The sequence below is a fragment of the Hetaerina americana genome, unplaced genomic scaffold (genome assembly GCF_022747635.1).
Source record: "Hetaerina americana unplaced genomic scaffold, ioHetAmer1.1.p SCAF_5, whole genome shotgun sequence".
In the NCBI taxonomy this organism is placed as follows: Eukaryota; Metazoa; Arthropoda; class Insecta; order Odonata; family Calopterygidae; genus Hetaerina; species Hetaerina americana.
The window spans coordinates 32159477-32428022 of NW_027287095.1; the positions used below are offsets into that span (position 1 = coordinate 32159477).

Here is a 268546-nt window from a genome sequence, read left to right on the forward strand (position 1 = left end):
AACCCCCCTTCCCCACGCCACGAACTAGTCAGAGTGAGGTCGTTTCAATCGTAAATTCCGTGTTCTCGACCGAAACATAATTTGGTGGCCGAAAGGACAGGATGTCGCAAAAAGGACACGGTTGAGCTCTCTTGTTCTCATCAACTCAGTGCGAGACGTGAAGCGTCACACTATTGTGGGAACGGTTGGGAGTCACCGCGAAGATTTTGTGCAGGACTTGTGTGTACCTCATGAATTCAAATCGTATGAGTTTAACGCTGATATGGAGAGAATAATTCTGACCCCGCATCAAATGTGTACATGAGATCCCGACAAGGGGGTTAAGGGAACCCCGACTACTGAGCAAAGGATAGCTCCCACAATTCGTGAACAAATTTATACGGATCATCGCGTACGGCTTTTCGGGTTGTCCATGAGTGAAATGATACCGAATACCAATAATTACCGAGTGCACTAATGACTGGTGACTAACATCACCTGTCACACGCCTCGATGGCGTCACGCAGCGGGCAATTTAGGATGCCGAAAACTGTGGGGTCGGAGGAAAGAGGTATTCCCGGCGGACGAGGTGGGTCGGGGGAAATGAACTGGGGATAGAAAATAAGCATTTGACTCATTCGAAGGGGTTTCGATGTTGGTCAAGCTTCCCGAATCGTTTTAGGATCGATGACTCTTTTTTTTCTCATTCGCGTCCTGAAGGTAAGGTCTGTCAAGCGCAACATTTAATTTTATGTCAAGTCTCCAAACGAAACGGATCTCCGATCATAAATATAACACACGCATGGTTACCGCCGTCAGGCTGTCACTGCACATCGAAATGTTAATCAATTCTATTCACGGAGACTCGATTTGAAACAAGGGGCGCTATTACTTTTTTATTTTTTTTAATTAGATCATACCTATTTCATCGGAAATTGCTACTATTTACGGTTGCACTCCCACAAATGACTTTTCTATTAATAATTTATAATTATCATGAGATATTACCACTGCTTCCAAATCACGATAAACTACCTTAATTTTGCGGATGATTTTTCCGTATCTATTCTTTTAAAGAAACTTTTCCGGATGTACTTTACGAAACTACATTTTTACACTAGGGTAAGAGCTATACTATGGGTTTATACAGAAAAAGTTGTTCATTACAACACCAGACTTTGTTGCAGAGTAACATCTATGGGGCCTGAAGATGTTACTCTGAAACAACGAGTAAACCTTGTCGTGTGATAAACACGTTTGCATGTGGAAACACAGAGTATTGTTTTTACTCCAATATATGTATTTTATTTTTGAACATTAAATTAACCTGCAGTTATGTACAGGTATAAAGATCCCTGCCACTAGCATACTATTTTGGCACCTATCGTAATCCAAATATTTATAGTTCCAGAATGTTTCGCATAATAATTACTAAGATCAATACAAAATAGATATACAGCAACTTACATCATATATATTTAACATACACACTCTGCGCCCCAAATTGGTTATGCGGATACTGGGACTACCCAAGCTCGCAACCAAATGCCTCAATGGGAGTTGTCGGAGAGGGAACAAACCTCCTTCGTGTAATAACGAATTATTTGAGGGATGGAGGAGTATTTAAATCCGTATGCTGGATTTCCTAATATTATCTGGCTCTACTAATCTGTCCTAATATATCCCACTAGGTCACAAGTCAACTCAAATGTCCCGTACCATGCATAATGTCTTAGCGTCGTCCCTTGTCCTCCCAGCCTAGTTTTTCTAGCCGTAATTATTTTGATTTCAATTTTACAGGAACTCCTCGCAAACTTTTAATCGACATATTCATACAGAAATATGATAGTAATGAGGAAAAAGGGAAGCTGCATAAGAAAACATAGGAAATATCAAACCAAATCCTGGTGACCACTGACCAACGTCAATTGACCTCAGCATGCACTTCCACGCGGTAGCTATTATCGAACGTCCTAAGTTGCCCATAAACACGTGAAGCAGCATCTTCAAAAAACGAAAGTTCCCATCAGAAAATGATACAGTCGTTGTTTGCGAAATGTTCGCAAAATTTTCTAAATATCCGCCGAGGTATCACTTGATTTCATCAGGTACACTTGATAAGGCGATTGATTGCACACCCTTGTGCAAAACAAAATTACTTTTTCTCTCATTTTAACCTCATAACTAAACCATGTCTCTTTTCTGCTGTGACATGAACATTCTCAAATAATATAGACGTGGATTTAATCTGCATACTTCTTTCCACCTTCCTTTGCTGCACAACACTGGATTTTTAGAAATATATTTTACTGTTAAATTTCAACATTAAAAAAAATTAACATGCTCTTTAGCCTGGAAAAAAAATAGAAATATAGCTTTAGGAGAAATAAAAGAGCGGCCAAAACAATTGTATGTGTGGAGTATGCTATGGATTCCGTTCAGTTCAATGACATATTTTAATTTTTAAAATGTAGACCGACTTTTTGGGACATACCAGTAATATTTATAAGCATTTTAACTTCCAAATAGTTATTAGCATATTCTTACAATATAAATCCCAGTGTAGTCTCAATGCTAACGCTCTACTTCAGATTTAAATAAGCGAATATTTACTTTGGACAAAATATACCGCTCCGAGCCCTTTCACTCATTATTTGAAAATAACGTATCAATTTTACTGAAGGGAAGGAGAAGAGAAAGGACAGGAAAATTCCGGAAAGGGAATATTTCCTCTGCGCAAAAAAATCTTAGCCCGACAAGTATCCGGAACCAATAAGGCAGAAAAATGGAACGCCTGGAGTTTCAAGAAAGAGATTAGATGGAGGAAAAAATTGAATACACATATATCTATATAAATGATATCTATAAAATAAATGTATATCTTTTATTTAACCAAAATATTTTTGGATCATTTCTCACCTTCACTTTTCGTATTAGCATTGCACATGAAGCCTATCAGGTTTTACAAAATTCAATGCCAAAAAATGTTTTATCAACGCTGAGGTTTGATGTACAGGTTTAATGTCGGTCATTGAAATATTGGTCGATTCCACCAAATTGGTTATGAAACTCAGTTATAATGTTGATCATAAAGTAATCATGTGTCTAAATGTCAATAACAATGTGTTCTAGGACTAATAATATTTTTTACAACGTTACACATGGTTTTGTTGCCTTCAAAACTGTTCGTGTTACAGAGATAGTTTTAAGAATAAATCACGAATTCTGTGCTTATTTCAAAATACTAGCCATGTATTTAGATGAAAATAAAAATGGAAATATAATTCTGCGGATACTTACACAGCTCTGGTACCTAGCGGCACTTAAATAGGCACGCCCAATGGATGTAGGATTTAAACCCGAAACTCCCTAGCCAGTAATAAAACGCTCAACCCGATAAGTTGCTACACTACCATGACGATAGGAATGGCATCGAGTTTGATAAGAAAACTATATGCTTGGTCAAATATTCTGAAATAATATATGCATAAATTGTTTTGGATTTTAGCCCAAGCCATTGAAAACTCACTTATTTTATAAATAGGGGAGGTGATTTGGATGTTTAGGCACTCCACTGGCAGGAACAATGTTTTTTCAATAAGGAAAAACAACCAAGGAAATCATTCCTTAGACACAATGTAACTTTTGGTTTACCGTGGGAAATTCTAGGAAGGATCTCCTGAGAATTTACCGCAGCGATTTTCAACCAAGAAAACGGATAGGTTTGAAAAACAGGACGAGGCCTACCTGCACACGAAAACGAAAACTCGTTCCGCCTCTCATACTTTAAGAACAAATGCAGGGAGATGAACTGATTTCGCGCTCATTCCGCGTGCCTTGACGCGATGATTCGACGCACGCGACTCCGCTCGCACGCCAAATGCACCCGAAAGTGCCCCGCGCGAGTACGTGCGTATGTCTCGAGGCATCGCTCCCTCCCGGCGCCTTCGCACGCCTCCCCCTACCACAAAGCCACCACTCCTCACGCGTCAACCGCCCCCGTCAAAACTCCCTCTATATAAGGTTTCCCAGCCACGCGCCATCTCCCCTTGATGGAGAAAGATGACGGAGAGGATATATGGGACAGAAAGGTGCAAAAAGCGCAAATTTCTGCGGAAATTAAAAAAAAGAAAGAAGCGCGCTTCGCCGTTGGTTTAATGAAGGCATCCATCTCATTTCTTCCCCATGTATTTGAATTTTTTCCCTCAATTCTCATTCCCTTATGTTTTTCATTCTACACATTTGTAGCAGGTATTCTGGCAGCAGAACTCTTGCGCAGTATAAATTTCCCGGACGGTGGGTCGCTAAATCATCGCGACGGTTCTGACAAGAGCATCCATTTGTTCTAAACACTTTCCAGTACGGTCGAAAAAAACATCGCTTTAAGCCGTCCGTTGGTATAAAGCTAAATTTTTCAGCTCTTACTCGGGTGAATTCCTCTTCGAAATGAAATAAAAACAGCTTTGTGTAGAATTCCACAGAAAATCAATTTACTTCACCCTCTTGCGGATGCTGGATGAACAGAATAAGGATGTAGAAATAATCAGAGCATCTGATGATGATGCTTTAAACAAATAAAAATAAATAAAATCGCAAAAACAAATTTACTCCCGTGGAATTTTAATAAAGAAAAAATATACCGCTCCAGAAAAGGTTTGCTAGAACATACTCATTGGTTATGCGAAAACGTTATTCGTAATTTTCTACTGCTTACTTTTTATTCAAAAATTCATTTCGACTTATAGCATTTATCTTCTAGTTAATGCATTTACAAATTTTGCTTAAGGATACCTCAGAATTATTCAATGATTTTTTAATGTAAAATACCACTCTGACGTTTCGTTTCGTTTTCGAACACAGTAGTGAATGCAAAGACACTCGGAATGAATTGAAATGATGCGGAAATACATAGCAATTACAATTAGTCGTGGAATCACGCAGCCGAAATATAAATTTAACACTCCAAGAGACCATTAGAGGTGACGTGGGGGTAAACGCCATCACGCTTAGGAAATTAAAGTAATAATCCCTCTTTGACTGATTACATAGTTTCGACGCCGAAACATTCTAATGTAATAAGCGTGCTACGAAAGTGATTAAATTTCCATAATACATCACGAGGTGAGAGCTGAAGAAATAAAATTAAAAAAGCTTCGATCTGGGTAGTTGAGCAGTGAAGAAATGGCCACGAGTTCTAGGTTGCTGCTTTATACCTCCGACTGAGCGAAACAGAGAGTTTACCGCGACAGCTCTTCAATCTTATTTTTCCATTCCGCCGCGTCAGCTATAGTACGTCCGTCGCAGATTGAGTCAAAATGGTAGGACGGAATCATGAAGACATTTATCGGGACGTCCAAACTTATACCTGTATAAACCAAAATATATTAGGTCTTAAAGATCCTTAGCGAGCCTTACCGGACGAGATGCTTTTTCCAACATATTCTTCCCCTTTTGGAGCGGCTTAATTTGTTCATAAATCGATATATATATATTTTTTTTTAAGGTAATCTACCGGTTAAGGTAGGTTTTTCGATGGACACAACTACCAAACAAATATTTTGTGACTACTAACAAAACACAACCCTAAATTCTACTCTACACCAGGTCCCTCTTCATCTCTGAGTACTTTCTTCCGCCCTTCATCCCGTCCAACATCCCTATCCTGTTCCTTCCCTTTCCTCTTTTGCCCAACATTCTACCCTCTATCACAGTCTTCAACATCCCACTGCCGGTCAAAACCCCCTTCATCCACTTTTCCTGCCTCCATAGGATTGCTCCCAACAAACCCCTCTCTTCGCCCACCATACCAAGTACTTCCTCATTTGTTTTCTTCTCTGTCCATTTCACCTTCTCCATTCTTCTCCACACCCACATTTCAAAAGCCTCCAGTCTACGTCTATCCTCCTGCTTCAATGACCACGTTTCCGCGCCGTACATAGCTACGCTCCATATCAAAGTTTTTACGAGTCTTTTCTTAACATCCTTACTCAAAGTCCCCGTCATCAACTCCCTCCTCCTCGTGAAAGCCTCTTTGCCTAGCGCAATTCTTCTCCTTACGTCCCTACTACTTTGACCGTGTTGGTCCAAAACACTACCGAGATACGTAAACTGTTCTACCTGCTCTAGTTTTTGCCCTCCTATTTTAATGTTAAGCTTGCCCTTTTTCTTTCTAGAAAATCGCATAACCTTTGTTTTATTAATGTTGATTCTCATCCCATACCTGTCGCACTGAATTTCCAATTCACTCAGCAATGCTTGCAGCCTCTTGGCTGACTGACAAACTAAAGCTTGGTCATCAGCAAACCTAACTGATTTTACGAATTCCCCGCCCACTTTCATTCCTACCTCTAGTTCTTCCCATGCCTCTTTGATCATTTCCTCTGCATACAGGTTGAACAGCAACGGTGATAATGGGCAACCCTGCCTTACACCCCTTCCTAACACTGCCCATCCTGACTCCCCGTTTCCCACCCGCACCTGAGCAGTCTGAGACATGTACAGGTTGCGGATTAGCCTCCTTTCCCTCCAATCTATTCCTATTTTCTGCAATATACTCATTATTTTTTCCCAATTCACTCTATCAAACCCTTTTTCGAAATCTACGAAGCAGGCAAATACATCCTGGTTGTATTCTATATTCCTCTCGATTAATAATCTCATTACTGCAATGGCATCACGCGTACCTCTCCCCTTCCTAAACCCAAACTGGTCATCCCCTAAGTAATCATTGGCCCTATTCTCTATCCTTTTGTTTATGATGCTGAGAACAACTTTAGCTGCGTGGGATATCAAACTAATTGTCCTATAGTCCTCACATGACGTGGCCTTTACCTTTTTCGGAATCGGAACTAAAACTGCTCTCACAAAGTCTTCCGGCCAGATTCCCTCCTCATAAATGCTACGGATCAGCCCATATAGCCTCTTCCTCCCACATTTTCCTAAGCATTTTAAAAGTTCCACGGGAATGTTATCTACCCCCACGGCCTTATTTAGTTTCATCTCCGTTAATGCCCTTTCTATCTCATTGTCTAGTATGCCTGGACCTAAGCTGTCTTCCTCTACGTCATTTTCTTTTTCAATGTCTAACTGTGTTGGTCTGAGTTCTTTACTATACAGTTCTTCTATATACTCCTTCCATCTCTCTTGGATCTTTCCTGCGTCAACTATTACCTTACCCGCCTTATCTCTAACTATTAGCATAGCTCTTCCTTTCTTACTTCCCGATAACGATTTAACTTTGCTGTACAGCGCACCGATTTCACCCTTCCTCTGGAGACTCTCCATATCCTCGCACTGCGTCTTCCACCATGCGTCTTTTGCCTTATTTGTTGCCCGCCTCAATTTATTGTTCAATTCTTTGTACTTCATTTTGCCTAATTCTGTATTTATATTCTTCCATTTTCGCCGCTCATCCATCTTTGTAATCATCTCATCCGTGATCCATGGTTTCCTAGTCCTTTTAGCGTTAACGGTTCCAATAGTGTCTTTTGCGGCTTTAGACAACCCTTTTTTGATCATTTCCCATTTTTCTTCGATAGTAATAAGCCCTTTACCATCCTCCATGATTTTCTCTACCGCCTGTTTGTATTCCTTCCTTTTCAACCCATTTAATGCTTCTACATTCCATTTTCTAACTCGCCGCCCCTGCCTTATCTTTTTGAAACGTACGCTACATTTCATAACAACTAAATTGTGGTCTGAGTCCGCATCCGCTCCCGGGAAGCTGTGGGAATTTATCACACTGTTCCTAAACCTGTGGCTAACCAGGATATAATCTAGCTGATATCTTCCCGAGTCACCTGGCATTTTCCATGTATACCTGCGTCTTTTGTGGTGTCTAAACCAAGTGTTGGTGATGACTAACCCCTGTCTCCTGCAGAACTCAACTGCTTTCTCCCCGCGGTCATTCCTCGTGCCTAAACCGTAGTCGCCCACCTCATCACCATCTCTTCCTTCGCCTACCGTCGCATTCCAATCCCCCATCACTATCAAATGTTTCCCTGCAGGAACACACGCGACCATGTCCTCTAACTGATCGTATATCTTATCGACCTCTTCTTCCTTATGGTTGCTCGGTGGCATGTATACCTGAATAATAACTAAGTTCGTCGGTTCTGCTTTTATCTCCACTAGTAGTATTCTATCCGTTACCTGCTCTATGTTGACTACGCTTCTTCCTACCTCTTCATTTAATACTATGGCAACCCCTCGTTGGCTCTCGTCCCCACCGCTGTATATTATTCTATACTTATCACTCCAGTAATCCCCGCTATCTTTCCATCTCACCTCGCATAGACCTAAAATATCTATATTTCCCCTTTCCATCTCTCGCTTAACATTCTCCAATTTCCCTGTCCTCATCATTGTCCTAACATTCCACGTTCCTATTCTAACTAATTTTGTCTTCTTCTCCTGCGTCTTCTGTCCTGCTGCTGCTGGTTTTCCCTTGCAAGGGTTTCGTGGGATGACGACCGCGGAAGCCTTGCCTCCCCCGCTGCCGGGCACGACACACGGCCGATTGGGCCGAGCCCCGTGGTTGCCAGGACTCAAAATATCTCTATTGTCCATCATATTTTTCTAGGGAATGATAATTGAGGTGGTTTCCCGTTGCCTTCCTCAATAGTGTTTTTAACGTGACACCATCACTTACTGGCCGCCCCACTGGGGTCAGACGCCATTGCAGCCGCCTCACTGAGGAACAGACGCTGCGTGGACTACCTTTCGTCTGGCTCCTAACCTTCGACCTATCTGGCATGGGTGACCCTACCAGGAGCAATAATTATTACTCCCGCCAGCACAGCTCTAGGGGTCATCGGAACGCACAAGCCCTTCCACCACGTCAAGGTTGTAGTCCGGGTAGGGCGATATATATATATATATATATATATATATATATATATATATATATATATATATATATATATATATATTTAATTGATTCATGTAGATCTGCTTTAAAACATCGATTTTATATTCATACTCCATATTACTATATTCGGGAAACGTGCAGTGGGTAAAGCTGCTGACTAGTTGGTAGGGACCGGTGGGTCCTGCTGACTGGAGGGTCCCGGGGACGCCTCGGGCACGCTCAGCTTCACCCAAGCTGTGTGATTTTTCGGGTAACCATAGGATGTGCATTACCTACTGGAAAACCAGGATTTGCTGATAAAGGAACTGGCCCACATATCCTGATGAGTAAATTAGCAATACTAAACCGTTGGGTTTAGCATTAGGTGAGCTCTAACCTCATCCATCCCTTGGTAACCCCTGTGGTTTTAATAATTTACCATAATATGTTTGTTTCTCTACAGTCACGTGGGTTATTTCAAAAGACAAGAATGCCTTTGGAATCCAGTTTAATGATTAATCAAATAATCTACAACTTTGTGACTTATTATGTTCTCATGTCACACCATTATTTAAACGAACATTGGGGTTGCTTTATGCGGAAGTGCGAGAGGACTTAGTCCCACCGTTTGGATTATGTACTTAACCTAACTTCGTTCATGACGGTCCGACTTTTGATCCATTGAAAATTAGATGAGAATGCATTGAGTTTTTCCGTATGAGTAAAGATGCAAGATTTCAAATACGGTTTGATCGATTAAATTATAGTATGTACTTATACTAAATAATGGAATCATATTTCAAAGGTTCAATCATTGGCGTAGTTTAAAAATAATCTAGATAGCTGTAGTACTTATGCATAACAAGCATTGATTTTTGACACGATTAAAAGGAATGAGCAAACAACTAAAATCATTGCCAGAAATAACAATAACAACTGGCATTCTACGTAATGTCTTTACCAACTTACTTCTATGACTATGTATAGGTATGGAAATATATCGCATGACGAGAAATATTCTACACATTAAAACAAAACAATTCTCATGCAAGGTAAAAAAAAACCGTAAGACTTTTTCCAAGACTCAAACGTCCTTACAATCACTTGAAATTTTACTGGGTCACCCCACTCCAGCCGATGGATAAAATTAAGGTTATAATGTACATGCACGGGACATTATTTCAAATGTACAATTACGCTCCTGAAAATGTGCAAATGAGGTAAATGTTATCGATTCAGATCATGCGTTACTTTCATAAAGAATGCTAAACGACGAAGTTGCCTCTAGATAGGTGATAGCCGGCGATTTCTTCGATTAGCCACTTCCTTCCGCACCCGGAGACCAGTTAGGAGAAAAAAACAAAATTTCTGCGAAACAGCGAAAATATAAGGGCGACCTGAATATAAGGATTGCATTATTCAATCCTACCTCTATCCTATTCCTCTGGGATACTGAATAGCCAAGTCGACCCTGCTACCATTTCCACTTATGGTAGGAAAAGCTTTTCAGGCGCCGACCAACTCGACACTGGAGGAACACACACCTACCTGAAAAGAACAAAAAACGAAAAAGAAGATTAATTTAACGTCAGGGTTAAAGCTTATACTTATAACGTACTTATAGTTGTATAACGTACAAATATATTCTAACAAAACACCACGAATGGGGCATAATAAAATACATAATGACAGACCTCGAAAGGCCCGCCGAAATAATAACTGATTGGAAACCTGCGTCAAACCATTGGATTATTTGTTTTGAAGACCACGAACTGGATTTAACAGAGAACAATTCGATGGAAAATCCGGTGACCCGAAAAATCCCCAGTTCAGTCTGTGTTAGTTTTAGCATGTCACATAATATTTTCATTTGGACATAAATTTTTCCAATTTAAAATCGAAACTATATATATATATATATACATATATATATATATATATATATATATATATATATATATATATATATATATATATATATATATATATATATATATATATCAGCTTAACCAATTAAAGAAACAGCAGTTTCACATTCCCTTTTTGGGCGCTCCATCTGCTAAAGATATTATCACACCATCGCAAACATAGCAGCCATTCCCGTGAGGGAAATTGGAACTGACAGCTGGCGAGTCCCTTACCCGAAATCTTTGTGTAACATTATCATTTCAGTTCGCCATACAAGTAAAAATTATCTTTCAACCTACCCGGACGCAAGACATGACCCTCCCATTCGTAGACTTTAACTAAATACGCTACTAAATCGTGATTCCCGTCGGATAAATATACAAACAATAAGTATGCTTTCGGTTGCCACTAATAAAAAAGATAACCTTAAGTAATTCTGGTGCGTTTTTAAACCAAACATTTCAAATTAACCACATAATACGGTTTAAATTCCATGTACTGCAAGGCACACATTCATCTTACATATTGAGAACTAGTAGGCTCGTGACCGTGAAGTATTTAACTCAAATCGTTAAACTATGCGAAATTAAGTATGGATTGTGCAAAAATGAACATTTAAAATGAAACTGAATGGCAATTTCTATTTCTGAGGATAAAAAATAGACTCTTTCAGTGACTTAAGAGACTAATACATATTTCACAATAATAATAATAATATTTCTTAAGATAACTTAGCCACTTGCGGAAGCAACTTATCCATAAAATATTACAATTTTACATCACAACGTCCAGGACACAATTCATACCTGTATTTCATTCACTGAAAATTCATATCACCTCAAATTTACACAGCTACGTACCAATATCAGAGCGCGTGCTTATATCCCCCGATAAATATCGTCATAGGTCAACGTCAAGAAGTTACGCATCCCAAAAGTGGATGATGTTATGATTAAATTTTAATTGAAAACAGCATTTATGACGACTAGATAGAGGAATAGCAGTCAAGAGGGCAGAGTGGCCGTCTATTGACGAGTGGACCGAGTTTAAATCCGGGTGACTCCGAATACCGACTCTCCACCCATTCTGGGTAAATTTTTGAACACCAGGGATGGCAGAGGAAATGTACACGTAACTGCCCGCCGCCCCCTACTTTGATGTGTAAATTCGATAAGTCATTGGACTTATCATTACGAGTTGACCTCTACGCTCGTCTATCTTTGATAGTCTTTGAGTTCATTAGTGTAGTTAAAAACAGGGTGAAAAATGACACAACTATCCCGTCCTAATTATTGGAATGTTTATTGTTCCGTTTTGGGGTAACTGAACTATATGAAATGACCGTCAAATAAAGAGTCAGGTCAGTCATAATAACTTATGAGAAGGTTTATATGCATAGTCACCACAAAATCTCATTATGTTCCATTATTTAGATTTTACATTTGACAGTTGGTTCGTCTACCGCTATCAAGAACTAATCGGTCCACCGATTCTCACGGTTATGCACTGACTTACTCACGTCTTTCCCAATTCCCAAAAAGATAATTTCATCGGAAAATACATCACAGTAAAACTAAGCCAAGAAACTGACGGGCTTGTTTTTTAAGATATCGTAACACTAATAAAGAATTAAAAAAACATTTGCTTCAAAAATAAAAAAATTGGACTTGGGATGTTTTGAAAGAAAAAAAATATGATTTTTCAGGTTACAGAAAAACTTTCAAGACCCATCCCTAGATCTTAATTCCAATCAAAACATTTTATCATGCTCCGGATTTGTCGATACAGAGAGAGATGACAAGTCTCTCTCACAAGAATTAACGAGGACAAAACTTGCTCGACCGCTAATTATGATCTATATGACCCTGAAATCACGTTACAGACTCAAAACCCATCGTCGATGACCATCATATGATTCGGAGACCACATAGAGAGTTGACATAAATAAACGAAAGAAAGATTTTTAAATAAAAAACTACTCTTTTGCAGCTATGAACCGTAAATTTGAGAGAGCACGTCGATTATGGCCCCGGTATTCGAATTTGCCGACGTGGTACCCAACCCTCCCCCACCCTTTCCACCCTCCCGCCTCAGCAGTGTGCTGTAGACTTTTCTTTATATTTACTTCTTTTTTTATTTTTCGTCGCCATGCCTCTCGGCCCAGCAGCGATGACGAGGGCCAAACAATGGCGGCCCCTGTGCGGAGCTACTGGAACCTACCATGGCGTGTTTATAGTTTCGTCCCTCCCCGCCGCACGCCCCCCCCCCCCCGAAGAACTGAAAGATTTATCGGTGTCGGGGAGAGTGTTTGCACGCCAACTTTCCCTTCCGCCGCGGATATCGGCGTCAGCTGGGGGCGGGGGGTGCAAAACATTTCGGTTAGGAGGAGTGAGGGCGACTGCAAGACTGACGGATGCATTTACCCTTGGTGCACGACGGTGAGAGGGGGAAGAAAAAACGCCCATGATTCCATTAAACCGCTACATGCATTCACGTCCCGGTGACTGACCCGCGAAATATTTCGATCATCGAGATTTTCTGGATAAACTGCCCCTGGGTAGGGAATATAGTATTTTGAGCAAACATTTAGCACCCAAATTACATATATATATATATATATATATATATATATATATATATATATATATATATATATATATATATATATATATATATATATATATATATATATATAGGGCATGTGATTACAAAACATCAGCATTGGTACTTAGAAGTGAGAAGACTACCTGAAAGGAAAACTACAGTTCCTCTCATTTCTTCCGTCAAATCATTGTCACGTAATATTCTACCGAATGTCTATTGAAGATGTTACATTATATGAACAGGTTCTGTTAATAATAGGAAAATGTTATATTATATATTGAATGACGGTGGATAGAGAGATAGGGATATTTAAAGAAGTGTTGCCTTAGGGAAAGAAGCGTTTACGCAAGGGCGGGAGTAGAGAGGCACCTTAGAAGTAAAGATACAAAGAAAGGACTAGTGAGGAATTTTGAATGGAGCGCATTGTTGTATGGTTCAGATATTTGGTTACGGAGGCCGCGAGGATACGCGTAGATTGGAGGATTTCGATGAGTGGGCGTGGAGAAGAATGGAGAAAATTAAATGGGCGGAAAGGAAAATAAATGATGAAATACTGGACATGTTATGGAAAGAGAGAGGGTTGTTGGGATTAATTTAGAGAAGGCAGGACATTGGATGCATGAGATTCTGAGAGGCAATGGGAAGCTGAAGACAGTGATAGAGATGAGAATGCTCGGAAAACGAGGTAGAGAGAGGAAGGAATACATAATTTGAATGGATTTTTAGGGAGGTAGAAAGAATGCAGGCCTAAGGAATGATAAGGATACAATGACCGTGAAATATCCGTGGCCCTTAAAAGTCCTTGGAGAATCCTGTTAACTAAACACCCGACGACAAACCCACCACTAAGGCCCTTCTGCCATACGTCTCGACAATCTCCGGAAAAATCTCCCGAATACTAAGGAGATTTGACATTGGGACAATCTACAAACCACCAAATAAGTTAAGAGCACTGCTGGTCAAAGCTAAGGACCCCATAGGGCTGAAGACCCCAGGAGTGTACCAGATCCCCTGTGAGTGCGGTGAAGTCTACGTGGGTAAGACGAGCCGCACGATAGAAAAAAGGTTGAAAGAACATCAGAGACATCTCAGACTGGGGCAACTGGAGAAATCAGCAGTGGCGGAACACTTAACTTTAGCTTTACTAAGGAACATAAGATAGGGTGGGAGGGGACCAAAATTTTATTCCGATCCTACGGATACTGGGACCGGCTCACTAAGGAGGCCATCGAGATCCGCCTCCAAAAACATAATTTTAACAGGGACTCGGGATTTTACCAGAGCAACACGTGGAAACCGATCCTTAGAGTAATGGGTGAAACCAGGAACGACGGGCGGCCAATAGGAAGACGCCCTGATACGGACCAATCAAATGACACCTGATTGGGAGGAAAACCATACATATACGGGAAAAAAGAGGCAAATGGCATTCAGAAGCCCTGAAGACGATGACCGAGTCGGACATCGAAACGTCGGCCTTATGGACGATATAACCCGGTGGAGGACCCGAGAGGAATTTACGCAGCTGATACGCCAGGAAAACACCAAATCTTTTATCAATAGATTATGTTATTTCTGAGTTGAAGGATAGACGGGTATGTTGAGAGCAGGGAGGATTTTTCGGGAGTATTGGTAGGTGGAAGAGAAAAGCGCCTGTCATGGAGGTGGCCAGGTGTTCAGTTTGTGTCTCTTCCGACGCACAGTGCAATGGACTCGAAAAGGGCACCATCCACGTGGAATCAAATTAGTGATCGGAAATCCACACCACAAAACATCTGCCATCTTAGGAATTAAAATCCGCGACCTCGATGCGGGAAGCCGTTGTACTAACCAGTGCACCCATTTAATCACCTCAGTGAACATTTCCAAAAAATACTGAGCGACGACTACTCGGACGTTATGTAGTCGAAAGTTTTTTTTTGTTTTACTTATCCACTGTTATTCTACACGTGACTGAAAATAAAATGTCTGAAGAAGGGTAGGTTAATCTCATTTGTGGTTTCTAGAAATTCTTCCCAACAAGGACCATGCATCCAAATCATCGAATGCGCGGGTTTTAATAAGAATATTACGAGTATATCCTTTTTGGCACAGTCACGTACACCTCAGTAACTCCAAAGTGGATAATTAACTCTAATTGGCCCGACAGGGTGAGAGTAGTGCTCACATAGTAATAAGAACGAGGGTGACATTCAAACATTCAAGGTAATGGATGGGCAGTTCCTTTCGCCGAGCCGCAGACGGTTTTACAGTACGATATTGTACGTTAGCCGAAAAATCATAGGGCTTGGGCCAGTTGATGTTGTCTAGAGACGTCCACCGGATTTAGACTCTAAACCTCAGGTCAATGGCTGAACGCTCTGAATACTAGGTGAACACGTCCGGTCTATGAATGCCCCATTACATTTAATTACGGTGTTATAACAATTAAGAGGAACAAAGGAAAAGTCCATGTATTGGGTGGAAGAAAACCCAAATATATGGGATACGAACATGCGATTAGAAGGCGAAGACTCTGACCCACCGTCACCAGGACCGGATGTCTTATACGTTACTAAAGCCTCACGAATTGTTGATTCTGGGGAGCCTGAAGGAACCCCAAAGGACTCAACATTGTATTAATGATCCCCATAAATGGTAGCATAAGAGTCCACGGATTGAATTATGAACTTGGTCCAACAGCAATTATTTTAAGTTTGGCATGATAATTTTTCCCAGTCAAATTGCTCTATATTGAATTATTACTGTGAACTATGCCAAAGATATTCCACAGTCCGCTGTCACGAAGCCCAATAAGCTGTGCATAGATTTATCATTTAACGTGAAATTAGCATAATAATATCCTTTTTTATATTTTTCTTTCCATGGTCCACTTGGTTCTTACATTGATACATTAGAGCGACAGTGCACGGTCAATTGAAAAATTACTTGGAAGAAAATTTCCTTAATTTCTCCCTCTTTCCTCGACATCCACACCTTCCGTAACCATTTTGAAACAGTTTTCCCCTCGAAAACCTCAACCTTAACTCCGTAGTCTTCCAAAGCCTTCCTCCTTTTCTCTCTCTACTTCTCTCTAATAAAACAAATAAACTTCCCACTGCCTGAGGAAGTCGACCTCGCATCAAAATCCCTCTCTTGCTCTTTCCTCTCCTCCGTTCCCATCTTACCTACCTCCCTCCTGCAACTTCCGATAACCATTCCTGTCAACCCCACCATCCCCTTTCTCACCATTGCATCCCAGCCACCCTCCACATTAGGCCGAGGGAGGGTACTCCCGCGAATTTCACGGTTCGCTTGTTTTCCCGTAAGCCAAAAATCCAATTTCAAAAGTCTCCTCTCTCTCTCTCTCCCGTCCCATTTCCACCCCTCTCACTCCCCATCTACTTCCCTCTCCCCGCTACCCACCCTTCCTCTGCTGCGACTTGCAAATTTAATATCGAATCGTCCCCCTCTCTCACGTTCCAAGTGTCGCACCAATTCCTCCACTCACCGCCCTTTCTTTCCTTATTTCCTTCCTCCCGCGATACTTTCAAGGAGCGGGTAAATCAATTTGTCCAATCCGGGAAGTCGGCGGTCTTTACGTCTGCACCCTTCTTTCCCTGAGCCCCGGAATCGTGAGGCGAAAAATAAAACGGGAGGCTGAATGTTCCTAATTCCTCCGACTCTCCGATTCCTGAGTAGGGAGAGGTTCAATAAAGTGGGATGCTCCTACGCCTTGCCAAAACATTTATTGATCACCGACCTGGCGAACTTATTAATATTCACTAAGGACATACACGGAGCCTATGAAAATAGAAGAATTGCCAACCGCTCTTACTAACCTATAGTGAATGTAATGATTATTTAATTGTTTCCCAAACCTCCTCCCTATTCACATCCAAAATTATTAAGGTTTATTCGCCTCATGTTCCAATTTTTTTTAAATATGTGAATCCCTATGAAAAAAGTTGGAAGCAATAACTTCGATTAATTCTACGTGCATGGTTAAACCATTAAATATCAACTAATTTTTAAACAGGAGAATCAATGTACTGGGTTTTAATTAGAGATTATCATTATTAATATACCGGTCTATGAAGATTTTTCAGGGCTCCACTACCTAAGCATTTCTATTCTAAGCTTCATCCAACACTAAACTAAGTGAATACTCCAAGACCTGCATGGCAATAAATCATACTTCAACTCCACATACTTCTACTTCCTTCCTCCCATTACTCCATCCAACATGCATGTTCTTGTCCTATCTCAGCCACTTCTACCCAACAATCTAATCCTCTTCCATTTTTCAAAATTCCACTGCCACTCATTCCTTCTAAGTACATGCAATACATCTACCTCATTTAAAATTCTATCAACAACCTTCCCTCCTCCCCCACCACGCCTAGGACTTCTTCGCCATTTTAAACGGCCGATAATAAAACGAAAAAAAAACAATGTTTACCACAGTGTATATTTTGTTTGTTATCTTAGTTTGATGACGTTTCTTAAGAAATTATGTTTTTGGAAATATCGCTTTTGATTTTTGCAACGCCACACAACTAAACGTAATTCGAGACTCGATTTTTATAACGCGGATTTGCTGACCCAAAGTATCATCATCCAATTTCTAGATGTTATATTTTATTAGAAACAGTTTAATTCTTCTGTCCACTCATGCTACACACTTTTCCATGTGCTCTAGTGCTCTACAATTGATAGCACTCATATAATCAATTTTCACGAAATACTTATTATCCATCTAAAAATAAAGCACAGAATCATGCGTCTGTATGAATCTCGCCTCAATACCTTTTACGAACATTTACGTGTTTTGAACTTGAGGCTGATTCATTGGTGATTTTAACGAGTTATCATTTTTTTTCCTAAACGCTTCCGCAGGGAGAGAATATCATGGAATATTTTAAAATCATTCAGATTAATAAAAAGGAAGAGAATACAAACGTTTGTACAAAATGTTGGTCCTTCTCATCAATAAGGAAGCTCACCAATATGTTTTAGCTCACTATCTCAAAGAATTACCGGCCAACATACTCTCTACTAATGATTCAGCAAAACAGCACCTTCTGCTGAGATTTTTTTCTATTGCCTGAAGGTCATTAAAAGTATAACAATTTATTCCATGCCCATTTAAAGCGCCATCACGTTGAAGGACACTTGTGGCTGTTACTTGGGCAGTAAGATGAAGCACTTACGTCGCAAACTGGTTTAGTAATTTAAAAGCATGAATAAATGAATGACTAAAGAAAAGGCCGTCTTGTCATATATATTAATTTCACTTGTTTAAAAATTACTGCAACGGTATTTATTTTATGTTAAAACAAGTATTCAAAACCAGTTCTCCAATTAATCATCTATAACTACTCTTTGGTTCCACACTGTTGATGTACTTTTTTCTGAGATTCGAAAGTACATACGTATTTCTTCTCAGCTAGAATATGTCAATTTTTTACGCCGATCAATTTTACACATATCTACAGTATTTACGACGAAAACAGCTACGAACCGTCAATTGCGCTTTAACCAATAGGAAAGGCCAAAAATTCAAAAAATAAAATCAAGGGAAAATTTTTAAATTGCTGTCCTTTGATATTACAGTGCCATAATCAACACAAACAAGAAGGTATGAATTAAATTAAAAACACAGGCTATCCTAAAAGAGGATAACGGTCATATGAACATAGAGTGATGGGATATATTATTGCAATACATACAACGGAGGCAGTAAAAAAATTTGAAATGTCACGCTAAAGCCGTCTTTATGTGCCAGTAAATAGTCAGAGAAATAAAGCATCTTCGACACGCAGTTGTTCATCAAGACTTCGGCACGCATCATTACGGCAAGATCTACATTCCCATGATAACTCTTCAAATTCACTTGCAATATTTCCATAAGTATTAAATAAGAACTTCAGTTTGAAAAGAATCAAACTTTAATCAGAAAAAGATTAAAGGTTTCCGATCTTTATTCCTGGAGTGTGAAATTCTCCTTGAATGTATCGACTTATGCCATTGATCACACGAACTTCACTGAATAAGATATTCCCAATTCACATTTACGGAACATCAAGATACAATATATTTGCATTCCTTTTGTTTTTATCATTAAGGTAATGTGCGTAGCATTCCTTCGCCTCTACTTTCGCTTCAAAGAACCCGCCATGGAAAAAACCTAATGCTTTATAACAAACAGAATTCATCCGTAATGAGCCGTGATCGCATAATTGCGCGGGTCATCCAACGGTGCCTGCTATTAGCAAATAAAAAAGTAGAGTGCTTAAACTCCTGCACTGCGCGGTCGTGAAAAAAAAAGATCAAAAACAAACCAGGGGAGCCGCCACAAAGAGGAGCTAATCCGTGCCGAACAGCGAAACGCGATCAAAGGGGCCAGGCTGTTCCGAGGAGAGCGGGGGTGTTTGTGTGTGTGTGGAGAGGAAGGTGAAGGGGGAGATAAGAGGGGGGGAGGGGAGGGAAAGCCCAAGTTGGGAGTGTATGCATGCATCTCTCCCCGACGTGATAGACATCAAAGCACGGGGGTGAAACTGACTCCACCGCCGTCACCAACACCCGCAGCAGACTGGGAAACGTTAAAGAGAGAGAGAGGGCCCGATCGCCAGGCAGGCAGTCTTTCCTCTACCTCCCAAAGCTCCGCGTTCCTCCTTTTTCTCCTCGCCGGTGATTTCTCGCGAATTGCGTCCCCCGATTTCAATTTAGAGTCCACACCCACTCCTCGCCCCTCAACCACGCACACACACACAAACACACACAAACATACAAAGCTTTCGTGGGAGGAGGTCCAGCTCTCTTTCTCCCGTCCTTTCTCCATCTCTCTCTCTCTCGCGCGCCGCGGCGAATTTATCAAAGGGTTTTCACGGCTCTTATCACGCCGCGCCGGCCCATTAAAGCCTTCCCCGCAAACCGCAGTTGGCTCCTCCTTCCTCCCTCCCTCTCTCCCGCACCTCTTTCCTCCCCGTCATGCACCCCGCACTTAATTTTTCAATCCCTCTTCCGCGGTCCTCCTCATCGTTATCCTCTCTCTCTTTCACATTTCCCTCAACTCCATGGGCCCCCACCCCGGCCCTTTCCCACTCCACCCACGCTCCCGTTTTGGTTCTTCAACTCTTCCCTTCTCTCTCATATTTCTTTCCCCTGTTCGTATTTTCCTCGCTTTCGAGTTTATTTCGCACATGTTTTCTCCGCCGTTGATGTTTCCCGGGGTTACCCGAATGGAGATAACGAACGGGAAAATATATGCATAAGTTGAATTCGTTCCGCCTGTCTAAACAATAGGTGCGTTACAGTTTGATTTTTATGGCAAACACACGCTGTTTCAAAACTGTCTTTTCGGTTGTTGATATTTTCCAAAATTCCTAAATGGATCTCAAGAGATTCGGCAAGTGAATTTTTTCGATATTTAAATCTGAACACTAATTCAACGGGCCTCGTCCGTCCTTATATCAGAATCAAAATAAATACAATAAGTGGTTGTAAATATGTATTCTGCGCCGCTTATGCATAATTCCCGCCGTGGATATTGGCGGAAATAGTAGGCAGTAATTGCTTTTGTCCCTTAGAATTCTTTGGGAATATTAATATAGCTTCTGGAAAATATATTAAATTTTCACCAAGTTAGTTCTCTAAACTAAGGTTTAGGACAGTTCCCAAATCGTCAAACCTATTATTTATAGGTATTTAGGATAAAGTTCAATAATATAGCGTACTTAACTACAGTTAACTCTATAATCGCCGCTTATTTTTTCTGATATTTTCTTTCCTCTGTCATTCTTACAATGTATCCCTTTGAATAAAGTGAAAACTATGACGACATTTTTCATTCTACTGTCCAGCATCAACAATTTATTTTAATAATTCAGTATATATTTGGATACTTCTCCAATTCAATTATCATCTTTTAATTTAACATAAACACTATCTCTCTCCTTATCGTTTAGTACTTGCATTTATATTCATGCTTCCTTCATCAACTGTAAAATTTTCCATCGTACCACCGCCGCCGTCTTTCCTTGCGGGTTTCTTCCTCCCCGCTCTCCGACTTCTTTCACCCTCCGCTCCTTGTGCCTCTCGGAATCTCGGGCAACGAAACGGTACACCGGGGACCGACCCGGAAGAATATGCATGGCGAAACCCGGCTTGATTAATGAATTACGGCGTGTTACTACGTTGCCTTAGTGGACTTCTTAAAGCACTGCAGCGAGGGACCGCAGAGAGTCGGAACGATTGCGGAACGCGGGCGACCGTCCTCCAAACGAGGGCGTGACGGTCCCGAGATAAGAAGATTCGCATCTCCCGGCGGCATATTTCTCTCAAGTTCTCAAATGAATTACTTTTGTTGCTTTACCTTTGGGATCACCGCAGCAAGCGAGTTTGAAGGGGCAGGTTCACACCTGAGCTAGTTTAAATGAGAATGTCCCATCTCGCGTTTCTTCTTCCAAATATTGTAACTCTAACTTTATATGAGAAGCTTGATTCATCGCAGAATCTTTAATCCTTGGTTAGGATCGCTAATTATGGTATTATTGTTTAAACTAGTGTAGCACATGAAAAATTGAGCATGTTACTGAAAAACAAGATAATGAGATTTTGTGTAACAAATTGGTGTTACGCATGAAGTTTTTCGTAGTTTAGGCGAACACATGAGTAAACAATACGCTATAAATTGAATCGGAATTTTTACTCATTGTATTTAAACTATTTTCCTTCCAAAATACCAAGGAATTTAAGTAAATGCATATTAGCGAAATATTTACATGCACGATATTTATATCTATAAGTGCTCTTTGTCTGGAAAACTGTTTGGAAGACATAAATGTGACAATTCTGATTTGTCACCCACACTTCCAGTTCAGTTCAAAACTTTTATCAATAAAACATTGAGTCTTAATGTCAAAAAAATTAAAAAAAAGGTGTAGGGCATTTTTATTTAGGACTATAGCCTTCCCAAACATCTTTATACAATAACATAATTGTGAAAACATAGTCACATTCATTGTTCAATTAAATATGACATTTCACAGGGCAAGGGCTTTCTTGGTTACTTCATTTTATTACCTATTGATAAAACAAGCGGTTTAAAGAAATTTTCCCACAAAATGGCGTTCATTTTGTAACAAAACACTACAGTAAGATATTGCGTGCAATAATTCAAACGCTTCAAGCACTCTTGAAAAATGGGATGCCCTTTAATTGAAACCACTACATCAATATGCTGTGGATATCACAGTCTCTATCCTTCGTTAAACGTCCTTCGGAATCCATAAGACTTTGAGCTCTGCTCAAAAAGTCGGAAATTTCCAAGGCCCTGCTCGTCCTAGAGTCATATTTCTTCCTTATACGAAGATATCGACACACATGCCCTTTCTTTGATTTATAGCGGGTGATAAAATGCGGATGTTTTGACACAAGAATGAACGTGACGCGAAATAACTTTTGCTTCTATTAAGGTAACGGTCCAGAAGCGGATGCCTCTACGACAACAATGGCCACATCCAGAACCGAAGATTGGCCTATCCATCACATTCGAACGCAAAAGTTTTTGATGAAATAGGAAGTGTTAGTACTGACGAAAAATACTCAAGTACTTTTTGAGCGAATTCATTCCAAACTTGATCCAACCAGGTGAGTATTCCCACTGATTAATTTCCTTCTCCAGAGATTAGTGACCTCATGTTAGTAAAAGAAAAAAGGGATCAAAATTTCGAATCGACTAGAATACCATTGATTGGAAAATGGAATGAAAAAAAAATTCAGAGATGGGAGAGAGATATGACGACGATTCCAAAAAATATATAATCCCTTCTTTTTTCATTACCCGACTACGGTGAATTCGGCATCGCAGGCTCGATTCCGCATAGGTTTAATCCGATTTCGGGAAGGTATTTTAAGGGAAGGAGATTGATTCGATAGGTGGAGAGAGAGACAACTGGGGACTCGTCGGTGAATGTAAGCTTTCATACGTCGTGTAATTTAATCAAACACGTACAACATTAGTAAGAGCGAGGAAAAAGAAATCTAAAAAATCGAGCATGGATACTGGGAAGTAAAATGGAATTACTATTTAATTTCTATGATTTCTAAATAACTAGGAGAAAGCCGAAATTATCCTTTGAGGGAACGGATCATTTTTATTTCCACGAAAACTTTTATCGTTTAATTTATTCTAAAATTGGAAATAATACAGTAGAAATGATGCGCAAAATATGAACGAAATTAATGTGATATAAGATCCAGGAAAGGTAACGCACGTGAAACCCCTAAAATGCTAAATCGACATGAGTAAGGTCTTACATTATATTGAATACTGCCTTGTTAACTTTGCGTTACATTTTATACGGTGAAATACTCTGAGTAGCTATATCATGGGTTCAAAACTTTGAAGTTTTCGAAGTTCTATAGATATGAAATTTACTTCTGTTATATTAAAAAAGGTACCGATTTCTATTTTCCTCGTACTTCACGCTTTGATAAATTGATATATCACATATATTCGACCTAAATAAAGCCTACGATAGGTAAGACTTAGACTTAGAATCATAGAAAAGTTTTAAATCATTATACGAGGGTCATCCGGAAAGTAGTACCCGTTCGTGCCGCATGAAGTGCTGACGACGCGAGTAGCCGCTGGACGAGGTCAGATAGCTTCAGTGGCTTGTCTGCCTTCTCTGAGCCAAGTTGCGTGACGCTAGCATTGCCTGTGTTGTTTCTGTGATTGTTTACAATGTTTAAAAAAATTGAGAACGCCGCCAGTTGTGAAGTGAGGGCAGTGATTAAATTCCTCAATGCAAGAAACGTTCGCCCATGTGATATTCATCGCCAATTAAAGGAGGTGTATGGAGACAATGTAATGGACGAGTCGTCTGTTCGGCGGTGGTGTCGCAACTTCAACATGGGGAGGGGGAACACACACGACGATGAGCGTTCGGAGAGACCGTCTGTCATTACAGACCAACTGGTGAGCTCAGTTGACGAATTCGTGAGGAACGATCGGCGCGTCACAATTGATGACATCTGTGAGCATTTTCCCAATGTTTCTCGAACAATTGTTCATGAAATTGTTAAACACCATCTGCATTATGCAAAAATTTGTGCAAGATGGGTCCCTCGCGTATCTCAATGAGCTGGCGGCGAAGGACTATGCAGCAGGAATACAGAAACTTGTCACACGTTATGACAAATGCCTTAATTTGCTTGGAGATTATGTTGAGAAGTAGTTTAAAGTATCCTCTTTCAAATAAATTTTTTTATGTTTGTTAATATTTACTTTTGTGTCTTTATTTCACGAACGGGTACTACTTTCCGGATGACCCTCGTAGGTTAGCAAATGAAATCCCGGACTGGTATTTTTTCACAGTGATGTAATAGGTGTCTATTTGCTCATTCAGACCAAGCTCGGGTTCCTATAATGGTCTCTATGTAATTTAATCATGGGGATGAATACCTACAATGGCGAAACTAAATTTGATTCATTTAACATGATTAAGAGTGGGAGGTAAAGAAAAGAATCTTAGAAGAAAGCTTTCCAGCGAAGTAAGGAAGTGTTCTCGTGATATCCCAGATAACTGATCAATCAAGTTCAATTATGTCATTAGGCTTGATTGAAATTTCAAATAATAACACGCAGACGATGTCTCATAGCGTTTCAATGCAATTGAAATTTTGATTATTTAGATATTATCAACTAAATAACCAAGAGTTAATTATTGCGAAACTCAAAATGATGCCGGGAATCAAAACATAAAGGCTCCCTTCTTCTTTACAACGAGTATATAGGCAAAATTAAATCCAAAATCAACGTCATGCGTCTTCTAAATGTCAATGCATGAAATAGACCTAATCCAGAAATTAATCTAGAATGACTGTCAACTGATTTCAATCTAGTTATTCAATCAAATATGCTAAGAATGGAATGAAAGTGTTACTGCCCTTCTCTGTCAGTAACACGCGTTTTTACTGCATTCTTAGCATGATTAGACGCCAAATTTTTAGGGTATAATACACCAGCATAATCATTTTAACCTACTCATGGCAGTAAATTGTTTGTTAAGCTTCCAATCAAAGGTCAAGGCTTCGACTCACTGAAACGAATGATTATTGTGTCTTAATTTCAAGTGCATGTATTTAATATACTTATCGATATTTATTTAGCTTTTTGTGCTCCTTACAACCAACATTTTCTATTATTGATCGTCACAAATTAACCTTCCAATGGTTCTAGACGTTTTACCTGGGAATTGCGACAGTGCGAGTGAAAATAGGGTTCCCATGAGAAGGTAAAACTGAAAATATACCAAGAAGAAAGCAACCCGGAAGCCTAAATAGTTTAAAAAAACATTGACAATAAATAGAAATTAAGAGCATTACTTCAGGGTGATCAAGTTTTTTGTAGTTTCTTATGGATTAAAACTCTAGATCCAGAACTTTTATCAGCATAAATAACATTCTACGCCAATCCTTGCTGCAGTTATGACGAATAATCAAAGCAAAAACTATGCGAGAACAAATTTTAGCCAAATTAAGAGCAACATCATGTATTTTTCGTAAAAGTATCTCGGTATTTTCTTTGTGTCCCCACCGGTGAGTGAGGTAGGTAATTAAATATAGTCTATTTTTACTTGGCGCGGTAAATTGCGTAAACAACCTCGGGTAAATCTCTTAACTTAGGGATCTGTATATTGCCTAAATTTTCGTAGTACTCAGAATATGTGATTTAGCCATAATTTTACAATTCGCTAAAACATCTTTCCGCACCTATTCATATCAATTAAACTGACCATATGACGCGATTGCTGTAGCCGGAGAAAAGTTAATACCACCATATTCAACAGTGCATTTCTTATTGAAGTAATGAAGAAGAACAAGGCAGATGAATGAGTACATAAATCAGGAAGCATAGCCAAGAAATTACTAAGCATAGTTCAACAATATTAATTAGTATATGTTAAACGTTTTACGGTAGTTGAACGTTTTACGGTAGTTAATTAATGTGTACCACTCCGTAATTTACATGTTTTGTATGGCTAATATGATCAGAATCACTACCCAATTCACCTCGGGTTATCATTTTATCCAAAATACTCCATGCCATGATAAAAGAAGGTCGGAATGCGCCCTAGCTGTGTATATGCCTTCTAGTACCTCTCTTCTCAACACTTATTTAATACCTGTGAATGATTACTGCAGAAATTTCGGAGCTTTAAAAGTTTACTTCTTTAAAACTTGAAAATAGCTCATCTGTATTAAAGCATTGTCAAATAAATATGCACTGGAAACACCAAATTATTAGAAAATTAATTTTAAATTTTCGAAAGTTAAAATGTGTCCTAGTAATATTCCTAGGAGGAAAATATTATGAATTTCTCATGTCTACAGGTAATTCTGAACTGAATTACAGTTATGTACTCCTTTTTGTATGCACTTTTATCGCATGGGGAGAAGAAAACTAGAGGAGAAATGGTTCATTTTTCCATTTCGTGTAGAACTTTTGAGATAGTAAGGATGCACTTGAGTTTAAATGTGTATTTTTCATCGTGTCTACTTAAATACTCTCAAAATCGGCAAAAAAAAGAATGCCAACTGGCGCCAGTTTGATATGTCCACAGAGCCAGAGTAATACCGGAATTGACCAAAAATAAGAATCTATTTGAAAAAGTCCATTATCTGAACAAATACAGGCTTGTCTGTAAAACCTTCCGTTTCATGTCTGCCGACTGTTTCTTGCTGATGGTTGCTAAGCCAGCAAACAGTACGTTGACTGCCTTGGGAATCTTTCACGAAGTGGAAGTGAGAGAAATAGGGTGAGAGAGAAAGAGAGAGCTACAGAGCTAGGCGATAGATTCATTATATTTTTTTCGCCCGGAATGAATGGAATGCTGATAAGGCACAATGCGAGGAGTTATTTAGACTTCTCTCGAGTGGGTGTGTTTTTATCTGCACCCTGGTGAAACAACGCCAACCCTTTTCTCGCCCAGAGCCGAGAGATAACTTTTCCCGCCATCATTCACGCCCTTCCCGCTGACCCGTGACTCACACTTGTGCGGTCCGGGGCCCTGCCGCACACAATACCGTCGTGTATTGTGCAGCTGCACGCCTCTCCAGCAGGCCACAGGGATAAGTCGGGTCTCTTCGCACGTGAGGAGGATACGAAAAATAAAAAGGACTCTCGGGCGGTCTGACACTGCGAAGGGAGTCTCCATGTACCGGAAGAGCGTTTCTAACATTTCTTAACCACGCGTGAAATCTTCACGCTATTGCGTATATTTCCGAAGAACGTCATAAAATAAAAATATGCCGAGGTATTTCTGGGATCACGGAGGAAAATATCACGCAGGGCGGAATAACATCACTCCATGGTGCTAAAAAGAATCGCTCGCCAAGTGGAAAGGTCGGGACATTGTCCGGAACCATCCGGGAAATCGCCACGAACCCTCGCTTCTCCCGGGGCAATGTGGAGATATATATACGTGGGTACGTATATGTGTATATATATGTATATATTCATATATTTATACACACACACACACACACACACATATATATATATATAAAGAGAGAGAGAGAGAGAGAGAGAAAGAGCAGCGTTTCCGAGGGCACGGGGAAATAAATGTATGGAAGTATTCATACAGAAAGGCGTCCAGTGGAGTGTGGTTATTTTTTCGTGGCGTTCGCGGCAGAATCCACCCGTGAATTTCGGTTGGGCGATGTGAGAGATATATAAGAACTTCCCACAGAAAAGTCTCCCATTCGTCAATTTTAATATTTTCCTCCGACACGCAAGGACCTACGTACCTTTTGAGTCTTGTCAGTAGGCATGCCGTCCGGAAAAATCTCCACAATTTACAGGCTAAAATTGGACTCACTATACATTACACACCTTTCATAAGAATTATATTGCTCGAGCGCGTTATTCGTACCATACCTAACGTACAATTTTCTGGTTATTTTCATCAATGAAGTCGACATTATTTAAAAAATGCACAGTCCTGTAGTCCACACTTTTTAAAGTCAAATTCTTGTCGTGACTAATCCAAGCAAAATGCGTCCCAAAATCACATATTCCTCAGCTCTATTATTGAAATTTAACTACGGGTACTTTGGTTGTTTCCTTGGTTTTAAGTGCATTTGCAAAGTATTTACTCGTCTAATTAAAATTTATCATCATCATCAAGTGTTTTCAATGAGGGAATTGATTTGTAGCGGCTCTTTAATCGGAAGAGTTACCAATAATTGCCTTGTTGCTGGTCAATTATGGTACCGGACATCATCATCTCTTCCAATTTTAAGGTGCTGTAGCCTTTATCTACCACTAAAAATTCATTATCGACCATAATCCATCATTTCATTTCCTTTGAAGCTCCTGAATTTGCGACCTCCTGGACCCAAATATGCAAAGAGGTGTCGCATTAGTTTCCCTCTTACTCGTACATTTCTCTGGATTCTCATTTGAATAACATCACAAATACGTCTATATTCTTTGCATTCATGCTGCTCGGATTTGCAACTCATTCAATTCAAAAATAACTTATTTACAACATATTTACGAAGGCATTGGTTCTCATCCACGATTGCCGTTTCAAGTAAATGAGTGGTATCGCGATTTGATAGCGATGGACCAACAGAAATGAATGCAGTTCTTTTTTTCATCAGACCAAAGTAGGGTGACGAGAAAAACGCTAACATTCAAATGAATAAGATGAAACCCTTTTTGTGTGTGCCATCCACCTCGATCCGCCCCCATAAAACTCGTTCGTAACTCCGAGTCGAGTATTTCTAGCGCTTCCCGGCTCCACGGTTCTCGCTGCTCCCTGAATATTTAATTTCCCTCGGCCTCACCCTCAAAGCATTTCCATTTCCTCAATGATTTCCGACCCACACCCTCGAAGCCCACGCGCCCGGAATTCTTACGATACTCCCCATCCCCTGCCGCGAATGTTCTTCCTCGACGACCGCCCTCCTGCCCACCCTTTCGCATCCTCGAGACCGCCTCTTTTTTTCCATCCCGCTTAATCTCGCATGACAAATCTACGAGATCCATCACGCGCGATGGAGAAAGGGCGAGAGTCGAAGGATAAAAGTGGTTTTTTTCCGCCACTCCTCCCTATTTTTCCCTCGATTTGTTTTTTCTACCGCGTGCCGCGAAATGTTTTACGACCGAGCTACTGCGACAACTGGTGAGGGAGACGGCGGCGGGAGGTACGAAGGAGAGAAGATGATGGACGTCAGTGGGTGGGGGGGTTGATGTGGGTGTGCAAGGAAGCAGAAAGGATGTGAGGAGGAATTCGAACGAAAAGGGCGGGGAAGACAAATGACCAAAGGACCTTTGAGGAAGGAAAGTCGGCATGAAGCCGATAGTCGCCAATAGGATGGAATTACTATTTCTGGTACGACTGGGTGTTTTTTTTTAAATTGAACATCGCGGAGCGAAATGGACATCGCAGAAGCGTCAATACATATGTGCCGTGGCGTAAATGGACAACATGTCATTTTGCTTAGCAAATTTACCTGCCCAGTTAGATACAGGATATGTCCAAATAATAATTAGAATAATTTTAAAATTATGATTCCAGTTCCTCTGGGACAGACAATGAACGGTAAAAATTTTTACATGATGGTCCTCGAAAGGATACGGAAAAGAGTGCAACGCGTGAGGAAGGTCTTTGCCAACTGGAAACTGCACCACGACAGCGCGCCGTCCCACACCGCCTTCCTTGTGTCCTGGCCTGTGAGTACCTGTCCAAGGGCTTGGTGCCAACATTGCACAAGCCGTCCTACAGCTCCAATTTGGCACCTCCGGACTTCTTTTCGTTCCCAAGAATAAAAATAAGCTGGAAAGGCAGCCATTTTGGAACGCTGGATAACGTCGAGAAGACCTCGACGAGGTGCCTTGACGTGGTCCCCTTCGCCGCCTTTCGCAACTGGCAGATGCGCTGGCATCGGAGAGCCGAAGTACATGGGCGCCATTTTAAATAATTTTATTCATTTGTACTTTTGTCAGTGGTAAATTCTTTTTCCCGGATTTATTTCACTTATTTTTGGGACAGACCCTACACACGGACGTCCGCGTGCGAAAATCAATGTTGTGGATTTTGGGTCTCGCGTAGGATATGCATGCTTCTTGGGCAGTTTAGACGTGAAATAAATTGCTTAGCAATGCTAGCATTGACCATTAAGCCCTTCCGTGAGTAGTTCGAGAGATAAGGATGTTTATCAAAGGTATAACTTTCTCTATCCCTTCGAAATTTGGACGGAGCTGTGCTATTGGGCCACAATGAGCTATGGAGGAACCTCCAGTCCATTCGGTCCGGACTGAGTATTATAAAATTGGAACTTCAATCGGAAAATTGTAGTTACATAGTGTTTTGATCACATCAAAGTTGAATTCATGCCACTTGTACGGGGAGAATCAACTTATTTCAAAATAATTCGTCTCAAAAAGATTTCTCCGTGAGCCGAGGACGAAGTCCAAGTACCAAGTCTCAGAATATCATAAGTTTTCCATCAATTAACTCTCCTTCCACCATTCTACCACAGTTAGCCTATGTTCAACAGAAATCCACTTTCCTGCCAGGATGAAATCAGTCACATTTGAAAAATTCGTTCACTCTATTATAAGTGGCATGAACCCCGTTAATATCTATTTTTTATCCATAAAAAAGCTATTTTATAAATGAAAAAGTATTAAATTATGAATTATATTCGTCACAGCTACATCTTTTTAAACCCAAGATTGTATTGCGCTTTTCTCTTTTCAAAGACTTTTTTCTAATTCGACAGGAGTTCATTGAGTTCAATTCATTTTTTTCTAATGACGTACTCATTGTAAGAAAAGGTCATCCTAAAAAGTGCAAAAAACGTGAATAAAAAAGCGAATTGTTTCTCCGCTGGCAATTGAAATATGACTCCATTGTTCAGCATTGAATCGTGAAGTCAAGACTGCAAATGTTTGCTGACCGCATTCGGCCCAGAAAAAAATTAAAACAGCGAGCGAATCGTCTCGTTCCGCTCAACTATGCAACTACCTTCAATTAATGGTAACAATCAAGCCTTAAGCTACGACCCCAGTTAAATGAAAGAATACGGGCTAAAATATTTCTTCCATCCCCACCACTGCGTACATAGAAGGCTAAATATTGAATGTAGAAATTGTTAATATGGTGAATCCCAGCACGATTTCCATTTGCAAAGATGTTCATATGATTTTATAACCCTACCTGATAGCACATCTCGTCGCTGCCTGATGGGTAAAACACTGAAACAATGATACACTTAGTATAGAGAAATCGATCGACGGCTCAATTTTCAGTTACTCTGCGTCGACGATACTGGATTCTGATTTCATTATTCACGCATTAGTTTTATGAACACCATAAAAAAACAGTCCTTTCTCTTTTATTGCGGATTCTGCGGGAAAATAAAATGAAAACTTTCCACCTCACCCCACTCTGAATCATTCCTTTCCAATGCGTTACGGAAGCGCGATTCCCTGCAGGAGGCTGAGCTGGTCGGTCGGAAAAAAGCGAGAGAAGGGCGTGTGGGAGTGATGCGGATGGAACAAGCGTGGGTGGCAGGAGGACATTTGGTGTGGGACTACGGAAACCCAACCAAAAAACCACCCGCCCCATCGAACCCCATCGTGGTAGGATACTTCCCCGCACCATCGTCGGTTCCTTTTCTCTCTCTTCTCTCTCTCTCCCGTGTCCCATCTTCCACATTTCACCATTTCCTCATCTATCCCTCTCTTTCTCTTTTTGTCTTTCGTTCTCCATGTCCTTCTCCCTTTATCTATCTAAATTTACCCTTCAGGCGCTGAGGTAGGTTCCAATTGATGGAATTTATGAAACGAAAACAGATATTCCATGTTTCCCCTATTCTTTATATTATTGACGCACAGCCCGCTTTAAGGTTAAAGACGTCACTCCCTGGCAAAGTACCTCGAGGATGACGTCATACGCGTTGAACCGCATTCTACGTTCTAAATAAAATGAACTGCTAAGAAAGATCTCTTTTCCTTTTACCTTTCTCATTCTATATATCCCCTCTCAATAAGATATACGAGTATATGTATATAATTCTCTCCTTTCGACCACTCCCTATCAATTCCAGCTCGCTCTCTCTGTCCTTCCATTAGACATCTATCCTTCCGTAATCCAATGCTCACTGGACATGTCTCCCAGTCGCATAATCGCATTCGGATGTGGTCTGAGATGCCAACTCTTCCGGAATACCCGAATTCTCCAGGAATTCGTCCAGAGAAAGAAGAGATCTTTTCGGGCACCAGAAAATCCCAGTCTGAGGGAGTGGAAATTTGAAGGAATTTACTATTGAGGTGTTTCATTTATCTTTTCGGGTACCAGATCTTCCTGGGAAACCATAACCGGAACAGGAAAAGGAACTGGCCTCCCTACCCTGATATGCAGAAAACATTCCTGACGTTATAGTACTTTCTTAATGATTATTTCCAGTCCGCGATAAAGTAATTACGAAAGGGGGGAATGTGTCGATAACTGAATCCAAAAAGGTAGGCTTTGGGAAAAAAACATTATATTTACTTCGAATAACAATTCATCTCAAATTTCCAAATGGTGGCAGCCTTAAGAAGTTCAACCGGACCTCAGCAGATGCCATAGAACCTGTCGAACACTAGGTCGCATCTGACAATTGAAGATACGTTTACCCAAACAAATCTATTTACTATTCGTTTATGACATAAGATGAGATTTCTCGGTCGGGAAAAGTCTCTTTGATGTCAAATTTATGTGGAAAACTTTCAAGAGTCAGTGGCCCATTCAACCCGAAGGAGAGAAGTCAGCTTCCGCCACGTGGTGACTACACCGACGGGGAAATTATCCACTCCCGTCACGTGGCTTGGGATGGTTTTTCGATTTGAAGGGATGTGCGGGGGTGCAGTTTCGCACTTCTAAATTAAGGAAAGAACTGAGTGGCAGCTCCTAAGGGAGAAACGTGGGCTTGAATACATTTTTCGCTTCGAAAAATTTTGTGGTGAGTAGGAAACGGATTTCTTCGTCACATTCCACAGTGGCAGGAACAACTGGCACGCCAAAAATCAAGTACGCATCAAGATTTTCTGAATGCGAGCTCTCATAAACTTTATGATATCCAAAGATGACTGATGCCCCCAATATTTTTAGGTGGTGAATGGTGATAAAAATTGTACATTTGAAGTAACTGAGAAAATTCTAAATGATGATGATGACACTGCATATATTTTTCATTATTAAAAAATGGGAAAATAAATACAATTTTGATATTAATGACGGAAAAATTAACCTAATAATTAGTTTAATAGGTAATTAGTTTACAGGAAGGAATCATACTTTTGCAAATTTCAAATTCACACTTAATACTTGTATTTTCATGCTTTTCTTTATGTGCTATCTGAATTCTCTTCGGGATCCTAAGTACATGAACGTAACCCGAAAAAAGACTTCTTTTAATCATCATGAGAGGAAGAGATGCGTGCATTGGTGCATAAATGAGTATGCAGTTCACAATCACCTTAAAAATAACTTTTCATATCTAATTCAATTATTTTATTTTGCTAAAGCCCATTACAAAGTAAAAATATTTTTCCAGTCATCACCAATTTACCAGATTATATTTGGACATTTTTAACTAAATGTTAGAATTAAGGGAAGTCCCTTAAATATTGTTAGCACACATTTAGAATTTTTGAGTTTGATATTTTTTCTATGAATTCATCTCCAACTTCTTTTAAATAATTTTTAGCATAAAGGAAATGGGAACAAGTTTTGGCAGAAATACGTGATGTATTCTGAAGTATCCAAGTTACCAAATGCGTTAATGTTTGCTTAGGTAGGTAATTATTATTCATCTCTCGAGGCTTTCATTCTCTTGTGAATAGTAACTGCCAGCATTTATTCAAATAACTGAATTTCAAAGTATGTAAGTTCTAGATTGTATATATACTACTCTTCTCAAATACACTGGATTTTAAGAGATAAGGCCTCTATTTGTTCTTCGGAGGACGCCTTGTTCTATCCCCACACTCTATCCCCCTTTGCAGAGAATAAAACACAGTTCCGCAGTAGATAAGTGAATGAATGACCCTCTACCAAAGACAAATGCAGGGGAAAAAATGACAATGGAACTCCAATCAGGAATAAATGATGAAGATGACTGAAAACTGGATAAGCAGGACACATACTACAAGCCATTTTCTAGGATTTATGCGTTCTGTTACAGGTATTCCTTGAAAATGTCGGAGAGGTGATGAAACCAGTCTGGAAGTCTCTGATAAAATTAAATAATAAGCGAAATATTAAAAATTTTTGTATTTCTTACGGTCGATTTCCGCCCATATTTCAAAACCACAGCACTTTTGCTTCGTTTTTCAGTCATTTCCAAAAAAGTATAACATTTCATAAAAGAGTTCCTACTCACGAAGAGCACACTGGAAATCCACTTGGTTCCCCAGGCTCCATTTCCACTGAAATAAAGTCATTTTCTCGAACACAAAAAAATCTGCTCTCTCCCGCTCCGAATTGGGCCTTTTGCCTCCAACTCAGTAAGAGGGTTTCAGCGAAGCGAAACAGACACGAAACGCCAAGGTTTCAATACATCCAAACGATCCCCGATGTTTGATGAGGAAGATTAAATATACCATTCGCCGAACTGTATTGGGAATTCAAAATCTGTCAGCAACTCTATTTTGAGCAGCTAAATTATGTTAAAGGTTAATGTCCATCTATTCCCCACTGGCATTCCAAAGCTACAATCATGAAATTCAACTTCTACATGCACAGAATGCGATTCAATTCTGATTCTTGAACAAATATTTTTCATTAGGTAAGCTGCAGCATATATCAGGAGGGATACGCAGAACACTTGTATACGAGATTTAACCATCATATTTATACACAAATTCCTTGGCTGCGAAGGTTTTTTTCAATTAAAATGCATTAAGAATATTCTTGTTAAAACACGGAACTTATGGCTATGTAAGAAATATTTGCGAACATCTCGGTGCATAACATGAATATTTTGATATTTAAACGCATTCATCATATTTTTCGCAAATTTACTTCAGCGAGCTTCGGTCTTCAACAAAGGAATCTAAAATTTACTGCTCTAAATCCCATCGATATCCGTGGTGAAGGTTTCGCGAACATTTTTCAATAAAAAATCGATATCCTATGGGAATCCTATTGCGTATGCCTCTGAGTAAACATTCCCACATTAGGAAATATAATGACCGCATCGCTGGGCAAAGAAATACGTGCTACTTAACCGCCAGAAATTCTCGCTCTAATGAACGACGACGAACAACCCCGCGTTGTTCATTCCAGCTCAAACTAGAACATGTTCGAATAATTGGTAAGTTTTAGTGCGCCTCGAACTGAAAGGAAAAATCACAATGGAAACGGAACATGCTACAATAATCTAGTAAAATTCTCGAACAGAATTCGCAAACATTCTATAGGTATAGCTCAATGCAAACGCATACGAGCGTTCAATTACAACATGCATATGCCTTGATTTTAATCATATTTTTCATTAAAATGGGAAATTCACACTACTTAGCACGTTACCCGTATCTTTGCTTATACAACAAACTGGTCTGCAATTTCTTCACTGGTTAAGCGTCGGTCTGTGTTCAGCAGTGTCCTCACTCTGTCCACATTCGTGTCGGTTCTTGCCATCGACGGCCATCCGGAGCGATGGTCGTCTTCAGCGAGCTCCCTACCCTCTTTAAACAACTTGTGCCACTCAAATACTGTGGAATGGCTTAAGGCAGTGTCCCCATAAGCCTGCTTGATCATATCGAGGGTCTCAGTTGCCGTCTTCCCGAGGTTCGCAAAAAACTTCACGGAATAACGTTGCTCTAAATTCAGATTCATTTTGTTTTTCGACGCGGCCAAAAAACTTGCTTCACTAAAAACGGTGTCCTCACTCAACGACAGCCCGAAGGCGACTGAGGTTGGTGTCAGTCTGTTGCTAAGAGCCCCCTTCACCTTACCCTGCCAGGTAGACCCCCCTCCACCGGTCCGTTCACGCCAGAGAAAATCAGTCCTACCACTTTTGGGTGCGACCCTGTATGTGGGTGCCATCACAATTTCATGATCTGGATATTTCTATGGGGTTTCAGCTGGATATAATTTGACCGCTCTGATAAGGATTTTTTGATACATATTTGATGGGTCAAGGTGGAAAATGGCTGTCAAAGAAAACAAGGAGTAATATTTGGATATCCACATCACATAATTTTCTAAAATAATTACGTAACATGCCATATATTGTTCCTCAATGATTTGGCACTCACAAAAAACTACAATTGTGCAATCTAAGAAGTTGAAAATGGGCACTGCTTCATTCTACTAATTTATGAGTATAACATGTGTCAATCTTTAATAAATTCAGACCTGTTGCTGTAATCTCTTAATTAAATTATCTATCGCTTTATGACTGAATAAACTTCATACGAGTTTTCGAAAATCAATATGTATTGATGAAGAAAAGAAGTCCTATAAGAATAGAAACCGAAATAATTTGAGGACATAGTGGTTAAGTTAAGATTCAATTAATGAAGGAGGAAGTTTAGGAAGTTCAATTTCGATGCACTGGATGAAGTTAGTTATTATCATGTAGCAATTTCTATGCACCGGGGTATAAGATTATAAAACACTTCCTTCGCTCAAGGAGTTTTCTTATTTTGAGTTATTACTCTGTATTTCCACTGTGCTTTCTGATATAATTTTGACTTTTCATACAATCATTATGCCATTAATTTTAAACTCCCTTCGTATCTCGCCAATAGGTTTTGCAATGCAATAAGCCTTCGTTTCTATGTTAACTTTTTTTTCTAATCAGCAATTCCGCAATATGATGCTGAATACTAACGCACTAACGAAACTACAATGTTGCTTATCCGTTAAAGTCTCTCTTTTTAAGGCATAGCAAAACAACTTCCTATCAAAGACGGATTTTTGCTCTGAGTATAAAAATCTGTGGGCTTGTTCGCTCTATCGGAAATCTTCCATTTGTTAGCTCCGCAAAAAAATGAAAAAAAGGCATACTAGAATATGTTCCCGATTGCTATGAAAATATCCTTTTAACTTCAATCCTATGCCATAAATGAGTTTGTACGTGGCAATCTAATCAATCGCTATAAAGGAGATTTTAAGTCTGGGATTTCAATGACAGATTAACAATACCAATGACCGCCACGTTGCGATTCCTTCATTATTTAAATGAACATGTACTATTTTTTTAGAATGTGTGATGCCCAGAGGTACTCGGGTGTCAAATTAGATTAAAGATGTCTCACATATTTTCTTTCCTGGAGTAGTCTTAAATATTATTGAGATATTAAAACGCCATTGTAATCTAACCCTTCTATGAACTAAATGCTGCGAAAGGAGTAATCTTTAATTCTTTCGAACTGATACTTTTTCCCTCCTATTCTTCGGATTATACATTTGCATCAAATAGTATTGACAATAACATCTTCTTTCTCTTAATCGAAGATTGGTTAAAAATGATAGTTACAAAATGACACGCCTTACAGACTGTGACCTAGGTTTAAGAAAAAATAGGATTAGTTAACAAGTTACTCTTGGTACTCTTTCAATTTTACTTAAAGGATAAGCATCAACGCTCTCACTAATCGAGCATGGGAAAATTAGAATTTAATCCAAGTAGGCTAATTAACTGATCAGCAAGACAACACCTAATGTTCTGAGATAGTAATCAAAGGATTAGACGTAGCTTGGATTGGTGTGTATTTATAATTTCGCAATCCTTTCCCCGAACCGACGCCAAAATTGTCGCCCTCTCCAATACCGGGTAAGTGTGTGTTGCGAGCCTTACATTAAAGACGAGGCAGTTTGGGAGAAGGAGGGACAGGAGAAGGGATGGTATGGAATAGGCAGAGAGGCAACAAAACAAAAGACTTGATGGAGATTAAGCCGAGTGAATCATCGGGGTGGCAGGAGAATAAATGTTATGGTGGAAAGGGGTAGGAGAAAGAGGGGAAAATGGCGGGGTGGGGGTCGTTATGCCTGACGCTCAGGAAATAGAGAGAGAGGGCACACCCGTGAACACGGAGGAGTGGGCGAGACGAAAAGCTGCTGAAAGGAGAAGTTATTTTGGCTAGACTTGTGCCAGCCAGCGGGGCATATCAGCGCACGGACGCGTAGGAAGAGCGAGGAGGGAGAGTGGAGGAGGGAGAGTGGAGGAGGAAGAGGACGGAAGCGAAGGCTGTTTGCTCGAAGAAGGGGAGAGGATGAAGAAGGACGCGGGGGAAGGAAGGCGAAAGTCGGGTCTGCGGCGGGTGATGGGGGGGAGCAAGGAGGAAGAGAGAGAGACAGAGAGATCCTCCTTCCCTTCGCGGCGAGAGAGCCATTACACGGAGAGAAATCCAAGGAAAATGAATCCAACGGAACGGAGGTAATGAATTTGTGGAACACTTATAAATAGAAGGGAGACCCCCGGGGTGGAGATGAAAAGGAGGGCGAGAGAAGAAAAGCGGAATTGATGAGAAATATCACGGGGGGGGGGAGAAGCGAGGGCTTCGGACGGGTGGCCGTGGGGTTGGAGGCGGTGGGAGAGGAACAGATTGAAAGGAAAAAGAACCGCGAAGCGCGACTAAAGCGCCCGCCGTCACCAAGTTGCATTATTCCACGTAAATTTACACGAGGAACGGATTTACGAGAAACGAGAGAAACCACTGGGACTCACGAGCGGCGAACATTTTCTACTGACTTCTCCGGAAGCTTGAGAGAGTCAAGAAAACTTAATTTATTAAATGTTCGTCTTTCGCGCTCGGATCGAGATAATTAACGCAACAAACTAAGCACCGCCGCGAGCAAAGAAGAATGCCTTGCATTTTCATAGGGAATTTATGGCCACTTTGCGTACGGGTGACTTCAAAGGAAGCAAATGGGCCTCACATTACGAAAAGAAAAGAGTCTTGGAGGCGTAAATACAGTGAAAATTTTAATATGGGCATTGAAGTGAGAGATATTTTGATAATTGGTATCCTCTCCTACTCTTAACAGTTTCTTTGGAGAATGAATGGGAAATGTCATTTTTGCGGTGATTTTTTTCAGGAAAAAATTAACAATCTACCATTGATGAACATAAACCGGCCAATTAATTGAGAGGAAATCAAAATTGAAGGTTAATGAGGTAGACTAAAAGTATTTTGACAATGAATGCCCATTACCAGATTATTTTACAGTACAGGATGATGTAATCTGTCGACAGAAAGGCCAAATAGCACATGAAGTGAATGCGAACTTGTTCACTCGCTATTGGTGTTATAAAGTAAACTGCTTCCTATTTACGTGGTGCACTTTCTTTCAATGTCCAAGTTGTGACTACCGCCGATCCATGACTTTTCATTGACATTTCAATTCGTAATTGGGTAACCTTCAAATAACATCACTCGAACATAAAGCTGAACTGTAGGGGCATTCTGTTTCGTTTCCATCCATTTTGACTCATCATCCTAAAATCATACCCACGGTTAAATTAACCACCAATCGTTAAAAGCGTAAATAACCCCAGCCGTCCGCCACCTCCTGCCCTAAATGCCTACTACCCAGCAAAACCCCTAAAAAACATCAGAAACCTCTCTCCCATTGACGGAGGGAGAATTCATAATGTTACAAACGGGGATATTAAAGTTAAAAAATAAAATAAACGTGAAAGTGCAGTCCCGGAATGAGACAATCAGTATCCAAGTTTTAAGAAACTCACCCGCAGGTCAGCGACCAGACAACTGCCTCAGGGCTTCTTGTGAGATCACATAGCAACCAAAAGGAAACAATATTCACATAATTTTTGGGAATTTCTGCCCATTTGCTCTCATGAAACAAGCACAGCTCATTTTGATAACCGTAAATAATTTGTTTGAAAGGGTTCCAAAGAATAAAGTCGGCATCAGAGTGCGTTGGAGGTTTAAAAGAAAAGACAAAAAACATTAATGCGACTTCGCAAGGGGGAAAAGTACCATGAAAAACATACGGGAAGCAGAATTTAGTGTATCTTCCGAGCGGTAAACCAATAGCAGAGGAAAAAAGGTTTTTTGGGATGGGCAGGAGTTGGAGAGGGTAAAAGATAATGGGCAGAGATACACGAAAACATTGTAGCAAAAAGGCCGATGGAAAACGTTTTATTGCTATCCTCCTAAAAGCTACGTATAACATCTCTCAGAGAGATGTTATTCTCATCCGACACTATTTTTGGGAATGGCAAATTATACCTAAGTACTAAGACGAGAGAACATAAACACATATTTCATTTTAGGTACTAACGATGGGTCTTACAAGATCGCTTTGTATTGAAAATGGTGAGATATCAGTCCATTTCGACGCAAAATCAAAGTGACAGGCGGAGTTCAAACACGTGATTTTCGATCTCAGCTTTTGGAGCATAATATTAGAGTAATGGCATTTTATTAAAAAATTAATCCTACAAATTAAATATAATTTTCCTCTTTTGTAATAATTAAAGACTTAGTGTTTGATCACACAATTCAAAATTTCAAAATATATATGCATAAGTTAGGTTATAGACTGTTGTTACTACATTTCATCGTCGAAAGCTAAAGAACTCTCCAAGAAATTATGAAGGCTTGAAGAAGGTGATGATGTTGGTATAAGGTGCTCTAAGCTTTAACCCCGCGTCGTCAAATTCTCCTTTTCCATCTCTTCATAATCTATGCTCCCGTTCATACGGATAAAGGAGCGCTTCTGAGAAAGCAAATGGGCCTCACATTACCAAGGAGACAGGATCAACGGCTCAAAGACTGTGAAATTTTAATACATGGAAAAATGTGGTATGAATTGCGTCCCAAACTACAATTACTATATAAATTGCGTCCCCAACTAATCCTCACTCTCCCCCGCTAACTTTACACACACCAACCTGCCACTGTCTTCGTCTAAAACCTCCATCCGCTTAGCTCACCGTTTTGCTTTCTTTGAGTTTTCCTGACCGACTTACCATCTTCTTAAAGCATCTAGAGAAATTTTATTCTCTATTCCCATCTATCTATTACAACTTCTCCATTATATGTTGTGTGCACACATTTTTAGAGCACCAAAACCTCAAGACCTGCTTCTCATTCAGTACACATTTTTCCAATAGAAGAATTAAAAACTTTCCTAGTACTAGATGACTACTAGAATAATACAACTGAGACCACTATATATTTACTTATACATGTCCATATCATGGTAAATACAAGATTAAATAGAATCTCCGCCGCCAATCTAACCTATCACAGTGCGATATTCGTATAATGTCATCATCAATCAAACTCATGGCTATTGAAATGTTATGAAATAATTGACTTTGTAATTCCACACACTTTATTTAAAAAACACGACCCAGGTTTCGACGTTGAACGTCATCATCAGGTGATGACCTGATGATGACGTTCAACGTCGAAACCTGGGTCGTGTTTTTAAAATAAAGTGTGTGGAATTACAAAGTCAATTATTTCATTACATTTCAATATGTTATGCAAATTCCACAAAGTTACGCCTGAGACAACAAATCTCATGGCTATTTTCTAATGCTCCAAAGCATCAATTTGGAGACAAAATTCTACCACAATCGTTTACTAAATGGATTCCAATTTTTCATGGCTACGTAGGAACTGTACTTTTTCACTATTGAATGAATAAATGGCTAAAAACTATGATGGAAAGATAAATTTATTCGCAAATCAGATTTGTCAAAATTTATGAAAACAATGAAAAGTATTTCACCCAGAGAATACTAAATAAATGCATTCCCAATGAAGGGAAGTAAAAGCTATAATATTTATTCATCCACCAAGTTATGAAATACTATAGAATATTCATTGAATAATTATTGTTGTTCAAAGCCTAAAGATACCATTAATATTACTGTTACAGGCTCTAAATCATGAACATTCATCATGCCACTTGAAATAATTGAATTTCTACACAGGGCTCCATTGCTAAATACATGTTTTGAAGTAAAGAATGAAATAGGAGAATTAAATTGCAATTTATGTATATTGAAATCTAAACGCATAGTTATCTATATAAAAATCATTGTGAGAAAATAAAAAATAATTAAACTAGAAACCTTACTAGTAACTAGTCTTTCCTTGCTTTTTAAAAAATAAAAAATGCTTCATGGAACTTTACTCGGCCGACACGACCGTGTAAATCATCGAATGGGGGGCGCAGTGTGCATATTTGCGTCCGGCCGTACAACGGCGTGGGACAGCGAAGAGAAGGACGCTGGCGGAAGGATCGAGGGGAGTCCCACTGATCAACTGAGGGGAATTGGGGGAAGGGAGGGAGGTGGGGTGGGGAAGGAGTTGGGAGGTAGTTTGGAGGAGGGGATCCATTGTAATAGCTCCCCTCCTTCCTTTCTCTTCCGTCCATTGGAATTCATTTTTTAGTCGTTTCCCGAGGTAACTTCCCGGAATGGAATCATTATGTATTCAAACACAAACATTTGATTATTCGACGTGATTTTAATTTACTCGATGCCCGAATATCGACGAAATATGTCCAGCACCACAAGATGATTATTACGACCTCGTATGTTTCACGTCGAAACGCGGGTCAAATGAGTATATACATTTTTTTAATACGTGTGTGTGCGTGCGTATACATGTTATGTTTCCATTGACTCTAATTATAATAACCGCCAATTAAACTACCGTGTTCGGGCAATAAAACTAACTCTCGACTGAATTGCAAGCGTAATGTAAGATTTCTCGTCAATTATAACGAATAGTCTATTCAAATAGAATCGTTTTTTTCTAATGAGAGAATCAGTAGAAAAGGACCTCCGTTGAGAGATGTTAACATTGATATTAAGTGGTTACCAGGTTGATTTTCAGCGCGCCTACACTATCGGGTTCTTTTTGCCAGGTCTTCCAATTCGATCTTTTACGGTATTCTCAAAATATAGATAAAACGCAAATGGAACTTAACATTAGATTATCTGCGATACTCAACCTAGCAGAGTATTAGCACAAATCCTTCTGACATCCACCATTCTAATCTCTCCGGATGTGTAGGGACGTGGGAGGTTGGGGGGAGGTCCCCATAGGTTATTGTGTCAGATTCGGAATATTCATGGACGCGAGGGAAACGAGGAAGCATGAGGCGCCTTCCGTCGTGACCCGTCCCCTCCGCCTTCGCCTCGCGATCATCATCTTCCAAACTACGACCTCCCATTCCTCCTTCCCTCCCTCCAGCCAACAATATCCAGTGTAGATGCGCTGGACCGTGGCGGGAGACGGAATGGGATCCCGCCAAAACCCACAGCCCCCGTCCTCGACCCCCGCATGCGGTGCGGGGAGAGGAGGAAATCTTAAAGGAAAAAATATCCTCCCCCTATCGACAATAATCCCGCTCCTCTTCCTCTAAGGATGCGGGCCCAAGAGGACGCGGGCAACCAGCGGAACAGAGTGAAAGAATTATATTGGGAGACGAATTTCTGGAAGCGGGAAGTGGATCTAAGCGTGCCAATGTGAAAGTGGAACGAAAAAAAAATAGTATTTTTGGCTGGGGTATTCTAAGTGACGATGAAAAATGAGTTGGTTGTCGTGGTTGGTTGTCGCGAGCTTCTTTGCTGCGAGTGGAAATGGATGAGAGCAGAAGGAAAGTAAAGATTTTAAATGCTTGCCAAAAATGAGGCGGATAAAAGGAAAGGTTCATTGCATGAAATCGTTGTGAATTACGCATATTTGGCGAAGAATCCACATTCAGGACTGGTTTAAAGTACACAGTGTTATTCAAATGGTTTTACGCGCCTTCCTTCCCTATGAAAGATCACAGAATCGATTTCCGCTTCGCAAATGGATGATACCCTGATAAATAAAATGTATCTGTTATAATTCATAGGTTAATCATTATTTGAACAAAGTAATTCAATTTCTATCCCTCTTGTTTGAACTATATCTCCGTAAATCTACGCAGGTAAGAATCATTATCAATTTTCCTTCGATTCAATCAAGATCGTATCCGCGCACGAATATAATTGAGTAATCCATTCGCAGTGTTTTGACAAATGGGCTCAGTGCATTCCCAGCTGTAACAATTCAATTAATTCACAATGTGAAAAACTAGACCCCAGATCCCTCAATTTCCGATGTCGGAACTCAGAATTGAGGGATCTGGGTTCAGCTAGGCGAATGATTTCTACGCTAGCAAATTCCTGTATTACGATGTAGATCACTTCAGCAAATGATTCCGCTAGATGTAGATTACTTCAGCAAATGATTCCGCAAAAATAACTTTCGCGGCATCTCCCGCAGTTTTTTTCATACAATTATTTCAAAGACCAAATAGCCATTATAAAAGTCGCATCCATCTCAAATAAATGTAAGACGTGACATTTTAAATAATTCTCAAAAGTTTTTCGAATATTTATTCTATTATTTAAAATATTAGGAATATTGAGTCAATAGCAGGGAAATGAAATTTACTAACAACACGAGAACTTATCCAGAAATGAAAAATCCAGACCGTAGCAAAATTTGCAAAGTTCGGTGCGTAGTATATAGATGGGTTGGCCTATTTCGCGGATTAACCTTAGCTATTTCAATACGACACTCGAGTTCCTGTCTTTCAGGCTTATGTCAAGAAAACGAAGACCTGCCTTGTGTCATAAGCTACAAGGGACGTCAAAATACCTTTACTGGAATTCGTCATAAATATATCAACAATTGTCATAATGCTCTCAAATCCCAACATTAAAAATATCAATAAATTGATATGGGCAATAGACATCTTTCAGCAATAACTCCTATATACTTTCCCAAGCGAAAATCTTTCCCTGAAACAAAAGAAGTTTAGATTATGTGCGTGCAATAATACGGATATGATTTTATCACTACAGATGTTCAATTAAGAGAGATCATTCATTTTTTATTATCGTAATGCATCGTTCAAATATTTAATTTTAAGTTATGTTTTGTGCCTAATGAGCAATGCATACGTGGTATAAGTTGATTGGAATCTAGCATTGCGTCATATATGACTCGGTAAGAATCGTCTCGTCCCAACTGAATCCGAAACACTGTATCATTTATTCTTCAACTAAGGAACGCGGAAGCTTTTCCGCTTTGAGTGCCAAAATACCTCGAGGCAACCGCGGTTTTAACTCATGGGGGAATCCCAATCTCTTGGTGACATTCACCATTTAAGGCAATACGAAATATCCATCAAAATCAGTTAAACGTTGAAATGGATGGCTAAGCGTTAAAAGTTCTGATAAATCCAGGGTGGACGTCCAAGAGCGGCTCGCGTAAAAAATACACTGCTCAAAAACGGTCTCCGTCGACCGATTATCATCGCCAACTAGTTTTTTATTCCACCACGCAAATCAATCACCCATCGTTATCATAACATCCAGATCAGAAGCAAATACGTAACGCGGAAAAACACGCGTAAACATTGCTCACGCACGCAATCCGCCCGTTTTTATCGACGAGGAAGAGAAAAAAATAACTCCCATCCCCGAAAATTCCCTGGGCGGGTATTTTAAAAATTGTCAATTTTTCCGACTGGATTTTATTACGCGTAAGGTGGAAGAGATGAGAAAAATGACCTCCAGAGTCACTCAGAAGTCTTCCCCGTTGATGCGTCCATTCAATATCCCTTCTCTTTTTTCCACTAGCTTTTTTTTCGAAAAAAAAAGAATGTTTGGCCATGATTTATGCATATCCAAGGGAAAGGGGGAAAAAAGAACGATAACATAGATATCGTGTCGAACGAAAAATCGTGCTAATCCTCGCCAGGAAACGAAAGATCAGGGAATAAAAGGAACTACGACGAAAAAAACCGGTTCCAGGATTTCCCAACAGGGAGGAATGGACGGGTATGGGATTGTTTTCATCCGAGTCTCCTGCGTCAAAAATCGTCTCTTCCCAAAATGAAGGTTTGGTGCGACACTGAGGCGCCCAGGGGGCGGGCTCGGATAATTCCGTACGTTGAGCCGTGTGAAAGAAATAATGACATTTCGTCCCGCTAGGGTGCTTAAAAGGACGATCTCAAGGGATGGCGCAGGAGGAAATTTTATTGGCAGTTTATCCACTTTGAAAATTTCGGATTTCCCGACAGTATTCACTCCAGCATTACCCAAAGTCCCAAACTAAAGGATATCGGAGCTGAGGGCAATTAACTATTCCTTTGAGCCACTGTGAAAAGCGGTAACTCCTTAAGTAAGGTAATTATTTGATCCCGTATGCCTCCTAAACAGATCTTAATTATCCTAATTTATCATTCTATTGAGCTATTCAACCGGAGCATTCGTTAACCCGAAAGACGGACGAATGAGTAAACGTAGTCTAATTTTCACGATACGAAAACAACTTTTGATGGTTTTTTTTGAAGATCGTGGAGCAACAATTCAATCACAAAATTTCAAAACAAGACTGATCTGGCACAAAATTTAAATTTTAGGAATGAACCAATTAACCATTATTTTCACTTTTTTGGATTCAATCAAGACTGTAGGTGTCAATATTTTTAATCAATAATATATTGCAACTAAATTAGATAATTTTTCGTGTGATGAAAGAAATAAGATATAAGTAATGCATGCGATGAAAGACGGAATTGCGGTAATGCGATTATTTTGATACAGGAGTATATTTTGTAATATCCCTTCGATATTAAATCGAAGTCGAATCATTGAATTAGTTAATATCAATTTTTTCCAATTAGCGATTATAGTCTAAATCTTCATTGGGTAATGTCGTATTTAGCACACAATGGGTTATAATTTACGTTCCCATTGAGCCGTCGCCTGAAATCCATGATCATAGATTCGTGGTTTTCGCAGGAACGTCGTACTTAATAACAATTCCAATGTCAAAGATACGAAAATTCACAAATGATTTATAATTCAATGGTAAATCCTTCCGCTAAAAGCAATTTATTCTTACCACAGCCACATACTCGATTGACTCATCCTGCATGCGACATTATTACAAGATATTCTCCCTTTATTATGAGCCATCGTTTAAGATATTCTGTATTTCATGTGACAAAAATATCCATCAAATTTAAATTATTATTATAACGTAGGAAAGAGTAAAAGGTAGTGAAAATGAATTTTTTACTGGAGAGCCTTTTTCTCATTTGATGTCATGTGACTTTATTACGTAAATTAGACTCGATAATACGTACATATTCATGATAAAAACGGAGAATAATTAGGTAATCTTTTGAATAGAACCAAAATTTCTAAAGCGCCGTACGCCTTCAAGAACTGTATTTGTATATACTCCCTTGGAAATAAGAGGAGAAGGCTGACAAGTCCAACTCTAATTTGTATTCTACGCCAAACTTTTGTGTTCATTTTTATTTCTTCCCGCTTGAAAGAGCCCTTTAAATTTTTTTATCTCAAGACACATCGCAACTCTAAAGAATGGGGCAAGACAACTGCACAATGTAAAGTTAGATATTGCGCTATTTCTGACATGGGAGACTTTTTCTCGAGTCATTTTTCTTTATTTGAGTCTCTTGGCAACTCCACTATAAACTTCAAAAGAAATGCGACCAAGGATCCAAGTTTAAATCAACATGCATGACTCATTACGCCTATTAAATGACTAATTCCTTCATTTGGAGAGCGTGTTGCTGCAGTAATCGTGCCACATTCCAGCAACTTATTGATCGCCTACCGAAATAGCACCTAAGTGGCTCCGAACAGTCCCGGTTGCGGGGTTCCCGATTTCGAATCCCGAGCTCTGCCCTCGGCTCCGTGGGTAAACTTTGGCAGCTCAGCACAGAAGAAGTCATAGGAAACAAGCTCTATGTACGCCACTAGGGCCTGTTACTCTCTTGCTCGTTCAACTAACTGCCTTCAAAGAGCCAAAAGAAACTCTGGGGAAAATTCATCGGCACAGTCCCTTGAGAGGATTTTTCTGTAATGCAAATTTCACTCCTGTAGGCTCCTGTTCTTCCAAATACCATTCTCCACGCCTGCATAGAACTCTACAACCCATCGCTAGGGTGTGTGACAGGAGGTGACTCAACACCTAGCCTGTAACATCAACTCAGATACAATATTGCATACACCTTGAATTATCATTATCTGCTTTATTTTCATTATTGTTTCACGTATTTGTTGTTACTAGCTATCTAAAAAAACATCTCTAAGAGTAAAATACTTTTCTACTTATCAGAGACGACCTGCTAGCAATGAGAAGGTCAACAAACTAAGGTTAGATGAAATAATGACGACATACCATGCTACCCAAAATAAAAAAGAATTATTAGTTTTTTCTCCCTTGCATTGTTCCTTACAGTTATTCTGATACCTTATCGTGCGTGGGAAAAATGACATCTTAAATCCATCTAGGATGAGGATAATAAAATAATAAAACATATTCAACATCATCCTTAAAAGAGAGCTTCTTTCTTCTTTACAATTTATTCAAGAGATTTAATCTGTATTTATTTAACCTTCATTCATAGAGATTTTCCCAACATAGTCCCTTTGATAATTTGGATATAATACTCAGTTTATCATAACAACTTTTATATATATAGAACACTTTTTGAAAGTCTCACGGACGTGAATAATAATGTATAACTTTTAGCACTAGTGGACACAGACAAAAACACAGAAACACACAACTCTGAGTTCTGTCCCTCTTTTCCTTGATAAAGGTGGTAACGACCACCGAAAATTCGAAAAATAGTGAGTCTCTTTTTTGTGTGTTTTTGTCTGTGTCTACTATTGCTAATTGTTATACATTATATATATATATATATATATATATATATATATATATGTATTTTATGTATATATATATATTCTCTACATCTGAAAGAATATATATATATATATATATATATATATATATATCTGGGTCGCGGTAGTCCAGTGGGTAGAGCGTTGGACTGCTGACCAGAAGGTCCCGGGTTCATTCCCGGGCAAGGCACTCTGGGCACCTGCGGCTCCACCCAAGCTAAAGTGATATTTCGGGTACCAGGTCTTCCTGGGAAACCATAACCGGCACAGGGAAAGGAACTGGCCCCCCTACCCTGATGTGTGAATTTTCACACGCCGTATAGGGCTTAGTACTGGGTGATCTCTACCATCATCTACTAAACCGACCTTCGGGTTGATTACTGTGTTTATGGTTTATATATATATATATACCGCATATAAATACATTCGTCCCATTTATTGCATTCTTATACTGCTTGTAATCCATCGATAACCGGTTTAACGGGATATATAATCGAACGGTAGGACTCCCTCCAGGTATACCAGGTGCCATAGAGTGTAGTTTAAGAACTATTTGTCGTACATAACCCAACTCCTTCATTACTTTTTCAAGTTTATGCCCTCCAATTAAATATTCGCTCATTCATTCAGCTGTTTGATGAATTACGAGTCGCAGTCCGTCGATTACATGTCAGGTAGCACGGAAGATGGCCAAGTACAACTCTTTCGGGAGCCTTCTTACGATAACCAATGATTTGTTGATCTTTTGAAGAAGGGTATACTCCTTGGAGCCCGGGAAAGCAGAAAATTGGAAGCTACAATGCCAAAAAATAAAGCCGAGATCAAGATGAGTATAAGAAACAAGTCTTTATTAATTGCAAGTTTAATCTTTGCGTCAATTAGTTTATGACCCAAAGGTTTCCTACGATTAGTTCCCGTCGAATCCGACGGAATTTCATTTAAAAATCCACAAAAAAATTCCTATATCTTTGAATCGGATGAGAGTGGGTAGAATTGCCCCTAAGAGGAGTCATACTTTCAGAGAAGCTTTATCAACCTGTTGGTGGGAGGGAGACTAAAGATGAAACATGAGCTCGTTTCAAGACACGCTCTGGAAGTTCGTATCCGAAGCTGGGGCCCTAAGGGACTTGAGTGTATTACAGCGATAAGAACTTTTCCCCGTACCCCCTCCCACAGGAGTATCTGTTTTCTGGATACGTCTTGGTCTTGCAAAGTTTGAATTTTCCCTTTCTCGATGAGAATCTAACCCACAGCGGAAGAAAAATGCGCGTGTGCGAATATGACGTACAAATTTCCGGTATAAACCTTTTCTAACCTAGGAGTATGAAGGTGAACCATGAAGAAATTATTTCGTAGGACGTAAGGATATATGATAAATATCAACGCTCGGATTTCTTCATATAGATATCGACGCCCGGATACATTGCTCTCATACGTTATCTGGCAATAATGTTATCACTTCGCCAAACAATTGGTTGGAATTTATTCTTCCATTTATGACGCACCAACGTGATGTTTAACCATTATGACAGGTTTGATGAGCATTCCCAGCAATTCAAAAATCTATAATCCCATCAGGCAGATGATAAATCAACAAGTTCTTCCTCATCGAACATGAATTGAGGAATGTATTCATGAATATCCACGTGAATTTATTTAACGAAGGATGACCTTTATCTCATTCCAATTAATATACTTAAAATAGCGAGGAGAAATCTTTGTCAGAAGACATTCAAAGATATCAACGCGAGGGTTAGTTTTACAGGTGATGGTAGAGTTCACCACGTGATTCCTCACTGAAATCGAACTCCGGGCCACCAGGTAGAAGCCCAAACCTCTATCCACTGGAATACCACGTCCCAGGATAAGACATACACACACACATATAAATATAAATTTAGAGCCACATCGGTTGAGGAGTCCGGTCGGAGGGATGAGTTTAATGCTAGATTGTTTTTTACCCAGAAAAACCTCATGAAAAAATTAAATTCGACTCAAGGGGCCATGGCTAAATGTTGAAAATGTGCCCATTTGAAAATTTACCCATAAGTTTACAATTTAAAAATTATTTTTAAAATGTATTAAACAACATATTAAATAATATATATATATATATATATATATATATATATATATATATATATATATATATATATATATATATATATATATTGATTTTCTAGAAAGAAAAAGGCTAAGCTAAACATTAAAATAGGAGGGTAAAAACTAGAGCAGGTAGAACAGTTTAAGTATCTCGGTAGTGTTTTGGACCAACACGGTCAAAGTAGTAGGGACGTAAGGAGAAGAATTGCGCTAGGCAAAGAGGCTTTCACAAGGAGGAGGGAGTTGATGACAGGGACGTTGAGTAAGGACGTCAAGAAAAGACTCGTAAAAACTTTGATATGGAGCGTAGCTATGCACGGCGCGGAAACGTGGTCATTGAAGCAGGAGGATAGACGTAGACTGGAGGCTTTTGAAATGTGGGTGTGAAGAAGAATGGAGAAGGTGAAATGGACAGAGAAGAAAACAAATGAGGAAGTACTTGGTATGGTGGGCGAAGAGAGGGGTTTGTTGGGAGCAATCCTATGGAGGCAGGAAAAGTGGATGAAGGGGGTTTTGACCGGCAGTGGGATGTTGAAGACTGTGATAGAGGGTAGAATGTTGGGCAAAAGAGGAAAGGGAAGGAACAGGATAGGGATGTTGGACGGGATGAAGGGAGGAAGAAAGTGCTCAGAGATGAAGAGGGACCTGATGTAAAGTAGGATGTTGTGTTTTGCTAGGGGTCACAAATTATTTAATTAGTAATTATGTCCATCCAAAAACCTACCTTAACCGGTAGATTACCTAATAATAATAATATATATTATGTCACTCCCAAAATACAGATTGTTATAGGATTCGCAGCAGTAAAAGACTTATGCCCATAGTGCACTTAAAGAGTTATTGACGCAAAAGAACTTTGTAAACGTATAAATCCCAAGAGAAACCCTACATATATCTCCTATAAAAGCATGTAACATACGTGTGCAAGAACGAATTTTGCTAAAAATATCTGATATTTTATTTTGTATTACGCACAGTTGTCTCTTTTGTAACCTTCACCGGCATTAACAGTAACAACTGAGTGATTACATACGACGGATGAATAGTGAAGTAAATGAAAATAAATAAATTCATATTTTTCCCCCGTTCATCAGTTTTTGTTTATTATGCACGGACTTTCAACGATGAGTACAAAAATATAAAAGTTTTATGGAAATTTTCGACAAATCGTAATAAATAATTTCACATTCTATCCATACTTAGTGCGTTTATAGTATTTTTTAATTGGACTGAAACAGAACCTGATAATCTGTGACCTCACACTATAGGACATATGAATGCAGGAGATAATAAGGGTCAACTGGATCAATATAAGCTAGAATGCTGAGAATGATGGTTAGAGAGAGGAAAAGAAAAGGCATTTTGGATGATAGAACTAAGGGAGTTTGGAAATATGAAGTGTAAAAGAATGAGTTATTGTAATATGTAGGATGGGATCAATGTATATATTGTATCATGTTAGTTAGGGCTTACGAGTTGTGCGGTTTTATCAAATCCGTTTTCTGTACCGATAGAACACCAATAATATTAATATCGGAAATGAAAAAATAGAAACTTTGTGATTCCACAAAACATTTATTACGATACGACCCGAGTTTCGACGTTCAACTTCATCTTCAGGTGACAATTTTTACCGACATCCATCTATACATTGTAAACTCAGGTAGGGCGGTATTTGTGTAGTATATATATATAGATGGATGTCTGTAAGAGTTGTCACCTAAAGATGACGTTGAACGTCGAAACCCGAGTCGTATCGTAATGAATTTTCTGTATAATCACAATGTCACTATACTTTCATTTCCAAAATAAATCGATTCCATAAAGTTACTCCGAAAACTATCAATTTTATTAATATCGTTTTGAAATGGTAATAATCCATTCTTTTTTAAATATTCACTATGAAGGAATGAGTGAACTATGATAGTATCAAAAAGTGTAAGGATAAAAACAAGCGTGAAGCGAAAAGGAAGGATGGTTCGTAAAACCAAAAGGACAGATGATGAGGAGGGAGCTGGTGAGGCAAAAGAGGAGCAATAGCAGCACGTCGACATAAAAAAAATAAGAGAGGCAATGAGCTAACCCTGGGAAATGGGAAAGAAAGGCCAAGTTAGTCATGGTCGACGTGTTATAAATAAGTGTGAAATTGGACGTTTTCGAAGAGATTAGAGGAAAATAGCCATGGCTCTGGGCGTATTTTTTTTGACGTTGAGGGATGAGAGGAACCGTAATTGAGAAAACCATGTCAGTGGAAAACTGCGCAATTTGAAGCAAGAGGAAAGGCAAAACCAAGTAACATGCCATAAAAAAATGAAGAGGCAGGGCAGGATTGATGAAGAAAATAAAAGAAACTCAATCTTTTTTGTCATGAATCCGCCAGTTAAATTACAGTATTTACCCAAAGCATAGCCATCAGTAATATTTTTTATTGGTATTAAGGTTACCAATAATTAGTATAGTTTATTCAAGGTGTAGATTTAGTGTGCATCAATATTGGGTCATCAATTTACGAATCGGGAGCAAAATGGCCCGGAATTTCTTTCAAGAAATACGTGGAAACGTAGCATTGGACAACGTATTCCGTCTGGTCAGAGGCGACCAGGCTAACTTTCGTATAATGGCCACATTTTCAGTGTTATCAATTACTCATTATTGACTTTTCTTTAACAGCGGTTGCTGCGATCGTCTGGGGCTGGGCCGACGCCAAAATAGTTGAACATATTCCATAAACATTCGTAAATTTCCTTAGTTCGAAAGATTTTGGATGTATCCAAAGGATAGTTTTTTATTAGCCTTTAAAGCCATATGTTTTTCCAAAATGAGTACCAAAATACGGCCTGTTAGTGAAGGAAATAGAGGAAAAAATAATTTATTAGGGAAACTGTCATAACCTCGATATGTTAGCTGATATGAAGTTGCCGTATGGTATAATCAACGTGTTAAGTTATCTCTTTTGCCTGTATCTTTTTGCCTCCTTTTACTTTAATCAACCTTTCACAGCTACGGTATTAATTTGATACTGGAGCATTTTGATAAAATCAATGAGTCCATATTGTTTTCGTGAGTAAAAAGTAGAATGACCTCGATGCATCTTTTCTGTGCGCATTGTATTTAATATATCGGTCGATAAATCTCGCGATATCCTGAAGCGACCCGAAGATAGATGATTTTTCATATACGCCTCTGGTTTTTTACTTAATCTCGTATATTTATTTCATTACCTTTCAAGCTGTTAAGGTCAAGGTTTTAGTGAGCATCCCTGTATTACAGCATCCAATATTTTAATTTCTCCGCACCTTCTCCCTATTTAATTCATAATTTTTCCTTTCGGTCCTATGATAACCCTAGATCCTTTTTTCTATTTGATGCCATCATTCAACAGCAAAAATATAACATTAGCCTAAGGCAGTTATAATGGCATTTCCGTTAGCTCTGCACCAATTGGAATTATTATTCCCATAATCACCCTCTTTTTTAGCTTTTCTCTCGACTGATTACATTTCTTTTAAATATTTTACAGTAATGTTCCTTTTCTCAATTCATTATTATTTATTCGTTCTTAATTCATTCCGTACACATTTTTGACTATATCGTTCCCTCTGTTTTAGTCAGTTTCTTTCAAGGTATTTAATTAAGTGCATCTATGCTCCTAACATATTTAGATCTTATTTCTTATTTTTGTGATATTGATACAGCAATTTTGCCACAACGAATCCATTGTGTAAACCTTAAGCGCTCCAGTTTCCAAAATATCATTTTACTCGTTTCGCCATATTTTCCCATCGCTGTTATGAGATGAAAAACTTCAGTGATTGCATTATATTCTCGCAGTGTAATTACATTTTATCCGCCTCATTTCTATTACGTAATCAAACAACTTTGCTTTTGTCCTTGTCGTCTTCTTAGTCCTTTATTCCATTGACTTCAATTGTAAGCACGCATCCTTACAGAGATACAACTACTAGTTAAATAGTAACGCAGTATCTGGCAGCGGCGTAATTTATCATTGCCTTTGGGTAAAGGAGGTTAATGTTCACTAATAATAGCAATTTAGTGAGGAAGCAATTTCTCAGACAACCTATATGGTCCTTAGCCAGACCAAATTACTATCTGCAATATAAATGGCATGTTATATTTCGTGAAATATGAGATAAACAAAGCAGTTATTATTTTCTTGCGAATGAAGATCGATAGATTAAGTAATTTATAGTTGTAAGATTGATTTTATACTCTCAATCAACAATGAAAAGCTCAGAAATTGGAATGCGTTGAAAACTTCAGAGATCAATTTTATCATAATTCAAATTATATTTTAATTTTAGCTTTATTCATTGCCATTTATCCAAATTATCAATCGCTATTTAATGTATACAGTGACATTCAAAAATATGGGAGTCACATTTTTGTTGTTGTGATGACTTACCTGCTAATTAAAATCAATTGGTGACTGAAGTTTCACATTATTGTAATATATCAATCCTGAATAGTGTTTTCAGCTTTAGTGGCTTGCTGTATTAAAATAACGAATATTTACATCTAAAATATACTACTTTGAAAACAGTATAAGTAGCAAGTTTATACGAGGGTCATCCGGAAAGTAGTACCCGTTCGTGCCGCATGAAGTGCTGACGACGCGAGTAGCCGCTGGACGAGGTCAGATAGCTTCAGTGGCTTGTCTGCCTTCTCTGAGCCAAGTTGCGTGACGCTAGCATTGCCTGTGTTGTTTCTGTGATTGTTTACAATGTTTAAAAAAATTGAGAACGCCGCCAGTTGTGAAGTGAGGGCAGTGATTAAATTCCTCAATGCAAGAAACGTTCGCCCATGTGATATTCATCGCCAATTAAAGGAGGTGTATGGAGACAATGTAATGGACGAGTCGTCTGTTCGGCGGTGGTGTCGCAACTTCAACATGGGGAGGGGGAACACACACGACGATGAGCGTTCGGAGAGACCGTCTGTCATTACAGACCAACTGGTGAGCTCAGTTGACGAATTCGTGAGGAACGATCGGCGCGTCACAATTGATGACATCTGTGAGCATTTTCCCAATGTTTCTCGAACAATAGTTCATGAAATTGTTAAACACCATCTGCATTATGCAAAAATTTGTGCAAGATGGGTCCCTCGCGTATCTCAATGAGCTGGCGGCGAAGGACTATGCAGCAGGAATACAGAAACTTGTCACACGTTATGACAAATGCCTTAATTTGCTTGGAGATTATGTTGAGAAGTAGTTTAAAGTATCCTCTTTCAAATAAAATTTTTTATGTTTGTTAATATTTACTTTTGTGTCTTTATTTCACGAACGGGTACTACTTTCCGGATGACCCTCGTAGATGAGATGCAAACTTCAGACATATTAGTGTGCATTGAGCAAAATCTTACTGAAAATCAGCGCGAAATTCGATACAGGAGGGAAGAGGGTAAACGCTATTAATCTCGCGTTTGTCGTCCGTCTCATTTAAATATCTCTCTGAACCTTACTGCAGTTCATGATCCAACTGATATTTGTGCGGAGGTGTAATCATTATGATGATGCATCCATGGCTGGTGACGTAACACCCCCCGCCAAACGCCCTTGCGACGGCTTACGTGGTATCATGTTGCTGTACTCTTCCTTTGTTCACACATTATCATGCGGCATTATTTTCCGCTTCTTAAGCTTATAACTGGTTTACTACCGATCTTCTATGATTTTACATTTTCGTCTTATCGAGAAGAACACAAAAAAACTTTCGGAAACTCCGCATTAATACCTATAGGGAAACTGTAAGGAAATTTATGAAATCGATATTGCGCCCCACAATTTGGATTATGAATATTTTCTGAGGATTTCTGACCTCCCGACAATCACCCCTGATATCCCCGCTTTCGTCAATGGCCTGCCATGACCCTATACTGACAGCACTTTTCCATGTTAAAACGTGATTAGGTCAGCTCTAATGAACTTTACAAGGGATGTGTACCAAATAAAAAGGTGCATAATGTTGCCAATATCGATCAAATACAAATATCGATCATATACAAATATCTGTTCCTCGAGCAAAGGACAATGCGGCAGGGGAGTTTTAAATCTAAATCATGGAATTAAGAGAGGTTAGGTCCGCATGATCTCACCCGTAGCGGTACCAATATAATAGTTGAAGAACGCCGCTGTCACGCGAGTTTCGCCCATTGTCCAGGAGTTTGCCACTCCAGCAAAAGTTTCCGATTTACTTCATGAATTTCTTTAATTGATTTCGATGATAATAGGGAGTATAGAATACACGAGAATTCATTATGAGTTTTAGTGACTGGAGGACTAGACAATACATGTATTTAGCCTACTTGCGCCATATAAGTCGATACACAAAATAATAAATTAAGATAACCGCTAAGCGCAACGCAAAAGTTAGTTCACATTGTTACGGTATTTTTATTGTTCTACACCAGTTTCACATTCTTCCTTTAAAAAACTGTTTCTGTGATCACTAACTAACACCTTTCGTGAAGTTTAAGTTGATTGACAATCGTAATTTAGGCATTACATCATATTTGTGTGAAAGTAATTTTTGCGTGTCACGTGACTCTTAGTGTCGCGATCTTCCTCTTTCTTAGCATTTCTGTCCTCTACCTTTCATAACTCTACGAACAAAACCGCCTTCTTCACTGGAAACGTATTGATCGTGAAGTCTCGTGATTGACGTGACTGTTCTCCGCCTCTCCCTCACGCCTAAGAGGGAGAAGCCGTTCGGCAAAATATCTGATGAAGGAATAGACATCACAAAATGGATGATAGCTCTTCGAGATTTTTATTTTTGTTTCATGAGGCACGGCTGATTTTAAAAGTATATCATATGTACATGAAATCATTCTCTTTCCAACCATCTACCGATTTCTTGAGTTAAATGTAAATTGTGTGAAAGAATGAAATATCCAATTCCTATAATAAACAAGAGTATTAGTTGTAAGAGATTTGTTTTAAAAGTGAGTATGATTAAAAGCATACTGGACTGTATGAATGAATCCTGAATGAATAATATAAATAGATGCACTTATCTCGCAAACCAATGTATCCCAAGTGTTTGGACTGAAAAAAACTCTTCATCAATAAAATAGTTCAATAAATGTTATTTATTCCGATCATTTCGGTGGATAAATGCCATAACAATATTTGCGTACGTGGATATAACATGTGGAGGGAAGGGAGAAAAAACTTAACGCCTGAGAATGTAAATGTTATCGACAAATACGGAAATTAGTTGGGTACACAGAGTTACAACGCTAAGAGGTATTAGAAAGATTGAAGGGGTAGGGAAATTCGAAGAGGGACATTTGATGAGACACGTAATTCCAGTAAAAAAATGAGATTGATGAAAAGACAAATTAATGAGGGGTTACGACACTATGAGAAGACTACAGTATTTGGCAAATTGGGAAAGGTTGTAGAAGGACATCTTGTCAAAGCATAAAAAATACCTCAAAAAAGAGACAAATGGAGATTTTGCATTCAAACCGATCTAAGGACTTCTAACTCTTAGAAAAAGATTGATTTTTATCGCAAAAAATTTTATCTTAGAGGTTGAAATATAAATCGTATTACAAGACCGTTTTTTACTAATTAATTCCGTTGGTAATCTCAAAAACATTCGTCTTCAACTCTTGCTGAATTCCACCCTTTGGCCTAAATGAACATTTTCTTCAAAATGTTCGCGTTTTGAAAACAAAAACGAAACATCAAAAGAGAACCCGTCCGCCGCCCCACCTTCTCTCCGCGAAATGAGCGAACTAAACGTCCCCGCCCCCACCTTTAGGAACGCCGATTCCTTGCGCCGAAAACTGAACGACTGGATGGCGCTGTCGCTGACAGCCGCTTGCTCTTAGTACCCGCGCGATTCGCACAAAGGTGAGTGCAATTAAGCGAGTTATGCCGCAAAAGAGACGAGCGGACGGAGCACCAAGCCGGAGAAGATAAAATAATTTATTTAAAAAAAACAAACACGCGATCAAAACGAAACGCGCCAGAGTTTTAAGTCTCCAATTAATCCCGGAAAGCCATCGGTGAAGACCACGTGTGTCTTCAACAAAAAAAATAAGAAAAATTTCTCACGTCTCGTCATCAAAAGGAAAGCACCGGTTTCACAGGAGGTAAAAACGTCACAGCTCTCCTAACAAAAGAAGCGCGAACACCTTCCGGCAGCGATGCACCAAGCGCTTATTTCCGTCGTCATAATCCCTTCAAAGGTGCATTAATTCAGCTGCGACTGCTCTTCGCGGTAACCGCGAATTGAGCGCTGCGATTTATAAGCTTCTCTTTTGACGGATATAACCACAATGGCGGCACTGCACTCGAACTGACGCTCGTTCCTACTCCTGCGGGAATTTTTCTGCTCCCCGTCACTCATGCCCGGGAGGCCTGGGTGCCAAGTGCGGAGGGAGCTTGTTCGCCTCAAAGCAAATATTTGTATGGGAGATTTCGTTACCACGTATTTACGCGAGTTTCGAAGCCACCCGTGACGGAAGTATCATTAATTTTTTTTAATTAGACGGACTTAATCATTTGATGACTAGTTAACCCACCAAAAGGTCAGGTTTTTTTCAGGAGCACATTTTTTTTAGAACTAAGAGAGAATAGTGAACTACATCATTTAGGCACACCCACTTCTTCTGTTGACACATTTCGTAAAGCAATTTTCAAGTCTGTCATTTCTGAAATGATGCCGCATGTAAAAAAATTGACTAGAGTCAGGAAAGATAAGATTATTAATATGAAGTTTACAACTAAACGACATGGGATATGGGAAAATTATCAATCCTTGTAATCATTTACAATGAATTACAATGTTCACAATACAAAATCCAAATAAAATTGTTAAAATAACATCGCGCTGTTTTCTAAAAATACTTGGTAAATACGGCTACTTCATATTGTAGCTTCATAACTATTGATTATTATTATTACTGCCGATGCTATCGGTTCCTTAAGGTTTTCGTGTGACGAGGACCGGGAAAGCCCTGCCTCTCCCGCTAATAGCAAGACACACCATCCAGAGGGCCAGTTGCCATCTCCTAGTTGCTAGGACTCTAACTCATATTTGGGTCCATCAGAAGTAGGTTGGATAAATTTAAAAAGCAGTCCAGGAAAAGGAATTAGTCTCCGTACCTTGAATTGCGTTTTTCACATGCTTTTGGGTTGAGGTAGTAGATAGCTTTATCCTCGCCTAAAAAAACAAACTTCGGGTCGTTAACTATTCATCACCACGAATATATCATTAATTTGAAATAAAGAGACAGCTTTGAAACGACATATTACCTCACTGGTTAAAACGGAGCCATAGACTTAACTGTGGAGAAGGGCCCAGAACTCGGTTTTACACATCCGACGTACCTTTCCGAGGAAATACTAAAATCCAATATTCCAGTTCAAAGGTTCCCCTGCCAATTAGTATTGATTTACCAAAGAGATAGAAGCGGAAAATGTGGAAAGTTAGAGCACGCACTGCTCATTAAAAGCATAGAGATATACATATCTCGCCGTGATAACCTGCAATTCATAAGTCACTTTCCCACTTTCAGTTTAACCGGCGCCACCAGTTAAATGGCTCTGCAATACAAAATCGCAGGGTTCGCTTTATTTACATGCCATCGCTGCGCATTTATTGCGAAGTCCAATCACGCACACCAATATTGAAAGATCGATTGGAAAGAGTTGCTTGGAATACGGCAAATGTGACTTTTCACAATGGGCAACAGTCATGCTATAGCATGCAAGCATGTATGTAGTTTTTGGCGCAGATATATTAATTACTATAGTGTTGCACATTATATCAACTGTCCACTGAAGCGATAGCACGAAAGTGGATCTAGTATCTAGCAGGCGTTAGAACCTGTAAATCTACTCTCGATTCCACCGTAAATCAAGTCTTCAATATAATGAATATCTACACCAGATCAAAGCGAGAGATTTGAGTGAGAAAAGTAATTTTAAAATAATTTCACTTGCCCCTGGTGATTATTGATAAAGGCTTGGCCATCAAATTATCCATTTAGGGACTAATTTTAATGGGTCTAGGAAACAAGGTGAGTGGAGAATTGGGCCACAGATTGGAGGCTCCGTAGCATCAAAATGTATATGATAGCTAGAAAACACCACGATGAAATTCAGTATACTTTTCTGAAATATTCACGCGCCTCTCACTCTGTGAAAAAACGCGCACGAAAAGAATAACACTCAATCTATAATCGAAAAAAGCTAGAACAAAATATTACAAAATGCGCAAACAAGTCAACTGTGGCTAACGACGTGAGATCTCCTACCAAATTTCTTATAGTTATGAATTATTATCAAGAAGAGGTAAAGAAAGGTTGTCTTTATCAAATGATAAAATCTTGATTTTATGCTAAAATAATCTCATTTAACTCCACGTTTATTAAGAAGCTCTTTCAATTTATTATAAATGTACTTGCTAATAGACATTGACCTTTAAATTCACACGCACAGATAATGATACTGGATGAAAAGATAAAACAGGCATATGAAGTTTTTTTTTAAGCAAAAGAGTCGGAGAAGTTCATTATTCGGAAAAGTAATGGATCTGACACACTCGTATTATCGGAAGCATTTGATTGAACACCTCCACAAAAGACAATAAGCCAGATACACATCGGTTAATCTTTAGTCACATGGGATTTAACTCCGAGGCAAAACGAATTACAGTACACAAATTAACGAAAGGGCTTGGCGATTACCTCTTCGATCAATGGAAGCCGTTAATTTCGATTACCCCATGGTCTGCGGCAAGGATTCAAGAGACCACCACGTAACTTAAGCTAATCGAGTAGCATTATACCCATCCATCAGACATTTTCTCGGAATAATAGAAATTTCCTGATGAACAAACCCCCTAAATCACTTTTCATAAGTTTCTTTATCAGTTTTCGCATCCTTTAATCAATTTATATTATTTATAAAGCCACTAAAATAACGCAAAACCATAGTTTCAAATTAACCGCCCGTTTTTTTGTGAATATACATAGAACTGAACAGCAATTTCTTTTAATGAAACAGAAAGTTACAACGCTATCTTAATCAGGTTAAGCAACCAGTTGTCGCTCCAATCGATTTATTGCATAACCTGAGCATAATTATTTCATTTTAATTCAAACCGGACGACTTTTATTTATATCATGCATAAACACCACACACACACACGTCGCTGACGTACATATTTGCAAAAGGTTATGAAAATTCTTTTCCAAAATCACCCACAAAATCGTTGGAAAAAATCTTAAAACATATGAAAAATATTTTTAAAACTTAATTTGGTCACGCATTAACTGGAAATTATGACTTTTTATTGAAAAAATAATAGATAAATTGAGAAGTAACGATGAAATCCGAACGTCCTTAGTGATTCAAAGAGATTCTGTCATAAACAACGAAAATAGTATCTAAACCTGGCCTTAAAGGTGGTTTTCACTTCCTTATCAGTAAAGAATTCCTGATTAATCATACATATCAAAAATTTAATCAATACAAAAATAATTAAAGACTTAGTAAAAAGTAGAATCTGATTGGAAAAGAACCAGTGTTAAGGAGAAAATAAAAGAGCGGATTATTCGTGTATTTTGAATTGTCTTTTGATCTTTCCATCAATTTCTCTAAAAAGAAGATCGGTAATACTATTGTTTAAGACTCCAAAGAGAAATTATATAAGAGGCTAGAAGGAGGATACACAACAAATACAACACAATGAATGCATTGCATGTAGGATTTATCTTTAACTCCATCTAAACATAGCCATATAAACTAAAATATGGTGCAACTATCTTTAGTGAGTTTCTCTCGAATTAATTTTCATACACATAATATTTTGATGATAAGAGTAATAACAGGGCTAGTTAAATGAGCAGAATTGATTTTGAAAAAGCAGTTTTTATTTTAAAAATGCTAAGGGTTTATTAATATAGTTAGCTTGCATTATGTAAATGAGTTGAAGCAGGAGTCTTACAGAATTATTTACTTTTTAAGCTTCCGAGCACCATGATTAAAATTTATTTTCACTATGCAGTTTTCACAATTCCTATGTTCCTATAAAATCATGATAAAATATTAACAAATATTTACTGTGTGCATACGAATGGAAAATTTTCATGTATACTTATCAGAATCGTATAAAAATCGTATCGCGATAAAAATAACCATCATATCATCTCATATATTTTTATAACTAGCTTCATCGAGACCGTAACATCTTCCGCTTTGGGGAATGACAGCACCGTCCAAATGCGCACCTCTCATTACGCAAGCGGCTTAATGAAATGAGGTCGCAGATATTCTCCCTGGGTTATGATGCCGTGAGCGTCGCCATAATCCCGCACAGCATTGGGGTCAACCCGTCCCAGACGCCGCGAGTCCTTGCCAGAAAATAGCATAACGGGCTGTCTCCAGTGTACTCTTCAAACTCAGCACCCTTGTCGTCTCTGACACTCCACCCCTTCCTTATCGACGAAAGGAGAAGAGGGTGGGAGGGGCGAAGGAAAGACGAATGAGCGAGAGAAACAAAGATATGACAAAGGGCGAAAGGGATGCCGCCTCGCAAAAAAAAACAGGCGGGGCCCTCACCCTCAGAACTCAAAAGAGTTCCGTCTATTTATATTCGTATGTTTTTTTCCTCTTTAGGCTCCGTCATCTCCCCTTTTATGTTTCCGAATCTCATATTTTTATTTCCACGACGAGGAAGGAAGCAAGGACGGGAGGAAAATTTGGACGAGGAGGAGGAAAGGGAGGGCCGTGTCTCGTTATCATAAGGATGACACGACGATGCTTTCATTAGCAAGATGGGTGTCGTCCGTCTCTTAACCCGGGTGCGCGGGAAGGTGACACACAAGAGGGGAGAGGACTTTGGAGGAGTTGAGGAAACCGAGGGACGACGGGAGAGAGAGGGAGCGTTTTCCCTTCTCATCGACGGTGGATTAATCCCCCGACACTTGCACTCCGTCCTGCACAGCTTGACAACACGCACGCACATCACTTCTTAAAGGGACTGTGACTGGGGGAAGTCGAGTTTCGGTCTCGTGCTCAATGCTCAGGAGGAAAAATCCAGAGCTCTTTGGGCGAAGGTGGTAATTCCGTCTCTCGGGACGTCGAATCTTATAAAATAACCGCCCCGAAATGGAAGGAGAGTAAGTTTATTATTTCGCCATAAAAACCTCAGTAAATAACCATCTCTAATGTCACTATCGCAAACAAAACGGCCTTTGAAATTTGACCAGTACGCTAGCATAGGACATATTTTGCATCTCCAGCCCGCATATTAGGAAAAATCCAAAAACAATAAGTTCATCATATTTATTTTGGTACGTCCAGGTTAGTATAACTAATGAGTCGCAATTACAAGGCATTCCAACGACAAAAAAGAAGCTGTCAGAGGGCAATAAACATGGCTAAATTAAACTAATTTTCTCCCTCAATAATCTGAATATTTGCTTATTTTCATCGCATCGGGAAATCAGTGCAGGAAAGGGCTGGAGTACTACAGAGAAAAAAAGAACGAGATGGATAGGGCATACCTTGAGGCACAGTGAACTTCACAGGACAGTAAAATAAATTAAAGGCTAATGGGTGGTTTGGTCCCATTAAGACGAAAAAGGGATGGGACGTAAGCCAAAAAGAGAGGGATGCCGAAAGAACGCTTTAGAGAAAAGGGATTGGGAGAAATTCAGAGCTCAACCTCCGGGTCGAAAGAATAGAGATGATATTGATTTCATTAATAAAATACGTGTTACGTAGGATGCACACACAATCAATGCCATATGGCAGGAATACTTAACTGCAAAAACCACACGCTCTGAGTTAATAATACCGGCCACATTGCATACATAGAGGAGTCATTCCAATTTGATGATCCTGAGATTACAAACAACTATTCTACGGTTCTATTCAACGAGGTCTATTCGAAAAGTAAGGGCCATTTTCTTACATTTAAATATTGGCGAGTCAGAGCATTTTGTCGAGTTTTTGTTGTTTTGGCGAGTTGTACGCATAGAGCGCCAGTTTTTATTGTTTCCGAAGCAATTGAAGTTATTGTTTTGATTAAGTAGTCGTTTCCTGCCGCTGAATGCAGATAAAAATGTCCGCGAAAACCGTTGCTACAACCAGCTATAAATGGCGTGCTGTGATTCGGCTTTTGTAACCTTAAGGATCATTACCCGCCAAAATTCATTGGGAGTTGTGCCTAGTTTATGGATCTACAGTGATGAGTAAAGGAAAAGTTTGACAATAGCGTCGAAACTTCAAAAATGGCCGCACAAATGTGAAAGATGAAGATAGAAGTGACAGGCTCAGTATCCAGACCGTTGAAATTATTCAAAGAGTGGACCGAGAACTGCCATATGGGCGAGGATTGACAATCAGTACTCTGGCTGATGAATTTCCTCTTGCAGGATGCGCCACTATTTACACTATTGTTACGGAAAAGCTCGGATATCACAAGTTGAGTGAAAGGTGGGTACCGAAAATGCTTACCAACCAACACAAAGAGCAAAAAATATTGAGTGGACGAGCGTTTCTGGATTGCCATTCCCGGTTTCGACCTCGTTCCAACTAACTATTACCTATCATGGCAATTGAGATGGTGAACAACGTTTGAAGACGACGCGGAACTCAGGACCGCTGTCGTCAATTGGTCTAATTCCAAAGTGGCGAACTTTTTTTTTCAATTTTTTTCTCCAAGTTTCATTCCCAAGCGGTGAGGGGTTAAAGAAATTGGTGCAGTGTCACAATAAGGGCTTAAAAGTGAAGGGCGATTTTGGAGAGAAAAATGAAGAAGGTTTGTAAGAAACTAAAACCGTATATATGAAATTCTTTTACCGAATATATTTTTTGAGAGAGCACGAACCTAATTATTAAAGTAACCTTCGTAATACTATTTATTGAGATACCTCATGTACCCTCAAGGACCATTACGCGCATGATTTAAATTCAATGAAAAAAGGAGGAAAAAATAACTAACGTTATGAAAAACAAGTTATTATAAATGTTTCTTAACCATTAATTTCATCACATCAAATCAGTTCCAACGTATTAAAATATGAGTGAACTACGATTGAAATTTTGTGGACACCTTTCTAGTAAAAAAAATTGATAACAACCTAAACCTAACAATATTTGTAGGGAATATTTTATTCGTCCTAATTTTAAATTCCATTTAATTCTTCCTTCCTATGATAAACTCTTTTTGGAAAAAAGCGAAGTCTTCCGTGATTAATTTTGCACTCGAAGGTATGCCCCAACGACACCAGAGCGTTTATATAATAAATTGCAATTTAAAAAAAAACAAATCAAATATTTCGTACACATACCCAAGGATCCGCTGATTCTCTGAAATGGGTTTTAATTATGGAGGCATTTTATTTTTAGATCACTTTTAATGTAAATTGACGCTTGAATAAATCCCTTTGCCGACGAAATATTTTTTATAAATTTTGTGTTTGCCGTAAAACCAGCTGGAGAGGTGACGTTGCCGACCCTTCCCTCTCGAATTTAATCTCGGAACGTGGAGGGAGAAGAGTTGGTTGAAGATAAGACCTTTCTCAATGCTCTCCTCGTCCGCCGCCTTTTTACCCTTTTAAATTCTTTCTTCCTTTTTTTTATCCCTTACTACCTTCTTTCCTGCGAATTAAATAAAAACTTCCCCGCCGTTTACCTCCCAGCTAAAATTCTTTCTTTCCCGATTCGCAACTTCTTTACCGTAACCTTCTTCCTGGCACGTCTCGCTCCCATCAGCATATACGAGGGTCATCCGGAAAGTAGTACCCGTTCGTGAAATAAAGACACAAAAGTAAATATTAACAAACATAAAAAATTTTATTTGAAAGAGGATACTTTAAACTACTTCTCAACATAATCTCCAAGCAAATTAAGGCATTTGTCATAACGTGTGACAAGTTTCTGTATTCCTGCTGCATAGTCCTTCGCCGCCAGCTCATTGAGATACGCGAGGGACCCATCTTGCACAAATTTTTGCATAATGCAGATGGTGTTTAACAATTTCATGAACTATTGTTCGAGAAACATTGGGAAAATGCTCACAGATGTCATCAATTGTGACGCGCCGATCGTTCCTCACGAATTCGTCAACTGAGCTCACCAGTTGGTCTGTAATGACAGACGGTCTCTCCGAACGCTCATCGTCGTGTGTATTCCCCCTCCCCATGTTGAAGTTGCGACACCACCGCCGAACAGACGACTCGTCCATTACATTGTCTCCATACACCTCCTTTAATTGGCGATGAATATCACATGGGCGAACGTTTCTTGCATTGAGGAATTTAATCACTGCCCTCACTTCACAACTGGCGGCGTTCTCAATTTTTTTAAACATTGTAAACAATCACAGAAACAACACAGGCAATGCTAGCGTCACGCAACTTGGCTCAGAGAAGGCAGACAAGCCACTGAAGCTATCTGACCTCGTCCAGCGGCTACTCGCGTCGTCAGCACTTCATGCGGCACGAACGGGTACTACTTTCCGGATGACCCTCGTAGTTTACTTAGCGATTTAGGCGAAGTAAAAAAAAACCAGCATATAGAAAAACAAACTTTTAGAAGGTATAATTCCAAGGTGAGCGTGTCAAAAGTGAGAAGATGATATGTCTCTCCTCTCCCTGCACTCGTATTCCTCCAAAATTAAAAACCCGCCCCCCCCCCTGTCTCTCTCTCTTAGTCACCTTCCTTTGTTCTACATTTTCATTTTTTATTTGTCACAGCTTTAGAGCCCACATTTCTAAAATGTTTGCGACTTTCAAAAAGGGATTGAGTAATGAAATTTATCTCTTCAAAGGACAGTATTGTATGAACCAAGACTGGGGGGTTGGCAGGTGCAAAATTTATCAAAGGTCTAAGGGTTTTGGTGAACATAAAGATGGAATGCTAAACATACTTTGATAATCTGAGAATATTAATTTCAAGGAATGTCGATAGGGTTTGTAAATACGCACAAGAAAAACTTCCATGAAAGAAATGATTCTTCACTGTGAGGTCTTTCTAGCTAAAATTCCACCATTCTTCTGTTAATGGAATAGTGATGCGTGTCTCCTGGATGCGTTTTAATTTGAAAGTACGCTATTTTTTTATTTTTAAAACATCACGAATTGATTTAAAACATTGCGATATTAAAACAAGAATTTAAATGACATAATTTTTAATTAAAATTTCAATTTAAATTGATAATAATATATTTAAAATGTTAATTTACCTCAACTTATGAGGAATCAACGGCATTTTGTGCCTGGGGAATTTCCAACATAAATTATATTTATTTCAAAAGCATTATTACCACACATTTTGCTGTCCTATTCCAAGGGCCAAATTATATTTAGCCATTGATTTTGTAGTTCGACTTGTTATACAGTAAGAAAAGAGTTATTCGATAAATTTTAACTAATTGTCAAACTTACTAATTTATATTGTAGTCCAATATATGCTGAAATAGCTGCCGAAATTGTCATAGACAAAAATAAATTATTAATTATGAGCTTCTTTCAACGCCAGTCAGATTTTAAAACCCCACTCTAAAGCTTTTAAAATTTCAGTAGATAGCATCGTTTGAAAAATAATTTTTTAATACTTAAATAATTTCAGAAATGCCAAATAAATGTTCACGACTGTGTATTAATAGCAAAGACTATCTAATAACTGTTGTCTACTGCCTTCGCCTTTGAGCTTACCCCAGCTAAGTGCAGCTGGTCACAGAGCAAGCGTTTTTTCTCAATTTTTTTCTCTTTTTCAACAACATTCCCTAACTTTCTCATTTTTCATTAACAATGGACCAGTCATATTGATTGATTTTCTTGTAGCAATGGTACAAGAGTGACCATTGGAGGAATCATAACATAGATTAGTTGGGCAGTATAAAAATAAATATTCAGATATTTTTCCAAATACGTCTGCATAGAAGTGACAATTTAAAATGTTGTGAGATTTAAAATGTTACGCTCTACCCTATCTTTCAAGGAAATCATGGAATTTTCTCGCTATATCATTTCCGCGTACTTAAATGAAGAAAAATTCATTTGATTTTCAAATCAATACTGTGGCGTCCTTCCAAGGAACTCCATAGATGACAAAGATGGCAGGCGTTTTAAGGTGCTAAGTAATGAATTTCCAGCCCGGTGACTTGTTTTCTGCCGGAGACGATTCCATGGCAGAAGTACATAGTATGTTAAAAAAAGACGTGAAATTCTCGGAAGATATCTGGAAAAACAGGAAGAGTTATATTTGGACTTTATAGACACCCCTAGCCCTTATTAAAAACAAGAGGATTGTATATCAGAGGGGAAGGAAGAGAACAGGAGAGTGATGAGTGATGAGGATGGAACAAAGTAAGCACTCTCCTTTGTGAGCATTTGCTTTTAAGTCACGCTCAATGGACAAATACCGGATTACAGATCCAAAAAGAAGTGTCTTCCACTTCTTCCGTGTGCCAGCTTAAAGGAAGGAGAAAGAAAAAGCTCGATTAACACAATACCCCGACCTCTACTTCCAAGCATTCATTCTTTTTTCATCCTTCGCTCTTAGAAGACGGACATGACCCGGATAACTGCCGAACTGGATCCTAGACTGGCAGCATTTAGCCTTAACTTTTTCGAGCGTATCGCGTCGTCCTTTTTTTCCCGTGAGCAGCTGATATACCCTTCTTCTTATCTCACCCCCGCCTTTTAAGCCGTATAGTCCCGCGATGGTCCCTCCTCTTAGCCCTCTCCAAAATTCTCCACACACAAATCCATCCTCGCAAGAGTGAGCTTTCGAAGAATATGTTCGGATGAGGGCTATTCCTTGAGAATGAACGGCGAACATTCACCCCCAACCCCCCCACCCTCACACTAAACTTTGCAAAATGAAAGGAGAGATAGTTCTTTGAGCGTTCATGATAAACAGGTTTCAGTCATATATCGTGCTCTAAAAATCTTCTCCCTCCTTAGCACTCACAAAAGCCACACTTATTATCGCCACATCACGTACCAACAACTCAAAACAGATTCCATTTTAAAATAAAAAAGACGGTGATAAATCGGTGCACATGTCTAGTTACTCACCCCACTGCAAATATGAAGAAGGAGTCGTTTCATTATATGAAAGTGTGATGATTATATAACTCCTGTCGATTAAATCTGGCCAACAGTTCGTTTGGCGATCAAATAGAATAATAACGCACGAAGGTAGAATGAGGTAATATCTGCGCAATAATTGAAGTTTTATCTGGCGATGATAATGAGCATAAACAGAGATGACCAATAAGCTCTGACAGAATACATTTGTTAGATGTTCTCTTTTTTGATTCAATTGTATTTATTATTATCGAAATGAAGGAATTTTATATTATTCAAATCATTGGCCTTGACCGGGAATGATTTTTAGACTATGAAGTTCCTGAATTTCCCTAGCACATTAACGGACGACCCCGTAAAATTAACTGTCGCGGCTTCTCCGGCAGTTCACTATTATATTGGGAATTGCCCCAGTATAATAATGTATCTGCAATTTTCTCTTAACAATTCAGACAGAAAATAGAATATTTGGCAAAAATATGTGAGGAATGAAATCTGAGTAAACGAATTGACATGGCATCAAAATGACCACCTAACTATTCGCTTAGAACCTACAGAGCCTGAGGTTTTAACACTTTGGTGTAGAAAATCGGATAAATAATGTAAGAAAAAGGTTTTTATTCTCATTTAGGTAAATGATTCCGATAAAAAGAAACCACTGTCATATTTTTCAAGCCTTAAAATAACTTTAATAATGCCTCTTGACCTTCATGAGTTCAGAAACACAATGTATTCGAATGGTTTTGAAACTCAGTAGTACAACGCCTCGTAGGGTGAAAAATACGTTCGTACTTCTACGAAGCAGTTCTATGATCAATGTATTAATATCACATTTTTCCAAAGCCAAAAGTAAACACTCCATAGTTTCAAATAGACGTCGATATAGTAAATACGTACACCAATAAATCTTGCAAAATTTCTCCATTTTATATAATTGGATTTTAGTGAACTTTCTCATTAGTGTCTTTTAGTCTAGTCTCCTAACCTGTAAATATCGCTTTCTTATTCCCACACATCCGTTTTCCTCAATGGGTGTGTCTTCAAATACACATGATGTATAGGAGGACTATACTTCCATCTATGACTTTTTTTCTCGTGCTGTTTAAACATTTTAAGTATTTCTCTACGACCATGGTGATACAAAAATGGACTCTTTTGAATATTTGAGTCAAATCCCAGATACCAAATGTAAAAAACGTTTGTTTACATTTAAATTTCACGATTACACCTAAAATATTAGAGAGAACAACATTCAAAAAGTATACAAAAGTTATTGGTTTAATTTAAATCAAACATAGCTTTACACTTTAAAACAATATGGTCACACCTAAACATAACATTAGCAAAGGGGGAATCTAAAAAAATATTTTTGTTTCCATCAAATGACGTTCATAAAAACTTTCCCGAGACGTCATTTCCAAATTTTTATCCTGAAGAGCTGCAGGTAAACTCTCCACCCTAATAATTTCCACTGGGCAGTTCCAACTTCCAAGCAGGAACAAGACAATTTTCCCGAAAAAACTCGGCAAATATGAGAGGAAAGGGAGAAGGAGAGGTGAAGAGAGAAAGAGAGAGGGGTCGGGAAAAAAGCCTGTTGCGGAGGCACACAGATCCCCGTCTTCAAAGTCGGAAAAGGAGAAGGGGTGGGAGAGGGAAGGGACGCGACGGGAGCGCCACGAATGTGAAACGAAGGCGAAACTTCAAAGGGATTCCGACGATTTTGGAGGAGAAAATATAGCGTGCGTGCAAAACGAGCCTGGATAAGCAAACCGAACGCAAAAAATAATGCAGAGGTGCACGCACCACCTCCCCTCCCCCACCAATCCCCGGCGACGCGCGAGGAGATATAGCGGGGGCGGGGGAGGGATGTAAGGGCGGGGGGTTGTTCTTTCGCGGGGCCGTGACAATCGCCCTCGGTGAGGCAGAAATGACGCCGTTGGATGGCGCGTGCAGTTCTCCTCTGAAGCATGCGAGGGGGGTTTTCAGGGGAACAGCGGGAGACAAGAAGGGGTGGATGCGACGTTAATTGGTACCCAAGGTGCAAAAACCATTTAGATACGACACGAGGACCTTAGCGATAGCAACAATAATAATACCTGGATAACAAGTCAGCCATAGATTTTTGTTGAAGATATAGATTTTCTAACGGTCGTATCAGAGACACGAAATAAAATAACAAAGAAACGAATGAAACAAAGCCCCAAACCGACGAAAATTACAATACAACAGAAAAATGAATAATCGAAGAAATCACCTACCTATTTCTTATTATAAATGTAAAAAATCTACCAGTTAAGGTAGGTTTTGGATGGACACAACTAGCAAATAATCATCTTGCCTCTTCTAAAAAAACAACTCCACATCCTACTCTACAATAAGCCCCTCTTCATCTCCGTATGCTTCCTTCTTAATTTCATTCCGTCCAACCAACTTGGAAATTGTTAATGGAAATGGCGGTAAATTTTCGGCGTCCCAAAATTATGTACTCAATAGAGCTGTAGAGCATTTTGTTAATCAGTTAATTTTTGAAATGATATCATTATTAAAAACACTTATTTAAGATTTATTTCGTGAAAATATTCAGTATTCACTGTAAAATATCATTCGTAACTGCTGATCATGTAAATCGCGTCGCACCATTAAAAAACATTTCTCCGCGAAATGGCGCGAATGCCCTTTTAAATTTTATCTGAAATAATAATAATCATATTGATACGAAGATAATGTATTGATTTCAAAACTGATTAATATCATTTGCACGTATGCACCATTTTAAAGGCAAATAGCAGAACGAGAGTTGGGCGTGAAATTCGCGTACCAAATAAGGGCGGTGGTGAAAGGCGAGCGCTCGACACGTGGTCAAGGGTAGGACTCGTGCGTCGGCTGCGTGGCGCGATTCCTTTATGATGCAAAGAATGGCGTGATATCGAGAGAAAAAACGAGGTGATAAAGGATCCTCGGCGGCATTGTCAATATGACGAAAATAGGCAATTCAACGATGTGAAGGCCACTTCTTCCCTAGAAACATGTTGACACACGAGATGGGCCACTATCCAGCACTTCGAGTCTTTGAATAAATGAGATAGTCGTCAGTAAGCTAACTATTCCAGTCCCTATTGTAAAATACCGAGCTTATTTATCCAATCAACAACGGATTAAAGTAATTGCTGAGTCCTGACACTCAGAGAGAAAACAATGGCCATGCAACATGTCCGGAATTAGTGTTTACATCTAAATTGTTAGAGCATAGACCCTGGCTAATTGATGAAATAAAACGGTGGTCATCATGAAGTAAATTAAAACCCCACTACAACCGTAGAAAATTGGTGATAATTATACCAATACAATTATCAGTCGAAAATAATTGAACGTAGGAATAGTATTTGAGTTTCACGAGAGAAAATTAGCAAATAGATAGGACGGAAATGTAATGAAGCAACGTAACCATGATTATGGATTCTCCTAGCGTTACATTCAATCAGTTAAAGTCAATTGAAATTACATGGACCTTATTAAGCGTTTTCATGAAGGTAACCTGAAGATAGGGCCTATGGAAATGATTAAATACACGGTGAGGACACAATCTAATGTTGATAAACTAATTTGAGAATGAACTGAAGGGAGGAATAAGTTTTTTGCGTAAAAGAGAAATGCGGAAGGCATAAACGTATTACGAGCGCAACTAGATTAAATAACGCCATTTAAAAGAGCAATTTTAGTTCCCCCCTTTGAGAGACGAGCGAGTGCAAGGGAATATTTGGAAATAATTACATTTGAAACAAAAACCCTCCATGAAAAAACCAAGGGTAAATTAAGAGCATTCTAGAAATATTTTTTCTGAAATATAGTAGACGTTAAATGAATTTGAATAACTTAAAAGATGCACAAAATGGCTGACGGAGGGTGGTGATGGTGTTCTACGAAGTTGAAAGTTTAACACCCAATTCCCAAGAGACAGGACCAAAACCACATACATCTGCGATATAAATCCCAATGCAATACTTGTGGTGCACAAACAGTTTTTAATTCCTATTACTCTTCATCAGTGTGAAAGTATGCATGAAAGCTAACTAGGTGCAAATGACTGGGATATTCATGCATACAATCAGGGTGACTTCAATCCCAGAAGACACAAAACAAAACTGAATTTTGGGATTCAAGGTATTCGAATATCCATATACTCTCAAGAATTCCACCCTTTCCGTAACATTTGTATTTTGTGAATATTTTTATACTATTTTGTATTCTAAATATATTTACTGTAAATGCGCTGTAATAAATAATAATATTATATAATTCGTAAATATTAATGTTAAATACAAAAATTTCTAAACACAATAACCGCATTGTTGAAGGTGAAGGTGGGTGGTTGGAGGCTTAAAGTATTTTCTTTTCGATTTGAATTGCCTCTTAATTCTTTGAATGCAATTGCATTAGTAAATGTTAATTTTTGGCAACTCTACCGCCAAACTAAACGACAAAACTCCCTAAATAATTCTGTAACAGTAGCCAGAATTATTGCAACGTTAGACTAGAGTTCCGTAGAAGTAACCGCCTTAAGGGACCGTTGCAAGGATGGCACGGCGGAAGGAGTTAAGACAAGAGGGGCGAAGAGACGAGTGTGCATGCATGTATGTTAATTTAATGGAATTAGGAAGAGATAAGGGTCTGGAGGCTGAGGGGGAAGAGGGAAATTAATGGAGCAGGGAATGGAAGATCTACTAAAAAGAGCCTAATATTTTATTTTTCAGCTAAATGACGCTATTACTTATTCATAGTCGTTACCTCTTTTTTTTCTTCTCCTATTCCTCCAAATTACTTTGTTTCAATAAATCAGCGTAAGAGGCAGCGATGAGAAAAGTGAGGAAGTCTTTGAGGATTTAAGAGGTAATTAAATGTCATGCAAAGTATAATCGCCCCATTTTAAGTTTTAATTTACCAGTTTGTACCATGACAACCGAGACTTATGATACCGTTTGCATTTCTGCTCATGTCTAATGCCACGCGGTAATTGTGAAAGGTGAGGTATCAGTTTAATCGTCAGTAATTTACAAAATTCTTCTTTAAAATAATTTGCGAGCACATATTTTCATAAGATTTTCGGCTTTTTATTTGGACGGGAACGGCAAAAGAAATAATTGTTTTCTGGACTTTTTCTGAGAGAAATATGACCCCAAGGGCCGAGACAATGTCATACTAAAATAGCACAGAGGAGAATCTATAATTAGTCAACTACTGGTTTGATAGATGAGGATAAATGAGTTTGCACTCAACCTTATGACGTGTGAAACTAAACACAGAACAGGACATGATCTGACGTGAGACCGTACGTATGGAACCCCGAAGTTCAGTTCAATGGTAATTGCATTAGGAAATTGATTTTTAGATATTCAGCACGCAAGCAAACATTAGTAATCAACCTAAAAAGGCAAGTTGATGATTCGCAATGGACACAAACTTGAAGAAGAAGATCGATAGGCATAGCATTGCTAAGGTAAAAGGATTAACCTTACCCGCAAAAATATACCATTAATTAAATTTAAGAATTTGGGAAATTATTAACTGAATACGTTAATTATAAAAATCTAAAAAATATAAAAAGTTAAATAAGTTGGCTTATTTTCTCAACGAAAATTTGGAAATCTATTCACGAAGTTAGTGTTGCAGAGCCTTCTCAATAAAAATTAATATTTTTGGAAAGGTTTTCTCATGATTTCACGTCTGATGATGGTCGCTAATAAACAGCCACGCAGACACATCAACCATTCTCACTGCTGGATATTGACATCGACTATTTAAGAAAACTGTTAAGTGCAAATGAATTAAGCATAGAAGAGCGTGGGAGCCTAACGATTGGGTCGTCCCGTTACTCATTGAAGGGCGACGCTTCTGAGATTCCCTTAGCAGTGAGTTCTATAATGCCAGAATATCCTGGGAAACGGTGCGCGGCACTGGAAAGGAGTGTGCTTTCACCCGAGCTTTTGGGTTTAAGAATTCAGTGAACTCCATCCCCTCCTTTTCATCTAACTTTTGATTTAAATGTTAAATATGGTTAGGATTTATACCTTTGGATTTATATCATTCGGAAAAATGATTGTTACGTTCAATAAGCGAGATTGGATCGTCCAAGACTATATGATAAACGAAGGACTTTCAATGACGATATGAAAAGCAAGCACGGATATTCCACTTTTCCTGGGCGTCATTAAAAAAAGGGAATGAGAAACTACAAGTATGGATATCTCTTTCTCTTCCTGGGTATCATAATGAAAAGAAAAACTTCACAGATGGAGCTAACGAAGGCAATTATCCACCGGAAAGAAATCATGTTACTTTTTCTTGGCACCAATACTAATTTTGCTACATTTGGAAAATAACCATATTGATTCCTTAATTTTGTACTCATTAAGATAGCATGCCCATTGTTGATGTAATACTAAAAGTTCACGACCTTACACCAAATTTTACCGACCTTTTTACAAATACCAATTTCAATTCATAATTTGGAAATTTCATGACTATAAATTCAATAATATTTTATTATTTAATATTCCTTCTTGAATGACGTCAATGCATTCATAATTTCGTACGTCGTTTACATTAATTCAAGAGTTTGAAAGTTAATATTACATAACTCTATTTGTTCCCTTTAAAAATAGACTAGTGTTTGGTGTTTGTAATAAGAAAATGTTTTTCTAACCCTTAAAATAAAATCCATATCCAAAATATAGCAATGGAATGAGAACAATGACATTGGCGCAGGTGTTTTAGTTTTTAATGCACCTCACACATTGATATTAGTTCAATACTGCCTCCTTTGCTACGAAAATGTTACTAGGAGGAAAATGCTAACGGAATTTCATCACCCAAACCAGACAAATATTAATGGAATGTACATAAAATTACAAGGCATTAAGTCTATGCACATATTTTTTAAGTTCCTTGAGAGTTTTTCTAAGTTAATTATGACTTGATGAAACTATTTTAAAGTGTTTAGCTTAAAATTCTTTTGATGTGGTTTATGTATCAATCACATTATTAACACTTCTATTTTAAAATCATCAACTACTGTCAAATTTCTACCACGTCAAATGGCTACTTTAGTAATAAACCGTTCTATTAATATTACGACGTATTTACCAAAATCAAATTTTCATTCCATTTTAACAGTAAGAACACTTCAACTGTGCTTCTTTTAAAGCGACTCTTTGCGCAAAGGATAATTCTGTGAAAAGATTGATAACATTATAATTTATATGTAATTTTTTTGATTATTATTAACTACATTAATAGCACATCCCATTCATAACTAACTAGCTAGCGGTTGAACGTTATTTTTAGAGTTGAATCATAGACAATTTCTAGACGTGTTCCTCGAGCAGTCTAATAGGTTCCGGCATAGTATAACAAACTGAGGAAATACTTTTTGTGGCACCTTGTATATGTAATATGTATTTTTAACGCATAAGAAATCAGAAAGGCTTCTCCCGTCAAATAAATTTAAGGAATTGTCGAGTGCTTCAAGGCACGTTATATTAAAAACCATATGTAACCAGATGCAGATGAAGTTTCCGCCAGTAATACACGAATATTCTAGTTTAACACCCTACCCTAGTTTGCCGATAATGTTGTGTTTTGCACTGGAAACGTTTATCGGCAGAGAAACCCGTTAATTTTTTTCCTATGCCCCAAAATTTTGGAATCGCTCAATAGTTTTTACCGGATGCTTTCTGACTATCAACTTCGATTACATTGGATCTTGGTGGATATCAACATTTTTCCAGAGACATATCTCGTTTTCACATGTACGGCGTCTGTTGATCACTAATGTTGAGACATGCATTAAAGAAAACATTCTACCCAGAACGTTGACAGTTGAAACTGAGAATGAATGCCAGCTGAAAGTGTCAATATTCCCCCAAAACACTACATTATATTTCTTATATCATCAATTTTCTTGGTCAAGCTCTTGAGACAGTCACTCTCGTAAAAATAGCCATTTTTGTTGGTGCTTGCTAAATATCGAGGGGAGACCTCAGGAATTTTCTTTGTGCCATACATCTTTTAAAGCAAAATTTAACAACAATTTTAATTGAAAAATAGAACTCGAATAAAATACTTATCAATCACATTGTGTATATTAGCTTCATGCTCTACCAATAGAGAGGACCTGAAATTTAAATATCAATGGGTAAGTTTTTTTCTCCTCTGGCGGAATGCTATGTATGCCCAAGCATTTTATGCTAATAGAACCGTACAAGCTCAGGCATCAGCAAGATGGCATTGAAATGACTCCATCAATCTGGCCCCAAAATTGAGTCAATAAAAAGCAACATGCACCCTGGGCTGAGTAAATAAAATTCTTTGGATATCAAACGCATGGCCCCGTAAGCATTTCATTTACAAGAGTAAACATTTTGGATAATCAACATGCAAGGTATAACGGGGAGGGGAGAATTTAATTCCGGAAAGATATAAAAATACTGTAAAAATTTATTCAAGTTTGTACACCAAATGACTCAGCATTACTAATGTACCTGGTAAAATTTATTTGCCTTGGAATATATTAATACAATGAAATAACTCTTCGTCGCGTGAAAATAATTTTCAAAAGAATGGCCTCGAGGCTCAAAAGTAGAGAAGTTATTGCCACTGGGGCGCAACATTGGCATTTCGTTCGACAGTAGCAACGACCAGGACGCTTTGATTTTTCAAATGTCTCCGTTCCCTCTTGAGAGTCTTGAGGATCGGTCCATTCAGTCCACAATCGTCACGCAAATCCCGTTTCTTCAAAAACGTCATCCCGTTGCCGAAATCGGCCGAACAGCGGAAGCGATGTGAAAAGCCCTTCCGTCATCCCATAAACGCCGTCATGAGATATAACCACCCAAGAAATCTGGGCGGGAGGAGGACCGGGAAGGGGAAAGCCTGGCGTGAGTTCGTGGGGGTATGGTGGTAGGGTGGGCTGAGGGTGGAGGAGGAGGGAAATTTCGAGAGGGAGAGGAAGTTGGCCCTGGACGTGTGGGTCGTGGCGAAGGCGACAGATGAGAAGGGAAGGCTGCCAAGGGCGGAGGAACCAGGAAGGGAGGGGAGCTCAATTAATTGAGCACCACCACCAACCCACGACGTCTACGCCGCTGGCAAAGCGAGACCGGAGACCGAAGCCCAGACCCCTCCACCCCTCAAAACTCCATACATCCCGCGACGCCAAAAAAACCTCACCCGCCCACCTATCCCACACAATTCCACACTGTCTTCCCCCACAGACACCCAACCATCACCACCCCCTGCCACTTCATGTGTCTCCATTAAAACCCCTTCCGACGACGCCGAGTCGGGGATAACGCGAGTTACCCCCCCTCTCCGCCCCCCCATAACACACACACAAGCGCGAACGCCCAGACAGACACGCGCGCGCGCAAGCAGTACGCAGACACACGAGATTAGGCGCGACCAGACGGACGGATCGTGAGGGGTGGTCGTTTGGGCATTCGATCCAGACCTTCGCAGACGGCGCAAACGGATCCCTTTACCAAACGTCCCTCGCACTCTTCCCGGCACACAAAAACCAACTCTTTTCCAACACGCGAAAGTTTTCGCTATCCATCTCTCTCTCTCTCTCTCGCCCGTTATGGACGAAGTACAGAAGGAAGGTCTCCCGGCGTCGAGTGACGGTCTCCTTTTGTTTTCTCGCTTCCCGGAATTTTTTTTTATGTTCCCCAGCCCCGTCCGGCAAATGAAGCCGCTGCAGCGAGTCTGGAAGGGGGTGAAGGGTCTGGGGCGCGAGCCCACGGATATTGGAGGGGGAAAAAGGGTAACTTCCGGCGAAAGCGACTCGGGCATGTGGGGCGAGGAGAGAAGGAAAGGGGGTGGTGGGGGGTTAGTCGGGAAGGGAATGCAAAAGGAGAAAAGATCCCTCTCGCAAGTTTCCTTTTCTCCTGGCCGCGAGAACATGGCCGACTGCATCTCCATCCTGACACCCCGAAAAGAAGTGTGACATACGCGAAACCTTCACCAATTAACAAAAATAAATTTTACTTTTAACTGTGGCGACATATGGTTTTTTTTGACCAACACTTAACCTCGGCTAATACTCGTAATTTTGATTTGCGCAAGGGAAACGAATCCACACAAGAAATCTCATAAACGAGGTATCGTAAGTTTGGCTCCTCGTGAAAGAAGCCAAACAGTCTGTGTTTGGCGAAACAGTTTGTAGCTTAATAATCGACATGACCTTCTTTTCTCCCCGGGGACGGAAATTGTAGAGCGACTCATTCGGTTGCTTCCTAAGTTAAAGAGCCACCAAGATCGTATCCCGGCATCGATTGGGTTTTGATCATCTCTTGGCAGATCGCAATCGCAGGGCAATACGCTATCCGTCGGATGGGGTAAACTGGGGATCCCTTGGAACCTTTTGCTAAAGAGCGAAATGAATCTGATTTGTCGTTTCATCCACTCTAAATCATTCCCAAATATCCCACATCTAAAAAATTGTTTGACCGTTCCTGAAGGCGCATATTGACGTCGGCGGTCGTTTGCTCCAAATATAGAAAAAAATATAAGTAGGGACTATAATAATATTCTACTGTTTCAGGCTTCACTTCGTGGAGGTATTTCATATCCATATTAAAAGAACTTGGTACAAGGACTAAACGCTTGAATTTACACGCGGCAAACAAGCGTTACTTGGGATCATCAACCAAAGGATGGAGAAGAAAGCAAATGAATACTAAGCAGAAGATCAGCTTGGGTTCAAGAAGCATATTTGAAAAGTAAGGGCGGTTCGTTAATTAAAAATACAGTAGTTAGAAAAAGTTTTGAATCACGGTTTTAGCTCCCAACAAACCTACTTCTATGTTCTACGCCTTTGCCCTTCACTTCTCAGCCCTTTTCGTAACGCTGCACCAGCTTCTTTAATACCTCAGCACAGAAGTCCGCCGTCTGGGAATCGACCCGGTGACAACAGCGGTCTAGAGATCCTCGTAGTCTTCAAAAAGTCGTCCACCAAGTCACTGTTTCAAGTGCTAGAAGAGGACATTCAGTTAGTGCAAGGCCAAGTCATCTCCGTCTTGTGTTCATGTAGAGCGGTCCAAAATCGATCCTGTACTCTCCTTGCACACAATTTGTGATGTTCGAGCTTTTCCGTAGCCTTCGAGTAAAAAGTAGTGCGTCCAAGGAAATTCACCAGCCAGAGCACTAATCTTCATATATTGCCGATCATATCGCAGTTCTTGGTCCACTTGTTGAGCGATTTCATCGGTCTGAATACTAGGTCTGTCACGCTCTTCATCGTGGACACTTGTGCGGACATCTTTTACGTAGCCTGGACAGCAATCCTTTTCTTCCCTCATTACTGAAGGTCCATAAAATAAGCACGACATCCGACCAATCTTGGCAGCTGATGATCCTTTTTCACACAAAACGCGAGTCAGCGCGTGCTTCGCAATTGACGGGAGAAGAAACAATTTTCACGGAGTTTTTTGTAATAATTCACCGAAAGTCAAACGAATACTGAATTAAAAAAATAACTTCGATGGCGTCGGAAACATTTAATAGATGGCTTTTCAGTTAACTTTGTTCTGATCCACCAATTTTTAATATAATAAAAGGGCCCTTAATTTTCGATCATGCTTCGTGGGCATAGAGAACTTGATAACAGTCACCAAAATATAGCGTGACGAGTCTCGAATAGATTGAAAGGATGCGGACTCGTAGGTGATGGCTGGGAAGGAATTTGAGGGCTACAAGAAGTAAGAGCATTAACTCAAAGGAGTATAGACAGATAGAGTGCGAGTATAGAGGAATAATACATCGTTTGGATGCAAGAAGGTGAGGATGCAGAAGCGTAAGAGGATAGTTCATGTGAGGTTAATAGATGGCGGGCACGCCAGTATGCCCCCAGAGTGGCGTTTTTATTTCTACTGGCACGCTCGCGTTATGGGGGCCAAGTGAAGTAAATGAGACCGACTACGGAAATACATATATCCCGGCGCCGTGAAAGCGGAAAAGGGGCGAAATGAAACGAAGCTACGATTGAATAACTTTGGCTGGATGTCGCCACCTCTCCCTCCCGTTTGCATTACTCCCTCTGCACTTCCACCCCCCCCCCTCCTTTCCCCCCAGATTGCGGATTTAATTAAAATCCGTCGCTCGCATTTCACCAATTTTCCTCCATTTTTGGTGCAGTGGCCTAGAAGGACTATCGAGAGTCAGAGGGGAGGGACGAATGCGGAGAATTGAAGCGTGACTTGGGATTCTCCATTATGTAGGTGCTCAACGCAATTCAAGGGCATTTTACGGGCTACCTAGGTTTCTAAATGAATTTTATGCATTACTAAAATAAACATTGTTTCTGTGAAAATATCTAGAAAATGAAATCAATGAAAAGTAGTACCTTTGCATCTATTGAATTCATTTTAATAAATTACGTTAGTCTTCGTGCTAGTAAATTACGTAGTAAAAGCCTTCAACTTTTCAGAAGATAAAAGGTGATTTTATTTACTTTATCCATTTAATATAGAAGGCAATGGATCACAATTTGTGTCCATTAGGTTAATATATATTTCAATACTTTAAATAGTTTTTTTTTAACCCTTTCGTTTTCGCTGCAAGTTTAATAAGCCTAGGTTTCTAATTAATTGTGCACTCGACAGATACAACAGCCAAATAATTGATGGTGGTTCACGCTAGGCGTTATAATCATCAAAAACCGTGTATCTGAAATGAGGGACCATCAAAACCTAATTAGCCCAAATAGTAGCCGTTTACTTAATCCAAAGAGATCACACGCATGCTCATTTCCGAGATTACTAATTAGGAACTATTCGATCTACCCCACTTGTGTGAAAAGGCTTCTATTTCTATCTAATTTCACACCACATCAAAACGTCCTTCTTTCGAGAAGCATATCAATGTTTACGGTAAAATCTAACACCAATGTCACCAAATCCAACACCATCTCATACGACGATCGTCAAACGGTATATTCCGTCATAATACGGCCTACTTTTGCAGTATCAGCGAGTGATAAGAGAATTTATTGCTTGAAAATGTAATACATAAAAGGTAAAATTCCGTAATGAGTGTACAAAGTTTCAAAAATCAAGTCAAATTTAAAAGTACAGTGAATTCGCACGCACGTATACCACCATTTTAATATTATTAGTGTTAAGGTTTCCTATGGGGAAATGTTAGTCTGAAGAATATGAAGCAGGGAACATATAATTTTCCATTAATCCAAGATACTGCAAAAAATACCATCTGAAAAAGCTGCTTTTCAGAAAAGATATCATCTCAATTAGATGCACTTCGCGATGACTCCGATATTCCGGGAAAAGTAAGTAAAGGCTGGTCGGAAAAACTTACATAGACGGTCATTTTTCTATATCTGTCAAGAATAAAACACAGACACCTGTTTCTCGACCGAAGATTGGATTCCATAAATTTCGTCAATCTAGCATTCCTACAGCACATTATCGAAGGATTCAATTCGAGCAACATCCACTTATAGAGCTATGAAATGATAACCATGCGATGAGCTCTCATTTCTGTTTGGAATAACGCAAACAATCCAATGCTAAAGTGGAATGCGATGAAATTCAAGCAAAATAAATTACGTAAGCGCGAATGGCGAGTCTTCAAAAGTCGCAATGAGGCCCAAAAACGGTGGAAAGGAGAAAAGTCTTCCTCTGGTTGCGGAATGTGGTAAAAAGGGAGAAAAAAAAGTCAGGAGAAGATGAGCGAGTAGAAATTATGATCGCAATTATGCAAATCTCAAGCCCAAGTAAACATAGTAAATGACTCGTGGAAACTCGATATATATATATATATATATATATATATATATATATATATATATATATATGTGTGTGTGTGTGTGTGTGTGTGTGTATACGTGTATATATATATATATATATATGTGTGTGTGTGTGTGTGTGTGTATACGTATATATATATATATATATATATATATATATATATATATATATATATATACATAAATCGAATCGAACCACAATCGATGACTTTACAGATGCGTCACGTTTACACCATTACAATTATCATTAATCTTGTTACTGTGATACAAATGCTGCATTGCTAGCATTGTTCGGGTATGAAATAACTAAGTACATACAATTAAGTATGTCATTATCAGTAATTATTAATCAATGTATTTAAATAACAATAAATAACAATTTCGCCATATATATCGTTTAATACACCAATCCGAAAAATTTTGACAAAATACTCAAATTCATTCGGATGGCGACTGGGACATCTCGGGCACGTGTCGCAACCTGTGTGATCGATTAAATGTAGTGCGACGAGCAACGAAGATTTTTTTGAAGGAAGCGAATCGGTTAAAAATTCCAAGTCATTGAGGATGTTTGCATTTCGTTCATATGAAGCGCAATTGACAACTTTTTGGCTAGTTATAAGTCAGGATTTTGTATTGAAATGCATATTAGCGGATTAAAAGTTACTCTTGCGACTTCTCCCGCAGTTTATTTGGAATTTGTCGAAGGTATAAACAGCCTAAGTGTTTAAAAGTTGCCTTTAACCTCGAGGACTGTGGCGCGTCGCACACGACTACGAATGCCTATGACATTGTGTGTACGGTGTTTCGTCACAGCATTTTGTTCCTTTAAAGCTTGGAAGAAGGGACTAGGGACTACTAGTCTCAACCTCGCCCAATTAAGTCGATAAATAAATAAATAAAGCCCCCAAAATGAGTTTAAGGGCGCCTCGAGAGCTTAAATGGCTAAAGCACTCGATCGGACATTGAGGGATCCGGGATCGAATCCAAGTCAAAGTGAATGGTTTTTACACTCTGAAATGATTGCATTGATATTTCGTTGGAGTCTCTTTTGTCGACTGAAAAATCCAGTTGATCCGCGGTTGGGGCTTCTTGGGTCTTTAGTCATACAGTATTTGGCCTCGTCAAGCACTCAGTACACAGCGATACTCATAGTCGACATTTTTTCACACCCATAACACCACCGCATGTCTCACAAAAGGGCGATGAATTTCGATGGGTATTTAACAACGCTCGTGGAGAATATGCATAACCGCGCTGTTCTTGCGCACACACTAAACTCATCAATAAACATACTTTGTTTTTTTTAATATTGGCTGGGCAACTAATCTATATCCCTTCGTTTTCGAATCTCGTAGTGTCATCTACGGGGTGAAAATTTTTTTACTAGCTAACTAAACAAAAGAAATATTGTGTCGAACCCAAGACTTCCCCGCGGAAAATTCGTGTCGGTTTATCTCACGAGCTCCAACAGCCCTTGAAAATTTGAACTCGATACTTAGGGTAGCGAGATATAGGAATTTTTCAAATAATGTTCGCAATACTATGCGAAAAAAAGGAATTTTAGGGAATTGTAGCATCGAATTCGGCACACTTGGGAGGTGAGGTTGCAGTGTTTTTTAGAATATATATTTTATATTCCTAAAAACTCTAAATATGGCAAATGACCTAATGGCTATACAACGCAGGCGTGACTCATGGCAAATAGAATCAAACTTAAAAAAAGGGCGTAGTGATGCATTTTCAGAAAAAAGAGCAATTCCCTGCCGAATGCCAACTGCATCAGGAACGCCGAAATAGAAAGTGTAAATTCGATTAAATACTTGGAATGCGGAGAATATGTGGACATTCCAACAAAAAATTAGGGATTTATTAGGGGAGTACAAAATGCAACGAAACGGTTAAAGAGAAATGTTATCTTTCGCTCGTCAGGTCTCATTTGAAATATGCTGCTATTGGAACCTCATAAAGTTGGATTGATTACCGAATTGGATCGCGTGCAAAGTATTTCTTTAAATTTTAGTACCCTGCAAAGCCACTACTAGGGTGTGTGGCAGAGGGAGTGTAGGCCACCTAAATTTGAGATACGCTGTTAGAACTAAGTAGTGATTCAAAATTATTTAAGTACGTAAATTTCTCTTAATCAATTAAGTCAAATTTGTCGCCCCACAGTATTACGATAGGTAAGAGAGTATCACTGAAATTAGAACATGACGAATGTTTACAAATCATACCTTGAGCGAAGAGGGATCAGAATAAAATAACGCTTTTCCGACTGTGCTCGCTAGGAGGGAAAGGCGTTTTGGGTCAAGGTTACTCTAGTGTGTAATCACCCCCTGCCACACGCCCTAGTGGTGGCTCGCAGGGCACTAAATAAATGTAAAACTAAAATTAAACGGCGCCATTTTAAATGTTTAAAAATCTTCTCACGCTAGCGGGAGCTATAGAAACTTTGTATGCTGTACGGTGGAGCCATCTATACCTAGTATTTATAATGCTAGGGCGTTTTAAGCTCAACCACACTTACTACTATCTATCTACTATCATTCCCGAGAAAAATATTAGCTGCCATTACGAGTTTAAATGCCCATCGTACACTTCCACGATGTACATATCTTTAATATCTAAAATTGACTACCTTGAGGACAACTAAGGGTCGTGCGTGCCATGGTATGCGTGGAATAAAACAAACCGTCCCATTTACTTCTTGTTTCGTTTTCTAGCCCATTAAAGCGATTGAAAGTAATCATTTTCTCCGCTCACATTAACTCAATGAAACTTGCCACTTACGGTTTTTGAAGAATCGTTCCTATCGCAGCTCAGCAGATGATGCACAAACAGATTCTTCAAGCAATATTGCCAAACGTCATGAGCCACCTCACGGAGTAATCCAGTCGTGTAGTTTGCATAGTGCCACTGATCCGCTCTCATAAAAACATTAACATATTTCAACTTTAATTATATTCTGGAGTATTTTTTTTAATATTAAGAAGTACCAATAGTTATTTTTACACCATAAGCAATTTGTTTTCTTGAAAGGTCGTGGGCGCATTAACATATTATCGCCCTTTGAATTATTCATATCGTTCGACCATCACAGGAAAACTTACTATTTGCACTTTTTGAACGAGTGGGTGTGGTGGCATGATTGTCTACCCAAAATGACCCTCCCACTGATTCACCGAATGGTGCAAGCCGCCTCACCAATCGGGCACCTCCCGCTATTAATAAATACTTCTGCTTACTATAACACGGTAAGTTTTCCATCATGTAGTGTGTGAGGAGATGACTTTTTCTGAAGCGATGACCTTGCGTAATAATGAATGTCGTTGGCAAAATGCTTTACTTTTCCTCACGCGGCACGATAGGGTAGATCTAAATTGTAGTGCTAAACACAGTTACTATCTCCGAACCGAACTGTATTCATTAAAAGAGAAAGACTACATCCATGTGTTACACAAACATTAAAAAACGCGAACTTCTGCTTAGTTGTTGAAATTGCTATCCAGGAAATTAATGAACGAAACCGTCAGCGACTCGGAGTTCTTTCAAGGATGACCTATACCTTGGCTGGCAATGCGAAAGCTATCCTGCTGGTTATGCTGAAACTTCGGCTTCGGCTGTGACGCTTGGCTCCCCCCAGGTGGAGGAAAAGCACGAAAGTACAGGTAGGAGTGGGATAGGTGAAGTGTGGCGGGGCACGCACTCGAAAGAGCATGGGGAGGGAATGCAGTTTTCGTGTCTCATTCATTCGTCCCCACCACTCACCCTCCATACATCCTTACAGCCCCAGAAACCCATACTCCGTCCCGTTCCCCACCTTCCAACACTTCCCAGCGACTCATTCAGCAGACCTCCGTCTCTCCCATTACCCTTCCCCATCCTCTGTCTCTCTCTCTCTCTCGCGTACCACGTTTTCTCCCTCCCCATCCACCCGAATCCTTACGCTTACGCTTTTCCACGCACACGTGGGCGGGGAGAAAGAGAGAGAGAGGGGGGGGCGCGTGGCTGACGATCCACCCTCTCACTTCTTCCTCCTCCCCCTTCTTTCTCCCTATCCTCGCCCCTCACGACCCTAGGCCCTCTTCGTCCCGTGCCTTCCTCTTTTTTTTATTTCCGACCCCACGCTTCGCATCCCCCCCTCCTCCAATCCCCGACCCCCATCACAGCCATATTGCATATTACACTACGCACGCTGTCAAACGCGCACGAGATAAAATGCCTGCAGGGGGAGGAAAATATATGACGACATGCGACGATGGGCTACGCGCACGCTTGATAAAAGTAAAAAAAGAGAGGCATAAAAAAGAAACGAGTTGCCCGCACGCTTATGAATAAAATAACGAAAAAAACGGATTTGAGGCGAACTCAGCAAAAACGCAGGAAATGGAGAAAACGGAACATCGAGGAAAAAAAGAAGCAACTCGATGCTGGAACTCCTTCCCTCTATCCAAAAAAAAGATAAATAAATATCCATAAAATTTGAACAGAAAAAATGAAATATCCGTAACTCCGTAACACAAAATTTTACAAAACGAGAAGACTGAAGAAAAATAAAATTGAAAATATAATGTGAATGGATATTTATCGAAATTGAAAAACTTCGTGAGTTCTCTCAAATTTAGAACGCTTGCACAATTCTTTCAAAAAATTGAAATACCAAAAAGGAAGAAATGAATAAATAGACACTAAAAACATAGATTATGGAAATCAGAACTGGGTCATTCTCGACCTCCGACACAACCTGGTTAGAACTAAACATCTCATAATGATTCAAAGAAGGTACTGAAACTAAATTGGTGAGCTGATTCACTTTCACCGTCAACTTACTCCGTCCTCTCCCAATAGGGGGTAAGACAAGAGAGAACTAGAGGAAATGTGGCAGGGAATGAGACAACTTGAACGTAGACTCGGATTAACTTATTCGACAACTTAAACGAGAGTTCACTTGTGAAATGTACATAGTTCACTGGACTATTCGATTTAGATGATCGCGCTTGTTACGAACGCATCAACCGATTTACTAAAATGTAAACTGATACATTTTATTGATACACCTAAAATATCCACTGGAGAAGGTAGAAAAATGGATGTATTTTTCGGTGAACTATTCGTGAACAGAGATGAAGAGGGAATTGCAGAGTAGGATGTTGGGATGTGTTTTGTTTGCATGTAAAACACCGGCTGGTTATTTCGTTGTCTTGAACGCTTGTTGGATAATCTAAAGCTGCTTGCTATATCCGGTAATAAAATCTCTTTTATTATGCAAGATATATTTTTCGAACGATATGACAGTCTTTGGATACACTTTGATAAGGCAACTACCATTACTAATATCAACTCAATTACTATCTTAGAAATAGTGTAAATTTGACTTTAAAAAAAATAGTAATTCGAGTGCAAGTAATGTCACTGATATAATGATAATAAAATGATAAATAATGTTAAGGCTCAGGTAATTTTAATAAAATATTTAAAATGTCTACTCAATATTTCAACGGAAATAGGATTTAAAACAAAAAGACGAAAGTGTTGGGGAGAAATTATATTTTATTTCACTCAATTCAAGATCGTAACTTATGAAAATGAAAAAAAACAAACATTTATTTAAAAACGATCTTAAAGTGTACTTTCTGGGGCCAAATACTATTAACTCTAACTATGATTACAATTATTTTACTATAATGTGTTACACTTATTTTAAATAATTTCCCTTCGGCTTGTTCTCTATTTAACACACTAATAATGGAAATAGTCATTTATCTCGACTATCAACGCTCTCCTCTATGATGATGAATATAAACGCTGAGATGAGATTATGATCCTCTTAGGTAGAAAACACTTCATCGCGGCACAATATAAGAAGTATACATCTTTAGTAAAGAAAAGACAAAAATCTGTAGCCGAAGGTGAGTGATTAAGATAAACTAAAGAAAGTAATAATAATAAGAATAGTAACAGTAGTAATAATAAACTAAAGAAATTAGTAATACGTAGGCAGGTTGAACAAGTATATACTGATATAAAAATTGAATAAATAACGATGGAGACCCACCGAAGTTAAGCCTACGGTGAACACAGATTTTAAAAGATAATGTCAATGGCCATATATCATACCCCATTCATGACATAATTGAGACAAATGAGGAAAGCACAGTGAACGGTATCTATTACAGAAGATTTAGAGTAGGTTGCCTATATCGAATGCATTATATGTAAGTAATTAAACATAAAAACACGAAGAGCAAGTGGGTAGACGGAAGAATTGAATGTGGAGCAACGTCAAGGCAGTCATAGGATTGATGACTGCTAATGACGACGAAAATCTTAAACGCATGATCAAGCACCTAATGATAATATAGATGTGTGAATATATATATATATATATATATATATATATATATATATATATATATATATATGTATGTATGTATTAATATATATATAATTGCGTAAATTCACCATTGTATGAATCCATCGGTAATCGACGCAAATTGCACAGTTCAATCACGGATAATTTCAGCTCCAAATCATCAGGCGCAGGATTTTTTTAAAGCAATTTTGGGATGAAGTCCAACAAAAAGAATTTTCTCAGCATAATTTCTTAAAGCCTTACCTTTCATGGTATTCTCTCCTCCACAAAGATCGCACAGGAAGTAAGAGGACGTTACGGGTGTCCATTTCAAATGAAAGGCCCACTTCTTATGATGATCTGCGATGCCGCCTAACTAACGGACTCCACTGAACACGGTAAATCACTAAAATATGTTATCATGCTCTGCAGAGGCCAACACTAGGATTGCTTCGGAGGGGGGAGGGTAAAGGCAGGCACGCGAACGACCTTGAAGTTGACCAATCACATCGCTCGGACTGTAACTCCGTGATTCCGTTTCTATGGTAACGGACAACGACCGGCTTACCACAAGTCGCCTCGGAGCGCGTTTTGGCACCCTTGAACGACGACTTCATCATTTCTCAACGCCTCCAGCAACTCAGGGCAGTAAAATTACATCATACAATGCTGGGAAAGCTGGGTAAGAGGGCCTAAAGAGTACATGCGCGATGTTTTATAGGGTGCGGCTACATAATTCCCTTTTTTCCAGCGCATTCAAAAAAGGAAGTTATGTTGCCGCACCATATGTCGCATATAAGACATGGAAATATATAAAAATGAATAATTATCTGAAATGGAATTAAAATGTGACTTTTGAAACCTTTATTTTAACATGCTTATTACTCTTTGTCCATAATTACACCGTGGTGATTCTCCTGTCTTTGTTTCGTAAAGTACTCACTTCAGGGAACAAAAATAAATAATAATCAACACAATATTGCTTTTTTGGGCTAGTACCATTCCCTGTGCCGGCTATGGTTTTCCATAAAGATCTGGTACGCAAAAAATAACACAGTTTGGGTGTAGTTGAGGATGTCCAGACATTTCACCCAAAATCGACTCTGGGTCCTCCGACCAGTAGTCCAGCGTCCTACTCAACAATATATAGATAATGTCAACTGCAAAAGTGTACACTAACCATTAGGATTCACAGACCAGTCACAAGAACCTGCGAGTCAAATAGAATTTGTAACCGCTCTTCAGAATACAGGTACATATCGTATGAATACTCCATTCCATGTGTACGGATAAGAGCATAAAAAATAGGTCGGATAAATAGGAATGCCAGGGAAGGCATGCTAGATATGACAGGGGAGGAGAGAAATTTGTTGACTAATTTCAATTAAGGAATAAAAAGTAAATTGAGGGCATAATAAGCAGTAAAGGGATGCTCGAAGGTTGTTATAGAGACGGAGGTGGAAAAGATAGGAGGCAAAGGATAAACATTTTGGACGAGTGAAAAGAGTTGGGGATGAGAGAGGGATAAGGGGAAGGGGATGAGAGAGGTGATGACATTATAACGACATCTTTTCAGGTAAATGTGTATATACAGGTATAGCTCGAGTATACCGATCAACATCGACGCATTACAGAGGCCGTAATAGCGTAGACTAGCGGATGGAGCGTTTGGAATAACTCCTTTCAAAAATCTAAGCGGCACCATTTTTCTATTCAACAGAACTTGATGGGGAAATGGAATGGTCGCACAGGGAAAGAATTTTGTGCCCGTGCTCTGTTTTTCTGATTAACTTTCTAATTATCTAATTGGAATTTTAATTTTTCTAATAACTCATTACTTACACCGCTAATGCAAATTAGAGGGAGTTGTTTATTTAACTTGAAGTGTTGTATAAGTTTGAAAAAAGTGCGGGTGGAGTTTGCTTGTTGCTATTCGATCAAAGGAGGATTGAGCAAAGTATTCGGAAGGCGTTTATGCGATTCTGAAAGGGATCTCGAAAAGACAAACAAAGACTTCGGCAGATTTTTTTTTCTTTTCTGTGCCGAAAGAAAAATCGAGCGGTGAAGAAGAAAATAAGATTTCCACAATTAGACACTGCTACAATAATACTACAATCGTGTGTTCTTTAAGAATTTCCTGGCTAATTTAGGGGACGGGGTTGGTCGCCAAAGGAGGCCCATCTGAGAAAAACCTCCGGAGGTGAAAGCTGTTTCCGTTCACCACCCCACACAAGGGCGTCAGCAACAACCTTTAAAAAAAGCACCTTAAACTGGAGAAACGGAAATGGAACTGAATTGTCTAATAACAAATCACTTCATGACGTTCAATTACGGCATGAATATGAAGCTCTAATAAGTCTTTCGAGCGGATCCGAATTTCCTCCCTGATTCAGCTGGAGTTAGTTCGACGTTACGGGAAATTCTTGAAGACGCCTCTCGAACCATCTATTGGCTAGGAACGATCAATTTAAGTTAAACTACACGCTGTTATAACAAGAATCATTTTATCTGAGAATGAATTTTATTTCCCCGATAATTTCAGTTTTTTTAATAGACGGATATCTAGTGGTAAGGCCACGATGGTAAGTGAGTGAGTAGCAAGATATAATCTTGACTTTTCAACGTTTGGAACCTAATTCATTTGGCAATAGATTGGGACATAAACAAACACGAGGCATATTCGAAAACTGAGGGACGTTTTCTTATATTTAAATACTGGCGAGTCAAAACAAAGCTGTACCCATGCAGCGCCATTTATTGACCTTTTCAAAAGGCCATGAAGTTATTTTTTTATCCAGGAGTCATTTGCTTGTTAGCGAATGCAGATATCATTGTCGGAGAAAATCGTTGCCCCAACCATTTGCAGAGTGCGTGCTGTGATTCGGTTTTTGCGTGATGAAGGATCATCAGCTGCCCAAATACATCAGGAGTTGTGCCTAGTTTATGGACCTACAATGAGGAGTGAAGAAAAGTTAGAAAATGGTAAACTTGGACCCTGGTTTGAAGACGACGAGGAGCCAAACCCCGCCGTTATCAACTGGTTCGATTTTCAGACGGCGAAATTCAGTTCTGATCGATGGAACCTGTGCAGTGTTACGAAAAGTGCTTGTAAGGGAACGAGGGTTATATAGAAAGGTTTTGTAGGTTGGTAATAAACTAAAACCTTCAATTAAAACATTTTCTAACGCATGTATTTTTATTTATAGCCAAACGGGCGTAACTTAAAAAATAATCGTATGTAAACATTCACTTATCATGTAAAATTTTCGTAGATTCGTAATCATTTTTCTCAAGTGGAGTCCCAACTTTAGAACCTAGCTCCCCTCATAATTTATTCATTATACTTCTTTAACTATAACTAGGAAATACCGCGAAAGTGCCAATAAGTGAGCACAATGACAGATGACCTCACAATACTCTGACAATTTCTTGGGTCACTATCGTTATCTATGGACGAGAAATATTTCTCTTGCGAGGAACTGGCACACAATTTCATGATCAAAATGTCAAAAAATGGGGTAAACACGCTCGTAAAATGAAAAAAATCTTATCATATATGCAACTCATTCGCGAAAATTGGCTCTAAAATGAGAAAAATTTTTATATCATTCTTCGACCGCTCACCATTAAAACAATACTATTCTGCGAGTAGAAAAGTATGCTGCGTAACTACCTGAACGTAAAACGACAAATGGGGAAATGAATTCTTACGTGCTTTCATTTCATTTGTGTCCACGTCATGGATTACAATGAGTGCAATGCAGTGTTTTCGCAATAGAGACGTAAATTATTCCCGAGTATTAAGCGAGTGAGAAGCAAGCACGCGAGTTTTTTTTCACCTTTTCATATCCCCATGCAACCGTGGTAACTTCCCGTTGAGTAAAATATAAAAAAATTTAACAGATTAAAATGAGAAAAAGGGAGAAATTGAACGAGCAACGAAACTCCATTATCTTATTCCAGGAACGCTCTCGTCAAAGTGGACTCCGCGAATATTATTTTGTAAAAACTTTAGCGACGGATAGCGATAATACAGCAGACACTCCAACCTACTATGGAGTTTTGAAAATGAAGGAATAAAAACCTCAAAAAAACTTTAAAGAGTTATTTTTTTAGTCCTATAGTCTGAAGGACGCACATTGTATCTGGATGACTGCAATTATTTTGGAGCAGAAAACCATTTAAAGCTTCTGTTGCTCATGCATTCGGAGGATATCGTATTTAGACTTACGGAGTTTTTAAGGGGGAAGCCTGGAGCGATTGAGGTCCAAGAACCTCCCCTTAGAAACGAAAGTTGATCACAAGTTAATATCAGAGCACAATATATTACAGAATAAATTAAAATAACTAATTTTCGTCGAAAAATGTGGTGTCACAGTTCACGGTTTAATCCTTCATCTTAAAAGCAGCCAGATACAGTGTATCTCCCATTCATCTCAATTCGCGGTACCTTTCTTTCGCTAACTTTTTGATTGCGAAGAAATTTCATAAAAAGAACTAATTATCAAGACCGAATCTAATTCTGTTCACAAAACACAAAATACAGATCTTACATGCATGGCCTAGGTTTATCTTCATGAAAATTTAAAGGAAAGCCGACTCCTTTGCTGCTCTTACACACAAATTCAGTTATCGGTTAACTGAATATAGTATTCGTGCATGCACGCTCGTTTTGAAAAAAAAACTGCCTCGCTTTTGAATGGCTACAAAATTTCACGTTCGAGGTCAATAATTTTATTTTCGAACTATAAAACTTATTTAATGACCTGTCCTACATTTCGTGAAAATGATATGATTACGAGTTCACAATAATATATATTTATACAATATACAATACATTAACATAATAAAAACTCTGGATACACGAAAGAATACAATTTCAAGGATCGACCGTTATTATTGAGCGATCGAAATCGAGTTGACTTTAATCTATGAAGTAAGTGTTCCACTTGTAGAATGTAGTTCATTTTTAAGTATATACTTCTAAATACAACACGACGGTTTCATTGATTTCAAATATGGCTAAAAGATAGGTAAGAAAATTTCGGAGTGAAAGCATTAAATTATTCAAGTCTCGACGTCAAATCTTTTTTCCTTTATAAATATACATGTAATGCAGTTAAACATATAGGCTTATGCAAAAAGTAAGTATTCTTATAATTATATAAAGTCACTACCATATTAGAATTTTAAATAGTTTAATCAAAGCATAAGATTGCAATAATCATTTCACATTTATGTACGGAAAATGTAAACCGCGTAAAGCAACTTCACAAAAGCACGCATCAATGCAACATGAAAACTTCCACAGAGCGAAGGTGCACAATGAGTAGTTTCCCATTTCCCCAGCCCAGAAAAGAAAAAACATTCTTTTCTAAATTAATTTCCTCTGCGGCCACTATTGGATTCCAATATCGCATTAATCACTCCATCCTGGCTCCGACGTTTCCAAACGCGAGAGTTAACGATCCGTGCCTGCGTTGGCCCGGTCATTCTGACTTTTCATCTTCATTTCTACAAGTATCACAAATTTTGCTATTATTTACACGATTCCATGTTGAAATCCCCGTGGAAACGGTAAGGTTTGGAAACATAAAGATGGTGATGAATGACACAAAGAAAGTAATGTCAAAACTCAACATAAAATGACCGGAAACGGCGTGAAACGTACGGTCAACATTCAAGATAGAAATTCGAGTACACTGATGTAAGAGGAATAACCCGAAATCCATACATTGGGAAGGTATCTACTTCTAGCCTCCCTTTCCTATCCCCTTATATGTCACCGGTTTAAGTTTCATGAGTGAGACTGATGAATGCGTCAATATTTTGAATGCGATGCTCGAAGAATATTTTACACGCAATAATTAGTATACTATTATAGGGGTTTAGACAGTAGCCTGTCGTCTTCTATTTTGCAATTTAAGAAGTACTAAAAATAAAACTCCCGTTAGAGTCAGGATATATAGGCATACCATTCGGAAGTTCCTTCAATCGGCAAGTTTCATCCCTCGAATTTATTATTCATAGTTTATTTATTATGTATATTAATTATGTACCACACCAGCTGTATTGTTTTTAATCATAACAACTACCCATAAAAACCGAGTTGATTTCATTGGAACCCACTCCTGGAAATGTTTTGAAGAATAAATTCACATTTGTGACCGCTATTGTTTTATTTCAAATACAACCCAGCTGTGTAGTCAAATAGCATTATACTGTTCCGTTCTTTACGCTCTTCTACATGACCTGCTTTATCAATTTGACTTAGCAGGAATAGGAGTATATTTCAGTGGATTTGATTAAGCCGAGAAACGTATGATGAATTAAAGAAAAAATGTGTGACGAAGGCAGGTCACAATTATCTAGTTTCTGAAAAACACCTGTTATCTTAGCCGTAATAAAATATTCTATGATTGAGTTTACCATATTTTTTTGGACGGGAAGTCCAAGTCCAGGGATAAAACCGAGATCTAGTTACAGGCGCAGCCGGCATCCGAGTTGAGACGCAGGAAAATTTGGTGTACTTTTCATAGGAAAGTTTGAAATGTTATCCGTTACGTAATTCCAAGGAAGCGAAGCCAGCAAATTAAGTTATTATAAAAACAGGTTAAGAAAAAAAGGGATCCTAATCAGAACAAGATTCAAAAGTCAGCGGTCAACGGCTTCCTTTATTTAGTGTGGGATGGGTGTTTTTCATTACTTGCGATGACAAACAAATATACTCATTTATATAGAAACAGATATAAGGAAAAGGGACAGGAACACACATAAAGAACGAACACAGGAGAGGTGGGAAAGGAGGAATCAAGCAGATCAGGAAATATTTTTACTCTCGTGATCTGCTCGATTTCGCCTTCCCCACCTCTCCTGTGTTCGTCCTTTATGTGTGTTCCTATCCCTTTTCCTTATATCTGTTTCTACGAGGGTCATCCGGAAAGTAGTACCCGTTCGTGAAATAAAGACACAAAAGTAAATATTAACAAACATAAAAAATTTTATTTGAAAGAGGATGCTTTAAACTACTTCTCAACATAATCTCCAAGCAAATTAAGGCATTTGTCATAACGTGTGACAAGTTTCTGTATTCCTGCTGCATAGTCCTTCGCCGCCAGCTCATTGAGATACAGGGTCACTCCTTCTTTAAGTTCTTCATCGCTGTCAAATCTTTTTCCTGCCAAAAAGTCTTTAAGCTTTGTAAAGAGATGAAAATCTGAAGGGGCCAAGTCCGGGCTATACGGTGGATGGTCGAAAGTTTCCCATTTGAATTGCTGCAAAAGTTTTTGTGTTATCCCAGCTGCATGAGGCCTGGCATTGTCATGAACGAGAATGACACCAGTAGACAATAGACCTCGCCGCCGATTTTGTATTGCCCGCCGTAATTTCTTTAATGTTTCACAATACGCATTGGCATTAATAGTGTCTCCACGGGCCATAAAATCAATAAGCAATACACCTCGTCAATCCCAGAAAATGGTTGCCATGAGTTTCCTGGTGGACAGAACTGTCTTGAATTTTTTTGGTTTGTTTGGTGAATGAGCATGATGCCACTCCATTGACTGTCGTTTACTCTCAGGTGATGCATAACAAACCCATGTTTCGTCACCAGTAATTATGCGAGTCAAGAAAGAGTCTCCTTCATCAGAATAACGTCCCAAAAACGTCAGTGCTGCAGCCATACGCTTGGTTTTGTGCTCATCTGTAAGCTTGCGAGGGACCCATCTTGCACAAATTTTTGCATAATGCAGATGGTGTTTAACAATTTCATGAACAATTGTTCGAGAAACATTGGGAAAATGCTCACAGATGTCATCAATTGTGACGCGCCGATCGTTCCTCACGAATTCGTCAACTGAGCTCACCAGTTGGTCTGTAATGACAGACGGTCTCCCCGAACGCTCATCGTCGTGTGTGTTCCCCCTCCCCATGTTGAAGTTGCGACACCACCGCCGAACAGACGACTCGTCCATTACATTGTCTCCATACACCTCCTTTAATTGGCGATGAATATCACATGGGCGAACGTTTCTTGCATTGAGGAATTTAATCACTGCCCTCACTTCACAACTGGCTATATAAATGAGTATTTGTTCGCCGTTTGGCGGGATTTCGTGTTTGAATGTGTATTAGGCCAATGTGGCTCGTCTCTTCTTCTGGCTATGCGTGCCACGAAACGCACGTCCTTATCCTTTATGATGTTGTATGATTGCTCCACTTTTATCCTTTCTCCTTGTGTGTTTTCTATTTCTCCTTCAGTGGGTGAAACAGCTCCCTAACGCTATCTCTTGCCCAAAGAATCGGGGCACTTGGTTGCATAAATCATCGCAGATCTCAAGGTAAAGTACGTTTCCTGGATAGCTCAAGTGGTTAAGAGCCTCCGCCCGGCAAGTGGAAAGATCCGGAGTTCATATCCCGGTCTAAGAAATATTTTTACTCTCGTGATCTGCTCGATTCCGCCTTCCCCACCTCTCCTGTGTTCGTCCTTTATGTGTGTTCCTATCCCTTTACCTTATATCTGTTTCTATATAAATGAGTATTTGTTCGCCGTTTGGTGGGATTTCGTGTTTGAATATATATATATATATATATATATATATATATATATATATATATATATATATATATATATATATATATATATATATATATAACTTAGACTGCAACAAACAATATAAGAACGCATTAAAAGATTACTCACACGTTATTTCTTGATCATTTCGACGGAATTCAGCTCCGTCTTAATCGGAAGAAATAGAAGTAATGGGTACTTCTATTTCTTTCGATGAAGACGGAGCTGAATTCCGTCGAAATGATCAAGAAATAACCTGAGTGACATTTTTGTGTTCTTATATTGTTTGTTGCTGTCCAAGTTCGTCATTCAACACTTCCGTGTTACTTAGACGAAAAAAAATATATATTTTCTACATATATATATATATATATATATATATATATATATATATATATATACATATATTTATTTATTTGTTTATCTATTTTTTTATACATATATACCTCCCAAGGACTACAACCTTGACGTGGTGGAAGGGCTTGTGCGTTCCGATGAATCCTAGAGCTGTGGTGGTGGGAGTAATGATAATTCCTACTGGTAGGGTCACCCATGCCAGATAGGTTATGTGCCTAGGCAGTCCATGCAGCAATCGTTCCTCAGTGAGGCGGCTGCAAAGGCGTCTGACCCCAGGGGGGCAGCCATTGAGTGATGGTGTCACGTTAAAAACACTATTGATGGAGGCAACGGGAAACCACCTCAATTATCAATCCCAAATTAATATGATGGACACTACAGAGAATATGAGTCCTTGCAACTACGGGGCTCCGCCCAATCGGCCGTGCGTCGTTCCCGGCAGCGGGGGAGGCAAGGCTTCCGCGGTCGTCATCCCACGAAACCCTTGCCAGGGAAGACCGACTGCGTATTGTTGAGGCAGAGACCTTAAGTCTTAAACACACTGAATGGCGATGTAGTGACAACTTTCATTATTTTACTCAACACTTAAAGAGATCCACAGGCTGTATTCGTCAGTTTGACAATTTGCTAAGGAGTAATAGAGGGTGGGGATACTTAGTGAGCCACACTCAAGCCTCTTCGCGTGGACCCCATCGCCGCCCTCCGTACTCGAGCGGTTCACTCCCGCACTCTCTCTCGAGGAGCGCCCCTATATGTAACGATTGGATGTCGTGAAGCGAAAGAGTTGCAGTGGTGACAAGCGAGCAGCCACATTGACACACGAGACGACAACAGTTTCCGGTGGACTCCTTCGGGGTTGCGATGCCGGGAGGGGAGAATAAAAGGGGGAGAAGTTTCGAGGGTGTATGGGGGAGGGCACCCCTCCGCATAACCCCCTCTTCTTCGACCTCTACCCAAAACGAGAACCCGGCTTGCACCGAGCGCTCCCCCTTTTTTTCCACCGCTCTCCGTCGAGCTCAATGCATCCACGTACGCACACGCATAAAAACGCCCTCTCGCACGCATTCCTTGCACTTCCACCTACCGATCGATGACAAAAGAAAAGGGCAGAGGTTCGGGTCTTGTTTGCTCTCGGGTGATCGGTCGTCCTCTTCATCCTTTACCTTCCCCCCTTCGGCACCTCGCCAACCACTCACGGTTTCGCCGTCCGCGGACAATGCGATGAAACTGACGAATGATCCTTGGCGAAGGATTCTTCGAATGAGAGTTAACTTCGCACCAGGATATCGGCTCTAGATAAATCTAAAGGAGCAAGTTAACTCAATAGGTATGCAAATTAATGTGATCCCTTTAGGATTGTACAAGATCGAAATATTGGGTGAAAATGACCGTTTTCATCCAAATATCTTTTTATTAAAAAAATCAATTTCTACAAAACATCGTAATTTTCATGTGTATGAGTGCAGATATAAGTACGTGAGAGCTTTCTACACGTGTGCGTACGCGAACAGTTGCTTCCACCCAATACCCGTAATTCCCACTAAGTGACAGCGAAATATGTTGGCCTCATAAGGCAAAAGCAGCTTGAATTGAGGCTAGGAAACTCGCTCCCTTTTACTTCTTCCCCTCCATTCTTGCATACGTGCTTACTTCACCTCAATTCCCCGCATTTATTGTTTCATGAGTTCCAGTACTATTTAGAATAGTACTATATTGGCGATGCATGCAATCGACATTTTTTCACAACCAACTCATTTCATACCCAATATTTATCACAAATACTCCTTTGAGTACCTACACAGAGCCCATGTCTACATATTACCCAAGTCCCATGATCGCGTTTAGTCGAAATTTATGCTTTATCCATACGCATATACATATTCAATCTGCACTTTCACATGACAATGCGGGGAAAATTCAATGTTACACTCGTATCAATTTCATAACCAGAAATCTTTCCTATATCATTTTCATGCCCTCCAAATCTCATCATTAATCATAATATCCTTCGCAAACTTTCTGGTAAGATGTCCAAAATCAGGATATATCTCGACGATACAATTCTTTCGCTGCCGAAACTCACACTTAGCAATCACTCTTTCCATTCTTCCGGTAAAAAAACTATTTCCATTTTGGTCGCATTTACTTTAATTTACACATTTATTTTAATTTTTGTGAGTTCATTATTTGTCGAAAGTAAATGAAAAAACGCATCTATCTATTCTGTTTGGAAGATGGTTTGACTAATCTCAACATTTAGAGACTTTTAATGGTTTTCAATTCGATAATTTTTATTTCCTAAAAATAAAAGTGAAACGCCCAAAGCAGTCCTATAATATTTATGACATTGGAACTTCGGAAAAATTCGAAGACAAATCGCGAGTCCATTTGGAACCGAGACATGAATTTCATTTTAAGAGTTATGCGCCACACACTTTTGGCGAGTATTTCATGACTTTACTCTCCGGAGCCTCGTGTCTAAACCATTGCCCTAGAGTGTTGAGGAAGGTAGGGTGAGGTTCATTAACCAAATCGACCTATTTTCATTTCAGCGAGGCCCCGCCATGCCTATGTTTCCACTTTGATAATGGCTACCATCCTCTGAACGAAAACAAATGCAATAATAACGTTGCCCAATGGCAAGCAACGGCAGGGATAGTAAGCTCAGATATTTTTGAATGTGATTCCACGCTCAAGCTGTTTGGCACTCATTTTACCTAAATCAATCATGGCAACGAATGGATGGCTACAAATCGCATGACAGAGATTCAAAGGGAGTAAGGCATTTACATGTATGCAATTTAAAAAAAAAGAATAAACGTAATCATTCTTTTTAATTTAAATATACATTTATTTTGCCAAGGTGATTATTTCAGCATAAATAATGGTCATGAACATTATCCGTAATAAATTCCAATGAAAAATCAAATTAAGTTTTCAAGAATGAATAAATCCAATGGATATCTAATGCTTCTCTAGGTAGCGACAGTTACTATTTCGAAGATGAGATTGATAATATTCTCTTGAAGACTGCTCATTTGTTAAGAATCTTAATATAAACTATAAAATTTAATGAAATGGGTACTTTCCTAACAATAAAAAAAGATTCGAGTGACAGTTTTTGCTGGAAAACAACTGGTGAAGGATCCACGTTCTTCAATTGTTTCAATTCACTTCGCAATTCAACGAAAAATATTTTATATGACCTGTGCTCGGAACGAATCTTGATTATTAGATCACCCGAGTCGTTGGAAAGGATGAAGTAAAAGATTAAAATATTTTGGAAAATTTAAGTTCCGTCGTAATTCACGTATGCTTTCCGTTTTTCTATTAGTAGCTTCATGTCTCTATTGAAATTTTATGAACCAAAGAACCTGTGTCGTAGTTCATGGGTTCCACAATAATATGTCATCCCTCGCCTTTCATAGAATGGGGCAGAAAATAGAAAGGCAAAGAAAAACCTAGGGGCAGAGAGATGAAATATCATACTTCCTCTAGGGTATTAATTATGAGGAACTAGTTACGACATTCAAACGGTAGCTAACCTGGCCGTAAGTAGATTGTAAGTTTAAGGAAATGTTTCAGTGATCCATTTAACAATAATACAAGAATAAATATTTGATGTTCACCTAAAATCGGCAACGAGAGCTAGCCGGTATTTGGAGTAAAATCGTATTCTAGATTATTGAGTCGATGGTTTAATACTCATCAGAGAGTAAAAGGAAACTAAAGTTAAGAAAGAAATCGGTTAAAATCCAGTTATTACCATTATACTTCAAAAAAATTAAGTTTCTTAAAATAATTAAACTAAATTTTCCAGGAGACTCTTGACTTAAAATCACGTTGGATTAATTAAACGCTGATAACATTGCCCACTATTTTGTTTTAAACACGAGTTTCAACACCTGGGAATCTTCATTATTCAGTTACATGGCAAGGCATGAGCTTCAAGAGTATGAAAAGATGCAATCAATCACCAGGCGAAAGTCAAAGGAGAGTATAATAATTATACCTGTGCATTTTATAGATAATACCAAAGCAGCTTATCTTCCCAACCGTGTACTTCGTGTTCCGGTTGACGTCCTCTATCCCAGAGGCCCAGCGAACAAAAGAGCCTGGGGAAATCAAACGGTAGGGACCAATTGGATGCTGTAAACAATAATAAAGGCATGGTGGCAAACTAATGAAGTAATTGGCGGCTCACATTTTCGTTTAGGCACGGGATTCGGATGGCCGAAGCGACTAATGACGCAAGTAAACTCACACCCAATTAATCGGGCTGACTCGAAATAAAATGACAGAACTATTTCGTGATGCCAAACCCTGGTCTAGAACGACTACCTTGATAATTGCACATTGGCTAGTGTTTCGGACACCGTGTTACGACAAGTACCGAAGATACGACGTGAATTGGGCCCTATTTCCAACGCCCAAGTGTTCTTGATTCACCCTTTCCCGTTTCGCTTCGTTTTATTCCTGGTTGGCTGACGCTATTTTCCGGCTCTGTGTTTGCACTCCGTCCGAGTCTTCTATTTTTTTTCGTTTCCCTCGGCGAATTTTTGTTTTGCATTGGGGGAAGCCAACCCCGAGGTAAAAGAAATTGACGGCGGACGCGTGATTCTTTCGGCCCCGTAGCGGTGGCGTCGCAACAATACCCCCCACAGCAAAGGCATTCCGTGCGAGGAATCTGCCCCAGTGATCAATATTAATGACCCTCACTCCCACTCTTCCCTCCCTTCTGTCGCTCAGAAAAGGACTGACGATGAACAAGTCCGTGGGACGTTGACAACCACCCCAAACACCATCCTGCGTCCAGAATAGGAATATTTTTACGGGCCAAACATTAAGCGGCGATCATTTGTTTTCGTGTCATACACCTTGAAATGATTTCAGTCAACTTTAAATATATATAGAAACTTCGTACGGAGGGATATTCGCACTCCACACGCGTATTCCGAAATGCTTGGTCCAAGAAGATAAAAGGCAAGACATTTTTTCAAAGGTATTACCTTTGTACGTGTATGCCCTTTCTTTTTGATTCTATGTTTATTTAAGTTTTGAACCAGAGTTTATGCGTAAATTTGTGTCGACTTCTCTAGAGAGCGTTCGTATTCGAAGATGTAGACGAAGAACATTAACCTTCCGAACTCTCCATCCACCCCTCGCTCCAGAGCAGTCTGAGACATGTACAGGTTGCTGGACCTAAGCTATCTTCATCTCCGTCATATTCCCTATGCCTAACCTTGCTGGCCTAATTTCTTTACCATAAAGTTCTTCTACATATTCCTTCCATCTCTTCTAAATGTTCTCTGATTCAACTAATATTTGCAGCAGCTGGGTATCCTTACAGTTTTTCAAGGTCCATTTCAACGTTTAACACCTTGAAACCAAAATCTGGTTGAATCTTAAATACATTCTAATTCCACAAATGTAATGATTTTCAGAAACTCTTTGGCAGCTATGAGTCACTGATTTGTGGCCTGTGGAAGTAAATCGCGACAGATTTCTCTCTCAAAGAAGTTTTTGCCATGATTTAGCAGCTGTGATGAAAATTTAGCGTAACAGTTGATAAAGGGCTGAGGTGATTCGCAAGGGGGGGGGAATTAGGTAAGGATGAGAGGAATGAGGAAAAACGGAGACAATCTCCGCCTAGAGACCGCTTTTATTCGGCAAAAACTCCCCAGGAGCCGCATTTTGAGGTCTCCTCCCTGGGAAGTCGCGCTGAAATAACAATTCCTGCCTTCGCGATAGCGAAATATACAAAGTGGAAACAATCCAGGAGGTAAGTCGACCGCCCCACTAGTACATAACGCGGGAGGGCTTCAGAATTTTAAACACGACAGAAAAACTGCATCTACTGCGGGGAAAATATCTTACACGTATATAAATGGGCACGATAGACACACAGACTTAAAAACACCCGCTTCTCTCCTGCACGCATAGTTGGGGCCGCGTGTGCGAACACATCGTGCGGGGTGCACGTAACAATGGGGTGGAGGACTCCGCTAAAGGGTTTGGAAAATTTCCACTCGAGATGAAAATAATGGAAGAAAAAAAGAAAGAACTCTCTCCATCCAGTTTCGCACTCGAGACGGTCTGAGGATCGAACTTCGCAGCGAGGAAACGGGGGGGGAGAGGGAGGAATGGTGAACCCTCGGGGGGGGTATCGTGGAAGGGGTCCATTTACTCTCCCCCCAACGTGCGCCATGGGGGTCACGCGAAGGGAACGATGGGGGTGTGAGGAGTAGTTTGAGGGTCCGATGGCACCGGGGGGCAGGGCTGAGAGGAGGAGGAATTCACACCGCGTCTCCCTCCCTCATCCAACCAGGTGATTATTCAGTTTTCTCGATGCGGACGAGCGAGCCCCCCCCCCCAAGCTACCCCCTTTCGTCACTCCCGCCTCGCCGACAATGTGTCCTCCGCTCCCCCCTCCGCCACGGAGTTGAAAGAGGAGGACATGACTCCGAACCCCCAAGTGCGACACTCAAACCCTCTCTTACTCGCTTAAAGCCCCCCCCCCAAATCGCATCGCAGCTCTGTGCTAGCAGTCTTCTGTCTCTCTCTTTTATCTCTCCTTCCCTCGCGATACGTGTGGGAGACACGTCAATATTCCTCTAAGAATACTCACATGACAAGAGCGTTCCCGAAGGAAAAGAGTGTAAGTGCCCTCGAGTCCCTTGCACGTGGAATTAGGATGTGCGAGATACTCGAATCCTCTAAGCTGTCTCCAGAATTCATTCAAAAGGAAACTTTTCCGAGTCTTCCTACTATTTGTGTCCTAAATAAATTCAGTGAAAATAATAATTATCTTTTCGAAATCAATCACCGTTCATTTATTTGATAGTCCAGTGTTTTGATATTTCAGATTTGGTTATCCTTCGGAGACGCACAAATATATAAAAACAATGATATTAATTTTTAAAACATAGAAAAGCAAAGAAAGGACACTCTTATACGTAGTTTTGGAGTTTAGACGGCACGGCCGTCGTTAGAATTCTGCTCTCTGGGGAAGAGCGGAGAGGATATGTGTGGGGGAAGGGTGAGGTGAGGAAAGGTAAGGGACGAATAGGAAACGGACAAGGGGTGAGAGGGGATATTTAGGTGGCTATTGGATGGATTCAATGGGCTTGATTTAACCCGGGAGGTTTAAATGACTGAAGCACCCAGATATGCGCCATCTCGCGGGTCCTCACTTCTATGCTACTTGCAGATTTGGGAAGGGTTTCAATCACCGAAACCGAGAAGCAGCCATCGAAAGATTGGTCGTTGGAAGCAGTGTGAGTAGGGATGGGATAATTAAGGAAGATAGGAGATTCGGTGAAATAGCGGTGGTTATTCATGCGGGAGGTAAAGGGTGGTGGTGCATTCACCCACGTAGAAGGCAAGGTATAAGTTACAGGAGAGGCGGTATAAAATTATTTTTGAGGTGCAGGTGGCATCGGGTTGTTAATGGGTAGTGAGGGAGGTGGCAGGTCTTAGAAGATGGCAGTATTTGCAGCGTGGGCGGTTGCATGGTGCGGAGAAGAGACGGGGTGCCCGCAGGTGGTCTTGTCGACTTGAAGATGTCTCGCAAGTTCGACGAGCGTTTAACGACAGGACAATGTCGGAATAAAAGTGGTGTGGACTGACTGTTATTAATAAATGGGAAGAGTTCACGGATTATATGTTTAATTTTATGGGTTCCGTGGAAGAAAGTGGTGATAAGGTTAGGTAATTTCGGGCGATTTTGTTTGGGGAGAGGAGTGTATTGAGTTCACGGTTTGAGAATTTCACTGTTCAGTAGTTTTTTAGGGTGCCCGCGTTTCCTGAGAAAGTCATGTTACTGGTTCATGTATTTCTTTTGGGAGGAGGTGTTGTCGCAGAGATGGAGGCCACGGACTGAAAGTGAGAAAGGGATAGAGCGTTTTGTATGTGGTGGGCGGCAGCTATTGAAATGCCTACCCTATCATCCGTGCAAAACACCCGTTTTTCCCAGGCGTGGGGAGAAAATGGGAGGACAAAAAATGAAACACCCCGGTAGTCAATAGGAACAAAATGATTGGAACGAGGGTTTAAGGGAAGGTGAGCGAGTGAGGGGGGACGGAGAAGGCGAAGAAAATATTCGCAAGACCGCAAGGATACCCCCACGCTCGCTTCACAGCACGGGAACCGCGTCGGAGCGACCGCAGTGGCCAACCATCCGCGCAACCTTTCCTTCTCCCGCGACCACCGGGGCTGACACACCTGGAAGTTATCTTACCTTCAACGAACATGTTGATTCCCTATAGACACCCCGGTTAATCTCGGCTACGAAACGAAAAATTACTACTTCGCTGAACTGTGAAATTTTCATTCCTCGTTTTTAAAATCGCACAACAGATTAAAATTGAACCTAACTAAGTTTGCGATGGGCACTGTTTAAGCATCTGCACTTTCCCTTCGTATTCTATACACCTTACACCGGAAAAAATACAAAAGAAGAAGTTCCAGTCCAACAGGGAAAGATGAGAAGAGGGTTATTGGGAGAAATACAAAGTAGATCGGACGATTGACGCAGAAAATACTTTAAAGCAATTGACAGCTGAAGACGTTGATAGAGGGAAGAATGCAGGAAAAGTAAGAAAGTAAACAAATAATGGGTGTTTTGGAGGAAAATGAGGGAAGTTGAATGTATGCACAGCCAAAAAATGTTTATTGTGTTATTTTAATATAAGGTTTAAGAATATTTCGTGACATGCTAGTCAGAGCCTAGGAGTACAATAGTGCGTGTAATACATGACCCATGAGAAGCCTACCCTAACCCCGCAGACTGACGTTTCTCAAAGACAATGTGGATGCTTACCTGAGAAGGTTGGAATTCTAAGGAAGTGAGCGTGAATTCCGAAATGAAAAATAGGTAAAAAAGATTTTTTATGAAGAAGACATTTGAAAACAGTGTGAAAAAAATATAAATGCATGTACACATTTAAATATTTCAATAGTGACGGATTTTAAGAAAATAAATTAAAATACAGCGTGAGACCCTCTCGATGGATTACTGTTGCGAGTTTTAAAGATAAATTTACATTTGAAATATTTTTCAAAAATCCTATTGCTAAACTTTCCAATTAAAAATTCTGAATCGGTAGGGAAAAGAAAAAACAACAAATTCGCAATCCGTGAAGTAAAATGAAAGCTTCAACGACTCTATTAAGATTGAGTAGGCCTCGAACCGAGAGTGTTGTGAATTCCAGGGCAAAACGAGAGAGTTGGCAACCCTACTGTACGCACCCTTAAATACCCCGAGCGATGGACGGTTTTCGAGGGAGCGGGGAATGTGATAGGGTGGCGTAGAGAGTAGGGAGGGAGATGGCGACGATGCCCTCGCGTGAAAAAGGGTGTGTCCTGTTGGTACCCATTTGCCCCCTCCGGTCAGTCGCACCACAAAGGGGACGAGGAGAGACTGAAATATGAAGGGGTGAGGAGGTATGGGGGTAGAGTCGTGGTACTCCTCCCCCTCTCCTGCCGTGGTTTGCGTGAAATAGTTGTGGGGTGGGGTGGACGGAAGAGGGACGGGCGCCGAAGGCCCGGACGATGGAGGTGTGGTGGGGGTTTCGGAAAAGGAGGGAATGGTTGGAAAGGGGGTGCGGAACACGATGGGGTCGATGTGACCGGGGGGCGGAAAGGGGATGAAGACGGGAGGAGTGGGAGAAAGGTCAGAGACACGTCCCGCGGGCCATCCCTTTGACGGGGACCGACGACTGCCTTTGAACTCGCACCACGGGTAACCCCTCGGCCGTTTTGTAATAAAACGATCGTTAAATGAGAGTGGCCAGCAAGTTTGCGAGACAGAGAGTGACTGGGAGAAGAGAGAAAGGATGAGACAGATGGGAGTGATAGTGGGGAAGACATGAGGTTAAAAGCGGGAGACTTTAAACTCATGTGACCCCCCCCTATTATCTAATAATTACACCCACATATTTTTTCTCTTGTTTTAATTCTTCTACCATTATGTTCTCGCTTAAAAATAATTAAAACCGAGATTTCTCTGTTTCTGATTGCTACGGAAACTGAAATTTGCTCTCATTGCAGCTACCCTAAAAAGGGACGGATGTTTAATTACGTTTGTGAACGAAACGATTGCGCCAGCATTTCGAAAAATCGCGCACACGAACTTGAAATTAATGAAAAAGGCCTGGCGGGAAATCACGCAGATTCCTAGGCAACGGAACTTTAATTGTCTGGTTTATAAACAAAATTAATTCGTGCCGAATGTTACTGCAGCCCTGTAGGTTCAAGAGTTGATGCCAGGATAATTGTCAACCGTTACACCAGGGTTTGCATTAACTTCTCCTCTATTCATCAGGAGCCACATCATATTATATAATACGCTACGACGCTCGGAAATATTTGTGAACCTTTTCAATCTCTATGGTATTAAAATATGCATTTCTGTAAATTTTCAGTGTTTTGGAAATAACCTGAACATGATTGTGAAAAATCTTATCATTTTCGAGTTAAAACAAGAATGGCTCAAGTTGTCGAAGGTCGAGTAATTTTTAAAATAAAGTGCAAAAATGAAAAGTTGTTTATTCTGTTGTCATAGATAATATTTCATTAATGACGGAGTATTACCTGCGTGTAGTTCAACTATTCCTGAGAGGTAATGTGCGGCTCAAAAATCCGATGTCCGCATAGTAATTCTTCAAATGATTGATCTTCATCTACGAATTTTGCGAAAGAATAACAAATTTAATTTTCTAATTTTTACGATTAAAAACTCCCCCCCCCCTCCCGCCATACCATTAAATTGGGAATTCCATACGTCAAAGACCTTTTATTTCGAGGACACCTCCACCCTCACCTATCAAAACTAACCTTAGGGTGAATGCTCTCGAAAGGGCACAAAAGTTGACAGCATTTTGCGTGAAATCCTAACGAACCTCATGACGTCAATTTAGCATCTCGCGCCATGCACGTATAACAGCCAACGTACAATATTCAAGCGATGTCACAGGCCGAGGACTCGTGAAGAAGAGGTAGCCGGCGCCGGTATTTTGCGCATTCCTCGCGGGCGTCGCGCCTGGTTGACGCTTCCACTTGCATAATATAAAAGGCTGGGAATGGAGCGCGTGAAATATTTCCGATTTTTACCAAAAGCGTTCAGCGCATTCCCTCTTACGTCATTCGTCTGTATGAGGGAGCACCGCAACCCGCCGTGGCGTCACGCCAATCACCCACCCCCGACCCTCATCGTTGATGTCTGGGCATTCGCGGGAGCATGCGGGAAGAGGTCCTCGACTCGATTCATACATTATATACCGGCCTCTTTCCATCATTATAGACTCTCCCACAGGACCCGGGTGGGCCCACTTCGATTATATTCCTCGTTATTTCAATTGCTTTCTTGATAAGTTATAACGCTTGCTTTTCTTTATCCTATATTGATTCACGGTTTCCTATTTCTATTATACAAAGTTATTTATTATTTAAAAGTCTTTTCTGTGCGCATGATCAAAATTTTTTCCTTCCAATTAATAATGTACTTTATGTGGTCATAAATCTCACACCTCGGCACGTGAGTGACCACGATGTGCAATCATATTCCTAGGCATTAACCAAAAGTGAGCAATACAATGATTTGCGCAATCATACCAATAATCCACATGCGATTAAAATTTGTTCGTACTATTTCATGTATTGAAAAATAGAAAAGTAGAACCGCTGGAGTTTTATTGAATAATCAAAGGGTGGATATCAACACGAGGATGACGCAAATATCCTTCTAATAATTTTAGTGTCACAGTATTACTTTAATATCCCTAGATCAGTACGCATATCTGTCGAGGGCATGCTTTCGAAGGTGTTGACAGCTTGCTATACATTAGCATGTTCGTAGTCGGCCGGAGCTCCACCAATTGCATTCATGTGATACGCTAGAAGATGGGAGTCGTAATTCATTCGGCAAAAGAATCATAAACTTTATTTCTGCCTCCCCCCCGGGCTGACTTTCTAATTATCCCCGAGTACATGCCGTCTCGCAGATGACGAACCATAAAGATTTACGGCCATCATTACCAAATGAGCCTGAGCCCTTCTACATTCACCGACACTAATTAAATTCATCTCGGTTGTGTTGAAAGAGGGCGAGACGCATATTTTTCAGAGTTAATATAATATAAATCGAAGAGCAAAGGCATTAAATGCTAGTCGGTGGATTCTTCGCAAATCAAAGCGGAAAACGTGTCAATTAAAGCGTATAGTGGACATAATTGACTTATATTGGGCATAAGAGCATTCTTTCAGTTTACTCTTTTTATTGACTGGGGTGTATTAGATTACATTAGCATACAAGGAAGGAATTAATTGCGCCGATGCTTTCTGGGAAGAATGAAATAATGAAACAAAATTTAAATCGCGTCCGCGAGATACCATAGCTTGAGGGAATATTCAAATGAAACGTGCTTTTTTAAAGGCCTGGATCAATTATTAAATTTATGGATGGTTTAGCTATACTACCCGGGTTCCAAGTGACAGCAATGCAAATATTTTCGCCATCTGGACCTGTTGCTGTGCCAGAGTGTAACGCATTAGAAGAACTTCCACATTTAATGTTATTTTATTTTGAATGTGAGCAGAGCGCTCCGCTCAGGCGGAAAATAGGTTAGTATTGCATAAATTACTAAGAAAACTATGTGAATTCTATTAAGTACGTATAAATTGATAAATGGTGTCTTATGAAATTATCCAACCATTTTTACATGATTGCTTATGGAACGTGACGAAGACATAGTCAATTTAATGCTCACCGTACCTACCGTTACCTATCGGGGTAGTAAAAAATTATATAAGCCCGATTTTATGTCATTTCAGAGCAAGTACTTCCTTGTACATCCATTTACTAATATCTCCCATAGTGCCCTGTGTTTTCATATTTCTTTCGCTTGTGTCACGTTCCTATTTTCCTTCATTACGCTTTTTTGCTGCAAGACACACTTGAAACACATCCAACCATATGAGCGTGGTCTTTTACGCATTCCCTCCCAAACCATTTACTTTTCTCTCGTATAAATAAATGTATGGTGATTCGACACTCATCCATTCTCTCGATATGATCGAAGCAGCGTAGCATACGCATTTCACACTCGTCAAAAGTTTCCATAAATCAGCACACCAGCATAATCCACTCAAGCGTCACCCTGTAACTCATATTTTTACAGGAGTTTCAGAAATAACTTTGCAGCTTCCACATAAAATAACTTATTTATTTTCTACTAGTTTCGCTACACTGTAGCATCTTCAGGAACGTACAAAAAAAAAATTTTTCCTCAACCATCAGTCTCATATTTTTACATCTAACACTCCTCAATGAGTCCATTCCCGCCGCCTTTATGCTTCTCTTGACATACCCAAGTTTCTAATCAAATAAAATAATGACGGGAAGAGTATAATTACGTGCACTGTAATTTCTCCTCCCCCAGACAAAGAATTCTTTTTGGTATCCCACCTACTTTAAACGACCTTTCTGCCGGCATTCGCACACCTTTCAATCCACACGTATCTTAATAGCGAGGAGGGTAGAGTTCCTCTAGCAAACCTTGCTTGTCTTTCCAAGTCACGAGTCAACTGCGCCATTGGCTGATTCTTAATACGAGGCCTCGATCTTTAAAACGTTCGGACGCGGGATCTTATTGGTTTTGAGTGCGAACGGAGTGATGGAAGGGAAGGAGACCACCTGTGACGTCGGCCTCCTCGACCGTTGCCCCAATCCTCTCCCCCCCATCTCCGAACGCTAACATAACACTAAAAGGGCGAAAGTGCACTTTGCACCCTGATGGTGAGAAATTAATTCCCTGGGAACTGAGGATAAACTGCAGACACTGACGACTCGCAGAAAGTCACCCCATTTCCCACTCCCTTCCCTCCCCCGACCCCGCTGGACGAAAGCGAAAGCGTCGGGTGGGGACTCTCGCCAAAGTGGATGGGCGGTGGTGAGTTTTCCCGAGGGGGATAATTGTGAGGGTCCGTGGGAGAGGGAGGGGGGAGTGAGTGTAGACGACGCGCACTGCTCTGGCTCGGCTCCTCATTCATGCAATCCGCGAGAGTCCCTGGGTGTGTCGCCAATTACGTGGAGCGACACGAAATGAAGCCGACGAAACGCCCCAGATTATTATGCATACAAACCCACACATGCGCATTTACATAATTGCTGTGAAACCTCCATCCCAACAGGTCCTAAGCACGCCTCCTAATAGCAAGCACTTTCCCAATGCAGGAACGTTTACAATCTCCCAGCAGCATAGTATTGGTATAAATGGAACTAGGACATATTATTATTAGGTAATCTACCGGTTAAGGTAGGTTTCTGGATGGACATAATTACTAATTAAAATAATTTGTGACCCCTAGCAAAACACAACATCCTACTCTACATCAGGTCCCTCTTCATCTCTGAGTACTTTCTTCCTCCCTTCATCCCGTCCAACATCCCTATCCTGTTCCTTCCCTTTCCTCTTTTGCCCAACATTCTACCCTCTATCACAGTCTTCAACATCCCACTGCCGGTCAACACCCCCTTCATCCACTTTTCCTGCCTCCATAGGATTTCTCCCAACAAACCCCTCTCTTCGCCCACCATACCAAGTACTTCCTCATTTGTTTTCTTCTCGGTCCATTTCAACTTCTCCATTCTTCTCCACACCCACATTTCAAAAGCCTCCAGTCTACGTCTATCCTCTTGCTTCAATGACCACGTTTCCGCGCCGTACATAGCTACGCTCCATATCAAAGTTTTTACGAGTCTTTTCTTAACATCCTTAACGTTCCTGTCATCAACTCCCTCCTCCTTGTGAAAGACTAGGACATATGACGAACAGTAAACAAACGGACATGGTCATAGCTCGAGACTCATTACCACTTATCTCCTAAGCAATATGCCTCTCCTAACGATAGACGTTCAATATTTCTTTCTGTTCATTCAAAATATCAAAGCAGTCAGTTTCTCAAGGAAATGTTTCAAGTGTTTGTCCACGGCACTGTGTAAGCCAACCTACATCGGAACGACCGCTTCCTTTCTTTGAAATTTAACAACTTTACAATAAAAAGATACGAATATCATTTTTCTTTTAACTTTTAATCGGTCCCTATCATATCTCCACTGCTTGAAAATTTCGAGCACGGGGAGGCTTACACACCTTATGTACACATTCAAGCACGAAAACCCGCAAAACGGCGTTAACGTATTCATACTGTCGGATTCATACGGATATGGATTCATGAGAAAAGGGAATAGAATTAAGCACGAATACAAGGTTATTTATAATATGGATGTGTGCAAATTCCAAGCAGAAAAAATTTCCTTGCCAAGAACTCGAACGAAAGAATTCCCACCCGGCTCAGGTAACGTTCAAGAAAACATTTTTTCTTCTTGAAAACGCAACCTTCCAAACACGCACACACATATAATATATGGTGTGTGTGTGTGCGCGTGTGTGGTTGGGTCGGGGTAGTCTAGGGGTAGAGCGTGGGCTCGATGATTCGAGACCATTTTTAATCCCGAGCTCTCCCCATGCCCCGCGGTGCTTAGCTGGACCGAGAAACTGAATGCCCATAATTCGCCCGCGATTACGTCTGCTGCCCAAATAGCTTTTGACGAATTAGTTGGAGTGAATCTCGCCATGACACCATGCTTAAGCGGTATCACTTCCATGAGAACCTACCTCGCTGTAATTCTACTTCCCTCACCTACATTACAGCATTGCCCAACTAACCCTTAAGCAGCGACAGTGACATGAAGCTGATGACATCACTTAATATTTATCGAAAGGTTAAAAGGAACCCCTGGATTGGGGGGCATGGTAGCTTACGCCGAATACTGTGCTGCTCGAAAATGATATTCGATGATTGCTACTTTCCAGTGTAAGATAAACAGTTCAGAATAAATAGTTCTATTGAAATCAACTTGGGAGTCATAAAATGGTATCTATCTTTGGATTGTAGTGAGCTCCGTTCAAAACTGTTTCCCACGATTGTCCTATTTTTTTGTCTTTTGTACCATATCGTCTTTCTCCCATTAACACCAACAACTTATACATATGAGCTACATCACCTGTTTCATGTTCCTTAATGTTTTGGTTCTTCAACGCCATTTTTCCTTCTATTACAATCCGAGATTAGTCAATTTGCTCTCTAATGCCATACTAGTCATCTCACGTCTTCTAGCGCTTCGATCGGTGCTCCCTCTTTGAATTATTCTTCTAAAATTAATCATTAACCGAATCAATTCAACGATTCCTACCCTTAAGTTTCATTTTTGCGACCGTAACCACCACTTACATACATTGAGGTAGATGTTAAAAATGAAATTTTTCGCACATGTTTTATTAATTCCTCAATCGCTTTATTCGCTCTTGCTTTAGATAGGAATTTTTTCTTCTCTTGCTTTATTTCGCCATTTTCAAATGTTTTACGCCTTCTGTCTCGCTTTCAATTGCTTTACAAAATATCAAAACTAGTTCAACGTTTAATTCTCTATATTTTTTAAATTTACCTCCATTAACCAACTATATTCCTTCAAATTTGGATATCATTCAAATCAGATCAGGGAAACCGCAGGAAGCCAATCAATTAAGAACGAAATGAGGATTCCATCTTCATCATTTTTTATCACCGTACATCATACTCCATCCTTTCAGGTGATTTTAAACCTTAAAATCTCTCCTGAATTATCGCTGGTCGTTATGGATTGGACTGATCGCTCTTGCTAGCCGTCACTTCATTCAACGTACAGATCTTCTCTCCTTGGTAAACCATCTATTGCCATCTCTCATCGCCCTTCCCACTACCACCACCTCTATGGTATCACTAGAGAGAAGTTCACTAATCCCTATCCCAAATATTCTCACACCGCGGTGCAATCAACCCCAAAACAAATAATCAACGGTTTGACGCCATATGCAGAATATATTGCGCGGACACGAAAGACCAGCGGACGAACTGCGTATTTTCCGGCGTGAATGGCAATGCATAAATGACCAAATTAACGCAATTTTCCACTAGCCCTAAAATGTATTACCAATCAGGTTCCTATGCACTAAAGATGTTGCAGTACATCGAGAACCTGGTCGGTGATAAATGAATCGACTAGAGGAAAAGTGTTATCATTTGATCATTGAAAGACTAACGGAGTAGAGCGAATAAGTCTACTCGGATTACCAAAGACCAAAACTTTCCAGACAAACCAAATACCATTACGTTCCCCGCCGTCTATTTTTCTCCACTTGAATAATGAATGCTCGGGGTCGAAACTAAAATTACATTCCGCGCCGTTGGAGAACGTTACGAATCGCCTCTAATTTTCCAATCGCTGATGAGGCACTAAAGAATTGCGCGGGCTCTCGTACCCGAAGTGGAAAGAGGAGAAACAAAAAAGTGGTTATTAAACCCGGCCGGTAATTAGGGAGGTAAAAATAAGCTCGGAGAAAAGAAATTACGGCAACACCGAAGATCAAGAAGACAAGATTTGGAAGAGGGAGAGAAAAGAGGACGACGTCAAGAGAGAAAGAGTAAGAGAAAAATAAAAGAGTGACTTTGAGAGAAAGATTGAGGAGGACTGGAGTTTTTGCAGTGAAGGGATCGAAAAATCGGCATCAACCCTTTAAGAGCAACTGGGTGGAGCTCTCAAAGGAGGGATAATATACAGATTAAATGGAACATATGTGGCTGCACAATGGTCGAATTTGACTGATATGTAAATAAAATATTACATAATTCCAGACTTATCGATACTGGTGGCTCCTATAGTGCCGGATTCAATTCCTCGAGTGAAAACCAAGGGGTCGCAAGTTCGATTCCTGTCCAGGTGTCTCTTCCTCTGCCTGAGGCTTGGGTACTTGTGACTGTCCTGATTATTGTTCATGGTGAACTCTTCTACTGGATATTTCCACTGATATGCCAGTCCCGAGAAGAATTTACCACGAGTGTATACCAGTAAATTGCCAGGTCTCTTCTATTACATGTTTATAGCCATTTTTAAAGGGCCAAAACTAGTCTAATTTCAGATAAGTGCTACTTAAAACATATGTAAATGGTTCCCTGTGGTGTATCTTCACTTCGCATTGGTACCGAATACGCATCACAGCTTTACCGTTTCATGACATATTATATGCATGGAATGTACTCCCCTTTTTCGACGAATTACACGTAAATCTACTACTAAATTTAACGGTGACGATACTACCAGTGTTACCCACCAGAACCATGTGTGTATTATTCATCTCGACATTATGTGGAATAATTGAGCAATATATTTAGACTAAAATATCGTGTATCCAAATGTGTATCGGATACCTGCAGTTGCATAACAGTGAGTCATGTCTCCATCCTGAATCGATATGGATAAAATTCTAAGTTCCACTTTTCTTGGCGCCCCGATATCCCACTCAAACCATCGCAATACCATGGAGACTGAACGGTATCCAGTCAGGTGTGGGGGGATGAATTTGAAGGAATCCTATTCTCGGTGTGAGAGTAGGAAGTAACCAGAGGTAACGAAACAAAAGAAAAGGGAGGATGTGTCATTCATCTTTTTTCCGACCCCTTCCTTTTCCTTTTATTTTCAGTTTCTTAATCTTTTCATCGACCGTCTCTTACGTCCAACGCCGTCAAGTCATATCTTTCCTCTGTTTTCATTCTTCCGACGATCTTCCTTTTTCGTTTTCTTTTTCGTTTCCCCTTGAAGGAGCGAGGAAAGAAGATAAGAAAGAGAGAGGGAGCCTCCGACACGCCCCGTTTGCCCTCCTTCTCCACTCCCCCTCGCATCTCGCTCACCAAGGGGGGTAGGGGGAGTGGAAAAAGAACAAACAAAGAGAATTCCTTAAGAAAACCAGTTCCATCCTTCAACATATATTCATGCACATACAATTTTTTAATAATATATTTTTTTTTCTGTACACCTGTAAGTAAACACACACACACACACACACACATATATATATATATATATATATATATATATATATATATATATATATATATTATATATATATATATATATATATATATATATATATATATATATATATAGTACAATACACAGTAACACACAATATAGAAACACAAAAAAAGAGAAGAACACTCACACGTTATTTCTTGATATTTCGACGGAAACAATCCGTCTTCCTCTGAAGATATAGAAGTAATGACTGCTGGAGTTGTTGAGGTGAGGGGTGCGAGAGAAAGGGAAGGGGGCCAGGAGAAGGGGAGAACGGGAGGCGAAGGAGGGGTGAGGGTGGGCTTCCACAAAGTAACAATTTTAGGCCACTCCCATCAGTGAACGACATTGAGGCCCGGATGCTGATAGGCCATACAGATGTAAATGAATGCCATTTCAAGTGTTTTTAATTGTATAGGGTTATCGGATGTGGGAAGGGAGGCCAGGACGGAAACATTGTAGCACAGGTTGAAAGGGGTATTATGATGGGAAGCATGTTTAGGGATGGGGAGACCCGCGGACGGGGAGGAGGGATTGCACGAGGCGCGGTGGTTATTAATCCTAATGTTAAGTGGTGTGGAACATTGGCCTATGTAAAATGACGGGCAGAGTTTACAGGTAAGAAGATAAACTACATTCTTGGAAGTGCAAGAGGAATAGGGGAAGGGCGGGAGAGAGTTAAATGGTGGGATGGAGTGGGGTGGAGTGGTGAAAATAGGGCAGGTTTTGCATCTTGCTCGATGACATGGAGTGGGTATGGCTCTGGGGGTGTGAGGGGATTTTGAGAGCGGCCTGGTGGATTTGAGGATATTTGCTAGGTTGGCGGGACGTTTGAAAGTGACAGAGGGGCATTTGGGAAGAAGGTTGGAGGAAGTGTTGTGATTTTTGAGGATGGGGAATAGGTCTTTGAGGATGAATTTGAGAGACTGAATGCCTGGGAAGTAGGTAGTACAGATTGAGTAGAGGAGGTAGGTAGGGGGTAGTTGAGGAGGAGGAAGTAGGTAGTACATACATGCATATATATATATATATATATATATATATATATATATATAATACATTAGATTACTCCTACTACTAATAATAATACATTAGACAGTAACAAACAAGATAGAAACACAAAAAAGTTCACTCACACGTTATTTCTTGATCATTTCGACGGAATTCTGCTCCGTCTTCATCGGAAGATAGAGAAGTAATGATATATATATATATATATATATATATATATATATATATATATATATATATATATATATATATAGACACAAATATCCATGAGCCCGCACACAGATACACAAATCTTAAGTACGTACGTATACACTCAGACGTTGACTCAGTAAGGAGGAAATGGCAAAGAAAAAGCCCAAGAGGTAAGATAAGAAATAATGTAATTTGCAAGAATTAAGACAGCTCCTTCGTCAGCGGCCGGAGTCAGTTTATTATATGTACATATATCTTCCAGTATTAACTATTACCAGCGAGATCAAAAACAACATAATGGCGATGGATATAAAACGATAGGTAAACATCCCACTTTAATATACCTTTCAGAACTTGGCTCCGTCTTTATCATTCACAAATTGTAGAGTTGGACACTGTAAATGCTTCTCTCTGATGAAGACGAAAGGGGGATTTAACGTCTGTATAAAAACCGTGCCACCCATCGTTATTGTACCGTGTTTGCAACATAGCATGGGACTTAGGCAAGTGAAAGGTACGGCAAGCATATTCATCAGGAGCGACAACCCGGTTTGAGTGACGCGCTCACATGATAAACCAATTATAGTACTTATAGAGCAAGGGTTATAAAAATTTCGAGTTCAAGTCCCATTTTGGACATAGGTGACATAAAACTCAGGTGTTCCAGTCCCTATGAAATATGATGATAAGCCATTACAAAAATTAATACCGTCACCTACCCAAAATATTTAAAAGAAATCAGGAACAGAGCACATGAGACAATTATGTAAAAAGCTTATAAGCCTTATGAATTTGATCGATTTATGTAATCGATTGGTTATTGTTGTGTGTTTATACGTGAATATCGTTTCGTAATGGTCGATTTTCTGATACGTTGTATAATAGGATTCAACAGGGAAAAAGCGCATATGCCTGTATGGTCATACACCAGGGCCTTGCAACAAGTGAGCAACTCACCAGTACTAAACACACCATCTTTAAGTTCACCCTGGAATCCGTCCATGCACTTTGTAAAATGTTTTTCAGCTCCCACCCCCTAATCCACCTATAAATGACGCCGGGGTCGAATTCTCCTGGTAAATACGCAACGCTTGTGTTAATACCGCATTAGTTGTATTGACTTATTTGGCCATGAATACGATTGAACGCGACGAAAGAATCTCCTGCTTCACAGCTTCGAAGACGCGTCCACAATTGCCCAGTCATCAAGAATTGTGTTCGGTATTTGTGCGGCAAAATGATATATCTGAACGTCACGTTACATCACACCTACCCCGATATTCACCCGTCCTTCCCATCACTTCCAACCACTCACTGTCCAATTTCAAAAGCTTTACCTGACGGCTTTTTCTCATTCCTTCTTCCCAACTCTCGACATATGTCCATATTCTTCTCTTTTCTCACTCTACGTTCTTCTCCCCTCTCCATGTTCCGAACTCCTAAAATTATTTCGCCCACGTTCCCCCAAGCGATACGATGGGAAAATTAAAAATGGCTGGTTCCCGCTTCCCACTTCGTCCCCCCCCCCCCCCCAATGCCTCTCAATCGGGGAGAAAATCCAAGAAAATATGCATTGCACTCGGATTCATTGCTTAATTTCCTTCGCCTTAGATGCATCCAAATTGTTTCGCAATCATTATCTACTTCTTCATCATTTATTTTTTCGACATAATGGTCACTGTATACACACACACACGAGTGTCTACATACTATATGTGCAAGGGCGGTCCCGAGGCTGGTAGATGTGTATAGAGCTGAAAGGAGATTATTTTGAATTGAGATTATTTTTTTTCCAAAATTTTTTTGTTTTCTTTGCTGGGTCGGGTACCTCTAGGACCACCCTAATATAGTACCAAATAATTCCCAATAGCATTAACATTGTATTTGGACGTTTGAATGAAGTTATTGAGAAAAATATTCATGTTTAAACAGCCGGTCCATCGAGAATGAGAATATTTTATTCGCTTTACTATTTGAATCATTTTCTTATATCCAATGCGTGTGGTTTTTTTTGAATACTTATTCTAAATGAATATGGGTTTAGTATTATGCCCCTGGAATCTCATTATCATATACTATTACCTTTGACATCATAAACAAACTTTTTATTTAGTTACCTATATTTTTTAAACGCATATATTTATAATTAGTAATGATTTTCGCAGAACTGTTTAGTCAAGCTGAAGTATATATTATTAATTATTTTTTATGGATATGCAATTTGCCATACTGGCTTCTTTTTTCCAGCATGCTCGATGAAAAGAGAAGTGTTTTTTTAATGGCTCACGTTTTACATATTTGCAAAATAATTTTTCTCGTCCAAATTTAAGTAATGAACTAAAAAAATTGTTAATAATTTATCTTTGCTAACTAATCCTAATCTAAACTTCGACCGATTTCGACCAAGTATTAAACACTCTAAATGGCAACTCTTCATTGATTATGAAAATCAACGAGATATTATTCCGACTCGCGGTGACGTGAACTTCAGCTATGCGCGAATGAACCCGGAAATCCAAGTTTTCTCACTGTTTACTGACTCAGCTAACAGTGATAAAGTAAATTCACGCAGCCAGCCACTCTTAATAATTCAGCGTAGGTTAGCGAACTCTGAAAATTTTTGCAAGCGATTCGCACGAACCCGTGTGAACCAGCTGAATCCCGGCAATGACAACCAACTCTCCCTCCCCCTCCCTTTCTACAACCCCAACTTTCCTCTTCGGCTCCCTCCCTCCCAAGACACGCGCGCCGCACCGTCAAAGGGGCGGCGGGGGGAGGAGTTAGAGGAATAAACAAACGAGATGAGAGGAACGCGAAGGAGTGGATGTGTCGGCGGGCGGGAAGGGTTGGAGGGAAGGGCGATCGAGAGGAGGGGAGGAAAATCCTACGACTCGGCTGAATTATTTTTATTGCTTTCTTCTCTTTCGCTCCGTCTCCTCAATACGAGTTTTTGAGAATGGTGACCCTCCTCAGCCGCCCACCCAGACGCGCTCTCTCCTCCCGCCTTCTCAACCTCGACCGCCCGCCGACTCCTCTCCCCCTCCCTTCCCCCCAGACAAAACTTCGCCGCCCTTCCACGTACTTGTTTAACTACAGTGACTGGACTTGACTGCTTCCACCAACTACTAACTACTCGTATTTTTCATTGTTCTCAGTCCATCTCCTCCCTTTAGCCTACTCCTGCCTTGGAAAGCGTTGCTAAACATTCCCCGTCGCTAAGTTTTCGCGAATGTACGTATTATGCATAATTGTTTTATTGTTACTATGGCCGAGGAAATAATGTTCACAATAACCTGGACAAGGAAAACATTCAACTAGAAGAAAACCACAGCAAGCGACACAAGCCTGAGAGCGCTTCATTTAAACATATACCATGTTCCTCGGCGAAACTGAAGTATGGACATTGACAGCGGTGGAAAAGAGACGAATGAAAGGATTGTTAATATGGTTGCGCGAGGATAATGATTAAAATCAAACGATCGAGTGACTAAAGATGCAGTACAAAGATGAGAGGGAGAATAAATAAATGTAATTAAAACTGAAAGAGGAGAAAAGGACAATAGGCACCACCGTACAATACACATTTTGATAAAACTATTGTCTCATGAAAACAGCCGTCGAAGGAGTAGTCAGCAGAAAGATCGCTAATGAGATGCGTGATACAAATAATGGCAGATGTCAGAGAGAAGAAATCTTAAGTCATAAAGCTGTAAGAATTGAGAGGAAAGAGTCATCAAACCAATCTTGTCATGGATGACCGGTGACAATGATGATGATATTTGCCTGGTGAAAAGAGCTTTCGGCTACTGACCGGAGGGTCACGGGTTCAACCTGGATGATACCTCAATTTTTTGGTGTCCCCTTGTAGAGACACATCTTAACTACAGCGGGTGACGTTGTTTTGCGCCTGAGAAACAGTAGGCGGAATTAATTGCAAAACAGAAAAATCCTAGCCTCACTTTTAATTGTGAATTTCGCGCTTTATAAAACTTGCTACGTGGTAATCTCTACCCTCAACTAGTAAAACTAAACTCCTCGTTGAATACTACAATTGCTGAATGCACTCGCCATTCGGCAGAATTTTTCAAGGAGCTCTGGTGAACCCTAAAGTTTTCTTTCTCATTTCAGTGACCATGAACTTTTAATAACCTTTACTTTAATACAAATCCAGCATTATACTTTATTATAGTCATTTTATTAAAATTTTGCCCGGACAGAAAAAACTATGATTTCAGATCATGAGTTAATATGCATAAGTACGCAGGGTTCATTTTTTACTGTCTCTATAAAGAGCCAATATTCGTAAAGACGCTGAACTATGAAGTAAAATAAAAATCTCTCATAAGCGACGAATATTTTCAGAGGGATTGGAATAGGCAGCGTTTTTCCATAGAGTTGAAGATGAAGATAAGGGTCATCGAAGGTAGCTCGAGAAGATGGGAGATCGTAAAAATAATCACGTAATACCAACACGGCCGAGGTTTATGTGCCGTCGTCGAATGGGAGTGTCCCGGCAATTAACCCAATCTACTCCCACCTTTTAATATTTTCTCGTCGGCTCGCTTGCATGATCACGGATGGCGCATGCGCTCTTGGCCTTCAAACGCCATGAAGTACCGCCCTCTAAAGGCGTCGGTTTTCCCAAAAATGTTCTCATCTATGTTGTTTTTCCCAGTCTCATTCTCCCAAGGACGCACGGAGAAAGGTGCGGCGATTGCGTCGTAGCTAATGAATGTGTGAAGCATTCTTCACACTGCCTTCGGGGAGGTGCCGTTGTGAACTCAGGTGCGCAAGTACCTCGTAATTCCCAAAATGTTGAAACATTTTTTCCCCAAAAAATAGCACTTGCAGGCGTTCAGCTGCATAGTGGCAGCAGTAGCTAATAAAAATACTGGGTCTTCAAAAAGTCGCACATGGATTGTGCACACATATTTTGAGCCAATGCTGTCCCCCCGACGTCGAGATTTTTTCTTTTTGTTTTTCTTCTTCGTTGAAATTAAAACCTGCACTGCAAAATAGTTCATGTTTTTTCCAGTTAGACTTCCATGTGTATGTATGTATAAATATGTATGCATGCATGTGTGAGTATATATATATATATATTAGTATATAAACGTGATAAGTGTATTATAGTATATATATATATATACATACATATAGAGAGAGAGAGCTATGAGGGATGCGAAAGAAACATTGTCCTGGGAGCATGTCTGTGCCCATCCAAAATTACCAAATATTTTGATTTGAATACCTTTGAGAATAGGAAATATAATATAAATTAACTATTCATAAAGTGTGGCGAAATCTAGCTGATTCATCTACGTTATTTGTAAAAGGTAACTGAAGTGATCGTTTTCTTGAAGAGTGGTTTGACTTTTTCCATCATTTTATTACTTTGATTCGAATATTTCCCATAAATGTGTTCATAAATTCATAAACAAATAATTTATAAAACTGAGTTTTTGAACATTTCAAATAAGATAGGGCTACAGAAATCACATATCGTGAAGTTATAAAAATTTCTGATAATTTCGTTATCAAACAGAAATAGAAAAATTTTTTTAAACATTTACCTATATATTGAATATTTATTTGAATAATATTAAGCTTGACATTGTAGTTTTGAAACGAATAAAATTATGATTACATGTGAGTATTCAGCACGTAGCAGTATTCATGTGAGTATTGTATCAGCACGACGTTTGTGATTTTTTTCTCCCACTCGTGTGACATCGAGGTATCCAAGTTTCCAAAACTGATTTCATGAATTCGAATAATACATAATGAATAAATAAAAGAAACCATATACCGTGGGAAATTGGCTAAATAAACTAATTTGGTGGCGTGGTATTGAGACTGAGGGTTCGACTACTGAGGGGTTCCAAGTCTCAAATCCCGGATGATAGCTGTGTATAGACAACCGCAATCCAATCGGTGAGATTTCCTGGTCACCAGAACCTCGATAGAAACCAAATTTTGTCGCAGTAAAAGGTGTATTGACCCTCCAAAATGCCTGAGTTTTTCATGCGTCTTATGGTTCTTGATGAGCTCTAACCCAAGAGAGGATTATTACATGAAGGCGGATGAGACAAAATAATTGTTTTGGACAAAACTTAATAGGACGAATAAGTGTTATCTTTTTTATGAGTGCCTAAGTATTAGTATAAGAAGACAGAAGAAAATTTTGATAAGATAAATAAGAGTTTTTAAGTGTTCTCTCTCTTAAAAGATAAGATAAAGACACTACGATGACATTTGAAAATGTTTCATATCGAATTTTTACTCAGGATAGCCCTACCGAGCCCCGGCAGAACGCATTGCATTTTTTATATAAATCGTACCCCGTCTTCCGTAAATCATTTTTCGTTGATTGATAAATATAAGCACAACAAATTTTGAGGTGAGCGTTAAAAATTCTTTGCTTTCAGTTAAAATTGAAGAGTAAGCTACATCCATGTCTATAATGTGGTTAAAGCGGCTTGTTTTTCTTCCTTTTGTAGTTGATAAATAGCTTAAGTGAATTACAAAAATAAGAGATAAATTAGAGAAACACAACAGCTTTTCTATTTTTCTAATAGCCAGAGGGGCCTCGTATTATTAATATGTGTGATATAAGAATACGAAAAGCTACCTCATAGTAATAACAAAAATATATCCATTAGCGCATTTTGCTTAATTTTCTTTTCAAATGGCACGACATATTTTAATTACCCTGGCCATTCCACCCTGCCCTGTCATTTATGCTTCCTTCTCAAAGTTAATTGACCGCTTTGATCTCTAAGCCCTCCACGCATTCAACCACGACGCAAACCAATATTTACGACGAGAGGATTCCGAAGGTTCAAAGACTGCGTGCATTACGACAAGCGTATTTTTTTTCGGCAAGATCAAAGATAATTTATTTACTAGCGTTTCTTCCAAGAGACGCGAAATAAATCGGATACAAGACAACCACAAGATAACTTTAGACTGACTCTTGCGGTGTATCAATCAAATAAAATGTTACGCAAAGAGGCATTGCAATCACTACTTTAATTACAATTATACCTTCTTGCAGAGTTAATTCAGGGAAATACCGAGTTTAGAATGGCTATTGAAACACCGGGAGGTAAGGATTTAATAGGGGACTAACTGAAAATTCTAGCTGAAAGTAGAGTGGCGAGGTTGCCTACCCTAAACTGAGTTGTTAAAAAGTTTATATTAACGTTATTACTTCTGAATTACTTCTGAACACCACACTTTTAAACTGCATAATAAAACACGGACCGATTCTTCAAGAAAGAAAAAAAGAAGAATAGGAAAATAATAATTTATAGCATGCTTATCAACAATTTTATAGGCTATCAATCCTGAGATTGGTTTGTAGCAGCAGTCCTTCAAGTTATCCTGCTCAAGCCACTATTTTCTTTCCTTATCAGTTCCTTACGTTAAGCTAATTTATTTAACTGTAATGCGCAAAAGCTCATTTGCAATAGGCCAATCATTTGTTCTGATAACCAATGAGTGAAATGAACGTTTTTTACGTGCTAGTTTTGAAAACACCGCACGGTATCGATACTACTTCTCGAACCGTTATGTTTATCTTTTATCCCTATGGCACCCGAGCTCAATCCTGCGGTAAATATAAAATTGTGTAATAAAAGAATTATTTTTCTTACTTACCTAACATTCTCCTTCCCATTACATCCTTGAATAAATAAACGCGGTCTTAAACCAACCTTTCCTCCACCTACCACGTTCCCACTGGCTCCTTTTTCTCCCGCCAACTCTAGCTCTTAGCATGTTCCTGAATCTGCCCAAAATCTTAACTATCCAGTTTCAACTAAACGATTAACCCACAAACTACGCCTCGCACTGAAAAAAGCTTGATTTCATTCTACCATAGGAGAGATTCAGTATCATAGAGTACAAAAATCAACCCAGTTTTTTTCTGAAGATCATATAATTTAATCCATTATCACCTCATTCGCCCCGTGGTACCCTGCAGCGATCCCACGCCGACACCCAAGGAGATTTACGGCACTCAAAACTTACCATCCGCCGTTCTTGAAACTTCGCATCCCACATGAATCACTCCCAAGTGACAGGATAATACATCAGACGTCATGCGTGCCGATCATTATCGCCCGATATTTTTTTTCCATGTTTAATGGTCAACACCCAGGGAAACCAGACTTCGATTTTGATGGGTTTAAAGAGGTGAAATTATGGACGGGAGATATTTCATCCACGGTTAAACTCGCGGCAAGTCCATTTGAGGTTCCCCCTGCGTACAATCGCCGCAGAAGGAATTGAGCATGTCAGTCGGCGAGGAAGTCGCGTGGGCGACTTCCCGATACGGCCTCCGCGGCCAAATCAGGACTCTAGGGAAGAGGGGGGTGGATGGGAGAGGGCACGAACCAGCCCTCTCCGCACCACTTTTCGAATCATTGTAAGATGGTCAAAGAGACGCATGAGGAAGACAACTCGAAGGAAAACCTCTGCGCTCGAAATTGAACGAGTCCAATCAAATGTGAGCCAAGAAGTATTTGTAGAGAGAAGATCACGAGTGTCGTATCGCCAGCGAACTTCGAGATAGCTTAAGACCATCGGCTTACTTTGTCGGTCTCATTCCCGCTGACGGAGACAGACTAAGGGGCTGACTTCCCGTCTCTCCAAAAGGCTTAATTCCTCCCCGAATGAAACGTACAGTAGAGGATAAAAGCATATTATAAGGACAACAGGCAACCCAGAACGATGAAAGCATTTTTTCAATTTTCCCGATATGCTTATTTAAACAACCAGTTTAGATGCCCTATAGCAAAAACGTGGGAGGGAGGCACTCGAGAATATGTTAACTCTCAAGACTTTAAAGCGATGCGATGCATCGAAATACATGGTTCAATAAAAATATCAGTATAAAATTGCAACCTTATTTTATCGACATGAAAAAAATTCGCCAACCAAAATTGATTATATAATGCGTAGAAGATCGTCCAGAACATCGCACGAGGCCATAACTTTTAGCTACGGTCAATAAATCAGTATCCCATATAATACATTCACCTCAAAATTGAGATAAAATTTGGTCGCCATTGAATAGAAAAAGGGAGAATGCAGCCAGTCACCGAGGTGATGTTTAACGATGTAAATGGAATGAGACCTTGGCTGGAAAGTTTATTTATGAAAAATCCAGTTAACCAGTGAGCGACATAACCAATATGGTACCACTATGGGACCATCGACAAGGAGGAGTTGTGGAATTATTCACTTGTTAATACGGAAATATACCTGGGTCGAATCACATGCCGAGATTTATTTGGAAGAGCTTGGTATCGCAGCCGTCATGCAAATAAACCACACATTCGCCTTCCGGTTCTTTCATCATGAAAGTGTGGACATATTTTCGAATACGTGCACAACCACCAAGTAAGATTAAAGATTGCTAGACCAAATCCTCTACGCAAAAATAGATCCTTATCTACGTCGTGCACTTATCCCATTTTTTTAGTTTCCATAATCCCTATCCCATACATCAGAAACACACGGTTCGCAACCCGCATCGATTCTTTTAGAAGACTATCTCTCAAATTTCCTGCATTGTCAAGACAATTCAATGCTTAGGTGTCCGAAGAGTCGACTTGAACGGCCCCGCGAGAGTGGCCACGGACTCCGCCCACCTCCCAATTCCCAGCGGTAGCAATCTCGGACATCAAGGCAACCGCATCAATTTTTCCGCATTCACGCCCCTCACACCCCAAAAACGCTCAACACCATTCATTCGCAAGAAAAAACCGTCGCTGTACCTGGAATCCCACGGAACCCTCCGATAACCTGAAATCCATTCGAAAAAATTTCTCATCTTCGCATCCGCATCTGGCGTTCACCCCCGGCCGTCCTTCTCATGAGGCGAATTCCAAATTCCTTCCCCCACCTCCAATATCCTCTTTTTCCTCACTAGCTCCCTCCCCCTTCAAGTCAACGCGATATTCATTTTCCAATATCGAAACTCGATACAAAATAAAATTCGAGGAAGTGAAGCATTATCATCAAGGCGGTTATGTACAAGTATATATCGAGAACCATAATCATAAACGTCCACACTACATTCATCTGGCGTTTTGGTCACATATAGCCGTGTATCACGAGGGTCACATCTATATTTTCGTCTTTCAGTATACTTCTATGAATGCATTCAGAATATCATCTGATGATATCGTCGTCAATAGCGTCAAATCGGCATTATCGTAATATCGACGACAATAATCATCCCTCGTCATATCAATTTCAAGAAGTTAACCATATCGAACTGATGGTATTGAAAATAATGTCGAGATGCTGTCGATATTTCGCCATATCGCACAGCCCCGATTCCCCCGCCTCACCCCACGCCTCGCCCCACGCCCATCGAGCCAGGAAGCCCACGAATACCATCTCTCATTTCCTTTCCCGCCCCCACTCAACCCCTTCGTATATCTCTTCCAGACAGCCGGTCTCACACTTCGTGCTCCACGTTACCAATTCCAATTATTCAACCACACTGCCTTTCGATGTCGGCCTAATATAGGAATGGTGGTGAGCGGTAGATTAACGCCACCTTGAGGTGGGTGACAGAAAATATATTGGTTTCTCACTAGATTTCAACGTAAAGGGGGCCATAATTAGGAATCTTTATTTAGTTTTACTTTAAAATAATTATGGGATAAATATTGAATTACAGTCGAACCTCGAGCTAGAGAAGAACAACTTGTCCTAAATGATGATTAATAATGATTTGAACATTTAATAAAGGTAAAGGTATTTGAATAAAATAATTACTTATAGCTGCAGGAAATACATTGCACGTATTTTAATTAAGTTTAATTGTGTGTTCAAATAAATTAAAATTTAACTTTGATTGAAAATAAGTGGATAAATACTACATATGTTTATGTGGGCATATAATCCTTCCATGGACTACAACCTTGACGGGGTGGAAGGACTCATGCGTTCCTCGCTCTCATGGAAGGACTCATGGACTCGGCCCAATCGGCCGTGGGTGTGTGTGTATATATATATATGTGTGTGTGTGTATATATATGTGTGTGTGTGTATATATGTGTGTGTGTGTGTATATATATATATATATATATATATATATATATATATATATATATATATGTATGCATATATATACATATTTATATTTATATATAAACCATTAAGACATTAATCAACCCGACGGTCGGTTTGGTAGGTTCATCCAGTAACTTCGACGGCGTGTGAAATTCACACATCAGGGTAGAGGGGCCAGTTCCTTTCCCAGTGCCGGTTATGGTTACCCAGGAAGATCTTGTACCCGAAAAATCACACAGCTTGGTGTCCAGACAGGCTTGCCCGGGAATACAGTACTTTCTGCATTGCACAGCAAAAAAATTCCATTCAAATTCGAAACCAATGGAAAATATCGTACTCATACTTAAAATAGAAACATATAAGAGATTAACATGCGTCAATCGCGCCACTAACATCCAGAATGATATTCTTCAATCATTGGGCTCGGCGCCTCTCTAATGTTCCGTATTTCGATTTAGAAGCATCTTTGGAAGCGACTAACTAATCATGTGGATGTTCTTTTAACAAATTATCACAAAGAAAAGTACTTGCGACACTCTTCTCAGTGATAAGATCTAAAAGAGATAACGAACTACATTATCTAACTATAAAAATCGGGGAGCCACTGGTTCTACAAAAGTTAATGGACTAAAAAATAAACAGAAAAAAATCCTAGAGAAAATATCTGAGGCTAAATCAAAGAATACAAATACTCTAGATGGAAGGAATATCTTTCAAAAATTAGGAATTCTGCCAGTAGACGGTCTATATAGATATTCCATCATGATAGGAAACTATTTTTATGGCAAATATAAAAACCTGATTTTAGTAAAACGGAATTACCATTAACGGACAACATTGAGTAAGTACAAAAATTCATACAAATCAAGATAGAAGAATATTGGAGGTTACTCCACCTCTAATTTTTAATGAAATACCTAAAGATTTAAGAATATTACAGTCAGTAAATGCTGTGAAAGGGAGAATAAAATAATGGCTAATATACAGAATGGATTAGGCCTTGGAACCAAACTTGACATAATATACGAGGTAGCTATATAATTGCATACACTTTAAGCTATCATTTTTGTTAACGTGACACCTGCTGTCAAGCCGGAACTGACTGGCTTAGCAGGACTAGAATGAGTATTCCATGTATAAATGTTTAAAGTATGTATACTACTATTGTATATTATGAAGATCATATCGCTATGGTAAATTATAAAGATTGTCTTTTTTCTTTGTGAATCATATATGATGAAGATTATACCACAATTGTAAATTATACATCAAAATAACAGTAAACAAAGTTGACACAAAAATGGTACACATCGGTATTCAGAGCTGTGCACTGTGTACCAATTATTTTGACTTCAATCTAAATACAACTTTGTGGAAGTGGTTTGCCCGTTTTAAGTATATCAGTGTAAATATGTTAACTTAGCTGATTAGGTGTTTTACTAGTTTTTGAAGCAATACTACCGTGGGAAATTCTACGAAATCAGTTACCCTGGAAACAACAGGAATTCCACCAATTAGAGAAAAAAACAACTTCAGTGGCTAATTTTTTATCGCGAGTCTTTTAAGTTATTTCAAAACTTTTTCATTTGGACAATTTTCACCACGCAATCCGTTTGGAATAAAGATGCATTCGGAGTGGACAATATGAAATCACTCGGAGTAAAGATTAAGTTTCAATTCTGGAACTAAATTAAATTGTTGAACGCCAAAAACCACAGTAATGAACCCAAGATCTGGTTTGATAAGTCAGGAATACTAACGAAGCGAAAAATATGTGAATCTCAAACGCAAGAGTATAATGGGTGTGAAATCAGCGTGGGGGCCTGTGCTTTGCCCTGACTATGGTTCCCCAGGAAGATCTGTTACCCGAAAAATCACACGGATTGGGTGAAGCCGAGTCGTCACCTGGAATCAAACTCGCACCCACCGGTCATTAAACCAACGGTCCATTCACTGAAATTCAGTCTTCTAAATTTCAAGGATAACATTTTTGTCGAGGGAGCTAGAAACAAATATTACCCCTTTGGAATGAGTAGAGGGAAGGTAATGATTGATGGAGATGCTTCTTTTGCCTCTCTCCCATACCCTTCCCACCCCTGAATTCTATGATACAATCTCGAAGCTCAATTTTCGAGCACTACCAGGCGAAGAGAAGAGAATGGGGATAAATGTTGCGCGACATCTATTCCACTTCCTTCTCAAAACTTCATTTCCTTCCCGGCTCCCTCAATTCCTACGTGTCACGTAAAGTCAAGGCATGAGTCAAAGGAAACGGAAGGAGCTTTCCAATGATATTTGAATCAGAGCAACCCCTCTCCCCCTGCCCTCCCATCCATACCGGTGGAGGTGGAAAATTCGATTTCCGTCCATTTAATTCCCACGGATGACGAGGGGATCTTGTCTCATTCATCTCCTTGAGGCAACGAAGTAACGTCGCGAGAACCGAGCCATCAGCTACGCTCCATCCCCCTTTCCGCTATTCTTCGGAAAATAATTTCACCTCGCAGGGCATCTAATGCAATCGGAACACAAGCATTAAAAAAAGCGAGACTGAGGGAAAAAATATATGGGTATCAAATAGCTTAAAATATCAATGGAAACAGTCATAACCAGCAGCTTCCTGCATGTGTATGTTTGTGTGCATGTGTGTTGAGTGTGTATGTACAAGATAACGGTATACGGTAATAGTCTAGTACACGAGACCATTACCTTCCACGCATTGAGTAAACTTCCTCTTGCTTGTCCTACATTATTTCATTTGATACAAGCACCAATGAATGTAAAATATAGGTGAATGCGGAATGGTGCCGTTGGTGGTACCGGGGTATTTTAGTAGTGGATTACAAGAATCCCTAGTATCCTTAAACCCCGAGTTTGTACCACTCCCCATCCCGACTGGTTTCTTTAGGCTTCCGCAATCGGGTACCAGTACGGTGAAGAAACGTGTGTTGGGTGCCGTAGAACTCGGTACTCGGATACTTTGAAATTTGATCATCCTCATACATATACAAAAATTCTCTTTGGCAATAACAATACAGATAAATAATGGCGTGTATAAAACGAATGCCCACATAGGTAGGATATAAACTAAACAAACGCTCATTTCATGTCTATTAACGTACATTTGACGTGATTGACTTGTGGCTGAAACCAAACATGGAAAACTTCATAAAATAATTATGTATATAATGAATACATTTCGGCAAGAATCTTTAAAAAATTAATACAGTTGAAGAATTCCTCATTGGTTACTTCTGGGTTTCAAAGGCTCTTCCTTCTCATAAACGATAAGGAAAATTTCGTCTGCGCTGTCTATTTTGAGTTCATTTTTTTGTGACTTTTCAAATAAAATTTAGGAGAAATGGAGCAATATCCTTCATCTAAAATATTATCCACTAATAGAAAGTAAGGTAGGCCATTGTAAAAAGACGATTTTTCGAGTTTACGTACTTTGATTCTGTTTTTCCAGCTCTAATTTTAACTTTAAATTAGGATTTCGATCCATTTGGAAAACTGCACAAATTCAGTTGGGTAAACGTCATAGCATTTATAAAACAATTTGTTTTGCATTATGTATAAACAGTTCCTCATATCTTAGCGCTCCTGTAAATTTGTATGAGAATATACATATACAAATTCACGCAAGACATAGACTTAATTATTTACCGTTTCAAAATCACTCATTTCGCTCACCTATGTGATTTCAAAATCTAAAATGGCAATTTGGATTTTCCAATAAAAGCTTGAGCCACAGGTATACAGAATCTCAATCGGAGACAAGTAACAACATCTTTAAGTCTTGTAATTATTGGTTTACTAGATATCAACGATTTACGTGAGTTATCAAGTTAGAAGTATAAGCATGCACACTCTAGATAAATGTTGATTCTTGGGCATAAAAACCTACTACTCTGTTTGATATTTTCAAAGAACTGCGGGACATGCCGCGATAATACTTTTAAGGGAGTCATCCTATAATATGCATTGAAATTCAACAATTTCGAAGTGTAAAAATAAACCCCGATCAAGGCGAATGACTTTTACATTTTGAGCTAGTTGCATATTTGATAATTAGATGGGACAACACAGCAATATTTCCTCTACCTTCTCTCTTAAATTTACTTTCTATGGTTTACCGTTTGTAATTGGTTTACAAGCCCTCATACGGGTCGCTAGATCTTTTTGACGGCATTAATTGCTTACGATAAAAACTAGCAATTTAAAAGCGATTAAAATAAAAACTATTCAACTTCCTAGTGTACAGCTTTCGAGAGTTCTTTCATATTAGCCAAATGCAAAAAAGGGGCTTTTGGTGGGTTATAATGAGCTATACGTTCGATTTTCAGTATTTTTATAGACGACATTGTTTCATCTTTCCCCCAAATGCAGAAGACAATTTCGGTCGTAAAGCGTTCAGTAATAAAGTTCGGTCAACTATTCCTCAAGAATTCCCCGCGTTTCAACGTAAGACGGCCTCTTATAGCCTTGAATCCATGAAATGCAAAAATGGTTAGCCGCGGAAGACCGCCTCCTCCAGTCCGCAAAGAAGGCACCCATTCCTCGGTGGCCCCTTGAACCGACTCCCTTCTGTTGTCCATTCGCCCACGTTTTCTCCGCTTTGTCACCACCCTCGCTCCACTCCACTCCGTTGGTGTTTGTGTGTGTGTGCGTAGTGACTCTAGCAGAAGGAGGATAAACAACCGAACCATCGCGGGGTTTGACTTCCATGTGAGGGGAAGGAGAGGAGTCTGTCTGGGTCATACAAACAGACCCGACCAATCCCAAGGAATAGCTGAAACCTTTCACGAAGCCTTCACTCCTAAGATGCTGGGGATACGGGAGAGAGGAGATGGCGGAAGAAGTCACACTTTCTCCTTCCCTCCGATTCCACTGACCCAAACAAGACTGTGAGAGAAAAAATGAGAGATTCGGTATATATGTATGAAAATATTTGTATGTATGCATATATATATATATATATATATATATATATATATATATATATATATATATATATATATATATTATACATTCATTCAAACACGAAATCCCGCCAAACGGCGAACAAATACCCATTTATATAGAAACACATATAAGGAAAAGGGATAGGAACACACATAAAGGACGAACACAGGAGTGGTGGGGAAGGCGGAATCCAGCAGATCACGAATGCAAAAATATTTCCTAGACCGGGATGTATGTATATATATATATATATATATATATATATATATATATATATATATATATATGTATATATATAATATCGAGAAAACTAGAGATTTGGTTTATAAACCAAACCTCTCGTTTTTTCTCACACATTCTTGTTTGGGTCAGTGGAATCGGAGGGAAGGAGAGAGCGTGACTTCTTCCGCCATCTCCTCTCTCCCGTATTCCCAGCATTTAAGGAGTGCATGCTTCGTGAGAGGGTAAGAGAAGGAAAAGGGATAGGAACACACATAAAGGACGAACACAGGAGTGGTGGGGAAGGCGGAATCCAGCAGATCACGAATGCAAAAATATTTCCTAGACCGGGATGTATGTATATATATATATATATATATATATATATATATATATATATATATATATATATATGTATATATATAATATCGAGAAAACTAGAGATTTGGTTTATAAACCAAACCTCTCGTTTTTTCTCACACATTCTTGTTTGGGTCAGTGGAATCGGAGGGAAGGAGAGAGCGTGACTTCTTCCGCCATCTCCTCTCTCCCGTATTCCCAGCATTTAAGGAGTGCATGCTTCGTGAGAGGGTTCTGTTAGATATATATATGTGTATGTGGGTGTTGTAAGTAACTCTCAGCGCATGCGCCACACGAGCGACGATGTCTATTTGAACATGGTTACGCGCGACATCAGACCGGAGTCAATATGAGCAGAGCACTAATATTGGACAATAGAGTTAACGAAGTGTTCCAACGGTTTAGGCCATAATGCACCGTCAAATTAAGCACTGAGCCGTTTTTGTAAAAGAAAATGACCACGAGGTATGATGGTTCTCGAATACTCGACCTACCGGTTCGCCAGCCAGCAAGAGAATAAGGAACTAATCAGGTCGACTACCAGGAGAACACACTTGATGTACTCGATTTCGCCAGCTGTAACTAATATCCTTCGTCCAGTTAACACCTCTAAGATCATCGAATCTCCTTTCACTTTCTCGCCAGAACTCTTAATCCAAATGAATAAGAATGCTTCATCGTACGCCATAAACCCATAACAAATGCTCTCATAGACGGTGCAGAAACAAAAAATGGGTGCTCGCATTCATGACTAGACTTTAAGAGGATTTCCGATATAAATATTCCTCTGAGGCTTTTCATTAAATTAAATACGAACGTAGTTTGTTATTGTAAGTTTAGTGAAAAATCAACCTATATTTCCCTTAGATACGGTTACTTTTTATAAGATAATAGAGTTCTACTCAATGGAAAACTTTTAACGCGAGTTTTGGTTTTTAATGGATTTTACATCGAATTTCCGAAGTGCGGCCTGGACGAAAAAGGATTCTCGCAATCCTAATTGCGGGATACAAACACAGAGCAAAATTTTCCTCAATCGATAATGGACCATTCCTTAATTATAAATAAAAATTATGTCTAACATTTTCAATATTCTGTTCAGCCTCCACCAAATTCTTGTCTCAATAGTGATTCGTCATGTACTGAGCTTGTAAAAGAGATGACGGTAACAGACGAATGTGTTTCCAGTCCGGCGATGAAAATAACTGAACTCAAGAGTACAGGAAGATTAGCTCTGGGAAACTTCTGCTTTTATAAAGAAAACAAAACTTACCTTTCTCTCTCTGTCCCGGAATGGAAGGGCGAACCACGGAGATCCTCTGAAGGTCATGCGGAAACCGACCTCCTCTTCGTCCGTCGCGACGGTAACGATTTCGAAGTTCTTCTCCCACGCTCCCTTCCTGACGTTCCGATAGAAAGACTCCAGTTGCGGGCGGAAATTCATGCAAGGCGGGCACCAAGAGGAGCAGAAATACAACCCGAGGACCTTGCCGCCCTCCAGGGCGACGTCACCGCCCACCTCGCCCTCCCCGACGCCCTCCGCCGACTCAAACGCGACGGACACCGAGACCTTCTCCTCATCGTAGTCGTCGGCGTCCTCGGCGTCGGTCGACTCGTGCTTCCCGCCGTTCTTCTCCTCTACACCGGGACTCGACTCTCCGTTCTTCCCGTTTTCCTCTGCCTTACCTCCGCTCCTCCTCTTGCACCTCAGCAGCTCCTCCCCCAGCAACTTCCGCAAGACCAAAGTGTGGGTCGAGGAAGACATCGCTCTCGGAAGATGTACAATATGGTGGTATGTGATGAGACGAAGGTGAACTCTACACAAGAACGCACGAAAGACTGTCGGGGGGGTTTGGGGGACTCGAGTATAAACAAAAACACCGGCTAAAATCCGGGTTGCCTTCCTTGACAACCGGAACTCTCGAGCCTTTCCGTGGAGGATTTTTTTCAGAAAGAATGAAATTTCCCAAAAACCACACTAAGACACTTTTATCACACACACCGCGATGTACTATTTATTTTTTTTTGGCAAAGCTCGCTTTGACCTGAACGCGAGGGTTGGAAAAACAGCGAAGCAGAAGCGCAAGCCTGGGCCGCTCCACTACACAACCTACCACACAGGCGGTCTCCCACCGACTGACAACAAGAGAGGAAAATCTTGTTCCTCTCTCCTCCCGACCGATCCCGCCGAGCCGTCACGCGGTGGCTCGCTCCCCGACCTCGACCGACGCATGCGCATAGCGCTTGTTTTCATCTATTTTCGGCGTGTCGGCAGGAATGGTAGGGATACTGGTGCAAATATGCGTGAGGTGAAGGATGGAATGTATGCACGTATATATGCGGATGGGCGAGGCAGGAAAGGATGGATAAGGGTTGGGACACCGGGTTAATGGGGAGTGTTTGGACGCTCTCAGTCGGAGACCTGGAAGGAAAAGAAGCCCGGCGGTGGATGAGGTGCACCAGGGAGATTTAAATAAAGGAGCAATCATCGTAGGTCTGCATGGGCGTAATGAAAACGCAAGTTCCACGCCAAAAATAGCTTCGCTTATATTAGTGAGATGGTTTTTCTCTCCTCATGCTGGTAAAATAAACATGTGAATGTGGAAGTAGCCTTAGACTTCGCCGCTCCTCTCAGCGGACACTATCAACAGGACAGACTTTTTTATTTTTCCAAAAAAAACAACACACGTATCAACGTTCATTACCAGCGTCACTAATCTCCATTAAAATGCAAGTTGGTTAGGTGGATCTCACGGTTTTACCACGTTAATGAGAGACGAATATTTACGGAAATGCTCTTTAAATTTGTAAGCGCTCGACCATTTTTTATTGTCTCGTCAGCATGTATAAACTCTTGATGCCGTTCCCTATACGTGAGGGGAAAGTTGTTAAAAGACTGATATTATGCTATTTTAGGAAACTTACTCACTTATGATAATATCCTCCAAACTGTACTACCCTTGCACACTTCTTTTGCATTCAAGCATGTTTTTATGCATGCTCTTCTGTTACCAAGATTCATAGTTTTGCCTTCGTCTTTACGGGAATCTTTTCAACCACATTCACTCATCACTTTCTCTGTTCACCCCTCTATTCAATTAACTCTCGTATATCAGTTGGATAATTCGAAACCCATCTTTTCTCTAAGCATGATCAATGTAACGAAGCACATTTCTTTCACATTAATTATTTCTTGTCTGTGTTACGTATAGAATTGAGCTGAATATTCCTTCTTCCATTAGTTACTTCCTGGGCAAAATATTTCTTCTCTGAGCTACCTCAAGACTTGGATTACCTCAGCACTTAAATTTGAAAAGCCATTTCTAAACTTTTATTTGATTTGAATATGTTTGCTTACACTGTTCCCCTCTTCCATTTTTGACAAAATATTATCCCTCCCATCTCGACATTTTACAACCTATGGGAGGAAATATCGAATTTATAACCAGATAAAACAGAAGTCTTCCACCCAAATTTCGGAAAATTGTGAAAAAAAATTAAATTAAATTGGCTGAAGGTAGAGATTGACTGGCACTAAGTCCTACGATATAGACATACATTTCACATTAATCAATACGGGCCAGTTCCTTTTCCGATTCTGTCTTCGACTTCCCAGATGCATATGAGTATGACTCCACTACGATGTGTAAGAATACTTAAATTAGGTAATTTATATAACTGTCGTTCTTTTGTAACTTAAAAATTCCAAATCTTAGGATAATGTATTATTAAAAAGTTACTCCAATTCTCAAACGCGTTGTTAAAAAGACCCCCCTGTCATCCAACGGCATCACGCATATATCAACTCCGTATGCTACAGGAAGAACACGAACACTCTACCCGTTCAGGGATACCGAAAGTTATTGCATTGAATGTTTAAAAAACTTAAATATAGCCATAACTTTTACAGAAGGTGACACAAGCTTTATCGCGCTAATTTTAAGATCCAACCATCAGTTTCCCCAGCAAAAAATATTTCCAAATCAAGGATTACCTCTCAAAATGAAATAGGTGTTATGCGTTGGATATGAATGCTTTAATAATGGTTAATGTATTGCAATTAAAACTATTTGAAAATGATTATACCTTTCCAGTTGAGATTGGTACTGCAGAAACAATATTTTTTACTGTTAATGCTATTACCACCCATATTTATTGATCTCATAATTGCAAAACTTCTATTATAAAGAGAAGGAATTTATCACATAAAAATTTGAATTTTTTTTTAGGCACTCGGATCTGCTCCCAAGACAACACTTTATTCGATCTTTCTCCGTTCAATCAATTATTATCTTCCTGTTTCAAATGAACATAAAGAAATTTTTTCGCACTGTTTTGATATATGCCTGCTCCTTTTTGTAACTTTAATATATAGTATTCCGTGTCGGTTTATAATTAATGATTTGTGGGGCGTTACAGGATCTACGGAGCCAGTCATAGTATTAATTGTAATTTTTGTTAATATTTCTATAGTCTATGTTATTTTGTGGTGTATTTGTTATAAATAGGTACATACATACATGCATACCAGATCAGGTGTCATATTTCACTGAATATGGCCGGAAGATGGACGGAAATGAGCAAAGCAGTGAAGGGATTAAGAGAAGGAATTTTTTAGTTGCAAAAGCACTGAGCTGTGCGTAAGGGTGTTAAGAAAATATGTGCCATTTTTTTAAAGTGGAGTGTAACGTCTCTTACGGCTTTGAAATTGATTGAAGTTGGAATGAGAAGTGAGAGAGGGGTGAAGAATTACTGAAATATGGAGAAAAATGGATGAAATAAAATGGACGAAAAGAAAGAAAAACGAAGGGAAGAGAAGCGTCGGGATAAATTCGAAGACGACAAGAGAAGTGGATGCGGAGCATAATGAGCGAGTATAGTGTTTTGAAGACTGATGTTCGGTGAACCTAGTAGAGGGAAGAAAAAAATGGTTTAATGAGAAAAGACAAAATATGTAGATCTGAAGAATGATTTATTGCTGAAGGAATAGTTTTTATGTTAAGTGCTTAGAAGGTATAATTTAGTACATTTAAATTCCACAGCTGCGTGCAATAGTTTTTTGAGTGTCTATCTGTACCCTACCTTTTATCTTTGGAATGTTGAATAAAGTAAACCACGCAGCAAAAATATATCTCTTTAGAGTTTGTGCGGTGACTTTTCAAATTTTTTGCGAAACCCTCCGAGGTGTATCGGTCTGGAATTGAATTACCTCTGAACTAAAATCTGTGAATCATTTCTGAACATTTATTTGATTTTGAATCTGCTTGATTACCTTTTTATCCACTGTTTCTCCCTTTTTATTCTGCCGAATTTGTTGGAGAAACGTCGCCATCAGAAGATTTCAGCAGGGAGTATTGATAAAATTTAGCCTCCGAAATACTCCATGATATTTAAAAATTGAAATCACTTATGTGTGCAATTAATGTTACACTGAGTACTTAAAAGTTTTCATGAATAGTTAAATATGGTATGAGTAATTTAAGAGCATGATCTCCAGAGATTATCAAGAATCAATCACGCTAATCTTGAGTAAGTCTCTTCAATTTTAATGAATACACCTGCAAAGTGTTAAAAAGGGAAAGGATGGGAGTACCTATCTAACTCTTGCGTGACGGAATTATCTCATCACATATCATATGGTCATATCGTACGAATGTTGATTGATTAGCCTCGCAATACGCTAAAGAGTAGTTGTATTGTGGGGTGGTAAAGCTGTTAACAACTTAAAGAAAACGGTTAAAGGAAATGGAGACGATAAAATGATGTAATTGTGGTGGTTAAACCCAAGCTGGACAGAGAAAGAAAGATATGGAAAAACAATGGCGTTTGATAGGGAAAACTAAGGATAATGAGAGAAAATAGTGGTTTGTGGACCATACCGAGAAGCAGCACTTACTCGATGATGTGAAGGAAGGATCAATTATCAGACAAGTGTTAGAAATTACCGATTAAATGAAAAGTGACAAATAATATGCAGGTATTTATTATGTCAGTGATAAATATTACCATACAAGAGAAAAACATATCTTATGAAATTTTTAGCAAGACGAAAAAAATGGCCCGTCGGTCTGTATGTAACAGATAGAATCAACCAGACTGCCGTAGCAATGTGCCACTTGTATTTTACCACTCTTTGTTTTTCAAAATTTGAACAGGAAATGTAAGGAAACCTTTCGGTAATTTTTGGAACACCATAGAAGGATGATATTACCTAGGAATGAACCTCAGTAAATCTGAAATAGTTAATTTTTTGTGTATATTTCTAATGTCGTTGTGTCCTATTTCAATAAAAAAAACTACCAACAAAATTATTCTAAACAAAAAGCCTAGATATAATTTGACGCCTAATATCATTATTTTCCGCTAGAATATCAATAACTATATCTTTGTTATTGTGATCAGTATAATAAAGTAGAAGTTTTTCCATAGTGCAAGACATGAGCATGTTAGACCTATAATTGTTACGTTGATTTCACGCTGAAAGATTCTAAAACATAAAAACAAAAAGGCGTTAGCATTATAAGCCTAGAGATATTACTAAAAAATATTTAATGTTAGATAAAGTTCATATTATTATTTTATGTGGAAAATATACTGCAGCACACTGTTTTATTTATCTTCCGTTAGCTATAGCTGAACGGCTAAGAAAAACGATCCGGGAATAGAGGAAGAGATTTCAACAAAAGTTAGGTTCCCTCGAATTTCCAAGAGTTCGCCTTCATCAGCTACAGCCCGCAGCTCGACAAGGTCCATACAGTATCATCTAACAGGAGACCAAGCTCCTTGGAAAGTTAATTTATGTATTTTATCAGTACTTCGTGACTTTTCCAAAGATTTCAGCGGCTTCTTTCATTGCTTGCAAATACAATCTTTTCAAGATACTGCCTTCCTTTCCGGAAAATATCTTTTAATAAAATTTATCATTCCAACCGACTCCTTAGACCATGAAAGCATTTCATTTGGAATTGGATCGTTCGTCGAAGACCATATACCTCGATATCTATGGTACCTAAGGAACTCATAATATGCATCTTGAAGGAACGAGGTTGGTATTTCTACTTGTTTAATTAATATCATGCATAAAGCTATTAATATATTATATGTCACCTATTAATATCCAGTGAATTCTCCTAGCCAATCGAAAGGATTTTCTATATTAGGTCCACGTACACAAGGCTCGAATCTGATCAATACAGAGTGAGGTACGTTGAATGTTCTGAAAACCCAGGGCCTGTGAATATAAAAGAATCAACATCGTGATTCACGCTGAAAACATTGCAAAACATTCTGCGCATTGCGTTCCATGAGGAAAATCCTATTTGGAACGAAATTGCGAAAATGCTTGATATTTTCGTGAAACGCCGATTCTTACCTCAGCCTTAATTGAGCTCGGTCGATATGGGATTCTCAGTATCTGGAAGCGGTCGATACAACCATTCATACTTCGCGCCGTTCCTTTCGGGGTGGGGAAAGTCTTAACGGCCTTATTTCTTGTTATTTCAGGATACATGCTCCCTTATTTCACCCATATTACCGGTCCCTTTGGCGATGGGGTAACGCTCTTGTCTGCCATCCCTACCTAACTGCCAACCCACCGAGGTGGGTTCGATTCCAACCTAGGGCTTGGGTGTTTGGAATTGATTTCAATATACTGTAATGATCAGAGGTTAGGCGGAGGAAAAAACTATGAAGTCTAAATCTCGGGCCAATGAAGTCGTCAAATAAATAAATAATGCCTTACCCGCCCATTCCTCTTTAACCTCTATCCCATTCAAACTCTTCTCATGCTCCTCTGTACCCACGACTCCTGGTTATTCCCTCGCTATGGGAATATTTTGAACCACATTCACTAATCACTTTCTCGGTTTAGCCCGCCCTCCATTTACTCTACTCTCATGCATCCATTGGATAATTCGATTCCCATCTTTCTCTCAACATTAAATCAATATCAACCATTAATGAAGCGTTACCGTGGATCGATCATGCCATTACTATCTGCAGAAAAATAAACTCATTACTGTATTCACTGAAAAGTTTGAAGCGTATATTTCCCCCCTCCTTAAAGATGCTTCTGGCATCCTTTCTTCTCATACCCCATTTTGATTACTGTGATAGACGCAGACCTTTCAGGCGAACTGAAAACCAAACTCCAGAGGACCCATAATTCCTTTATGCAATCCATAAGTGATCTTAGAAAATACGATCATATTTCTGACTCATATACGAGAATATCCTGGTTAAAGCTATAAGGTCGCAGGCATTTACATATTCTTTCAATTTTCTACAGGATATTTTCAAACCACACACCTAAATATTTATGCAAACATTTCCTCCCCATCAGCTCAATCCACAACAGGAACACTGGGGGTAACAATAAACTTCTTGTCCCACACCATCGCATGGGCATATATCACAAATCTTTTCGTGTTACAGTATGCCGTCTGTGGAACTCTCTCCCAGATGACATAAAAAACTTTCCATCCAAAACAACATTTAAGAGAGCATTTCACAAGTTCATTTTCCTCGGGTACAAAAATAAATCAGCATACCTTCCCTCATTTCACTCAGCTGCTATACATGTCACCGTTTCTACTTTTTCTTTGGTAATCTCAAGCAGTAGGATTTTGCATCATTATTTTTAGTTAATTTTATGTTTCTCATTACTCTTCATGTGTTGTTAATGTAATTAATTTCTTCATTTCAACTTCAGTAACATAAAAATATGTACACTATGTGAAAAATAATTGTTACAGTGTATATGTATGTTTCCTCTGAATCATAGGGTCTTCACAGGTTTTTCACACCCCACTCCCCTTCGTGGATGTTTTCCTGCGTGGGTTTTTACTAGGCAAGCAATGCCACGATCTCCCTAGCTTTTCTCACAAACCTCATTCTTCGCTTGGACTTTCCCTATTTTATTGTCCTCTTTCTTCACATTCATTTACTTTGAGTGTGTGTATGTTTAGGTGTATACTATGGATGTATATAGTATATTTTTTTCGATGTGCAAATTTGTGCATGACGTATCTGTCTATTTGTATTTATGCGTATGCATGTAGTTATACATTTCATGCCTAATATAATATGCATACGACGATGGATTAAATGGAAGAAGGGACCATTTGGTCTCAATGTCGGCCAAATAAAGACCTCTATCAATTTATAATGTAGCAGAGCATATTTCTTTCACATTAGCCTATTTTTTGTCCGTAAAATCTGTATATGTCGAAACATAGTGCTGAATATAGCTTTTTCCGTAAGTTTCTCCACGGACAAAAGATTTTTTTGGGCTACCTTAACACTTGGATTGTCTCAGAACTTAAATTTGTGAACTATTTCTGAACTTTTACTTGATTTGAATCTATTTTCGTCCATTCGTCATCCACTTGTTCTCACTTGACTATCTACCAAACTATTATGCCTCTCACCCAAACACTAATAACCATCGGAGGAAATATCGAATTTGTAACCAGCTAAAACCAGCTAAAAAAAATAGTTTTTCATACAAGATTTCATTCATTCCTACATTCGGTATAATTGGCGAAGATAGAGCTTGACTTACACTGAGCCCGACGGCTTATAAAATTCACTCTTTTAGAGTAAGGCCAGTTACTTTTCCAGTCCCGTTCGTCTCTTTCTGAAACGTCTAACATTATTCATTTTGAGAGTCTCATCAACCACATTTGCCCATGAATTTCTTGGTTAACCCCTTCCTCGAGAATTATTTACTCTCTTCTGAAATGCTCATAAATTTATTGAGTCTACTGTAGTGTTACCTTCGTGTATTGTTTGAACATGACCAAACCAGCATAGCACACTTATTTCATACTCGTCTATTAACGTTGCATTCTTTTAACATTTTGTCATAACTCATTTATTCCTCGTTCAATTCAACCCCCCTATTTTTACCGAAACGCTTTTCATACGAGAATAATTTGAAAGGTTCTTGAAATCAATACTAGAGGTCAGCGCTAGCGCAACGAGTTTCCCGCTTAGTGATAGATAATCCTTAATGAGTAAACATGTAACAGTTCAGTGCTCTGGGAAGAGATCTGTGGTGTGGACGCCTCTCTGTTGTTGTTCCCGTGGAGAGATGGTTTGTGAAAATGAAAAAAATAGATATTCGAGCAGTGGTGAATACTTCATAAAGAAATGTATAAAAACAAAGGAAATTCATGCCGACTTCCAGAACACTCTGGGGGACTCTGCTCCTTCATATTCAACTGCTGCCAAGTGAACAAACGAACATCGCTACAGCTTCAGCGAGAAATCACTGAACTGTAGGGATGTCATCTGAGGAGGGCATATCGCATTTTAACAGAGGAATTGGATATGAGAAAATAATCTGCTCGCTGCTGCGCGCCGCGACTCCTGGCGCAGGATCACAAATGCATCAGACTGGAAATTTCTGAACAATGTTTGACCCGTTTTAAGAGCAACCAAAAAGATTTTTCCGCGCCGGTTTGTGACTACAGATGAAACGGGTCCACTACTATACCCCAGACACAAAACAGCAGTTAATGCAGAGGAAATATGTTGACTCACCACCACCAAAGAAAACAAAGGCAATATGGTCGGCCGAAAGTGTGATGGCTTCAGTTTTCTGGGATGCGAAAGGTATTCTGCTGATATATTATCTTCCTACTGCTCAAACAATTGCTGGAAAATACTACGCTAACCTTCTCGAACAACTACAGCAGAAGATACACGAAAAAAGGCCAGGTTTGGTATGGAAGAAAGTCATCTTTGATCAAGTTGATGCACACCAACAGACAGCTGTCATCGTCACCGCAAAAATACGCGAACTAAGATACGAATTCATTGTCACATCCGTCCTAGTCGTCTAATTTGGCTCCATTGGATTTCTATCTCTTCCCCAAGCTCAAAATTTTCCTCGGTAGACGGAGATTCTCCTCAAACCAAGATATAACAGCCGAAGTAGACGGGTATTTTGCTGGCCTGAAGGAATCTAATTTTCGAGATGGGATCAAGTCATTGGAATATCGCCGGACGAGGTGCATTAGTGTACAGGGGGACTACATTGAAAAATAAAAAGTTTCACTGAGTTATGTCGTTTATTTCTCCCTTCCACCTATTGCGTATGTACCCTCTTACCGATTGCATTATTAGGCCTTTGTTTGTATCTACATATACCAAACTTTCGCTTCCATTCAATAATTTGGGAAGAAGTGCACATTTTATGCTGTGCAATATTTGTTGTCTTCGAAAAACATTTGATTTTTGTTACTCTCTACATGCTACCAAAAATATTTAGTTGATGAATTGAGTTGATGACAGAGCTGTTGGGAAAAGATAAGGGAATACCTTTGATTTGAAGCGTGGTTTTCTAAGGTGATAGACGTAATACAAAATGATAGACTTAGATCGTCGCTTTTTGAGATGTGGGTATCGAGAAGGATGGAAAAGTTGGGAAAGATGAAATGGACAGAAAGGAAAATATACGTGGACGGACTAAGCATAGTGAGGGAGAAGAAAGAATTGTTGGAAGACATTCAAAGGAGACCAGAAAAATGGATGGACAGCGTTTTAATAGGCGATGGAATGTTGAAGATTGCAATAGAGAGGAGAATGTTAGGTAGGCAAGGATGTGGAGAAGAAAACAACATGTACGTTACATGAAATGAAAGGAGACAGAAAGTACAGGAAATACAGACGGGTTTATTTTAGTGTAGAGCGTCAAGTCGTGTGTTGCTATGTGAGGCTAGAATGGTAGCGGTAGTTAGCCTGTGTACATTCAAAATCAGTCTTAAATGGCAGATAACCATAATAACCATGAGAAATTGATTGACACGACCCAAATTTGCATCGTTACAACCTTTTTGAACCTCAGCATGGTATCCACAAAGTAATAACAATTTATCGTAATGCTCAACTTAGCAGTGCAGTATCGAATAAACAACACATAGCGCAGTAGATATATGGTAACAACTCACAGCATTACCATTACGACAAAAGAGAACTCCTTACTTTCGTATTGTCACTCTTGTGCGTACATGTTGAGATATCTAAACACCCGCGGAGAGTGAATATTATCCTTTATTTTACACGTAAACAAGTTCTATCCACCCCACGCTCATGATGCATGCCACCTAAAAGAACCGTGCTTCATTTTATTGTTTGTGAGGCTCAATGCGCGGAGAAACCGGTCGCGAGAGCGCGCTCCTTTATTTGGAATGCTACGAAGGCTGTATCGCGGCTGCTGCGTTCATTCGTTACGGCGGATTCCGCAAAGTCGCCAATCCTTCTCCGGACCATAAAACTCTTTCTCCCCACAGCCTCCATCACCTAAAAATGCGTTTCAAAAGAGGAACCCCTCTTTCTTAGTATCCCTTTCCGGGAAACGGGAATGGAAATCCGAGAAGGTTCTTTGCGGGTTGTTTATCAAGAGGGAGGAGACGGAGGATAATGATATCTCTAGAGGTCCCGAACGGTTTAATGCGTCGATGACTTCATGGGACGCCGCGATCAACTGTCCTTGACCAGCGGGTGATCCTGTTGCCTTTCCCCAAAGGCGCCGTCCGCAACTAAGCCGTCGCCTCGATACGAAGCAGCTGACCCTCGACGGTTTATTGCCATGCGTTCTGGGGTTGAGGCGATAGGAAGCAAATAGTGTCAACAGAATCTACGTGTTTCTCGATCATCTTCAATTTAAAAAAACGCGGTTTCACTGGCATACATGCAAATATGTTCTCCATAATACGCTTTGCCAAAGTTGTAGTACATCTTTTATCATCACAATGGCATGTCACACACGAAAATTGAATCATGCGAAAGAAAATTAAGACAAAGCTAAAAGACAATCATATCAGGAACTCCTTCCTTCCTTCTCATCCTTGAGAAAGGTGGCTAAGACCACCGAAAATTCGAAAACTAGTGAGTTTTTTTGTGTTTCTGTGATTTAGTCTTTGTCCGCTAGAGCTAACTTCATATACATTATATTTTCAAGAATTATTAAGAAATAACGTGTGAGTGTTCTTTTTATGTGTTCTTATATTATTTGTTGCTGCCCAAGTTTTTTATTCACCACTTCCGTATTACTTCGACGAAATAATATATATATATATATATATATATATATATATATATATATATAATGTGTAAATATATAAATGTTCACATGGAAATAGATATTTGGAAAAGGGATAGTAGCACATAAAAGACGAACACAGGAGAGGTGGGAAGGCGAAATTGAACAGATACCAAGAGTAATATATATATATATATATATTATATATATATATATATGTATATATATATACATATATATTTATTTATTTATTTATTTATTTACCTATATTTATCTTTTTACGAACAAAAAATATATGCTATTTTTCTTGCACTGCATTCGTTTGGCATGGAAATTTAAAAAATGTTTTCGATTCCTCCTCCAAATTAAAAATATATACACATTAGCAATAGTTTTCAATTAAAATGGGAATAAAAAACCAAAGATTCAGAATTTAATTGATGACTCCATTTAATTCTGTTCCAAAATTATTATAAAAGTATTTTATGTATGTTCAAGGTACCCAGCCAGAAAGCTCAGAAATGGAAAGAGACTGTGGCGAATATGGGGATACCTTAAGCTCAGCCATTCTTGTTTGTGAGATAAAAAGGAATTTAAATCGAATACGACCTTTGGATTGATAAAATTCCCGCGGAATTACTTAGAAGCTTGGGTAAACGTGGAAGTGAGAATTTTAATGGGCTCATTCGTTGCTATTATGGGGGAGGAATTTGGCAGAAATTTGGAAGATTTCGCATATAGTAGTTCTCATCCAAAAAAGTGAAAGGGGTGCATATAAGAAGACTGTAAATCATTATGTTTGATTTCGCCCGCAGCTAGATTGGTAATTTGGTTAATCGATGAAGAGATGGATAGGAGGGCAAATGACTACTTAATAGATGATATTTTTGGGTTCAGGAAGGGGAGAGACACGCATGATGATATAGTAGTAATGATAATCACTATTAGAAGGTAACATAGAATATCATCAGGACATATTTGTTTGTTTCGTAGCTTTCGAGAAGGCGTTTGATAGATTATGTGAATGGCGGCTTATCCGCAACCTATACATGTCCCAGACTGCTGGGGTGCTAGTGACGAATGAAGAGCCGGGATTGGCAGTTTTAGGCAAAAGTGAAATACAGGAGTGTCCATATCCACCCGTACTTTTCAATGAATATGCGGAGGAAATGGTTAAAGAGGCATGGGAAGAACTGGAAATAGCAATGGAAGTTGGAGGACAATTCATAAAATATGTTACGTTTGCTGATAGTTAAGCAGGCAGCCAAGAGGTTGCAAACATTGCTAAGAGCACTGGAAAGGCAGTCCGATAGGTATGACATGAGAAAAATGTAAACTAAATAACGCTTATGCGGTTTTCGAAAACGAGGAAGTATAAGCTAAACGTTAAAATATTAGCTCATAAACTAGAGCAGTTTGCCTAGAGGTTTAACAGTTTACCTATCTCGGAAGTATTTTGGACCAAAATGTTCGAAGTAGCTGGGGCATTAGAAGGAGAATTGTAATAGGCAAAGAAACTTTCACAAAGAGAAAATAGATGACAAGGGGTGTTGAGTAAGGTTATTAAGAAAAGACTCCTTAAAACTTTGATTTGGGGTGTGGTTTTGTACGATTCGTAAACCTGGTCATTGAGGCAGGATGATAGGGAAAGATTGGAGAAAGTGTGGATTTTTTTTTATTTGCAGGAATGGAGAATGACGGATAAGATGAAATAGATAGAAATGAAAACAAAGTGCAAGACGAAGTGCAGAAGAAATGCTAGGCATGGTGGGTAGGAGTGGGGATTGTTGGGAGAAATCCAAAGTAGACAAGAAATATGGATGCAGAGCATTTTCATTGAGAATGAGATGTTGAAGACTGTGATGGAGGGGAGAACAATAGGCAAGCGAGGAAGGGATGAGTAAAAGATAATCACGTTGGACAGAATAAAGAAGAAATTATGCAGAATTGAAGAAGGGTTTAAAGGGATTTTAACCATTGTGAGTGAGAATTATTTATTGCTTGAATTAGGCATGGCAGAATGTGCAAATACAGGTTGGACCTATATGACTGTATTAAAACAAATTCAAAATATAGCTATAAAACTCATCCACAAGGTTTGATATAAACATTTCTGTCGTTATAGATGAATATAAAATTTTGCAAAATCATAGAAAAGCCTTTAATAACTTAATTATTCTAGATAATATAATTAGGTTTAAACAAAAATGTCTAGTAGAAAGTGTTAAAACTTCAGAATCAAGAACAGCTGATCAATATGATATATGTAGATTTTATAGTGAAATGAGCATGGAGCGGAAATCTGTAAAAAAAATACCAAGCATGCTGAACGAGTTAAAAAAAATTATAAATACAATTTTTTAAAAACGTGTTACATAAAATAAGACAACGATTTCTTGAAACTTATTCACATGAAAGTAAATAACGACATTTGTAATTTAACAATGAGTGTACTAATGGACCTTAGAAAAGAGGGAAAATGTTAACAACCAAAGCCTGAACCTAGCTGCTTCAAAATTTTCGAATGCGAATTGATGAATCAGTCAAAATAGAAATTTATCTTGAAATTGGAAATACAGTGCAATTTTTCATTTTGGTAACACAAACAAAATTTGCAACAGACAAAGAAACATGTCGATTAGTTTCATTAGTATATTTCAATACTTTTTTACCATGCGTTACGTTTGTCAACGTATAAACTTTCATTATTTTAATCAAATAGGAAATGAATGTATAATTTTGTGAACATTTTATTGGAAAAAAAGTTAGGTCTATAAAATTATTCTTAATATGTTCGCGGGAGTGTTAAATTAGTCCAATCAGCATCAAAGGGCATTCTCTTTAAAGGGAAAACCTTTCAATACCCGGCAGCAGAATGTAAAGGCCTGAGGGAATAAATTCCAAATATTTGACACGCATTTTTATTCCAAATGCCCTTAATGAACAATTCTGTAAACATTTTCCGTCTCTGAACAAACGAAAACCTAAATGTCTATAATGCATAGCTAATGACTTGGATTAATGCATAGATGGTGCATTTTCAGAGGGCGATGAAAGTCTGTACTAGTTCGTTCTAATTTTTACCTATTCCTTGACCCTTTACTGTTCAGAACTCCTATGACAGTGGTCCCGTAACTGCAGTAATTGTGTAGGAGGGGACAGATGGAAAGGAAAAAAATCCAATATAACTGGGACAGATGCGAATTTGGAGGCAATGAAGGGGGTTTGAGGTTTTTTTCCTTGCCCAACGGAAAGCTTACTTATCAACATTTTTTTAGTTACTATAATTTCTCTAACTCAGTGATTTTAGCCGTATTTCAGTCATTCTTTGAATTTTCTAAGGTTACCACGTGAAGACGAGGGAAATTGAGGGCTCTGCGACGATGCCTGTTAAGAAACGTTTCATCACAGGAACTTAGAGCTGACAAAAAAGAGAGTAGACACATGTTTGCCTATAAAAGTAGGCACATTTAATGTAGTTCGAGACAGAAAGGTGAGCGGAAATTAAGGCTATTATGGAGTCACAGAATAATTTGATCGTTCAATTATGCAAGCGAGCGTCATCCTTGAACGTTCTTCGTGAAAGAAAGCAGTACGAATACTCCTTCTGTACTCTGTACTGTCAGAGTAACCGTTGATATTTTGGTGATAGTAACTGTGTTTCTTGCTGGATATTGCTAGATTCCTACGACACTTCGAGGGTCTATTTTTGCCATTAGTGATATTCCGATCCCAATGGAAAACTATGAATGGCGTAGTTCCTCTGCTTCCATCTTTATCGTCTCCCTCTGTTTTCTGAAAACGACAACTCTTTCAAATTAATTAATCACCGCTAGGAGCATAAACAGCTTCGGATGTAAGATATGTCTTCAAATAAATATTACTTCAATACTCACAACGTGCTTGCATTCTTTAATTTGTTATTAATCATTTTTTTGTGTCAAGCTGAAGGTGCCAGCCATATGATCTCAGTTGCATAAGAACCAAATATTCGCAATATGAATATCAATAAAAAATAAGATATCAATAAAAACGGGTGCAAGTTGATTTAAAACATTGGATATGAAATCGTGTAGAATTTTTCATAGATTAAAGGCTTGAGGTAATATACCGCCTCCACTTCTTAAATCTTAATATTTCAGTATGCCTATGTAATTTCAGTATGAAGTATGAGTAAATGTTCCAAAGGATTTTTCAAATTTAAAATATGTAAAACCAAAATGGAAGCCCAATTACATTCTGAAATATATTCATTGGTGATTTTAATTAATATTATAGGAAATATTTTCTAAAAATGACAATTGATGGAAGTCGCCAGACTAATGTTTTCTCCAAATTATTTCGCCTAACTCTTTCATATCTTATTTAACCGATATAAAAAATGCTGATGTATTGGGGTTAAATTTTAGCGCTTAAGATCGAAAATAAAATTCAAATTCCAAAACCTTTGTTTCAAGCGTATTCCAAACCCATTTCTGTTTTTAATTAATGTGTGCATTTTCCATCTGCTTAAGTGATAACTTTCTTCAGACCAATAGTTTTGTGATTCTCTATCAGATTTACGAAATATAATTATCTATTAGACCATTAAAACACGGCACTGGCAAAATTTTCATTTCAAAGTCGGCTAATTAAACTTTCATATTGATTTTCATCATTATTCACCTTTTGAAACTCCCGCTAATGAAGGAACACGTGTTGCTATTTTATACCGCGGCAGCACCATCCAAGGTGTTATGAAAATCTGGCAATTTAAAATTGAAGGTCCTTAACATTAACGCCATAAATGTATGATAATAAAATATTTTTAGAGACAGAATTGCCAATTTTCACTATTCCCCTTTAGTTACTATCTTATATGTTCCACTAATCACGGGTAAACCTGACCCAAACGAAATGAATATGATCATTATGTATATATTCGCTCGCAATCGCTATTTATCGATCACCAAAGGTGCGATCTACAGGATTTTGCATTTCTCTCTTTTTTGGGTAAACCTACCTGTTCTTATCAACATTTCTATATTTTGTAGAACCATGGTAGCTTTAGTAAATGAAAATAGTTTTTTTGTATGTCATAACATAATCAGCTATGAAAAAATCATGCAATGACTAATTTTTAGGTACGTATAATAACTACTTATATATTTATTAAAACTTAACTCTACATTGGAAACATGACCGTGTGGCCTAATGGATAAGGCGTCGGACTTCGGATCCGAAGATTGCAGGTTCGAGTCCTGTCACGGTCGAAATATTTTTTACCGGAAGTGAATTTCAATAATTCAACGATTTGTCCTATTGTTAGGAGAATGTGCTTAATGAGATTATATTGCAACGTTCTTCCGCGTTCTGACCTTTTATTGATATCGATGCACCAAAGTGAAGTAGGATGATCCTTGACATTTTGGGCGTTGCCCTTTCGGAGGAGGTTTCCCGTGGCTTTATTTTTACTTTTATATGAAAATGAGATTTTTGCCCTTTAGACACAAAGCTTTTTGATACGATTACATTCTCAGAGAAATGCTTCTTCCAGCGTGATGCTTCGAGGCACCTTATTGTAGACGCTAAGTCTCCATTTCAAACATATCTAAGTATAATTTACGTTGGTTTTATGAAATATTTAATATAAATATCCAAAAATAACGTTTTAACTCTAATTTGTTCCCTACCTCCCCTTAACAATTATACACCCTTTTGAGAATTATGATTTTCTTTTTCTCTGTGCCTTAACTTCCAAAAAGCAGTTTTACACATAGGGCATTAAATATATCATTTCATATTGATCGGTGTTACAAATCGATATAATTCTAATAGTATCAAGAAAAATGATTCATGTTATTACTTTTATTAATGAATGCACAATGATATTAATGCATTCTAAAAGCAAATGATGTACTAGATGCTGGTAACCTTCTATACTCTCGATGATAAGCATATTCACTCATCCATGCATAATGTATGGCATATGTCTCAAAAACAATTAACGCAGGTCTGAAAACCCATTTGCGTATTATTATACATAAAATTGCATTTATTTTTGAAAGTTTGAACTATGCATGCCCACCCGATTCGACGCATATTTGAAAATAGAATAAATCTTACTCAGGAGGAAAAAAGGCATGACATCTGCATTATAGTGCCATTTCCTCATGTTGATCTGCGTGTGTTCTAGAATTACTTCCATTCGGCTCAAAATCATATTATGTCAAACCATTAAACTGCGCCATTCCTAACAAAGCCGAGCCGGATTTGCGGGGGCGAGAAAAAGCAGCAGATCGCATGGGGGCGGGGGGTAGTGTTCAGTCTGCGCGGAAACCCACCCAGGAAGAAGAGAGGTGGCTTATCGTGCACGTATTGTCTTTCACGTTGTGGTGCCTGATATACGACAATCATGTGATAAGACCGCAGTTATTAGTGCGTCAGCGATCGATTTCGGGTCACGTTTTTCTTCAATGTTTCGAGTGAACCATGGAAAACCGGAAATTTCTCCCGGCATGTGAAGGCGCATGATTGTTTTGTCGCTCTTCACTGCGTATCTCGGAGTTCATCCTTGCTCTTTTTTGGTTTGCTTCTCGGTTCCTGCAAGGTTACGTATGCCATACCAATGCACCGATTAAGTAATGTAACGCAGAATTTGACCCCTGTTGTAAATTTAATTAATTCTACAAACGTATATACATTGTGTATGAATTGGGGAAAGCGATCAATAACAAAGCTGTTGTGAATCGATAGCTCAAAACAGCTGAAGGTCGTAGTGCGCGTATGTGTTACGTTTGTATCCATGGCTGTGAGTTTTCTGCAAGTTGAACAATGAGGAATATGAAAATGCACAAAATCAAGGATGATAATAAAAGTCCATGCAGGAAATAATTTTCTGTAAGTATGTATAATAATGAGTCATTGTAATCACTATGATGTATTATCTATATTCGGACATTTTATAGCGTATTAGGTTGGTGTGGGACCTGTGTTATCAATAGTTGACCTTTATTGTGATAGTTTTGTAGTACGCATTAGATTGATATCCTCTGAGTAAACGTGAAATAAAAATTGGTAAGAATTGATTAGATCATGGATGAACGCTCGATATCAAATCGCGATATTCCCGGGAACTCATTTTTTCCAATGCGAGTGTATTAAGCGCATCATTTAGTTGGCTTCAGTGAATTTACTGTCGGCCACCGAATACAGTAATGCAGTGCCTGAATGGCACTTTTTAGGTTTCGGTGGTAAAGCATAGTCTATTAGAGATACAAATATTATGTCTCAAATCCTTTGGATTATCATCTTTGAAGTTGATTAAAATCGAGTGCTAGTGCGGTGAATCCTTTGTGCTCGAAACTTTATCATTGCAGGACAATATTGGAAAAGGAGGTAAAAATAAGTGCCTTCAAAATGGTTGAAAGATCCTCAGTATTCACATCTCAGCTGAAAGCAATGATAATCAGGAACGTTCTTCTGAAGAAACGTGAAAAAAGAAAGACTTTGGCTGTAAGTACATGAAAATTTTACTCTATAAATTGCTAAAGCGGTGATATATGTACGAATGTCCATACCTTCGGCATTGTTTCATAGTCTGTAGAGAATATTCAGGTTTTAATATATTTTAATATAAATGCCTAAGCCCTTTATCTTTAATGGATTAACAATGACATATATGCAGTAATTCATAGTTAGAATTAATTTAGTTATATCATTGACCCACAAAATTGATGAATCTCATGTCAGATCAGCCCCGATGCATTTTTATGTTGTGCTCGTGTCTTCTTGCGTTAATTCTCCAACCCATGTGTATACTCGTTTTCATAAGAGGGCAATATTTGTTCGCCGTGTTCTAAGTTAAAGTCTCCGAAGAGAGTTTATATTTAATGCTGAATGCCGTTAAAAGTATTCAATTTTACCTAATGTTGGATGTCTTCTGAAAGACTTTAGGATGTAATTTAGACTAATAAAATGATGACTTTTAAAGTAATGATAACTAAAATAGCCAACTGTGTGAGACTGATTTCGAAAGTATTGTATGAAATACAATTCTAACTATGCCTAAGTGCTTTGAAGTTTAATTCTCATAGGCTTAAGTGTACAGTGGTAAAATACAGGAATTTATGACGATGTGTGAATATATTCTGCCAGGACAGGGAAGTGGCCTGTCTGCCGACGGTCATTGCGTCGTATTATTTATTGAGTATAGATTTGAACTGAGGTTTACTCACGATTTATTGTTAAGAATGGCTACCAGGAAAAAAATTGTGTGAATGTGGGCTGGTCCGTCTAAATCTTAGCCTCAGCAATGAAGGAATTCAGTTCACAATATACTGAAAAAATAAAAAGCAATGTATTCGGTACACTAAAATCAACACCGTCATACTTTTTCATTGAAAATGTCGCCTGCTAATATGTGTTTAGAGGTTTAGTTCTAGTTTGTGTATTTCAGTTGCATAATTTTGTTGTCTGTTCCAATAATTTAATGAAAATAGCGTATGGTTTAATATTCATTTGGTCTCATATTTGTATTTTACCTCTCATTAGGAATACTGCAATAGATTATTTAAGCTGCAGGTATTAGGAGAGAGATGACTCCAAAAAAATTGCACTTGGTGCATTTTTACTTTGGTTGATTTGATTTTATTTTACCTTGATTGTCCTGAAGAGGAATACAGGATCAGCGTGATACAGATATAAAAAGTACTACACTCCTAACTCAAATGTCTCCGGATGGATTTGGAAATCCCCTATTCTACTGAATAAATCGACAGAAAATGACACTTAAAAATGTCCCCTTCATGTAAAATAAAATATCAACTTCAGTTAATTTGCAATAAATTCAAGTATGGGCCCTATCTTTCAATGAATATGTTTTCAGAGAATGGGGTTCTGATTAAAGACTAATATGATATCGCTAAATCATTTTCTCTGCTATCTGATGAATTATAAATGTGTAATCCTATAACAAATGTTGATCTTGTGTATTTTTTTACATTAGTCCCTGCATCATTGTACGTTAAGACCTACGCATTCCACAATTTATTTATTTTATTAAATCCTCCCTATTTATATTGGAACCAACATGGTTTAGGAGATTAGTCATGGTAGTCAGTAATAGGCAGAGGAAGCGGCATTGTTCAATCATGTGATGTGTTTTAGTAGGTTCAAAGAAGTATGTATCTGATGCACATTAGCAGTGTTTGGCCACTCAATTATCTCTAGATGGGAACTTCATTGGATCTTCTGGTTTTGCCTTCAATCCCAGTTCCAGGCAGTTCTTTGGGTGTATCAAAGCAGGATTCAACAGTTTTTATTATGGTGCTATCCCGGTCTGGAATGTCTAACTTAAGAGCCCAGTGTTATGGTACAAAGGTAAAACCACACTCAGTCACCTAGACATATTAAGCCAAGAAGAGGATATGAAATAGTATGGAGGGGAATGGAGATGAAGAAACAAATCAAGATAAAGGGGGGACAAATAAAAGCAATGCGTATTACATTACATTCTCCCTGTTGTGGTACAATGAGTAAGGGAAAAGGTTGTTTAGGTTTGGTAGCAAACATCTTTTCATATTCCGACATGAATAGGGTGGCACCACTGAACCATTCACTAATATTGCACTCATTGATATAACATTGGACCTTTTTTATTGGTTCATTTTGTAAAGTGATTTCATTCAAGTTTGTTCTGTAGATGTTCATTGTCATTCATTTAAAGTAAATTCTGCTGGAATAGTGATGTGACCCGTCAGGTGAGTCCCATTCTTCATCGGTATAGTCGAGGGTGTAAGTGGCAGAATGTCCCCTGGAATTTTTCCGTGACCCAAATTGTAATAAATGGCTATTTGTGGTGCACTCAGTCTATGGCTATTTGTGGTGCAAGTTCAGCCTATTGCTAATATGATGCATGCTGTCACTTATTAATTATACAGCAAAATTTTGTTTCATATACATATACCATACACATTTAGAGTGTTTTATCCTCCTGCGCTGTCGTATAACTTTCAATATGCCCATTATTTTTTGGGAAATCCTTGGTATTCATTTGGTGTCCTGTATTTAATTCACCCTATTTATTTTGAAAAAATATATTTTCCTACTCATTTATTCTAATCAAACGTTCAATTTTTGTTTGATTTTCATTTGGTTTAAAATCCAGGTATGTACTTCAGAATGGCCAGTGAAGATGTCACTAAGTGTCCCAGCTATCAAAAGATGATTTACAGCCACCTCCTAATATGTACTTCCTACATTTCTCAAGACGTATCATATACGAGTGTGATTCATAGCTAATAATCACATTGGCATTCTGTATTATGCGGAGTAACATTATCAAAATGAGTACATTCAGGCCCGCAGTGGTGGGATTGAAACAATGCTTTAATTAAAAATGGGTAGCCCACGCAATGACTTCCCATTATAACACTTGCGTAATTCAATGAACAAATGATGTAAAAAGTGAATATAAAATGTTACATTTTTGAAAATTGTCTATCCAGCAAATTTTTATTTAAGAACTGATTCATTGAGTTCCATTTCAATTTTATTTTTTCCAAATGAACACTAGATTACACATTCTGCGAGTACACAGCGTCTTTTCTGTAGGGATCTACATTTAAATTCATTTAATTTTAGTTTAAATTTGCTAAAATTAAACCTAATCAGGTAGTAATACTGTCTATGGTATTAACTTTTTTGGTTATTATTTTCCTAAATATATTACTAGTTTTACATCATCACATTTTATAAAACCTAAAATTGTTTAAAACAATCCTCCAAGATATACTAATATTTATCAATCTCCAAAACTGTTTCTAGCAGTTTATCATTTCATTGTTATTTTTTAATCAATGTTTAATTTAACAATGTGGGGTAAATTCCTTAATTACCTATCTTTTCTCAATTTTTTGGGACCAAATACTCATATTGTTTTTACCCTGCAGAACTCTAAGCCTTGTGAATGAGTATCCATGCATTAAAAAACATTCTTCCAAATACTTGGGCTAAACAAACCATATCCCTCACAAACATACTCTAGAAGTACTACTGCACTTGGGTTTGAAACCAAATACCATACTAATTTGCAATGGAATAAAAAACTTACCATTTTAAAATCAGCAAAACACTTATCAAAACTTAATATAACAATTAAGTAAATAAGTGCACATGAAGAGGGTGAGAGTAGAAATAAGTGGCAAAATAAAACTAATCATAGGATAGATAATTAATTTATCAAGTGGTCCATCTTCGAGTTACTTTCATTTTTATTTTAATAAAAATGAAAATCTCTTACATCATCTGTAAATGTTAGCGTAAAACCAATCTTATATGCACATAAACATATTTCACATCTCTCTCATGACAATGATTGAGTGAAAACTGCACCAGTCACTCATATATTTAACATAGTTTCAAGAAGAATATGAATACTAATGATACTAAAATACTATAATTATTAATCACTTAAAAACTGGCATAAGGGCTTGGACATATACATGAGTGTATCACTTATATGTACGAGGGTCATCCGGAAAGTAGTACCCGTTCGTGAACTAAAGACACAAAAGTAAATATTAACAAACATAAAAAATTTTATTTGAAAGAGGATACTTTAAACTACTTCTCAACATAATCTCCAAGCAAATTAAGGCATTTGTCATAACGTGTGACAAGTTTCTGTATTCCTGCTGCATAGTCCTTCGCCGCCAGCTCATTGAGATACGCGAGGGACCCATCTTGCACAAATTTTTGCATAATGCAGATGGTGTTTAACAATTTCATGAACAATTGTTCGAGAAACATTGGGAAAATGCTCACAGATGTCATCAATTGTGACGCGCCGATCGTTCCTCACGAATTCGTCAACTGAGCTCACCAGTTGGTCTGTAATGACAGACGGTCTCCCCGAACGCTCATCGTCGTGTGTGTTCCCCCTCCCCATGTTGAAGTTGCGACACCACCGCCGAACAGACGACTCGTCCATTACATTGTCTCCATACACCTCCTTTAATTGGCGATGAATATCACATGGGCGAACGTTTCTTGCATTGAGGAATTTAATCACTGCCCTCACTTCACAACTGGCGGCGTTCTCAATTTTTTTAAACATTGTAAACAATCACAGAAACAACACAGGCAATGCTAGCGTCACGCAACTTGGCTCAGAGAAGGCAGACAAGCCACTGAAGCTATCTGACCTCGTCCAGCGGCTACTCGCGTCGTCAGCACTTCATGCGGCACGAATGGGTACTACTTTCCGGATGACCCTCGTAAAACCTGTGTATTCGTATGAGCTCAGACACTAGGGTTCCGCATCCATGAGGTTAAGAATATGTTCGGGTAAGCTTTTGAAATGTTCAAAAAGTTCACCAATTGAGTTTCACACAATCCGTACACAATAACATGGTGTATGTTTTAAAGTGATGTAATGTTGGTCATGTCAGCATAGAAACATTCATGATAAAAGTGACATGACTCTTAAGACATAGAAAACATTTTCATTACAGATCCCGGATTATATGTCATAACTGGCCAGGAATTAGTTTCTATGGCTTGTAGTATTAAAGGTACATTGACCAATGGATTTGACTGGGAATATTACATCATTTTAATCAACCCTGAAAATAATTGTATCATTCGCTGAAAGCTCAATTTTAGCTGGCCTAAGCCATAATTCACCCAAGGTTAAATTTTTCAGGGGAGAAGTTGTTGACAGAATTAGCTTTAATAATATTTGGCTTTGAATTATCTCTAGGAATAGATTGTTGCAGATGACAGAAATTGTTTGTCAAATGAATTATCAAATGCAATTGCAATGGCCTCTTTCAGTTCCTTCTCGACGAGTGTTAAAGCATCATAAGAGCTCCCTTATCTTATCATAATAAATACCCCTCCTATCACTTGTGAATAATCCAATTCCCTCTTCAGTTTTATTGATTGCATCTCCACTGACAAATGATTAAAATATTCTTAAGTATTTTCACTCAAGTTTCTAAACAGTATATGTGCATTCTTCTTTTATGAAGAATCTCCAAAATGTCCTCTTCAATCTTAGTGATAGAAATAGATAGAAATAGATAGAAAGAGCCCTTTGAATGATTGTTCTCAGTTTGACTGCAGAGCTGTCTACTCAATTTGCATGTGCCATTGGCAAAGAAATTGTAGTAATGCACAATGTAACTGTTCACAAAATATGCATGCATGGAAAAAGCCTTTAGTTGAGTATGTTCAGAATTGATCATACTCAACTGAAGGATTATGAGATCATTTTTCATATCTGTGAATGTGCACTTATGGAGATTCATTTAAACATACATGTAAGATTCTTAGTTCTTGCTCCTGCCATAGAAAAGCAGTAGTTCATCCACCTCATCAGCATGTATGGGCAAAAATCCAATTAGGTGATGAAAGGGTTCTTTGATCAGTCATAACTGACTAACTTTGTGATCCTTATTTTAATGTTTTCTTTTACGATTTGTATAACTATGAGCATATAGAAGGGTCCTATTATGCTGTAAAGCAATGGAAGCTTGAGAAGAGGGGCTACATCCTCCAAACTCATGTACTCCATTTGCCAGAATCAGAGGATAAAAGTTAATGAAAGATTTTGTATAAATTTCCGTAAAGGTAGTGTGTAAATGGGTGTATTTTAACTCTCTATGTGACACAATCGGAAGGTTTATCTTGTTTTTCGGGTTAAAGGTTACAAGTAACATATTGGTTGAAACAATTAGCATAAAGCTTAAAGAGACATGCACTTCTGCGGTACATAAACCATGAAAAAGTTTTGAATCTTTTAGAATTTACTACGGACCAATGACCATGATGATTTATGGCAGAATGGAGGACATTATAACCTGGTGGGTAGAATATTTAGTGACCGCAGGGTCCTGGGTTCAAATTCTGTGGGATGCCTTTGTCTGACCCCATGCAATAAAACCCAATAACAATTTCATGTCACTAGAACTTCATGGGAAACAGAATGGTAGCACAGGGAAAGTATCTGATCCCTGGCATAGCCTTGAATGTGGAAATTTCGCATGCATAATGGACTAGTTCAGAGTGCACTCTACCCTAAATTATCGTGACTAACAATGCTCATATTAAATTATGTGGATAAATGAAATGGGGAACTACAAGCGATGGAGGTTAAATATTATTTGCATTGAGAAGAGGAATAAAAGGTAGAAATGTAAATACTGTCCCTATGGAATGAGTTTCCATTGTGCATGGTTGAATATAGGTTGAAATTATTTATGGTGCCATGAAAATTTGGCCTCATCATCTCTTCGTAACTACTCAGTCTTGAAATTAACAGTTCTCAGCAGTAACAAAATCTCAGGGCATGAAGACGATGGACAACTCGGCCATCGAAACGTCGGCAAACCTACGAACGTGGACCCGGTGGGAGACCCGAATAATCTTGAAAAACATTATTCGCCGGGAAAGTACCAGATCATTTTTCTTGCAATGTGTTGATCGATTGTAATGAACATGGAAGTGCCTCTGGTTGAAAGTCAGATCAATAAATGAATGTCAAATAAAAATACTTGATCAATATAATGTCATAAAATGAAAGCATCATCTAAGTACTCTGAGATGACGGGTGGAAAATCTCTGAATAATATTAAAGAGTAGTATCATGCATCGGGGAGGTGGCAATTTTTAGTAATTGAATATGATGCCTCATGGAAATTGATGGTACTGCTAGTAATCAACCTTTAATAGAAATTTGAGCATTGCCATTCTTTTGCTAATGATGATGCTTCAACGAGCATTAACTACGCATGAGCCAGAAAGGCAAAGGTGCATACATGTTGTCATCTGTTACATCTTCTCTGAGAGTTTGCTGTAGGAAAAAAAACTTTGGTGCATTTATTTAAAACTAAGACAATTTTAGTTCTATTACCCAGTAACAGCATGCATATTTTGGAAAATATGCATGCTGTTACCCTGGCGTTAACTTATCAAAAATGACAGGGACTAAATTTTAAGAAGTCAAATAGTTTAATTTGAGTATTTATTTAAAGTTATTCCTAATAGCATTTTTTTAAATGGAAATGTAAAATTTTGAATTTTTGTGATGGTAGTTTATTTCCTGAATACAGATAGTTCAAGATTTTTCACATTCATTCCTCTTTTGAGCAGCACAAGAAGTTGATCATGATCGAGGATTAGTTCAGGGGCATGCTCCAATGAAATATATGAATAATTAAAAGAATTTCCACAAAGTTGAGCCGGAAACAATTGAATATTTAAATATATGAATGTTTGTTAACTTTCAACTCTACATTTCATTGAATATTGTGGATTTTAATAACATTCCAATTAAGTTAAATACAATATTGGAACCAATTCATGGTATGTATGTATATGCCATGACAGAAATATGGGTCACCTAGCAAACAATATTTTTCTCCTTTTCATGGTAAAACTGTGTGCACATTGCTCAATAATGAAGCTTTACATAAAGAAGCAACGACTATGAATTTAATAATTTTAATCTATTGTTTATTTTATCCCCTATTAATATCCCATTCCAAATGAACCACATATTTGATCACACTTCTGTGAGTAAAAAGAATATCACATACCAAATGATAAATGTATATCATATTCATGTGTGTGTGCCAGTCAATTTATGGAACTTAATGACAATTTTTGTTTTTTACACTTCATTTCTATAGTAAACAGTTGAGATGATGTAATCGAAACATAGTTGTCTCTATTTGGTTTATGAGCTTAGGTAATTTAGGTGAGCCAACCATAGGGAAATGTGGGAAAGTCAGATAAATATCCTGAACTGACAGGGAATGAGGTGGAAAGACAGGGATTTTTTTTAAAGGAATATAAAAAAATTATTTTTTAAACTATTTCACATAAGTTTTTCCTGTTTGAAACTTGCAAAGATAATGATTTTTAAGAAAAAATGGCTATGTGTGACATAAATTTTATCACTTTAGATAACAATCATAGCACTTTCAAGTGCTAATTCTTTATCCTTATTATTAACTGCTAATCCTTTATCCATATTAAAGACTACATATACTTTTGCTTTTTTTATCTTAATTATAGCATTTGTTTGTCTTAGTTTCAACTTTGGGAAAACTAATGTTATTTTTGCAATTTTTTCCTTTTCTCAGAAGTACACCTGCATTTGTTATTTCTGCCAAAGCCCTTTGGAATAACCTTTGAGCGATGTGTATCAATGTCAGAGATCACTACAAAAAGACTATCTAAAAATCTTTCACTTCATTTTAAGAGAGTAGAGACGTTATTTATACCTTTGTCATTTATAATCCATGGCTAATGTGGGGAAAAAATTGTATTTGTGTTTCATGGCAAGGTTTAGATTCTGGGGATGTTTTTGTTAAACCTATGAAAATCAGGAAATTTTGTGGGTGGATTTCTCTGGCCACCCTTTGATTTTTAATTAACTGTAAAAGGGAATATTCAAATTACAACATACATATAGCATTTTTAGTAAATTATTTAACTTTTAAAATTTTCAAAACACAAACAAAGGAAGCATCATTTGAGTTAAATTATTGAATGTTGGTGGAAAAAAATTTACACGTTTGCTATAACTAGAAGAAAGCCCATGGTTTTGGCTCTGAAGTTGAACCCAAGTGTGGGGATCGCTGTAGTGAAAGCATTTTGCATATTTGTGAGAAGCCTTGTGGTAGATGTTGAATTGGAACAGTGACTTTAAGTCAGTCAAATGCTCAACTTCACACACATGACTTCACATTTGTAGAAAATATTTTTGAGGGAACCAGTTAAGCCTGGTAAATCAACATTAGACTAGCTGTCAAATGTGAAACAAATATCTCAGATATTCATGAACTTTCAATGGGTCTATGACAGCATGTACAGGAATAAATTGTAGAAAATCATGCATGGACATGAAATATTGAATAAATTGGTAAGGTTTACTGAGCAAGCAAAGACAGACACAAGTCCACTATAGAGAATTCTGATTGAATTTTTTAAAATAAATCTTAGAGTAGGTTCACAAATAGGGTCTATATCACCTAGGGTAAACATGGATTCTGGCATTCTCCCTTCCCACTGTGCCCCCACCCCCGAGTATGCATTGTTGGGTAAAAGAAGTTATCATGAATGCTGAGAAGTATTCAGCACATTAAAAGACGATTTTACCATTTTGGTACACCCTCAGAATGATTCTCGAGGTGCATGTCTCACACTACCTCTATGGTAGGATGTTAGCTTAAAAGACCATAGGATTAAATCTGTCCGTAGTGATTCCAGCCCTATTAACTGAAATGTATTTCAGAACGCTTTTGCGAGGATAATCGAAATGTGAGGTAGTTTATCACGGCTTAATGGAATTGAACATGAACTGAATTTTTGTGTAGCATAATTATATAAGTCCCATTTGTTCGACAATATTGTTCTCTGAGCCTTCATATTTTTGCTTCCACCATGGTTTGGGACAAACTATATTTTATTATAGGTTCTATTTCAGGCCTACACCACAATGCGATCACCTGAGTTTTGCCCTCTTAACATAATTAGTCCACATGAGTATGATATTGCCTCTTCTACTGACACTTCATCCATTCCTTTTCTTCAACCCTGTCAAAGGTATAACTTGTAAAAATCACAGATGGCAAGACTATAGAAGGCTCAACAGATCAGCACAAAGGAGTTCAAACCAAAATACAATCCTGCTGTAAAACCCCAAGTTCAGTTAAGAGCTATCTAAAGGTTATGTTTTCTTTAGACTAAATGTGCTCAGAATAGTACAGATCTTACATGGTGTTTGGATTAATGATGCCTGTCAAATGGAGAAATAATGGACTTCAATGAACATGGATATAGTATAATTACATATTATTTGAGGTACAGCGGAGTAAGTAGTTAAATACCAAGCTCTGTTAGAGATGCTTAATTCCATTTTTATTCCCTAAGTTTAAAAAACAAGTGTGCATGTATTTCGATATTCCACAGAGGAGTAAGTTAAGAAGCTCTCGATCGTAATTAATTTTGTGCAGCAAGCTAGCAGAGCAGTTGTGGCAGGCTCTAATTTTTGAAAATTTAACATATTCCATAATAATATGATGTCTAGTTTTCCACTGTGATTCATTGCTTTCAAAATGTTTTGGGATGTGTTGTACCTGATGTTGATGCTAGGCATTGAAAACTCAAAACAGCATATAACTGTGGTAAAATTCAAATTTATTATTTCAGAACATTAAAAACGATTTTTCAACAAGCACCCAACTCAATAATCAGATGTTTACTATATTATCTACCAAGTTTTACATTTAGTTGCAATTCAGTTATCCATTTACTGGTTCCTGTTGCTAATTCCCATGGAGAGCTTTATTTGCTATCATTAGTGTTTACTTCAACTTTGGCACAAAGCTCAGATTTTTCCCGTGATGGCAAATCAAATCATGGCTTTTGGTTAAAATTATTTCCATTTTCTTCTAGCATGATTGTTTAAGAAAGAGTTATTTTTCTTGTTGATGTGCTGTTGTGAAAACCATAGTAAGTAGTTGAGGTTAAAATTCATTTACATGCAATGATTCATGAGCGAAATGTTTCCAACACATGATGCTGGAAGCCCTAGAAATAATAGCTGATAAAAAGATTATTCACAGCTTACCGTTAAAAACAAGGTCACAACAGAGTTTAGGGAAGTCATATGGGTGCCTTACCATTTACTGGCCTTTGATGTGATATGAATGATATTTGTGTTTTAAATTAATTTATCAATTAAAAAAAGTGTTATACAGCAGAAACTGTAAATTCTGAAAGGATTACAGAATACTGCACAAATTGTTCAGTAATCATTGGCAGTATGTTTTATATTTGTTTATATACCGGCAAAATAATGTGATGATATTCATGTACATGTATTTACATATACGAGGGTCATCCGGAAAGTAGTACCCGTTCGTGCCGCATGAAGTGCTGACGACGCGAGTAGCCGCTGGACGAGGTCAGATAGCTTCAGTGGCTTGTCTGCCTTCTCTGAGCCAAGTTGCGTGACGCTAGCATTGCCTGTGTTGTTTCTGTGATTGTTTACAATGTTTAAAAAAATTGAGAACGCCGCCAGTTGTGAAGTGAGGGCAGTGATTAAATTCCTCAATGCAAGAAACGTTCGCCCATGTGATATTCATCGCCAATTAAAGGAGGTGTATGGAGACAATGTAATGGACGAGTCGTCTGTTCGGCGGTGGTGTCGCAACTTCAACATGGGGAGGGGGAACACACACGACGATGAGCGTTCGGAGAGACCGTCTGTCATTACAGACCAACTGGTGAGCTCAGTTGACGAATTCGTGAGGAACGATCGGCGCGTCACAATTGATGACATCTGTGAGCATTTTCCCAATGTTTCTCGAACAATTGTTCATGAAATTGTTAAACACCATCTGCATTATGCAAAAATTTGTGCAAGATGGGTCCCTCGCGTATCTCAATGAGCTGGCGGCGAAGGACTATGCAGCAGGAATACAGAAACTTGTCACACGTTATGACAAATGCCTTAATTTGCTTGGAGATTATGTTGAGAAGTAGTTTAAAGTATCCTCTTTCAAATAAAATTTTTTATGTTTGTTAATATTTACTTTTGTGTCTTTAGTTCACGAACGGGTACTACTTTCCGGATGACCCTCGTACATATAAGTGATACACTCATGTATATGTCCAAGCCCTTATGCCAGTTTTTAAGTGATTAATAATTATAGTATTTTAGTATCATTAGTATTCATATTCTTCTTGAAACTATGTTAAATATATGAGTGACTGGTGCAGTTTTCACTCAATCATTGTCATGAGAGAGATGTGAAATATGTTTATGTGCATATAAGATTGGTTTTACGCTAACATTTACAGATGATGTAAGAGATTTTCATTTTTATTAAAATAAAAATGAAAGTAACTCGAAGATGGACCACTTGATAAATTAATTATCTATCCTATGATTAGTTTTATTTTGCCACTTATTTCTACTCTCACCCTCTTCATGTGCACTTATTTACTTAATTGTTATATTAAGTTTTGATAAGTGTTTTGCTGATTTTAAAATGGTAAGTTTTTTATTCCATTGCAAATTAGTATGGTATTTGGTTTCAAACCCAAGTGCAGTAGTACTTCTAGAGTATGTTTGTGAGGGATATGGTTTGTTTAGCCCAAGTATTTGGAAGAATGTTTTTTAATGCATGGATACTCATTCACAAGGCTTAGAGTTCTGCAGGGTAAAAACAATATGAGTATTTGGTCCCAAAAAATTGAGAAAAGATAGGTAATTAAGGAATTTACCCCACATTGTTAAATTAAACATTGATTAAAAAATAACAATGAAATGATAAACTGCTAGAAACAGTTTTGGAGATTGATAAATATTAGTATATCTTGGAGGATTGTTTTAAACAATTTTAGGTTTTATAAAATGTGATGATGTAAAACTAGTAATATATTTAGGAAAATAATAACCAAAAAAGTTAATACCATAGACAGTATTACTACCTGATTAGGTTTAATTTTAGCAAATTTAAACTAAAATTAAATGAATTTAAATGTAGATCCCTACAGAAAAGACGCTGTGTACTCGCAGAATGTGTAATCTAGTGTTCATTTGGAAAAAATAAAATTGAAATGGAACTCAATGAATCAGTTCTTAAATAAAAATTTGCTGGATAGACAATTTTCAAAAATGTAACATTTTATATTCACTTTTTACATCATTTGTTCATTGAATTACGCAAGTGTTATAATGGGAAGTCATTGCGTGGGCTACCCATTTTTAATTAAAGCATTGTTTCAATCCCACCACTGCGGGCCTGAATGTACTCATTTTGATAATGTTACTCCGCATAATACAGAATGCCAATGTGATTATTAGCTATGAATCACATGCTAGTATTTTGCAACCTTTTGTTAGGTATCTCTAAGCATTATCATGATAAAGTGGTTGTCCAAAATGATTCTTAGAATAAATTGTTTAAACAGGATATTTAGTTTAAAATGTTGATGGAGTTCTATTTATGTTGAAGTAGTTGTATTCATGATATAAGTATATCCTGTCTTATTAAGTTAACCTGATTGTGTCGATTTGTATTTATTGAATGGTTCTCAGACGCTGTGGCAGGCTCTAATTTGTATAAATAGTTGATAAATAAATCAGGTTATCCACTATACTTTTATGACAATGTCTTATACATTTCAGCATTATCATCGGGTACATGCACCAATGTGGTAACATCAAAATGAATTTTATAATGTAATAAAAGTATAGTGGAAAAGTATAAATCTGGGTTATTTATTTAATATTTCTATGGAATAAATTTCATAATGAAGTACTTAATATTCCTGCCTCTGAGAAAAATATTGTTTTAAGATTACCAAAATATAGTAAGTGTATACATGTTAAGCATATTTGCTCAAAGAATTTTCTTTCTCTTACAGGAGATTCTTCTCCCGCTTTATTTTCTTGGTATTCTCATACTGATCAAGTTGGTGATACCCAATCCTAATTTCCCTGTAATGGACTCACCTCGGGGGGAAGCTAGACTCTTTGAGCACTTCAACAAGTTCAAAAATCATACATTAGCTGTTGTGCCAAATGCAACAGAAGCACAGACTTTCATGGAGCTTGTCAACACGCTCTGGCAAACAATGCACAAAGAACCTGGAGTTCAGCCAATATCATTCCTCTACTTTGAAACACCAGAGGAGTTAAGTCGTGCCTATTGGGCTGAGCCAACATCCATCCCTATAGCTATTGTCTTCGCTTCAGACCCCATGCTCCCTGGTCGATTGGAATATGAGGTAAATTATTGTGTAAGGTGCTCTAATGATATATGTAAAGCCATTGAAGAAATAGACTATAATGATGGAGAAGGCCACATTAGTGTCATGCACCCAGCTTTTTTATTGATGACTAATGATTCAACTATTATTTGAAACCAACATTTGTGAAACATGAAATAACTATTTTTGGTTAACTTTGTTGATATTTATATTTAGAAATTTGTGCCCAACTTAAAAAATAGCATTAACCAATAGTCAACCTTAGCACCATTTTAAATACTTTTCTTTTGGAGTTAAATTTTAGTTTAAAAAAGCCCTTTAATTTTTTTAATCTTTAGTGACCAAAGTCCTAATAATAAATTTCAGTATTCCAATTTGACTCATAGCAAAATAGTATATAATGCACTTATGCAAATAATCTTTGTATAAGTGCAAAGTTTCTTTTTATGTGCCGAATTTTATTTCAAAAGCAGCTCCTTAAAATGTTTTGTCTAGGTGGCTACCAAAGTCTATTTCATTGCTGAAAGTCCAGTTGCAACTTAACCTATTTTGTCTCTTGGTTTACATTGAATGTGGGTCATGGTGGATTGATGTTGTAAATTACATAATAACATGGATTTAGAATTTGAAAATTAACCTTCCAGCTTAATATCTTTTTTTGACCTTTAAAACATGTCAAATTGTCCTAAACTGTTCTGTAAATGTTAGTAAAAAATTTTAAAGAATCATAAAAAATGCTAATGGGAGAGGCACACGTAATGCCATTGCAGTAATGAGGTACATTAGAACTATTAGAGAGGAAAATAAAATACAATCAGGATGTATTTCCCTGGTTCATAGATTTTGAAAAGGTGTTTGATAGAGTGAATCGGGAAGTACTAATGAATATATTGCAGAAATTAGGAATAGATTGAAGGGAAAGGTGGCTAATCCGCTACCTGTACATGTCTCAGACTGTTCAGGTGCGAATGGGGGACGGAGAGTTCGGATTGGCAGCGTTAGGAAGAGGAGTAAGGCAGGGTTGTCAATTATCACCTGTTATGTTCAACCTATATATGTAGGAAATGATTAAAGAGGCATAGGAAGAACTAGAGGTAGGAATGAAAGTTGGCAGGGAATTCATGAAATTAGGTTTGCTAATGATCAAGTTTTAGTTTGTAAGTCAGCCAAAGGGTTGCAAGCATTGTTGAGTGAATTGGAAATTCTGTGTGACAGATATGGAATGAGAATCAACATAAATTGAACAAAGGCTTTGCAGTTTTCCAGAAAGAGAAAGGCCAAGTTAAACATTAAAATAGGGTATAAACTAGAGCTGGTGGAACAGTTTACCTAGCTCAGAATTGTTTTGAACCAAAATGGTCAGATTAGTAGGGACATAAGGAGAAGAATTGTATTAGGCCAAGAAGCTTTTACAAGGAGGAGGGAACTGATGATAGGGATGCTGAGTAAGGATGTCAAGGAAAGGCTCTTTAATACTTTTATTTGGGGTGTGGTTTCATATGGTGTGGAAACATGGTCATTGAAGCAGGATGATCAGCATAGATATTAGGCTTTTGAAATGTGGGTGTGGAGAAAAATGGAGAAGGTGAAGTGGACAGGAAGGAAAATAAATTCAGTTATAGGTATGGCGGTTGAGGAGAGGGGATTGTTGGAAGAAATCAGGAAAATTGGATGAAGGGCGTATTGATCGGCTTTGGGATGTGGAAGGCTGTTGTAGAGGGGAGAATGTTTGGCAAACGAGGAAAGGTCAGGAATAGGATAGGGATGTTGGACAGGTCTAAGGGAAGGAGGAAGTATACAAAGATGAGGAGGGTCAATTTGTAGAATAGGATTTTGGGCTGTGTTTTGCCAGGAGAGATGGAGAGTTTTTTGGTAGCTTGTGCCATTACTGTATTAAAACAAAATAATATTTTGAGAAACTTCATTTGAATTTTGCTGTCGCTGTGTGGTTTTTCTCATAAATGTTCATTGGTATTTTCTGTTTTAATAATAACATTGTCAGGCTCTTCTAGACTATGCCCTACTCCATGGCATCCCAATTTTAGAATTATATGTGAACTTTTTTTTCTCCCATAAGTTTTTTTTGTCATAATTTGCTTGAAGTAAATTATCCACGTATTGGTTTTTATTTGTACTCTCTTACCAATTATGAGTGTATTGTTCCCATTACAGATTCGCACAAATCCAACCTTCAATGCCACCCCACCAACAGGAGAACTCTTTGTCTCACCAGCAGTTTGTAGGCAAGGAACTGGCCATTGGAGTGGGGTAATACCTATTGAAACTGGAAACAGCTGTCCTGTAAATAAGTACTATTATTCTGGGTTTGTTGCTGTTCAGGCTCTTCTAGACTACACAAAAATTCGGGTTAGTCTTTTGTGTATTTATTTTACATCCTTCACAAAATGAATGTTCTAAAGAAAATTAATGAAATAAATGTTCTCAACCAAAAAAGGAAGTCGGTCATAGGATGAAAATATATGAACTGTTATAATTTGAAAAAAATTACAATGGTAGAAATCTCTTGGCAAATATTTTTAATTTTGTAAAGAATTATGATGTTAACATGAAATGAAAGTGACAGAGAAATGAATCAGTGCTGAGATGGCTGCATGTAATATTTCATCTACGTTGTCAGCCTATGAACCTATTTACCCTTTTTTGTGCCAACCTTAATAGGAGTTTCATGGCCAAATTATTTTTTTGGAAAAATTTTCAGAGAAAATCAGTACAAGGATAATCTGAAAAGTTCTTGGCTTGATGATGAAAATAACAATTTATGTTTTGAAATAAGTTTTACTTTTCAACATAATCACCTTTAATATGAGTACATTTCATCCAACATTCCAGTGCCATTATCCCATCTTTGTAGTGTTCTTCATAAAGTGCTGCAAAGTACTGATCTAAAGCTGCAATTGCTTCTTGATTGGACGAAAAATGTTTGACAGGAAGGGATCTTTTGAATTTTTGGAAGTGGTGGAAGTCTGAGGGAGTGAAATTATAGAAATAGGGTGGGTGTTCAAGCAGCTCTTAGTGCAAATCCCTCAATTTTCCCATCGCCAAGACACTTGTGGACAATTGCCGTGATCAAGTGCACCACCCATCTTGTGCAAAGCTTGGTCATGTGCAATTTCTCATGCGAAAAGTAATGGTTGCATTTTTTTGATATCCCAATGCTATTAGCAGTTCTCGCATGTCTATATTCTGATCTTCCAAAATCATATTGTACACTTTTTTGATGATTTCCAGTGTGATTGCACTTTTCAGACATCCTTCATTGGAGACTTTAACGTGTATGTATAAACTTAGCCACCCATTTCTTCATGGTGGAAATTCAAGGAGAAGAGTCCCCATACACATTTACAATTCTTAAATGAATTTTGGTCACCATTAAATTTTCTTTTATGAAGAAGTTTATGACAGCCGGATACTCTATCAACAGAAATCCATTCCACAGAACCATTTAATAGTGAAAATATTCTAAAGTGGCTGACTTTATTTTAAAGAACTGACAATTCCATGAAGGTTACCATCAACCCCTTAAGTGCCAGGATCTATCGGCCACAGGGGTGTGTGCAAAGAATGCAACAGGGTGTTTTTTTGCTTGCACCTCTACTTTTCTATGAGTTGAAAAACTTTTGTAGACAATATTTATGTTATGCTCTCTTTTCATTGCTGACATATTTTCATGATGAAAATGAAATATATATTCACATTTTGGTTATTTGAACATAAGGAGTTTTCTGCATTGTAGCATATCTTCTTTTCCTGTGTAGCAGATTCCGTATCAACTTAAGCTTATGTATAAGCTTACATTTTATCTTGCATCTCTGTATTTCTTACAAAGCTCATCTTTGTACTTCTATAAGGTCGTCTTTAGCGCAAGTACTATTCACCTTGCCTTTCTTGTTTTAAAAACTTTTCCATTGATGCATGATAATTCATTTCAGTGGAAATGAAATATTTTATCTTTGCTCGGGTATGAGATTCTCCTTCTTAGCCCTTTTGTTGTTGCTTAGGGAAGACTAGCAGTGGCAATGATTACGTAAATTATTCATTCTTTTGGACTTGTTTTGTCTAAAAGAACAAAGAATATCTTCTTCCTAGAGTTCCTTGTTTGCAGATTTGGATAGAGTAGGAGTATTAGCTGATTTCCAGGAAGATTTACATGTGTGGGACTTAAGCACATATTTTGGTATATTCAATGTAACTATTTAAAAAATAATGCCAAAAGCATTAAATTGTTTTTGTGAGCTAAGTTTTAGTAGTAGAAACTAATTTTGACAAAATTATTAATGATAAATTTTCTAATCTGAAAGTAAAAGTTAAAATTTTTTAAAAATTAATTTTAAAGTTATATATTTTGTCTAAATGTGTAGACAAGTTAACAACAACATTGAATTTTTTGATCATACCAGTAACTATTTCAAGTGAATACAAAAAAAATTAGGTAAAACATATTCATATTAGACTTACATAAATTTCTAAGTGTAAACCTACGAATTCATCAAAGCAGCACTGGTAATTTTCACCTATACCAGGGAAAAGGGGCTGGCGCTGAAAGGGTTAAAAACAGTGTTGTCCACAGGGAGGGGTGTATTATCCTCACTCTTCTGGGAAAAGGTGGTTGATGTTTTGATATCAGAAATAAACTAGACTGGCATGTACAGTCAGGGATATGCTGATGATATAGCTATTATTCTTCAGATTTCCTAGTGGCTTCCTTTCTTTCCTCACTCTTTTTAAAACTTCCATCAAATGTCCTCCTCTCCAATGGAGAACTTTCCCCATTCTTGTCGCTATCACATCTCAAAAGCCTCCCATCTACACTGTTGAAGACCAAATCGTTTGTACGCTCAGTAATGTGATGAGGAATGGTCCAGCGATGAGGCTCCAGGAGCAAACTTTTAACTGCATAGAGAGAATGACCTACATGGGTATTGTAAAAAGTATCAGAAAAAATTTTGTAAAAGTAGATTTATTTCAGATATTGCTGCAATGCCTCAAAATTCTTCAAAGTTCATAACTACATTCTTTGACCATCAACACACTTTTGCCTGCGGCTTTTCCATAGCTCAAAGGCTCCCTGGTAGATGGATTCTGAAAGGTCTTTAAGGGTACGCGTGCAAGCTTCTTTGATGGCACTTAGGGTCCCATGGTGGTGTCCTTTGAGGGAGGATTTCACTTTTGGCAATAGGTTATAGTCTGCTAGTGTAAAGTTGGGGCTGTAAGGGGGTTAGGGAATCATCGTGATGCTGTTGCAGAAGGTCTTCGGAATCAGACACTCAACTCTGCTCTTGGTCATCTGTCAAGACCTTTGGGACGAGTTTAGCGCAGGTCTTTCTCAGTGCCATATTTTCAGTCACAATGGTGTGAACTGTCATCTTATCAATGCCAATGCAATCTGCAATCATCCGCACACTTAACCAACAGTCTGAATTCAGCACTTTAAGAACACGTCAGGAAAAACTTGCTACCAATACTTTTTACACAAAACTTGTATGTAGGCATTACAGGAGCAATGAAAATGTCCCATTTTTTACCCCTGAAGATTTTTGTTGATTTGGCTTCATTGTAAATAGAAGTAGAAAAATAGGCTTTTCATCATTTGTATGTAGGATAGTAAGTGCAACAAATAAATCCTATCTGATCATAGTCAAAACAGAACTCATGAAGTCAAGACCCATACATTTTATTTTGCACTCCCTCCTCTTGTCCTGAAAATATCGTCAGAAAGCCAAATTTGATAGACACTGAAAGAACTATGTACCTACCTTACATTAATAGATTTTCAATTTCAGAATGATGTCTCAGTGTAATTACTTTTACAGTTAATTTTACTAAAGATCAGAATTTAGGAAAGAATTATTTGACGTGAGCTGCAACATTCATGTGTAATTCAGCATGTGATAAAAAGATAAATTAAAATTACCCAGATTTGTGGTTCAGTAAAAAAAAGATACCATAGGGTACTTGGCTCACAGCCTGAACCATCTACCTGTGGTCAGCTTATGCCAATGACTCACATGTGTGAGTTATCCCCTTCAAATGATTGATATTCTAGCCATGATATTCTAATGATGTATTGTTTTTTCATGAACAGAAAATTATTTTTTTTATCAGGATAAATACTTTTTCAAAAAATTGAGCTGAAAATTCACAGACCAACTATTGAAAGCTATATTACCAAAGTAACATAGTGTAAGAATAAGAATTTATCATACTCATGGCAGCCTCAATGAGGGTGTTGTGTTGCATATTTGAGCTTTTATTGCTTCATGCTATGTGTTGAGAAAAGAGGCAAGTTCTTACAAATTATGATATAAATTTTTTCCGCAGAATGAGGTATTTATGAGTAGATGCATAGCTGTTACCTTACGTACCACATGTGTATAAACTTTTATTTTATGAAAACTTGCTCCTATTTTTTTAATTTCTTGATAAATTTTTTTATCCTTTGGCTATTAGTTGGATTCAGACCGCAGTGACATAGAAGTGCCTGATATTCAGCTGGAACTGTTACCTAAGGAAGCATATACAGGAGGTAATTTGTTTCACTCATTTGTAAATAAAAATATCCCCTTAAAATATCCTTATTTCTTATTAGAAATAAATTCTTAATGTTCTCTTACTTGCTAAATTTATGGAAATATCCCCTATTATTTCATCATCTGTCAAGATAATTGGTTGTGCTCTTTTTAAAGCTCTTCTCTTTTCTTCTTAAAGCTCTTTATTGTGATTAGTTGTAAGTTGTAATTATGCATTGCTTTAAAGTAAGCACAGAAATATGTTTGTTTTCTGGATGATATTCTAAGTTATCCGAAATGTAATGTTCATTATAATTATCCTTCTGTGATACTTTATTGTAATTTTCATGTTTTTTCTTCAGATTGTAATCTCTTATAATTAATAATTGGTTGGCTCATTTCTTTGGTTCCCATGTTTCACCACTTTTGAGACAACTGGAATTAAAATAAAATACATCCATTCCAAAAGAGATATTTATTTGTTTCATTTCATTTATTTATGGAGCAAGAACCAGTTGTGAACATAAAATACAGAAAAATACTTTGTGTTTATAAGTGTAACAACACATATGTATGATATTTATGATTTGATAATAATTTGAACAGAGCATGATATGAGTTACATCAAATTGTTTCATGCACAAAGAAAATAGACCATGCAAAATATATTAATGCATTTTATGAATGGGATGCCCCTATAAAAAAGATGTATGAGAGTAACTGCAAAATTACAGGCGTTCATTAATTTTTTGACTTGATGGGGAGAGAAGGTATAAATGCACTTAATAAGTATCAGATAAGAGAGAACTATAAATAACATTTCTGAACATGTGAAAAGATGCAGCGAAGCCCATATCCTGTAGGTAGTGTGTAGTCCTCTGGGCCTGTGTTGTGAGAGAATTAAGAGCATGATTTGTGCTATTGTGTTCAATGTGGAAAGTTATACTGTGCTGAAGATTTCATGAGCAAACAGGAGAATCATTGAGTTCTGGAAAAGTTGCTGAATGATTGTTGTTGTCAATGATGTTATAAAAAAGAAAGGTCTACTGCCAACCCTGTGAAGTAAGTTGGCTTATTTTCATCTCTAAAACCTCTTTAACAAAACATTTTTTTGTTCCGGTATTATACTGTATTGTCCTTCATGCATGCTATAGACTCTCAATTGACCAGGATGCCCTGAATAAAGCCATCTAGAAAAAGTTCATCATATTATGGAATCAAGAGCCAGTCTCTCAAAAATGAAACGCAAAAGCCCCTCATCATGTGCATAATCAGTACATTAAATTCTTTATTATTCTCACTCAATAACATTTTGTGCAATCCACATTTATAATTTGGAATCAAGGAGGCAGTTGATAGAAAGCGATGTGTAAAAGTTAATCGAACTGACATAGTTTCATCTACTTTTTCATTAGAGGTTAACTTATCAAATTCTGTATTTTTCATGCATAAAAATATGTTCTAGGTTTACATTAGTGATTTACTATAGGAGGAGAGAGTCACTGAGAAATAATGTGCAAAAGGCAACCATGCTTACATTGTTTCACACACTTTTTAATCTTTTTCATTTATGTATTTGTCACATCATGCGGAGGTACAGGTGTTACTTACATATGCCCTTGATAGAGATAGAGAGGAAAGTTTTATTGTGCAATGCATCAATACATTTTGTATGATATTTCTGAGTATCCAAATTTCTAAGTTGTAATAAGGTTATAATGTCTGTCTAATTGAGCTTTTCTTTCCCAACTTAATCTCGATACCTCTCCATTCAAGAGAAGTTAGAACCAAATCTAAGTACTAAAACATGACCAGAGCTGAAAACAGGTGGAACCAACCAATTACTACTTATGATGTTGTTAATATATTTTCCAGGTTGGATGGTGGCATTCCGTGTTGTGATTCCTCTTTACATGGTGATGGCTCTTTCCCAGTTCATTACGTATCTCTTAATTTTGATTGTTGGGGAAAAAGAAAATAAAATCAAAGAAGGAATGAAAATAATGGGGCTTCGTGACTCTGTTTTCTGGTAAGCACTCCTGTGATTGTCGCATGTTCTTTTAGTGTTAACAATTTTTATGTTTGTATCAATGAATATGGATAAATCATGATGTATAGTCATCTTAAAACAGCATTCAGGGTTTCTGGATGGCTTGTTGTTTCAAGGTGACCAACTTTATTTATTGTATTCATTGAAACTGAGAAACTGAAAATCCTCCTCCAGTTAATGGGTGTCAAAATTGTTTTATTTTCCCTTTGGACTCATTGCATTCAAATGGTTATGGCAGAAGAAATTTAATTTTTATCTCGTGCCAAGAGTAATATGCCTTAATCATTTGAGTAAATGCATTTGCATGAGGAGGACTTTCAGACTATAAGCCCTAATTATCCATTCCATATAAGTGATGAAATGTGCATATTTTATTAGTAACATCACTAAATAACTTGAGCATCATAAACAAAAAACCATTGAAAGATACGCATATTGCTATACAATTTTTCTTTTTTACTTGCAGGCTCTCATGGTTTATTATTTATGGTGTTTTTGTTTTGTTTTTAACAATTATAAGTACAGTTCTGCTCTTTACTCTACAAGTTTTCCAGCATACCAACTTCATATTAGTATTCTTGCTCATCCTGCTTTATGCCCTGTCCATCATAATGTTTGGATTCATGCTTACACCATTTTTTGACAAGTCAAGGGTAAGTTAGTCCTTGATTAAATATTCATTAGCCTGTTTATATGCAAATAATTCTTAATAATCTGCTAATTGTATCTGGGACTAATGTCAAAAGGTAAAATTCATCATCGGATATTGACTCAATTTTTTTTCTCAGACTGCCGGAATACTTGGGAATTTTGCTGTAAATATCATGAGTTTGCTGTATTTTATTCAAGTTTTTGTTGATGATTCCAGCTCTTCTGCATTTTGGTTTGTTTCTTTAATAAGCTCTTCTGGATTTGCTTTAGCAATGGATAAGGTAAGGTATTATTGTGTGGCATTGCATGGCTCTATGGATTGATACATATTTGTATTTCAAAAACTGTGTAGTTTTTACTGATTCTTAATCTTGAATGTAACCTTTCAGGCTTTGGTTCTTGATCTTTCTGGGGAAGGAGTGAGTTTTGATAATTTATGGTCTGGTCCTGGAATACCATTTGGTGGAAGTCTCATAATGATGTCTTTTGACATTGTTTTATATGGCTTCTTAGCATACTATCTGGACTGTGTTATCCCAAGTATGTTATTATTATTTTTTTTTTTTTTTAGCTTTTGATTCATGTAATAGATTTATCAAGGTAAACAAAATCATGCATTGTGTAATATGCGTGTTCATTTTTTTTAAGGTGAACATGGAACTAAAAGGAAGCCATGGTTTTGTTTCACTCCATCCTTTTGGTGCTCAAGGAAGGTAGCTCCAAGAGTAAGTTCATGATTATATAATAAATTCTGAAATCTCTCACCCCTTCAAGTAGCTGTGGTTTTAAATTCCAATATTCCTTAAGCTTGCTTTACAGACTCTGCATTTTGAAATTATCATATATGTGACTAACTATTATTTTACAAATATCGTGTGATATATATGACGGTTTTTTGCTCGAGAGATCCAAATGTGATATTAAATTCTAATGAAATATGTAAAATAAGACAACAAAAACACCAAACTCACCAATGCACATAAAATCTGAATGTATGAAATATATTACTGATTGATATTTTTTGGGGCATTCATAAATACTGTTGTTGTCCCTGTTTACTGTTAATAATATTCATTATTCTGATAAGTATTCTAAAGGTGGGCTTGGTAGGGAAGTAATTTGTATTTTTTTGGCTTTTACTATCTCTTATTTATCTTGATAAAAGTCTGAAATATTTTGTGTGTATTTTCTTACAATTTTTTGTAGTGCTTATCTGCTGCACCATAAAAAAAATGTATTGTTCTAGAATATATGGAAATAGTAGTGAAATTTGTTTTTGTCTTCTCTCATGTGATTCATTCAGAATGTTGTAATATATTTTAGCATAACCATAAACCAACAACACCTGATGCACGGACAAAATTGAATGGAGACTTTACATCAATGAATGCTATATCAGCCATGCGGAGAGGGAATGGGAGGGATGCTGGTGAAGAGGAGAGGGTGGGGCTAGGTGTTAGTGATGGAGGGATTGAAGGGGATGTTGAACAGGTTCCTCGAGAAATGAAGGGTAGGGAGGCCATCCAGATTGTTGATCTCCACAAGAGATTTCATGCGTGCAGGAAGCCAGAAGTGAAAGCAGTCAATGGTAAGCATGGGAGGACACATCACATGCATTATGAAAAAAACAAAATTAGCACTTTTCCACGGATTTATTTGTAACATAGAACGTGTTTCAGTTCATCGAACCATCTTCAGGTACGAGACAAGATTCAACATGTAATACATCATATTTATACCTGTTTGAGGAAGAGGGGGGAAGAAAAGAGTGAGGAGTAAAGTAGGCATGGACAAAGAAGGGAAATATGGAAAACCCAAAGAAACAGGGAAACAAAAGAAATGGAGAGGTAAAAAGAGGGGGGTGGAGATTAGCACTTGTGGTCATTATTTGAGAGGATAGTGGCAGGTTGCTTGTATCCTGGCGGTAGGAACGAGGGAAAAATAAAGAAGGGTTTAGCAGGAAGGAGACATCGAAGGGATAGAGGCAGGTTGAGGGATGAGATTTAAGTGATTTTAAGAAGGACATTATCAGAGAAGGGTTGTTAGACACATACTGAGAGTGGAGGGTAAGGGGTGGTTAGATGGGAAATATGTGAAGGGTGGAATAAATAGGAGAGAGGGAATTTCACTTTTTTCTGTGGAAAAAGGATCGTGAGGAGAGGAGGGTGGATTACTAAAATATTGTGTTTTTTAAAAGAATATTCATATTTAATTTGACAATTTCAAGTTGCTCTAAAATATCAAGTCTTATGCCCATGTTTTCGTAGTTTAGAATTTCCAGATAAAATTTATATGAGTGGGATAACTGTAGTAGATGCAGTAGCTGTAGATGTAGTAGCTAGGATTGATGTTTCATCAAGAGTCCTCCAGCATCTTTCACGTTCTTTCATTCTAGTTTTGAAATTTCTTCCAGTCTGGCCTATGTAGCACATATCACAGGAATTACACTTCACCTTGTAAATGTTGGATTGCAAGAGGGGTTCCAATTTGTCTTTGTTGTAGCATAGGATTTTTCCTAGAGTATGCAGATTATGAAATGAGATATTAAATTTTCTTTTATTGCATTTTCAGGCAATCTTATTATAAAGATCACCCGCAAACAATAGACGACACCAACTTTTTGGGCTTTTCTTCCAAGTGCTTATCTCCCTCCCCCCCTCTTTTTACCTCTCCATTTCTTTAGTTTCCGTGATTCTTTGGGTTTTCCATATTTCCCCTCTTTGTCCCTGCCTACCTTACTCCACACTCTCCCCCCCCCCCTTCCTCAAGCAGGTATAAATATGATGTATCACATGTGGAATCTTGTCTTGTCCCCAAAAATGACATCTCATGCACATAGAACAATTTGCTAACTTCATTGAGTCATTCATGAAATGTAAAATCAATATTTTCGTATGCTGATTTTTAAAGCTTTATTGTATTATATGCCAGTCAATTAGAGTATTTCCCTGTTGCAAGTCTCAGGAATAAGAAGAGTGAGAATTAGTCCTGCAATTTATCCTCCAAAAACATTGCTTTGAAATTTAAAAAAAATTGGAAGTCCTGGGAGCTGTGGAAACCAGGTACCAACAAATAATTGGCATTTTATATCTTTGTCTAGGGCAAGAGGTGAATTTGCCTTTGCACATTTTAAATCATTTCCATTAAGTATGCATTGTAACAGTGTAGGTCATAGAGCATATACATTACGAAAATCAAAGAGAAATAAGTTTTTCGAAGAAAAATGAAATTTTTGTACAAACTGACTCAAAGATAGTATTTGTCAAAGTTTTCAGCATATGTGTTAAAAATAGTGCCCAAATTGATTTCTTTAGAAGTTCTTGGACCCAGTTTGAGGCTTGCCAATATAGTGTCCACTATGTGAATGAATGAAATGTTTGCATTCAATATTTTCATTTTCAGTGAGTCACTAACCCATACCACTTGGGGAATTTTTTTGGGAGTAACTTCTCTTTAGTTTTTTCTGTGACAAAATCCTTACCATACATTGGTAAATTTTTCATTTCTTGGGGTGGTGACAATCATATTGATTACTCAATGTGCTGCAGTACTTGAGAACAGCTTAGTCTTATAAAAATGTGAAGTAGACAATAGCAATCATCTGCTCTGTTGTGAATTTGAATGCAGAAGGCATCTAAAATTAAAAATTTTCTGGCCTGAGGTATGGGTGCTACAAAAGAAGTTAACCGAAGGTGTTACCTTTTTACTTTCAATCGGCAATTCAATGAAAATGACTAATTTACTTCTTTTCAATATCTTCGAGTTGCATGGATAAGCCAAAACTCTTGCTCATTATGCAAAAATTTAATCATTGAGGGAGTAATTTTTGGGACCAACAATTTTGCTTGTAATGTGAATTACTTGCTACGTGAGGTGCTCGTTAAGTGAGGTTCCACTGTATAAATATGATTGTGTAAATGACTGAATCCATCCTGTTTCAGCTACGTAATTTCCTGTTTAACTTGTGTGGCTGGTTAATTTCTAAGAGAGTTATAATTTTAAAATTTATTTTATTTGCTGTGAATTAACAGAAATAATTTATGGAATTGATGATCTGCCCATTGGAGGTGACTTTTTTTCACAATTGCCATGTCAGCAATGTGAAAATCATATCAAAATGTTGCCATATTTTTCTCTTATTTGATATCAATAACTTGAATTAAAAATTATAATTGTCTCATTTATTCTGTAGGAATCAATCTGACAATTTATGAGGGACAAATAACAGCCATTCTGGGTCACAATGGTGCGGGAAAAACTACCTTGTTCAACATCCTTACTGGACTTACAGCTCCAACATCAGGCACAGCTTTTGTATTTGGCTACGACATAAGGTATGATATAACTTTTCATCATCCTTATATTTATTCTTTAAGTGTTTAGTTAAATGCTGTTGTATGTACTTTTAATGCAGTGTATTGCATCAAAGTTTGGATATATTTCTATAGAGCTCTTCCTAAACAAGCACGATGAAATAGCACTTAAGTGATGATTGAATAACATGCAATAAATATACATTCATCAGAGGCAGGAACTATTGTAAGTTTTGTTGATGAAGTGAAGTCATGCTTAGCAGCCCATGATAAAAGCCTGCTGTGTGTAACTTTTTATTGAATTTTAGGCAGTGCATACCTGCACCTGTGTGGGAGATATCAAAATATGTTTGAGGGTAATATGTTGACAAAGCAAACCCTTGTAACAAATAATGTTTATCACTTTTTCTGCCACTGAACAATTATTGAAAATATATTACTTCAATAGTTTCTCTTCAATGAAGAAGCATTGAAGATATTAATATTTAATAATTACCATTTTTATCCTAACATTTTGTTACTTGTATCTGTGCATATTTCAATTGATTCTGCACTTCTTTGAAAATATGTCTTCTTTTCCAGCCGCTGAAAACAGCTGTCTTAAGTCATTTGATCTTGTAGGACCATAAGCAGGCATGTTTCCAGAGTATATTTTTCTGTGTTAGGGGATGTTTTTTTCTTTGATTACTTCCCATTGATCACTTATAAGTTCCTTGTCTTGCCTCTGTTAAATGTCAATGGTCTTTAATTTCACAATTCTATAATTTAAATCTCAAGCACAGAATTGAAAAAGGGTTATTGTAGTGTGGGCTGTCAGGTTGTTGTTTGCCAGAGAAGGTTAAGAAATGTAAGGGTGTTAAGTTCATTTCCATCCAAAACCAATCTTAAATGGTCGACTGCCAATTAATTTTAACCACTCTTACCAAGTTAAAGAAATTAATTTTAGGTTTAGTTATCCGACGCAATAGCAGTGAAAGATAGCTGTACCTCTATGAAATTTTATGAAGTGTTATTTGCGGTATGTTATTGGAATAAGAGTTTTGAAATTTCTGGCTGATGTGTACGAGGCAAGTAAGGCAAGTGTTAACACAAAAAACTCATGAATGTCACAAAAAAAACTAAAATTGACCTAATAATACATGTATGAATCTCCATATTCCTGAAATCCCGACTTCCTTGAGCACGAACAAAGAATCTTTTAGCAAAATTCCAAAACTGTAAGGAAAACTCAGTGTCACAAATGCTGTTATTTTCTGCCATACTTAAAAAAATATCCAAGAAAGTTTTAGGGATTCACTATTATCCAAAAGGTTCTTCTGGTCAAGTAATTTTTAAAAAATTCTTCCAGCTAGTGAAATCCAATGTTTTTTTTTTATTATTAACATTTTAAGAAACAACTTTTTTCTCAAATCTGTTTTGTTTACTAAAACAAGGCTCTTTTCACATTTAATTTCTTTAATTCTGTAAAGTCTACCATGTTATCATTCATCCCAATTGGATTGTAGTGCTTCGAGTCAAATACAGCAGGAAAGTATATGTTTGTGACTTATGTAATTTTTTGAAAATGGACTACTTGTGCTGGGCTACTAAATTTCAAAACAAAACCCTGATAATGCTAATTAATATAAATTGTGCACAAACCTAAATTTCATCCTTTATTGCCTTCATTGAAATATTCTCAGAAATAGTGTTGCTCAGTACCATTTACTGTATCAGTGATACCTTTTCAGCTTTACTCCTATGCGCAAGATTGACAAATTTGTTGAAATAGGATAGTGATAACTATTTTGTTGTTCCCTTTAGGATTTTTGTTCTATTTATTTCTTTACTCTCCAAATTTGTTCCTCCAAACAAGAGCAGAACCAGTTTTTGATCCACATTAATAGTTTGTGCACTGCATGCAAGACACTAATGAAAAGTAATTGTTGATGCCCCACTACCTTCAACCACTAAATAAAATCAGGTAACTTACATTACGTGATGAATGAGGGAATTCATTTGCTATCCATTGCTTCTTACTGGTCTCACACTGGTTTTCTTACCCCTGAGCTACCCCCCTCAAAGTAGTCTCCTCCCCAACAAGCACACTTATCCCAACAGTGTTTCCACCATTTCAAACAGTCCTGGAATACATCTACTGGAATGCTAATAAGCTCCTCCGTCAAATTTTCCTATATCACTGGAATGGTGGTATATCTTTCCTTGGGGCCAGGTTTCTAGTTTGGGAAACAGAAAAAAGTCACATGGGGCCAGGTCTGGGGAGTAGGTTGGACAGGGAAGCAAAGCAGTCTTGTTTTTGGCTGAAGACTCAAGAGTTCTAAGAGATGAATGAGCTGGGACGATTTCGTGGTGAAAAAACCTTTCACTGCTCCTCCAAAGTTCAGGCCGTTTTCGCCTGATTCTCTCTCTTAAATGTTTCATTACCCCCAAGTAGTAATCCATGTTGACTGTCTGGCCTCTATGTAGGTATTCATAATGCACAACCCACTTTGCATTGAAAAAAACAGTCAACATCACTTGACATTGGAATGAACTTGTCAAGCTTTTTTGGGGTGGGGAAATGTTTTCTCCATCCATTGCGCACTGTCATATCCATAAACCCATGACTCATCACCCATTATGATCCTGGACAAGAAGATTTCATCCTCTTCAGCTTCAGCTTTGTTATATTTTGACATGAATAGCCACAATATTGTGGATTCTACAAGATCTTAACGCCCAATATCAGAAGTTGCTAATGGACAAATCCATGCATTTTTGGTTCTTGAGCTTTTCCACTGGTAGTTAATGTTTCACTGTAGTTGAAGACAGGATACCGGAGTTCTAAAATAATTTTTAGATTTAGAATTGATCTCAGTGAACAGCTGATGCATACTTTCAGATTATATCTTCTTATCACTGCAAAATCTCACTTCAAAATTTAAGAGACCTAAAATATTCAACTCTAAAACCGATTTATATTTACTATAAAGAATTTTTATAAAATCTTACCAGACAACAGTTTCTTGAATCTTTATTTTCAAAGAACATCATGAAGAAATAGATCAGCACTGAGACATTCAAGCAATTTTTTAACTCTTCTTTAAGAATCTTACTTTTTTGTTTAGGTGGCATTTGCCTTTGCAAGATCATTTTTGTTTCACTAAATGCAAAATGTTGATATGCACACCTTCATGCAACTAACCATACCTCTAACCCTGCAAGCACAGTCTCAAAGCCTTGCATTTCTTTCTGATATGTGCAAATATTACTGGCTCCTCTGGTTCTTCTGTTTCTATGTCACTCTCCATTATCATTTTTCTTTTGTTCATTACCCTGCAGAATTGTTTTCTCCCACACTTTCAGCAATGATTTTGTTTGTTAATGATTTCTTTCTTGCCAATTTCATCCCACTGACTAATGGCATTTTCTGTGAATCCCTTTTCTTCGAGGATTTATGTAACTGCCGGCATATCATAATGTATACCAATTTTTCAACTGTTTTGCTCGTCATTGGTTTAAGTTAGATTCTTTCCTTTAGCTATTCTCAGAAAATTTCTTTCCGGTAATTTAAGTCAGCCTTCAGAAAGCATTTGCTTAGCAAGACTAATTTTGCAAACTACGTAAAGTTAACAACTTTAGGAATTCATTGTTTTCATGATATGATGTCAGCAAAGATAAAATTAGCTTGCATCTTAAACTCACCATAAAATTAAAAATGATACATTTATCAAATGAATGGATTGATGCTGTGATATTTCTTGGCAAATACATGGCAATAATTTTTACTTTCTTTGGGTATGAGAGACTCAGCAGGTAGATAAGTTGCACGGCTATCTAAATTTGGGAATTATTTCAGTTCAAGGCATTTTTTCAAAAATGCCATTTCACTGTAAATACAAACAATTGATTGAACCAATTCAAAAATAAATTTTCAGTCATCCATGTTTTTGAGCTTCTCTATAGGGGGATGTTTCTGATTGATGGACAAAAATGGTCATAGTAGTTGGGAAACATGAAGAATTATGTTAGGCAAAGATGCTTTTGCGAGGAGGAGAGATTGATGACAGGGACGTTGAGTAAGGATGTTAAGAAACAGCTTGTCAAAACCTTGTGGCAGAAAATTATTTTCTACGGCACAGAAGCATGGAATAGATTGAAGGCTTTTAAAATTTAGGTGTGGAGAAGGATGGAGAAGGTGAAGTGGACAGAAAAGAAAACAACTGAGGAAGTGCTAGGTATGGTGGGGGAGGAGAGGGGATTGATGGGAGAAATCATAAGGAGATCAAAAAAATTGATGCAGAGAATATTGATTGAAAATGGGATGTCAAAGACATAGAGGGGAGAACATTAGGCTAATGAAGGAGGGGTAGAAATAGGATAATCATATTGGATGAAATGAAGGGAGGAAGGAAGTATGTGGAATTGAATAGGGGCTCACTGTATCGGACATTCAGAAAGTTGGTCATTAAAAGAATTATACAAAGACTTATGGAATACATGCACATTTGAGGGCCAGGATATCAGCAGAAGAAGAAACATATGTATTCACATATATAAGAATATTATTTCCAATGTTTCTCATGATAAGTGAAGCACCTCAAAATTATTCTTTATATTATTATGTAAAACTAAAATGATTATTCTTTTAGTAATTAATTATCTTTTACTGTGGCATGAAACCAGCTTAAGGCTCATAGAGGTATGTAGTATATTTATAATGCTTTAAAACGGGTTATGTCCTTGGTGTTGGTCCATCTTTAGTAATTTAGGTGGTGATATTTTTCTGTAAATACATTTTCCCTGGAAATGTTTTATTTAAATGAAATTTTATTTTCATACATATTTATCAACATACTAAAATGTCCTCAGTGTGAACATATGAATAATGTTGCATTATTTATTGGTAATCAATTGAAGACCTCCTGAAAGGTTTCATGGCAGGTACAGATCGAGAAAACTGAGAAAAGTTAGTGATTGATAAAAATTTACCGGGAAATTTTTTAAACCTCTGTTAAATTTTCATTTTTTTTCAAAAACCCAATTATTCATGTGTTTTGATTTATCTAAAACATGAAATCATCATACTTGCATGCATTTTACTAGGATTGTACCCAGAATAAATTATGGCATTCCCAGGCAACAACATAGACAAGGCCTATTTTTAAAAATACACTTACTACTTTCTTATTTAGTCAATATTTATATGGAATTACAGTCTCTTTTAGAGCTCAAGTTCTTAATGGTTATTAAAAGTTAGAAAGCCATGTTTTCTGTCAATTTGCCATGCAAGTTTACACATAAAATGCAAAAACCTAATGAAAAAATTGATTGCCCAACATGATAAGTTTTTTTAATAGATTTTTCCTTTAAAACTCCTAAGGTGTGATGGAAACATCAAGACACTACAAAGTGCAGGAGGATGAGGGTGGTGTGTAATATGGAAAACAAATCTTGTCAATGCTAATTTAATGATTTGTATGCATATTATTTATTTCTGAAATTGCCAGGGAAAATGTTTCCAAGCAACAAGAAAGCCTGAAAACGTTTGAGAATCAAGAAATGCAAGCTCTATCACCTATGTTTACTATTTGATTGTGGTAGATGTATTATTGTAGAAAATTAACTGGAAGTTAATAAGGCACTTCTGGATTTAGTGGTAAAGGTCCATGGATAGTTTCAATCTTCATGGTGAAAGCCTTTTTTTACTCTATTCTTCATGACTAGGAATTCTGTAGTTTAAGCATTGCTGCACATTTATTTTCCACACTTCATTTAACATAACTCTCCAAGTGAGTCTTTTCTGGGCTCTCTTGATGAAACCACTCAAAAAGTTGGTGGTACTTATTCAGCAAATCAAAGTGGAAGAAAATGTCACTTTTATCTAGAAATTTAATGGCCAAAAATTCAGTTGCATGGTATTTGTGATAACACAAATTCTGATAAGATGCTTCACTTAATATTCTGATTATGTTTTGCACTTTTGTCTCCTAACTGCCTTGCCTTTTCATTGCTGTAATAGGTACCTAATATCCAATTTTGTTTGCATTAAATTTAAAAGCTTATGCTATTCTCTCATAGATAGTAGATATATACACTTCTCTTTGAAATGATTATAATATCTAAGTACGAAGCATTTTCAAATTGTGATTGGATTCATGAGAAGTTAAATTCCAAGTACGAATTATTGGCATAAAATCCCCTGACACTTTCAGTAGTTCAACGTTAGTGTGCATTTCAAGAAGTATTATCAACATCCTATTTAATAATATATATATACACATATCCATTCTTGCGTTCCCACTTTTAACATGAGATTATGTGCGAGGTTTATTTCATTGTTTTTCTAAATCAATGTGTAAATGAACTATGCATATTCATTTTTAATTTGTAAAATATAAGAAAGTGAAACTATATAAATGAATAATTTTCCTAGTTTCAGAAAAATAAACTAGCTTTGAATAATGTCTTTTAATTATATTGTTGAAGGCCATAAGACCCTACAATATAAATAAATGCTACATATATGTATTTTAGGGTGGCATGTATCTTCAGCTGTCTCTATGCAGTTTCTAGTTTATGCCGAACATGAAAAAGGGCTTAAATGTCCTTCTGCATCATTTGGCTGGGTTGATTGCTGTTGGCTACTTGAATGCATCAGTCACCCATTTTCAGTGCACTAATAGCACCAGTCCATGCTTCATTTGTATTGTGTGCATGGTCTATACCAAATACAATTATGTATTTATTTTAACAAAGCTTTCTAAATTATGTTGGTCCATAAACTTCAGTAGTAACTGTGGTAAAGTCATTGGAATAGTAATGCATACAAATTAGACCTCGGACCCTAATCGTTAATAGTTTCTTTTTTTTAGCTTTTAATGGGATTTCCTAACCTATTAATACCCAAAAAAAGTATTAAGAACATTACCTGTTGAAATAGTAAAGGAAAAATATTTTAGTAGGGTATTTCCATTGTTTATGAAGAATTTGAATACTCTACAAACAGTTAATTGTTGTAAAATTTTATATTTGCTGTTTGGCATTTGTCGTAAGCAATGGATTGTCAAGTTCATTAGTAAATGCTGGAATTCAGTGAAGCATAAAATAGACTCAAATAACTTGGCTGATGATTTTTATCATTGGCATAGTATAATTTTACATTCATTTTTTAAACATTTATGCTTGTGAATTCCTGACACATGCACCCACCACTGTTTTATCTAAATTTCAAATCTCCATAAAATGAAAAAAAAAGAACTTTTAATGCAGATTCATGAATATATTCTTTGTTCATGATCATTGTATTGAACTGTTGATGTGGTCCCAAGTGTCCTCTCAGTGAAATACCCTTCATCTCCTTTGGGTAATAAAGTGCCAAATAGTATTGCTACAGCTTATTTCACCTTTGTTTCATTGGTGGGGGAGGATATGTACATAAGAGTGGTTTGGATAAAAAAATTGCAGGGACCAGAACGACATGAGCACCATCCGGAGGATGACAGGGGTGTGCCCCCAGCACGACCACCTTTTCGACTTCCTCACCCCAAGGGAACACCTCGAGTTCTTTGCAGCTGTTCGGGTGCGTTCCCCAGTTTCCTAATCTGTCACAGTTCTTTGACTTCCATGCCTCTCTTTATCTCTTTCTCTCCTTCTCTCTCTCTTTCTTTTAAGGTTTTAAGAGTCCCTTATCCCTCAATATCACACACTAGTCCTGGTGGTGCTATAGCTAGTAGTCTTTTTCTTTTGTCCGTAGATACAGAAAGTAGAAGATAATGTTAGAGTAGTAGTAGGAGCTCACCCATTTTTTTGCACCTTGCTTTGCCATGTTTCCATGCTTTTGTGCACTCTGCATCGCTCTTCCTGTGCATGGGCAGCATTAATTTCTCAAAGCTATAATGATATTTGTGTTCATTTATTTATGTAGTCAGAAGTGGTTTACAATTTCAATGCTCAAAGGTTGTCAATGTTCCACCTCCTAGCATGCCATAATTCAACTTAACCTTGACCAACCATTCAGGAAATATTCCAAATTTAGTTTTTTTTTTACTTAGCTCCTATCCTAAAACAGCCTAATTTTTTTGCCTTTACATTGGATTATTTGGCAAGAATATAACATTAAAGACAATTACAAACATCTAAGCGCTAGGTGGAGGAAAATCCCCCCTAGGTGGGAATTGAGCCAAAACCCCTTGGGTTAGCAGGCGAGGACATTACTCCACTGCTGCCGGGGCCGGCCAGGTTGGTGGTTCATAATGGGTTTTAAAAGAAAAATATATTTACGTCATTGTTTTTATCAATGAAATATGAAAACTGGTGGTTTTTTTAATGTTCCCATTGAATGATATTGGTGTAATAGTGTAATCTCTTCTTGCTTCATAGTAATGCTAGGTTCCTTTTATGTCACTGCCTGGAATGTTTCTTCCTGTTTCCAGTGTCAATCCAAAAGTCTGTTTATTGAAATTTTACTGTAATTTTTACTGTCATCATGTTTTTTTTCTAGTAAAATATAGAACTACATATCAGCTTCTTTTTTTAAAAAGTATTTGATCTTGTTCAGTGGATAAATATCATTGGTAGTATCACTTTGCTTGATTTTAAATTGAGAGTACACTTAGTGTTTCTCTTCTCTTGTTCAAAAAAAGGAGTAATTTTATTCAGACATCAAGACAAATAGTTAAGTCCCTCACTCAAGCCTTGCAGTTTAAGACTTGATGAAATTCCATCAGATACACTCTGTGGCAGTATTTCCTTTCTTTTATTCCGCGTTTAATTAAACAGTTGTCCATGTAAATGTCATGTAACCAATAATGCCAAGGTTATAAGAGATTTTGCATCTCGCCTCTGTGCTACAACCTCTCCTCCAAAGTGTTTGTTTAAAGCATCTCCCAAAGATGTTGGCGAACTCTTTGTTCTGTTTTTCTCTGGTGGAGGAAATAAGAATGTTAATCATTATTTGTATTCCTTATTTTTTGACTGCCAAAAGAAAATTTTTTATAGAATTTAATGATTTAAATTTGAATGAGACTGACTCTCAGTTGATTTTTGATGTTGAACTTCTTTTCCAATGAATTAACATTTGAAATGAGAGGTCAATTACTCAGTGAACTTCAATTAATCCTAACAGAAAAATTCATGACATGAATCATAGGGCACATCAGGTATAAATTTTACAATTTTAGAAGTAACACAATATGTATATATACATAAAAATACACTAGTATATTTACATATTAATTGGTTAAGTTGGCATTGATGTGTAGCAAAAATTCCAGGTATTCAATTACAGAATAGAACTTATTACTTTTTAACAGGTTGAACAGCTTTTTTTTTAAAACAGATACTTTTGTTTCTTATTTGATTTCATGGGGAAGTTTACTGAATAATTTAAGCCAATTGCTAAATGGACATGAAGAAAATGGACTGAGAATACTACTATATTGTTGAAATTTTAGTTCGATATCATCATAATAAAAAAAAAACTGGGAGGCCACGAAATGCATGAGCAGATAAGGACACAGTACCGATGGATATGAGCTCTTTGCAGAAAATCTTTCTGATTGCCTGGTGTAGTTGTGTAAATTAAAAAGAGGTATTCTGCTGATCTTGCATTTTCCTTATAGAAAGATGTCTAGAGTTGAACTGAATTAGAAGATGTGAAAAATGTTCATAAGTCATTGAGAAAGCACGCAGTGTCTGAGATTCACATTTTACTAGGAATGACTGAAGAAATTCCGAAAAATATAATGAATGATACTTCAGTAAACAATTTTGCCTTTTGATTTAAAAGGAAACGGAATATGAAAAATTAAAAGAGGAAAGGTTTTTAGTAGTTTTCACTATTTTATACGAGATCTCACTTTTTAAGGCTACAGTTAGTCCAAAAGGTCTTCAAAATAAAAGGCACGGTTTTAAATTACTCCAAGAGCTTGATCATTTTGATTGTTAAATAACATATCAATTGAAGTATAACTATTTCTTCAGAAAACCTAATGAAATTTAAAATGATATCTTTCATTCTGTTTTGGATTTGATGATTGTTGGTAACATAAAGAAAAAGAAGTTTGAAAGGGTCTATTTAAATAGTAATCTATAGGTTATCTACTGCAAATGTTGTGTGCAAAATTATTAACTTTGTCATAAGTAGTGAAAATATTTTTTAAAAGCTTTTTTCTTTCAAATGTGTAAGGAATGATCAATCAACTGGTTCCCTGGCTCACATATTTTCTGATTCATCCAAATTTAAATAATAAAACGAACACGATTACAGGAATATGATGATGCAGGCATAATACCTGGCAAATATGACAGATGTTAAACTAAATTTAGGAAAATATGTACGTAAGGAATATTTTTTTGCTATGGTATTCTCGTACCAGTTTTAGTATGTATAATCTCAGTCACTTAAAGTTACTAAGCAATATAAATTATTTTCAGCAACTTCATATGTTGAAGTTTCTTTTAGAAATCAGCTTTTTGAAATTCTGCATGCAATTTTGAGGACCTGCATATTTTAAAGCTGAAGCTTCACCTTGACTCTGATCTTGATTTATATTTGTTTGTATTAATCATATCATTTATTTTTTATAATTTTGTATTTGTTTTCTTACTTATGTTTCCGTTGAAAAAACCTTTGAGTGAGTCATCAGTAATGTGAAGTATGTATCTAATGTGGTGTGATTGTCATTTGGTCAGTTATGCTGTTTAACTCAAACATTTTTAACTTCAAATGAAAATGTAATACTGAGGTGGTTTGAATGATGATGCTAGTATTTCAGCCCCTTAGACCTCATTGATTTTTTTGAAATTGTACTATTAATATGTACATACACATAACAATTCCATACAGTATGTGTTTGCTCTGTATTATCTTTAAGGGGTCTGTCAGTACTTCTCAGTATTTTTCTTACATTTTTTATCAAAATCATTCCAATTAGGTACATTCCTGTCAATTGAATTGGTGATGAATGCAATAAGTTTTCATACTTATCATAATTGAAAAAAAGTGGTCAATGAAGAATTGCTGTATATATAGGGAGCACTTTGTTGTGTTAAGTTAAAGTTGATATATGTTGACTTGGAAGAGTTGTAGGTCTAGGAGTGAGGAGTAGGAGGGTTACAAAATTTTGTTGGCAAGTTCATCTTTGCAACGGACACATTTCAACAAGTCAATAGTTGGTACCAAAAGATTTAATTCTCTTTTCTTCCCTGCTACATTGTGACCTTTTTACCCCTCCACCCTCCCTCTCTGACCAACCCTCCCTTGATCAGAAGGTATATATACCAAGTTTGCATCTATGAGGACCACCTGATGATGGCGTTCAACGTCTAAACCTGGGCTGTGTTTTTAAAATAAAGTGTGTGGAATTTCGAAGTAAATTATTTCATTTCATTTCAATCGGTTTGATAGGTATTGGTAGAGTTCACCCAGTACTAAGCCCAATGGAGTGTGAAATTCACACAGGTTAGGGAGGCCAGTGGTGATTATGGTTTCCCAGGAAGATCTGGTACCCGAAAAATCACACAGCTTGGGTGGTGTTGAGGGTGCCCATTGGGCCAGTGAAACTTAACTCTGTTAGAATAGGTCTAATGGCTTTTAAGTAGGATTACCTCATTAGAAACCACTCACGTAACTACAAGATATACTCAATTATTTTTACTGGCCTGTCTTGAGCATTTCACCTGTAAGAACATATTGAAAGTGTAATGCAAATGATAGCAGCAAAAGGACAATTTGAAGATTTTGTGTGTTCAGTGTGCATGCAGAATGTTTAAGAGAATTAAGTGATTAAATGTAAATGACCAGTGCATGTTTTCAAAATGCTTTGTTTAATTGCTTTTATAATTCATGTATAGACTCAAAAACCAGATTATAAAGTTCATACATATAATATTGAAGACAGGCTGCTTAGAGAAATACTGCTGTCTTAACTGCATGGAAAGGTAAAATTTTGCAGCAACAAGCTATATAATGAGAATAGCAGCTTCTTAGACTAGGGAGAATAAAGAGTTAAAGGCTGGAAGGTATTTATTTGGGGCTGTTTTAAATCTGGAATGTTTATCATTTAAATGACCGACCATGATAATGCAAAGAAGTCATTTCAAGTGAGATAGTGGTATAAGCTGGAAAGTCATAGTATTTGTTTTCTCTATTTATTAAATGTCTACAGCATGAATGCTGGCATGCCAAGTAAAGCATAAAGTACTTATTTCAACATATCTCTTCTTAAATATTCAATTTTTCCCGGCTCAACCTCGTGGAAATTCATTTTAATAAAATTAAGAATACAAAGTATCTTTCCACTGTCCTTTAAGGACAGTGGACAGTGGAAGTGTAAGGACAGTGGAAAGATACTTTGTATTCCTAATTTTATTAATATCTCTTTTTATTTGGACATTAACTTACCTTCATCATTTAAAGGTTGTAAATGATAACTATTGTTGTATTTTATTTAATAAATTATTGCTCAAAAAGTAACTAATTGGGAGTGTCTACCCAATTAGTTAATTCTCTTGACTGCTTATCTTCTGAATCATTGATTTTCATCTGAGCACTGGAATGCAACTTGAACATATAGTAAGCGTAGGTGTTTTGTAGTAGTTCAATCAATTGACAGAGATTGTCAAAAAGAGGGAAAGGACCACCACCATGGAGATTTCATTAGCTCAAACTGCAAATGTCATGTATTTTCCTCAAAAATACTGCAGTTTGGTGCCCCTTTTGGTGTGAACTGCTCCTGTATACAGTGGACTTATCATTCTTGAAAGCTTACTTGGTCTCCTCTCATGTACAAACCTTAGCCATACCACTGCTATGTATAATTCTTGCTGTTTGCATGCATTGTCCTTATGCATAAATCTAATCTTTGGCATTAGTTCAAGGATGCATCATATTTGACTGGATGGCATGATGTACTTCACCTTAATGTGTTGTACCTTTGAGATAAAATAATTTGTAGACCTGGTTTTTAATGAAAAATGAAGTAATTAACTGCATGAGACTTCTCTCCCCTGAATAAAATTGTACGATAATAGATGCTAGCGTAAAAAGTGAGGATTATGTAACTTCCAATTAATTTACTTTTTAATAGATGGTTACTTATCCAGAAAGCCATTGAAATCTTGTACAGGACTTTGATATTCTGCCTCGAGTATTCCTGAGCAGTTAAGGATTGATACATATTCAATGAAACAATATTTTACTGTCATTGTGTATTTATATCTTAGCAAATCATATCTAATCTATAGAAATCATAGAAAAATTTATTGCCTGCATGCATCAAATACTTTGTGAATATTACCCCATTACATTAATATGAATGTATATGCACTGTACATTCCTTGAAATAGGCTTAATTATCATTATTACACAAATGTGGCTCCAAAGGTGGAATATCAAACACATTTGGGGGAAGTACTTCTTTCTACTTTTTTTTTAATGGCAAATGTTCAGTTGCAATCAATAATCCTCAGCCAAATTTGATCAAAATCAAGTGCATGAGTTTATTACATATGTACTCTGATACTGATAATGCATCAGTGACATCTCTTCTATATCAAGGTAGAAAAAGAAACTTTGCACTTCCTTTAGGTGGAAGTGCAAAGTTCCTTTTTCTACCCTCATCGTGAAGGAATTCCACAAAGTTAAGCCTGAAACTGTTATGTCTCTTCTATAATGAGGATGATGGATAATTCCCCTGATATGTGTGAAATGGCTCATTCCACGTCATTATTTCCCTCATTTCTAATTTCTAGTTTAAATACTTTTTTTGATATTTCAACTTAGTATTAGTCTTCAAAAGGTCGCTGCCTCAATCTCAGTAAGAAACCACTTTTTTAGTACACACTGCGATCAGGAGATGGTTTTTTGTTAGGTCAGTTATAAATTACTATTTACCCTCCTGTTAATTATGGAGAACTATTCAATTTGATTTCCATAATCATATTCGCAAAAAAATCCTGGTTTTATGAGTGCAGTTGAGCATTGGAAAACTAATCCACCAACTTATTGTCCGAGTAGCATCTCTCATTTGAAGTCTCATTATTGTCTCATATAAGTGTAGCCATTTTATTAATATAATAGAATTTGTTCATTTAGGAGAAATCAAAAAGCTTATGAAATGTGAATGTTTGATGGTAAAATAGCTTATATGTATTATAAGATACCTTTGTTTAGAAAATTTATTATTTTGAAATATATTTTTAAACTACCATGAGTTATTTGATTTCAATCCCTTGTGATGAAGATTGTTGTAAATACTTCAGTAGGAATCCCTCTTAGCTGGGATAATAATGTGACTTCAAACCCTATCTACAGAATTTATTTTTTATTTATATTCCTCAAAAGAATTAACATACAAGTTACCTTAAAACTCAAGTAGTTGTTTAAAACATGAATATACCTCTGCATCTTTTTTCAATAGGATTGTTTATTATAGGCTTTTCCTGTACATGTAATTGTATAGTAGTGGCCTTATGAGCAATTCTAACTATATTATTGGTTTTTTCCCAACTTTATTTATCTATTTGCATACAGAGGGGAAGCTCTGGGACAACAGGCACAGCCTGCTTAAGCATTGGTTGACAAAGTTGGTTTGCAAGGTGAATATATACACAGACAGAGAAATTTGGGTTGTCACTTGTTTAAAGTGCTATGTGCGGAAGATAAAAGCGCTGTGATCCTGAGTTTAGTTTGCTTAGTTATTCAAAGCCAGTTTTAAGTGGGGGGTTTCCTGTGAACATTGGCATGAAGTTAATTACACTTCAGAATATTGTGCAGTAATTTAAGTGCTTTCTCCTTGCTTATGAAAGTTTGAAGTTTATTTTTTTGACGTATACATGCAAGGAAAGATTTTTAATTTTATTTTGAGCTTCAATAAGTGAATAACTACAACCAGTGAAATCTGTTAGTTTTCAACCATTTTGGTAAAATCTGCTTTTATGAACATTTTTTTGTTTGCAAACTTGATTGTTTCCTTGGAAGTTGTATAAAAATGCTGGCATACAAGTTTTGCAACATTTTGAAAAATGAATACATATGTTGTTACCTTTTTGGTGGCAAGGTGGCAATAAGGTACGAATAGTTGTATTATTAATTTTTCTGAGCCATATCTCTTTACTTTATTATTTAATTAAAGATTGTTATAAATTTTCATTTTTGCCCTATTGTTGCCTAATTGTTTTTTTGTTTTATATTTCCTAATAGCTACTTAGGTGCATGAATTAACAATTACATTTCAGTATTGCTGATATTTTTCATCGTAATGAATTAGTTTGATGCATTTTTTATGCAACTGTACAATTTGATCAGGAATATCTCCTTTTCATATATTTGTTTAGAAGTTAATTTTTGCATGGAATTAAATTATCATAGAATTTTGATTTAAAATATGTTGTGTAATCCATCAGAAGATTATTATACTGCCTCATTTTGTGTGCCATTCATCAAATTTTAAACATGCAAAAGATTTTTTGAAATTACGTATGCCGTAAATAGCTTGTAAACACTGATATTTTCAGGCTTATGAAGTAATCATTGGCACTATTTAAAGCTTGTGCAATATGTTTGAAGTTTCATAATACTGATAAGCTACTTAAATCTTATTGTTCATTTTTAAATACTTAAAGTATTGTGACATTTCTGATATTGTTTGAAATTACTCCAAAAAAAATTTTAAGTTTTGTTGCAAATTTTCAAAGTAATTAATGCTGTTGTGTCATTTCATGCACTTGTTTTTGCACACTTTCTCACTTTGGGTTGACAGAGTTGGTTAATGCTGATAAGACTTAACCCCGGTAGAATATTTATATATCATTGTCTTAAAACTATCACTGGCTTATTCCTTTATTATTGCCGTTTAATAGATGATAAATGTTGTCGAGAAAAGTAAATAATCATTTTTGATATTAATGTATTTTAGAATAAATAAAAATAAATTATTATTTAACATATTTTATTTGTTGAAAAACTGGACAGTATGTGTTGTTAAGGGAAATGTTTATTTTAAGGTAATGAATCTATAGTTTTGGTGATAATGATGTCATTTTAGTTTCATAGTTAAACTGGTTCAGGAGTTTACAATGTGTAATTATGAATTTAACTGACAGAGTTAGAAATTTTTATTTATTTCTGAAGTATCAGTGATGCAAAATTTAAAATAGATAGATTGTAATGGAATCTGTGTGAAATAAAGAAGCATAGCATATTTGGATCAGGTTTGTTATTCAAGAACAGTTTCATATAATTCCGGGTCAATGATAGCTTAGCCATAGCATAGCCAATCCCTGGAAAATTTAATTACTCTCCTGATAATGATAAAAATAGAGTAACAGACTGGAATGAAATGTCAATTTTTATCCACCAATGCAACTAAGACTAGATACAATTCATTCCTGATAACTAGTAATAGATAGTTGCCTGGAGGTAAGATTGTTATAAAAATTGAGGCTATTTCTTATTCTCTCCCTGAATGCCTGTATCAATTAGCACTATTTTTTTCCTTTATTGGTACAGTTCATATTCAGATAATATCACTGAAAAAATAACAGTATCATAATGGTGTAAAATCAACTTTTTTTAATCAGATTGTAGAAACAAAGACCTAACTTGAATTGAAATTTTGAATAAGGTCGTCTAGTGTATTCTTGGTGTACTATAGAATTATTAAAATAAAATTATTCTCAAAAGTTAAAATGACAAAGATTTTGAAGACTTGTATTAATGTGTTTAAATGATAATTTGTATGGCATTTATTTTACTTCCACTTGAAATAATTTGTTCACTCTCGGTAAAAATGGCATAGTTTTGTTATTTAGAAAATCCCATTAATTTTTACTAAATTTTTAGCCCTGAAATAAATATGATTCATGCGTGCAAATCCAAAATAAAGTAGATAATGATGCTCATTTGAGTGCAGTGATCAGCTAAATTTGCATTATATAAGACATGTTAACCAACAGCAGTATATCATTTGTTACCCTAGAATGAATAGATGCTGAAGCTGTAAAGGAGCTATTATAGTAGGCTATGAATTTCTCTCCGAGAGTTTGGGTACATTCCTTAAGTAATGTATGTTAAGAAATTGACAGCTATAGTGTTGGTGTTTCTGGTTGTTAATAGTGAATAGGCTGGAGTAGGTTTTGGCAAATGTTGCTTAGTTTGAAGACTTAGGGAGTAAATCAGGAAGTTTTTAAAGTATGGTTATCAGAAAGTATATATGCTAATGCCTGCAGTGGCCCTGACAATCCTTTGCAGACATTAATGCTGAATGCTTGAAAGGCAATTCATGAAAGCAATTTCATAATGATTCCTGTTCTCATATCACTCTGTTGTGTTATCCTGTGGCCATATACTCGAACAGCCTATGGCCAAGACAGTGGTCAATTTTAAATTAAATAAGTTTAAGCAATACTCAAAACTGTTAATTCTATAAAATATACTTTAATTTGAATTTCTATGCACATATCTGTTTGCCACCCTTAAGTATCATGTGTATTCAAATGTGCATCTAATTAACTAATTATATGTTTAATTTCTTGCTCCATGATGTTATCAGAAGAAACCAATTAAAATTGTAAATAAATAGTATTTTCTGAATCTCATAAACCTCAGGTAAGACATTTCAATCAAAAATGATACCCACTAATATAAGATCTCCGTATTTGTTTTCTTCCGAAAACCTTGGTGTACACTAAATTGATAAATAGCTCTCTTTTGATGTGCATTCAATTTTAATTTACTTTTGTGCCTCCCGTTGTACATAAATTGCAAATTCTTACAGCGTCTAGGCAGCTTACATTTTTTTTAAAAACATAGTCTGTTTTATATATTTATTGATTTCAACATTATTATTCAATTATTGGCCATTGATATGATACATTCTCAATCTATTAAATGGGTTTTACCTTCTTTTAGGGTATACCTGCTGCCTCAGTGGAACAGGAAGTTGTGAAAACACTTCAGGATATTGACCTTTTAGATAAAGCAAATACTTTTGCTAAGTATCTTAGTGGAGGACAAAAGAGAAAACTTTCTGTTGGCATTGCTGTAATTGGAGACCCTAAGGTATGTTTCATAGTATGTCGAGTATTAATATTTAATTCTGATGGACCTAATTAGTTCCAATTCCATCTTCCTGGATTCTTATCTTAACAACCATTCAAATTAATTCAGTGAACTTCATTGTTCCTTGGAAGTACTGAGCGTAAAATTGTTGTAATTAGAACTTAAGATGATTTAGAGACTTAGAGACATTTAACCATCATTCATTTCAGCTCACTTGTAGATCATTAATTCAGAATATCAAATAATATATGCACTCCAGGATAATTATGTATTTCTAATGGCATGTATTACAATAATAAGTTTTTGTAAGTAGAGTGCTTCATTAAAAATATATTAATCTCATTTTTTGGAACATTGTGTTAATGGGAATTGAAGCATTATTCCAATCTTAATAAGCTAAGCCTATTCCAAGAAACTGTGGTAGATGCCGCTACAGTAACTTCCTATGTTTCTCATGAGCGCTTTCATTTATATATTTTTTTTTATTGCAGATCATCATTCTTGATGAGCCGACAGCTGGTGTGGATCCATACTCAAGGCGTCACATGTGGTCTGTTCTGCAAAACAGAAGGCATGGAAAGGTAATCTCCATTTAAAATTATTATTTAATTTCTGGCTTTCATGTGTCCATTAGTTTTCAATTGGTTTTGTTATAGTGTATTATTTTGTGCTTCAATAAATTTTTCTTATAAGAGCAGTATTTTCTAGGGGAGTTGTAGGGTGGCAATACTTTGCTAGTTGTCTTTAAGATACTGTAAATATGCTTAGGGGCTCATTCGGAATATTTTGTGCAATTTGTTATTGAAATTTTCTAGATTTGTATTACTTTTTGTCATGTGTGTAATTATCTTGATCCTTTTTCTCTGATTCAATTTTGATACCGGAGCAGGTAATGAATGATGGAGTAGTTAATGAAACGCTTCCAGTTCTATGAGTCAATTATAGTTTTTACTCTTTAGGTATCTCTAAGCTTTAAATTTTGCTGAAGAAAATAATGTCTCTCCTACCTCTTTTCATCTCTTATGTTCAAAGAAATGATTTTATTTATCTTTTTGACTTTTGTGTAGTTTTCAAAATCTTTTCACTTTTCTTTCTAAAAATTTCAGCCATATTTTACTGCTATGATTGCAGAGTCCATTCTCACCTCCTTTCTCCCACAGTCTATTGTGTACTCTTTCCCTATAGATGTATTTGAATAATACAATTAAGATAATTCCTATACAGTAAAATCTATTTGTATGCTACTGCTTAAGATGTTATCTCTGTCGGGAAGCATTTTTTTACTGGTCCACAGGAAATATATCTCAAAAATTTCTCATAATGACAATAACAAAATTTACTACTTGAGTTGCAACCATGGCTTTTTTTTATCCTCTTTGCTCCATTGACAGTAAATAATCTTTAGATCAAAAATGGCAGATAATAAAACCCATTCTGGCCCTAGTGCACCTTACACGAAGCTCTTAAACAAACTATTATTCATTCCTCTTTTATCTTTTTGATTAAAGTTGTTTTTTAGATATGTATGAAATGCGTGAAGTGAAATCACACATCTCTTTGTCAAAAAGCTCACCTTTCCTTTTAATAGACTAGAAAGTTCCCATCCTGTTTCAATTTAAGTCTGCACATCTTGTGCATAATTCATATTTGGCATCATCAATAAGGAAAGACATTGGATCCAATGCAAACTTGTGAGGGTTAACTTCAAGGAAACAGAAAACAAATGAAGCTGAGGAGGAACAGTCAATATCTTCATGGTCCCCTCATAGTATGATTTTTCCATAATTGACCAATCATAACCATGTTGCTAATGAAAATGTGGCTGGTGAATATGATCCTGTAGGTTTCAAAATACTATGGCAATGGATTGTCTTCTGGCAAATCTTTGAAGAATTCAAATGAATTGGTCAAAAATATAGTGAATGTTAACTAACTCCATATCTCTGCTAATACTTATTCATGCATGAGGGTTTAATTGTATTATGAATGAATTTGTATTAAGGCAAGAAACATTTTGATCATAAAAATACGGTATGTAAAGTTATTATGGGTGAAAAATATGGAAAAGGTAGATTGACTTCAGCTGTAGACTAGGAGGCATCAATTGAGGCCCAGGGTGATCATAAATTCCGGAAAATCGTGATGTTTTAAGATTTGTGAGGTCCCTTCTATATGAACCATGTTTTAGCACTTTATGTATATTTTAAATTTTGTATGGTATTGCATTTAGATAGTGTGTTGACAAAATTTCACTAGAAATGATGCTCAACATTTTTAAGGTTAAAATCGTACTGATTCAATGATTTATATTTCCAATCAATAAAATGTAAATGAGTGCCAAAATGTCTGCAATTGAATCAATAAAAACAGGCTAGGACCAAAGTTGAGCCATGTGGTATTTTTTTATTCAGCATCCACAACTTCGGAAAATTACTGAAAATAGGATGTTAACTGGTGAAATCTAAACAATTTAACATGTCTCTCAAGGCAGGAGAGCCAACTGCATCTCTTATATGAGAGAAAACAGTTTTTCTATAACCTGTGAAGAAATCTGAGTCCATCGCATCAATAGTGTTTGATTTATTCCTTAAAAGAATTGAACATCAAAGGTGGTTTTATTATCCTTTGCTTTATCTTCTTTATTATTTTCCTCTTTTAAGCCATGGATTAAAAATCAAAGTGCATGTATATTTTTTATACAATGGAGTTGCTATATTTCTGCTTAACTATAATTAGTATGAACTCATATTTAGATAGCTGAACCAGTTTTGTCACATAAAACACTATGTCACTTAAAGTGCAGTTCCATTAAGTACTAAGTAAAAATTTGTTGTCAGTTAGCCCCCTCAAGAGGATATGAAGTTGGCTTTATTTTATTTTGCACTTGATGGTGTTGCACTATAGTGAAACTGAAGTCCCAAAAATAATCAGTGTAAAACCAATGAAGTCTTATAATGAGGGAGTTTCATCAAGTACTATAATTACGTATAGCATTAGAATCCTCAAGATTGTTGAAAATCAAATGGTCTAACCTCGGGCATCTATAATTAGTTTTGGGCAAAAAAAAATATGCATGCATCTTCTTATAATGCTCGACATAAATGTGGAGAATGTGACATGTTTATGTTATTGAATGTTAATGCTTGCTATTTGTTGTCCGTTGCTTTCATTGTAATAGTAATTTATAATTTCCCTTGGAAATTTTCTAGGTTATTCTCTTGACTACACATTTCATGGATGAGGCTGACATTCTTGCTGATCGTAAGGCAGTGGTTTCCAGAGGTAGACTGCGTTGTTGTGGTTCATCATTGTTTCTCAAGAACAAGTTTGGGATAGGATATCATCTCACGTAAGTTCAGAGGAGATTAATTGTGAAATCTACTGAGGCAGTATCCTGTAGAATATTCTTCCGTTTTGAAGCTTCACATGTAAATAGTTTTCCTTCTCTGCATTTTCATTATCATCGCATTTACTGCATTAAATATTATGTATAAATCATGCGCGAATCTTTGATTTGGTGAGGAAATTATAGGTTTTTGTTGATGGCGAATATCTTTTAAGAAAGAGGGAAACTCAAAGAAAATGTGGGAGATGCGGTTTCGGTAACTTCAACAGAGTCATCTGCTAATGTGCATTATAATGTGATAATGTGAAAGTGTAAAAATAATTCATGATTTAAATCATTCTAAAAATTCAGAGTGTAATAGGATGACTTGGTAGCTTAATTGGTTAAAGCACTCAACTGGATATCAAGGGATCTGGATTTGAATCCCAGTCAAGGCAAATGATTTTTAAAATTTGAGATTGTTGCAGAAGTAAACTCATTGCATTTTGGAATTTTTGCAAGCTAGTGTAAAGCCATTTACTCATAACTAATATTTTCTTCATAAATATTGACCTACGTATCAATTTATAAAAAATGAATTGATGCAATGAGGATCAGTATATTTCAGAATCCTGTTGGCTTATGGAAAGTGCTATTATTTTTGGTGTTGTTATTTTTTATGAGTCCTGTTTTAGGTCCTGTTTTGTGACTGACCTCGTGTTCTATTTTCTCATCAGATTGGTACTTGATTCTAATGGCAGAGAGAATGCAATCACACGTTTGGTCACAATGCATGTTGGAAAAGCAGAGAAAGCTCGTCGGCATGGAAGAGAACTGTCTTTCATTTTACCACATGACTCGGTTGATAGTTTTGCCGTGCTCTTCTCTGCTATTGAAGAGGACATCAATAATCGAGGACGTCTTGGTATCAGCAGTTACGGAGTCTCCATGACAACTCTAGAAGAAGTGAGTATATCGTATTGTTTCTCAACTCATTATTGTTTTGTGTAGATCACATATGGCGAGAGTTTTTCGATTCTGATTGACGTAACGATTTTCAATTTTGTCTCCTTACCAAAATAAACACTGTCTGACTTTGAGCATAAAATACAAAACTACGCATCAGATGTCATCAGAATATAGTACCATGGATCCCTCCTGCATAAGGATTTTTAATTAGGTGGAAAAATCATGACATGGAGAATCTTTAAAAAGTCTTTAGATGTACAAAAATATTGATTAGACGAAATAAATTGCAACAAGATCGTCCCTTAAGATGACCTGTAATTCTGAGACAAGACAATTGATTCATTATACAGAATATCAAGAATTCAATGTAGAAGAGTTATTTTATGTATAGATCCCTATCCTCAAAGCCAGAAGTGAGAATTTGATTAATTCTAATTAAGTAATCATTATTATTCAGTTCTTTATGTCAAGGATTAACTCAGACAGAATTCCTGCTTTCTACATAGACTCAATGTATTTTTGGCCTCCCTATTATCTATATAAGAGTTAGACGTAAGTTATGAAGCAAATTTTCTGGCTCCAATTTCAGCACATAGTGAGGTGGTTAACACTTCTGATTAATATAAATTCATCATGCAGAATTCAAATTTAGCATTTTGCTTACATTCCCAATTAATTTTTGTAGTTTTACTGTTCTAGCCATACAACCTGTGCATCATAATCCTGAAAAACTACTCAGTTTTACTTTTTTGACTGTATGTAATATGGGTATATTTGTTAGCCAAAGATCAATAAATGGAAAGGAAAAGTTTATCATGATCACTGTGAGAAATGATTTTATCCTAGTGCGAGAAAGAAATATGTGCCTGTCAGTTTCTTTTCCAGGATGGAGAAATATGTTTTAACATGCACAAGCCTCCCTTATCTGATTTATTCCTGGGAAACTTAGTATGTTGTATATCTGTCACTGTGCCCGTCATCCATTGTATATTTTTTAATTGAAAAGGTGCAAAGGGTAAATAAGAGTGACCATATTTAAGACTCCTTTCTTTCATCTCCAAATTGAAAAAAGGGTCCATTTTTACAATCCTGTATTGCAACCATGAAGTCATTAATTTTAATGCAATTTGTTACTTTTTAAAATCATGTCCCTTTTTTGAGTAACTTTTTCCTGAAATATTGAGACTTTTACATAAAACCAATTTTTTTTTTTTAAGTGCTTCAGTTGTAGCCAGAATAGATGGTCTGTTTGTAAAAAGATTAATCAAAGTTTTCAGCTTTTAAGTTATGTATTTTGCATGCCATGTTTAGTGAGAATGAAAATTCTTAAAAGTTTGAAGTGCCCCTGCCTGTTACAGTATGTTGACACCTCTAGCAGCTGTATCCACTAATATCAACATTTATAGTTCATCCATGATTAAGAAGAAAAATGGTTATAATTAAGTCACTATCATCTCACAAGAAAGTTTTACGTACAGGATATTCATTAATAATTAAGTGCGGCAATTTAATAGAAGCATTGCCAATTGTCAAATTTAAAATCAAACAGCATTCCAAGTTATGCATTGTTTACTACCTTTACATTTTAGTATTATGTCGAGAGCCTTCTTTTTTCACAATGCTACATCATGTATTTGCAGAGCTGCTGGAGCAAAAACCATCACAACCAACTTGCTTTTTTTTCATCCTGAATGTCTTGCATCAGTGCAACTGATATCAATCCAGCTTAAATTTCCACTGAGATCTGTGGGAGTGAAAGATGAATGCAAAAATTCATATCTCATTCTCATCTGGCTGCTCATGTTGTTCTTGCGATTTAGGTCTTCCTGCATCTTGAGAAGGACGAGGAGACAGAGGACACCATGGACAACCTCTCCAAAAAGATGGTTCGTAGCCGTGCACTCAGTCGGTCCTTATCCCTGCAGTCCAGGACGTCATATCAAAGTTTACAAGAGGAGGTGGGCAACGTGGGTCTCGGCAACTCTGGGGCAGGCACCTCTGGGTCGACATCCGCGGCTTACAGCGAAGGCGGCACCAATAACATGGGTTCGAGTGCACACAGTGGCACCTCGCAGAAGCCCCACCACACAAGGACGAGGAGTGGCACGTCCGCAGAAGCAGTAGCCGCCGAGCGAGCGGGAATGGTTTCCGTGTTGGAGAGGGTATCCGAAACGGTTGGACCAAATTCCGAGGGGACAAACTCTTGGCAGGCAGCAAGAGCCCTGCTTTGGCTGAGGCTCCTGCGAATGGGGCGGGACATACAGTTGCTCTACTTCATGATTGCTCTACCTCTCGGGTTTGCCGTACTTGGACTGTACTTGAATGGCATTCAAGTTGGGAATTCACGGATGAAACCTCTGGTGCTCAATGGAGGTGAGATGCTTTCTGTTTCAGTAAATTTTATTCATTTCTGCATGATATTCCTTTCTGACTGCTGTCAACCCTTGAAATGGAACTGCATGATTGTTTGAAATTTTCATCTGTTTTCTGTCCATAATGATCAAATAATATGATAATCATATAATATAATGTGATAATCATAGCCACCAGACTGGAAGAATTGTAAAAACTGGAATTTAGTCCAGAAATGTTTGGAAGTTCAAAAATATTTTGGTAGAAAATTCACAATGGAACTTGACCGTCTGGGTTAGTAAACCAGGCCAGCCAAATTGCATGCTTGTAAGATCATCTAAAATTTCATTTTTATTATCGTTGGCAGTCTATAAGTAACAATTGTTAATGCAGTTATGGTAGGTTATTGGAAGAAGTTTCATCACAAATATTTTACTCCCTTTTGATGCTTCTTTATTCCACAGAAGTTTCATTCATGTGGGTGTTTTAAATAAAAAGAGTTAAATGTTAATTTCCTAAGCCAGTGATTTGTCACAATTTTCTGATGCATGTCCCATGAATTCTTTCAAATATATCAATAGGCCACATCAGGACTTATTGTACCCACAAAAATCTTGTGCACTTCAAATGAGAGACTTGATAATAGCTGATGAGATTTTTTTTTACAAGTCTTATCAGCATCAGCATTTTGATAATTTCATTCTCTGTGTGATGAAAGTAACTTGGTATTGTTGAAAGTTTGTTGAGGTTTGGTTTTGGAGTGAAAATGAAAAATAACCCCCGTTTTTAGCGTTTCAACAGTGGTGTTTTTTGCAGCAGTTTTTATCCTCAACTGGGATGACATATTAAGAAAGAGAATTTTAATTATATCACAATACTTGCAAAATTTCAAGAATTTAATGAAAAAATAAAATAGAAGTAAATGCCATCTTGCTGGATTGGGCTTAATTTATTATATTTTCCCCTCCCATGGACGACAACCTTGACGTGGTGGAAGTGCTTGTGTGTTCCGATGACCCCTAGAGCTGTGCTGGTGGGAGCAATGATAATTGCTCTTGGAAGGGTCACCCTTGCCAGACAGGTCGAAGGTTATGTGCCTGACAAAAGGTAGTCCACGTAGCATCTGTTCCTCAGTGAGGTGGCTGCAAAGGTGTCTAACCCCAGTGGGGTGGCCATTGAGTGATGGTGTCACGTTTAAAACACTATTGAGGAAGGCAATAGGAAACTCACTCCATTATTATTCCCAAGAGTATAATGATGGACAACATAGAGAATATGAGTCCTGGCAAACACAGAACTTGGCCCAATCAGCCATGTGTCGTGCCAGGCAGCAGGAGAGGCAAGGCTTCCTCGGTCATCATCTCATGAAACCCTTGCAAAAGAAAACCGACAGCAGCAGGACTGAAGATACAGAAGAAGACCAATTTAGTTAGATTAGGAACTTCAAATGTAAGTACGATGTTGAGGACAGGAAATTTAGAGAATATTGTGTGAGAGATGGAAAGAGGAAATATAGATATTTTAGGTTTATGCGGGGTAAGATGGAAAGATAGTGGGGATACTAGAGTGAGAGTTATAGAACATGGCATATACACGAGTTTTTACAGCGGCAGCAACAAAAGCAAACAAGAGGATGTCATGATATTTTATAAAGAGGTAGGAAACCAAAGTAAACATTGAACAAGCAACAGATAGAATATTACTAGTGGAGATAAAAGCAGAACTTACCAACTTGGTCATTATTTATGTATACATGCCAACAAGCAATCATAAGGAGGAAGAAGTCGATAGGATATTCAATCACTTAGAGGACATAATTGCTTTTGTTCCTGCAGGGAAACATATAATAGTGATGGAGGATTGAAATGCGACAGTAGGCTAAGGAAGAGATGGTGATGAGGTGCAGGACTACAGTTTAGGTACGAGGAATGACCACGGGGCTACATCATGTGAGGACTACAGGACAATAAGTTTGATATCCCATACAGCTAAAGTTGTTCTCAGGATCATAAACTATAGGATAAAGAGTAGGGCTAATGATTACTTAGGGGATGACCAGTTTGGGTTTAGGAAGGGGAGAGGTACGCTTGATGACATTACAGTAATGAGATTATTAATCGAGAGGAATATAGAATACAACTAGGAGGTATTTGCCTGTTTCGTAGATTTCAAAAAAGCATTTGATAGAGTGAATTAGGAAAAACTAATGAGTGTAATGAAGAAAATAGGAATAGATTGGAGGGAAAGGAGGCTAATCTGCAACCTTTACGTCTCAGACTGCTCAGGTGCGAGTGGGGAACGGGAAGTCCAAATGGGCAGTGTTAGGAAGAGGTGTAAGGTAGGTTTGCCAATTATCACCATTGCTGTTCAACGTTTATGTGGAGGAAATGATTAAAGAGGCATGGGAAGAACTGGAGGTAGGAATGAAAGTAGGCGGGGAATTCGTAAAATCAGTTAGGTTTGCTGATGACCAAGCTTTAGTTTTTCAGTCAGCCAAGGGGTTGCAAACATTGCTGAGTGAATTGAAAATTCAGTACGACAGGTATGGGATGAGAATCAATATTAATAAAAAAAAGGTTATGCGATTTTCCAGAAAGAAAAAGGCTAAGCTAAACATTAAAATAGGAGGGCAAAAACTAGAGCAGGTAGAACAGTTTACGTATCTCGGTAGTGTTTTGGACCAACACGGTCAAAGTAGTAGGGACGTAACGAGAAGAATTGCACTAGGCAAAGAGGCTTTCACAAGTAGGAGGGAGTTGACGACAGGGACGTTGAGTAAGGATATTAAGAAAAGCCTTGCTAAAACTTTGATATGGAGCGTAGCTATGTACGGTGCGGAAACGTGGTCATTGAAGCAGGAGGATAGACGTAGACTGGAGGCTTTTGAAATGTGGGTGTGGAGAAGGTGAAATGGACGGAAAGGAAAACAAATGGGGAAGTACTAGGTATTGTGGGAGAGGAGAGGGGTTGTTGGGAAAAATCCCAAGGAGGCAGGAAAAATGGATGAAGGGCGTATTGATCGGCAGTGAGATGCTGAAGGCTGTAATAGAGGAGATAATGTTAGGCAAATGAGTAAAGGGAGGAGCAGAATAGGGATGTTGGACGGGATGAAGGGAGGAAGGAAGTACACAGAGATTAAGAGGAACTTGATGTAGAGTAGGTTGCTGGATTAAGTTTTGTTAAGAGTCACAAAATATTCATTTGGTAGTTGTGTCCATTCAAAACATTCCTTAACCAGTATATTACTAAATAATAATAATTTGATATTTTCTGGAAGCATCCACATTCCAAACACAACAATCTTAGCCATTCAGATGTAGTGTTGCCCTGAGCCAAAACTGCACAGCAAGTATTCATTGTATTTAACTCCATTTTCCCTGAACTTATTTCATGAGGCCTTTGGGTGTCTAATGTCAGTTTTGAAAAAGTCATCTTCATGCCTGCATTCTATCACCATTAATATTGCATCAGCTTGAAATTTATATTTGCCACTGGTAGGGTATAAACTATCATTCTCGTACAAATATGTATATCCAAGTATTTACAATGTTCATCATCTTATGAGCTGAAATTGCACATATTTTATTTCACTGTCCAGATTATTCCCATAAGTTTGGGCTTGTCATTTTGTTGTAACCATAGTTTAACTTATAAACAAAGTAAAGGTACCCTTTCATTATTACTCTCATATGAGAGAAATAGAGGGAAGTTCAATGAATCATCAAATGTTCAGGTGATATGTGAGCCCAAGTTTTGCGAATAATCACTGATGGGTTTGATTTCTGCTATTTCTTTTGTAAAGTAATCATTCTCCCAGTGATGATCTTCACTTCTGCAATTATGTTTCATGAATTTATAAAATGGTTTCATTGGGCTTTGAAAATTGGGAGCTTCCAGTAGCAATTCAATATTTCTCATGTTCAGCCACCCAATAATTTCAGCCTTCTTCTGACTTATAGTAGACTTCTTGGTATTGGAATCTAGCATATTCTGGTGCGGTGCCTAATTGGCAACCAATGCTGACCTTAGAGGAAAAATTTTCAAATCTTTCAAAACCCATTCCTCCAAGTGTTAAGCATTCAGCTCACTGTGATAATCCGAACTGCCCCTCTGGCTGGTGAAGTCGGGGAGGAGAAAAATCATCTTCACTTCAAGAATAAAAAAGCATTTTATATCTAAGTGCACTGGATGGTGTTTTACATCCATTTAAATTGTCCTGTAACTGTTCTTCCTCAAGCATCAAAAGTTTCTCTGAAATTATGATTATTCACTACTCTCACCAATTTCATAGGAATAGTTTTTTTTGTTAATTCTCTTTCATATAAATATAAGATCTATCATCAATCTATATAGTATGTTAGTACACGTATTTGAAGACTGTCATTGACTATTCAAGTTTTTACTGCATTTTATCTACCTTCGAATAAACTTTTTCTTAATTAAAAATCATGAATGGTACATGGCATCCAAATACCTGTAGTATGGTAATGTCACATCAAGCATAAAATTATCAATTTAAATTTTTGGATCTGTAATGAAATTTGTTTTAAATTGACTTTTAGATGGAGGAGATGTTCTGTCACTCAAATTCTCTTCACAACTTTCTCTTTATTGTACATAAAAATTTTTTCACGTATCCTAAACTAATTCCTAGACACTCGGATGCATATTGATACCTAGGGTAACACGTTTCACCTTTGAGATGAAAAACAAAATCTCACTCAATGTTGCATAAATCTATTGCTTTGAAAATACCTATGCAGCCATCTAAAGGAAATGAAGCAAGCACCTTGCCCCTGTAATAATGGTGGTGAAACTGAGAAAGCCTTTTGAATAAGTAGCAATTTGTGTGACCACTGTTGTCATCTGAGATGCATTCAGGTATTCAACCATCATGTCAGCCCTCAGGAGAGCAGGTTTGAGACTCATTTATGCTTGCATTGTAAAATAGTTTGGTGGATATAATATGGTGCAACTAGATGTAACGTATTTGTGATGGGTAATAAAAATACTGGGTAGTTCTTCATAGAATTTATGGTAATGCTTAGCTATATAAATAATGGAATTATTAACGCACTCAAACTGCTCCCAGATGTAATATCATGTATAAGTTTCTCTGAAACCATTTCTCATCAAACCTAAGTCATCTAATAATGCTTGTTTCCGAGAAAGTCGGCTTCAGAAATTTATTTGCTGTTATGTGCTGGATGTATGCATTAATTTTTTCACTTTAGCAAAATAAAATTAATGAAGAAAGAATAATGCCGGATTTTATAAATTCTTGATTCATTTTTCACTTTTGAAAATATCTTTGTTTAACATAATTTAATTTTGAAGGACACTTGTCTTTCTGACCTCCACTATTATATACTATTGAAGTTTGATTGAAAATATCTTTGGAAGTTGTGTGACCAAACATTTAAGCCTATGCTTAATGTTATCTGTGGAAACTGGGAAAATGCCTAATATTCAAAATGATGATGTTGAAGTCACTCTGAAAATGACTCCTTTCAAATTATTAAATTAAATTTTAGTTTGGTGTACATAAATATAGTGGTGCAAAGCCTTGGTTTTATTGAGCAGTTTCTCAAGACTGGCTTGTTGCTAATATTCTTTTATGAATTCATCTTACAGAAACATATCAAAATGCCACAAAGTTGGCATTTCATAATGGAACTGGTCATCAATTAGATGCTTTCACTACTGCCCTTCGTGGTCAGACTTACGGAAGACCCTTGTCCACGTATGATGGTAACTTCTCACATCTGTTGAACATGTGGCCTCATCTTGGTGCTTTGTCCATTAGTACCTTTGATGTCACCCTCATCAATGTTTCCTCAATCCTTGATGAGTATATTGATGGTCCAGAACCAAGTTCTATATCCTTAACAGCAATATACAACGACACAGCTCAGCATTCCCTCCCAATCGTAATAAACCTGATCAACAATGCAATATATAGGTATGTTGACACTTGTTACATTTATCACTAAAAACTTCATAATTATAGTGCTGTAAATGGGTGTGGTTTTGTATATTAAGGTGTATCACCATTAAGGTATCATCATCGATTCAGTTTGTCTTATGTATCCCCATTTCGTATGTGTTTGCAGTTCAATCTTGTTTTTCTGGAAAGTCATGAGAAATCCAAATAAATTTGTCCCTCTATTTTTTTTTCAAATTATAATTGGTTGGTTATTTGTTCGTGAAGCCTGTGTTTATTATGCTTTTTTTCTGTTTTCTTTGAGGCTTACTCTTTCTTCCTTTGCAGGATGGTTGTGAATCCAGAGGACAAGAATATTTATCCAATAATTGTCAAGTCTCACCCTTTCCAACTGACATCTCAACCAGCTGAGTTCAATGGAGGCTCTTTCTCCTCTTCCCTATTAATTGGAATGATTTTTGTTCTGGTTCCAATTAGTTTGGCTGTCGATATGGTGTATGATAGAGAAGTAAGACCTATCTTCCTTATTATGTCCTTCCCCGGAAGTTAATGTTTGGTTAATTTTTATTTGTTAGGTCTTCTAAGATGTTGTCAAACTTATGTCATGATTGTCTAAAATTTACCTAAATGAAGTAATATTAGAGCCACATTTTAAAATGAAAGCTTCAAATATTAACATAAAAAACAGTAATTTTGTTGCACAAGATTTATTTAAACTGATATTTTATTATGTTAATGTAAAATATTTCTTTGTGGAACATTGTGTGAACACCTTCGGTGAAGTTTGTCATGCATTGATCATATCAGTATCTTCACCATTAAGATTTATTTTAAGTACACACATGCATATAGCATTTGATGCTTCCCAATGTTTTAAGATCTTCAATTGTTTCTGGCTCAACCTTGTGGAAATTCATGTTAATGAAATTAAGAATACAAAGTAACTTTCCACTGTTCTTTATTAGCGTACAACCGGTTTCAACGCTCAAGCGTCATCATCAGGTACTAAATTTTCAACGCTCAAGCGTCATCATCAGGTACAAAATAAATCAGTCGCAGTTCACTTATATACCAATCATGAGGGAGAGGAGGGGTGGGTGAGAGAGGGGGGACGAGGAGGAGGCGAAAGAAAATGGAGTTGCGATTGGCGTTGATGGGGAGGGGGAAGAGGGGTGTTAAGTGTGAGGACAGGTGTTTGGTTGGTTTAGAGTGGGGTGGGGTGGGGTGGGTGGGGGGGTTTGTCGGGTCTATCTGTGAGGGAAAGGGGTACTTCCAGGATTGGGGAGAGGTATTCAAACAATAAATCATTAACCACATGACCCGTTTTTAAGTTCTTTTTGATTTCAAATTCTTCCCACTTGTCCATCCTCATTCCTTTTTCACTCTTATGTCACAGTTCTGGGTTGAAATCACTCCCATGGTTTTCTTCCCATAAATGTTTAGCGAAGTGCGATTGTTTTAGGTCACAAGTTCTAAAACAGCGTTTACCTGATGATGACGCTTGAGCGTTGAAACCGGTTGTATGCTAATAAAGAACAGTGGAAAGTTACTTTGTATTCTTAATTTCATTATTTTAAGATCTTATTTGTAGTATTGTTATCTTTTATTATATCAAGTTCCTATTTCTGCTAATTCAATAATTCTTCATAAACTGTTTTTAATTAAAAAACCATGAATGAAGTTATCAACTTGAAAGTCAGTTTGATAGACGATGGTAGATTTCACCCAATACTAAGCCCAATGGTTTGTGAAATTCATACTTTTGGGTAGGGGGGCCATATTCCTTCCCTGTTTCACCTATGTTTTCCCATGAAGATCTGGTACCCAAAAAATTACATAGCTTGGAAGGAGATGAGGGTGCCCAGAGAGGCATACACGGGAATCAAACCTGTTTTCTCTGATCAGTAGTCTGATGCTCTACCCCTGGACTTCCACATACCCCATTGTTTTTAATTATAACTTATTATATCTCAGTAGATGCTCTTTCACTTTCATAATCTTGGATGCTGTCTTGAAAATATCCACACTGTATCTCTAAAAAGAAATGGTGGTACCTTTAATCGACAGGTCCCAACCAAACTTCATAAGATGAAAGAAAATGACAATTTAAGAAACACATTTTAGGCAAGCCATCTACATGTTATATTTTGTCATTGAGAGAGTAAAAAAGGGCATTGATTTCGGCAGTCATTAGCACCCTTGGCAAATCCCACTTTTGCCTTTTGCTGCAGATGAATTTTCAAAATCAGCAGCAATGAGATGGTTGTGGGTGGACTTCACAATGTGAAACTATGTTGCATGAATTAAAAGGAAGGATTGTTGGGATCTTTGTGTAGAGGTGTTGAACATAAAAAACCCAATGATGCACTAAAAGTGGCTCATGGGATCCCAAGGGCCACCAGGCCTGTCCAAGATCACCCAAAACACACTCGGATAACACTCACAGAGACAGGTGTTATACATTCTTATGCCCTTCCAGCTATTCATGGGGAAAGTAATTCCTCATCCAGGAATGACCTCAAGGATCATCTACACTCCCATATTAGCAGTACTTTGCTGAGTATTTAAGAATCTGTACAAGTATGGATAAATCTCAAGCACCCTTAGTGTGATTCGTTGGGAAAGTAATGATGAGCAAAGATCAACTTAATCATGAACTGACTTACATTAACATTCACACTGATTTTCCCAAAGTGGTTTCTGAGGAGGTCTTCCTAATCCCAAGAACTGACTTCAAGAAAGGTTCGGACACTAACACACCTTCTTGAACTAACAAACACTCCTGAGCACATATTTTCCCAACCAGCAAAGACAAACAAACAACAATTACAGGCAATGGTCTTAGTCACAGATGATATAGGAGTGAACGAGTGGGAGTCGGTAAACAGAAAGGAAAAGATGAACTGAACATGATTGGTGAAATACTATATGCATATTTATGTCACAAATTTTGTTCCTATTTTACCTTAATTTAATTGTGATATTCCTATTCCCATATGAGAAATTTTACTTCAAAAGTCTGTGTTAGGACTTAAATGTTAACATTTATTGCACATCCTTGTATAACCAAACTGTTAGTATTTTAATTTTATTATGATCTTGAGAAATATTTATTTTAGAAATCATCAGAATTTACTTTAGTCCTCATGACCTCAATTTTATGTACTTTTTCAATGGTTTACTTAATAATTTACTGTGAAAAGATACACTCTATCTAAATAAAATTGAACTCATTGGAGGCTTTTCTGAAAATATGAGTATAATCAATTTTCATTTTCTTAAATCGTTAAGTGTTTCATCACAGTCTTCAATTACCCTAAGGTCCCATCCCTTGTGACTTTAAGCAATGTTTGAACAACTTCCTCTTTCTCTTTTAGAAGAAACATTGTAATGCCTATTTTGGTCATGAGCTGTGCATAGAAGGTTATTTATAAGCTGTCTTTAATAGCTCCTTATTTTCATTGCATCATAATTACAGTTCACCCAAAGTAGAACTTGATACTTTACATTATTTAGCACTAATTTTGCAATCCTTTCAATTAAATTTATTATTTTACCCTCTGGCATTGTATTTTTTTCTTTCTTTAATTCCAGGTGAAAGCAAAGAATCAACTGAGAGTGAATGGACTGTCTCCTATCATTTACTTCATTACTTATTTTGTAATTCTCGCCACATTAATGTTGCTCATATGTGTCGTGCTGTTGGCCCTGATCCCTGCCCTTGACCCTCCTGCCTTGAGGCCCATCCCAGCATTTTGCACCCTCGGTGCTCTCTGCCTCCTTTGTTGTCCGGCTTCGGTCCTGTCTGCGGCCGCTGCCTCTTACCTATTTGACAGAGCAGACTCTGCTCAATCCATACTGCCTAATGTTGCTGCGGTGGTGGGGCTGGCCCCATTCATCCTTGTTGCTGGATTGGATATGTTAAACATTGGTAAGTTAACGATTTTTGCTTATTAATACCTCTAGTCTTGGGGATAAATGGGAAATTGTTGAAGGTTAACTGCTACTTGACACTAGATTGACCTGCATTACCCATGGATCTCCATGAAAATTAATTTGATCTCTTGTAATTCATTGGCAAAACTACGCATGCATATCAATTCAGAAATGAAATCACAAAGGACACCAAGGACAAATAATGTTGCAGTTTAATGCCCCATCAGATGGACATCATACTCACTGAAAGTGCTCTCCACAAAGCAACTCTAGTAGGGGATTGGGATTCCACTGAAAAATATTTGTCTCTAGGATTTGAACCCGGGCCCTCTCAGTGGGAAGCCTGTACATTAGCCACTGCACTATCCCAATCCCCAGAAAAATTTATGCCGTTCAGGATAGCTGAGTGGTGCATTATGAAAAAAACTGCCTGCCTACCACTGCTTTACAACTGATTAGGACTTAATATTAAGGACTTAATACTTAGGAACTCAGCTTCATTGATTAAGAATACCTTGAAGGATATATATTCCATAATAGGAATGATTTGAGTGATGCGTAAGGTGTCTAAAGGGGAAAATGTTAAAATATTTGTGAATGTAAATGAATCAGTGTTCATTGCATTGTGTCATTGATATGAGGTAGTATCAATTGCAAAGAAAACCCTTGAAAAATGGATTTTTATCCTTGGAAGCAAGAAAAACATGGTGTGTGAAACCATCTCATTTGCTAGCCTCCTTGAATAGCTATAAATGGGATGGCATTGTTCCTTACATCGGCTGTTAGTCTTTTCTTAAAAATCCCATTTATATCAAAGTTAATGTCATAAACTAAAGATATGATCTCTTGTGTTTTACAGGTGGAGGTGGTGGTAGCGGAGATGAAAGGAATAGTGTTGTCTTTGGTCTCCATGTTTTCCTTTCCCTCGTGGATCCCATGTACATTCCATATGCGATTGTTTACTTTGTGAATCGAGTGTATGTGTCTTGTGAAGTGAATGCAGCTTGTGCAGCGCTGTCCTTCTCAGACTATGCTACCGATGAAATCCTTGTGATCCTTGTGTCAACAATATTCCACGCTCCAGTCTGTTTACTCCTGCTCGTGGTGCTGGACGTCCGTAAGGGAGGAGGCAGAGTATCAGATATTTTTGCTTATTTTAAAGTAAGTTGTGGTTTTTATAAATTATATTCTCAATTGTGACTCTAAAAGTGTAACATTCAGTTTAACTTGTAGGGTTTCTTATTATCAAAACAAATGTGCCAAGAGTGCACTAATTCTTGGAAATTTAACCCAAAAAATCAATGAACTGGAATATAATTTGAACTCAGTATTCACACTTGTCAAATGGGTGTCCAAACAATAATGTCATCAAATCTTCTTTTTCAAAGATGAATGGTGAATGGTTTTATGCTAAAAAGTCTTCCCACTGAAAATCAGTTAATTTATATTTTTAAATTATATTTCTACTCTGTAGTGTATGAACTTAGTGTGCATCATTGCACATACCCTCAATATTATTATTCAGTAAGTTTTTGCTCTTTAAATGATAGCATGAGGGTTTATTTTAGAGATATGGATTCAAATTCTGGTCATTGTGTGGTTGTGATTGACCAATTTCCATCCTTAAATTAATTAATTTACTCCAGTATACAAGGGAACGCTGATTATTTATCCAATGATCAGTTATTCAATGGACATGTTATCCATTCTCCCTGCAAGAGGTATTCCTTCCCTACCCATTCTCTCCTGTTCTTTTCCCTCTTGCCTTATTGTTAGCGGCTAATGTCATTTAAACCATTGGTTAAGTATTTCCTTCTACATTCAAGGAATTGGCTTATGTGAATTATAATCCTACAATTGCACTGTAATGAGTCTTCTAAAACATTGCTCTATATGATTATATAAAAAAGCAAGGGCTATATCTGCATTTTCAACTGACATTAGCTGAACTAACAAACTTGGTAATTGTTAAGATATACATGCCACCAATCTATCATTAGGAGGAAGAAGTTGATAGGACATATGATCAATTAGAGGATATGATTTTGGATGTCCCTGGAGGGGAAATATTTTATAGTCATGGTTAATTAGAATGCAACAGTAGGTGAAGGAAGAAATGGTAATGAGGTGGGGGACTACGGTTTAGGTACAAGGAATGACTGTGGGGAGAAAGCAATTGAATTCTGCTGGAGATGGGCAGTCATCACCAAAACTTGGTTTAGACACCGCAAAAGCAAATGTATACATGGAAATTGCCAGGTGGCTCAGAAAGGTTTCAGTTAGGTTATATTAAAATTATATAAAAAGTTATATTAAAGTGCCGGCCTCGGTGGCGGCGGGGTAACGTCCTGGCCTACCAACCCAAAGGTCGCGGGTTCGATTCCCGCCTAGGTGGATTTTCCTCCATCTAGGGCTTGGTTGTATGTAATTGTCTTCAATATAATGTCTGTAATGTAGGGTTAGGTGGAAGAAGGGACAATTAGTCTCAACCTCGCCCAATTAAGTCGATAAATAAATAAATAAATAAATATTATGGTTAGGTACAGATTCAGGAACAGTGTGATCAATCAACAGCTTTCCTGGAGCAGATGTGGACTCTGACCACAATTTAGTTGTTATGACATGTAGCATTTGTTTCAAAAGGATAAGGCAGGGGTGGCGGGTTAGCAAATAGAATGTAGAAGCATAAATGGATTGACAAGGAAGGAGTACAAGCAGGCTGTAAAGGAAATCATGGAGGATGGTAAAGAACTAAGTACTATTGAAGAAAAATGGGAATGTATCAAGAAAGGGTTATCTAAAGCCGCAAAAGACACTATTGGAACCGTTAATGCGAAAAGGACTAGGAAACCATGGATCACAGATGAGATGATTACAAAGATGGATGAGAGGAGAAAATGGAAGAATATAAACTCTGAGTCATGCAGAAGGAAGGACTAAGAGTTAAATAATAATTTGAGACGGGTGAAAAATAAAGCTAAAGAATCATGGTGGAAGATGCAGTGTGAGGATATGGAAAGTTTGCAGAGGAAGGGTGAAATTGGTGCGCTATACAATAAGGTTAAAAAACTATGGGGAAGTAAGAAGGGAAGATCTGGGTTAACAGTTAGAGATAAATCATGTAAGATAATAGTTGAAAGAGCAAAAAACCAAAAGAGATGGAATGAAGATATAGAGGATCTGTATGGCAAAGAACTTAAGTCAACAAGCTTAGACATATAAAGAGAGCATGGCATAGATGAAGATAGCTTAGGTCCAGGCATACTCGACGAAGAGATAGAAAGAGCATCAAGGGAGATAAACTCAAATAAGGCCTTTCCACCTTGATAAAAATTGAAAAATGGAAAAAAATTGTACTTTCCATTGCTAAAAATATGAATTAATCAGAAGGAATGAATAAACAGTCTCCATGATATGTTTACATCACGACCATATTTTATGCATATTTTGGGTAGTTGTTTTTTTGCTATGCATCTATTAGCACATATAATCAAGAGTTTACTGTAATTAGAAAACAGAGAACTCAGCTTACTGTAAAGTTTTTTTTAATATGACCTTCCCAAGATACACAACTCTTTATTGTAACATCCAGGAATTAATGACTTGTATTTTGTGGGATAGGTTTAAAAACAATGTGAACTGAGAAATGAAAATAAGGTTTACTTTTTTTGGCAAAGTAACTTAAATTAGATTTCTCAACATTTGAGTTGGAAAGAATTAAATTACTCCTTTCTTTTTGAAGTGCCACAATTTGATTTTAAAATCCGATTGTCTGTTAAAAATTCCGAAAACTTTCTGCTAAAACATTTGCATCATCAGTTTGTAATACTGGAAGTACTCCTGGTACTCCCTTTCAGATGCTTTGGTGGTCATTGATAAACCAGAGAAATAACATGGTTCCTCATACAGGACCTTAGTGTACACTCACGGTGACTTATTTTACAAGTCAAATAAAATTGGTCCGCTCTTTATTGAGAGCAGCACATTGTACCCTTTCGCGTGCATAGGACTTGATTCACTCATACAATGTGCCTCTGATACCAAAAGCTTCAAGTTTCAGCAACAATAGATGATGGTTTTCATGGTGACCAGGGTTTTGTGCCTTAAACCTTAAAGCGAGTCATAGTCATAGTTCATAGTAATTGTAAATGTCTCATAAGGTCATTCTAATGGAAATAAATCTGTTACTTTTATGCTTTGCCTGATTTTACAGAGTGTGTTGGAATATTTTTTGCCATGTATAAAATTGTTCAAAGGACTTGTAGTTTGACTCATAGCATGAAAATTGAGCCCTTGGTCTCCCTTCCTTCCACCTATTTCATCAAATGACTTTTAACATATTATTTTCCTCATTACAGTGTACAAAGAAAGCACCAGTAAGTGAAGATATAGTAGAAAATAATGACATTGGGTCACATGAAGACACAGATGTCAAAGCAGAAAGACAGAAAGTAGCTCAGCTGTTGTCAAGTAATGTAGTTCAACCACCAGTGGTAATTCTTCAGGTATGTGTGTCACTTTCAAGTCCAGAAAACTGTGGTTCTCAGTGGTCAGTCACAGTGACATAAATTTTAACTTTCATTTCTCGATATAATTTTATTGGATCAAGAATCGGTTACAGACTTAAAAATTCATGTGCTTGTATCACATCAATGGCTAAGTTGTTTTTAATAAAATCCTTTGTTCATGGAACTTTGTAAATGCTCTCAAGAGCTGTGATGTGTTGAGGAGGGATCCTCCCCTCATCACAGAAATTAACTATTAATGAGATCAATTACATTTGATGGCATAGCAAACATGAGCCCTCCCTTTGGAAGCAGTTTTATATTTTCACCTCTTGGATGTTGGTCACAAGAACCAATTCTGGATGAAAAAGAGGTTTTCCTTTTCAGTAATGTCTTCAACTCAGTGTTTTTTTGAGAGCGGTCAGGCAGAGCTGGAGGGTACTAAACCCTGTGGCATGTGAAAATCAGTTTGGAAAATTGCTGGGTATATTCAGAGACATCAATTAGATGAATGCACTCCAGTCTACAACTCTCTATCTTCTAATATGTTTTATTCTTTATTTTTGTGGATTTCTATAGCTCTCTCCACTCTTCATCAAAGTGTAGCTTGGCACTCATCAGTACTCAAACCCCTTATTGCTATTGCCTCAGTCACACAATCCATCCACTTATGCCTTGGCCTTTTCTCATCTCCTCTTTTTAGTTGAAACCCATTCCAGAAATCTTTTGGTAAAAGTTCTTCTCCTATCAGCAAGACCATCATGAAAAGCATTCCAAACCCATTACTGAAAGTCATCCTCACTTCTAAAGCTTCCTCCAGGAAGGAAGTCTAACTTCTTTACTCATGGCAATGCTCCTCTTCCTCCGAGCTATTTCTTATTCCTTTCACTGCTTCCTCCAATATAACTACAGTAGAACTTCGTGAAACGAGCATAATTTGTTCCATGATCTTTCTTGTAAAGCAAGACACTCGTTTAGTGGAACAACTTTTTGCTTATAAATGAATGTAAATACAATATCGTGTTCCATGATGAAAAAATAAATTATGTACGAGGTTTTTTCAAAGAAAATTATGTATACATTGTTTAGGGTCATGGATCATGTACACCTTTTCTTCTATCATGGAATGAAGTAACCGGGAATTCAAACTTGATTTGTTAAAGCAAATAATAATTGAAGTAAATAGTTTATTATTTATGACATGTACATAATTGCTTTTTGCCAGAATGCTGTTTAGATACATTTGTTTTTACCGACGCTTCAAAAAGTTTTTTTAAATGCCACAGAATTATCATTAAATAAATTTCTGTTGTGCATTGCCACTTCCTCATTAAGGTAATGCCTTATCTGCACGGTACGATTCAACAGTTTCCTGTGATCTCCACATCACATTTAGCCCGCTGTTTTGGACATAACACTTCTTAAAGGCTCGTGACCTTTCTGATTGGAGAACAAGCAGGGGCTTAATTTCCAGGTCGCCGCTTGCATTTGTGCAAATTAGCATCGTGAGATGGCCTTTCATTGGCTTCTGGCCAGGCAATCTATTCTTTTCTACTGTTATGTGTAGAAATATAGGTTTACTTGTGTATCTTCTTTTAGAAGAGCCCCATCTCGTCACAATTAGAAATTTTTTGGCCCAGTAACCCTCAGAATATACAAGTTTCTTGAAGTCATCGATGAAGTCTCTGCTGCCTTTAACTCAGTTTGCTGCTTCACCATGCCCCACCAAGCTGTGGACGCTGTTTCTTCTGGTAAACTTCTCAAGCAACTCACAGCTCTCTTTAAATACTTCTTCAGCTCTTGATGATCCTGAAGTCTTTCAACGAGGTCTGCGAAAACCACTTTCCCCTTCTCATAAATTATATTCTTGTGTATAGTTTCCCATTCCAATTGCTTTTTCTTTATCCATAAGGAAAGCAGCCTTTCAGCAGTTTTAGAATATGTACCCATTGTGTAGGTATTCTTGTCACTCTTTTGAAGCATCTATCTCCTTAATTTTGTCCTTGTTCTTGAAGAAAATGCAAATTGTTGATGTTGACCAATTGTTGATGTGCGTACAATATCAGCCACAATTAAACCAATTGTTTCCAATTTTCAATGATTTTACTTTTCATTCCTACTGTTATTTTCATTCTGTTATAGTTTTCTTACACATTTTTCATCAGGCTTCACTGATGGACTATTACCTCTTCTTCCAACTAGACCATTGAAGTCACTTCAGAAAATTACTTCCTGACTGCTCAGTATATATATTCAAAGCATCCTTTAAACACCACTCTAAACTATCTTTTATGTTTATCGATACATCAGCACATGTGGAGGATATATTCCCATTACCACAACTGTAAACATTGTTACTCTCAGTCTAACTTTTAACATGCACTCATTGATTGCTTCCCAAAACAAAACTCTCTTCACAAAGTATTTGCTTAACATTGGATAAACTGGTTTTGCTGTTCTGCTCCTATCTATGCATTCTTAGACCCTTTCCCCTTCTGGCATGACACAGAAGACCCTTCTTGGTTATCCAGAAAAGGTATGCTCAGTGTTAAGGCTACTTTCTGAAACACCCCTTCCCCTGCTTGTTTGACTTAGCTCAATCCCACATCATAATGTGTCACCAGTTCTGGTAATTTTTATTGCAGCTCTTCAGTCAGGTTTCTTATTGGCTAACCTGTTATAAAAATTTCATAACTTATCGTCATTTGTTTCATGTATCTCGTCAAGATCTTCCTCTGTAGTTCTACCTGTTCATGTTTTTCACTAATCACCTGGAAAGAGAAAAAATAACCAAAAGTATTGATGCTTATCAACTCTTGTGAACATTTATGTTGAACCTATGGGCATCCATTGAGGCCAATCGATACCACCTAGGATATGATTGTCCTGAAAGAGTTGACATGATCCCCCTCCCAATTTCAACATTATTGAACTACCCTAAGCCCTAAACCTGCAGATGTCTTTTCTCAACAGTGCAAGTAATTATTAAATTAATTATTCCAGTATGTTTGCTGAAGCAGTTGACTTTTTCTAGTCATTAAACATTGCTTACTTGTTTTAGTTTTGAGTTGAATGAAGGAATGTACTTCTGTGAAGTGCTTCAGTGGCATGGAATCCCTGACTAAGGATCTTGTTCATCATTTTTATTCAATATCTCAAAGAACTTGGAGACATGTTTGAAACACTAATTTTTTTATTTTGCATTAATCCAAAAACAGCACTTTAGCCTTTACATTGGATTTTTAATAATATATGTAATAATAGAAACAATTACAAACACCCAAGCCCTAGATGGAGAAAAACTCACCATGGTGGGAATCAAACCCACAACCTCTGGGTTGGCAGGTGAGGATGAGCCACCGGGGCTCGCTAAATAATAACAACAAATGATAACATTGTTAGAATTTTTAAAAAAATAATTACCTGTATGGTAGTCACGAGATGGGTCATTCAAAATGCTCATGGCGTAGGCTCTTTTGGTCAAAATTCTATCAAGTATGTTTTTACCTTTGGAGAATTGCAAAGAAACTGCGGGAGATGTCGCAACAGTAACTTTTAACGAAGTCATCTGCTAATGTGCATTTCAATGCAACAATTTCAGAGTGTAAAATTCTTTCGCCTCAACTGGGATTCGAACCGGGATCCCTCAAAAGTTGAGTGCTTTAGCAAGTTAAGCTATCGAGGCGTCCTCTTAAATCCCAGTCAACGCAAATGATTTTTAAACTCTGAAATTGTTGCTTTGGAGAATTGGTTTGATGTTTCCTCCAGGTGGTATAAATGTTAAATATGATTTTTATTTCCAATTTAATCACTTTCAAATAATAAAACTATTAGAACACAATAATATTCTGCCAGAAACACTCGGTCACTAATGAAAAATAAAATTTTACTGAGAGTAAAGCTATTTACAATATGCATTTTAATGTATGTATGTGATGTGTTGAATAAATTCTTTTAGTAGAGGTTAAAATATTTTCCTATTTTTGAGCATAGTGGCTGAACGATTGAGAAGTGTTTTGAATATTTGAAAGTTAAGGCTATCATATGACCAGTGTGTAGTTAAACTGTTCTGCTAAACCATTAAAATTTCAGAACTTGAGGAAAGAATATCAAAAGTCACCCCTGGGAATCTTTGAAAGCTGTACTCGGTGTGCTTGCTGTGGAAGTGGCAATGATGGTGAGGGAGGAGAGGGCACAGGAGAGGCAGGGGGTGATGGGACACATGGCAGGAAGGTGGCAGTTCGCAATCTCTCCCTAGCCGTGGATGCTGGGGAGGTGTTTGGACTGTTGGGCCACAATGGTGCCGGGAAGACGACCACTATGAAGATCATGATAGCAGAGGAAGCACCAACAAGGGGGAGGGTGAGTAACATTAGCAGCATACCACATTGTTTTGCAATGAATTCAATGGTAGCAGTTCCAAAAGAATATTCTGAAATAAGACACAAATAACATGCTGGAGTCATTCGCTAATGTGGATTACAATGCAACAATTTCAGTGTTTAAAAATGATTCGCCTTGGCCAGAATTCAAACCCAGGGGTGCTTCAGCCAGGTAAGCAACCAAGGCATCCTCTTACACTCCGAGATTTTGGTGTCCTTAAAGGAACAAAATGTTGTGATAAAATACTGTACATATAATGTCACAGACATTTGTCATTGTGTGTGATGCACAAACTGAAATTTTTACATTGCAAGGCAAATGATGTTTAAACTTTGAAATTGGTGCATTTCAAGTGGAGTAATGAAGATATTCATAGTAAGTAATTTGCTCTTGTTTAACCAGTAATCATAATTTTTATTTCTACACTGGAACCTCATAATACAAGCGTGATCCAATCTGCGATCTTTCTCGTAGAATGAAACACTCTTAGTGAATCATTTTTTTCCATATACCTTTAATGCCTTTAGAATTTGCGAAGGGATATTTATATATGTGCTAATCCAATAAGGCCCCTCTTTGAGTAGCAATCAATCCATGCAACAAATTTGAATCAAAAATATGATGGTGCTACTTAATTCTTTTCTGAGGTATTCCATATGAATTTGCTCGTAAATGCATTCTTTATAACATTTCAGGCAACTTAATCTTTGTATTTCCATCTCTCTATCACAGGTGCAAATTGGAGGTCATAACATCACATCCAATATTGCTGAAGCATTCCAACTTATGGGTTATTGCCCACAGCATGATGCCCTGTGGAAGAACATTACTGTACGTGAACACCTTGAGTTGTATGCTGCCATCCGAGGTGTTCCACCCATTGATATTCCTATGTGAGTATTCACTGAAGGCATATTTTCAATCTCTTTTAATCATATTCTTCTTCTCTTTACATAAATTTCTTCTTATTATTTTTTCTTTCATTAATCATTTTATTTTACTCAATTGGCTAATTCCATTTGCAAAATTGCATAGTTAATTCTTCATCCAAACAAATACATTTATGTGCAAATACATATGTAATTATAAAATAGTGAGAATTAAATGAAAAACTTGAATTAAAGAAAAAATAAAAATTTATAAAATGACATAAATTTTTTTACTTAATATTATGAACTAATAAATATAATCATAGGATGTAAATTTTAATATTCTTGATTGGTATTGAAAAAGCATTGCTAATGGATTACAAATGGCTTTAGAACTGAATGACTTTAATCCCTTTCAGCAAACATCTGTCAATCTTAATTATTATAACAAGATCCCACCAATATCACAGACCTATAAATCATTATTTTTGTATTCATGCTCTGATGCTAAATTTATATATATAGGTATATCATCCAAAAACTTGGCAACAAGTTTAACTCAGGCTGAGATGGTATTCCAAACTTAATTATGAAAAAATCTTTCTTAGCAATTAAACAGCATTTGCTTTTCGTATTAATTGAATCTCTTCGATCTGGTTAGTTTCCACTCCACCCAAAGTAGCCAAAGTCATAGGCATGTATAAGGGTAAGGGTAATAAACTACGTATGAGTTCATATAGGCCAATCTTCTTATTAAATAAATTTGGGGAAATTTTGAAACTGTTTTTTATAATGGGCTAATGATCTGCTTGGAAACCCAAAATTGACTATCCACCTCAGAATACGGCTTTAGGAAATCCAGACCTACTTCCACTGCCTCATATCAAATTATCAAGCAGATTTTGTCTGATCTGGACAACAGATCTGAATCTGCAGCACTTTTGTTTGACTTCTCCAAGGCTTTTGACCATGTTAACCATTAATTACTAATGTCAAAGCTCCTTATCTGTTGAAATATATGTTCCACTCTTTTGATAAATATAACTGCTACGATAATTTGGAAATATCATTTTCTCTGACTGGCCTATATCTGTTAAGCAAATCCTTGGGCGAAATATTTATTTGATTTGATGTATCATTAGTGTAAAGGACACAGTAACTCCCCGATTTAATGCTTTTAATTCATCCTGATAATATCCATGTATGTGGGAAATTGCATGGCTGAATATATTTTAAGCGTTTATTTATTGTCACTTGTTTCCTACTTTTCATTGATTGGCCAGTCGAATGCAGTTGAAAACTGAATTTTTGTTCCAAATTTCAGCGTTGTTGATGCATATCTCACTGGTTTGCAAATACATGAGCATGCAAACAAGCAAAGCCATCAATGTAGCGGAGGGACACGTCGTAAGCTGAGCTATGCAATGGCAATGGTAGGAGGTCCAAAAGTAGTCCTCATGGATGAACCCAGTACAGGGATGGACCCTAGATCCAAGCGCTTCCTGTGGGACACCATCTTGGCCAGTTTTCAGGTAAGCAGCAACCACATGCAGGTTGGGTGCCACTGGAGGACATATACCAAAATATTTTAAGAGCTCTCTAGTAACTTACTTCAGCTTAAAAATTGAATTGAAGTTCATTTGATGCATGCAATCTTCTTTTGACAATTTTTATAATTAGAGGGAATAAAAACTAATTTCAGCTGAATTATTTATTCTCACTCTTACTTGGGAGGTTGTTGAGGAGATGTCATTCTTCTGAACCCTCCTCACTTCTGTCTCATAAGCCTAGGAACACAGCAAGACGAGGTCACAGTGGGAATACATATCATAGTTTAAGGCCACAAAGCTGGGGCTTTCCCTTGTCAGAAATGTTATGTTTTTAGCCATGTGTCTTTTTTAATGTGTAAGATCATAAGAGATGATTGAGGGAAGGGAACCCTACTTATAGCCATAGGAACAGTATACCTTAAATAATGTGTTGCAACTGTTTAAATGTGCCTCAGCAATTTTGTCAGATGGACAGAAGAGTTCATTAATACAATGGGAATATTTATGATGTTGGTATAAATATCAAATGGCAAATCCCTAAAACTGAACATTTTTAGTCGCCTATGCTCTAAGTTTCACTTTCAATTAATGGTGACATCAGCGCACACTGTTAATGCATTAATAGAGTGTTACAATGTTTCATGTTGGAGTGTAACTATGAAGCTTTGGTGGTGTGTGCCTTCTCAAATTGTATGCTGGAGAGGTTATAATGATAATTCTCTCTTCATTTTACCCCTAGTTGCACTATAATGGAAATATAATACTGTACAGTAATGATGAAAGTTTTAAGCCGAGTCTTCATTAATAAATATTATTTCAGTAATCCAACATAAATGCATAATTAATAATTGCATGAACATAAAAATATGCTTTTTGCTGAATTATCAAAAATGTTGGTCATGGGAAACAATAGGGTAAATTTATTTCTGCGTTAAGAAAAATATCTATCGATTCAATAAGAGTTGTTAAAATTTTTCTAGTGTTCTGAGAGATGAAATAAGTATGTCAAGATTAATGTAAGAAATGAGCAATTTTTGAGGAAGACATCATGTATAGGCCTCATCAATATTAAAGGAATAAAAGTAAACATCCATTTCATGGCAAAGCACTTACAAACCTGTTTAAGGAAGTAATGATATTTGTAAAATGAGGTATGCCTGAATGTAATTTTTCCATGAAAATTTTGAACATCCACTTGCTCATAAAAGTCAAGTATATCATGGATTATTTATGTAATCACCCATATTTCTCAGGGATACTTGTGACGTTCTTCTCTTGTCTCTTTCCTTGCTTACTTCCCGTACTTCCTCACTCATATTGCAAACAATGAGATAAATGGGCATTTTATATCCTCATCATTAATCAAGGTTTCATATAAATCAAAAGGTTTTTTCTCCTGTGTTGTGGCAATTGTGTGATTTAGTTCATTTGATGCTTCTAGGAAATGAAATGCATTAGTTATGGCTCTGATGGAATATTTTTAGTGGTGATTTTTATTGTAAAAATATGGTGAGAGTAACAATGTTCTTAGCTTATTTATGTAGCATAACCAATTGATATTGAATATAAAATCCATAGAAATGTGTATAATTCTTAAACATACCCCATCTCTTCTCATTTTTAGGGTACCCGTGGTGCAATATTGACAACACATTCAATGGAAGAGGCAGATGCTTTGTGCTCTAGAGTAGGGATCATGGTTCAGGGAGAACTAAGGTAAGAGTTGCCTAGGGGAGTGTTAGGTAGTTAAACCTCATGTTGTAAACCTTCATTGACCACCAATCTGGTCCGACTGAACTGTCTTAAATAACACCAATCTAGCTTCACAAAGCAAGACAACAGATCTCAATTCGCCAAACACATCTTGGAAAAGAATCATACCAGTGACTTCACACCAAACATTCTTCATTCAGAAAAAGAAAGGACAGAAGGTTGCATGCTTTGGAGGAGTTGGAAATTTGTCAATCCCTTCTGTTGGATAGATTTGAGGTGGTCAACGAAACAATATACCTCTCCCGTTCCCCCTCCTAATTTCCTAAAAGACTTGACAGGTGACATACATGAAAATATTTTCAACTTATATAGCCTGGCTCTAAAGTGGAGGAAGGTAGGGGGAGTAAGAGAGAGGGGGTAAGTCAAGTACTGGTGCAGCCACCTATCAGTGGGCTAGGGGAGGGAGGGGTGTTTGTCTGCAATGGTATGACTCCCATTAAGGGACAGTCGATGGTCATCACTGCCTTGGTGGGGGTGGGGTTGGCGGGGAAAGATTTCGAAGTCTTTAAGGAAATTAGGAAGGGGGAACGGGAGAGGTATATTGTTTCGTTGACTACCTCAAATCTATCTTTCCCCGCCAGCCCCACCCCCACCAAGGCAGTGATGACCATCGACTGTCCCTTAATGGGAGTCATACCATTGCAGACAAACACCCCTCCCTCCCCTAGCCCACTGATAGGTGGCTGCACCAGTACTTGACTTACCCCCTCTCTCTTACTCCCCCTACCTTCCTCCACTTTAGAGCCAGGCTATATAAGTTGAAAATATTTTCATGTATGTCCCTGATGATGATGTGCAGCATCGAAACCATGGTCGTGTGAAATAATAAATATTTATGAGGAAGTGCGAAGTTTCTTTCTCGATTCTTATTAGAATGTTTTGGTAACCTTTTCATTGCAAGCCGAATGATTTGTTATTTTAATCTGAGGAATTCCATTTCATTTTAAAAGGAATGGACATTATTATAAAAATTGAGGAAATAGATTTAATTTTGTTTGTAGTACATCTTTTTTTCATAAATTTTTATCCATGTAAAATGGATTGAACAAAAAAATAATATAATTATTTATTTAATTGCTTCAATGGTGAACATCGTTAAACATTTAGAAAATTGGCCATTAGGGTACTCAATGAAGGTCTAAGACTTTGGTCAGTTGTTGCTTCAAAGGATATAAAATATCTATTTGTATTTATTTTTGTTATTTGTATTCTACCATTTAAGATGGTAGAATACCAATAATTGGATAGACACAGACTGCGCGGCAATGGGGCTGCCTTACCTCTCTTAACAAAACACAAGATGAAATAGCCTGAAAATTACTTTTAATTCATCTATAATAAAAGACTACCTATCCAATCATACTTTTAATATAAATAGTAAAATGTGGCAGTGCATCACATAATTTCCTAAAATTCTCAAAAATGTAAAACACTTTCAAAAGAGGTCGGATTGGTACATGTTTTCCACTTTTTTCAGATGCCTTGGGTCCACTCAGCACCTGAAAAATCTTTATGGAGCTGGCTACACTTTAGAAATGAAAGTTCGTGGTGGTGATTCCACACCCACAGCGTCTGTTACAGACCGGCAGGCGGGACTCCGTGCCTTCGTTTCATCGCTCTTCCCTGATGCCACGGTTGAGGAGAGCTTTGCCGACCGTCTTGTGTTCTGTGTACCTCAGCATGCTGTGACATCATTAGCACAGTGTTTCACTCAGCTTGAGAAAGGTAAGATCAGTGGACTTAGTCCTTATAGACCTAGGAATAGTGAGAGCAAGATTTAAACAAGTACTATTCACTAGTTGACTGCATGTGCAAGGTTTGACAATGAAATCCCTATTTTAAATATACATGTACATAACATAAAATGGTTTGATTGGGGAGCTGGTACATGGGTAATTCATTAAGTCATTAGAAATAAAATTAAAAAATGCCCTCATTTAGAAATGAAAAAAATTCTCTTCCATGAAGACAATGTATGGGTTCACACCTGCATAATTACAATGGCAAAAATTGTGGAATTAGTGTTGGAATTATTATAATATCCACCGTATTCAACAGATTTGCCCATCAGTGACTTGTTTTTATTTCCGAACTAGAAAAAATGGCTCTGTGAAAACAATTCATGCCAAATGCGGTGGTAATCATCAACACATCCATAGAACCTTCTGTAATTCTACTCTTTGGATGGCTTAAAAAAGTTGGAGAAATGCTGGGAAAAATGTATCATGCTAAAAGAGGATTATGTTTAAAAATTTTTAAAACACTTACTAAAATAATTTGTTTTTCTATTTTTTCCAAGGAATTATTGAATGAAGAAGCATAGTTTTTTCATTGGAATAATTAAGAAATACACTTTAACACATTTTAAATTGGTAATTAACAATTCCCCTTGATACTCCTTTTTACTAGATTTCCTATTATGCTTCTGACTCAATTCTTCTGATCATATTCCTTTAATCATCCCATATAAACCCAAGTAACTGAAGTTGTATGAATTTGAAGTATGATGTTTTTGTGACCTTTTTATGGGAAGTATTTTTTACTTATTCATCATTCTTAAAGTGATATATTTTAGATTTATCATTAAGGCAGTGGCTTCTCAAGCATTGGTACATTTATACCCTCTGAAAATGACTAATACATCTTGCTGGCTGTGAAAAGCATCAATTTATTATTTTGGTAAAATTAAATAAAGTTAACAATGCACCAATTGCAAAACTTATGACAGCCTTTACTTTCTCTCAGATAGCTTTGCATATATTGTTTATGCTTACTCCATTGTAAGGTAAGAGTTGATGGTAATTTACTCCCTGTTATCCACTCTTTAATTTCAACCTGATAATTCTCTTGAATTTTCTTAATTCTAGTGAGGTAATTGGTACATTTTTAACTGGAATAGCTAGTGTATTGAAATGTGAATACAATAATTTCCTAGGGTAAAATTCATTCGCCTTGATTGAAATATGAACCAGGATCCCCTGATTTCCTCCCCATCACTTCAGTCAGTTAAGCTCCTTAGGCATCCTTTCATATAGTGAATTTCTAAGGATTTCTGATGAATTATCATGTACACGATGACACAAAGTAATTTTACATGCTGTCATCAGGTCAAAGCCCAAGTTCACATTGGACAGATTCACATAAACTTTAGGAAATACCCTGACAGTAACCTTATTAAAGTCATGTTCCCATGTTCGCACGATTATTTCCGGGTAAATTATTTTTTTCCACCCTGAAAGAGAAATTTTTGTTCCTTGCAGCTAAAGTGGAGCTGGACATAGAAGAGTACAGTTTCAGTCAAACTACTCTTGAGCAAGTGTTCCTCAAGTTTGCGCACTATGATGAAGTGAGCGATGACTGAGACGGGCCCCCCCTGTCTGACGTACCAGGAGCTTGGAGTGCCGAAACACTGCTGTGAAAGTAAAAAAGAAATGTGTGACAAGAAAACCTTGTCACTTGCTGTGGCCTCTAGTCATATGCCCGTATTCACCATCCATACTGGTTTTCCACTGGCAATTGTGTTCAATTGCTTTCTTATGCATCCGGTGGTCAAATAATAATTTTCCAATGGCTAGTTTCTTCTCTTATCAAAACAACTGATGAGTGGTCACTATTTACGGCAGAAAAAAGGTATTAAGTACTGGTTGACGGAATTCAGGGGGATTCACATGTAAAAAGTAACTTGTATTAATGGCATAGGACTTGCTGTAAAAGGTACAGCTCTCAAAAAAATCCTATCTAGAAGTGTGCATTTGAGAAGTTCCATATCTTATGCGGCAATGCATTTCTCCCAGGTGGGCCGATGTTTTTGTGAGGCCATGGATATTGTGGAGAATGCTAAACTAGGTGAAATTGTTGAAACCGTTCATAAGGAAATGATTCCATGAAGTTAATGATATGAGAGGAGAGTGAGTGTGGGAGTGAATGAGGTTTGCTTGGGTGTAATTCACGCAAGTTGTTTGCGTGCAGGACTTAGCATCCTTGCGTATGTTATAGATTAGGGCTCAATATTTTTATATGCATTCAAAAGACATTTGTTGAAGCACTTTGCAATTATTTGCACACTTTCATGGGTATTACTTGAAATTTCAACAAATGAGCCCAGTTGGTTGTTTTTTTTTAACTTTTGCGTGTAGTGAATGGTGTCTGAGCTTTTTTATTGTAATAAAAATCATCTATTGTTGAAAGTGTGCAGTGCATAGTTTGTGCATCAAACTATTTTGTTGTAAACGTGTTTGTGCTTATTACAGTGGCATCATGAGGAACCTGTTTTACAGGGAATCATTAGGAAAAGTTGCAAGAGTTTACAAGTTGTTGTGATTTGATTGGAGGCTGTTGAATAAGAAGACTATAACTAATTTTAGGAAAGTTAAAACATGTAGCAGCAAGTAGTGTGTTTTGAGAGTCATATTTTCTTCTTTTGTCACAATGAAGCTCCGTTGTTTTTGTTACCAAGAAGATTTTTCTTCTTACTCATGATGAATGACAAACTAGACCTTTTTTCCCATTAGGACTGCTTTCAAAGAATTTATCAGCTTTATCCAGGTGTTATTGATAGCATTTTTTTCACACATCTGTGGAAAGCACGAGCAACTCAAGTCAAGTTTGAGTGACTGAGTTATACTTTTTAACAATCTATGAAGGCTCATCTTTTTCTATATGTTCCCAGTGCAACTCTTTTATCTTGAGTCCCTGGACTGAAGTTCCTGGCACAGCTTCTTAGCTTCCGTTTCTTATTTTTTTTAAAAAAGGTGACCTCCCTTTGACAACAACATTAGAGGGTCATGTCAAATGTTATTTTTTTTTGTTTTGCATTTATTTATATTGTGTACTTAATTTTTTCTGTTGATGTTTAAATAATGTAGCTGACAACATGCCTACTGCATGCAGTATGATTTTGTGGAGAATTCAATTTATTCATACTCTCCATGTATGCTCTCTGCAAAGATTTAAGGTTTCTAGACTGTGATTAGTATTGTTGGGGCATTCTTATTCATTATTTAAGAGTTATCCAAGTTAAAGATTGGTTCCTCTGAGGCATGTTATGCAAGTATATTCTTCAAATGCCCGAGTGCCTGAAAGGTGGTTTCTATGTTAAATTAAGCAAGGGATTAATGCAGTGTTTACTAATTGAGAATGAAAGCATACAAGAGAATTTTGTTGACAGTATTGGTGTTGTGATACACTGAAGTATTTGTTGGTACTACAGTTGTGATATTTGTGCATATTTCTATATAATTTGATAGACATGTGGTATACCTTATTTTATATTAGTTGATTTACGGGTTATTGTGAAAAATGGTCAGTTATGTAGATGGTTGTTGGGGTTTTAAAATTCATTTCCTCACCATTTTGTTATTCTTCTAGTCAGCTTGACCATCCATTCTTAATGTTAATTAGTTGTCAAAGTGTATGAACCAATGTTTTTTTTTAATGAATCATTCATGTAGCAAGTGCTTTGAATTTAAAAAAAAATACTCTTTAGATAATTGCAAAGCAGAAAAGTTTATAATTGGTTTTTTGAATGGTTCCTAGCCAAGGCTAAGTTTACTATGAAAAAAGATTTGGTGTAGAGCAGTGGTTCTCAACCTTGGCATGGCCATCATGTGTTAGGGGTTTTCATGTAGTGAAGTGTTGTTGGTATAATGTATGCATATGTGTGTGTGGAAGAGAGAGACATATTGCCACCATTCCAATTAATTCATTGAAGAGCTGTAAGCAAAAGCATCTCTGGAGAGGTTCAAATAATGATTGCATGGAGAGCAATCACATTTTGCTGAATCAACTCATTTCTCCCTCATAACTGATTAATGAGAATAACTTAAAATGAACATCACCCATTTAGACTAATTATGCATGCTGTGTACTCAAATTGGTTCATTTTCCCATATTTTGAAAACTTTTCTGTGTCTCGCAGAAATAAATTATCCATTTTTTCAACTAACTGCCATTGTTCAATGTAATTCACTTGAAAACTTGGAACATATTCACATTATTATATACCCTTTTAAGAGAGATTTGACTGACTATGCTCTTTTAGATTTTCAGTATTAAACACAGTATTGAAATTGCTCCCATACCTACTTAGTATTTTAAGCATGTAATATAAATAATATTAGCTAAGATTTCACGTGAATGCAGTCACATGGCATTCTGATATGAAATTAACTTTATCAGTATTTTCTTTTTTTTTTTTGACTCCCACAATTTGCAATATTTCCATGTAAAATTTTTCAATTTACACACAGCCTGATACTTTATGTAGGAAGCAGTGAATTTTAAAGTTCATTAAATGGCAGTTTTAATTGGGATGTCCAAGGGTCAGGCGAAGGTGAAATTGTTATGGATTTAAATACGGGTTGAGAACCATTGAGGTAGAAATTTGATAGAAACCTGAGCAAGTCCCAGTCTATATACTTACTTCAAGAATTTATGGTGTTTTTCCAGGATGTTTTTGCGACATAAACACTCCCTGTTCACGATCTTTAATCTGCTACTTATCAGATATCAAGAATGCTTGATTCCTTTTAATCGATTGAGTCTATGATTTCATTTTGAGTATTGCCAATGTGTAAAGTTACAATTGGCAGTAGGTATGCTTCTGCATTACAGCAGCTGTTTGAAATAATGATTGCCAGCTATAGGATTGTGAATTTATTAGTTTTAGTGAATATGCCAATTAAATTTAGCTAGCTTGCTCAAGTTTCCTGCTATCATGACATTTAGTAGAGTATTGTTTGAAAGTGGTGCTAGTCAATTACTTGGATGGGGTGAAATATTTTACAGTCAATTGCCATGTATAATGTTGAATGTATTTTAATTTTTATATAAGGAAAGGGTTAAGAAATTGTTATTCATATTTAGTTGTCTCTCTGTAGTAAATGTTCATTAAAAAAGAAGTTCAAACTTATTTCATGAAATGTTTGTGGTTAGTTTCTGGTGTTCAAATCATGGCCAGTTTAACCCAATTGAATACAACGTTATATCCTTTTGATCTTTATCTATTATGTGGTATCTGAAGGAATCAAAATAGTTTATTTAATATTGTCTTTTTTTAAGATTTAGACCTTTGAATATCATGTAAATAAAACTTCTGAGATAAACACAATTTTTGTGCATTTATTTGTTTTACCACTTTGATCAATCACGCCAATTGAAATATGTTCATTCAATTTTTCATCAATTGTAATAATCAATCAATGATCCTTAGACTCCCTGGACTTCTCCTCATGTACTTTGAGGATAGGTTTAGGAGGATTCTGTTTCAAAGAAAAATTACTGATGAACCTTGTGTGTATCATGGCTAAACAAGGTAAATAATTTGAAGAACCCAAAACTCAGCCCCAACTTTTCTTTAGACATTTTAGATAATCTTCAAAGAAAACTGAAAAACACACAAGTACAGAGAGTGAAAGACAAAATTTCAGCAGAGCCAAGCAACAATTTGAGCCTCAACTTTATGCTAGTAGCTGCATGGAAGAGCACATAGAACAGAAGGGTTCAATTATTGGAAAGCTTTTTGAACAAAATGCTTCTGTTGAAGTATGCATTTTCTGCTATGTAGTGGTACCCTTTTGTATCTGAGCTATGACCACTGAACAAACTCTGTGATGCCTATAACCCACTTGAAAATCAACGACTACATTGAAAGAGGTAATGTTGGTGAGTTACAGGAGACTAGTATATCTTCTTGGTAAAAATGAATAGCATTTAGTGTATTTATTTTTATAGTTAATAATATGTTTATAAGCTTTCTAAAACTTATCTAAATATTTAACTTACCAGTGAAAAATCTTTCAACTGTCATAAGCAATGAATACATCTATTGCTAAAAGTACTCACTGGATGACTAATTTAAAATTTACTTCCAACTAATAGAGGCAATTTTTAAATATATGTTCGAGAATGTGAAATCTATGTACTATTTTACAGAAAAATAATTGATATTTTTTTGCAAATATTGTGAAATACTTTTGTTAAAAGCAAGTCTATTTAGGTGACATTTATGTTAATTTTAGATATTTTTGTGCTATAGATAAAAAAATTGCCCCTTTCACAAATGCATCACGCTTGAACCTTCATGAAGTCATAAGTTGACATCCATCGATTTTGTTGATCGAATTCTAACTCGGTAAGGTTTACTGTTTATAAAATAATATCCTCTGAATAATCAGAGACGTCTCTTTTTGCACAGAGATGTCACTCTACTGACTGTTTTCCTGCACTTCCCCATACCACTACCCTTGTGTATTAAAAAACCCATTACTTTCTTGAATAACTACTGATATGAATTCACAAATTATCGTTTTCTGGTCGCAATCGTGTGTTCTTTTGAAAACCGTCTTCGCTCATATATGTGATATAAAAGCTAACAACGAATGCCGTAGCCAACCAAAGTCTACATTGATGAATGGACATATAAATCTGTTTCCACTGTCTGTTGATTAATCCACTTTGAAATGATAGAGAAATGCTGGATATATGAGCGACAGACAAAAAATCAGTAAATTTCATGATAAAGGACTACTGCGCTAGGTTTCAATCGTTTGGAGTTCAGCAAAATAACTTAAGTTTGATGAAATAATGGAGTCAATAAAATACGGATATGCGGTCAATATACAAAACCCTCGTCCATTTCATAACTGTAGCACGTCCATTTCATAACTGAAGACGACTTCACTGGTCATCAATCGATCCAAGTGTGAATAAATCTTATCATTTAACTTAACACTTCATGAAATAATTTATTTTTAATGCACGTAGGAAGACGTCTCTCTACGCGCGGGGAACTGAACCAAGGAGTCCGCTTTTTCTTTTTCTCCGCTCCCTCGCACATACGCTCAGGAATTATTCCATCACTTCGTTGAATTAACTGCTGATTTGAAAAAATAAAATCATGATTTTCGGCCGCAACGTGAGTTCTTTTGAAAAAGATCTTTGCTCCTATCTTTCATATGGAACGTAATGAAGAATTCCATAGCCAATGTGTGCACTTGTAATATAGCCAAATAAAATCCTTACAAGATACTTTAAACGTTATTCCATAGTACCTACACCGATTTGTCGACTAAAAGGAATACATTACCTGCGAATGTGATGGGATGTTCTTGTTTGAAATAGAAATATGTAGACTACGCGACCGATAGACAAAAAATCAGCTAATTTCATAAATATACTAGAATTCGTGAACTTAATATTTTAATGGCGACTAAGTGAAACAAATAAAACACACTTGTGAATGATCAAGCGCAATAAACCTTACGATTTATGAAATAATGGATTTTGAAAATAATTAGGGAGACGTCTCGCCGCGCTCGGTGAGGCTAGTTCCGGAGTCCTCTTTCTCTTTTCCTCTCCTCCCCGCTTCCCCTCGCCTAGCGCGGAGCCTGGAAATCGCAATGCGCTACGGTTGTACAGGATGAAGTTTTCGCTTCGCAGGATCGTTTTTCGCGTGGTAGTTACTGGATCCCACCCTCCGTCATCATGATGCTCTCTTAAGTTCCACTCGAACTTGATTTTCAACTCATTTCGACGGTCCATGGTTGCAGAGTTAAAGGCCGAACAAAGTTGCCAACCGTGTTGTATCGCAATTCCTTCGTTTTTTCCACCTTCCCTTATTTGACTTCTAATTATCTCCGTTTGACTCTAGCCCGTGTTCGTATTCATCCTCGAACTGACCTTCAGCGATCCTTCGGTCGGCAGATTTCCCATAATTTGACCTTGAAGTCCTCATTTCCTTCTTTTTATTCTGCGAGAAGAACGACGATTTTTCGAGTTCGTGCCTGAGAAGTTAAAATTTGTCCTTCAATAAACGCGCTTCAATTCTGTTGAGAGGCGCTGTACGCGCCTCCAAGCGCCCAATTCGAAATGAAAAACGTCTTATTGAACTATCTCTTGGGGTTTAAACCAATTATTGGAGAACAGCGCCGGGCCTATTGCCCTGGCCGATAGATGATAAATATTTGCAGTAATTTCATTTTCAATGTTGAGGGATCATTATATCAATCCTTGGTGACGCCAATCAAAACCACACGCATGTCGTGAGATTAGGCAATTGTCGTCCATAAATGAATTGTGGACACTGAATTTCAAGGATGTATTGACTTACTCTAGTGGCATCGGTCCTGGATTGAATAGGAGTTTATTAATAGTTCCCATAGAACACCCACCTCCAGTATCTACGCTTCAGTGATTGTACGTAATTTACACGCAAATACACATTTCATAAATGTAATGTGTACACTTATGGTGAAAGATCCCTTGAAAATACAGGTATAATAGAAAGATTCGGTACTATGCCAATAAAACCTATGTCATGATAAAATAGGAATTGTTGCGCAGAAAAACCTCTGATTACATTTAATCCTTACATACGAGAGCATCTAGTTCTAATAAATACCTTGAGTTATGGGTAAAATTCCAGCTTTTCGAACAATTGATTATGCTGCATTGCTAGATTTTATTGCATTGTTACAAATTATTATTTTGGTCTTGCTTTTTATCATAATTTTGCTGGAGAAAATCGAGGATGGAATTATATACAAGTTGAATACCAGAGTTATTTACGTGTTAACTATGTACGTAAATAGACACGATCCAATTTATAGAATGACTTAGCTTCCTCTGGAAAATCTTTGAATCGAAGGCAATCCTCATATTCCATCATAGGCGATGTGGAGTCACCATCCGTCAAACATGCCCAGATTTATAAATTACAAGAAGCTAAATAAAAATTTTATAGTTCAGATTTAAGATTGCTATCCGATTGCTTCTTATTTGCAAATCCAAAATGAAACCGGGTCTGTTTGAAATAATTTTAGATTAAACCATAAACACTAATCAACCCGAAGGTCGCTTTGGAAGGCGGTTAGTTCACCCACTACTGAGCCCGACGGCGTGTGAAATTCAAACTTCACGGTAGGGTGGAGGAGTCAGGTCTTTTCCTTGTGCCGGTTATGGTTTCCCAGAAAGATGAGAATCTTCTTGGGAATCAAACCAACTTTCATGGACATCTGGGCCCAAAAAGCACCCAGCTTGGGTGGATCCGAGGGTGCCCAGGGATACCTACCCGGGCCCTCCGGTCAGTAGACCAACGCTCCACCCCTGGACTACTACGAGCCTTTTGGATTGTTGGGTGGAATATTTTCATTGCCGCTGAGGCTTATATTACATTTTCCTAGGAAAAGCGGAATAAACCAATAAGGACACGGAGGATTAGTATAACGGACCGTTTATCTGCCGAACTTTGGGAGAACTTACCCCAGGGAAATATGGATTCGATTAATAGGAAATGGGTATTTCTGAGTTCGAATGTGGCCGAAGCTGTGAATTAACATCAAAAAATGTCCTTTGAAGCAATGGAATAAAATTTTAGCCCTTTTCGAAAAGCGTTTTTTTTGGGAGATTTAGCCCCTCGAGACTTCTTGCTTTCGTGGAAACCAGAACATCAGACCCTCGGTTTTAAATCCGAAGTCTCCGTTTTAAGCCGTGTCATTTATTTGCGCCACACTCGATGGATGCGGCAGGTTTTGCCCAACAGGACGCTCCATGACTTGAGGGCTTTGGATGTCTGCGGTGGCATGACCGGGTCGTGTTATAAATACCCCTCGAGCTTATATTGCCTGGGCACCGTTAGTGTTGCGCGGATCGCATAAAACATAGGATAAAATTATAGACTTTTGGTACTTCTATTGGGGGGACATTTTTATTGACCAGTCAAAGGGAGAAAATTCGTTCCAGCCCCCCTACGGACTGTTCAATTGAATGGGCATTATTGCCAAAGTACCGAGGGTCTAATTTAGTTTTAGGGATAAAAATTAATTTCAGGACAAGAAAAAATCAATAATTCCAAAATAAAAATTCTTTTAAATTTAAATAAGCTGGAGTCTGCTCTTTTCCATAGCCCTATATTAAGAGGAAAGGAACAAGTTAACGGGAGATGGAATTGTCTGAAATATAGCAGTAATGTCCCCTTTAATTCATTGAATATATGCCCTTTTATAGGCCCAAGTATACACCCTTTTAGGAATAAGCAATCAATGATTGTGTGAAATGCATTTACACATTCCAAATAAATACACACATATTTCGAGGGTGAAAGAAAGAGAAAAACCAACTTTGCACTTCCACACACTTTTTAATATAACACGACCATGGTTTCGATGATGCGCAGCATCGAAACCATGGTCGTGTTATATTAAAAAGTGTGTAGAAGTGCAAAGTTGGTTTTTCTCTTTCTTTCACCCTCACCATGAAAGAATTCCACCAAGTTAAGCCTGAAACTGTTAGATTCACACATATTTTGCCCACATATATGTTTTTAGTCACTATTCTCACTTAGAGTAAACAAAACACTAGAAAAATATTATTTTAAGGTGATTTAATAGAAGAATTGGAGTGTTATTGAGCAACCAGCATGAGGCTAACTGGTGACTCAATATGTTTACTGAAATGTGAGACACCTTTTTACAAAAAAAAGTCTGAGTTGAGAACCATAGAACTTTACTATATGCTTTTATTATGGGTATGATTTGGGAGAAAAAATGAATTCTGAGCATTTCATTAATGGCATATTTCTTTGTAATGTTGACCTTATCCCCAAGTCAAAAGGAAATAACTTTGTCACTCGTGATTACCATAGCATTTAGATTATCATTAAGTATTCTGGACCCTTGTTTTTTCCTGCAACAATCCTTATGGTTTTAAAATAATAACATGTATGCTGGGCACCTAAGTGTCCTGTTGAAACCAGATCAGTACCATGTTTTGTGTTCCTGTTCTGCCCTTTAACTGAGAGGAAAATTTGATCCAGGATGACAATGAAGAACAATTTAGACAATTCACTCAACCTACTCTAATACTACTATCATGTCGATCATCAATGAAAGCAAACTCTACAATTACCATGACCTAGCAACTACTTGTCAATTTGAGAACAAGAAAATAGAATTTTCTGCTAGCAGGCACACCTGTGTCTCCACTTGTTTTTCTCTAAACTTTCTGTTATGAAAGAAAAAAGGAAATTTCTGCCCAGATTTAATTGTAATGATTAAAAATGGGTATCGCTATCCAATGCATCAGTGCAATGGAAAAGGGGACAAGGTAGCAAGGTTACTTCCATGATGGGTAGGAAACTATTGTTCATTCTTACAAAGATGTCAAAAATGAATATGAGAACTATAGTGAAAGGTAAGGGGCATATGATGATCATATTGGGTTAGTGAGTCTAAACAAATTATATCAACACTGACAAGGGCCATGCATGCATGCAAGATCAATGTATGAAAACATATTATACTAAGATAAGTAAACAAAAGCAAATGAATGAAAATGAAATATCAATAAACACTATTAGAAAAAAATTACAACCAATATTTTGAAAAATGGGATAAAAAAAACAACAGTTTAAAATACCAATAGCAGTTTAATATATAAAAATAATCTAGGTGATCACATATTGGCACTTGGGGGAAAAGCACTGATTTAACTCCAAAGATTTACTTCCTACACCCCATTTTTTCCATTAAAAACACATAGATTTAATATAATATTCTGTGCAATGGCAATCAACCTTCAAAATTCCTGTACCATAAAATATACATGAGAGACACAAAATATTAAAACTTTTACAGGAAACTCAAAATAAGATTATAGCCATTGCATACAATAAAAATATCCTTCATTTCCAATATAAATACTCTTTTTTTTCTTGTAAATTGGTGGATTTCTCTCAACAATTAGTTTTCCTAATTGGATGCATCATAAAATAAAATATTTTATAGGTAAAAGAATAAGTAATGTTGGGAGACAGTTCTTGAGAACAATATTTGGAACATTTTATTCATCAGATGAGTACAAAGATATATTATATTATTTTTCTCCCATACCTTCCTAACCTAATTATATATAACATGTGTATATTACTGATGACCAAATTTGAGTTATCCTAATATATATACATAAAAGATTTAAAAAGACCATTTGCCAGGTTTATTTATTTATAATACTGAAAGCTAGCACAGGTTATAACAAACTTCTAATAATTATCTATTTTGCACTTTAATTACATTCTTCCTAAGGATTTGCATTTCTATATGTTTCTATAATAAATTAATCTATCCCAGTTATCCTAAGCTTTAATTAAAAATGTGATGTTTGAGTGTTATCATTGCCCGAAGATAGTGAAGGCACAGTCGAAGAATGGAATTTATGGGACACTTCTTGCACAGCGAATGAGTGTGTCCTCTTTGTGGAAATTAGATTTAATAGCCAAGGGTGTAATAACTTTAATCAACAAATAAAACATCAGTAGAAAGGTGCTGATTGATGGCCAGAGTAGGAGGAAGGGGAGGAGGGGAATACTGGACTCGCCAGTATGGTACATGAAATACATGAATTTGCCTACACTTGTGTGAAGTCCAATATGGGATATCCTGCGGCTTATAGATGCTGGTAACAAACAGCAGCAGAGTTGGATACCATCTCTGCCAGCACCACTGCTCAAAAAACCAATAGTGAACACATTAAACCTAGCAGTGAGGAAAGCAGAGATAACAGGGAGCTGGAAAATTTAGAGACCGGTAACACAGGCAATACACACTCTTCATTCTTATGATAATCTTTGCCATTTTGGAGACTCTTTATAAGTCTTTTTAGGGCCTTGAATGATAAAAAAGGGTCAAGTCCTTAATTCGAGTCTCGGCGGCACACTGTTACAAATTTAAGTACATTTATTTGTGAGACAGCAACAGAAGAGGGTTCATTTTGATGTGGGTGGCAGATAAATGAAAACAGTAATTGAGATTATTTGGATTCTGAGGACTTGTGGTCATGGAAAGAGAAGGATTATCAGTAGACCTTGCAGGAGGACTTGGTAGAGGATTTGATACTATAAAATTGATTAGGCTTAGTTTCACAGGTTATGGCAATGAGGCAGATTTTTGAATGGAACATTCATTACTATTGAAATGTGGTCACATATCTGGCTGTATACTTAGTTATTGAAAATATCAGCTCTGTACCAGTCACTAAAAATAGTGAGCTCAAGGGATAAACATCTGGCTCCCTCACATTATTTTTATCATTGTTATAGCGTTTAACAACAATTATGGCAATGCTGTACTCCAAGATTTCCCAGTGGACACACCGTCATTTGTACATGGTACAATGTGCATAGCGAGTACAGCTACCGTGGTAAATGGTGAAAATCTAAAGTTGATTATAAAAATGTTTTAAGGGGCAGAAAAGAACACATTTGAGCAATGCAGAATTGCTTCATTGCAGAGTTTCATAGCTGGGACTACACATGGAATCAAAGACAAAGAATGTTCCACCAATTAGCTAAGATAGAATATTATTTATGCCATTAACAAGAAACAGTATACTGTGGATTGCAGGAAGAGGCCTGTGTATTATTGCCCAACGAAGTTTTACTTTTGGGTAGTATAGTGGACAAGTCTGAGTAAAGCTTTCTGATAGACAAATCTATGAACAATTACAGCAGAGAATCTCTTAAGCAAAGTATATTGTGTTTCAAAAAGGTTGGGATGCAATGGAATTTACTTAACTTGAAGTGGTTCAATTGAATTTTAATTTTCATTATACTGATCGCATGTACAAATTACTGGTGTTGAGTATTTCTGGAAGTAGGCTGATCATGAACAAAATCCATGGGAGAAAATTTCATCATAATTAGAAACTATGCAAACAATATTATCCTCCAATTTCTGTCGACAGGATGAATGAATATTCTTTCCAGACTGCTAATAAGATATAGCTGTCACAGCATGCTTATTGCAGTTGTCCTGCAAGGAAAATACTCATCCTTCCTTTGGGACCTACAGTATACGAAGTCGGCCCAAAAAGTATTGTGAATTTTGAATTTCCACAGGTTACGTATATTTGATTTTTCTGTGGAGTTATCTATGGTACTTATGTCTCTCAATTATGCCGAAAAGTTTGGCCATTTTGAATATTCCGTTAATTTTTGACAGCTGTTTTGCTCGGATATGTTTTGGCTTTTCTTCGATTTTTGCCAGTTCCAAAAAATGGATCAAAGAATCTGTATCAAATTTTGAGTGAAAAACGAAATTAAGGACGCGGATGCATTCCAAGTGTTGACTGTGGCATATGGAGAAGCTAGCTTGGACCAAAGCAACGTTTATTGGTGGTACAAAATGATCTCAGGGGGCTGAGAAGATGTGAAGGATGAAGAGCGTACCAGACACTCAAGCACGTCAACAACAGACGAAAACATTGATAAAGTAAAGAAAATACTATTGGCCAATCGTCAAATCACCTTTAGAGAAGTTGCTGAGGACCTAAACATATCGATTTGACTCGTGACATTCGATTTATACCAATGATTTGGGCATGACACAGGTCGCCACAAAATTCATACAAAAATTGCTCAATTTTGGCCAAAAACAGCAATGCATTAACATTGCTAATGAGGGGTCCGTGACGTCTCAAATTTCCTTCATAGGATCATAACTGGTGACAAATCATGGGTTTATGGTTATGACGTGGAAACTTTCCCTCAATTATCCCAATGGAAGCTGCAGCAGGAGCCGAGGCAAAAAAAAGCGCACTATGTTCGGTCGAATGCGAAAGTTTTGCTTGGTTTTCTTCGATTGCAGGGGTGTGGTGCATGCCATGGGGTAGAACGGTAAATAAGGAATACTACCCGCAAGTTAAGCGCAATTTGCGTGAAGCAATCCACCAAAAATGCCCAGATTTGTGGAAGAACAAACATTGGCTTTTGCACTATGACAATGGCCCTGCTCACACATCATTACTTGTGCGCAAATTTTTGGCCAAAATCAACACACCAATGATGCCGCAGCCACAGTATACCCCAGATCTGGCCCCTAGTGACCTTTTCTTATTCCCAAAACTGAAGAGGTCCATGAAAAGATGACACTAAGCTACAATAGACAAGATAAAAACTGCATCAAAGGAGGAGCTGAACAAGATCACAAAAAATGATTTTTTGAAGTGCTTCGAGGATTGGAAAAACGTTGGCACAAGTGTATAATATCTAATGGGGATTACTTTGAAGGCAAAAAAATTGATTTTCATGAATAAATAAATAATTTTTGAAGAAACACAAAAACCGTGACACTTTTTGAACAGACCTTGTACAAGACCATTTCCTGCAGAATGTTGGCAATCATATATCATCAATATTTCAATAACTTCCAACAGCCAACAGCATAATTTTAGCCATGATTAAATACATGTCTAATGGAAATCAGGTTTAAAATTTTACACTCGAGTTTATTGCAGGTTAAAGAAAACTTCACTGTTCATGCACTGCTAGGAGTATACATGACTAAGATTTCATCTTTTCCGATTACTCTGCCCAATTTAGATAATGACCATATTTGATGGCATATCAGATTAACCCACATTTCAGTCAAGCACACAAGAAAAATATCTTGAGCCTTTAACAGCCAACAGTTTAAAAGTGCAACACCCCACCAGCTTAATTTTTGGGTATTTTTAAAAATAAATAATTCCACTTAGTAAGAAGAGCACAGGATATTTTGCCATGATCAGTTGTGATGAAATATGATCAAGTTCATTCAATATCTGACTCACCCCTCCACTGACATTGCAGAAGAAAGAAAGACGATATTCACGTTACATAATAGCAATGAGTCTAATAATAATAATCCCAACTACAACAATCTTCTATTGACTTAAAAATATTATGAAAAAGTTAACGTAATGGAGTCAAAATAGGTAGTATTGATCATCCAAGGTAAAAATAACATTCAGTATTGAACGCTAACCCATGGAGTTCAAACCTTCACATATAAGACCCAGGTGATTTCTTTAAACATAATGTGAATAAAATGTCTTATAATATACCATCAAATACGCTAACTATGCACTTACATTTTCCCGAAGGTTTGGAACCAAGAATCATTGGGCCCTGTTGGATATAAACTTTTTAGAACTTTCAGAGTGAGACAAATATTTTGGAACTTTTGACTTCCTCCCCTAGGTATGAATGAAATTGAGCTATTCATGGTAGGATATTAGATGACGTTGGCATTGTACCAGGGTAGAGGTGAAATGGCAACAGGAAGATTCAAATGATGTCATCCTCGTACAACTGGATAAGCATGTGGAATACAAACACAGTTATTGGGCTACTCTGACGGAGATGTGTCATGGATAAAAATTATTAATAGCTGTTGTAGCTCATCAAGATTTTATACGTTGGTATTCAATTACACCTTACTTGGTGTTTTCAGTCTAATGGTGGTTAACCGGTTCAGTTGTCATGCTATGACGAAGGGGATCCCCACCTTCTTTATGATCAGTCGAGAGAAATTACACTTCCCTTTAAGTAATAGCACCACGAGTTCACTTTTGAGTCTTGCTTTGACATAAACCTCTTTTCAAAATTAATACTTTTTCCACCCACACAAAATTCTCTTGCTGATGATCGTCATTACTTCATCAAATGACTGGTATCAGATTGATTCTTCAGATATATATTTTCTTGGGACTTCCTTCTTCAATGTTAAAGAGTATAAAGTCTAAAGCATAGCTGAGATTCAAATTTTTTCCTCCAGGTTATCCACTTTTCTCAATTATTACAGTGCAAAACAATACCAAATTGGACAAGTTTTAGTCAGTGGTTGACAGACATCTTAAGTTTTTCACTTCAGTTTGGCAGCTCTTGACTCATGGGCTATATTCAGCCTGCATAAGGTATTGTTTCAGGTCACTGAATAATGGGATATTTTCCCTTAGATTTCCCTTTTGCTTAGATAGTAAAATGTAGCTTTTGTAATCATGGGAATTCAACCATGGGATACATATGCTCCTGCAACATTGGACAGTTTGGCCCTGCTCAAGACAAAAACAGATTGCCAACACATGTTTGAGGTCATCAGACCTATCACCACACAGTGAGATTAGAATCATAACAGAATCGTGATCTATTATGTCCATTAATTTTCTACTGTGACAGCAAGGAAACCTATGTGCCGCCAGGAACACACGACTTTCCCTTTACAAAAATGTCTACTCCAATAACAATGCATATATTGGCTAATGCCAGTCTCGATGATGGCAGGGTTCAACTCCACTCCACTTCCCAGTTAATTATAAGTCATGAGTGTCTACATGCGTCTCCTTCACCTACGCTTGGGTGATAAGAATTCTCCTAGTTGCCACATTTTTTTTAAATAAACCTAGGTAAGTGCCAGCTGGGCTATTTATGGATTAGTTGCCAAATCAAAAAATCAAGTACACAATCCGCAGGATTACATACTAAAAATTCAATTTTATAATCTATGACCTATTCTTTGGATGGTCACAAGGAGAAAATTTTGATCTGTTTTTTTAAAAGTCGTGGCAAAGAAAATGGGACTACATCCAAATTGAATCAAAAACCTATTTTAATTGAGAATTGAACAATTTACCCCAAATATGGAGAATCTTCTGGGTTGAGGTTAGATGGGTCAGGTGAAAGGGAAGTTAAAATTGGATGAATTCCATCATATTATCCCAAAAATTTAGCCAGAACTAAATCAAAATTGCATACAATTAAGGGTAAACACAAAATTGAGGTGTGACAAAGTGAAATTTTACCATAATACCTTGGTTAACTGAAAGAGATGTAACTCCAATATTTTTTTGGTCCTTGTAACCAATGAGAGATGAGATTATGATTTGAAAAATAAGAATTCTTAAATAGTAAGAAAGCATTATCATTAACTTCCTTGCTGCAAAAGCAATCTTAAATTTGAGAGATCTTTGATCAGTAGAAAGAAAATAATTTCAAATTACTTGTGCCAATATGTATTCAGCACAATCACCACATTAGAGAACTCCTCAGTAAAAATATTAAAAAATTGGCACAAGATCACAGACAAAGAGAAGGCAGCAGATGGGAATATATGGTAATTGGCCTTTTCCTCCATCAAAGTTCATCTCTTTTTCCTTCACTATTAACTTGCTTCTTAGACCTTGATGTCCTGTTGCTTTCCTCAGTTTCCTTTACAGGACATGCACACTTGATCAACTTTGATGTCTGTTCTTTTTGTACTGCTTGACCCATTCCTTTGAGAACTTTCACAGGACTAACCAGTTTAGTACTCCACGCCTGGGGGAAAAAACTTCTAATTACATCAACAGGCTACAAAATCCAAATACATACTCATAAAAAATGTACAATTTAAAACATATGATTAGTTAAACTTCCTTTCATTAAATTGATTCATGCAATAGAAGATCTAATTCTTCCAAGATTGACTCCTATTGGTCCATATTTCTGTGTAAATAATTTTGCTGGCATTGCAGTCAGCGTCTTCAGGTAAGAAAATTTGAAGATGCTGACTGCAACATCGACAAAACTGTTGTCCTAGAAATATGGACCAATGCGGAGTAAATCCCGGAAGACTTAAATCTTCAACATCTGCACACCGCAGAAGCCTTCACAAGGTGATTCACGCAATTATTTTAACTGTAGTGGATTTTACTTAGTGTGCACAAAGAAGGTTACCCTGAGCATAATAATTAGAGAAAACTTATCATTAACATACCTTAAAGAGGGCTGCATGATAGCAAAATATGCTCTGGGGAGTTAAATTCTGGTCAGCAAATTCCCTTCCAGCTTCACCGATTCTTTTCGCCTCCTTATCATGACTTTTGGCCCACTTAATTTTTGCAACTAAATCAGAAAGGTCTGACTTGATTGATACATAATGCACTCCGGGAATAAGTTCAGAGTAAAAATGCTCATAATAATCTGAATCCTGTTTTAGAACAAGTGATCCGCCAGCAAGAAGGTACGGCATGCGATAAGCTGCAACAGTCCCATCGAGGCATACTTGATATTTATACTGCAAAGGAAAGTTATTATGGCGAACAATGACAATTTAATTCATCATAATAAATTTAACTCTTCCTTTGTCATAAATACATGGCAAGGGCTTGGAAACCTGTTTATGCTGGGGAGTAGACTATCCAGTTCAAATAGGTTGGACTACCAACACATTTGAACAATATTCATGCTACACTAATTAGCAGAGCAAACAGCTACTGGGACTGTCTGACAAAGGAGGTAATATAAATTGGCTTTAACGGATGAAATCTACATCAAAATACAGGATAAACCTTATCCTTAAACCACAAATTATATTATTATTATTATAAACCTTATTGGAAGCTATTGCTCCATAAAATAAAAGACACTGAGAACAAGAGAGACCATGAACAACAGCCAATCAAATGTGACTTGAGCCTAAGCGGAGTTAATACGAGGCCGACAAAAATGATGCCACAGCCACAATCTTCGTAGAAACTATGTTTTTCCCACTGACCGTGAAGAGGAAAATTTTTGTAAAATGAGGATTCCAGATTGTTGTTGTTATATATGCTATTATAGTAATATACTGTTACTATCGTTCTTTTATAGGATGATATATGACCATGGAATTGACCATAAGCACAGTAATCAACCCGAAGGTCGGTTTGGTAGGTGATGGCAGAGTTCACCCTGTACTAAGCTTGACAGTGTGTGAAATTCACACATCAGGGTAGGGGGGCCAGTTCCTTTCCCTGTTATGGTTTCCCAGAAAGATCTGGTACCTGAAAAATCACATAGCTTGGGTGGAGCTGCAGGTGCCCAGAGTGGCTTGCCCCGGAATCTAACCCGGGCCCTATGGTCAGTAGTCAACCAGTGGTATTCCTGGGATAGAGTAACACTCTACCCCTGGACTACCGCCACCCCTGATCATAGAAGTAATACCTTTAAAACTAAAATACCAGAATACCCAGTAATAAAATACATGGGGCAATGATGGCGTAAGACATCAAAACATTGGCAGCTTAAATTATACCCAGAGGAAAACCCACAAAAACCCACAAAGACTTCAACACAATTATTGGCAGGGAAAAATCAAATACACAGATGGAGAAGATAAGACATCTCTTCTGGGTGCTTAACCCTGAAAGAAAGACAGCATCAGAATATGCATGGTGCATGCTTTTAAATTTCACATGATTTGTTAGAATGCATCGGAAAAAATACCTAATCACTTTCTTATGCAAACTTCAGGATGAATTTGGGACAATATTAGTGTGACTTGAATGAGCCATTTATACAAAAAAATATGATTACATTCAATTATATAAATAATTATTGGAGTCATATGTTGTACTTACTTTAAAGAGAGTTGTTGAAAAATTATTTTCCCAATAAATTTGAGCAAGGGAGTCTCTATTCTGTCTCATTCATAGAAAGCAAGTGCTCCGATAAGGGTACAAAGGCATGCTAGATATTAGGAATAAGATATTCTCGGGACTCACATCAAAAAATTTAAAAAAGGATATATAAGGCTCCTTGGGTCCATAGATTTCTTCCTTGTCTCGGAAGAAAAAGAAATTAGTAAGTGAGGCATTCAGAAGATCAGGATTCTCCCGAGAGAGGGCCACCAACTGAAGTCGTTCAAGACGAGAGTCACGCCCACGCCAAAATCCTTTCTCAATTCTTTCTTCCCATGGTAATTCAACATTTCCTTGGACTGAGAGCATGTCTAAGGTGACCCTGTTGAGTATACATCGAGTAAAAAGAATGTTGAGAGTTAAATGAATAGCATTTGGGTCATGCATGCATGACCTCGATTGGTTATATTTCCATTACATATTCAACATAGACATAAATATATATATTTTTATACATAAATCACACACTCAAACATTCATATGGTATCATACTAGACAAGAATCAATTAAAATAGTTACCTTCCCATGCACCCAAGAGTGGCTTCCGTGAGGTCATATGTTGGCATGATAATGTCATGCGTGTCCTTCGAACCACACCATGAAAACATGGGTATAGTTGGTTCTTTTGAACTCGCATCTTCTTTCCTTATTAGGGGCCAATCACCAAGATTCACAAAAAGCTCGAAATCTGGAAGTTTCACTTTTCGAGCTAAAGAAAGCAAAATTTCGTCCATAAAAGTTTTAAATCCGACATACTGTCCATAGCACTTTCTAAAAACCTAAAAAAAAGAACAGGTTATTAACACTCATATACCGTTGACTATGATGAAAAGTTAGCATTACCTTGAGGGTTAACTCAAATCAAATAATTAAAATATTCAAAATGAAAGCTATCCTGTAAACCTGGAAAATTCTTAATCATTGGCACCTAACTGCTTTAACTGATTTGTGGAAGTACATTGGCATATGCCATCTCTTGAAAGGGAGCATTCCCCCAAAGTAGTTGTTTACATACGACCGAGGATATGAATGCATTGGTGTAATGCTTCTACGAGTGTATAGTCAATTATATTTGCATTTAAAAACAGTAGATAACACATGAAGGAAAACGCCGTAAGCGCCTTCTGATTATACATTAACATTGCTTTAATATTCAGTACCTGATTATTTTTCACAACATAGTTGCAAATACTGACGCTCCCGGGATGGTTGAATTTCTCGCGAATATAGCGACGGGTTGCTGTAAAATTGACAGATTCAAATGGCCTTAAATTGCTTGTGATTACTGAATGCATCTTTTTCATGTTTTCACCGGCGCATCCATATCGTTCAAACCAATGGTCAAAGTTGCTCATCGGGCAGTCGCATTCATCAGCATGAACCATTCCTGAAATAAATATTATGAGTGCAACTTCATTATAAATATTGGATAACATGCATCAATATAATGGTTGATTGTAATGTCCCCACATACCGACTGCCGAGTATGGAGAGCCAGCGACCTTCAGACCTTTGTACTTGATATGTATTTGGAAATTGTAACACGAATTATAAACTTTGTATCTGACAATAAAGCTTCCATCTTTACGGTCCAATACATTCACCCACGCTTGACATGATTTATCTTCGGAATCTCCGGTGATCTCAATTGAAAACACATCCCCTGGAGATTTTTTCAGTCTATATAATGAAAGGGCAACAATTGGACACGTATAGAAGACAAATTACCATTTTAAGACGGTCAACATGCACACAATTACCTTATTTGTTTGGAATTTACAGCATGGATATAAAAATAACGCGCTGGCATGACAATTTGACTCGGATTAAGTCCTGGTCCCCAAACCAGGGTGTTTAAAGGGTCTATGTCATCTAAACTTTCTTCGAATGACGCATCGTGAAGAACAAGAAAGAAAATAAATATTATAAAAAGTTTGCACCGTATTGTATTCATTTTGTGCTCACGCGGCAATGCGTTATTCCTTCTTCAATTGTCACGGGCGGCGTTTGTCAACGAGAGATCAGCTAGATGTTGGCGGAAGGTACGAGTAAAACATTGGCCGATTCAATAATTGTGTAATTTTTCCAAGACTTTAAAATAATTATAAGCCTTTTATAAGTGGCTCATGGCAGTTCTTTTTTCTAAACATGTATAAGCTTATGTCTAGTGGTGTATATATACTTTCTCTTTTATTTTCTGGGAGGGGTCCCCAACTATTGTAGCCTACTCCTGCCAACCTTTGAGGCGCTACCCTACGATTTTTCGGCATCATTACATAGAGGCTTGGAAACAATTTTTCCTGGTCACTTTTTCTTCTATACAAATGATAGTTTCCATACTGTCTGTACCAACCCTGAGGAGATTTGGGAATTTGTTTTAAATGGATAAACGTTCCTCCTCCCTAGAGTCATGTACTAAAAAATTTCAGGAGTCCACTATATTGGTTCTTTCAAAGAACTGATTTTTATTTATATTTTCCAATTTTGTTCTCCCCTCATGCTTGTACTACTGGCTAGAGGGCTCGGTTTGATTCCTGGGGATGCATTTGGCACCCACAGCTTCACCTGAGATGTGTTTTCTCAGCCAAAAGATCTTTAAAAACCATAGGTGGAATAGGGAAATGGCCCCACTACTCTAATACATAAGTTTCATTCTCTGTTCGACTTAGTACTAAGTGAGCTCTACCCTCCCCTATCAAACCAAACTTTGGGTTGGTTAATCCTACATACTTCTGCAGGAGTCACTAATTTTTCTGTAATTGTAGCAGGCTATATTTAAAAAATCATCTCACTTTCCTTACAGGATTCTTCAGCAGAGATACCCACCCTTCCCTCCTCTATTTCCTCTTTTGGAAGATAGGAAGGAGAGGAGATGGGAAAGCCAGTCTTCTCCATGCAATGAATATATATGGATCAGGATAAGAAACCAACCATTGGTGGCCTTCCTCCAAACCTGGCGGCTTAATCTCATGTGATTTTACCTTTTATATACACTTAAGGTGAATGACTACAGTTTTGTTAGGAAGCAATGATATTAGCGAGTAGCTTTGGATGGAGACAGATCTCTTTGGCATCCTCATTTTGGGGGTTAAGCTGGCATTAGGAAGTTCTCAAAATTTTATCCAAAAATAAAGATTTAAAGCATCTGTGGACAGCTCTCTCTCTGCCAGTTCCTTTGAGAGCACCAAATTTATTCAATGACTTAACAGGCATTATATGAGAGCTTTCCAGTTTTTTATATTCTACTTTAATTTGAATATTCCTCTTAATTGTTAAATATTCAATTTCAATTTGACTATAAGGGTAACTAAAAATAAATTGATAGGAAATGAGGTCATTTTTATTCTGATTCAGCAGTTGCAGAAGAGGAGGTTAGTGAATACCTAAAACTGAGAGAGGGGAAGGAGTTTAATTAGCAAGACTTGTTCATACCATGACATCTCCAGGAGAAGATCAATCGGAATATCTTACCTGTTCCCTTTTCTGTAATATCTGTAATAATGTTATGAAAATTCTAGTGGAGTTTAAAATGTCATCAGTGAAATGCCTACTTTTATTGCTTTCAGGCTTCTTTCACTGGTATTTTTCAAAATTTGTCAACCAATAAGATTCATGGGTATTGCATCTAAAAATATAAGAAAAAGAACTGCTTCCATGACTTGGGATACCCATATGTGGCTATTTTACATTGGACCAATTTGAAAACTCTAAATGAAAATAAAATGAGATACAACCATTTCATTCACAAGTCTTCTCATGAAACATTTGGACAAAACAGATGAAAATTAGAATTCTTTTTGAAATGCTATTGTAAGTATTGTAAACCATTTGAACATCAACTTGACTGTGAACAAAGTTATGAAGGTATTTTTGTCAAGGCTTGGGCAATATTTAACAGGGGGTAAAGTATCCCCAAAAAATCCAAATGATTCAGTAGTGACCTTTATGACTTCTGGGAGAGGACATGTTAAGGGTGGACTTAAAAATTTTAGTGGTCGATGACCATGAGTTCCAGGAGATGCTGACTCAAGAACGGAGAGCCAAATATTTCAAATCCATTGCAAACTGTATTATCAGTAAAAATAAATAGATAATAATTAGGCACTCCCAAAAATGGATACAAGAAAGCTTTATGGAAATACATGCACAACAAATAAGGAAAACCAAGATTAACCAATCATTAAGTACTGTATGTCTGACAGTAGACCTGCCTAAGATGCCACTATTATGGTATTCGTGCACTACCGGCATATATTAAAAGTCATCTTATCAAGTCAAATGCCAGCTAACTGTACCTGCAAGAAATTGTGATATGTAGTTTCCTTGTGACAATGGAAATGTATCATCCCACCCTATAAAAACTATGCCTTTCATGAGACAAATTAGCACATTAATTAAAAAAGTGCAGTTTAATTCCACTGATCAACAACTTTAATACTACACCTGTTAAATTGCAACAAGTATAAATGATCAGTACTTCATATTATGAAAAGTACTGTTACAAAGTTAAATATACTTCAGTGAAAGTTCCTATATCTAACTTCAATATTTATCAATAATACAAATGAAGCCTTCATAGTAAAGGAGAGGTGTTCTTGTATCTTAAACATTCACTGTGGTAATACTGACAAGTTAAAATTACTGACCATATAATTATAAGTCGATAATATAAATAAAAGTGTTACATATAGGTATTACTAAACTGTACAGTTAGTTGAATGGATATTCCAGATATCTGGGATGGCTTCATCTTTTTTCTAGTAATCTGCAAATTCTTTAATGAATAACTCATGAGGTGACTCATGCAAAGACTCTTCTGGGTATACTTCAAAATTACCTGGATCTCCATCATCTTTTATCTTGGGAAGGAATGGTGGCTCCATTTGTTGATTCACAAGAGACAACCAATCAATAGTTCGGAAGAACCTAAGAAGTTAAAAACTGACATGTGTCAACTTCATTTTACAACCATGTACATCAAGAAACTAGTTGCATTAGAGAGAAGTCATGCTTTCAACTTCTTTGAGATCACAATACATTTGAAATTTTAATGGTCACCAAAATATCATCATTCTGATATTTCCAATAGTATTGATTCTAAGATTTTCATTTTTCAGATGTATCTAAAAATAATATTTTAACTATTTACTCATGCAATATCCCAATGACTCGAGCATTCAGGCACTATATGTAAGGCCTGGGCTCAAATCTGGTTGACTCTGGACAAAATCAGCATCACTCAAACCAATTGAATAGGCACAGAATATAAGTAGGAAACCCTATGTGGCACAGGGAAAGAATCTGCCTTCTCCTGCCTCATGAATTTCAAAAGCCAATCACCTTGATATGAGGTGATTTCTACCCTCACCTGTCAAGCTAACCTCCAGGCTAATCATTGAGTAAATATGAACCCAGATCAAAGAAGCGAAATTGACATCATTCACAACAAAATTTAAATAAAAAAATTGTAACATTTGTTATCCTTAAGAGCAGGATAAAAAAAATCATCGTGAAGCATCAAATTCTTAGTATTAGTCATTAAATTAGTATAAAACCCTCTCTTTTTTGACTAAACGAAGAATACTGGGCAGCACATGACCCAAGGACAGTTGAGTTAACATTTAAAACAATAAGCCAGCCTATCACATGTTACTGCCGAAGACCAAAAAGAAAAGGCACACTTGTGCCCAGCCAGACTTTCCTCCATAACGTTATTGCTAGAAAAAAAAGGCAAGAGAACATTACTTCACCATTGCAATTTTTCAGTGGTTCGATATTTCTAATCAAGTAACAACTCCTTGATTTGCTAATATTTTTATCCATTGGGGCTAGTTTAGGTTGTGAGGTAGGTACTGGATACTGCTGATCTCCAGAATATTTTCAAGTCTTCATGCCGATAATAGAGTCATTTTGTTGTTCAAGTATTATTGAACCTTCAAGGATAATCTTGTGCTACAGGAATTTTATGTCATATAATACACAGAACTACTCATGTGTACCTATCTATGTTCAAAACTATACCAGACGTATAGAGCACCTTTCCTTTGAATCTATTTGGTAATGGTCCACATTATACATGCTTCTTAATGTATTTTCTTTCCATATATACAAAAAACATACATCCTTTACTTCATACCAGCCTTTGAAAATGATTTGAAATTATTCTTGTTAAATCATGCATTTTATAACATTATGACATTTTTAGAACTATGTATTCTTTGTGCAGGTATATTTTGATGTGTTTATATTAGGTTCTGTGATCCAAAGGAAAAATTAAATTATAATTTCCTTAATATAAAATTTTTCCGCGTATCTACCACAATTTTAATTTGACATTAAAGTGACCTCTTCCCTTCCCTGTGTCACCTTTGGTTTCCCACAATTTGCCCACAGCTTAGATATCACCCGAATATGAACCAAGGGCAGGGATATACAGACATGCTTGATTTTAAAAATGTTTACCATTTCAGTCCCTTTACTTTCAACAATAAAATAATAAATATTATATGATGCCACAGCACCAGTTACCTAGTACAAACATACCTGTGACCTTTGATGTCATTAACTCCATTCTTCAGATTTCCATACCGTCGTGTTAAGTCAACTTGAAGTATATTTGTAATCAAATCTTTTATGTCAGGACCAAAATGGGGTGGTATTTTATATTTACCAGCAACTATTTTCTCATATATTTTCATTGGATTGGGAGCATAGAATGGTGGATGGCCAGCTGCCAACTCATAGATGAGAATTCCTAGTGACCACCAATCAACTGACATTCCATATCCTTTAGAGAGAATCACTTCTGGAGCCAAATATTCTGGAGTACCACATAATGTCCATGTTCGGCCTTTAATTCTTTTACAGAAACCCATATCAGTCAATTTCAAGTATCCATTCCTATCAATTAATATGTTTTCTGGCTTAAGATCCCTGTACACAACATCTAAAAAGTGTAAGTATTCCAAAGCTAAGATCACTTGTCCTACATAAAACCTAGTATGATTTTCTTCAAACCTTCCAAAGCGACGCAAGTGTGAAAAAAGCTCTCCTCCATTTACAAATTCCATCACAAAAAACACATAATCATTGTTATAGAACCCTACCTTCATTGACACCACAAAAGGAAATTTCACAGCTTGCAAAATCCTTTTTTCATTAAGTGTGTGTTCAACTTGCTTATATTTCACAATTCTTTGCTTCTCAAGTACCTTCATTGCATAATAGCCACCATCATTTAACCACCTCACTAGTCTCACTCTCCCAAATGCGCCTGTACCCAAGGTTCTTAGAAGTTCAAAATCATTTAAGTTGATATCATTTTGAAATTTTTGAGAAAATTTTGCATCAAAATCCTGTCTTGATCGCTGCAAAAAATAGTCCCAATCTTTTATGATTTCCATTGCCAATTTACTGGGTTTCCTGAATAGGCAATTGTTATATTTTCATGGTTGTCATCGGAAACAAATTTTAAACAAACACCATTTTGGATAAGCAAAATCAAGAGTGAAGTTAGTTTCAAGAAAGTATGTAGTCATTCAAGTAAAAAGGCTATACATACTTCACCCAAGTTGTAATACACATTTATTATCATATCAAACATTTTATACCATGTAAGTATCTGCAATACAGCTATTATGATCATTCAAATTGTTTAAAGAAAGACTGATTCCAGGAGACACATTTGCTGATATTAATTTAAACAAATGAAGACACAAAACCCATTTTTGACATGGAATAAATTCTAAAAATACTATTATAATATAGTATATAACTATACATGGATTTTGGAATGTTGACATTTGTATAATTAATGCACATTTAACATTTTGTGCACATTAGTCTCTAAAGTACAACCACAATTAAAGACCATGACCAATGAAATCAATCTGGAATCATTAACTAGAATGTCTAATACTGCCATTTACAGAGAGCATAATAAGATCACTCCAACATTAGAAAACATAAATAACACATAATTTAATTCCACTAAAATGACCAGCAGAAAACTACGGGCCATTCAATTATGCAATAACATGGAGTAGAAAAATTAAAATTATTATTTCTATGGATAGAATGACCAAAAAAGCATCAAGAAAAATATTGTTATCTCTTGGGGAAAGAAATTATTTTGTGTTCACAGTAATTTTTAACAGCCAAAATATTTCCATAACGCTCCATGAAAACGGTTTTAAAAATAATTTACCATGGGCCTTCCAAAAATATTCATCTATATTTTTGCTACTGCCAGTGATATCCTGTTGAACACACCTTGCTGACTAGAGACTTAAAAAAAAAGTTTTTAAAAAATCTAAAAATCAAAATATCCATATCATATTAGTATATAAAAATTGCATGAGTTGCTAGAGTGATCACAAACCTAGCAGTCAAGAAGCAATCGCATTTTCTAACAATTAATAATATTTTTATGAAACTACGGACAATGACACCAATAGCACCATCAAACAATACCATGAAATTTAAAAATGTTATTGAAAGGTACTATGAGAAGAAAATATTACAAGATTTGGGATATTATAGCATAGCTTGGAGAGCACCAGTGATTTCTAAATACCATATAAGAAATATATGATTTGATGTATTTGCATTTTCTTGCATGTTTACAAATTCGACAAAAATTATTTTAGATATAAAAAATGATTTGCTAAACAAAGGAAGACTTAATGGAATTGGAACATATATTGACCTAAAACTACCCCGTGCACAACCTTGCCATATTGAATTACCACTTTCAATGCTCATTACAAACTAAGAAAAATGTCTTCTACACAGTCTTAAGCTATGAACTTCACTTTACATGAATAAAATAGGCCAGTTGGGTGTTTTCTTAGTCACATTTTGGCAAGCATGCCTTCTTATCCCAATCAGGAAGTGATTATAAATAAAAGTAAGGCCTTCACATGGTGTACTCAAGGTGATGACCTATTTGCACTGCAACTTTTAGGATTAAATTAAAATTATTGAATGAGGAACAAAATTGACAGAAAAAAAGAGACTACAAGAGAAATAGTAAAATATTCATTAAGATAAAATTAAGGTCATATAAGAGAGATTAAGTCAATCAGTAGGAAAGAACTTGACAAGGTTTTTAAAAAATACAATAGGAATTTGGGTTAAAACTTCATCCAGATTGCATAATAGTTAAACAATGCAAAATGTCATTTCTGTATCAAATACTTTGTTATTTCTTACAAAACAACACTCAACTATATGATCATTTCAAGTATGAAGTCATCCTCTTTGTTCCATCATGATGCATTTATACAATTAAAACTTGACTTTTACTACCTCTAGTAGCAATGACATGTTACATTGAACTATTTCATGTAAACAGAAAAACAAAAAAAATAATGGAAGAGATAGGCTCTAATCCTGAGCATATAGGCTAGACCATGAAGGTGTAACTTGCATAACTAACCTGTTCATTTGGGAAAAGATAGGTAAAAAATATATGACATAATTCTAACTATGTACGTGTATACTAAGTTCATATAATCAAGCATCATGGAAGACTAAAGTAATATTTCTGCATTGCCATCTTTTGAACAGTATTTAAATTTCTATTGCTAATTTTTGCATAGGAAAATACCATAAATGTCCATCCCATTGACTTATGTTTCATACATATTTATTGGATATCAGCTTATTTCATACTGCCATAACAACTTACATCAATGAAAACCAAAATCATTGAAACAAAAAAGTCTTTCAACAAATTAGTCTAAATGGCTCATATTTTTCAAGAAGTGTAATAACTTAAGTCAAAAACAAGAATGTAATTTCAATTTTAATTGATTAGCACTAGCAATTGCTATAGGTGTATTGTATCAACTGATAGCGTGTACAAATTACATTACGAGCATTACCTATTAGATGCATGACTTATTCATTTTGTCAACTATTAGAAAGCTTGTACAGCAACCACTAATATTTCCTTATCACCTGCACTCTCCATAGCATTTTCAGATTAAGTTAAAATTCAAGTCACAAAATGAATTACAGGATGAATCACTTGTGTGATTGATAATGGTTGCAGAAGCACTAGAAAACATAAGGACAACTAATTGAAGACCTCAGGTTTACTTTGCTTCTACATATGCCACTATATTCTCTTTTCCATCATAATTCTTCTATGATGTTTGTCCCTGACAAGTTTTCCCAGTCATGGCACATCCAGACCAAAATCCTACTGAGCAATAGTATCTAGACCAATTAACTTAAACTGATCGTTGACAACAAGTCAGTTAAAGGATACATTTTATGTTGGAAGCAAATTAATTATAATAGCATCATTTTAACATTCCAAGGCAATTTTCTTAACATTGTACAGTATTAAATTAGGATCAGATTCAGTGAAACAGGATGTCTGGAGGAAGTTGATAAAAAATCCTGATGTTGAATTTGATGGTTTCAGGCTCTACTTTGAGAAAATTCATGATCACTAAATAAATAAAATGGGTATTCTTCACACAAAAAAACTTTATACAGCGATGATTTGGCCAATGTGTCGAAACCGGAAGTATTATGAAGTTTTTTGTGAGAAAAAATACCAAGTTTATTTATTCAGTAATCCTGATATTATTCAACCTTGTTTGTACATTGAATTGTATTGGCAGATTAAATGGAGTAAGATGGTACTACCCTAAAACACATAAATTCCAGTATACTACCAAGGTTGATAAACTAATACAATAAATTGTTTCTTTTTGCTTTAATTTAGAAATACATAGGCAACCTGGAATATGATAAACCTATATTAAAATAATGCTCACTAATTAAATCTATATTTTTGCATCACATTGAGTATATAAAGCTTCTGCTTTGCATGCTTCCCAGCTTTCTAAAACTGCATTCTCTAGTATGCTTGGCTGTGGGAACATTTTTTATTGCAATTTTGTCATTCAAACACTAAACCAAGGTATTCAAAATCTTAAATCATGGTTTAGCTTTTACATTTATTCATATGCTGCCCTGCTCCGCAAACCATTTTTTCTTTATATTCTAAGGTAATTTCCTCTGTTTAATAGTGCTGTAGGTCTGAGGCTGACGTGGCTCAATTTGCCTTGGACCAACAATGTATTGTGGTACTTCTCATTTGTCATGTTGAGACCGCTGCAGTTGTACAGCTACACAGAGCCATCATGACAAAATAGGGCTTCGGTTTTCTCATTTGCTTTGTCAGATGAGAGACACTCAACTTTAAAAAGGGTGATTGATGCAGTGATGTAGCAAATAGGGGAACTTCCAAACTATGAATTTCTAGTCATAACTGAAGTTGCTAATATCTTAAATACGTTGAGATGAACAGTGATGGTGCATTTAACAAAAATACATATTCATCAGTATATTCCAGTTTTACCTTTCCACAAATTTGTCGTACATTAGACACTTTTGTTCATAACTCAAACAACAATGCATATAAATGAGCAAAAATGTTGTGTAAGTTTTACAAACTCACAGAGGACACTGATTTATGTTTCAACACAAAGTTTTCGACTCAATGAGAACCTCATAAGTAACGACAGTTCCAGCTCATAAGTTGATGACTCATTTTTACAGGGTCCGTACAATCAGTATCGTGACTGTTTCGCTGTAGCCTCAGCTGGAGTGGATGGGGGTCCGACCGGTCGGCTCCATAGAGGGGTCCCCCACCACTCAGGCACACTTAACTTCAGTCGCCTCCGGGCATGTGTTAAGACAGGAGGTGGATTTTTGTGACTGTCTGTGGTGTCACCATGCAACGTGCACCATCGAGCAACGCTATGTGCCAAAATTATGCGTTAAACTCAGGAAATCCACGTCAGACCCTTGAACTAATTAAACAAGCTTATGGGGATGATGTCTTAAGCCACACAAGAGTTTTTGAGTGGCACAAAATGTTTAAGGAAGGCCGGGAGCTTGTCAAAGACGAGCACCGCGTCAGACGCCCGACGACCGCTCAAACCGATGCTCAGGTGGCTGAAGTGAAAAAAGTTTTCGACTCTGACTGATGTTTAACCATCGCCCTTATCAGTGAGGAGACCGGCCTTTCAGTTGGAACCGTCCACACCATTGTAACAGAGGATCTTGCAATGAGAAAAGTGTGCGGGAAGCTGGTTCCGAAAGTCTAGAGCGAGGAACAAAAACTGGGGTGGGTGGAAATTTCACAAGAAATTTTGGACTGCTTCCAGGAAGATGAAGATTTTCTCGACAACATTATTACCTCAAAGGATAGATCAAAATGAGCTCAAAGGATATCGGTTCAACTCCATCGAGGAGGTTCAAGTGGCGATGACGAAGGCTTCAACAATATTCCGGAAACAGACTTCCAGCAGGCTTTTGATGAGTGGCAGACGTGCCAAACTAACTGTATCAATGCATGAGGAATGTATTTTGAAGATTATTAAGTCATTTTAATGATAACTGCAATAAATTTTGATTTTTGGAACCAGTCCCAATACTTATTGTACAGACCCTGTATCTAACCTAATATAGGATTCCTTCCCAGTAAAAACTCATCATTTTGATCCTGCTTAACTCAAAACAAGATCAATTTGAAAGATAATTTTAATTTTGTTGCAGCTCGAGAAGCAGAATGATCTTCTTGGCCCACTTAAATGAAAGCGAGAGTATGAGAAAAAAAAGTTTTAATACCTGCTCAAAAAAATTAGTTGAACTGATTTCTTGCACTAAGGGCAATGGATCTTAGTCCACAGTCCACCAGTTTACTCTATGAATGTGTGTTCATTTTCATATTAAATCCCTGCAACACTAAGTGCTTCCTTCCTAAATAGCAAAAAAATTAATTGAAAAACTTGCCAGGTATAGGGTGCGACAACATAACTTCCTTTTTTGAAAGCCTTCTGCATTTGAAACAAGGAAGTTATGTTGCCGCACCCTGAATTTAATACATAGCTAAAATGGCATCCTTACTTTACTGCCCAAATATGGAATGGTTAGAATCTCATAAAGTTAATTTTGAAGAAAATTTTTTCTGTCCTTTGAAATTTGAGAATTAAGGTATAGCTCTTTTCCTTTGATGTACATTTGCAATGATTAATATATATGATTAGGCATGAGTAATAAATTTATTAGGCATTTTAAATATAATAACCACCACATCATAAATACATTAATGTACACTTTCTGCTATCCACTAAATATATAGCTCCCATTATTTTATTCTAAAGTAAAATTTCATTCTCTAAGCAAATATACCCTATTATGCATGCCTAGTTAAATAAAAGTCAATTCTATATTTGCAATTGATTCCCCTGGACTAACTAGTTATACAATGATTAACTGGAAATCGACTCTAAATGCATAATGATATATTTATGCAATGCTACCATATGTTAATCATGAAATAATTATGAAATTGCCTTATGTCATGTGGAGTGATACTTTTTGTGTCATAAAAATATTGGTATCTTAAATTAACCATGTAGTAAAATGAGTATACAAGCTTTCAAAAAATATTATTTTGAGAATTGTATGTGGGAATGGAACAGAAGTGCCCTTCATAGCTTGGAACATTCTTCCTTCCTTCCTTGTATGCTGATTTGAAGCAGTTTGTCTAGTAATTCAATATTTCTGGAATCTTAGATTCAATCAGTGAGCTAACAATTTTATATCACTATTACTTCGAAGTATCCCAGAAAATGTATCAAGCAACACGTTCTAAACTTTCATGGTGTGCACCTCAATAATATTTGAGAAAATTGAAGTGATATATTACTGACATCAAAATACTCATCATACTGTTATATTTAATGGTAATTACTAAAAGTATAACTGTTCTGAAAATTCTTGCTTCAACTCACCTCTGGTTGCATTAATGCATAAAGTTTGAGACTAATGGATAGCAGACAAGAAGATGGAAGTTGTGTGCTATCCCTTGAAATCATTTCTTATGACACACTGCACACATCCTGATTGTACAATCAATCTTTTTCATGCAAAAGACAGTGTTCAGTCTTCCATTCTCAACATTCCTTAAATTGATCAACGTAAGTCCATGAAAAATAAGTGCAAAAACATTACCACATTTAAAATTTAAATTTAAAACAGAACACAGTTTTTTCATTATCTTGTCTGATTCTTGCCTTGTA

General features: G+C 37.4%; 4 protein-coding genes and 1 non-coding gene across 5 annotated transcripts; 2 read left to right on the forward strand and 3 right to left on the reverse strand.

The window, feature by feature from the left end:
• Window positions 1-10293: 10293 nt before the first annotated feature.
• Window positions 10294-138301, reverse strand: LOC139694027 (uncharacterized). Its single transcript, XM_071592419.1, has 2 exons — window positions 137449-138301; window positions 10294-10375 (listed from the first exon to the last, which is right to left on the reverse strand). Exons 1-2 carry the CDS (start codon window positions 137938-137940, stop codon window positions 10334-10336), a joined length of 534 nt encoding a protein of 177 aa, XP_071448520.1. The 5' UTR covers window positions 137941-138301; the 3' UTR covers window positions 10294-10333.
• Window positions 138302-154402: 16101 nt separating this feature from the next.
• Window positions 154403-154475, forward strand: TRNAR-UCG (transfer RNA arginine (anticodon UCG)). Its single transcript has one exon. It is a non-coding gene; the product is annotated as a tRNA-Arg (tRNA).
• A 1074-nt stretch (window positions 154476-155549) lies between these two features.
• On the forward strand, window positions 155550-239097 carry LOC139694365 (cholesterol transporter ABCA5-like). Its single transcript, XM_071592869.1, has 29 exons — window positions 155550-156102; window positions 156582-156717; window positions 170653-171015; window positions 173170-173364; window positions 177466-177541; window positions 179400-179553; window positions 180041-180227; window positions 180363-180506; window positions 180615-180765; window positions 180874-180950; window positions 181549-181813; window positions 184418-184559; window positions 191985-192099; window positions 202432-202581; window positions 203073-203162; window positions 205791-205930; window positions 206644-206872; window positions 208696-209248; window positions 214862-215189; window positions 215499-215679; window positions 218766-219102; window positions 219967-220268; window positions 223466-223612; window positions 227705-227974; window positions 228728-228888; window positions 230189-230396; window positions 232039-232130; window positions 233665-233912; window positions 235448-239097. Exons 1-29 carry the CDS (start codon window positions 156068-156070, stop codon window positions 235546-235548), a joined length of 5577 nt encoding a protein of 1858 aa, XP_071448970.1. The 5' UTR covers window positions 155550-156067; the 3' UTR covers window positions 235549-239097.
• A 12527-nt stretch (window positions 239098-251624) lies between these two features.
• Window positions 251625-256323, reverse strand: LOC139693969 (protein O-glucosyltransferase 2-like). Its single transcript, XM_071592337.1, has 7 exons — window positions 256196-256323; window positions 255910-256115; window positions 255596-255822; window positions 254955-255214; window positions 254520-254757; window positions 252752-253051; window positions 251625-252312 (listed from the first exon to the last, which is right to left on the reverse strand). The coding sequence occupies exons 1-7, from the start codon at window positions 256243-256245 to the stop codon at window positions 252130-252132; spliced, it is 1464 nt and encodes a 487-aa protein (XP_071448438.1). The 5' UTR covers window positions 256246-256323; the 3' UTR covers window positions 251625-252129.
• A 2869-nt stretch (window positions 256324-259192) lies between these two features.
• LOC139693909 (cAMP-dependent protein kinase catalytic subunit alpha-like) lies at window positions 259193-261838 on the reverse strand. Its single transcript, XM_071592239.1, has 2 exons — window positions 260979-261838; window positions 259193-259361 (listed from the first exon to the last, which is right to left on the reverse strand). The coding sequence occupies exons 1-2, from the start codon at window positions 261836-261838 to the stop codon at window positions 259193-259195; spliced, it is 1029 nt and encodes a 342-aa protein (XP_071448340.1).
• Window positions 261839-268546: the final 6708 nt, after the last annotated feature.

Coding starts and splice junctions, on each gene's coding strand:
- LOC139694027 (XM_071592419.1), bottom strand. CDS start 137,940: ATGTCTTCCTCGACCCACACTTTGGTCTTGCGGAAGTTGCTGGGGGAG. Junction 10,376..137,448: donor TCCGGGACAGAGAGAGAAAG/GTAAGTTTTGTT, acceptor TGTTCTTTTCAG/GTAGGTGTGTGTTCCTCCAG.
- LOC139694365 (XM_071592869.1), top strand. CDS start 156,068: ATGATAATAAAAGTCCATGCAGGAAATAATTTTCT. Junction 177,542..179,399: donor TAAGGAAGCATATACAGGAG/GTAATTTGTTTC, acceptor TATATTTTCCAG/GTTGGATGGTGGCATTCCGT. Junction 223,613..227,704: donor CACCAGTGGTAATTCTTCAG/GTATGTGTGTCA, acceptor TTAAAATTTCAG/AACTTGAGGAAAGAATATCA.
- LOC139693969 (XM_071592337.1), bottom strand. CDS start 256,245: ATGCCAGCGCGTTATTTTTATATCCATGCTGTAAATTCCAAACAAATA. Junction 254,758..254,954: donor ACTCTTGGGTGCATGGGAAG/GTAACTATTTTA, acceptor TATACTCAACAG/GGTCACCTTAGACATGCTCT. Junction 252,313..252,751: donor ATCATGCAGCCCTCTTTAAG/GTATGTTAATGA, acceptor TTTTTCCCCCAG/GCGTGGAGTACTAAACTGGT.
- LOC139693909 (XM_071592239.1), bottom strand. CDS start 261,838: ATGGAAATCATAAAAGATTGGGACTATTTTTTGCAGCGATCAAGACAG. Junction 259,362..260,978: donor AATGACATCAAAGGTCACAG/GTATGTTTGTAC, acceptor TTAACTTCTTAG/GTTCTTCCGAACTATTGATT.